We start from the raw sequence: 288,358 nt of genomic DNA, 5'->3' as shown, positions 1-288,358 counted from the left end.
CACTGTATGGCCCCCAACGTGCAACCCTGTAGCCCCTGAGCACCACTGTGTGTGGCCCTGGTGACATCTAGTCCTACTTTGTGTGGACTCTATTAAAAATAAGTGTAACCTGCTCTTAAGTGTATACATCTATTTCCATTAAGTATCTCTGCCACTGATCCGGCTGTTTAGGGTGAGGTTTTTTTCCAATTTGTAATATTTTCCTCAATTAAAAATTTTTATTTAATTATAGTACTGTGTGTGCCCTTTAAATATTTTATATATTTTTATATTTATACAAGTCTCACAATGGAGATGTTACTAGTGCCCGCTCAAGCAAACCGATGAACAATGGGAGGACAGTGCTACACTGCAGTTTATACTTTTTAAACTCTATAATATATATAAGAGATAGTAGAATCAAAGGCCAAATCTATTTACTATATTAATTATTTATGCCAGTGGGTAAGGCGTTTGCCTTGCATGCAGCCAATCCGGGTTTGATTCCTCCACCCCTCTCGGAGAGCCCAGCAAGCTACTGAGAATATCTCGCCTGCACAGAAGAGCCTGGCAAGCTACCCGTGGCGTATTTGATATGCCAAAAACAGTAACAACAAGTCTCACAATGGAGACATTACTGGTGCCCTTTCAAGCAAATTGATAAGCAACGGGATGACAGTGACAGTGACAGTGACAGTTTTCAAACAGCATTCTGCAGAAATTTCTTCTGGGTCACAAAAAAATGTTATTGCAACTTACCAACCACGTCTTAATTCTTTTTGGGGGCCAGAGCGCTAGCACAGTGGAGAAGGCATTTGCCTTGCATTCAGTCAACCTGGGTTCAATTCCCAGCATCCCATATGGTCTCTGAGCACCATCAGGAGTCATTCCTGAGTGCAGAATCAGGAGTAACCCCTGAGCATCGATGGCTGTGACCCAAAAAGCCCCCCCGCCCCAAAAAGAGTCTTTTCTGAAGACAGGCCTCATTCTACATATAAGCAGTTAAAAACTACTGGTTAAGGCTGGGAATATTACTCAAATCCTGGGTTCAAAACCCAGCATCACACAAAACAAACAAATACTGATTTAGAATTCACTATTAAAAAACCAGGCACAACCCAGGTGTGTGGGACCCAGGGCTGAGATGTCCAAGCCTGCTCTAATCGAGACTGGGCCTCCTCCACCCAGATCCCCCATTTTCCACTAGCTTGGCAGCTACACCCACAAACTGCCCTCCGGCCCTTGTAATCCTTTAAAAGCCTACAAAAGCACGCACACTCAGAAGGGGGTGATGATGTGTGTTGTTCATGGGCTCTCAGGGCGGCACTCTCTCTCTCTCTTCTCATGTTTGGTGCTCTCGAGCAGCTGTATATGGACCAGATCAGGATGGCTCCTCCTCGTGCTCTGCTTCTGTGTGTGCCGCTCTGCTCTCTTCTGTCTGTCTCTCTATATCTGACTCTGTCTTTGTCATCTCTCCTCTGGTCTCTTCCAACCTCTCTCTGTCTCTGTCGTCTCTCCTCTAGTCTCTTCCGATCTCTCTTCTGATCTCTCTCTCCAGAGCCCTTCTGCTTCAGTCTCTGGAGCCCCACTCACTCTCACTTCTGACTCTGACTCTGACTCTGATTCTCACTCGTTTTGTGCTCTTTCTCCCCCCCCCCCGCTTCTGGTTCTGATGATTCTCTTTCGCTCTGTGCTCTGCTTCTGTGTCTTCTTCCTTGCTTCTGTGTCTTCTTTCCTTGACTTCTCTTATAGTCTTAGTTTAAGTTCCCTGCAGCAAGGCTAAACCCAATGTTATTCTACATAAGCCCATCACAGCCAAGATCTAGAGACTATAAAACAAAGCTCCAAGAAAGGTGAGGCCACATTCAAAGCCGAGTAACCTCTTATAGCCTAGTTCTCCCTCTCGGAGAACCTGGCAAGGTACTGAGAGCATCCTACCTGCAACGCAGAGCCTGGCAATCTCTCCATGGTGTATTCGATATGCCAAATACAGTAACAATGATGGGTCTCATTCTCCTAACCCCGAAAGAGCCTCCAATGTGGCACTGCTGGGAAGAACAGGTAAGGAGAGGCTGCTAAAATCTCAGGGCTAGGATGAATGGAGACATTACTGGCACCCGCTCGAGCAAATTGATGATCAATGGGATGACAGTGATACAGTGATTAAAAAACCTACATAAAAGTCACTAAAAAGCCTACATTAAAATAACACTATTACGTCTTTCAATGCAATGACATTTAACTTCAACAAATAAATCAGATCGCCCTAAATGTGACTAACTTCAGACATGAAATGTGGATCAAGAAACTTGATGTAATTACTCAAACGAATCAGCAGGAACAGAACCTGGAAAAAAAAACTGGAAAATCATAATGTGTAGTTTTTTAAAACACCAGCATAGAATCCCTACCAATTAATTTTGAAAAAGAATACATTTATATGTTTGTACTCTGGAATAAAAGTACAATATGTCACAGAAAGTATATTCTACACCTAAATTCCATCTATAAACTATTTCCAGCAATTAATGTAGGTAATACAGGAAGTTACAGCAAATAATAAGACAAGATCCATGCTTTTATGGAGCTTACAGTGGAAGAAATAGGTTTAAAAAAATCCATAAAACGGAAAGCACATTATGTTTTTTAGAAAGTTTTTTTAGAATAATACACATTTTAAAACTCTGAAGCTCAGAGAAAGAGAGAATAAGAGACAGAGAGAAAGAGAAAACAGTGGGAGAAGGATTTTTCTTGCATGCAGCTGACCCGAGTTCATTCCCCAGCAACACTTATGGTCCCCACCAGGAGTGCTCCCTGAGCACAGAACCAGGAATACACCATAAGCATAACTGGATTTGGCCCAAACTCCACCAGAAAAAAAAATGGAAAGAAAACTTAAATAAGCTCAGAAAATAAGATTAAAGTAAAAAAAGATCACACAATAGTGAATATTATCTTTTTAATTTTTATTTTTAAACTATGTCTACATTAGTTCCACTAGTTCAATTACATTAGTTCAACTAGTTTTAATGAAAATATAGATAATTCACACAAGTTATTGGTTTTTAATATATATATATATATATATATATATGCTGTCATTTTAAAACTGAGGTCAAGACTCAATGAAGCCAATTCATAAAACCACAAGTTCCACCTCTGGTACTGCCCGCATGCTAAACGCAATCCCGGCGGCACTGCCATTTGGGTCTCTCAGCAACATGTGCAATCACTGGCAACCCAATCAACTTGTGCAAGTGCTGCAACTAAAGTGCACAACTCCAGCAAGCAACTGCAACTCAGAGGGCAAGAGCCGCTTATCAATGGGGGAGCCCTGACGCATCTGCAAAAGTGCACAACCTAGTGAGCACTGATACAAAAGTGTGCATGATGACCAGAGCCATCATGCTGTGTTTTTGTCTTGCATGGGTGTAGGATAACATAGCCTCAGGTAGTTTAGGTTTATTGGGTTACTCCCATCACAGTGCTCCAATGCCTCTTTGTTTATTTGTAGCTTCTTTCTTAGTGTTCTGTTGACTTGTAAATACTGTTTTTCTCTTCTCCTTGAGTCCTCTGCATAGTTTATTCAGAGCAAGTCCTTTTTGTATGGACACAGGAAGACTTAGCAAATGCTATGCTTTTGTAACCTGGGAGTCATTTGACTCTACATGATATTTTCCTCCTGGGCATCTGTTCTCTCAACCTAAGCCTCAGCTGCCCTTACTTCCTAGCGCCCCCAAAAGCAGGGTCCCGATGAGGGACAAGACGGACCCAGGGCAAGAGGTGAGTTGTGTGCTACCCTGGCATAGAGATGGGCCTGGCCAAAGTGCCTAATGCTTAACTATAAGTTAAGAGCTTGATCGTGGACAAATGCTGTCATGATCTAAAGAGTGATAACTAGATTCGGACCCTGCTAGGGTGAGGAATGATTAATCTGGCCTGAGTGCTGTGGTCTGAGTCTGTGGCAAAATGTTGCTAGGAGAGCTGCTTTGCAAGCCTCAATGTATCTCTTGCTATGTCCATACAAAAATAACTAGTATTAAGATGTTAATAAGTGTTTGGACTAAGGAAAAGAAAAAACCTTAAGAGTCAGGAAGGGCTTTGGAATGCCCTGCCCTCAGGAAGGCTTTCTTATGTTGATTTTGCTACCTGGCTGGGTGTAGCCTAGGGGGCAAGGTGGGAGAGAGAAGTAGGAGGAGAGACAGAAGAGAGAGAGGCTGGAGCAGATCGAGAGAGAGGCCAGAGCTGGGAGTGCGGGAGATGGGAAAGATGGAAGATTGAATAAACCATAACTAATCAGCAACCAGCTTGGTCCTCATTCTTCCTTCGCCTGTCCTTTGCCAACGGCCGTCCCAATCCAGTCCACGCACTGCGGTTCCAGAGCATCGAACTCGGATGGTGAGACAGAGCTGCCCAGAGAGCCCACAAGTGCACGCGTCACTCAGCGAGCCTTAGTTTTTTACACATGGGGATGATCTGGGTTCAATCCCAGGAACCTCATATGGTGTCCTTAGCCAAGAGTAATTTCTTAGTGCAGAGCCAAGAGTTAAGTCCTGAGCACCGCCAGGTATATTCCAATTTTTTTTAAAAAAGCAAAAAGTAAAATAAGGTGTGCACAAGCACCACAACTGAAATGTGTAAGCACTTGCAACCAAGTGTATTTAATCCCCTTATCAATGCAACAATAACAAAGGGAAAGGTGAAAAGAGAAAATTAAGAGGCCATTTCTGAAGTTCTAATAAATCAAAATCTGAAGCAATGTTTGACAATACTAATATCTTTCATCACTTATCTCTAAAGGCAAGTCAAAGGAAATGGCAAGGGAAAGAGGTACATTTTCTAATATACAATAGTTAAATGTAAAAAATCCTCAGACTAGCATTTGAAATAGAAAAAAGAAATATTATATGTTAGGTTTCCATATTTATGGATTTTGGCCCAAGGGAAGTCAGTGTTGCATAAAATAAAACTTATTTTTAAAAAAATCTGTTCTCGGGGTTGGAGCAATAGCATAGCTGGTAGGGTGTTTCCCCGGCAAGTGGCCAACCCGGGTTCAATTCCCAACATCCCATATGGTCCCCTGAGAACCTCCAGGGGTAATTCCTGAGTGCATGAGCCAGGAGTAAACCCTGTGCATCGCCGGGTGTGACCCAAAAAGAAAAGAAAAGAAATAAATAATCTGTTCTCTTTCTGATCTGAAGGAACAGTGCACACAGATTGGGACAAGTATGATCAATCTTAAATGACAGGCAAACAACAGAAATGATACTTAGAAGCAAACAACTGAAAGCTTTTACTCTAAGATCTGAAGCCAGATAGAGACATCAATTGTCACCAATTCTATTCAACACACGAAAAGAACTCACTGGCCACAATAAATAGGGGAGAAAAAAATCAAGAGTTACCTAAATCAAAAAGTAGCAAGAAAAAGTATCTATTTGCATATGACATAATGTATTATGTAGAAAATCCTGAAGATTTACAACAATACCACAAAATTAATTCAGCAAGGTTGAAGGATAAAATCAATGTCAAAATTTCTATAGGGGCAATAAATAATCTAAAGTGAAATAAAAACAACTTCATTCAGGATAATAACAAAAGTAAAATCCTTATAAATACACTGAATAGAGAAACACTATAAATCATAGATTAAAGAAATTAAACAGACAACAAAAAAAGAAGAGATCTCATATTCATTAATTGAAGAAACTTTTAAAATAATCATGCTCTATGATACTATAAGTTCAGATAAATCAACTGAAAAGGAAAAAATACTGTTTCATCATCAAAAAATATAAGATAACTATATAACCTAAGGTTATTTGAGTCAAGATATCTGTAAAAAGATAAATACTTTAGAGAAACTAGAAGAAAAACACCTAAAATGCACATGGAAATAAAACTTTTACTAGTCAACACAATCATGAAAAGTACAACAAAAATGAATATGCCACATCTCTGTAAAAAACACAAAGGGCTTTAAGTTATACAATGTGTGGAACTAGAGCAGATCTTTCTATTCACAGATTAAACCACAGAACTGAATATTGAGGGAATTTGTTTGCTGAAAAGGATGAACATTATTTTCAACACAGATGCTTATTTAAACCACTTGAACAGTGCCTAGCTTTCGGAGTTTTGATGAATGCAACTCTGCCACCTTGTCCCCTACTGAGAATAAAATTTTTTCTTAACATGAATCTCTATTCTCTTTGCTTCCTCCTTTCTTTTACCTTATTCCAACATCCTCTTTCTTATTACTTCTTCTCTTCTCCATTTCTTTTTCCTCCTTGTCCTTTTCTCCTGCATCACTTCTTTTCTTTTCTCCTTTCTTTCTGTCCAGAGACCTTTTTAACAACCCCTTTGAAACGGATGTCTACGGCTGTTGTCTTGTCCAGCAGGCCCTTCTCTGGTAAAAGAATGTGATTTTCTTTCAACAATTCAACATTCCCTCCCTGTGCGTCCATGTGCTGTGGAGGAGGCTAACCCTATTATCTGGAAATAGAAAAAATGGGAGAGGGATTTAAGATGTGAATCCCCCTGGTCACCATGACTCCTTTCAGCACGTGTGAGTCGACCCGGCTAAACTGAATCCAAGAATACTCTCAGTATGAGAACAGAAGCATTCGCTCCCCCAAGGTTGCTAAACCAGTAAACTATGAATCCAGAACCTGTATTTGCCAATAAATAGGAAAAGCTCAATGGAGCCACAACGTAAATTGGGGAATTGTGTTTGATGATGATACTTTCACTGATGTCTTTTGTTACTATCAAATGAGCCCGGCAAGCTACCGAGAGTATCTTGCCCGCATGGCAGAGCCTGACAAGCTACAAGCAGCATATTTGATATGCCAAAAACAGTAACAACAAATCTCACAATGGAGACTTTACTGGTGCCTGCTCAAATCAATGTGCCACGGGATGACAGTGACAGTGATATAGTGTAGGATAACATCACCAGGGGTAGCTTAGGTTTATCCCATCACAGTGCTCCCATTCCTCTGTGTTTATTTGTAACTTCTCTCTTTGTGCTCTGTTGACTTGTAAATATTGTTTTCCTCTTCTCCTTAAGTCCTTTGCATAGTTTATTCAGAACCACGTCTTTTTGTCCTTTTATATGGGCACAGGAAGACAGTAGTAAATGCTATGCTTTTGTAACCTGGGAATCATTTGACTTTACATGATATTTTCCTCCTGAGCATCTGTTCTCTCGACCTAAGCCTCAGCTGCCCTTACTTCCTAGCACCCCCAAAGGCAGGGTCCCAACGAGGGATGGGATGGACCCAGGGCAAGCGGTGAATTATGTGCTACCCTGGCATGGAGATGGGCCTGGCCAAAGTGCCTAACGCTTAACTATAAGTTAAAAGTTTAGTCTGGACAAATGCTGTCATGATCCAAACAGTAATAACTAGATTTAGACCCTGCTAGGGTTAGGAAAGATTAACCTGGCCTGAGCGCTGTAGTCTGAGTCTGTGGCAAGATGTTCCCAGGAGAGGTGCTCTAGAAGCCTCAATGTATCTCTTATTGTGTCCATACAAAAATAACTAGTATTTACATGGTGATGGAGTTTTTGGACTGAGGAAAGGAGAAAAACACCTTAAGAGGTATTTTGCCTGAGGGCAGTCAGAAAGGGCTTTGCAATACCTCTAGGTTGTGTTTCCTTTGAACCTGGTGGGCCTTCAGGAAGGGCTTTCTTATGTTGATTTTGCTGGGTATAGCTGGGGCGCAGAGAGACAAGTGAGGGTGGAGAGACTAGTACAAAGGAGAGAATCCAGAGAGCTTGGATGGAGGATTGAGGGGCTAGGAAGGAAGAGTGCTGGGGGAGAGAGATGAGAGAAGCAGTCAGAATCCAGAGGTCAGAGTCAGAGTCAGAATCCAGAGAGGAAGAGAGAGCCCAGGCTGAGAGATGGAGCGCAGAGAGATGAGCGGGAGAGACAGGAGGAGACGGGAATGAGGGGCAGTGTGAGACTAGAATGGGGAGCTCAGAGAGACTGGAACAGATGCATGGAGAGAATGGAATAAATGGCAATTGATCAATCAACCGGCTTGGCCCTTGTTTCCTTTTCTGTTTGCCCCATGGCCTGGGCCGCTCTGGCTGGGCAAGTGGCCCAGGACCAACCATCCCCAACCCCTGAAGGCCAATGGGGAGAGCCACCAGGGCTCTCCCCCGGCCACCCCTGGCAGATGGTTTTTACAATACAGTGATATGAATCAATAAATTACTGATTTACATGTGTTGTATTGGTTTGGGTGAGCAGATCCAGCATGGTTCAGGTCTTACTCTAGGTTCTGTGCTCAAGGATGACTTTTGATGGTGGTACGTGAAGGACCATATGCAGTGCCGAGGATCAAATGGAGTCAGCTTCATGCAAGGCACTAAAGCCCTCTATTAGCTCCCTAGCCTGATAAGTTATTGAAACTACTAATATTCAGTTCAGATGAGCCTCACGCATGAAGGAACGGGCAAAGGAACCCAGGTGTGGGGGACCCAGGGCTGAGATCTCCAAGAATCTGGGCTTCTTCCACCCAGATTCCCCATTTTCCAGTAGCTAGGCAGTCACACCCAGAAACTGCTCCCAGCGCCATGTAATCCCATCAACAGCCAACATCCAGAGACTATAAAACCTCGATGCAGCCGTGAGACATCTGATAGCCTAGTTCTCCCTCTTGGAGAACCTGGCAAGCTACTGAGAGTTTACTGCCCGCAAGGAGAAGAGCCTGGCAAGCTCCCCATGGCATATTCATATGCCAAATACAGTAACAATGATGGGTCTCACTCCCCTGACCCTGAAGAGCCTCTAATGCGGCACCATTGGGAAGGATGAGTAAAGAGAGGCTGCTAAAATCTCAGGGCTAGGATGAATGGAGATGTTACTGGGCCCACTCAAGCAAATCGGTGATCAATGGGATGACAGTGATACAGTGATACAGTGAATATTCAGCTGGACTTTTATTATTTAAAATGCAATAGCCCTAATTACAGTATACCTTTGAACCCTTTCCTCTAAGAACTTATATATATATATTTTTTAATTTATTTTATTGAATCACCATGTGGAAAGTTACAAAGTTCTCAGGCTTATGTCTCAGTTATACAATGCTCAAACACCCATCCTTTCACCAGTGCCCACATTCCACCACCAAAACAAACAAACAAACAAAAAAACAAAAAACCCAGTATACCTCCCACCCCCCAACCCCCCTCGCATAACTGATAAATTTCACTTCCTTTTCTCTTTACCTTGATTACATTCCATATTTCAACACAAAACTCACTCTTGTTGTTGGAGTTTCAACACAGAACTCACTATTCTTGTTGGAGTTTATCCCCCAAGAATACGGCCCTATTGACAAGGAAACATTTGATAATTAGTTTTCCACTAGTGAGAATGAAGAGATATAAAGTCGCATGGCCCCAGCCTGAAACTTCCCAAGCGTCCCGCTGTTTCAAGTTCAAAACACACTTCCCCCCGCCCCCCACGCCACCAAGTTCATACCTCTTTAAAAGTTCCATAAAATGGCGGACGCCATACCGCTTCTTCCCGGAGGGAAGAAAAACCAAGGGAGAAGGATATTTCCCCCCTTAGCCGGCATGGGGCAAAAGCTTAGTTCACAGTCTGGAGACATGGCTCAAGAACTTATATTTTTAGGCTTGCTTTTCAAGTTCATGATCTCCTTTAACATGTGTCTTCCTTGCTTGTCTCGGTGTTTCTCTGCTTGCCAATTTCCATTCTGGAGAAGCCCGTGTTCTTTCTCCACCAGGCACTTCTCTCTTTCTCTCCCCTCACATCTTTCTAAATAAGTTTCAATTAAAAACTATCTTGTTTCACCCAAGGGAAAAAAAAAACTTGTATTTTTAGGGAAAAAATTATAAATAGATTGCATATACATAAAGATATATTACCTTACCTAAGTGATCCCAAGTTATCCCTTTTTATTTAATAAACCAAATATACTAATTTTCATTCAGTATATCTGCAAGCAAAATTTCTGAGGAGTATTTTACATTTTTACACATTGTGATTTTTGTTTATACACAAGACCATTTTCTTTTTTTTAATTTATCCATAATCTGTCTCCAGTAATCTCCTATGCTAGTAGTTTAAGTTTTCAACATTACATTTTTGTTAAGGATATATACTGCATTCAAAAGCATTCACAGCACACAAAAGAATCTCGGAACTGATCAGCTCGCTGCAGAGATGCCTCCAGACTTTGTACCAGGCAGATTTCACCACGGTGCCTCAGACGAGAGCAGGTATTGTCCATCCACCTGCCCCCCAGGAATCCTGGCAGCTGCCAATTTCCAGAACCCAATGAGAAGGCCTGGCATGCAGGATCAGAGATGGCAAACTCCAGGCCTCAAGGGATAGGGGATGGGTCCGTCGGATCCCCTCCATTCTATGGGACCCTGGAGGTCACACCACAAACTGCCTCTGGCTGCTATTTAAATAGTTCCTCAATGGCCATGATCCAGAGACACATAAAAGAAAATCAGAACTGAGCAGCTCGCTGCAGAGATTTCTCCAGACCCTAATTATCTAAAATTTTAGAATTCCAGGAGTGAGTGGCTGTGCTACATCTGATGCTATTCATAATAAGCAATACAAAATAAATTATCTAGCATCTGCCTTTTCATCAGGATTGAGTGGTAGCAGGAAAATTCAAAATAATGGTGGTGAGTAGGTGTAATGGTTGTGTCAAAATATTGAATATAATCCATTATTGTGAATAACTTTATGAAAAACTTTTTAAAAGCATTCACTGTGCTTGCTATATTTATTTAGGTTTAAAAATACAATAGAGGAACTATAATCAGTCATTGTGACTCGTCACTTGTCATCCCGCTGATCTTTGATTTGCTCGAGCGGGCGCTAATAACGTCTCCATTTGTCCCTGTCACGTGCTAGAGCAGCCCAATGATATCTGCTTGCTCCAGGCACAAGAAGAGCCTCAAATTGTTCATTCAGGGATTTGACAAAGAAATCTGACCATCTAGTTGGTGGGTGGCCACGAGGTCTTCTGACGTCCCATGGAATCCAGTAGGTAACAGCTCTAGTCCAGCAGTTGTCTCTAAATCGCATTACATGACCGGCCCATTTGATTTTTGATGCCTTGGCAAACGAAACAGCGTCCCTGATTCTTAACCGTTGACAGAGGTCAGAACTCCGGATTCCTTCTCTCAAATGCTGGCCGACTTTGACCACGAGTGTGCAAAGGTCGGATTGCAGCTGAATCTCAACAAGACGATGTTCATGAAAAATGAACTGGTCTCTGAAGCTCCATTTGCTCTCAATGGAACGAACATCTCCGAATGCAGCAGCTATGTGTACCTGTGTCAAGAAATCAACATGAGGAACGAGTTAGTGCCAGAACTGCGCAGGAGGAAGAGAGCAGCGTGGAATGCATTCAAGAGCGTCAAAGAAGTGGTTGAGAGAACGAAGAACCTCCAACTTCGGGCACACCTTTTCGATTCCACCGTTCTTCCTGTACTAACATATGCCTCAGAGACCCGGGCCCTACGCAAACAGGATGAGAACGCTATTAGGGTATCCCAAAGAGGAATCGAAAGAGCTATGCTAGGAGTATCACGTCTCACTCAATCAGTCATTAAAAAAATAAATATTAAATTCTACTACTCATGGTATTTACTAACTGTCACTTCACATGGGCCCTCCTGCATCCTTCTTCTTCTGTTTAGTTCTTAACTTGCTCTCAGAATGACATTGCTTACTCATTTGACAAGAAATAAAGATTTCTCTGGAGTCACCTCCACCCGCTGCATCAAAATCATGGATACCTAACTTAAAGTCTTCCTCAGCATGGTCTCTTCCAAAATGGAGGCTGAGTTTAACCCCCAAAGAGAGTGCAATTTCTACTCTTAGATCAACAAGAAAGGAATTTAGGGCGTTTAAAAAAAAAATACTTTCTTCATCAGCGATGATTTAAAAATATTTCTAAATCACAATCTACAATCACTTTAAGCAACATGTTCTCTTCATGAAAATGCATCAAGTTGCACACTTTCAATAAGTAATCAAAGAATTCAACCCAAGGTTTGCCTTAAAGTTGCAACAAATTAGAAACTGTACTATTCAGTTTTAAAAAGAGAACGGAGTCCAGCAATCAGAATGGAGTCCAGCAATCATAAAAAAGTACATTTGTAAAATAAAAAAATGCACTTTTTTTACATTGTCTACTTAAATGTCTTCCAAACCCAGTACCAAATAATAAATGAAATTTCCACTAACCTTAGAGCACACAGTTGCTCTTAAGCATCTCCCACTTCTAATTCCAAATACACAGTCTTCCTACTGTTTTCTCCCTAGTTGGTCCCTCCATGCCACATCTCCTTGATCCATATAACCACCTTCGAGCAATACAAGAATTGATTCTCTGACATCAAAACATTCAGAGAAAAACTGGTTTTAAAAAATAGTGAGAGTGGGGTTTGGAGATCTAGTGCAGTGAGGAGGGCACTTGCCTTCCACACAGCTAACCTGGCACCCAAGGTGGTCTCCAAGCTTCCCAGGAGTGATCCAATAGTGCAGAGCCACGAACAAGCCCTGAGCAGAGCTGGATACAACCTACTCCCCCACCCAAAAGGAAGAAAAAAATCAGTGAGAGTATAAAAGTGTGTTTTAACCTAAAAAGGAAATACAACTTTTATGCTAGAAAATGCTATATTATTGATAATGCTTTTATTAGAGATGTTGCATTAATAAGTAAAAGATTATATTAAAAATCTCCACAGATGCAAAAATCACCTTGAATAGGCATAGGACACTCAATAAAAATGAAACATTAATTCAATTTTGAAAAATTATAAAATCCCTTAGCAAGCTAGAAACTTACAAAGCATTCTTAATCTTGTAGAGGGCAAGCATAAGTGTTATGTATATATTCCATACTCAATGACAGGTTGCTGAGAATTTATATTTTATAGGCCTATTTAGATTTTCCCTTAAATTTCTTCTATGTTTTTGAATGGTTTGGGTTTTTGCCACATCCAGTGCTGCTCAGGTCAGTTGCATGCAAGGCAAATTACTCCTGGCTCTGCACATAGGGGTCACTTGTACGTTGGCGGGACAAGGAGGATCATATGGGATGCTGGAGATCAAATTGAGGTCAGCCTCACTCAAGACAAGCACTCTTCTGACTGTTCTATCTTTCTGGCCCCTTAAAACTATCTTAATTCTCCTCACTCCTACTAAATTGTTTACTTGTAGAATTTATCCTTTAATGTTAATTTTAAAATGTACTAGCAGATGGGGCCGGAGCGATAGCACAGCGGGTAGGGCGTTTGCCTTGCACGCGGCCGACCCGGGTTCGATCCCCGGCATCCCATATGGTCCCCCAAGCACTGCCAGGAGTAATTCCTGAGTGCAAAGCCAGGAGTAACCCCTGAGCATCACTGGGTGTGACCCAAAAAGCAAAAAGCAAAAAAAATTAAAAATAAATAAAATGTACTAGCAGAAAATTATTTGAACTATTTTAAATTTCTATACCTACAAAATAAGAGAACGATATTAGTTTAGAGAGGAAATATTTTTCAACTTATCATTGATTTACAATTTTGTAGACTTTCACAAGTTTAATCAACTATATGGGTGTAAGTGTCGCAACGGCCACAATAAATTTTTTTAAAAAACTCTCATCCATGGAATATACACAGTAAGGAAACAACAAATGGTCAAAGTCATGAAAATCAGAAAACTCAAAAAAGATTGTCCACAGAACTGTGCTTACGTGGGGGCGTGGCTGAGAGGGGCTCTTGGTGGAGGGAGCTGGTACTCTGGACGTTAAGTGTGGTGTTAGAATGATACATGTGGGAAAGTATAATTAACAGTATTGTAAATCCTGGTACTTCAATAAAAAGGCAAAAAATATTAATAAAGCTGAAAGACAGAACTAGGAAGAAGACATAGAATAAGGCATGGGGAAAGTGCTATTAAAATTTTCAAGTCCAAATTTTTATCTTACAACATTATTTGTCAAGTTATATGTCACCTTATATATCTGAAAGATTTATCCTACAACATTATTTGTTAAGTTATATTGCTATCACATGTCACAAATGTCACCTCGTCTCTACTATATAGTCTACTCCAGGAAGAAATTTTTAGTGTGCCTCTGTTATACTTATCATAGAGCATTATATTTGTTCAATACAGCATAGTTAAAGGAGCTTCCTGTCCTCACGGGAGAGCCTGGAAAGCTCCCCATGGCGTATTCATATGCCAAATACAGTAACAATGATGGGTCTCAATCCCCTGACCCTAAAAGAGCCTTAATGCTGCACTGTTGGGAAGGATCAGTAAAGAGAGGCTGCTAAAATCTCAGGGCTAGGACGAATGGAGATGCTACTTGGCCTGCTTGATTAAATTGATGATCAAGGGATGATAGTGATGGTGATAGTGATAGCATAGTTAAAAGCAAACGAAAGACTTCTGAAAACTGTAATTTTTCATTATTGTTGTAAGTTAGGTAATATTGTAACAGTAGTTTTAATATTTATGATTTTGGCAGACAGCTACTGCAACTCCACCAAGAAAGTACCCCAGAGCCTCCATCAAAGTCCTTAGGTCATTTCTAGCATTTTTAGTATTTAAGTCAGTTAGGTCATTTAATCTAGTAATTAGGTCATTTCTAGTAATTTTTCTTTGGTGAGAGGAAGATGGTTGGGGCCACACCCAGCCGTATGGAGGACTTACTCCTGAGTAAGTTTTTGCATTCAGAGATTACTACTGGTGGTGCTAGGGACATATGGGGGGAAAATTTTAAAGAAAGGGACATATGGGGCACTGGGGACTGAACCAGGTCGGCCACATGCAAGGCAAGTGCCCTATCCAACATAGTATCACTCTGGCTCCTCTGCTTGGTAATTATCAATTTTGATTTTGTAACCAAAGGCCAAGGGCTTATTATCATTTGATATTCTATTCCCTTGTTCTACTCCCTCTATACCACAGGTAACAAAACTGTAATTTTTGCTTTACTTAACTATAAACTTTATTAGAATAACATTTGTCCGGACATCAAATGGGAACTTCTGTCACTAACTTGAGGGTTTTATTAGTACTGAATAAAAAAAAAAACTAAAAAATGCCTAATTCTGTATTGACTAATACCATTCAATGAATCACATGTATACCCCTCACCTTTTCCCATATTTAAGACAATGGTTTCTCTGAAGATAAAACATGCGTGCTATTTATTTTAGGGTCCTTCTAGGTATCAGAAGGAAAGAGGCTTTTGTTGTAAAGTGTGTCAAGGAAATGAATGAATATTATTTTCGATTTTATGCTGAAGCTAATAAATCTACCTTTTAAGTAAATAAACTTACATTGCCTAATAAACCTTGTCATTACAGAGTCTGCATTTTTCCTAATACTATTCCCTCCACCTAAAAATTGTCCTCCTCTATAACCTACATTAAATTCAACGTATCCCTTGAGAAAGATTCTTCTTATTTAAGTCTTTTATTATCATCCTAACAAGATTCCACTTATTCATCCAGCAAGTCAAATTTCTATAGCAATCTATTTGAGATTCGTGGTATTAACTTTTAGAAGACTTGTTCTCTGGTTATATGCACGACATGTCTCATGTTTTATTTAAAGAGTATTTAAAGATTATTCGGATTATTCATTATTTGTAAATATCATGCAAATTTAAATAAAAATAAAAAACTGTATGGGCCAGGAGCAATAATACAGCAGGTGGGGTGTTTTCCTTGCATGCGGCAGACCTATGTTCAATCCCTGGCATCCCATGTGGTCCCCCGGGGACTGCCAGGAATGATCCCTGAGTGCAGCACCAGGAGTAACCCCTGAGTATCGCTGGGTGTGACTCAAAAAGCAAATGAATAAATAAATAAATAATTAAAGCTGTAAACAAATAGTTTTAAACTAGGTAAGTACGACACAAAAAGTATTTTGGGGAGAAAAGATAAAAATGCCTGCAATTTACTTTATTTTCTTTTGAGTCACACCCAGCTATGCACAGGAGTTACTCTGGCTCTGTACTCAGGAATTACTCATTATGGTGCTCAGGAGATTATATGGGATGCTGGGAATCAAACCCGGGTCGCCTGCGTGCAAGGCAAATGCCCTACCCACTGTGCTGTCACTCCAGCTCCTACAATTCACTTTTGAACGCATAAAAATAACGTGGGTGGGGCCGGAGAGATAGCACAGCGGGTAGGGCGTTTGCCTTGCATGCGGCCAACCTGGGTTCTATCCCCGGCATCCCATATGGTCCCCCAAGCACTGCCAGGAGTAATTCCTGAGTGCAAAGCCAGGAGTAACACCTGAGCATCGCTGGGTGTGACCCAAAAAGAAAAAAATAAAAAAAATTTAAAAAATAAAAATAACGTGGGTATAATAGAGGACTATACATATAAGCAAACACATCTATGTGAGATAAATAATTGTAGTAAAACTAGTTTGGGGCCACAGCCATAAAATAGATGGTAGAGCATTTTTCTTGCATACAGCCTACCCAGATTCAATCCCAGCCACCCCACATGGTCCCTTAGACTGCCAGAGTTGATCCCTGAGCACAGAGGCAGAAGTAACTCCTGAGCACCACCAGGTGTGGACCAGAACCCAAAAATAAATACATAGAATGTCTTAAAAATAAAGTGTTAGTCGTAGAAGTATTATGTTAATGAACCAAATGTAAAATTGTTTCAATTTTGTCTACGTTTAAAATATTTTACAATATTGTGAAAATATTCAAAACTCATCAAGAACGTAGCTCTTGAAAATTATTCTATCTGATATTTAAATTATTTATATTTATCTAATATTTAAAATTAATCAAGGATAGAAATTTGATGCAATAAATCAGCCCTATAAGCTCTCTTAAACTTTTAGAAAAAAAAAAGTTTCACTGCTTTAAACAGGGAAAACTTTTTAATAGGTTATTTACCTCTGTTAGAAGAGAGAAAATAAAAATAAATTTTAATGGTCCCTGTGAAACTTAATTTCTACCCTGATCTCTTGTCAGGGCTTCAGCTGCTATTCCTGGGGGATAGGAGCAAGGAGAGGATTAAGAAAGTAGATAAAAGAAATATTCCTGAAGATTCTATAGCACTAAGTGTGAGGTAATGAGGGGGAAAAAAAACAAAGTGTGTTTGCCATGGTCTTTTCGTGTCTTTTTGTTTGTTTTGTTTTGTTTTTTTAACTACTTTTTAGGGTCTGACTAATTCTAAACTAACGTAAAAAGTGTGTGAATCTCAACAGAGAAATTTGGTTCTTCCTTATAGCATATACTCTGGAATTTCACATCTTAAATCTTATTGATCATTAATTTTATGTTCTGTCACTGTCACTGTCATTCCGTTGTTTGTTGATTTACTCGAGTGGGCACCAGTAACGTCTCTATTCCTCCCAGCCCTGAGATTTTAGCAGCCTCTCTTTACTCGTCTTTCCCAATGATTGGTTATTTCTACATATTTATATGACAATCACGGATATAACTTGGAACATTACTATCTAAAAAAATAAAGTTAAATAACTACTCACATTTTCTAAGGTCATTTTTATATGTGGGGCTTTAGTAAATAATAAGAAGTTGAAGTTTATTCATGTAACCTATAAATTGACCAAACTATCTTCATTCTATGCTATTCATAATCACACATGAAGTGGAATACAAATAATATTTTTGAAGGCACTATACATTGAGGATGACATATGAGTTTTGTATTGTAATTATAATTCAGATATTTAAAGAATATAAGAATCACGTTATTATGGGAAATCTGCTTTAAAATGAAGAATGAGAAACTCACGATAATAAAGACTTTTATTAGGTTTTTTATGTTTTTATTATTTATTTATGTTTTATTTATTATTTATATTTTATCATGTTTTTTATTATGTTACTGGTGAAAAGAGTATTGAAGATAATTTTATGCTTCTGGTCAAAAGGTTGACATTTCAAAGAATTTTGAAAATTAGCCTGTGTATAACTCAGTCCCTCTGCTCTATGTTCCTTTGCTTTGGGATAAGATAGAAAATTTTACTAAATTTTAAAATTTGCTATTTTATAATGATAAAATCTCTAGGAGTTTTAAGACTGAGTGTTGAAATATCTAGTGTTCAACTCTTCATTGTTCCAATATATAGATGACATTAGTATTTGCCTTAAAACAATTCTCTAAGATGTTAACTTATGAAACAAAAATTGTAAATATATTTTTAAACTAAAAAATTATCATTACTTGAGTAAAATTATTTGCACTGATATTCACAAATAGTGTCCTCTTTATTCTTTGTATGTATAATCAATTTACAACTTACAGTATGATTTCTCCGGCACACTGAAATTCAGGGCTGGAGAGAGTGTACAGTGAGTAAGGCACTTGCCTTGCACACATGCTGACCCTCATTCGATCCCAGGCATGCCACAAGGTCTCCAAGCAGCACCACCAGGAGTGATTCATGAGGCATCACCGGGTATGCCCCCAAAATACAAAAACACAAAAAGGAACACTGAAATTTAAACTCTAAAACTTATAAAAAGTGACTAAAAGTGATTTTTAAATTTAACATCTTAAAAGCACACGATGCATAAAATAAAGGAAGCTATGTTTTTAATTATATAAGTAAACAAGTTTTTAGTTAGACAACATAATGAAATATAGTACAAAGTAAGATAATGGTAAAATAAATGCCTAAAAGGAATGTATAAATTGGTCTAAAAACACCAAGAGTTTTAAAAAGTGAAGCCTAGATTTTTTTCCCCTCTGGAGAAGCTCTTGTGTTCTCTCTCTCTATCTCTTTCTATCTCTCTCTCTCTCTCTGTCTCTCTCTCTCCCTCTCTCTTTCTCTCTGTCTCTGTTTCTGTCTCTCTCTCTCTCTCCTTCTCTCCTCTCCCCTCCCCCCTCTTTTTTTCTTCTCTCCTCTCCTACTCTCTTTCAATGAATCTATATTTCTTCAATTAAACATACTACAAAAAACGCAAAGCGCGGGAATCAGAGCATGTAAGATACTTGCCCTGCCCTATATGCAGCTAACCCAGGTTCCATCCCCAATACCATCACAGTCATTTAGTCTCATCAAGAGTGATTACTGAGCACAGAACCAGGAGTAAACCCTGAGTACAGTTAGGTATAACCCAAGAAAATAATACAAAACTTAAAATATGAAATGCAACTGTTTTTAATAATGACTGCTTTATTAATCATATAATGATTAATTATATAGTATTTAATTTTCTCAAATTCTTCAAAATTAAGAATCTCAGTGATAAGAGTCCCAAAGTCTAACTGTTCTTAGAAAATAAATGCAATCATAGAATTATGTACCAAGCCAAACTTGTAATAGAGAAAGCAAAATAAAGAAATCTTTAGATAAAATCTAAGAACAATTTTTCCATACAAAAATCCCTAGTAATGTCCTATAATGAATGAAATGGAATATAAGTAAATAGTAAACAATGAATCTAGAAATAAGTGAATTAATCAAAGCTATCACTAGAAAGAGAAAGAAAGAGAACAACCTTGCAAGTGGAGTATTTAAACATTAGTTAAATAAAATCTTATGTACAGATAATATCCAAGATATTATCCAAGAAAGGGTTGAAAATAAGGGGTGATGTCTTAAAGTACTTGGAATGGGGGGTTAAAGATAACTAGAGGCAAAACAAAGTTAAAAATATATGGCAATTGCGTGCATGTGCAACTTTCCACATAAAGAATAGAGAATACTTAAATCCAATAAAATGTTTATAAAATGATGATGTACAAGGAAAGGAAGCAGGTGGTAAGAAATACCAATGAATATGATCCAATTAAATTGCCATAGTTTAATATTAGATACCAATATTGAAAAACAATAATCAAAATCATTTTCTACAAGTTGAAATTTTAAAACTTTTAAACAGTCGTTAAAATTTCATGATGAAAATTTCAAAATAAAATTGATAACATATTGTACATTAAAATTAGTGATATGGACAAAAAAAGAATCTCAAAACCGAGCAGCTCACTGCAGAGATCTCTCCAGACCGTAATTATCTGAAATTTTTGAATTCTAGGAGCACCCAGCTGCACAACATCTTATGCTATTCATAACAAGCAATGCAAAATAAATTATCTAGCATCGTTTTCAGCAGGTTTGCGTGGTGGAGGGAAAATTCCAAATAATGATGGTGGGACTGCTGTCAAAATATTTAATGTTATCAAAGTAGAGAGAGAGTATTGTGGAAATTGTCTGCGCCCAGGTATGGGAAGGGTTGAAATGGGGGGGATACTGGGGATTTTGGTGATGAAAAATGTGCACTGTTGAAGGGATGGGTGTTTGGGTGTTTGATCATTGTATGACCAAAACTCAAACATGAAAACTTTATAACTATCTCACAGTGATTCAAAATAAATAAATAACCAAAATAAAATTAGTGACATAAGAAAAGTTTAGGCTTAAATATATGTTAGAAAATAAAAGTCAAACAATAAGCTAATAATCAGATTCATCATCATCATCATCCCTTGATTGTTGATTTTCTCGAGCAGTCTCAGTAACATCTTCATTTGTCCTAGCCCTGAGATTTTAGCAACCTCTCTTTACTTGTCCTTCCCAATGGTGCCACATTGCAGGCTCTTTCAGGGTCAGGGGAATGAGACCCATCATTGCTACTGGTTTTGGCATATGAATAACACCACGGGGAGCTTGCCAGGCTCTTCTATACGGGAAGGAAACTCTCGGTAGCTTGCCAGTTTCTCGGAGAGGGAGAACTAGGCTGTAAGATGACTTCTGGGAGCTTGGTTTTATAATCTCTGGATTTGGGCCATTGATAGGATTACACCGGGGGCAGTTTGTGGGTGTGACCGCCTAGCTACTGAAAAATGAGGGATCTGGGCGGAAGAGGCCCAGTCCCTATCCAAGATGGCTTGGAAATCTCAGCCCCAGGTCCTGCACACTTGGGTTCCTCTACCAGTTCCTTCATGTGTAAGGCTTGTTCAAATGTATGGAGAGGGGCCTTGAGTATGGCTGTGGCTGGGTTCTGGAGGTTTTTAGCTACCAGGGCTCTGTTTGGGGTGGGCAGGGAAACTTAACCCACACCCTCGGAAGGGCCCTGGTGAAGACAGCCAGCCTCGGGGGAAAGAGACATTTTTAAAATGTCAAAATAATCAAATTAGCTACAAAATTTTTTAAATCCCAAAATAAGTAAATGCAAAATCCATAGTTTAGCATTTTACAAGTATAAACTAGTTCTTGCATTAATGTTTTCTAAGAATATATATAACCCTTAAACATATAAGTATTTCATTAAATGCAAAGAGAGTTTGAGAAGTTTCTTTAACTGTTTTTATAAGACTGACATAGTACTGAACCAAAACTTGAACAGGGACCATATGAGAAAAAAATAAAGCATTATAAGCCACTTATAAACTCAGAAAAATTTAATGTAAAATGCTAGCCATAGAATTTAAGGAGGTACAAAATAATAATGCTTAACATCCAGGTTAACACCTTTTCCAATTCTTTCCATCACAGAATGATGCAAAAAATTCTTAACATTAGAAAATATATTAATATAATTACCATAAGAACAACCAATGGAGAAAAGAAAATGATCATACTAAATGCAGAAAAAAATCTGATGGAACTAAAAGACAATTCTGAATTAAAATAATTCAGAAATTATTAATTTAGCAAACAAGAAACAAAAGAATACTTCTTTAACTTATCAACTTACTAAAGGGTTTTTTGGGGTTTGGTTTTTTTTTTCTTTTTTTTTTGCTTTTTGGGTCACACCTGGCGATGCACAGGAGTTACTCCTGACTCTGCACTTAGGTATCAGTCCTGGCGGTGCTCAGGGGAACATATGGGATGCTGGGAATCAAACCCGGGTCAGCCGTGCATGCAAGGCAAACGCCCTACCCGCTGTGCTATCGCTCCAGCCCCGTAAAGGGTATTTTTAATAAACAAATTTATTTTAAAATTTTGAAAAAAATTTAATACTGCACAGAAATCCTGCCCAGCAAGTAGAGAAAGTGGGAGTATAATAAATGAAAGGGAAGGAAAAGAGGAAGATAAAGGAAAGAAGAAAAGGCAGAAATAGGCAGAAAGAGGAGAAACAGAGAGGTAGAAGAGATATCAAAAACTGGAAAACAAGAAACGAAGTAGTCACTATTGCCTGAAAATAAGACTTTATATGCTATGGGTTCACCTCTTGCAATACTCAAGGAACCAGTAAATGGGATGGTGGGACACACAAGTACATACAGGCAAGCAGCCTACCCGATGTACTATTTCTTCATTCCTGAAAATAAGATTTTAATGTGTAAGAAGAGTTTAAAATAACATAACTTAAGGAAACCTTTCATTTTAAGATGAAAGAATCTAGCAAGGCTGCTAAATATGAGGTCGATAGACAAAATTCAATAGAATCTTTACAGCAGTTACAAATAGTACTTACAAAACACCTCACAAGCATAAAGTTTGGCTCTTCCTGGAAACATCTCACTATATATCCCAGACTATAGTCCTCATGCCAGGTTAGTCTTTCCTAACCCCAATAGGGTTCTTATTCAGTTACTTCTTTTTGGGTCATGACACAGTTTGCTCTTTACTTATTATACTTCTTATGTCAATTAGCTTGTCCCTCTTTGATGCCATGGTAGCTTACAGCTTGCCCTGGATCCATCCAGTCCCTTCATCAGGCCCCTGTTTTTGGAGTGCTAGGAACGAAGGGCAACTGAGGCTTACGTCAAGTAAATATGATGGATTCCTAGGAGTAAATATTATTTTGGAGTCAGTTAACTCCCATGCTACAAAAGCATAGCATCAACTGTCTTCCTGTGTCTATACAAAAAGCACATTGCTAAACCATGCAAGTGACACAAAGAAAAGCAATATAGGATTATTAGTGCCTGATGGAATTGGGTGTGCCTCAGGTGCACTGTTGTGGGAGTAACACAATAAACCTAGGCTCCCTGTGTGAGGAACAAGGACAACCCAATGCTATCCAACACACAATAACAATAAAAGTGTAAAGTACCCATGAATAAATCTATAAAAGCTGCATAAGAAATTTGTAAAGAAAATGATAAATCTTCATTAAATCATGCAGAAGATAACCTGCCACAAATTGAAGAGCTGTATTTATTCATGCTAGGAAACTCAAGAATAGAAATGTTATTTCACTGCAAATATGTCTATAACTTTAGCATAATTTCAATCAAAAGTGGGATTGTTTCAATACCTAAAGTTTATCTCATAAATCAAATTGAATAGTAAAGATCAAGAACAGATAAGACAATGTTAGAATAAGAACAATTTATTTATTGCACCGAATGTCAAGTCACAGATAAAACTACAATAATTCAGATAGCATAATACCAGTGCAGCTAAACATGAATCTATTAATGAAACAGAATTCAAAAATGACCCGGTTGCATATTAAAACATATCACAGCTAAATGAAACATAATATTTGTATTGCAAATCAGTAAGGGATGGATAAAATATGTAAGAAATTGTATTTTAGTATGGACCACTAATGTATAAAAGATAAGCCAAACCACAACCTTATACTGTAACCAAAATAAGTTTGGTGCAGCTTAAATGCCTAAATGCCAAAAGCTAAACTGTGAAACATCATCATTCATAAGGACAGAAGAAGCATATCTCAAATGTGCATACACAAAAAAGCAAACACCATAAAAATTAATAATTCAAATTTAGAAACATCTCTATCAAAACGCTAAAAATATTGAACAGTTTCATAAACAGAATACTATATAAAGAACAAACACTGCACCCACAAAAGGATTTGTATCTAGAATTTTGGGGAGGGTCCTCCCAAGCAGTGTTCAGGGGATCTAAAGTCCACTCCCAGCAATATTCAGCAAACCAGGCAGATAGTTTAATGTTCTAGACCGAGCCATGTGGTGCTGTTCAGGCTCAGAGGTGCTGGGATCTCCAGAGCTACACCCAGGGATGTTAGGAAGGTGGGGGAGAAGGAGGAAGGGAAGGCAGGTAGGAGGGACATGTGGTACCAGAGATCAAAGTCAGATGCCTGGGCATGCAATGCATGCACACCCTCACCACTAACCTGTGATATCCCCAGCCCCGAGAATATTTTTAAATTTATCAAATTAATAAGGATAAAAAGACAAGTGAGAGACTGGGGAGACAGTATAGGAGTTAAAGGCACTAGGCTCAGGGGCAGGAGTGGGCATTTGCCTTGCACTCAGCCAACCTAGGTTCAATATCTGGCATCCCATATGATCCCCTGGAGCCCTCCCAGAGTGATTCCTGAGCACAGAGCCAGGAGTAAGCCCAGAGCATTGCTGGGTATGGCCCCAAATGAAACAAAACAAAAGGCACTAGCCTTGCATGCAGCTGGCCTTGGTATAATCCCTGGCATTGCATATGGTCCCCCAAACACTGCCAAGACTGATCCCTGAGCAGCATTCCAGGAGTATACCCTGAGCATCTGTGATGTGAACCCTCCAAAAAACATACCCAAAAGGGAAAAAAATGCCAAATCATATAACAGAAAATGGGCAAAGGAATCTCAAACAAAAGAAAAACAGCATGATCTCTAAAATTATTTAAAGATAAATCACATAAAATCAGAAGATATTAATTAAATGAATGCCATTTCTCAGCTAAACTATCTGTAAATACTAAACTCTTATAAGAATCATAAGAATGCCATGGAAGAGGACACAGTGATAGTACAGTGGGTGGGGCATTTGCCTTGCAGGAGGCCAACGGAGTTCAATTCCTGGCATCCATATGGTCCCCCTACTACTGCCAGGAGTAATTCCTGAATGCAGAGCCAGGAGTAACCCTTGAGCATCACTGGTATGAGCCAAACAAATGTAATGATCAAAAAAAAACAAACAAAAAAAGAATACCATGGAAACCCTGGGGACTGGAGATAAAACAGTGCTCATGTTCTGCATGAACCCCACCTGGGTTCAATTTCTGGCACCAAATGGTCTTCAGCATCCCTAGATACAGACTGGAGGCACTGCCAGAGTGGTCTGGGGTATCCCCAGCACTGGAACCCCAGGGCCTGACCTGCACTGTGTCTCAGACCCCTGTGTTATGCCTCTGGCCCCTGTAATGAATGGCCAACCCAGTTGCCAGCAATAATTGGTGGGATCCCAGGCTTCCTGAGATCACTTGAGAGGTTGCCCAAAAAGGAGGAACTTCCAGTCATTGCGATTGGAAGTCTAAGTCAACTATATAAAAAGTATGGAGTCGATTCATTAACTCCACATGCAGGTATATGCCCAAGGAGATATGTAGAAAGTTATTCATTGATACCTTATTTATAAACACAGGGGAACATTTGAATATCAATATAGCAGGCCAGAGAGACACTATCAAGGGTAAGGATCTTGCCCCATATACATGTAACTTAGGGTTTGGACCCCAGTTTCCATATGGTCACCTGAGTCCAGCCCAAAGTGATTCCTGAGCTCAGTGCCATGAGTAAGTCCTGAATCCAAGCACCAGAAAAAACAACAACAACAAAAATCAGGTCTCTCCTGGTATTATAGTGCAGCTGTATCTCAGCCCACCTGCCTAGCCTGATCATGGCTTCAGTCCTGGAAGAGCCAGGGAAAGATCTAGAGGAAGCAAAGGTACTGATGGAAAGATGCCAAGAAAAGAGTGTGAAACTCTAAGACTGAAAACAGAAACCAGGAACAAGATGATCAGGAACTACAGAAGAAAACCGGTGATAGTGAAAAGCCTGTTGCCGTGGGTGCTCCTATGACAACAGATGACCCGTGAAAATAAATATTATGGATGTGATAGTTCCAATAAATTTATGAGGATCAACATCATCTTCACTGGAGTACACTAGGTCACTCCTAAAGCATGGAGGTGTATACTACAGGGATGTCATTTGCTCTTCTGGTAAAGAACCTAAGTGGTAAGAATCACTCGATGCTTGTGAACATACTCTTGAAATCCATCCCATCTCTGCACAAGGCAGTTCCAAAAGAGTCAAGTCAGACATAGTTCTCATCTTATGTAGAAAGAAAGCAGAAAACACACCAGTGGTAGCAGACTCGACTTGAGAAAAGACAGGAAAAAAAAAGCCCTCCTATGCCACACTAGACAGAGTCTAGTGAAGGACTGAAGAATGTTCTGAAGAAAACTGATGAAGAGATATGAAACAAACCATTAATAAGGTGTGAGTGGAATTGGGAGAGAAGCAAACCAAAGGACACACAGAATTTTGAGGCTAAGAAGTCCAAATTTGGGGAACTATAATGTGGAAATATTGATGTTTCCAATAAGGAAATGTTGCTGAGTATCACCATCACTATATCACTGTCATTATGTAGATCATCAATTTGCTCGAGCGGGCGCCAGTCATGTCTCCGTTTGTCCTAGCCCTGAGATTTTAGCAGCCTCTCTTTACTCATTCTTCCCAGCGGTGCTGCATTGGAAGCTCTTTCAGGGTAAGGGGAATGAGACCTATCATTTTTACTGTATTTGGCATATTGAATACGCCACGGAGAGCTTGCCAGGCTCTGTCGTGTGGGCAGAATACTCTCGGTACCTTGCCAGGTTCTCCGAGAGGGAGAAGTAGGCTATAAGAGGTTGAGCAGCTTATGACAAAAATGTACATAGTCTACTAAGTAAAATCAGTAAATTTTTCCTTTCCTTTAGAGCTTATTTAACATGTTTGTTAAAAACTTCATCCAAAGGTGGTTTCCAAAGTACATAATTTTGTTCAAAGAATGATAATATTGCATTCTCATGGAAAATTCAAATGAATAAGTCTTGCCCAATAAAAAATATGAAAAATTATAATTTATCTATATGGCAGTTAAACATCAGGATTGACTTAAATTATAGCACCATATCTAAACTACTCATTTTGTTATCTTTTGGCAATCTACATTTTTGCTGTTTTTGTTTTAATCTGTAAAATGGAAATAATCAACTTCACAATAACATGAAAGTAGAAAACTTCAAGTAAAAGATATACCTGAGAGTTTCTGTATCAAGCACATTTGATGTTCTTTTGGCTGGAAGGAGGCATCAGTGACATTTTCTAAAATAAGGACTGGAAGATGACGTAGGACTTGAAGTAAATATTTATTAAAATCTCTTTTAAAATGAGAAAGGCAACTGACTAATAATGAGGAAAGAACTAACCAGTCAAACAAGGGAGACAATCCTAACTTGCTTTAAAGAGGCCATTTAGAAGACATCGGGCAACATGGATCCCCCAATATGTCTCATTCCAAAGAATGGGTAGGCTCCAAAGCAGGGAGCTAGCCAGAGGGCTTTGCATACTAGAGCCCCAGGTTTTGTTTTTTGTTTTGGTTTTTTGGGGTCACACCTGGCAATGCTCAGGGGTCACTCCTGGCTTTGCACTCAGGAATTACTCCTGGTAGTGCTCAGGGGACCATATGGGATGCTGGGAATTGAACCAGGTCAGCCAAGTGCAAGGCAAACACCCTACCTGCTGAGTTGTCGCTCCAGCCCTCTGGAGCCCCAGATTTAATCTCTGGGACTAAATGGTCACCTGAGCAATAATGGAAGAGAGTCCCAATAACCAAACTAGGATTAGCCCCTGGGTGCCCTCAAGTGTGCTTCCCCTCACCACCAGCCCCCCAAAAAGGCTCTATACCAACTGAAATTAAATTTTAAATACTCTACAAAAGGTCATTCTATGGAGTCTGTCTCTGGAGTTATTACTTTTTCATTACTTTTAACTTCTATTTTCAGTTATTTTTTCTGCCAAGAAGTAGCTTCAGATGACTTTAAGTAGGAAATCTTAAAGTCTTTTTTTAATATTCTGGATCTTTACACATAAAATCATTTCCAATATGGTCTCTACTTAGAGGAACATTATTAAGTTACTTGAGAAGTCAATTTAGAACAGTTTTCAGAAATTTAACCTGAGTAAGTGCTGACTTCTTAAAAGCTCTCAGTCAACTTTTCAAGGATAAGGATATTTGAACACAGATATAAAGCATGTTTGAAAAAAAAATCCAGTAGGGTCTGTAAAAGGACAAAAGAGATAATAGAGTCTCTTATTAAACACAATGCTGAAAATGGGTAATAAATTATGAAGATGCTACAAAAGCAATTGATGATACACAAGTAAAACTAAAATATAAGAAAGTCAATCAATTACTAAATTAAGGGCTATTTCATATAGCTGTGCAGGTGAAGAAAAATATACTGGACAACACTGAGAGACAAATAGGTTTTCATTTGAATGAAGAACTTCATGGAAAAACTCGCCATCTAAGTATGAGTCCTATGGCTGAAAGAAGCTTCCAAGGGAAAGAAATCGTCCATATTTAGTACTGAAAACCTGAAATATCAGAAGTCCAGAAATACTTTTGCCTAAACATCCGTCCAAAATTCTAGTTGCGAATAAGGATTGGGCAAAGAAAATAGACTTTGAAAGCCTACATTAACATTGAATGTAAAGGGCTAATGCTGGCAGGCTTTTTGCTACAAGCACAGCCTCTGGTCCTCCTGTGCCTAGTGAATGTTGATGTTCTGACTAACTAACTATCCTCGAAGTGTCTGTCAATTTAAACAACAGCTCACGTATTGTGGGTGGGGAGTGATATTTCACTGAATTAATGGCCAGTCCATGAGCGCATTGATGGTTGTCCAGGCAATCATAAAAAATAACAATGATAACAACTGAATTTATTAAAGAGAGATTTGAAGATACCATGGGAACTATTTTTTTTTAATGCAAAACATAGAGAAAGACAATTTTCATAGAACATTTAAAAGAAATATACTGGAAAAATATCAAGCTGTTGCTTAATTTTATAATAAAATGATTTAATTAATATCATGATCTATGAATCTGTAACAGATTTAATACTTAGTCACCTGCCTTTCCCCCTGCTCATTTATTCTGAGACTTAAATAGGCTGATCAAGAAATGTTGAAAAGCTCAAGAAGCATCAACTTTTTCCTTGCTCACAGAACTTACTTCAGTGCTCAACATATAACTGGTCCTTAACTCACATTTACAGATATCATTAAAATACAGAAATTAGTTTGAGGAACAACAGACGAAAGATTATTTTATTGCCATTTCTATTAGTAAAACAACAAATAAAAGACATAATATTTCACACTTACTGTCTTTTATAATATATAATCTATAATAACACCCCCGCCCCCAAAATTTTAAGCTAGCCCCATTCTGAATACCTCAGGAATTTAGAACTCAAAAATAACAAAAATAGACAAGGCCTGCTGAAAGGAATGAAAACTAGTCTATAGCACCACCTAGTGGCTCACAAACACTACGGAGGAGGAAAGCACTTAAGGACGCTTTGCCTATGAACTGGCATCCAGACTGAAAGCTGCCTCCAGCAGGCTGAGCCCCACTGGCTACAAACCATCTCCCATCTGCCCAAGGGCATGAGCCAAACCTTTGAAACAATCCCTGAGCACAGCCAGGTGTGGCCCAATAAACACAAACAAAAAATAATAATAATAGAGAAGAAATGGCACAGCAGATAGGACCTTGCTGACCCGGGTTCGATTCCTACGTTCCTCTAGGAGAGCCCGGCAAGCTACCAAGAGTATCCTGCCTACACAGCAGAGCCTGGCGAGCTACCCCTGGTATATTCAATATGCCAAAAATAGTAATAAGCCTGACAATGGAGACATTACTGGTGCCCGCTGGAGCAAATTGATGAGCAATGAGATGACAATGATACAGTGACAGACAAGAAATTGCAACACAGTGTGCTCTCCGCACCCAGAGTAAACTAAGCAGAAAAAGGGGGGGGGGGGCAACAGAGGATCAAGAATTGGCATAAATTTGAGGAACAAGATGTCCCAGAGATAGTGTAAGGATAAATCATTTTTCACAAACTAAAGACCTTCCATGTTGAGACAATCTTCTGAGACAAAATGGATGAAAAAGACCTATTCCAAAGAATGTCATTGTGAAATTTCAGAAAATCAGACCCAGAAAAAACACAAGCATTTCCAGAGAAAGAAAGAGATCACATACCAGGATTCTGAATGGCATGAACTGCTCGCCACAAACTGCAATGTTGGGCCCGAGAGGAAGTTCAATGGGTGGAGGACCAGGCACAATCTCTGGTGACTTCTGGAGGAGATCCCCAAACACACTTATAACAGGACTGGGCACCATACTGTGGTTTATATCAGACCCCTATACCCTCCCCTCGGAAAAAAACACAAACACAGACATTAGAAGACACAATTTGGAATGTTGAAGGAGGTTGGTAATTATGGGGACTAGAAATCAGGAAGATAGATGATTACAGCACTGATTTTTTTTTTTTTTTAAGCTTAAGGTATTGTCTATCTTTAATTAGGGGTGTTTTCTTTTTTGCTTGTTTGGGGTTTTCTTTGCTTTTCTTTTTTCTTCTTCTTTTTTGTTTTCACCTTTGGCATTTTCACATCTCACTTGATGTCCCCATTACTCTGAGCGCCAGGCAAGCATGAGTCCCCCTTAGAAGAGTGAAGGCTCCCGGTTTTAGTCATATTTATTGTCCATCACATGGGGCGTGGGAAGGACCCCAGGCAACAGGGTCCTATAAATGCCCGTTATTCCACAGACACATGCAGGCGACTCAATGGAATGCCACGTTCGTTTTCTGCATGTTTTCAACTCCAGCACTGCAACTGCGTGCAGGACCCGCTAAGCGGAACGCGCTCAGAAGTTGGAACGGGGCCATCTCAGCCTTCAAATAGTTGGAATAGCAGCTCTGAGGCCTGCTGAGAACCTGTGAGACATCAAAAGGGAGCAACGGCTGGGATGGGGGTCGGGAAGCCCACAGCACAGCGCACTGCGCGGGGCAGGGGGCCAAGCCTAAGCGGGTCCGGGCACCAGGGACGAAGCTGCCCTCTGGCCCCGCCCCAAGCCTGTGCCCTCTCGATGGGGGAAAGGAGCGGCTCGGGTACCCGCAGCTGCCCATCTTTCTCACGCCTGTCCTCTGAAAGCGCCGCCAGGAGGCTCGGGTCTCCAGTGCTTACTGCAGTGACGCGCGCGACGCGGTGCGCAGGCGCGGGCTCAGACTTGTCACTCAGCGTCCGGGTTAAAGTCCTGGCGCAAGTTTTCACCCCCGCGCAGGTGGCACGGGGCAAAAAGCAAACTTTTTGCTCCGGGAAGATTCCCTTGCCAGTGACTCTTTGCAGCCCCTGGCAGATTGCCTTGGACTTTTCTGAGAGCTGGATGCCAAGTGGACAGGAACCAAACAAATACATTTTTGTTTCTCTGTATTTTACTTCAGAGCTAACATATATTAAATCGTAATCATATAAAAAAAAAGGTATTCAAAATAGCATTTATTTTTCTGTATTTTATCGACTATTAAAATACTTGAAATAATCGAATTGGTTATTAAGAGGCTGGATAAAATGTTTCAAATGGATAGGAGAAATTCACAAAGCCATTCAAGATTAATGTTATTGACAAAGAAAACATACATTGTTAATTTTTTAATGTTATTGATACAGCATACTGAGTTTATACCTCATCTTATTTTTGTTTGGGGCCACAGTTGAAGGTGATCACTCCTGGCAGGGTTGATGGAGGGGAGGTGGCATAGAGGGTGTTAGGGACAGAGCCTGGGTGGGTCCCGTGGAAGGCAAGTGTCTGGCCCGCTGTATTATTACACTGGCCCCTCTTTCTGCAGTTTCTGTTCTTGGGCGCCTGAGGGTACAGAGTGTAACGCTGCTTCGAGACATCATCTTGGGATCCTGGAGTAGTCGCAGCTGGTAAGCTACTTCGTGATTCTTACAACAAATAATATTCAGTCAACAGCTTTACCTGCCTTCTTAAGACATGCTCTTTTTTTCAGTTCTGGAAAACATTAACTTTATCAGTTCTCAGCAGACTATGCTCTGGTGCTTTACATCATTGTCATCTTTAAAATATTCCCATGGACATAGAAGGCATTTCATTAAGTGCTACAGATATGCTTACTAAGAATTCTTAGGTTCTCCCAGGAGCTTCACATTAAAAAAAAATTTTTTTGTTAGTGAATCACCGTGAGGCACAAACTTATGAACATTCATGTTTGCATTTTGTTTACATCCCTCTACCAGTGCCCATTCTCCTCCACCCATGTTCCCAGTATCCCTCCCACCATCCCCACCCAAACCCACCACCCCACCCTGTCTCTGCGGCAGGACATTCCCTTTTGTTCTCTCTCCTGTTGGATGTTGTAGTTTGCAATAGAGGTATTGAGTGGCCATCATGTTCAGTCTATAGTCCACTTTTGGTACGCGGCTTTCAACCTGAGTGGGTCCTCCCAACATTCTCCACTAGGTGTTCCCTTCTCTGTCTCTGCTGCCTTTTCCCCCAGCATATGAGGCCAGTTACCAAGCTGTGGGGCAGACGTCCTGGTTCTGCTTCACATTTTTATGTGAAAGAGGTGGGGAATTCATTTACTCTGTTTCTTGAATTCTCAAAAGCCAGTTCTGCCCATCATTGCCCAACATCAGAATACAGGAGATAGTGTTGTTCACTTCCTCCAGGGCATTTCCATATCAGACATCGACTAAAAATAGTTCGCATTACTACATGATCTTTCTAATTGCTTTCAGAACATCTCATTCTCTCTTTTGATAGCCCTTTATTTTTATAATATCTTCTTCTATTCAACTAATTTATATTCCCATGTCTATAACATTTTTCAATTATTTATATATGCTATCAACCATTTCCTGTGTCTGTTTTCTGAGGTTTTGAACCTTTTTGCCAAATAAAGTTAATTTTGTAATAACAAATGAGATCTGCAGAGTTTTCACTATGTTTTTGCTATGGAAAGGTAGCCTGCCATCTAGCATTTGTATTTATTATGTTTGTTATAGTAATTCTTAATTGTTTACTTTTAAAATACTTGTATTGGATCCTGGCATTCAAAAAATCATTGAAATCTCACTGGCTTGTATGCTGAAATGTCTTCATTTACTAATTTTACTATTTTAAGTCTTAACTTGATTTTGAATCACTAACAAAGATACTAGGAACATCTACTTGGATTGTGGTGGGTTTTTTTCCCCTCTTTCTGGTTTTTGGGCCACACCAAGTGATGCTCAGTGCTTATTCCTATCTCTGTGCTCAGGGACCCTGACTAGTGGTGCTCAAGGAATCATGTGCGAAGTCTATGCTTAGAGCAAGTGTCAGCCACGTGCAACACAGGCACCGTAATTCCTGTCCTATCTCTTTCCCACCCAGAACATTTGTTTTAGTGAGAAATGTATGGTTAATAAATGTTTGCTTCAATAAAATCTTACACATACAAAATAAATGTACTTACTGTGTTTTAAATTTTTGTCCTCTAGACTCATTACTGTATTGCCAAAAGGTAGAGATAGTAACAATGCACTCTTTACAGTAAACATTACTGTATTTTTTCAAGTAAGCAGCATGCTAAAAACCGCACAAGGATAATTTCCTCACTACAGTCATTGTGATATGCTAGGATTTTTTATAGTCACTTTTAGTCATGTGCCTCATTCTTCTTAAACCCGATTTGGTACTCTCAGTTCTCACTGTAGTTACATTTACACCTATATCTATTTTTGCAGCTATATTTTAATATATATATTGGAATACAACACAGTAAATTATGAATTAGCTGTCTCCTGGAAAACTGTTAAATTATAATCAGAATTGCAATCAGCTCATTTAACAGGTCTTCAGATATTCAAAGAACAGGTAAGAATGGGGAAAAACACCCTAACCCTTGGGACAGAAACCTCCCAGACAAGCTTGGGGCAATGGCTTTTAGTTTTGACAAACTCTTCCACCTTGCGTTTCTCCGAAAAGCTATCACTTGGAAAATTCAGTGATAGTGGTATTAATTGCAAGCAGAATGGTGTGAGATTAGCTCTATATTTAACACTGTGTGAAGAAAATGAACAACTGCTTCTGATTTTCCCTTTTCATTCCTCTTTAGATGAGATTTTAGCAGAGGCAGATGCTCTTTCATTCAATCTGTAGCCCTGATGGAGATTTATAAAGCAGGAGAAGAACAGACATATCTCAGATTAAACCAGGTCCCAGTCAAAACTGAAGAACAAGGGAGAACAGGCTTCACGCCATGGATGAACTGCAGGAGTTTTGCTTTGCTCATCAGCTTTCAGGTTAGGGACACAACAAAGGTGATCAAAACTAAGAACACTGCAAACAGGAAACAGATGGATGCAGGGATATCTACTGATATGCTCTTCTCAAAAAAAGAGTCAGTAAGGATCAAGAAACGATCAAAGCAACTGATAATCCAGTAGAAAACAAACATCAATATCTGGTATATAGCCTGGGAAGGGGGGATGTCTATTTACAAATTGATTTTATTCAAAGTTGAAAAATTAGCGTTTCCACGCAAAAAAAGAAACCCTGAAAAATCAGGATTGGATTCATAGAGGTTAAGGTGCTTGCCTTGCATACAAATGCCCTGGATTCAATCCCTGGCACCACATACGGTCACCCAGGAGTGATCCCTAAGTACAGACCCAGATGTAAGCCCTGAACACAGCCAGCTATGGCCTCAAAACAAAATAAAACAAAACCCTGAAAGTTCAAATGTAAAACTGATTTCACTGAGTTTGGAAAAAAAAATAGTTCAATACCAAAATTAAATTGTCAGAGAGCTCAAAGAGTGGCCTAATGATGGCTACTTTGGTGCACTGTTCTGCACCTTTAGGGCTAACACATTATAATTTTTTATTCTTTTTTAAGGGTGCTAGAATTTGGTGAGGGTTCTGGTGAGGCTTATGCACATGTGCAAATGTGAAGTTGTACTTTTTTGAGTTCAAGTTAAATTAATTTTACAAAGCTGTTCATCATTGGACTTCTGACATACAGTAGCTCATACCCATCCCTCCACCAGTGTACATTTTCCAGTCTCAGTGTCCCCAGGTTCCCTCCCATCATCCCCCACCCACACCCCCTGCCTGTCTCTATGGAAGGCACTTTTGTTCTCTCTCTCTCTCTCTCTCTCTCTCTCTCTCTCTCTCTCTCTCTCTCTCTCTCTCTCTCTCTCTGTCTTTTGTTGGGCACTATGGTTTGCAATATTGATACTAAAAGGTTATACAGAATATCCCTTACCTACTTTTAACCCTCAGCTCTTGTCCAGCGAGATCATTCCCAGTTATTGTCATAGGATTTTTTAAAAATCTATCTTACCTACCCTCAGCCCAAATAACACGTTATAATTTACATACAGGAAGGATTGAAGTGGCTTAATACATGTGGAAATGTTAATCTTGAAATTACTCAAGCAAGTTAAGTTATGTTGGCTGATGCATCATCTAAAAAATTCCAAGCAGATGATTATATCCGGAGCTGTCATAAAAGCCCACTACACAAGGTCTTACACAAAATCCCTGTGACTGATATCAGTAACCTGTGTGAGATGAGCATAAATAACTGTTATATTCCATATAAAAGATCAACCTTTTCCAAGTATATACTAAGTACCTTGGTCTTGACTGGCCAAGATCACTATTGCCAATTATCGTTTTGTATTAAAAACAATTAAAGAATAAACTAAGCGATCGGATATATCACTAGCTACTTTAATGTTCCATCAAGTCTGTACCCGTTAGTCACATTCCTTAGTCACCTCTTAGGAAAGATAGGCTAATTCAAGCGTTTCATGAATACTTCAAGTGTTTTTTGCTTGCTTTATTAGCATCTTTGGCTTTAAATCACAAGAAGAAACTGGGAATTACTATCACCCAAGGAAAACCTATCATCCTTAAAAGAATAGCCTAATATTAAAACAGACTGTGTCAACAAATGGATAAAGAAACTATGGCACATCTACACAATGGAATACTATGAAGCTGTCAGGAAAAATTAAGTCATGAAATTTTCCTACAAATGGATGGACATGGAGAGTATCATGCTGAGTGAAATGAGTCCGAAGGAAAGGGACAGATATAGAATGACTGGGCTGGAGCGATAGCACAGCGGGTAGGGTGTTTGCCTTGCACACGACAGACCTGGGTTTGATTCCTCCACCCCGCTCAGAGAGCCCAGCAAGCTACCAAGAGTATCTCTCCCGCACGACAGAGCCTGGCAAGCTCCCCGTGACGTATCTGATATGCCAAAAACAGTGACAACAAGTTTCATAATGGAGACGTTACTGGTGCCCACTCAAGTAAATCGATGAACAATGGGATGACAGTGATGACAGTGATACAGATACAGATATAAATATACACACAAACACACACACATATATATGTATATATAGTAGAAGACTAATATCCATAGCCAGGGTAAATAGGGATTAGGAGGACTTGTCAATGGTTGGAATTAACCACAAGTGTGTGTGAGACTGAGGGTACATAAGATAGAGAAGACACCACTATGACAATAATAACAATAATAGCTGGGGATGATCATGCTCGACAAGATCTGAGGGTTAAAAGTAGGTAAGGGATATTCTTCATAACCTTTAAGTATCAATATTGCCCAAAAGGAGAAAGAGAGAGAGAGAGAAAGAGAGAGAGAGAGAGAGGAAACATGCCTACCAAAGAGGCAGGAAAGGGGTGGGGGTTTGGGGATGATGGGAGGGAACCTGGGGATACTAGTTCTGGGAAATGTATGTACACTGGTGGAGGGATGGGTGTTGGAATACTGTATGACTAAAATTCAATTATGAACAGCTTTGTAATGCTCTAAAACAAATTTTTAAAAAAACATTGTGTCATACACAGTCATCCAGCACCATACCCCAGAGAACTGTCTACATTCTTCATTTAGATGAATTTCCTCTTCAAAAGAGTTTCCAAATTAGACTTGGAGAAATGTACAACGTGTCTTCTAATGAACGGATTCTGACAATCTCTTAATTCAAGAACTCTGCCTATAGGCCTAATAGAAATTAATGAGGGAGTGGAAGAGACCTGAATCTAATTATATACAAAATAAGACATGGAGAAAAGAACACGGGAGAGTAACTATTATCCCCCATCCCACAAGGCTTATACTGAATGATATCAATTCAGTCTACCAGTAAAATCATTCATCCACGTGTTCACTTAACGAATATTCCCCAAGGAACTCTTATGTGCCAGACACTGTTCTGTATGTTTGAGGGTCTAGGGTTTACATTTTTTTTTAAAAAAAGACCAAGTTTCTGCCTTATTGAAGTTTCATTCTTGTAGAGAAATTTGATAATAACAGTATCTTAGCCAGAAATAAATAATTGAATAAAGAAACAGTAAGCAAGGAGAAGGATACTACTCTTTTCTGAGATGATACTTCTTCCAAGATATAAATGATTAAAAAGATTTGGGAAAATATTGGGGAAGGAATAATAACATGAGCAAATTCAGTAGAAAGTGTAAACACAAAATCCTTCAGAAGAAATGTGCTTTCAGTGTTTAAGGAACAACAGGAAGTAGTGTGGCTGGAATATGATGAATGAAGGGGATGAAAGGATAGAGAGGCAGAAGCCAGATGACAGACTTGAGAAAAGATCTGGATTCAATGTTCATGCACTGGAAATGGTGACAAGCAGCAAGATTCAACGAACATTTAAAATGAGTATGAGACAAATAAATCTCAGAAGAGAGCAAAACCCACAGAGATGCCTCTAGACTCCATGCCAGGCTGAGTCTCATCCAGGGAATCCACCACCAGCAGAGCCCCAGCAGCCAAAAGCCCCCGGAACCCAATTGCCTCCACGCTCACAGCCAATCTCCACAGGTTCAGGACAAATCTCATGCATGAGAATGAATCTGCTAAAAAACTCAGGTGTGAGGGTTTTGTGACCAAAATCTCCAGGTTCTCATAGAGCAGGGAATGGGTGACCTCCCCCATCTCCATGTTCTTCTGGGAGCCTGGTAGTCACACCCACAAATTGCATCTGGTGCCATATAAGCTCATTAACAGCCATGATCCAGTAACTCACAAATACATTTTGGAAGAGAGCAACAAGCCACAGAGATGCCTCTGGATCCCAAAGTCACCATTGAGTTAAAAATTTATTCCAGCTCTATCACCCTATTTAAAATTTTAGAATTCCTGGAGTGCACAGCTATGCAATATCTTACACTCTACACCTCTGATGTATCAAGAGTAGCACACTACATTTGATTTGGTGTAACGTAGAAGGTAACCAATCTTGATTTAAAAAAAATATTAGCACAAAAGGCTCAATCTGTAACAACATGTTAGTAATCTCTTATATAAGGGCTTAATGGCTCCAGGGTAAGATACAATAATCTTCACATGCTTTCTTCTAAGGAAACTTTTTTGGATCATTTTTAGTGGATTATTCACAACGAGCAATACCAAATAAATTATTTAGTATCTGCTTTGGGGCAGGCTTTGGTAGCACTGTAGCACTGTCCTCCCATTGTTCATTGATTTTGCTCGAGCGGGCACCAGTTACGCCTCCATTGTGAGACTTTTTACTGTTTGGGGCATATCAAATACGCCATGGGTAACTTGCCAGGCTCTGCCATGCGGATGAGGTACTCTCAGTAGCTTGCCAGGCTCTCCAAGAGGGAGGGAGGAATCGAACTCAGGTCGGCTGCATGCAAGGCAAACACCCTACCCACTATGCTGTCACTCCAGTCCAAGCTTTGGTAATGGTGGGAAAATTCAAAATAATGATGGTGGGTAGGTCCAGTCCGGTGTTAGAATATTGAATGTAATAAATTATTGTGAACAACTTTATTCACTGTAGCATAAAGTTGTACATTGATTTGCTCGAGCGGGCACCAGTAAACTTAATTTAAAAATAATCATAATAAAATGAGTAAGAACAGGAGAGGGGATGGTGAAAGTGAAGTGCATGGAGTGCAAGGTCTTTGGCAGTGCCCCAAGGTGAGGTGACTGCGAGATCATCACCAAGTCATGCCACAAAAATTAATGAGGTTGAGCAGAAGACGGTTATAACAGAAATCCTAAATGTGACAAATGTTGGTTTTAACCAGCATTTAAGGAGGGGTAATACTATTCTTTGCAATTAATGTTTGTGTAGGGTCTTAAGTCACAGAGGGTAATATCCATTCCACTGTGAGATTCTTGAGTACACCTTCCCTTGTTCCCTTGCAAACTAAACACCCTAGATCTGTTCTTTCTCTCTTAGGGCACAAGAGGCAAACACATACCTGAAAAATGTGTGCCATTCACTGTACAGTTCCAGGGTTGAAGTTCCACGCTGAACTAATTGCCAAATGGTGGCAAGATCACAGCTGAATATGAGGGTAATACGGATAAACACAGCTTGCAGGACAATCGTAACCAGAACATTTCTATAAATTAAGAAAAAGAGAGGGGCTGGAGCCAATAGCACAGTGGGTAGGACGTTTGCCTTGCATGCGGCCGACCCGGGTTCGATTCCCACTATCCCTTATGGTCCCCTGAGCACCACCAGGTGTGATTTCTGAGTGCAGAGCTAGGAGTAACCCCTGTGCATCCCTGGGTGTGACCCAAAAAGAAAAAAAAGAAGAAAAGGGAAAGAAGCATTAGAAGACACAGCTCATAGAGCATCAATGAAAGAATTCTGGGGGCAAATAATTTGGGAAAGTAGATCAGAGTTGCTATTTTGCTTTTTTAGAAGCAAAACGATTTAACTTCCAACAGTATGTTTAAATTTATTTTTTTATATTATTTGGCGGGAAGGGCACTTCAAGCTGTGCTCAGGTGACCCGGTTGAAACTCTGGGTGCACCAGGGTCACCCAATGATGCCGGGACCCCATGTAGTACCCGGATTCTAAATGAGCCAAAGTAGGTCAGCGGCCCATAAAACTTTCACATACTCTGTTGTAACTGTCAGTTCCTAACTTTTCCCTATCCCACGGGCCCCACTTCTACAAGCTCCTATGAAGAGTAATCCAAATCATTAGTAGGAATATCATAAAATCGAAATGTGGATAGCAAAAAAGCAAATGGTGAAAAGGGAAGAGCGCTCTGGTCTTTAGCGCTCCAAAAATGACCCCAACTAAAAACCCTGGCATGCAAAAGTTTTGAAGCACATCCGTCCACGGGCACTTCCACCCTCGCCTCTCCACGGACACGCACCAGGGCATTGTCTACACGTCTTTAGAACACTCAGTGCAGCTGGACTAGGGGGGATGGGCTCCGAGGTGGGCCAGGAAGGAAGTAGGCAAATCCTCCTGAAGCCGCTTCCGGGGTTTGGGGGCAGAGCTAGGGGCAAGCGCGGGCACGGACGGTTCAGTCCCGCTCTCCGACAACGCGCCTGGCGCCAGGGCCCGCCTGACCCCGCGGCCTCCCGGGGCGGAGCCGCTGCCGCGCCCCGAGCCCGAGTCCACAGGTTCACGCGCGGCCCGTCCGTGGCACCGAGGATCCCAACAGCGACTCCCCGACGGCCGCGCCATGCTCGCCCTGCGACGCAGCCTGGCGAGGGCTCTGGCCGCCCGGACGCCCCCGACCCCGCAGGTAGGGAGCGCGGGTGGGCACGGGGCTCGGGGCTCGGGGCTCGGGCTCCGGGCAGGGGCGGGGCGCGGCGTGCCACGCGGTTGCAGGCGCCTCCGCCTCCCCGCCCGCCCCGCAGCGCTGACCGCCTCTAAGAACGCTGCAGGGGCGAGGCGTGCAGTTCCGGGGGGCGCAGATGCTGCTCAGAGACCTCCCTAACCGGCAGATGTGGCCGAAGAACAGGAGGTTCTCGCTGGCGGAACCGCGCTCCCTGCACAGGTTTCATTGTTACAAGCCTGGCCACTCCCAGTACACAGTGCTGTGCTCGGTGGCGCGGCCGCTCTGTCTATCAATCATCTGCAGCCACCAGGGCGCTCCGCAGCGCTTGCTGGGCAGAGAAAGAGGCGCGGAAAGGCCCCTTCTGGGCCTTCCGCATGCCAGCCTCCACCTAGCCAGCACCCTGCCCCCGCTGCTGGACTGCTTGTCCAGCGCGGTGGCGCTTCCCCGAAGGGGCCTGTGCCAGAGCTCCTCTTGCCCTCTCCAGCCCGAGTTGGAAGGTCAGCAGACCTATGCCAGCTCAGGGATCACTCCTGGTCGGCCTCTGGCAGGGGAACTCGTGGGATGCCCAGGATCGAACCTGGATCCACGCGTGTTAAGGTTTGAGCCGTGCCCGCTGTAACTGCCTCACCGGACCATGAAATGAGGCACTTTTGAGCATTTTGCAGTCTCCATTCACAGACTCAGAGTGAGGATGTGGAGGATCCGCCACAGGCTTTGCCCACGCCAGAGCCAGGCAGGGTGTGGATCTTCCTAAACCGAGATGATAGATAACAGACAGACGTTCACTGGGAAAGCTACACAACTGATTCAGCCCAACCTAGGCAATTGGCCTCTGCTGTGCATTTAAACCTAGAAGTTATTTTTCCTCCTGCGTTCAGGCGTTTCATTTATTTTCGACAGACATGGAAGGTAACTTTTTCTAGAGAGGAGGAACTCACTGGTAAGGAGAACTCAGGGAGAGCCATGAATGTCCCTTTTGCCCCTGAGGTTAACAATGTAGTTTTTGTTCTTCTGATCTACAGGGGCAGGGTCAAGAACTGTTCCTTACATCTTTATTCCGTACTTCGACTGTATTACACGTCGACCAATATGTGCATTGGAACTGCTGTCTTCCACGAGCCCAGGTGGAGGATAAGAGAGCTTGGCGCACTCATGATTCTGTTCTCTAGGTCTAGTTTCTGACTATAACAGAAATCACTTGCCCCCCAAACATACACAGTTCTGTCACTGCTGTTTCTCCTGGGAAAGACAATTAAGATACGGTCATGACCATATATTTTTTCTGCATACAAATTCCCTCTTAACTTAAAATGTAATTATCACAATTATCCCATTAGCCATCTTCTGATTTCTGCTTTATATAAAATATCCTTAAACTATAGAAGCTGGGCAGTTTTATGACATAATATTCCTTTTTAGAATTTGGTAAATCACACAAGAGAGAATGTCTCCCAAACATAGGGACTGTGGTACCCAATTTTGATGGCAAGCTCAGTCAATTGGGGAGTAAAAATATAATTCAATAGTTATCATAGAATAAGCTCAAGATACAAAACTTATAAATGATCCCTATGAACAATGAAATGTATGTGAATGCTCAGGGAAGATATTTCAAGGGGTTTAGGCACATGCCTTGCACATGGTCAACTCCAGTTCAATCCAGGGCTCAGCACAGAGTACCCCTGAGCACTTTCAGGGAGAGTTTTTGAGCACAGAGCCAGGGTAAGCCCTGAAAACACCTGGATGTGACCCAGAGTCCAAAACCCCTTAACCAAAAATAAAATACATGTCAAAGACAGATGCCTATTTCTTTTCTTTAACTTACCAGAGTATTTTTAGTCGCTATTAATCAAAATTCATCCGTAGCCTAGTAAGTACTAAAACTGTTTTAATCGATCATTCCTGTGTAATCAACTTTAGGAAACATGCACCGGCTAATGAAGTTAGAATTAACTTAATGAGCATATGACTATTACAAAAGGAACTAATAGTTATTCAGGGATATTTCCATCAACCTGGTATAATTGGGCGCCTTAAATACCCTTCAGATTGCATTTGTGATTAAAAACTAATGATTCAGACCATCCTATTGATTTTCCTTTTTTCTAGCATTCTCACAGTAGATTGCCACGTTGCTACACAATGGATCAGTCATAGTTTTCTATTACCTATTTCATTAGTTGCCTCGTCAGTCCTGTTTTAGCCGTTGTCAGCTTCACTGGATTTAGGACATGCCCCACGATTCCTATTGTTTCATGAATCAAAGAATAAGAATTTCCTGATGGTAGACCCTTTTCAAACATGCCAGCCACATACCAGTATATTTTGTCAAGTTCTTTTATTTTCTTTTTTCACTTTTTAGGACCCCACTTGGTTGACGCTTGGGGAGGAACAACCCCCACCTCAGTGCTCAGGGGTCACTCCTGTGATGCCATGGGTCAAACCTGGGCCTCCTACATGCAAAGCATGTGCTCTACCTATTGAGTTATTTCTGTGCCCCCTAAAATTCTTTTAGATGCTTAACACATAAACTATTGACTGAAGTGGCAATATTGACAACATTTTTTAAAAGACACTAAAATCCTAATTCTAGCTCTTGGTTTAAAACAGTACCCACCAGGCCTTATGAAGTGAATGTGGTGATCCTCTGATAAGCTACTTAATATATGTTAAATACATACAAGTACTTACGTTTATTGCCATATGTCAAATATCTATGGAAAGAGACAACAAATGTAAGAACTTAGATTGTGAGTATACTGTGTCCTTTATTTCAGGTCTTAAGAGTTGGTTGTTGTAGCAAGCTATTAGAAATCCTAACTTCCCCTAATATTTAAACTTACTTCCCTTTCTTTAGGTATGCTCATCTTTTGCTACAGGCCCCAGACAGTGTGATGGAACATGCTATGAATTTCGTACCTATTATATTAAGCCCCCAAAGATGAATGAGTTCTTGGAAAATTTTAAGAATAATGTTCATCTTCGGACTGCTCATTCTGAATTGATTGGATATTGGAGTGTCGAATTTGGAGGCAGGCTGAATAAAGTATTTCATATTTGGAAATATGGTATGAGTCATCATATTAAGTATTCATTATAAATGTTCATTGCATCTGATGATATATAACAGGTTTTTGGATCTATGCTTACTGTAATTATACGCAAATTTAGTAAAAATGTTAAAAGCAATTCAAAAATAATTCAGTGATTAATTCTTTGTAGTAGCCATTAACAATTTATGATTGGAGCCTTTAATTATCATACAGAAATATGATATTGGGAAAATATACCTCAAACTTCACATCAGAAAAATATGAATGAGATTATATTCTCAGAAGTATTTTGGTGTTGCTTATCGTGTAAGTGGCTTATTAAACATTTAAAGTCGTGACTACACAAACCTAAGTCGGTTAAGATGGTAAAGGAAAGCAGAACTTTTTTCTATATCCTGGGAGGTATCCCGGGGACCACTCCTTGCAATACTTCACCCAGCAGTGTGGACCTAACAGTGCAGTGCTGTGATCCAGCAGTGTGGTCTTGCTGGGGCCGAGTCAAGTTGTAGATGACTGTGACTACACATGGCAGTGCTTAGGTGGCTGGCGAAAAGTATGAGACTCGATATTATTTCTCTGAAATAAGATATTTATTCAAAGAGGAATCTACGAAAGTACCACCTTATTTCATGATGTAAAATTTAATTTAAGGTGTGACTTGACCACCCATCACCAGCACTAGAAAAAGATTCTTTTTCTAAACTGGTACTATAACTTAAATGGCACATTTGAATTAATAAGGACATGCACTGAGTTAACTTTTTGTTTCTTTTATGTACAAAGTCATTTAATTCAAAATAATACCAGAGGCGGATGCTGTAGGTGCTAATTCATCTCCATTTTACAGAGTAAGATCCAGGCCCAGAAAAATTCAATGGCTCGGTAAATCACACAAATGCCTGCTCAGTGGCAGGCCTCTAAAGCTCATTCTGTGACACTATTACTAGTTTATGTTTTAGTTCCTCTTTGTACCATGAGCAACTTGGAAGCAGATGTACAGATGTACATGAAGATGTACACACATGTACGTGTTGCTATCTCCAGTGGTATACATCAGTATCTTTATGTGGACTTAATGCATATATGAATGGAACAAAACCCAGAAAAAGTGCAAGAGTTTTAAACTGAATCTCTCCCTCCCTCCCTCCCTCCCTCCCTCCCTCCCTCCCTCCCTCCCTCCCTTCCTTCTCTCTTTCTTTCTTCCTCTTTCCTTCTCCTTTTCTTTCCCCTAGATAATTTTGCTCATCGAACTGAGGTTCGGAAGGCATTGGCCAAAGATAAGAAATGGCAGGAGCAGTTTCTCATTCCAAATTTGGCTCTAATGGATAAACAGGAGAGTGAGATCATGTACCTGGTGCCATGGTGTAAATTAGAAAAGCCTCCCAAAGAAGGTAAGACATCTCTCCCTGTCACAGTGAATCTTGATGGAAAATGTTGGAGATTTTAAGCTAAAAAAAAAAAACCCTGAAGTTCTCAATGTAAAAAAGAGGAAATTTAATCCTTTTTTAAATATATGAACATGGGTTGATTGGTGAGGTAGCAGAAAATCAAATCCCTTAGATTGTCCTTTAAAAATAATCATTAAATCATGCAGTATAATTTCAAACCTTTAGAAAATCATGAAAATGTTCATTTATTCAATAAACATTGAGAAGTTGGAGCTTAGGAGCAGAGCAGAGAAAAGATATGCAGACAGGTAAGGGATGGTGTGTGATATCTGCCATAATTAAAAATAATACATGGGGCTGGAGCAATAGCACAGCAGGTAGGGCATTTGCCTTGCATGCGGCCGACCCGGGTTCAATTCCCAGCATCACATATGGTCCCCTGAGCACCACCAGGGGTAATTCCTGAGTACAGAGCCAGGAGTAACCCCTGTGCATTGCTAGGTGTGACCCAAAAAGCAACATATATATGTGTGTGTGTGTGTGTGTGTGTGTGTGTGTGTGTGTGTGTGTGTGTGTATGTATGTAAAAGTTCATATATATGTGAACTTTTAAAGGTGAAATTATTTGCTTTAAATCTCAGCTAATTTTAGACCATGAAGTATATCTTTGCTTATAAAATTGACTGCTCGGCAAGTGTGTAAACTGAAGTTGCCAAGATGTATTACTGGAGTCTAACTTGTGTCTTCCTCTTTTCTGTTTCTCAGTTTGAAAATAATTCCTAAAGATTTGACTTTTTTCTAATTTTACCTCTTGCTGATTTAAACAAATTATTGCCTTAATCCAGTAAGTAAACAAAGGTCAGTTAGGAAAAAGTATATGCTAATTTTAATTTAATCTTATGTGTGCATAATTCTCAACACTGTATACTACATTTTGAAAGACAACAGATTCTAAAAGTCTTATTTGACCCTAATCCACTGGATTCCTTCTGTCGGGACAATGTCTAAATGAATAGTTGGCATCTTAGACTGTGTTAAATCCTTGTTCTGTTTCTTCATGTTGCTCATAATTTTTTGATAAATTTGTATTTTGTACTCTGAAAACTGAGGATAATGTTATAGGGATATTTTTTAGATTAAGTTAGCACATGAAACGTGATTAAGACTATTGACTATTATCAATATATGCTTTTGTGTAATTGAGGTCTTTACTTGCAGTGCCAGTTTCGAAAAAAGACTACTTCACTTTGGAGATGGTGGTGGTGGGTGATGGCCAAGTTTAGATTACATTTTATATAAGGGAAATCGAGATGATTTTTACTATCTTCTCCTTGAATCAATAGTTTCCTTCTACTTCTCAAATCTTCTCCATCACTAGTTCTCTCTACCATCCTATATTTCTGCAAGAAATCACTATCACTGTCATCCTGTTGCTCATCTATTTGCTTAAGCGGGAACCAGTAATATCTCCACTGTAAGACTTGTTGCTACTGTTCTTGGCATATCGAATACGCCACAGGTAGCTTGTCAGGCTCTATCCTGCAGGCGAGATACTCTCGGTAGCTTGCTGGTTTCTCCAAGAGGGATGGAGGAATTGAACCCAGGTCGGCAACGTGCAAGGCAAATGCCCTACCCACTGTGCTGTCGCTCCAGCCTCTGTCAAGAAGTAAAGTATTTATTTATGAAAGTATTTATTCAGGTGTTTTGGGAACAATAGAGCTCTCTCCTTTCTTCTTTCATTTTTTGTTTTTGCTTCTCCGATAAACTCCACTCTCCCATCAAGTTAATGATTTGTTTCCTGTTCCTGCAAGAAATGGAAACTTATGGGGGGGAAACAATACAAATAAGCATTATCTCTCTACTTTTGAAAGAAAGGAACGGGAAAATATGGGGACATACTCTTCTTACACCTTTGTTTTTGCAGGGGGCTACTCCCAACAGTGCCCTGGGGACAATGCACAATATCCGGGATCAGACTTGAGACTCTCAAATGCAAGGATTGCATTCCAGTCCTCTGACCCCTTTCCCTGGTGCCTCTTATTCATTTACTACCTAAAATTTTAGATGCAAGTATCTCAAAAGTCCTACTCCTGTTACAGATTCTCAGTGCTTGTTTTACGGATACATTTTATAGATTAAAAATATTTCAGGGCCTAAAAAGTTAGTACTGAAAGTAAGATGTTTGCCTCACATGTGCCAGCAGATTTGATGAGCCCCAGTACCCCATTATGATCTCCTAATCCCTGATGAGTGATCCTTGAGCACAGAAACAGGAGTAAGCTCTGAGCTAGCTCCACAGGTGTGGCATGAAAAAAAAAATTTCCAGAACAGTTTACCAAGGTTCCAGTCCTATATCTTTGTTTCTATAAAAGTAAGCCGAACAGATGACCATTAAAATAAGACAAGGACTTTCTAACTGTACAAGCAAAAATATCAACGAATGTAAAATTTGATAAATAAAACTACATACAATTTTGTATGATTCCTGAAATTTATTTCTGTGGATTATGCTTCAGGAGAACCAGATTAACTTGATTAAAAAGTTCCCTCATTAATGTCTTTTGCAAATTTTTGTTCTTATTCTAGGAGTTTATGAATTGGTCACTTTTCAGATGAAACCAGGTGGACCAGCACTCTGGGGTGAACCATTTCAACGGGCAGTCAATGCCCATGTCAATCTAGGCTACTCAAAACTAATTGGTGTTTTCCACACAGAATATGGATCCCTTAACCGAGGTACCATTGTCTGTTCCTTTTCTGAAATTATCAAAAATATTGCTATATTGGTGATCTGCTAAGTTCTTTGAGTTTGTTCTTTGAGTTCTTTGAGTTTGTTTTATATTCACTGAGATGACTAGGTGTCTACTTTTATGTGGCATGTTTTAATTTTCTTGTCAAATGTTTAATTTTTCTGTTGATTTAAGGACCAGAAAAACTTGTTTCACATCTTATTTATTTATAGGGTAAGCACTTTATGAAGTCTTTTTCAAGTACTGCTTTGGTAACACATCAAATTTTAGAAATTTAAAAAAAAGTTCAAATAACCTCAAGAATCTGCCTGTTATTTTCTTCTTTGTTGCCTCTAAAATATATTTGTGTGGCTTATTTACATATATAACTAGGGTTTGAATGATTATGAATTTAACAACTCTTATAAATACTAAAAGCCCAAAGGAAAGAAAAAAATTTCTCACTAACCTATAGGCAATATTGTTAACTTTTATTTTCTTGTAAATTGTGATATATTTTAAAGTCCGGTGTATTTTCACTGTTTTTAAAAGTTACTAGTTCTGTTTAACATTAATACACACAATGGAAAAGTGGTTAATTGAGAAAACTTGGTATCTATTTTTTCTATTGCTAAGATGTTTTTATTTTATTTTATTTTATTCTATTGAGGTGATATGACTTCAACAATGTACTTGCAATGCTACTTATGCCCACCACCAGTGTCAGTAATTCTCTACTGTTATCCTAAGTTCCCATGTTCCCTTTATTTTTACATTTTGATTATCTAATTTCTATGTTTAATAGGCATATGTAACAGAAATTATACATGAATATATGGCATAGAAATAAGGAGCTTGAAATGTGATTCAATTTATGCAAGGAGTAATGTATATGCACAGCTAATGAATTCCTAACATATCAGATAAACATAAATATTTTATTTATATAATGAACTCTTAATTGGGGGTAAAGAGGTACCAAAGATCAAACCCATTCATATTTGCAAAGTATACCCTTTACCATTGAGATAAATCCCAGCTCCAAATGCATTTTACTTATAAAGCCCAAAGCCTCTTAAGTCAGAAAAGTTCAGAGAGATTTTTGTGGCAAACCCTTAAAAAATATGTGGAAAGAACATCTGGAAAAATAAATGACTAAGAATAACTAATGCAATACTTGAAAGATTTATATACATTTGCCTCCAACATAAACAAATCGAGCTTCTGATCTTTTCCCAGAAACTTAATTTCTAATGATGTATCCCAAGAAGATTATTAGAAAATAGAGAAAAATGTATCTTCAAGTTGCACTATATATATGAAGATGAAATTATGAAAATTATTTTATGACTAAATCATACCATAGGCAAAAATGACAGTCAAATTACAATGTAGAGAGGAAGCATCCATAAAATTGCTAAATGACATAGCAATAAATTGATTATATATGGATGAGAACTTAGAGATTTATTGATTTGGCTATGTGGATGAAAATTTTATTTCTAAGCCAAATAGCAAATGAAGAGTTGGTGAAGAAAAAAGATGTCAACTAAGAGTTTTATTTAAAGTCCAAAACATGTGCCTTAACCCCTGCAACATTTCTAGCCCCACCTTCTGAAAATTTCACACTGTATTTCTGTCATCACTATCATCCCATTGCTCATCGATTTGCTCAAGCGGGCACCAGTAATGTCTCCAATGTGAGACTGGTTGTTCCTATTTTTGGCATATCGAATTCAACACGGGTAGCATGCCAGGGTCTGCCATGCAGGTGAGATACTCTCGGTAGCTTGCCGGGCTCTCCGAGAGGGATAAAGAAATTAAACCCGGGTTGGCTGCATGCAAGGCAAACACCCTACCTGCTATACTATCTCTCCAACCTGAAAATTTATCACTGATGTATTAGTTTTATCTTTTTGATGCTAACTATTTTGAATAAAATATAAGACGTCTTCTGATTCACTTTCCTTTATTTCTTTTGTATGGTACAGTAAAAATCCCCTTTATTTACCAGCTACATTCTAAGACCCCAGTTGATGCCTAGGTCTTCAAACAGTACCAAACCCTAAATATACAGATTTATCCAAACCTGCCCATAATAAAGTGTCAATTACAAATTAGGCATAGTAAGAGATGAACAACAATCTAATAATTAAACGAATAGAATTTATTCTGTAATAAAAGGTATGTACATGTGGTCTCGGTCCAAACACCTGGTCATATTGTCAGACTACCGTTGACCATCAGGTTACTGAAACCATAGGTACTGGGCTGTAGTGGTCTCTAAAATCGATTGTTTGCGTTCTTTCTGCAGTTCATGTTCTTTGGTGGAATGAGAGTGCAGATAGTCGTGCCATGGGGAGACATCGGTCTCATGAGGATCCCAGAGTGGTGGCAGCTGGTAAGCAGCTTCACGGGGCATGAATTATTCTTAGAATAAATTTGATTTAGTCAATAACTTTGTATACCTTCTTGTAATTTTTTTTTAGTTCGGGAAAGTGTCAATTACCTAGTGTCTCAGCAGAATATGCTTCTGATCCCCACATCATTTTCACCGTTGAAATAGTTTGCCACTGAAACACAAAGCCTTTCATTTACTGCCAATAAAATGTGTCTGCTAATAGTGCTTAAATTTTCCAAGCGATTCTTTTATTTGGAGGAAGTGGTAAGTTAATTCACTGTCTCTGCATTTTGAAAGCCACCTCTTTTCAATGTTATTACCACCTGAGGAAATAGTTATATTCATTTTCATTCTGATAACATAGCATTTCTCATATTGAAATGATTTTGTGCTTGCAGTATTTTAAAATTGCTCCTATGTATCAACTCATCCTGTCTGCTTTTACTGAAATTTAAAATGTTGCCCTTTAAAGTTTATTTTGTGATGCCGCTGGAATTTATTAAATATCAAATCAAATATATTTGAGACAGGCTAATATCTGTGTTACTTGTATTAATTCTGGCTTTCAAATTATTAGTCAGTCTGATTTGGAAAATAATATAATTATACCTAAGTTTAAAACAACTTTAGGAAACTTCCCTTCTATGCTGGAATGTATGGGCTATAGTTACATTTGTTTATTTTATTTTGTATCACTAACGAAGACTCGACTCATGTTTTTAAGATTTTTATGGACTTGGAAATGATTACCCTAATAAAAACGCATTCCTATTTAGGTTTTTTATTTAATTTTTGTTTTATTTTCACATTATCTTCTCTGGAGTTTTCACTGCTCTGTGGGTAGTGACACAGTTATAATTTATGAACTTTATCATAGATACTGTTATATCAAGAAAATGGCACAGCAGTAATTCCAGGCAGGGCATGCCAAATTGGGCTACAGGCCTGGAAGGGGGAAAAGGGGTTACTTTGTATTTTTAAAACAAAGTGAATAGAGTTGGTAGTAGCCAGAGGGTGTGTGTGTGTGTGTGTGTGTGTGTGTGTGTGTGTGTGTGTTGGGGGGGGAAAGTGTGTGTGTGTGTGTTGGGGGGGAAAGTGTGTGTGTGTGTGTGTATGTGTGTTGGGGGGGAAAGGGGTTACTTTGTATTTTTAAAACAAAGTGAATAGAGTTGGTAGTAAGGGGGGGGGTGTGTATGTGTGTGTGTGTGTGTGTGTGTGTGTGTGTGTTGGGGGGGAAAGGGGTTACTTTGTATTTTTAAAACAAAGTGAATAGAGTTGGTAGTAGCCAGGGTGTGTGTGTGTGTGTGTATGTGTGTGTGTGTGTGTGTGTGTGTGTTGGGGGGGAAAGGGGTTACTTTGTATTTTTAAAACAAAATGAAGAGTTGGTAGTAGCCAGGGTGTGTGTGTGTGTGTGTGTGTGTTGGGGGGGAAAGGGGTTACTTTGTATTTTTAAAACAAAATGAAGAGTTGGTAGTAGCCAGGGTGTGTGTGTGTGTGTGTGTGTGTGTGTGTGTGTGTGTGTGTGTGTGTGTGTGTGTGTTGGGGGGGGGAAAGGGGTTGCTTTGTATTTTTAAAACAAAGTGAATAGAGTTGGTAGTAGCCAGAGGGTGTGTGTGTGTTAGGGGGAAAAAGGGGTTACTTTGTGTTTTTAATACAAAGTGAATTTCCCAGGTACATTGAGTGATTAGATTTTGTCAAAACAGGGCAGTTGGTGAAATTATTTTGGTAATCACACAGATATGCTAGTTTTCCTTGAAGAATTTTTCATTTCTTTTTTAATTGAGTGCCTCTAAAAGTCTGCCTTCTAAAAGTCAGTTTGGTATTCCAAGCTCTTTTCTTAGTCAATTTTTACGGCTATGTTATTTTTGTATTTCTAAAACACTTTGTAGGTGTAGACTTCTATATTATAAATTTACCAAGTGGAATTTGGAAAACAGAAAGTGCAGTGTATAAGTGTCCTAATCGAAGATAGATCTAAGGGATGAAAAAAATCAAAACATCAGAAAAGAGTGATGAGGTTGTGCTGAATGTAGCCTCTACTATTAACACACCAGAAAAAGAACCCACAACTTTTGTAAACCAACTGTGACTTCAAAGCAGAACCTTTTCTAGAGTTTGTGCACCACTTCCTTTCCTTATTCTGATTCTTTCCTGGACTCAATCTGTTTAAACCTACATCAGTCTGCTGAAATGACCCTTCTAAAGGCCTCTGTCTAGTCACTTCAAATGATTGTTTGCTCTTTAGTTTGCTCATCTCGCTGATGCTGGGCACAGTTGACCACATCTGCCTTCCCGAAATCATTCTGACCTTCACCGTGTTTTTGATACTCACTAGAGATCTCATTCATTTAGTTGTGAGGGTCCTGCACATTCTGGTTATAGTACTTGCTAGCGGTCATGCTACTGCACTCAAAATTTGGACATCTTTTTAGTTTAAGTGTCTGTTGCAGTCCCAGACTGTTGTGGTGCTTGTGCTTGGGGTCCCAAACAATAGAGTCACCAGGACCACCCAGCACTTGTGGGTGGCAGCGGGGACCCAACTTGAGGCTTCATACTTACTCAGCAACCTCTCTTTCCCACTGATCTGACCCATGGCCGCCCAGCTGTGTGACTTCGGGCAAGTTCCTAACCCATATAGTCATGTGAAATGGTACCGCGTATGACATGGAGGAGACATTAGTTGAAGATTAAATGAAGTGCCTGATTACACAGCAAACACTTGAGAAATGTAGCTTTTTTTTTTTTTTAACTTTTGCATATTGATCCAGAGGCCAGGAATTTGGGAAGTATAAATGTTTATATGGACATCTCCCTAGAACTGAAGAATCACTGTATCACTGTCATCCCGTTGCTCATCGATTTGTGCTTGAGCGGGCACCAGTAAGGTCTCCATCGTGAGACTTGTTCCTGTTTTTGGCATAGCAAATACACCACAGCTAGCTTGCCAGGCTCTGCCATGCAGACTGAAGAATACTTTGATCAATGGTTAATTTATATTTTAAATTAACTGCCTCTTCACTTTTCACAAAGAAACAATTTTCTAGCATTACATTGCAGTCACTGTAATGTGAACTTTATTGCCACAGACAAATAATGACGCTAATGTGCGAGATCAGTCAAGCTCTTGCTCAAGTCAAGATCCTTCTGCAAACCACAGGTCAAAGTCTTAACTCCACAGGAGACAGCTCAGTGCACAATGGCCATAACCTTCCAGAAGACGTCATGAGTAAAGCCAGGCTTCCGTTTTATGGGAGTTTTTCAGGTACCAATGTAAGCCATTATCATTTCTGAAACTTTGTTCACTGGTTATGAAAACTATAGCCATGTGTCTCATCATAGTACCACCCATCTTTTTTTTTTGGGGGGGGGTGAGGGATTGGGGAGAGTCATACCCCACAATGCTCAGGGGTTACTCTTGGCTTTGCGCTCAGGGATCGTTCCTGGCAGTGCTCAAGGGATCATATGGGATGCTTGGGAACAAACCCAGATTGAATGCATGCAATATAAGTACCTTACCTGCTGTACTATCTCTCCAGCCCCTGGTACCACCCATTTTGAGCATAGCCCTTACCATACTATTTTTCAGAAGAGAAGATGCCTCCAATGTTAAGTCTCATCTCTCTGTCCACAGCTATTTTTTTCTGTCCACTCTCCCTTGGCTACCAACTCCAGCACCTTGCAACAGTGTCCTTGTATTTGGGGTTGAATAAACTAGAGCCCAGAAGCTTGCCTTTTTTAGTTCCACCAAAACATAGTGCAATAGCCTTTGTATGAAGCTGGGAGACAGTCTTTTCAGAGACTTCTGCAGCTTCTAAGTCATTCAGCAAACTAAGTTTATCTAAATACTTCTAATATAAGGACAGTGGCGATGGGTCTGGGGCACCTCGCTGATGGAGAAGGTGTAGTAACATTGTACATCAAAACCATAATTGTCAACACTATCAGAACCATATTACTTAAATCTTAAAATAATGAAAGCAAACCGAAAAAAAAACCCTCAAACTTACAGTTTCAGATACTATCTTAATTAAATCTTGAGAGTGAAAAATAAGTCTTATTTCCAAGTAGTTCTCTCAATTATTTTGTGATTAGCAGGACATTTAACTCTTTCTAAATGTCTACATTTAATCCAAATATCTCCCTTTCCCAGTCATTTCTTACTCTTGTGATGGCTTTATAACACTTTAACAGTAGGTGGTGCTACGAATGCACGAAAATAAATTGGGAGAGACCAAGGACTGTCACAGCTTTATTTCGTGACTCATTACAACATAGAAATATGCCTTTTAATACTTCATATAAAGTTATTAACAATACAAATTTTTTCTTGTTTTTTTTGTTTTTTAATGAAAATGATTTAACTTAGAAATCTACTGTGAAACTTTTGTCTAGTTTTGCAATTCTCAGATATTCCAGTGCAAAAATAGATCCCATTACAGCCAGCATAAAGTGCTTGGAATGAAGGGCCAAAGAAAAAGCACAAAACATAGCTTCAACCTAGGGTATAAGAAGAGAGAATAGAATATTTAACCCTGTGGAAATATAAACATTCTATAAAAAGGGATGCAACAATTTTGAAAAGAATTAGAGCTAAAGTACTATATTACTACTAGCAAATAGTTACAACAATATGAATTAATATCTCCATATCAAAGTGGTTCAACATTATATAACACATGGCTCTTTGGAAAAATTTTTACCTGATATGTACAACCATAAGAAGAAAACATAGATAAATCCCTTTAGTTAACAATTACTCTACAGTGAATGATGTGCGACATTTAACAGTCACAATGCATACAATTCCACTACAGATATTGAAATACAGTAGTCTGAGGTTTGATTGTTTTTTTTTTTAATAATGAACTGTGCTGGGTGTTTATGTATAGAGGACTATTCTGTGGTTTTATTTTATACTTTTCATATTCACAGTTGTTAATGTTTTCCAAGGTATCCAAAAAGAAGCAAAAGCAGAAATCTTTCAACACTGACAGATTTTGAAACTCACATAGCTGCATTTCCACAGGGAATACACAGAAATTTTGCTAGACTGAAAACAGATGGCGAAATCTTCTACTGTCATTAGGTTCACACAAGACATGTAAAAGATTATTTGGATAATCTAATAGGTAACACCATGAAGTCAATGTGTGACTGTAGATTGTTTCTAGCATCATAAGAGACCCTTTTATATATATGAAGTTGTATCTTTTCCAAAAAGAAGTCATAGTGCCTTTAGGTTTTTTTAAAATATGGCCTTGAAGTAAAGAGTAATTTAAGCAGGGAGCCATTTATTTTTAATGTAATGGAAATTAGAATTTCTTGTAGTGAAACAAAAACTGAGAGGTTGGGTTTTGAAATATAGTAAAGAGAGAAAGACCAAATATTTTGATAACTTTTAAGTCATTAAATATAATTATCTCATGCCAACAATTATTGGAAATTTGCCCCCTTATAATTTCAGAAAATGTAACTCCATCCATCTCTAAATGTTGTTTTTCAAAGCAATAAGTTACTTGAAACATTCTCTACATTTTAGAAGAAAAGATACATATTAATCTAAAATAAGTTAATATTTAAGTTTTAGAAAAAGAAGAAATTAGAAATAAAGCCTAAAGATCACTTATACTTCATAAATGGCGGTGATCTCATATTTTTCAAGACACATGACAATGAACAATAATTTTTTTTAAGTGTTTACTGGCTAAAAAACTAAGGTTGGGTTAGGAAAAAAAGATATGTTGGGGGCAGAGTGATTAGATAGTGGGTAAGGCATTTGCCTTACATGCCGCTAAGGCGGGTTCAATCCCCAGCATCCCATATGGTCCCCTGAGCCCGCCAAGAGTGACTCCTGAGCTCAGGGCTAGGACTAAAACCCTCAGTACTGCCAGGTGTGGTGACCCACACACCACCAAAATAAGAGACGTATTTCATGTGGAGGCATTTGTTACTTTTTTTCCAAAATGCTTTAGTGATTAAAGACATTAAGATTTTAAAGTTGTCAGGATGATGTGTCTAAGACCTTCAAAGCCAATTATTTAAAGGTACTAAGTGCTATAAATACAAGTTATATTGTTCAACAAATTTTGAAGCTAGCTGTGTGAAAGAATTCATTGTTTACTGCTGTGACAATTAAATACTCTTGGGGTTTGCATTGTTGCTATTTTTCAAAGTGTGGCCTGCCCACCATTCTTTCCATGGGCTTCCACGACCACAGCCACAAAATAACCTGTTTTTGTAAACCAGTTAGCTCAATAGCATGGCACAGGAAATCTACAGAGACTTCATTCCCACTCCACACACATACATAACACATTCAGCTATAACATACACTCAAAAATACTTAATGAACCAAAATGAGTATCTCAGATTCTTTTAAACTCAAATATAATGCTGTCATTCTCTAGGCCATCACATTGTTTTCTAGTGCCTAGTTGGATGATCCTTATGCACACGGAGATAAGAAAATAAAGCCAGTGAGACAGGTCACTCAGACTCCTCCATGCCACCGGATGCTAGAGAAGCCATTCAAAGGTATCAGAAATCACTGACACACCTTAAAATGCCACATAGCGATGAAAGCACAAAGATTTTTGTCAAAATCCAACTCCAACTTTTCAGATTCTAGATTAACTCGACAAAAGGAAACCCAGAAAGTAATACTATGTTTGTGTCAAACAAGATCTTGAGATGCAGTGTACCGTGTTAGTAGACAGGAAAAATGGACACAGGCTTCCCTTGGTTTGAACACGGAATCTCCTTCATCCGCCCTCCTGGTCTCAGCAGCATGAAGTCCCCACAATGGTAGCTGCTGGCTCCTTGCGTCGCCCCCAGCATCTAAGTACATTTCAAGAGTGACTTTGTACGAATATGAAAGAAAACTCTGAGGACCCACAGCTCCCAGAAAGAGACTGTGATGTCAAGTCACATTTGTCCAGAGCCCCCTACATTTTGCACGTTGCCACCACCAACGCAGCTCAACACAGAGGGAATGAAGGCAGGATTTTCCCCTACATGGCACCATTTTTTTTTTCACTTAACATTTGCTGACGTCGATAAACTGGGCAGAGCAGCTTCATGAAAGTGTTCGGGACACACCAGGGTCCTTAGGTTTTTCTGAGCAACTTGGCACCAGTGGTTGCGGTGCCCTCTCTGCCAGCCACGGTTGTCATCACAGGGAAGTTAAGTCTCTCGGCCTGGCATGGGTCATACATGACGCTGCACACACCTTCTGAGTCTGATCATCACTGACCACGATTCCTTCACGACTTGATGCAACCCCCGTGAGAACACAGAAACAATCAAACATGATTTCAAACCCAAAGGTCCGCCATGTTCCATACTAGAGTTTCACATAGGTACAAGGTAATACACTAAATTCAAGTCTTTTTCACCGAGAGCCATACCACACATAGGCTACAAAGGCACTGCCCGTGTAATGGAATTTTGTTTTCATTGCATTGAATTGCATTGCATTGAAGAGCATCAGTACAGTTTCCAGTTTACTTCTTCACACGTAATAAAAACTTCCAGCTCTTTCCTTTGGAACAGTTCACATGGCACAAAGGTAGCTCAGAGTTCCTTCTTTCTTTCAGCCAACTGTATGAACGAGATTCCTCATACATAACTTTCTTTTACTTTCTCATCCTGTAGAAAAGATGTGAGAACTGCAACATCCACAACTGTCTGGTTTTTGTGTAATGACAGGTCCTTTAAGTGGTCATCATCACTTTGGTCCTTGGCAAAGTTTACAAATACCTGTCAAAAGGAAAAATGGAATTTGGTAAATAACTCTTGACTTGCTCTTTCTTCGGGAGCACTTTTCTCTATGTGGAAACTAAGTCAGGGAAGAAAAGACAATGTGACATAAACAGATTGACGAGAAAACTCAGTGAGGGGAAGAGGGTAATTCTTGGCGAGGGGGCGGGGGAGGGGGTATTAACTATGTAAAAATTTATAAACAGCAGACCAGAGATGTGACTCAGCTCAAAGAGCATGTGCCGAGCATGCCTAAGTCCCTGGCGCCACCAAAATTAATATAAAATAAAAACCTATAAAAAACCTGTATTACCCCAAATGGTCAAATGCTCAATCCTGTATTTACTTTGGCCTCAAAGGTTTGATTAAAGGAACAAAGAATGAAAACTAACTTTTCCTAAATACCTACTAAGTGCCAGAATCTAGTTTCTATATAAGACTTTGTAATTTAAATGGAGTAAGTTATGTGGTCAAATGTCTAGTCCATGATAAATACTGAATAAATGGCAGCTATTATCAATTTTTTTATTATATATTCTATAAAACTCTCACAAAGTAGGGTTTCAATCTCAGTTTTCAGATTGTGAGAGGCTCAGTAAAAAAAAAAAAAATCACAGTTAATAGAAGAATAAGGAACTCAAAATCAAATACTCTACACTGTTGTGGGGCCCCAAATGGGGTGGTGAGAAAGCAGGGATCCTCCTCCTAAAAAAAAAACAAATCTAACTTTGATATGGAAAGCTTACTTGGTCAAGTGTTGTCTGAGAAACAGAGTAATCTTCTATGTGGAGTCGCTTTTTACTCTGGGAAAGGATGCTGAAAATCCTTGCCAAGGAAGATAATGAGGATGGAAGCTGGTATTGGAGCATGTTCCGGTGCTTCTCTTTTAAGACACTTCCTGGAAAAGCAAGTCCAAAGAACTCCTGGACAGGCTTCAGATCAGGGTTGGATCCTGCTATTCGTACAACTATCGTATAGCCGTCTCCAAACCTGAAAGCGGAAATACAAAGAGGGGATCTCAAATACAAATACAAAGAGTATAGACAAAGAGGGGACCTGCAGGAAACGCTCCAAAACATCATAAAGCCTGAGAACCCAAATTGTGCCACGAAAACCAGAAGTTTTTGATAGAACCAAACACTCATTTTTGGAATTAGTTGTAATTTACTGAATGTGCATTCTCTGTGAGGTGCCAAGGTGCTCACTTACATTATAGGCATATGATTACACCTGAACCCTTGAATAGGACAATGTTAGAAAGGGAAGCCCGTGGTGCAGACCTCATGGTAAGGCCAGGTATTTGTAGTTAACTTCACAGGATGCTCTGACCACATTAGCATTAGCATGCGTACCTGGGTAACATCTGTGTAACAGGTGTTTTTTTTTTTACCTGTGTAACAAAGCCAGAGGGTAGATATTCGGAGGAAACTGATTCTTAGAGAGTTTCAGTCACTCGCTCAAAGGTACACAATCAGTAAAGAGAGAAACTGAATGCAGCTCTGTTTGACATCATTCTTTCCGTTGTACCATTCTGTTCAGTTTGTCACTGTCATCCCGTTGCTCATCGATTTGTTCGAGCGGGCACAGGTAACGTGTCTCATTGAGAGACTTATTGTTACTGTTTTGGCATATCCAATATGCACGGGTAGCTTGCCAGGCTCTGCCGCATGGGCTCGATACTCTCGGTAGCTTGCCAGGCTCTCCGAGAGGGGAGGACGAATCGAACTCGGCACAGTGGTTGGGCATTCGCCTTTCACGCAGCCAACCCAAGTTTGATTCCTCCTGTTCAGTTTATTTCCCTTTATTTTGGAGCCATCATTTTATACCCTCACAAAAGAATGTTTGTGGTTTCTCTGAGGTGGGGGCTGTTCTGTTGTTATTGTTGTTTAATTTGGGAGTCACACCCAGCAATGCTCAGGGGTTACTCCTGGCTCTGTATTCAGGAAATGTATGGGATGGTCCCCCAAGCACCGAGTATCAGACCAGGAATTGAAACTGGGTTGTCTACATGCAAGGCGAGTTCCCTACCCACTGTACTTTCACTCCAGGCCCCACACAAATTCTTCTGAGGCAACATTCTGATAAAATGATTGTTGTTACCTATTTTTCAGATGTTGAACACTACCAAGACATCTGAACCTCCCATTGACCATAATTGCCATCCGAGTGCAAAGAGCTTCACATTCTTCCATACTGTGGGAAAACAGAAGGAGATTTACTTTAGAGAGCTGCTCTCTACATATCCTTATGACATCTAGCATTTCAAACAGATTCTCAGCTTTCTAGGGCATAACTAAATTCTGTTATAAATACAGGGAGAATGACTTTATTACTGCAAAACAATGGTAAAAACCAAAACTGGAAAGAATCCAAATTTTTTTAAAAAATGGAGAGGATGTTAAATAAATTAGGATATAATACTACTGGAATACCATCTGGTGTGAGAAATCATGACTCACTTGGAATAATCCTGACAATGTATTAATAGATGTTAAAGATACAGCAAGAAAAGATAGTCAAAATGATATCAGTAGTTGTCTCCCAATAATGCAGGCTCATGAATGTTTGCTTGCCTTTTTAGCATTTTCTAAGTTTTATACAATAATCATAAAAACGCTTGGAAAGCTAAACAATGGAGAAGATAGGCAAGGCACGTACTACAGACCTATGGGATGTAAGCACCACTGATCTCCCCTCCTTGACCACACTGAGGGCACAATTCCACAGGAACCGCCGAGCTTTGGGATCCATGCCTGTAGTGGGTTCATCCTGTAATGAGAACAAAATAAGAATTCCTCTGTATGGAAAACACGTGATACACAGGCTAATAGTTAAGCACAAGAGCATCTTTGATAAGGTCTAAATATAAATTTCTTTTGGTTGTTTCTTGGCCCGAAGAACCAAACTTTACATGCAAGAGTCAATTTTATACTTATTTGTAAGTAGCATTTCACTTTGTTGTTTCAGGCCCATGCCTGGCTGGACGTGCTTCGGGCCATTCCTCATTCTGTACCGAGGGGTCATTTCTGTGGAATTCGGGTCAACATGCAGTTCTGGTGATCAAACTCAGGCCTCCTACTTGGAAAGCTTGTGCTCCTGACTGCTGACCTATCTCCCCAACTCAATTAGTAAATCACTTTTTAAAAATGTCTCACTGGACTCTCCAAACAATAACAGTGAGTTTTGTTGAAATATTGTATGCAATCAAAGTGAAAGTAAAGTGAAATTTATTAGTTACACAGGCGGGGGGGGGGGGCTTAGGGTGGGGGGGCTAGGGGCGTGGGGGTGTTTGGGGTGTGAGGGGGCGGGGTGGAGCTATACTGGGATTCTTGGTGGTGGAATATGAGCACTGGTGAAGGGATGGGTATTCGAGCATTGTATAACTGAGATTTAAACCTGAAAACTTTGTAACTTTGTAACTTTCCACAATAAAAAATTAAAAAAAAAAAATAAAATAAAATAAAATACATTATACTCAAAAATGACAAAATTCAAAGAGAGAGAGACAGAATATTGAATGCAAAAGATAAAAAAAAAAAAAACTTATATGCAAAGAAAAGCCCATAAGATATACCGGGGATCTATCAACTGAAACTCTACAAGCCAGAAGAATATGGAAGGATATAGTACAAAAACTCAACAACATTAACACCTCACCAAGAATGCTCTATCCAGTCAAATTATCATTTAGATTTGAAGGAACTATACAGAGCTTCATGTGCAGGCAACTGCTTAGGGAATTTATTGCCTTGAAACTCCTTTTCCAAGAAGAGTTAAAAGAGCCCCTTTGGGGATAGGAGAAACTTCCCAACATGTGGCACTGAGTATGGCATTCACTAATGGTGCTTATGGTTGTCCTCTACTAGATTAAAAACGTTAAAAACATATAGCAATTAATCATAACAAATTGACTTTTACTTTATTTTCTGATAATTCTATTTGCCATTTGTGTAAGTTTTGTCAGACCAAGTAATACAAAATAGATTTGTTATATTCCTGCCAAGGGAGGAAGAGAATTGGGGATATTGGTGGAGGGAGAGGGACATTGGTGGTGGAAAAAAAAAGAAAAATGTCTCACTGGGGCCAACTTAGCTTTTCATAAAATAAAATTTCTCCAAATAAACAGAAAGGGAAGCAGAAAAAGTCATTTACTTTCAATCATCTTTTTATGACTGACAAGCACATATTAAAATTTTTATACGACAGCTTTTCTGAAGTCAGTATAAAGTTTGGGTAAAATTAATTTTTCTTTTTATTGAAGCTCATTCTAACTTAGCTTGTTATCTTATCCTTGCTAGACTTAGAGAAATAATTTCCAGCTCTACATGATCTGAACTACATAAAAGACTCAATCCAAGGCTCCTTTGTGTAATAATTCCAGTGCTCTTTTACTCTAGAAAAATGGTCAGGGGTCCCTGTTCAATCTACTTTTCCATCTTCTATCTGGATCAATAAACAACTGCCCAGATGCTACCTTTGGAACCCTGCAACTCTCACTATTTCAGACAGTAAACAGAAAGATAATCTCTTAGAATGTTTCAGAAAAACAACAAGTCACCTATTTAGCCTCAGCCATTCTTATTGGGATTTTCCATGCCAGAGAAACAGGGAGCCTAGGGTGAATTCCTCTGACACTGAGAGAATGGCACAGCCATCCCAATATGTGTCAAGGAGAGGAACAAGAATTTTCCCTCCAGGGATCAGAACGATAGTACAGTGGGTAGGGTGCTTGCCTTGCATGCAGCAGACCCAGATTCTATTCCCGGCCTCCCATATGGTCCCCCAAGCACCACCAAGAGTAATTCCTGAGTGCAGATCCAGGAGTCAGCCCTGAGCATCGCCGGGTGTGACACCCCCCTTCTCCCCGCCCCACATCCAGCAAAATCAAAGAACATTCTCTCTGGTTCTGAGGTTGCTCTGATGTTCCTGAAGAGGGAGGCGGGGTTTGCCATTATCAAACTAGTTGTGCAACATCCCTGAACATCTAGAACTTTAGAAAAAGGATGTTTTGCATTTAAGCTGGAACAATCATTTTTCCACTCACAGCCCACTCACCAGAAACACCACAGGCGGTCCACCTATCAAAGCCATGGCTGTGGAGAGCTTGCGCTTGTTCCCTCCACTGTAGTTACCAGCATATTTTTCTCCGTATTTCACAAGGCCCAGTTTCCGAATTGCCCACTCACCAACCTAGAGTGATAAGAAGTTGTGGTCAAATTTTTACACTCACATGTAAAAATTCTCTCACTGAATAAGACCAGATTCTATCATTCTAACCCAGTAAGTGACAAGGAGACAAAAGCAATTGGCAAGGGATCCTGTGAGTGAGAGCAACGATCCGTCCCTCTCTGTACCACCACCACCACCACCACCACCATCCCTGAAACCACTGCCACCACCCCCATGGATGCCACCGTGGAAGCAGATGTCAGGACCCGGCAGTTCAAATTGCTCCCTCATGAAAAGAAACACCTCAAAGCCAGGGGTCATGCATCAAAAGCAAAGCGTATCAGGATGTCAGAGCAGGCAGGCAAGACTTCTAGGGCCCATGGTACCTTGCCAACTTCTTTCTCCGGGACTCCTCTCAAGAGGGCAAAGAACTCCACGTGTTCTCTCCCAGTTAGCAGCTCTGTGATAGCATCAAATTGAGGGCAATAACCCATGTTCTGATGTACTTCGTGGATGTTTGATAAGATACTTCAAAAAAGAACAAAATTGGTCAGACTTTAAACATCCAGAGCAATTCCTACCAGATAACCTTTCTTGGCATTGCTATAAAATTTGTTTGTTCATAATAGAAATATCAGTGAACCCTTGCTAGGGCTAGAATTAGCATTTCCCTCTGGATACCAGCCCCGCATGACAGGGTGTTTCTAAATTCTAGAGCTCATATACCAACTCTCCATCCCAAACTTGAGTCTGTGGTCGTAGTTACATGCAACTAATGCCTTTTTGCTCCAATGTCTTCTTTATGGTTATTGAGACCTACAAGAGGCCCAGTGGCTTTCATTCCTGCATATATAAAAAGAACTCCCAGGTCCACTGTTACTCACAACAACTATGATTAATGTGTTCAAGGAAACTGTATCTGGCCTTCACAGTTATACTACCAAAGTCAACTCTTCAAACAGTCACTGATGGTGACAACCTTAGCTTGGGCAAGATGCACTGTCTTCATTACTTTAGGTCCCAAGAGCCTGTTGCTAGAAATAAGCCTGAAGAAGCAAGCACCTGTAATTCTAAGATTTCTGGTGTCTAATCAAGGCAAATACCTTACTGCCTATATAACCTGTCTAGGCCCTCAACCAGTATTTTTAATGATATGGTAGAAAAAAAAAAATCATCAGAGTCTAAAACAAATAATAAAAGTGAGTTTTGTTTTCAAAAATGTCAAGTCATATGAATGTTTATGTCTTTGTTTTTATTGGGTTGATATATGTGTGTATGTGTGTGTATATACACACATACATATACACACATACATACATATATGTATATAATGTATGTGTAGCTCATATAAGACAAACCAAAGTCACTGACTGGCTTGTAGCATTTTCTTATTAAAAATTAAAAACAGCTCCACATAGGGGGCTCAAGGGTAATACTGTCTGACAGCTCTCTAAAGTGTAGGTATACTCCAAAAGATCAGACAGCACACAGTCCTGTGTGTTCTAAGAGTGGGACAGTGACCTCATCAACTGGGAGAGAAAATTTACAAAAACACAATCTCTCATCATATAGGAATTTTTCAAGATGATATAAAAAAGGTATAGAAGGACATATTTACATTGTGAAAAAACTTATCAACAAATGTTTGATAATAAGGGATTAGTAAAATCATAGGTACATGTATATAAAGGAATTATAGATAGCAAAACTCTACCTCTTAGCCCACTGGGAAATTTTATCATACATTCCAGTAACAAATTTCTTCTTTCATTTTTTTTTTCCGGTCCCATCTGGCAGTGCTTAGGGAACCATGTGGTACAGGTGCTGGGGACAAGATCTGGGACTTACGCATAACCCTTTGATTTATCTCCCCAGCCCAAAAGATAATATTTAACCTAGATGCCATATTATTTTATAATGTATGTACATGTATGCATACATGTACACAAAATATTTGGGCAATAAAAATGTTCTAAAATTGAATTGTGGTGATAGTCACACAACTCTGTAAGACCCAACTGAATTCTCAAAATAATGTATGGCATATTAAACTGTAATAAAGCTGTAAAGGGGCTGGAGTGATAGCACAGCGGGTAAAGTGTTTGCCTTGTACGCGGCTGACCCGGGTTCGATTCCTCTGCCCCTCTCAGAGAGCCCGGCAAGCTATCGAGAGTATCTCGCCCACATGACAGAGCCTGGCAAGCTACCCATGGCGTATTCGATAGGCCAAAAACAGTAACGACACATCTCATAATGGAGACATTACTGGTGCCCGCTCGAGCAAATCGATGAGCAATGGGATGACAGTGACAGTGAAAGCTGTTAAAATATGTAATGAGAATGAAACTAAGCATAAATAGTGGTTCTCTTTAGATAGTAGGATAATGAATATTTGAGTTTCTTTATTTTGTATTTCAACATTTTAATGAACTCTATAGTACTGCTATAATGAGAAAAATAATATCTTTATTTAAATACAGTTCTTAAAAAGTCTTTGTGGCAAAATATAAGCCACTCTCCTCACCTGTTTTTGTTAAGGAAAGCATCTCCTCTTGTAACAGAAGTATCTCCAGTTAACATCTTAAAAGTTGATGATTTACCTGCCCCATTCACGCCCAGAAGCCCAAAACACTGAAAGTATAAGACAGTACAAGTCATATAAGCATTACTAAAGATCTGAATGAAACTGACCATTACATAATAAGTCACCTTAGCTTAGTTTTATATATTAATGATTTATAAAGCATGATTTTCATAAATTAGGTAAAAAACAAATATTTTCTTGGTATTAAGAAATTACAGATACTTAAGCAGATGCTCTATAATGGGATCAGTTGAATGTGGGTATACTGATAAACAGAGTTGTCAAGTTGAGGACAAAGTTAATATGTATAAAAAACAGAAATGAAAGCCAACAAGTGAAATTTCATCATCCAATCTGACTAAAGGGCATGAAAGAACACAAACATGGATTAAAAAGAGAGAGAGAGAGAGAAACATCTATTTTTTTTAAGCTAATTGAATTTCATCATCATTCTGAGAAGATCACAGCAACTGTATTTTGGATATGCATGCTTTTCTTAAACTGCTTGGCATTTTCCAAAATCATTCTATTTTGACAGATGAGGTCCCTATCTTCTCAATGACTGATTGTTCCACATCAGCATAAATAGAGAAGCCTTTAAATGACACTTCTATCCCCAACAGACATTGCTGTCTGATTAGGTAGACAGAGTCTGAATAAATAGGGACAAATGCAATATAAAGTGCCTTTACCTCTCCAGGAGGAATGCCAACACAAATTCTGTCAACAGCAGGCTTCCTCTTCCTTCTATATATCTGCAATAAACAAAAGGTAAAAATTTACAACCCTCGGTGGCTCACAGCATCCCAAGCAACTGTAGAAAAGGGAATGAGAATCCAAACACACCATGAACTAACACTTATGGCTAAGTCCAAATCACCTCATTGATTTGCTAAGTGCCTTGAACTGTTTCTGTGACAGTTCTGTGACAATGAATGAATGACTGGGTCTCAACGTAAAAGTCAATGAGTTTTTAAGTTTAATATAATCAATCTTCAAATTCACATTGGTCAATATTAACATTTACATATTTTCCACTTATCTAATATATAAAGTTTTTTTGATAAACAAATGAAAGAAATTCTACAGGGTTGCAATGATTTGTAGTCCAAGTATTGCACACAGGGGCAAGGGAGATGACTTAAGAATCAGCGCACATGCTTGGCACACGGGAGCCTTAGGGTGACTCTTTATGCCAGGTGGTCTCCCCAACGCTCAGGCAGCAGTGGCTGCATAGCCGCCCCCCCCCACAAGCCCCAGAAAAACAAGACAGCTTAAAAAATTGCAAACCTACTATTAAAAGAGAAAATTATTGTGATTCTGGAACCTAGAGAAAGCTGGATATACCTCTGCTACTGAACCCTGAGCAGTCATCAGCTTTGTAGACTTAATGAAAGGAGAAATGAACCCTATATTCTCCCTACTTTAGTTTTATCGAAATATGCAGTACTATAACTTTAATAATGAATCTATGGATTTAAGGGTGAGAAGCAAATATACTTGAGAATTCAAGTGTAAGAGTTCACATTATAAAAATATCCTCCGTAGATGTCTTTAACTAAGAAGTCCCCAGGGTATATGTGAAATAGAACTGGGGATAGATGACAGATAAATACACATTTTTTTTTTCTTTTTGGGTCACACCTGGTGATTCACAGGGGTTATTCCTGGCTCTGCACTCAGGAATTACTCCTGGCAGTGCTCAGGGGACCATATGGGATGCTGGGAATCGAACCCGGGGTTGGTTGGGTCGGCTGCGTGCAAGGCAAACGCCCTACCCACTGTGCTATCACTCCAGCCCCCAGATAGATACACATTTAGTACTTCTTTAAAAAAAAAAAAAAGGCCCAGTAAATATAAGATCCAACATAGGAAGCTGAAAAAAAACAACTCTAGATCTTCTATCTTGTTTCTGTTGTCTCACCTTAGTCAGCTCCTTGATTTCTAAGATGTCATTCTGTCCTCCTCCATCGAGAATTCTCTGTCTTTCCCGCCTGACATCTTCATCTTCATCATTCAGAGGTAGAAGCTTTGTATTTACAGATCTTAAGGATAAAAATAGTTACAAAAAAAAAATCAAGCTTTCAAGCTATTTTTCAAATGATCAAGTTTCAAAAGTAGTCCTTTCAAATCGAGCCCCCCAGTTTGCCGAAGGAGCAGTGGTGGGGAGGGGGATGCCCTTATTAGCAAAAGCAGTGTCGTTACAGGCTTTGGGTTTAAGCCGATCCGACCACCACTTAACCAGAAGGGATTCCTTGTGTTCTTCTTGGAGACCCACCAAACAGGTAAATTCTGAGAAAACTCTCACCTGGGTCTGATGAAGAATCTGTACTGGATGAGAACAGTGATGAGGAAGAACACCACCCCTTCCACAGCCATGGCAAAAAGGTTTCGACCCACCAAGTCCCAAGACAGTGGTGAGACAAAGCGATTCTCTCCTGGACGACACAATGTAGAGATCCAGTTAGAATGGAATTACCATCCTCAAATTCAGACTCAAATTTATCTCCCTTCCTGGGGCCAGACCGATAGTACAGCAGATAGGGTGTTTGCCCTTGCATGCAGGTGACGTGGGTTTGATCCCTGGCATCCCATTTGGCCCCTGGAGCAATGCCAGGAGTATTTCTGAGTGAAGAGCCAGGAGTAAGGCCTGAGCATCACTAGGTGTGACTCAAAAAGCTGGGGGGTGGGGTGGGGAAGAAGCAGTTACAACCAGTTTAAGAAAAGTATTATTTCCCTTCCTGAAAACACCAATGGCTATCAACCATAGCAAAGACCATTTTTAAGTGTGTGTCTTTCCTGCCTGACATCTTCATCCTTCATCCTCATCATTTAGAGGTAGAAGCTTTGTATTTACAGATCTTAAGGATAAAAATAGTTACCAAAAAAATCAAGCTTTCAAGCTATTTTGTGTGTGTGTGTGTGTGTGTGTGTGTGTGTGTGTGTAGGCTGGGGTTGGGGTGGGAGGTGCAAAGTGGCAATTATTTTAGAGAAGGAATTTAGGAGAACATACAGCAATATAGTACCATGAAAATTTCAGAGTCAACAGGTATTAGATTTCTATCACTTTATCTAAGCTGTTAATGTTTCCATTTTAATGAGACATGCCAACAATCTTCTTTAAAAAAAAAATCTATGGGAGTTCTTAGGGTGAAATATTTTCACAACTTATTTCACTAGGGAAAATGCAAGAGTCTCTTTTGGTAGCAACCCAACTTAATCCATGACTCAGTTAAATTACCCACTTTCATGTTAATATTCCTTAAATTCTTTATACATCTCTTGAACCTCCAAGCTGAAAACAAGGAAAACCACATGATCTTCTATGTCCATTAAATTACATGGCCTATCTAATTATATGAGCTGGTGGATAAAGAATAGTTATATGGTCATAGTAGAAATATTTTCAAAGACTCTAAAGGAAAAATCTGTAGTAAATTACCTTTTCATAGACTCTAAAAGTAATATATATGGCCTTTGCAGGCTCATGGTTTTCCTAAAAGTACCGAAGTTTACCTCTCCTTAAATCTCCTGGCGTGTATATCATTCTAAAAGCCGTAGCTTGAGTTTTCTAGTGACTCTGACAAACCCAACCAGTGGCATTAGGCCCTGGGTCCAAATAAAAGCCAACATTCTTACCTGCAAAATGATACCCTCATTTTTCTCAAATCTATCAGAGTTGTATTACAAAACCCATACCAGCTACGTATAAGAGTCTAGTGCCCAATGATCAGCCAAAATGAAGGCCAGAGTACCAATTCCCATGCAAATTGCATCTCCTGAAAGCATCTTGAAGGCACTGCTATTGACTTACCAAACCTTTCCAAGGCATCAGCCATTGCCTGGTTCTTCACCATGTCAATGAGTCCCCGTCCCAAACAAAAGTGTGGGAAGATCAGGAACACAGACTTCAGGATATCATTGATGTTATTCAGCTTCTACAAAAATCAGACAGAGAGAATGAGCCAGAAACAGAGAGATATTGAATGTCATTTGCTATTTAGACTAAAAAATGTATCAAAGTCTGACATGATGGCAGCGAAGGAAAAATTTGATTCCCTAGAGTCAAACTGAAACTTTGAATTCAGATAACAATAAATAGCAGCAGTCACAGCTGATGATATATAGCATAATACAATTTTCCCTAGAAAATTTCTAATAATGCTATGAGTGTGGAGACATATGAGTAAAGTTTAGAAGCACAGCTATGTTTAGTCATAAGAAAACCCACAATAAAATATTTGCTTTGCATTTCAAAAGCAAATTGTTCGTGTCTGGGTCAATATTTCAGCTTCAGGATTTTGCTGGAATTTTTAAAATTCATCTCAAACACATGAAGTCAGAGCTAACTGAATGTCCAGCACTTGTGTAAATGGCAATGCACTAAATGCACTGTGATAGGTAGGGCACAGGAGAGGCAACAGTCAATAGTCTCTACCCTGAGGAAAAGACACAAAATTGGGAATTGGTACATGTGTCATGAACTGAGGGCTTGCAGAGGATAGGGAAAATAGCACCTCCAAAGAACAGGTTAGGAAAACTTCATAATTCTTGAAGAACAAGTAAAATGCTACTGGACTCTGATGGAGAAAGGATACCGGAAAGCTACAGGAGTGAAATGGAAAGTCTTAGCTTACATTTTTAATACCTTGGGAAGAAGTCTGAGCTAAGCTGGCCAGGACAGGCTATATACCTATAAATCAAAAGAAATTCTATGGGGGTTTTTTCTCTTTTTTTTCTTTTTTTTATTGAATCACCATGAAATACAGTTACAATTCTATGTTTTGAATCTTGCCCAGCTTGGGTGACTGGATAGACAGTAATGTCAACCACTGTGACAGAAATGCCAAGAGAACTAATAGGTTCTCAGGGGGAAAGGTTATAAGGCCAAATCTGGGGTATCCATAAATTATCTAAACAAAACTAACCGTGATGAAGAGAAGAATGTGAAACTAGAGTTCAAGGTACAATAAGGGTTATGGACAAAAGGCCAGAGGATCGAAGAGAGAACTGCCTTAAAAGACACTGAGGCAGAGGTGGTAGTGGCAGCAGCATCCAGTACAAATCACCCAGCGAAAGCAACTCGAGAGGAAAGCAAATATGGAAGAAAACCAACTGCTAGAGGAAACTAACACTTAGTGAGAAGTATAAAAAATGCTCAAGACAACTGAAAGTCTGAATCAGGGAAATACAAGGAAAGGGAGCTAAAAGAGTTGCATCGTAACACCAAGCAAAAGAAAATCCCCAAAATGGACAGAGCCATTAGTGGCATCAATACCACAGACAAGTGAATGGAGATGACGATTGAACACTGCCCTCTGGCTTCCAGAGACATTTGGCCCAGGAGGGCGGCGCTCTCTCGGCAGAACTCACATTGTTGGTGAAGAGCTCCAACACAAAAGTAGCCACGCTGCCATTGATGCCAATGAAGAGGTTCACACTGGTGAGGACCACATAGGCTGTACTGGGGATCTTGAACACGAAGGAGGCGGGATACATGAGAGGTGTGATCGACCACCTGCGGAGGCACAAAGACAAATGTCTACTGGATGCCCGCTGACTTCCGTTCTCTCTGATACTGGGTACCATATGCCTCACTCTCTGCCACCCGGCCACCCTAAGGTTCCTTACCCATACAGCAGAAGGAGAAGGGCTAACACAGGCAGGTTAGTGGAGGAGACGTAGGACTTCTGCTGGAAGCAGATGAAGATGATAATGACCAGCGTGGCAGGGACCACATAGTTGCACTAAAAGGGAAACAGAAAAATTAAGTTCACTCCTACATCAAAGACACAATGACATATCTGAAGTCTTCAACATCCTCGGACAAGAAAGGGCAGATAAACATATTGGAGAATAACTCTGAATTAATGAAGGCACATAAACTATTAATCAAAATACCGGACAATACATTTTGACAAGCATTTTACCCTTGGCTGATTTTATAAACTGCATGCCCTTTCTGTCTTTCCAACAGCTAAGCCAAGGTGTCACGCTCAGTAAACTTACTGAACGATGGATTCCCAGTCAGAGTAATTTCAATTTCACAGGCAGAAAATAAGCTTCCATTATTCTTCCCGAAAATGATTGTGTCTGTCTCATCATTAATGCTATATTATAGTCTGCCCAAGTTCAATCTCACATGTAATCTATTTATGAGGTAAGCGCTTATAACATGAATGTCAGAACTGTTTCATCATACCGAGAATAATTTTAAAGTCTACACTGATGGTGTATCGAGCATTAAAATGCAGAAATAAAGACCTGACCATAGGACAATTATGAAAATTCATAGCGGGAGAGGAAAGCCTAGGTAGGAAGATAATAGAGGGCTTGTCAGCTCTTAGAAGAAGTTACAGCTTCCGAAGGCTCTGCCTGAGTCCCATCCTATTCGATATATTTATCAACATCTTCAATGAAGACATGCTTATAGTCTATTTCAGAGACTGTACAGCAGAGGGGAACAGCTAATATACAGGAAGATAAGTTATGCTGCTCAGTTCCAGGATTTGATCTTTCATCTCTGATTCCCCCATGCTTCACAGAATCAGGCAATAATGAGCACTCAGTATGTTTTTACTGAATGAGGTAATTACTGAATCAAGCTAAAAGCAAAGCAAGTGGATACTAAACAAGAGGCAGTTTAACGGAGATGGATGTAAAGATCAGATTCTGAAAAGCCAGTGGCATCAGTATCAAATGAGAAAGACTCCATAAACAAGCCTTTCTGTGGATGGAGATTTGGCTCACGACCAAGTCTCCAGCAAGTGAGCACTCCTTCCAACACGTAATACCCTTGAGCTGAGTAACAGAAGTATGGGAAAAAGAGCAAGTCCCTCTAGATTCATAGTCTTCCGACCACAGCCTGAACACAAGGGTAATTCTGGGCTTTGATTTCCAAATGGGGCATTAACAATATGGAGTGTGGCCCTATCAAAACAATCAGGCCAACACAATGACATGTCAGGGAGGCTTTGGTGTAATCAACCCCCTCCTCGTGATCACTCAGACTTGCACAGTCCTTCAGACACTATGAAGTATGTTTTTGTGTTATCATCTGGGGCTGACTAAGTTAAATAAAAGGTTAAATAAAAATTGTTTTCAAATATACAAGGGGACGTGCACTGGGAGAAAAATTAAATCTGCTCTGTGCGACTTAAGGGAAGTCATGCGGAGGTATATTACCATCCACTTTATGAAAATTCTTCATAATTCTTTGAAGTCCTTCACATTGGTCTAAATAGAGGCAGCTCATGTGAGTTGGCATAAAACCATATTGAAAACTGGTAGATTATACACACACACACACACACACACATAAGCTTTCAAATGAGAAATGGATTTTCTAATAAGGCAAGGAGACCACCCTCGAATCTCAAGGTTAAAATCCACTAGACAAGGGACATTCGTGTTTCACTAAGAGTGTTTCACCTCAGTCTTCAGAAAGGTTTCACATAGGAAATGGGTTGTGGTGGTGGTGATGACAGTGCTATTAACTATTATATACCAGGGACTAATTTTTCTCTCTGGCGTGAGGTTAGCTCTGTGTATAGTATTATATTTGGTATCATGAAAGTAAATAGCTGCCTCTGCCTTTGCTTCTTTCATTCATCTTTAGTCTGGCTAGAATAGTTCCCAGTGAGAGCCAGCGGCTCTTTCTTCCAATGCAGACTGATGGAGATTTATAAAGCAGCAGTCCAGGATTCTTACCATGTCCCAGACAAAATTAGAGAGCCAATAGATGACGGGCTTCACTCCACTGATGAACTGCAAGTGCTTAGCTTTGCTGACCCGCTCCTGGATCAGGAATACAACAAAGCTGGCCGGGACAAAGGACATCGCAAAGATGACACAGATGGACACAAGGACATCCACTGATGTGGTCATCCTGAGAGAGAGAAGGAGAAGATGAAGTGGGATCACTGATGCACCTGATGATCCATTTGAGGACACACACACACACACACACACACACACACACACACACACACACACACGTATCTTCTGTATAGGGAGAAAACTCCATTTGACGAGTATGTTTTATGTCAATTTAGAGATAATCATTTTTAAGTTTAGGGGGAAAAAACCCTGATAATTTAAATTCAAAAGTAGCTTCAGGGAAGCCTAGGAGTCTCTTGCTTGCGTCTGGGAAATGGCTCAGTGGCTGAGAGTGCCTATTTGTGAAGAATAAGGCTCAGTCCCAGTGCCACAATCCTGATGGCTCTGCTATTTGTGCCTGGCATCTCTGTTGTCTGAGATCCCTGGGGCTGCAGGTGATTTATGGGCACACCACATCCAGGTATGTGCAAGCACCTTAATTAAAGGGCGAGACTCCCGGCAAACACCGCAACTAAAATAAAATGAGAAAGTGCTGTGGTCAGTAATGAGACTCCAGCAAACACTTTAACTAGTTATGCCTGAGAACAGCTTAAAGAGTATGAACTGCAACAAGCACCACAACTAAATGTACAAGGCACAACCCAGCACAAGTGCCACTTCCAGTTATCCCAACATCATCAACAGAGAGAAGGGACATGGGGGAAGTCCACTGCCATCACCAAACTTTCAAAGGACATCTAAGATTGGCTTCATGACATTCACTATTGCTCACTGTTTCTGATATACTATCAGCAACAGGCTGTAACTTTCACATGAGTAGCTTTAAAGTGAAATAAAATAGAAATATCAATGTGAAACAATTCAAATAGGCTTACTTGGGGCCATAAATAAATCTGAAAAAAAATAGTGTGTGACATGTCAATCTAACACGTACAAAATTGGATCCGATTTTTAACGTGATTGTTTAATAAGCTTAATAAATAGGATTCACACTATAATGTATATACAGATCTATACATACACACATATACGGGATTGTATAAAATAGCCTAGTGATATATGCTGCATTTTATGTAAGTGAAGTAGAAATAATAATTGTGCTGTGCCCCATTCACAAAAAGGGATCTGCTGTTGATAGCTTTCAACAATGTGCTAAGAGCTGGACTTAGCAATTTTCTGAAGTTTCCTCGGTTAACAGGACACATCTAAGAATTCAGAGTATGACTGAATCACCGATTTCTACCTCTGCTAAAGGCTTGAAAATCAGACCATGCTAGCTTTAAACACACACAACACACACACACACACACACACACGCACACACGCACATACACACACAATTTCAAATCAGAAATTAAAAATACAAGATGCTAAAACACCAAGCCTAAAGCCAGTTGTTCTAAAACCAAACTGATTTTTATTAAATATTGGGTTAACAGCACGTGTAATTATTTTAGGGTTTTATTAATATATTTTCACCTTAGAGAATTCACTAAATACAATGTTCTTTACATAACAGAGTTATTTATCTTCCGCAATTTTAATCTGTCAGCCAATTTATAAACTGATCATTTTCTGCCTAGAGCCTTATCAATCCAGACATACCATAATATAACTGTCTCCCCAGCTGTTACTCTACAACCAGATTCCCCAGCTCTAAGATTTTCCCAGGCCCCTCTCTTCTCCTTCTCTCCCCATCCCCCCACTCAGCCCAGTCACACTTACAGAGCCACTTCCGAGAGCTGCTGTTTGGTGAGGTTCAGCGGGTGGTTGAAAGCAGTGATGCCATACTGGCCAGGCTTCTCCCCCTTCTGCAGGTTGGCCCGGAGAATTGCATTGTTGATGACGTTCAAGAAAGAGCTGATGGCATGCCAGCCCTTGTTATTGAACCACACCTGAAATAAAATATACCAGGGACAAAGGTCATGTTCCCAAGCCCTGCTCTTGGAAGTAGACACACATAGACACACACATATACATGTATGCGCGCACACAGACACACACACACACACACATACACACACACTCACATAAATTTCATACAAATTTCAGAAATACTGCTCATGTGCCATGATAAAACACTAGAGTCAGAAAACAAAGCAAATGAGTAATAACAGCCAGGGAATGCTGAGAAGTGACCACTTGGCCAAGCACCATGCTAACTTCTTTCAACACAGTTCAAATACTGACATGGCTACTCCACTACATTCATTAGGAAACTGAGGCTTAGGTAAGCTAAAAATCTTGGTCAAGGTCACAAAGATTCACTTGTATATGGTAGCAAAGCAAATGTTCCCGAGCATTACAGCATGTGCCCTAACTCAAACTATTACTAATTTGCTAGGACATGAATACCCCTCCCAAAGTTGCCATGAGCTGAAACTATTTGAGTATTGGTATATGTAGGGAGTATAAAACATAATATAAAGAGTCTGGTTCACTAGTATGTTTTTACCTTGACGTTATTTTTTGTGTCCAATCCTGTCATGAACCTTCCCAAGCTGCTGAGAAATCGATCTGCCGAACTGTCCTGTGAACAACAAAAACTTGACTCAGTGTGGGTGGGATATTTCAAAGTGCTCTTCTGGGGCTAAACTGTAGAAGTTAAGGCACTGGCACGCGCATGACCCCGGTTCACTCCCTGGCAAACACCAACGGGAGTGATCCCTGAGCACAGAATCAAAAATAGTCTCTGAACCCCCATGGTATAGCTCAAAACAAAACACAAGCAAAAAAAAAAAAAATTCTCTACTACACTCAGAGAGCAAATGGATCAGACCCATGGGACATAATATTTCCAGAGACACAGACCCTAGGATTAAGTTGTTATGATTCTGGAGTCTGTGACACCTTATGGTTTTGATTCTCATTTTAAAAAAAAAGAGATCATGCTTTAGCTAAAAATAAATAAATAAATAAAAATAAAATTTAAAAAAAGAGATCTGATACACATGGAAATGGAGTGACTGCTTGAAGCATGCCACCACCTTAAAAAAAATGATTAACTTCTTGTCTAACCAATAATGTTCTTAAAAAGCGTATTTGAAGCTCAGTTTCTTTACCCACTGGCTAAATATATTAACTGGAGTTATTTTGAGAACTTTGAAATCTCTGAGCTTGTTTCTGTTCTACACCTCAAATAATAAATATATACTCAGTAGTTCAACCTTGGCTGGTGCACAATCACTAAATACAAATAATAGCTTTGTAACTAAAAATCTAAATTCAGAAAAGGGTAACTAAGGACTTACATTGACCGACCAACTACTCCCAATACCAGCAACTCTCAGTGCCTTTGGCTGATGTGTGCTAATGAGATGGATACTATACCTTGGCCACCTTTAAGTGTTTCTTCACTTGCTTGATGGCATCATTAACTTCTTGACTTGGAGGAAGTGACTGGGAATTACTGGCACCCAGAGAAAATCCGCCATACCTAAAGGAATGGTCCACTATTAAAATAGTGCATAATACACTATACCTGTCTACAGCAGACTTAACTTGACTGTGTCCATGTTTCAGAGAAATAACTTGCTTATTAAAAAGAGAACCAAATTAGACTCAGAAAAGTTATATCTTGAGCTACCCATAGGGGATTCTACATCTCTTTTTTGTTTTTTTGTATGGGGGCCACACCCAGCAATGCTCAGAGCTTACTCCTAGCTCTGTGTCTAGGGACCACTGCTTAACGCTAATGGTTTCTGCCCTAGTGAAAGGGACCTGAGTCTGATTATGCACAGAGTAAAGTGTTTAAAACATGAGGGAAAACAGCTCATCACCTCCTAGATGCTCTCTACCCTAGGAGACTGAGGTTCTAAACTAGAAGCTTCTTGGGGCTGGAGCAATAGCACAGCGGGTACGGCATTTGCCTTTCATGCAGTCGACCGCGGTTCAATTCCCAGCATCCCATGTGGTCCCCTGAGCAACACCAAGGGTAATTCCTGAGTGCAGAGCCAGGAGTAACCCCTGTGCATCGCCGGCTGTGATCCAAAAAGCCAAAAATACATATAAATAAACTAGAAGCTTCTCAAGGCAAACAGATGGACTTAACTACAGGACTCAAGGGAAATCAAAATAAATTCCACTTTTAGGTCCACTTACCTAAATTCATTCACCCAAAACTTGTTCTTTAAGCTGCAAAAGACAAAAACAAAGAAACCAAAGATCATTACAAGAAATTAAAAATCAGTTCAAAGGGATCTTTGTTCCTATTTTCGATGACCAAAAAAAAGTCAAAATCTATTTGAAGATACAACACGGGGAGAGAAATAATCCTGTGATCAGGGTGGAAACATAAGAGGGATTTATCACTGGAGAGAAACCCTAATCAGTATACCCTATCTTCCCTCTTAAAACTGTATTTTTTTATATGAAAATCAAATTTCAGCTATTAAGTCACTCTCAAAATCACTTTACACACAAGACTAGACTGAATTAGGAACTCATGGAAAATGCCTCTCTCCTCTGAAACTCAAAGTATTTATTCTTGTCACAGGCATATTCTTGTCATTTAAAGGGGCCAAGAATCCCTACCTGAGAGGCACAGTTAACCAAAAGAAACCAGAACAGGGGCCAGAGCAATAGTACAGCGGGTAGGGTGTTTGCCTTGCATGTGGCCGACCCGGGTTCGATCCCCGGCATCCCATATGGTCCCCCAAGGACCGCCAGGAGTAATTCCTGAGTGCAAAGCCAGGAGTAACCCCTGAGCATCGCTGGGTGTGACCCAAAAAGACCAAAAAAAAAAAGAAAAAAACAGAACAAACATGCCCCCAGCATCCACTAAGTCTTCAATGCTGGGCAGAGTTGCCACAGGAAGTTCCAAGGCTCTGCAGTTCGGCAGGTGGTTCAGGGTTGGCTCAGAGCTGGTCTAGTGCCACATAAAATCATGTATTCTATCATGAGAGGCACTTCAGAGATATCATGTTATTTCACTCTCACAACAAACTAATTAAGGGCACCACTGTTATCATATTTGATACCAGCTAGGTCTCCAAGGATGACCAGCTGCCCCCAATGCAGCAACTTAAAAAGTGGAAAAATTTAAATATAATTCAAATTAAAATTTGAACTCAGATTTCTTATTGTGATATACCTGACAAATAGCACTGTTTAAGGTATAAAAGATGTGAATTTGATATATTTATAAATTACAATATGATTACCATGGTAGTGTTAATGAATACCTCCTTCATATCCCATAATTATCACTTCTTTTGTGTGTGGTGAGACTATTTAAAATCTAATTGCTTAGTGACTTTGAATTATAAAACTGCCACGTTATTTATAGTCACAATGATGTGCACTGGATCTCACCACACCATGACAATATGCCAGGCTACCTCAACCTTGAACTTAACAACTAAATGTCCATAATTCTTATCTTTTCAAATCTGGCAAACTCCTCAACTTCCAAGAAGACATGACAAAAAAATGGTGCCCCCTCTCCAACCTCCCCCACCATTCTGGCTACTAGTTTTAGACCTTCAATTCCACTAATAAATATGGATAAAGCAAGAGCCAAGATGAGCAAATAATGACCTTTTGGCTATGATCTGCACATAAGTCTTCACCAGATAATCTGAAATGTTTCTCCCAGACAGGTTCTGAAGAATATCCGCTGTGTTCTGTCTTCTCTGTTAGCACAGAAAAAGCAAGCATAAGTCTTCAGTGTCATAAGTACCAGACCAGATGCAGCAAATAAAACAAGGACTATCATGACACATGTCTCTCAAACAAGCCCTACACTGTAACTGGACACCGCCCAGAGGCAAGGCATTGCCACCCACCAACCCCTGAGCTCTGGATGCTTCTGCCCTCAGCAGTCATCATTCATTTACATCAATCTAAGGAGTTTTCCAGAAAATTATAACTCTTTGGCCAATTAGACATTAGTCAGTAACTTAGATATGTATGAATGATTATACATGTCATATACATATGATTATACATATATTGCATTACATTAATCATATTAGACATATGTAATACATATCATAAACAAAATCACATACATATGATTAGACATGTATAAATCTGGGTGTTCCTGGCCTGACGTTATCTCTGTGTGCCCTGGAGCCTTTCGTGCTGATGCTAGGATTAGACGCAGTGGGAACATGCAGAAATCAGGTGCTTTATCAACTGAGCAATCTCCCAAGCCCTAAAACACAATTCTCTGTAGTCAATAAAAAAGGCTTTTTAGGGAGCAACATCATTGCCTACACTTTGTGAAATATTTGATCCACGGGAGTTACATTGCCAATCTGTCTTGGTATTCTAAGGCAAGGTGATCGGGACTTCTTTATCCTCACTGCAGTGAAACTGCTTATCCTCGCACTGCAAACTAGATGTTGGTAAAGCAACAGAGACATCCCCAGCAAATCTTTTCCTGACACTGTTCTCAGAAAGAAGGATAAGCAAACACAAAGACTCAGCACTGCTCCCACTGTTGGCGGTTCAGAAAAGGTGAGTTTGAAACTCTCAGAGGTCTTATGGGCAAGCGAAAAAAGAGACACTGTCTAAAGGAGTTAGCAAGTGGCCGGTGGCAGAGTCGGGGATGCGGCTGGGTCTGCCTGTCCGTGCTGCCAGCATCTCTGTGAGAGGCCACAGAACATCTCCTACAGCCCGAGGACTGGGCAGAGAGAACTGGGCTCCGATTCGACCTCAAACAAGTCCGTGAGCAAGGCTGATTTTTTTCCTTTTTGAGTCAGACCCTATGATGCTCAGGGGTTATTCCTGGCTTTGAACTCAGGAATTACTCCTGGCGGTGCTCGGGGGAACCATATGGGATGCTGGGAATCGAACCCGGGTCGGCCGCATGCAAGGCAAATGCTGTACCCGCTGTGCTATTGCTCCAGCCCAAGCAAAGCTGATTTTGGGAAGACAGAATCTGACACACTCTACTTTCTCCCTCAAAACCCACTACACCTCTCCCTGTGACAAGAATAAAGCTACGGACCAGAAGTGATGCTCCTAACATGGCATGTTGTCTAGTCCTTCTTCCCAAGCAGAAACTCCAGGCCTATCCTGCACCCCTGACTGTCTGTCCATTTGCTCTGCCGCCCCACTGCCCTGTCAGAGTGACTCACCTGCGGAGGAGGCAGCCCCCCGGCCCCCAGAGGACACACGGGCAGCATCTTCTTGGTTCTGTCATTGCTACACTGGCAGGCGGGGGAGGGGTTGTCCATGGTCCAGTTCCCGTTCTGGAAGAGGTCCATAATGGTCTGGGGAACTGAGGCAGTGGTCCACTCCTCCTCCCCTACCAAGCAGGGTGTGTCTCTGGGAAGGGAGAACATCAAGGGTTAGATTCCTCCCTCCGCCAGGGTCTGATCTTTCCTCTTGCCTCCAGCACAGGATCAATCACTGACAAGCACAAATATGGACCCATCCCGTCACCATTTTGGAAAGCACAAAACGTGATCTCATAACTGCCTGATGCCTCCTGGCCTCGCCACAGCCTCCTGAACTGCAAACCTGTTTACAGGGAAGATGACGGGATCTGGAAGCTCTAACTGCTCGTATGCTGAGGGCAAGAAAGGAAGACAGCAGCTCGAGGAAACTAATGTGGAGAAAAGGTCTGAATGTTATGCTAAGGGGCTGAAAAGAGTCGAGAGGCAAGATGCCATTTATGTTTCAAACAAGTAGAAAATCTTAAGGTGCTTGAGGGGGCAGAGTGACAGTAAAGTGGGAAGGGCATTTGCCTTGCTCTAAGCTGACCCAGGCTCAATCCCCGGCACTCCATACGGTCCCTGAGCGCACCAGGAGTGATTCTGAGTGTATCCCAGGAATAAGTTCTAAGTACTGCTAGATGTGGCCAGGAATAAGTTCTAAGTACTGCTAGATGTGGCCCAAAGGAAAAAAAAAAAAAGGTGGTGCTTGGGGTGGTGAGAATGTATGATATGGTATTTAAATAACTTAGCCAGGTTGTTCCGTATCCGGTAAGAAATGTGGTCTTCATGCTTGACTTAAGTTCTGAATTACTTCAACACACTCAACAAGGCACTTGCCTTCATGGAGCTTATTTTCTCCACTTAGCTAAATAAATCCGTATCTGCCATCACTGAATATGCCTGGGTCTCACCTCTTTTCCCTGTCTTTGCCCACAAAGATCTCCAAACACAAGCATGTACCCTAACGCTCTCAGACTCATCTGTGCATGGCATTGAATTTGTTTACATACTGTCTGAGTTCTTTTTTTGCTTTTTGGGTCACACCAGGTGATGCTCAAGGGTCTCTCCCGGCTTTGCACTCAGGAATCAATCCTGGTGGTGCTCAGGGGACCATATGGGACGCTGGGAATCAAACCCGGGTCGGCCTCTTGCAAGGCAAACACCTACCCGCTGGTGCTATCACTCCAGCCCCTGTCTGAGCTCTTTAAAAGAAGTATTTTGAAAAAGAAATTTTGAAGCAAATGTTATTATAAAACACACAACTCTACAAGGACAGAAGCTTCTATGTACTGTGATAGGAAATTGAGACATCATCTTTTCAGGTGATGATAAGCCAGACTGCAAATGGAATGTAATAAAGGCCTATCTCTATCTGTAGGAACAGCAGATGGGAGGAAGAGAAGAGAAAAGCATTTGATCAGTATGAAGTACTACTTAAATATTAATTCCACAGGAGTAAACAAACATCTGCAGTGATTCGCTTTGCAGAGTGCTAGGGAATCTCCCTCATCCGCTGTGCTTTTCCTTGATGATCTGATAAGATTACTCTGTTGGCTTTTTAAAGTTAAAGCAGGTTCATAGGGCAAATAATGGCATGCAGTGTGTCAAGTATTACTGCTGATAATGAAAAGTATTAAGAGTACTTTACAAAAGCAAAAACTAATGACAATACAAGAAGACAGTATGGTGGGTCTGATGACTCAAGGGGCACTCACGGGATTGGGTGTCCTTCCATACAGCGAGTCCCAAAGCCAGGTTCTTTGGTGAGAGCATTCAAGAGTTCCTGAGTGGCGGTGTCTTCAGGAGCATCATTACTGTGGAATAGGAGGAGAAGCCAGTTCAGCAATTCACTGAAACCAGGAATCAGGAGGGCAAAATATTTTTCCAATGGAAACCCTCTACTAGTGTTTAAATTAGACTCTACTAGTGTTTAAATTAGTAGATGCCACACTATTAAAAATGCAGATAAACTGTACACAAAACTGAACATAAATCAGCTCAAAATCTGACCACATATATGACATCAAGGTATAGCACTCCAGTGTGAAACTTAGGTGTATAAGTTACTCACATGAAGTATGTGTGAGTATATACACATGAGTGTATGCAAGAATCTATACAGACACACACACACAGTTAAAAGTGTATCTCAATATTAAGTAATCTTTAAGGATTAGTGTTTCAAAAGTATTTTCATGATTATCTATTAGACACAATAAACCACGATTTTCTAAGAAAGGGTCATCAGATTTTGTTGGTTACATGTATGCACAGACAACAAGAAAACATAACAGGCACCAGTTACAAGCACAAAACAAACTTATTGTCTACAGTCTAGTGTTAGTAAATGGTAAAGAAAAGATAAAGTGAGACAGAATAGGATGGAAGCTGTGGTTAAAGAAAAGAGACTAAGTCACATATTTATCATTTTTTGTTTGCTTTTTTGTTTTATGCCACTTCCTCCGACTACAAATTCAAGCACTGAAGAAAACTTATGTATCAAGATTAAGTCTTCTTCGTTTCTGTTTGAAGCACCGGACGCAACAGCTGCTATTTTCATCTGAAGAATACGAGTTCGTGTCGATAACTAATGGACAGGTTAGTGTCTATAACTAATGAACATGTGGATTTCATTTTGTAAAAGAAAGAACCTGGTAATGCAATACTTTCATAGTATATAGAAACTACAAAGTTTAAATGACAGCTAACATTCAAAAATATTATGGCTTCATGCAAGGTCATATTGTTCATGCAAAACACATGACTGACAAGAGCAGTACAGTGAGGACAGTTCAGAGGCAGTAACAGGGGAGTTGGCCAATGACTTTTAAACACTAGTCCACGAACTCTATCAGTCAATTGGTTGAACACCACCACTCAACTACTCTGTGCTAATCACTGTTGGTTCATGGATCAGTGCTCAGAAAGATGTCAGTCCTCAAGCATTAAAAAAAAATGTTGAAAACTACTGGACTGGACTATGTGATTATTCCAGATTTTGCTCCCCACTGTTGTTTGTTTGTTTTGCAATAAATATGAGTTTATTTTTAATAAATATAGAACTATAAATTATGGAATTATATATTAGAAAATTATAGAACTAGTTGTTAGGAGTAATAACAACCAATACATAGGTCAGCTGTTCTCCATGGATGATAATATGATAATATCCAAGGACCATTTGGATATTTATCACATCACTTGCAGGCCATATAGCACAAATAGAGGAGATGCAAACAGCTGACAACAAGCATTGGAATCTGTCCGATCATGAGCCAGGGCCAGACCACGTGATTCTGAGAGCCCTGTAGAGCCCACAGGCCAGACCTCCCCTACCCTTATAGGAGTTTGAGTCACAGAGTTTGATAAAATCCATTCCACTGTGAGATTGTTGAGTCCTCCTCCCTCTGGTCCTCCACATACTGAACACCCTTGATCTACCCAGGCTTTCCTTTTCTTTTGGCATAGAAGGCAAATAGATACCTGAAAAATGTATACTGTTCATTGTACATCCAGGGCTGAAGTTCCAGGCTGGGGTACTTGCCAAAGGGTGGCACGATCAAGCTGAATACCAAGGCAATGCAGACAAACACAGCTGGCAGGACAATCTATAACCAGAAGTTATGGGGGAGTCAGAGGGGGGACTGCAGGGAGAAGAGCAAGTTTCATAAATAAAACCAAGGGGGAAGGCCCCTCTGAGTTGAGTCAACCTCCCTACCCAGTGAGCACACAAATGAGTACAGAGCGCAAGGCCAAGTTCCACCAAGACTCTCTGTGGGTTGGAAGTAGTTAAACTTAAACCTTTCCCCAAAGCCATTTGTGGAAACTGGCAGCACAAGGGGAAGGGTCATGGCAGTAAGGCAGTGGCACCAGATGAGAAGTTCACAGAGGAAACAGTGGCACATACCAGGAGGACTCAGGGGATCTTTAAAATCCCCGCTGAAGCCTGATTCTGCCTTGACTACAAGTATATTCTTAAGAATTCATTCCATCATGGTCTCTCTTCTCACTTGTAGTGGGTGAACTAACACTAAATGAGCTGCTCAGGTCCACACTCAAAAACAAGCCACAGCAGTGGTGCCGATGTAAGGTGACAGCCATCACTGTCTCCCTCAATGGCCACAAGAAGCATAATGGTCTAAGTCCTTCTTGAGCCACCTCCCTCTTAGTACCCATACTTTCTCTGAGTGCAGAAACGCTAAACTCATTTATTGCCGGAAAATTTATCCTTAAAATAACAAAGATTCAAATCAAATCCCTGGTTCTAATGCTCTGAGGTTACAGAGAAAACATACCGAAAGGAAACTGAAATATGGCAAAGTACTATAATGAAAATTATCTCATTTCTTATTATTAAGCTCACTCTCTCTCTTCCTTCTCTCTCTCTCTCTCTCTGGCTCTCTCTTCTCTCTCTCTCTCTCTCTCTCTCTCTCTCTCTCTCTCTCTCTCTCTCTCTCTCTCTCTCTTTCCCTTTGGTCATTATGGTTTTTCTTGCCATTTTTTTAACCTGGTTTTCTTGCTATACTTTTTCTCTGTTTACAGACAAACTTCAAATTCCACTAAATTATTTTGTCAGATCCCCCTGCACATACCATTTCTCACGTTCTGAAAGTATAATTTACCCAATTTTTCTAAACTTTGCTCTTTTATGTTCTCCTCTACAATAAAACTAATACCCCCTCCTCCCCCCCCCCCCGCCAAAAAAAAACCCTCAGAGTAATTACTACTATGAGGCCCTTTCTAAGAAGACCCACTTCAATTCTCATAATAACCCTGTCACGGGTATTATTCCCCACAATTTACAGATGAGAAGACTGAGCTACCGAGAGGTAGAGATGTGCCGTGCCAGAGCTGGGAATGAAATGCTGGCAATCCTATAACCATGCCATCCTGCCCCGTAGGCCAGGGAGCCGGCACCCACAAGGCCTGAGCTCGCAGTCTGGACAGCGTGCTCACCTGAGCGAAGAATCCCTTCCGGCTCCGTCGGGCGATAAGCAGCCTCTTCCACAACAGGGCCACAAACTGCTGCTGCGTGAGTTTCCAGCCCTTCACCTGGTAGGAGCCTTTGCCGTCCATCCCACTGAGCAGGTCTGTCTCCCTGGATTCTGCAAGAAGTCAACATGGAAGCTCACCTATCTCAAACGCTTTTGACCTGCTCGCGCTGGAATCTTCAGCAACCATCCTGGAAGCTTGCTTTTGCGATGGAAGGACATTAGAAGTAACGGGGTTGACAACAAAGCTAAGTCTAAGGCAAAGTCGTGACTCAAAATGTCCCAAAGAGACAGTCCTGACTTTCAGTTCTTATCTGATGAATGCAGATGGTTTGAAACAACTAAGGGCTAAAGTTCACACCTAAGTGATTTCAGATCATCCAGATGAAATGAGCCATCCTCAATTTCTTATAAATCAATGAAACATGGTGTGTATATATATGCTGGTATATTTATATATAGAGAAAGGAATTTTGTCTGCCACCTATCCATTCTAATTTTGGCAAATGATGGACGCATTGTGATGATCCAAGTCCTGACAATGTCTGATGTCAGGGACACAAGCTGCTCACACTCATACAAGCAGGTTCCTGGAGACAGAAAGATCTAGACAGTTTACAAAAATCCTTGCCTCTTAAAGTCATAATTCCTAACTGTAAAAGACATGAGGTGCTTTTCTACCTCACCAATATTTGACCATATCTGGTCTCTCTTCTCCATCTCAGTCAAATACACTCTCTGTCTCTCTTTCTCTCTCTCTCTGTCTCTCTCTCTTGACAAAGAGGAAAACCTAGGGGAACTATTAATTCTAAAAGCAAATCCACCTTTCTAATTCTTTCAAAATCATCAAAAGAATGTTTAGTCATCAATTACAGTCCTAAGGCAAGTTAGAAATGGGACTGAGCAAAAACTTTTTAAAAAGTGAACAAATTTAGAGAATTTCTCAGGTAACTGAGGACTGACTCCAGTTTGACAAAATACAAAACACTGGAAAAGGGAAGGTGGTTTTTCACTCATTCCCATTGCCCCTGGGGTCTGAGAGGCATCGATCACCCTGGCTCCAGGCCATCAAGAGAAAACACTGGGGGGAAAATGTGAATGAGAGTCTATTTCAAAGAGAGATTTATTCCAGATATTTCCCAAACTGACCTGGGTCTATGTCGGAATCATTTGGATCTATCACATCATCTTCAGTGAATGGGCGCAGACAGCTCTGCTTGTCCCCAAAGGCCCGTCTATTTCGTCTTGCTGGCAAGGTTCCATCTGAAGGCAAAGGGAAGAAATTCACATTTCATCTGTTACAAAACAAACCCTTGGCATCTGGTACACTCTAAGACACAAAAAGAAGAATGTGATGAAACAATTCAAAAGCAAGGGGACAACACTGCTGAGCTAAGAGAGCCTGCAGGGAGGGGGGGGGGGGCCCCGGGGGGGCGAGAGGGGCAAAGGGTTACCTGAGGTCTCGGCATCCACTCCACTTTCTTCAGCCACTTTGAGAAATATCTGAAATATGAAAGTAAGAGTATCATCAGCCAGTGTTACCAGAGTGACAAAGCCTCCCAGGATTATTACATTAGCCCCTAAAGACAAAAAAAAATAGAAACCTCATTTATTAATAACACTTGGTCAGAGTCAGTTGCTAGTGAAGCATTTTTTAAACCAGAGGACATTTCCTCAGAGGTGAGAGAAATCAATCCAGATAATTATTTTCAAATAAAAGCTACGATGTGGCGGATACTGCAGTGGGGGTGGGGAGGGTGGGGAGACAACTTATCCAGGACCCAGAGGGAAAGAATTCAGTGGCTCCTTCTCTATCAATGGCCCTAAATCTCTGAGGAGGCTAGCACTATGGTCAATGATCCGGGACAGAATGAGTAGGAGCCAACGGGTTCCCCATCACTAGAAATTTTATTTTTAATTTTTCTGGGTCATACCCAGCGATGCACAGGAGGTACTCCTGGTTATGCACTCAGGAATTACTCCTGGCGGTGCTCAGGGGACCATATGGGATGCTGGGAATCGAACCTGGGTCGGCTGCATGCAAGGCAAATGCTGTACCCGCTGTGCTATTGCTCCAGCCCCCCCATCACTAGAAATATTAAGGATTCAAGTATCAAAAGAACATCTGAACTAGAACTAGGATTTCCAGGATGACCATTTCTCCTGCTTGGCCAGGCCAGGAGGATTCTTAATTCACACCCAGGAGGATTCTTAATTCCTGTCGCCTGCTCTCTCCCTCTATAACCTTAAAGGGTTCACTGGGGCCAACTTGACCCAAAAGTCAATGCCGGGAGGGCTCCATGACAATCCTCTTCCCAGTGGAAATGTTGGCTGGCTGGCTGGCCTTGGGATGGTAGGTCCCACATTATTCTGGGTCCACCACTGAGCTTACTTCTTCTAGGGTGGTCTCTGAGATGCCGTAACTTGAGATGCCCAGGTCCGACAGCCTGTCATCGATCTCATGGAAGAGCTCCACAAAGGCCCCCTCTTTGGCAGCTTCGTAGGGTAGCACGTAGGTCAGCTCGTGCCCAATGTCTTCCACCAGCCGGGCCTCAGTCACATGCTTCCTGATGAGGTTGGAGATAGCGGAGACATCTGTATGGACCGAAGCACAAAGACAAGATGGTTCAGCCAAATCAGATGTCCCGAGTTCAGGGCCGGCCACCTTCCACATGTTTCCTCGGCCTACTCTGCAGAAGACAATGCTGACAAGATGGCCCAGATGCTTAACACATCCTGCATGCTCCTCTCTCTAACGGGCAAGCTCCGAGGTCAAGGATTAGATTTTAGTCCCCTTTCTATCACCCATACTCGGCACGCTGCAAGTGCCCAGGGCACGGTGATAAGGCCAGATGAAGGGGTGGGTGGGTGGATGGCTGGGTAGCTAAGCACTAGGACAAGAAAGGGGAGATAAGGGAAAAGGAGTGACTCTGAAGGTGAAACCGTGATATCTGCTACGTAATTTCAGAGTTCCTCTATGGAAAATGTTAGTAAGGGAATGTTAAATTGCTCGTCATTCCCTAACCTTAAAGGGAAAACAAAATAAAACAAAACAAACAAACAAACAAACAAACAAAAACAGAAAAAACAAGCTCCTTCCATTGATATCACCAAGTGCTAATAATTCCAGAGAAAGAGAAATCTTGGGAACAGACAGCTGCTAGGACTGGGCAGATTATTCTCGAGTAAAGGTTCCAATTCTGTATTATAACTGGTAACACCGACCTCCAGACACACCTCTTGAGGAAATGCGGCAAACTGCTTCTGAAATCCCCAACGAGAGCCTCCTTGGATGCTGAGATCCAATCCCTAACCATTGGCACGGCCTCCCATGCCTCAGCCCTGGACTCCTGTCCCCTCCGCCGTCTCCCAATCCTCTCCACTCTGCCAGCTCCCACACCAAGCGCCCGCTCCCCAGCAAGCATCGGCCACCAAGCTGCCCCTCCGCCAGCCTCCCAGCCCCAGCCCCGTAGCAAACCTTGAGTCAGCGCCACCAGCCTCTGCACCTCTCCTCCTCTGCCTCCACTCTGCCCAGCTGGGAGAAGCTCAGGCACCACCTGAATAAGAAACCCCAGAATCCTTACCGATGGTCAGCGTGTCACTTTCATGGTCGCTGCCCAGGCCAGCATCAGAACTGCTCTGAGAAACACTGTCCTCCTAATGGCAAAGAAGGAGGTGAGAACGCGTCAGGCACCGAGCGAGGCACAGCCACCACCACCTGCCTCCGCCTGCGGAGGACGTGCAAGAGGCCTCTCGTGGGTGTCAACCGGAGCAAGAAGCTGTCCTGGAGGCAGACACCTGGTACCTGTCATGGCTTTGGATGCTGCTCCGGACACGCATGCCAGGTGGGCTGAGGCGGTGAACAGAACTGTGGCCTGCCAAGGAGAGCCACTCTGCGGACCACCAGCCATTGTGGGCACAGATTGACCGTGGCTGTCATTTTAGAGCTCCTCGGGTGTTAATGTGTGTGGAATCACCCAGGACCGTGGTGAAACAGCAGCTTCTGATGTGAAAATTCTATGCTGGGACATGGGTCAACCTTTCTCACCTGCCCTCCAATAAACCTGCTGCTACAGATCACACTAGGAGTAGCTGGGGGAAAGGTACATACATGCACATGGTATCTAGACTGGGATTTAAATATTTTAGATGTTCATCAAAACAAGTGCGTAGGCATGCCCTGTGTACAGAGGAAAAAAATGTACCCAGTTACTGTTATTTGCCCTCTTGCTATTCTTAGGTAAAAGACCAAATCAACATCACCTCCGGCGGTTCAGGGTTCCTAGCACTTTTTGAGATTTTAGCTGTACCGTAGGTCAGGGTTTGCAGCCCCGAGGCCATGACCAGGCTGGGGGCAACACAGCAAGGCCTCCCTGTGAGCTGGGGTCACCGTCCCTCCGGCTCCGTGTCCGGCTGCACCTTTGTTCCGTGCCCTGGGACCCTGCGGTGGGGCTGGTCCGGGCTGCAGGTCAGGGATGGAGGGGTCACCTGAGGGGCCGTGGGTGGACCGCAGCCCGCGTCCAAGCCTGCCCAAGGTCCCTTCGCTGCATCTCGGGTTTCTGAGCCACGACATTTGTCCAGGTGGACCCAGCCAGGTGCCTTAAGTCAAATCACGCTATTCCTGTTGCTTGCTCTTGGCCACATGACATCTTATAGCCTAGGTCTCACTCTCAGAGAGATGTGGCAAGCTACTGAGAGTTTCCTGCCATTATGGGAGAGCCTGGCAAGCTCCCCGTGGGGTATTCATATGCCAAATACAGTAATAATGGTGGGTCTCATTCTCCTGAACCTGAAAAAGCCTCTACTGCGACACCATTGGGAAGGATGAGTAAAGAGAGGCTTCTAAAATCTCAGGGCTAGGACGAATCTAAAATCTCAGGGCTACGACCCACTTGAGCAAATCAACGATCAAAGGGATGATAGTGATAGTGGAAGCTGTATTGATAGATTTTAAAATCTACAAAGAATTTGCTATTATTATTGTTGTTGTGCCCGGAGGCTGCTAGAATGAACATCTAGCAAGAAGCCAGAGCTCGGTCAGTATCTGCTCCTTTGTTGTGGAGGTCAACTAGATTTAAAGGTTATGAGCAGAAATAACAGGGCAGGGCCATGGAGATTCGTGAAAGGGCTGGGACATAGGTCTGGCACGTACGAGACCTAGAGTTCAAAATCCTGAACGGCGTGATTCCCCCAAATACCATCATAGCATGGGTGACTCCCAATACAGCTGGCTCCAAGCAGCACAGCGTCACCAGGCTCAAGATCTGAACTACAGCCAGCACAGATGCATCGAGGGTCGCTGAAGTGTGGCCCCCAGACTCCAAGAGCATTGCTGGGAAGGCCCCCCACCCCACCCCAAATCAGCAGTGCATTCTCAAGCAGCCAGGCTTCTTCACTCTTGGCAAATCTCTTTCCTTCTTCGTGAGTCTTGCAAGAATCTTCTCCACCAGGAGCCTCCACAGGAGATGACGCTCAACAGAGCAGCATAATGGAAACAGGTGTCTACTGAGCTTGAAACAATTGACGTCTGCTCTGACTGTGAAGCGACTGAAGACTGAGGAGATGCTGGCCTCCAGTAGCGAAGAGGGGGTGGGGAAAAGGGGGGCAGAGGTGGAGAAGCCACCGTGGCTAAGAGTCCTGACTCCCTGCACCCAGCATGACCCCAGCCCTGGGATGGCGACTCACCTTTTTCAGGTACGACACAGTACTGCTGCTATTTCTGCAGGAGCTGAGCGAGGAGTCCACGTCCTTCTTGACCAAGGTCAGGTAGTAGCCTGTTCCCAGCTGGTTCTTTAGAAACAGGGAGGAGCCCACACAGCACAGCTTCCCGTGGGAGATGATGGCGATCCGGTCCCCCAGGATGTCCGCTTCGTCCATGTGGTGGGTGGAGAGAATGATGGTGCGACCTGCCCGTCACAAACACAAGAGAGGGGGCCGGGCAGGCCCGTTAGTTCTCATTAACTTAGTCATCTAGGAGGCAGGTACCACTATGTGAGGCCAAGAAACGGGCAAGTTAAATGACTTCCCCCAGACCTTGTGCCCGGCAGAGTTCTCAAAGCATAAGGTCACTGTCACTGTCACTGATCCCGTTGCTTGTTGATTTGCTTGAGCGGGCACCAGTAACCAGTCTCCATTGTGAGACTTGTTACTGTTTTTGCCATATCGAATATGCCACGGGTAGCTTGTGGTAACCTCAATTCCTTCTGAAGCTCTAGGTATTTTTTTTGGGGGGGGGGTTGGGGGGAGGAGGAGCTGGGTGGAAGATGCATGCTCAGTGTGCTCAGGGATTACCCCTGGCTCTGTGTTCAGGGATCACTCCTGGTGGGGTTCAGGGACTCGTAAATGTGTCACTTCTGCATCTGTCAGCAGACAGTCGATCATGCACCTCAGTCTCCATTCATTCATTACTTTTTTCATCACTTTTCCCCATGACTTAAAAAGTGCAAGTGCACACTTCTGGTGACAGAGATGAACAATGAAGTGGTCTCTGTTCTCTGGAAGCTCCTTCTATAGGGAACACAAACATGTGTCCTTTATCGTTTCTCTTCTTGCAGGCTCCTAGGGGAAACATACGCTTTGTCTTGTAAATCAGGTCTTCTGTCTCCAGACCGTGGGTGAACAGAGTTTTGAGAAAAGAACTTCTGCATTTTCCCTAAGAACACCAGTTCTGGTGTTCTAACAAGAACAGCCACGGGATTTGCTCGCCTACTCAAGAGCCTCTCAGCTCCCGAGCCTATAGTCCAGAATCCGCATGCAGCAGTTACCTTGCCGATACTTGAGCAGCAGCTCCCATATTCCCCTACGGGAGTAGGGGTCCACGCCGGCTGTGGGCTCATCCAGAATGACAACTTTGGATCCCCCCACAAAGGCCAAAGCGACAGACAGCTTCCTCTGCATCCCACCTGCAAGGACGAGAAAGGTTGCCAAGGTTTGGGTATGGAACAGTTCCCTCCAGACAGTAGCTAAAGGCAAAGGTGGTGAGAAACATCTGGGGTGGGGGTGGGACTGAGGGGGCGAGGAGCATGCCATAGCTGCATTTCTGACCCCTCAATCCAAATGGAGGCATTGGGGCAACTTCCGGTGTGTGTGTGTGTGTGTGTGTGTGTGTGTGTGTGTGTGTGTGTGTGTGTGTGTGTGTGTGTGTGTGTGAGAGAGAGGCAGGGGGATGGGGCTGGAGAAAGAGGGAGTAGGAGCATCTCTGGGCCTCACCTGACAATTGGCTTGTCTTGCTTTTCAGTTTGCTGGGGGGCAAACCCACATCCAGGGCCATCTGCTCCATCTCTGCTTTCACGTGCTTCTCGGAGAGCCCTTTCAGGCGGGCATAGAACCAGATGTGTTCCTCGACAGTCAGCCTAGGGACAGGGGCACATCAGCTCTGAGCCAGGGCCTCTGGGCCCTGCAGAATGTCCCAAAGTACAACGCCTCTTAACCCAGATCAGGAGAGAGCAGGCACATTGCCCTTACCCTTGAAAAGATAACTTCATTAACTTAGGGGGAAAAAAACTAACACCCAGGGAGAATTCCACAGCAACACATGATTCACTCGAGAAGCCCAAGCCAAAATGTGATGAGGCATCTTCTACCAACTTCCGGCAGATTTCAGTACCAGGCATCAGCTGATCCAACTGTAAAACTGCAAGTCCTTCGAGGGCCCGTAATCTCACTTATCAGCCAAGAAGCTGGTGAGGTGGTAACCTGGTGTGGCCCTAGAGGACCACAGAGGATCCCTGTTGGATCCCGAGAGAAGGGAGACCCCTGTGAGACCAGGAGCCCAGGCTGCTCAGATCAAAGAAATGAGGGTCCAAAAGGAGCAAGTGTTTGCTCAAGATCTGAGAGCTCAGGTCTTCCTTGGGTTTACCACAAACTCTCACCAGAGCCCCACCGGTTCAAAGGACTTAAGCCCATGTAGCCTTGAGTGCACAGGCCCCTAGGCGCCTGCCTCGGGTACCTGGTTCGGGTATGTGAGAGAGTATGGCAGCAGAGACAGGATAAGCAAACATCTCCCTGCGGAATGACAATATTGGAGTGTCCCATTTCCCAAGTTCTTGTAGGCCTGCTGGACTGAGGTCATACCCTACTGCTGCATGATTCACCTTCCGTTTAGCCTTAAGTCAAAGTATATCAGGGGTTCGACATGGCCCGTGGCCGGACCTGCCAAGCCTAATAAAGGCAAACGCTCAAGTCCCACTAACAGGAGCCACAACCCGAAGAGGTCAGCTCCAGACTCACATGTCAAACAGCACGTTGTGCTGGGGACAGACACCCAGGTTCTGCCGGATGGTGCTCATCTCTGAACGAATGTCCTTCCCCAGGATGTAGGCGGTGCCTGAGGTGGGCGGGAATAACCCAGTCAGGATTGACCTGAGGAGGAGAGTTTAAGAGAGCCGGAGTTAGCATTCATGGCCCCTTCACCAAATAACACGGAGTGGCCAAGCTTGAGCTGAGTAAAGATTTCATAGTCGCAACAGAGAGGAAAATTCCAAGCACACGTTATATCTGCTCACATCCTGGCCACTGGGATGAAATGGACTAATCTGGACAATCCATTTCAAAAAATACATATACTTTCATGGGTTAGGCAGGAGGAATTTTGTGAGGTTTTTTGTTTTTGTTTTTGTTTTTTTTAATTACTAACACAATACAGTCCTCCACTCTATTAGCTAAACTATGGAAGACAAGCTATCCCGCCCACATGGCAGAGCCTCGCAAGCTACCTGTGGCATATTCGATATGCCAAAAGCAGTAACAACAAGTCTCCCAATGGAGACATTATTGGTGCCCGCTCTAGCAAATTGATGAGCAATAGAGTGACAGTGACACTAACGCAATGCTCATAAATAATGATTTTGCATTGATAACAAAAGGGATGGAGAGAGAAAAAATGTAGACAGTCACAACTCCAAATACACATCCTGTGCAGTAACTGAAAGGCACCCAGGCTAGCCGGGCTCCTATGACCCAGATTCTTTTCAGAAACCACCCACTTGAAGGGAATCTGTGGGTCTGGGACGGGATGATCAAAGAGCCAGTGTCCAGCCGCTTGGAACATCTGCTGAGGGACAGAGGTCCTGGAACTTGCTACCACCCACCCACAAATTCAACAACAAAAAAACATTCATAGTTCAAGCTTCTGCCCAAACCAGCTGGAAAGGAAAACCTGGCCCAGAGCTGTCCCGGTCAGAGACTCCAAAACCCTGGCAGAATTCTGGAATCTACACGGGAAAGGTCACTATAAGACCCCAGCCTGTTTTGAGTTAAAGAAATAAAACCTAATAAAAACTACCACTTGAAAAGCACTTGTGTTTAAAAATTGTGTTTCTTATTAAATACAAGGTTCAGACAGAAGCTAAGCAAGGAGGACGTGCAGAGGAACTCACAAACTTCTTGCCCGCACGCCTGGCTGTCTTCCCTGGGGCCCCTCGGAGGGGATGGGCTCCAGCTTCCCTCCCCACCCCAAGCAGAGCTCCTGGTGGCCAAAGACCACCGACCGGAACCTAGCTACAGTCATGCTCAAGGCCCCTCTCCACACGTTCGGACGGCCTCATGCATGAAGGTACTGGCAGAGGAACCCAGATGTGTGTAATCCCATCAACGGCCAACATCCAGAGAGACTTAAAGGCAAGCTCTCAGAAGAGAGTGATGCAGAGAGTCTCTTGCCCGCACGCCTGGCTGGCTGTCTTCCTGAGGGCCCCTCAGAGGGGATGGGCTCCAGCTTCCCTCCCCACCCTGAGCAAAGCTCCTGGAGGCCGAAGACCACCGGAACCTAGCTACAGCCATGCTGGAGGCTCCTCTCCACACATTCAGACAGGCCTCATGCATGAAGGTGCTGGCAGAGGAACCCAGGTGTGTGTAATCCCATCAACGGCCAACATCCAGAAACTTAAAAGCAAGCTCCCAGAAGATATCTTAGAACCTACTTCTCCCTCTGGGAGAAACTGGCAAGCTTCTGAGAGTTTCCTGCCCACATGGGACAGCCCTGCAAGCTTCCCATGATGTATTCATATGCTAAATCCAGTAACAAGCTGGATCTCATTCCCCTGACTCTGAAAGAGCCTCCAGTGTGACATCGTTGGGAGGGCCAAGTCGAGAGAGACTTCTAAGATCTCAGGGAAAGGATGAATGGAGAGGTTACTGAGCCCACTAGAGAAATCGATAATTAATGGGATTTTGTGATCGTGATTTCTTATTAATGTATTTTTTTAATGAGGGGTCACCAGGGCCATAGCCAGCAGTGCTCAGGGTGTGGTGCTGGGGATCAAAACCAGAATCTCACACATATGAGACATATACTCTCACTCGAGCTGTATGTACTCTCCCCATGCTCATCACCTAACTGTGCTACCAAAGCATCCCAGGGCTGAATTCCGACAGGGCCACACCCACTTCTTACATGGTAGTGGTCTTCCCGGCTCCATTGTGGCCCAGGAAGGAGGTGATCTGTCCCTCATAAAAGTTCAAGGCCAGGCCATCCACAGCCACCTTCATGCCGTCTCGGTAAACCTTCATCAGATTCTGAATGGACACACCCAGCTTGAGGTGTGTGGGTTCCTCCTCCATGCAGACTATGAAGAAAACAGACAGAAAACAGCAATGAAGCCACAGTAAAAACCAGGAAGTGCAGGGTCATAGACAGGAGCCTACGTCTGCACTCTGAATGTTGTCCCCTCTCTGTGGGCCCTTTGGATTTCTTGGAAAGAAAGGCGGGGTGTGAACATTTCTTTCATTAGGGTCTAGTTAGGCAGCAGAGTTACTGATGGGAATTCAACAACAACAACAACAACAACAACAAAACACTCATAGTAGATTAAGGGCTGGGTAGGGGAGACTTGGGAAGCAATTAAAATGTAGGATGCTGACAGATGTTTAAAAAACAGGTCGAGAAAGATGCCACGGAACTGTGGTATACTACCTATCTATGAAAAAGGCATGAGCTATTGCTACAAAAACACTTTGGGTGATCTCAAAGGAAATATGTTGAGTAGGCTTCACTTAAATCACATTCTGGAAAGAACATCAAAGCAGAGGACAGACTGATTTGTTGGCTGGTGTCAGAGATGGGAAGGAATGGAGGTGAGTTGAGTATCTGGGAGGAGCAGAGGAGATTTGTGGTGATGAAATAATTCTACACCTTGGCTGAGGTAGTGAGTCACATGGATCTACAGATGTGAGCAAAAGACTGACCACAAACATGCATGAGTGCGTGTAACAGGATGAAGGCTGAAGGATGTCTGTGAAATGTATCAAGGTCATGATTTTGGTTTTTCTGTTACAGCATAATTTTATGCAAGGTGTTAACAGCTGGGATAACTGAGTGAAAGATCATCTAGCCCGATACATTTTGCAACTTGCTGAGTGAAATCATTTTTAAATAAAAGGGGTTTGTTTTTTGTGGATGTCAAGGAATTTCAGAGAGAGAGATGCCAGGAATGCAAGGAGGTAAGGGATGTGGAACTAGATCTTGGAGAGCAGGCATGTAGATGGCAGGAGTGTTGGCGGACAGGTCATAGTACACACAAAGACAGAGAGGAATGAAAGAACACGTATGCTTCAGCAGCTGTGAGCAGCCCTAGGTGAGTGCCAGATAGACGAAGTGAGAAAAGGTGGCTGTGGAAGAAGAGGAGGAACAACAGGACAGGCAAGACAACAGCAGGCAAGGGCTGTTACAAGATGTCTAGTGTCCCGGCTAAGGAAGATCACACTGCTGATGGCGGGAGGCACCGAATAGCAGAAAAGGGTTGTAATCGTCACTCAGAAGGCTCCACTGCACTGTTTCTCTCTTAGGACCTAAGCAAACAGCCCGAAAGTCTTGTGAGCTGTGGGCATTGCGACCAGCAGCTGGGAGTCAAATGTAATGAATGGGGGAGTCCGCTATGAAGCACAGGGCTGAGCTCTGGCTGCCACTGGCAACACCTACACAGGTGCCAGCAGCCACCATCATAAGGCAGGCCATGAGGTGATGGTACCACGGGCAAGAAAGTCCTGCCTCTTCCTTCTGTTAGGAGAGGATAAAAAGTCTGCATGTGTGTGCACGCACACACAGGGGAACCGGAGAAGGAAAAAGTCGGTCAAATAAAAACCCACCTTCCTGAAAGCTAAGAAAGCAAAGAAAATGCCACTTGGTGAAAAGAAATTGTCCTTCTGTGACTCCCCAGTTAGTGCTTAGTGAGCAGCACTGGATACAACAGCACGTGAGCCTCTGCAAAGGGGCATCACTTGCTATTTCTCAGTCCCTCAACCCTATCCAAGGACAAGACCCACCCCTTGGCCCCAGTGGGGTTGACAGCACTTACTCTCCGTTGCTCCCTTCTGGCTGGAATCAGGGGGGCTCTTCTCAGCACATTCCTCCCCAAACCAGTAGGACTTGGTGCAGGGAAAATACCAGGGCCTGGGAATCCCATACTGGCCTGAAAGCAAAGCACATGTGTGAGCCAAGCTGACCAACATCCAAGTATTCCCCAGGTATCCAAGCCAGACCCACTCCCTCCTTTACATAGTCTCTGGAGATGGAACAGACTGGAATGGAGGAGGGGCAAAGAGGGTGCATGCTTGTTGAGACTGTCTAAGTAGAGCACATACTTTGCATCTCTTGGACTCCAACAATGACACCCAGAGGCAGGCATCATGCCCCTTTTAGAGAAGAGGGAAAAGCAAGTAGTCTACCTAAGTTCATGTGGGCAGTCACGACTCAGAATCTGAATCCAGATCTGCAATCTGGATCTTTAGAGATCCAAACTGCATCTCTAAAGCAGCGAGTTCAGGTAAAGATAACAAACTTTCCATGTATACTACACTGAAGGATACACAGGAGGCACACCAGAACGTGTTAAATCTTCATCCCTAGAATTTGATCTGAGTGGAAATGTACTCAAGGTAGGTATTGGCCGAAGAGATTTATTAAGGGAAGCATCAAAATGAGTCTCTAGGAATCCTGATTTGATTAAGTCACTGGCAAGGGCTTAGAGCCAACAAAACTGATTACGTGCAGCTACACTCTACACTCAGGAAACAGAACCTCTGCTTATGCTACTTAGGGGGATACAGAATTAGAAAATTGGATCAGCCCTGGGCTAACTGACCCGGTGTGACCCGGTAAATTCATCTCTGAACACCAACACTCCCAGGAAAGTTATTTCTTTGAGTTCTCTCACTGGCAAACAAATGATAACATAACTCATACCAAGTAATGTTTGGAGAACTGAAGGCACCAAAATATCAAAAACCCTAGGTGCAGTGCCTGGAGAATGGAACTCATGAATAAAGGATTCTAGCAATACAAAGATTCGTATTTGGACCGTCAGCTGCATCTCCTTGAATATTTTGTCTTCCACAGGCCTAAAGGCCGAGTCTTTCCTAGGAATACTCCCCTGGTCCTGCAGAAATTCCAGCACCCAACGAGGAGAGCTCTGCCCTTCCCAAACTGATGACTTAATGCACCTGGAAGCTCCGTGTACCTGGAAAGACGGCCTCGATGTACCAAGTCATCACCCCATACAGGAAGGTGTCGAACAGCATCATGGTGACTGAGGTGGTGAGGTTGAAGCCATCTCCCTCCACGGGGCTCTCAAAGAGGTTGTCCCACTGGACCCCGATGCCCTGCTCCTCAAAGAGGGCAAAGTACTCGCAGCCAAACCCGAAAGCCACAGGAGACAGCAGGCTCTGTGAGAAACAGGCAAAAGTCATTCATCCAACTCCTTGTCACTCCCATTTTTCTATCATTTTCAATGTAAATTCCACCTGGAGAAATTCTAATTTGCAAAATGGATCAATTATAAGATATGGAAGTGTTCGCCTACGGAATCCCTGGAGGAGCCTGGGCTCCTGGCAGCTCAGAAACTGGTTCTATTTATAACTGCTCATTTCAGAAACACATGTACATGGGTGGGGCTGGAGGGGGTACTTTTAGAGTGTTAGACTTCCAAAGATGCTCAAGGACTTACAATCCTGCACTCCACACACACAGGTCACATTCGTAACTTTCATCAACGTTCTCTCCGTGAGATTACTGATGGCTCCGGGTCAGAGGATGCTGATGCCAAAAGCATACAAACTGAAGCCTCTCAGAGGACAGTGTGCCCGGCACTTATCAAGCCTTGCACACCTTCGAAGGCCCCTTCTCTTCCATACCAGATAAGGGAGGGCTGAAATCAGGGACTGCAGGGGGGAGGGAGAACGACTCCTCCATCTTTAATCAGTTCAGAAACATATTACTCAGAGAAAACTTCACACTGGACAGGATTAAGACTAGAGTTAAGATGCTCTCCAAGGACAGTAAATACAAAGGCCAGGGGGACTGTCCCGTAGCTGGAAGTCTGCTTCATGAGCGGAGGGGAGAAGGCAGATGGAATAGAGAAGGGATCACGAAGAAAATGATGGCTGGAGGAATTAGTCGGGATGGGAGATGTGTGCCGAAAGTAGATAATGGACCAAACATGATGACCTCTCAGTGTCTGTGTTGCAAGCCATAATGCCCAAAAGTAGAGAGAGAGTATGGGGAATATTGTCTGCCATGGAGGCAGGGGGAGGGTGGGAAAGGGGGGCATATACCCGGGATACTGGTGGTGGGGAATGTGCACTGGTGGAGGGATGGGTGTTTGGTCATTGTGAGATTGTAACCCAAACATGAAAGCTTGTAACTATCTCATGGTGATTCAATAAAATTTTAAAAATTAGAAAAAAAAATGCTACCGGACCTCAGAAGGTTTCCCTTCTCTCTGTAATTTGTGCCTTTGTCACAGGCTGACTTTGGCCCAATGTGGCCTAACAGAGCTGGAAAATCTACTGTGAAGGTGCACCCCAAGGTGCCCACCAGGCTCGCTCCAGGGTGAAATCTGGCTCTTTGAATAATTCCCAATCCCTGGGACCAGCCTTCACAGACAAACAGTGGAATACACAATCCTGGTCTTCACTATCGAGTCCAGAGCCCAGCAGGGAGCTCCAGGGGACACCTGTGCACTTGGACCACAGAGAAGAGGGGAGGGGAGGTGCCAGGGCGGCTAGAACTGCAGCTCCTGCCCAGTGGCCAGAGCTACCCACCACAAAGATCTTGAGCATGAAGCCCACGTGGTCCTGCCAGGCCGAGCACAGGACGTAGGGCAGGTACAGTGTGAAGTAGATGATGCCCCCGCAGGCAGCCGCCAGGTTGGCTCTGGAGAAGAAGGTGCTGATGAAGAAGCACTGCAGGATGGTCACCACAGCAAACATGGACAGGAAGATGAACACCACGCTGGGGTCGCTGTACGGCAGCAGGTTCCCCAACTGCAAAGAGAGAGACCCATCACCCGTGGTGCCTCAACCAGCGAGCGCACTCCTGCACGCTCCGAGGAAGGGACCTTTCGTCCTCATCTCAGAGACAATACAGTGGGAGCACGCTGTTCATTCCTCTGAGGAAGAAACCCACATGGAGGTCAGGGGTATAACTGTCCTACTGCCAATACACTGGAGTGACAGGGAGTCAAGGAAAGAATTGTGTCCAGGCTAGATTTATCAATGTGTACAGTGGCCAGGGGGCTTGCCTTGCATGCAGCTGACTTGAGTTCAATGCCTGGCACTCCATGCGATCCCCTGAGTCCTTCCGGAAGTGATTCCCGAGCAGAGCACAGAGTTGGGAGAAAGCCCTGAGCACAGCCCCCACAAAAAAGGAAAGAATAGTGTCCAAATTTGGGGCTGGAGCGATAGCACAGCGGGTAGGGTGTTTGCCTTGCATGCGGCCGACCCGGGTTCGATTCCCAGCATCCCATATGGTCCCCCGAGCACTACCAGGAGTAATTCCTGAGTGCATGAGCCAGGAATAACCCCTGTGCATTGCTGGGTGTGACCCAAAAAAAGGAAAGAAAAAAAAAGAATAGTGTCCAAATTTGATATTCATGATGATTCCGTTTTGTTCTCATTTCTCCAAGTGAATAAACTTTACACCATTTCTTTTTTTAAAAAAGAACTATGGATCTTGGCACCAATAAGAGACTTCTACATGACTTCTCCGTCCTGAAGTCAACAAAAGTAGCCAGGAAATCTTAATGTTCCCTTGAAAACCTGCCACGGGTTCTGCATGGCCACAAGGATGTAGCCCCCTGAGGACCTTACAGGTAGCTCTATACTCAGTTTACTCTGTGTATCTGGGTCTATCGGATATGGCAGCATGCAGTTATCTCATCATGATTCTCACCAACCCAACACAGAAGCAACCCCTGACCACAGAACTCGGCTACTGTAGTCAGGAACCAAGCAGACTCTACTGTTAGACAATACTTCTACTCAGTGAAGCCTTTGAGTTTCACTATGTCTAATGGCCACTTAGCGAGGATATGATAGGATCATACACGTGATCTACTTAGAACAGTTCATGGGAATCAATTAGTGCTCATCTATAACCAACAATGACTAGTATTAAATTAAATAAAACTTGCGGCCCTTTGCATCGATCCCCACTCTTTGCTCATTAAAAACAGTTCTTCTTCACACGGCACATCCTTAAACAAAATGAGTGTGGAGAAGGAATTTGTCATGAACCTATGAATGTTTACCGTGACGTATTCGATATGCCAAAAACAGTAACAACAAGTCTCGAAATGGAGACGTTACTGGTGCATGCTCGAGCAAATCAGTGAGCAACGGGATGACAGTGATACAGTGATACCTTAAACTCAGACCCACACTGTCAAGAAGTTCCTTCAAGAAGGACCTGCTCTCCAGCTGTGGGCAGGGAGGTGTCAATTCCGCCGGATTTGTCACAGTTGCCTAGAGCCTTTTAGCTCAGAGACACACCCGTCACTGACTGAAGGATGTGGGCCATCAGGGAGGGAGGCCTGGGAGGATCTAAAGGGCTGGACACGTGGACTCACTGAGGAACAACTCGGACAAGCTATATCTACACTCCAGTACACCCATGGGCTTGGTCCTGGGTGGAAATTCTGTAGTGAACTTCCTGCAGCCCATACCTGCATCCTTCCCCTCAGTCCCACAGATGCTGACCCGAAAAAATACCCAGGGGTCAAATCCTTTCTCAGCCCACAATATTATCAGAAAAATATTATTTTTCTGATTATGCCTTTTAAAAATTCTGGCAGTCGGGCTGGAGTGATAACACAGCAGGTGGGGCATTTGCCTTGCACACAGCTGACCCGGCTCGATTCCTCCGTCCCTCTCAGAGAGCCCGGCAAGCTACCGAGAGTATCTCACCCGCACGACAGAGCCTGGCAAGCTACCTGTGGCTTATTGGATATGACCAAAAAAAAAAAAAAAAAAAAAAACACTAACAACAAGTCTCACAATGGAGACATTACTGGTGCCTGCTTGAGCTACTCGATGAGCAATGGGATAATAGTGACAGTGACAGGAGTAGCTCCACAGCACCATCACGTATGACCCACACCCTTACCTCCCACTCTTCCCACCCCACAAAAAAAGAACAAAATAAACAGAAACATTTGAAAAAAAAAGGGGGGGGGGCTGGAATGATAGCACAGCGGGTAGGGCATTTGCCTTCGGCCAACCTGGGTTCGATTCCCAGCATCCCGTATGGTCCCCTGAGCACCGCCAGGGGTAATTCCTGAGTGCAGAGCCAGGAATAACCTCTGTGCATCGCGAGGTGTGACCCAAAAAGCAAACAAAATTAAAAAAATAAAAAAATTTAAATTCTGGCAGAGAAACTGTAACCTTTCAGAGTTGAAGAGATAGGCACAGCACACAAGGCATTTGTCTTACACGTGTCTGAACCAGGTTTGACCCCTGCTACCTTATATGGTCCCCTGAGCTTCGAGAGGAGTGATCCCTATGCATAGAGCCTAGAATAAGACCTGCTGGGTGTGGTCCAATCCCTCCAAAATTTTTTGGGGCAGAATTCCCATTAATAAACCGAAATCACTCTCCGATGTTGTTGTGAGTCCCTACCAGACAGTGTGGTGTCACTGAGGAAGTGTGGACCTGAACCCAGCACCCAGGTTCCTGGTACTTAGTACGTAGCCAGCTGAGTTGACTGGCAAATCAGGGTTCCCCTCTGAATCTGCCATCACTGACTATAAAATTAGATTGCAGGAAACATGTATAATCGCTTCCTACTTCAAGCCTTTTTTCCTTTCTTCTCACATCGCCTGTGTTGAACTGTTTCCGAGTTCCCTGGCCAGGAGGAACAGAGAGGGAGCCTTACCTTCAGGATGACCACCAGCAGGCCGGCGCTCACGAGCAGGGGGATGAGGCTGCTGATGAACCAGCTAAACCACAGGATGCCGTTGTCCAGGCCCATGATGCGCATGGTCTCCTTCAGCCGCGCCTCCTTCTCGTACACGATGCCCTTGATGATCACAGCCACGGAGTAGATCCAGGCCAGGGTCATGAAGAGGGGCATTGAGCGGCTCACCACCCTCAGGAAGCTGGGAGACCCCAGGAAGGGGGGTGGGGAGAATTGAAGATGAGCATGAGCAAGGTCGAGTGCTCAGGTCTCCGGGCGAGATGCCAGACACCAACAGAAATGACCCGGCGGTGGGCAGGCCCTCCGGACTCTGAAACACTGGGGTGAGCAAATGCTTCACGGACAGTGCACCAGAGTGATAAATGTTTAACTACCCATAGGGCGTTTGCCTGACACACGGCCGACCCAGGTTCGATTCCTCCGTCCCTCTCAGAGAGCCTGGAAAGCTACTGAGAGTATCCCGCCCGCACGGCAGAGCCTGGCAAGCTACCCGTGGCGTATTCAATATGCCAAAAACAGTAACAACAAGTCTCACAATGGAGACGTTACTGGGGGCCCGCTCAAGCAAATCGATGAACAATGGGATGACGGTGCGACAGTGCTACAGTTATCCCATGTTATCAAGCCAAAATTCTTTGGACAACTCCATTAGTACCTAGGTATATTGATATGCCATTAAATTAAATGTGGCTTATTTTTATGTATGATATCAAAAGATCAACTCTCTCTTTTATGAGAATTCAACACCTCCAAGGTTATCTCTCTGCTGACTTAGCTCTCATCATAGATAAGGCGCAAGTGTGGTCCAGGAAGCTCCATGAGTAATCGTTCAGATTCCAAACTATCCCAGGAAATGCTGTGATGTTAAAGGGGCAAAAATTCTGGACGCTGAAATTCAAGGGTACTGTACTGCTTAGGCACTTCATGGCTATGTCATAATGGGGCAAAGGCTTTTAATACTTCTGATCTCCCCTCAGGTGTGTGTGGAGACACCCTGTCTAGAGTAAATGTTGGTTTAGGAGGGTCTTTGGGAAAGTCCTCCTTAAAGGGGAAAAATAATTTATTCCTGGGCGACCTGAAAAAAGCTAAAGTGAGCCAAGCAAAGAACTGGCTGCTGAGTGCAAAACAAGAGAGCAAATGCCAGGAAGGAAGCCCCGTGCCTTCTGCTCTCTAATCTTTACATACCACACACACTCACACACATGCACACACACATACACAAATATACACATACACACACAAACACACACACCATGACAACAGAGAATAAGAGTGTGTTCAAAGTTTGGAGGGCATTGCAGAATTCAAATGCCTGCAGTAACTATACCCTCGCCCTTATGTCTTACAAGACATATGAGCCAATGGTAGGGCCTTCACAATGAGAACTGGGCAGCCGTGTGACTCAGGGCTAATGGTAAAAAGATCCTGCTCAGTTTTATTTGTATTACTGCAAATGCAATGCCAGGTTTTGTATGTGTGTGTATAACATGTACTTGCTGCTAGCCAAGGACTACACAAGAGGAAGGATTGCCTTGTGCGTGCATGTGTGTCTTTCTGTCATGCAGCTAACACTGTCAACTGCCTACTTCTGAGTTATTTCCAAAAATCCTCACGGGATATCAAAAGCAGTACCTGACCAATATCATCACACAAAATAAACTCAAATAAAGATAGGTAAGGCCCAAGAATCGTCCAGGAACCTTTTGTGAGTAATCCTTCAGATTCCAAACTAACACAGGAAATGCTGTGATGTTAAAGGGGCACAGAGACTCTAATGCCCCTGAGTTTATGTGTGATTGTGTATGTTTGTGCACGATTTCTCAGGAAAAAAAGGCTGGTGGCTTGCTGGAAACTTACATGTCATCAACGTAGCAAGGGTACGGCATCTGCTGAACATAGACCCCAGTTTTCTTCTCAGTGCCAGTGAGCACCCTGATGATCGCCTGTTCCACTATGTCCTGCAAGTAGGCAAAGCCACCCCAGACGTACCGCATATCTTCAAAGGGGTCAGCTCGAGGACCAGGGTCCCAGTACCTAAATCCAAATCACAGGTGGTCAAGCATTCCAAAAATCCAAATCACCCAAAATCCCAGCAATACAGAACTCACGCCTTGATTTTGTATTTTACTTTCTAGCTGTAAACATATGTATTTTTATGTAGATACAATCAGAATATGTAATGGCATGTAATTTACTAGTTTAACTTTATCTTCTTCACGGCCTACCTAACATTGCACCAAACAGACATACGAAAATTTATTTGATCATTCCCTTTGTATAATGATGGGTTGCTGGTTCGTGTGAAAATAAATAGTGCTAAAATGTCGAGCTTAAATTCCGTTTTGTTTTTTTTTTTACTTTTGTTTTCTGGTTGACTTAATTCCTTAGAAAGAATGCCCTTAAGTAAAATGCTGAATCAAAAGAAAATGACAGTTTATGGACTTTGAGATAATACTTTTCTACACTGAGTGTTCCAGTTTCAAAATCAGGCCACCAATTTACTTTCTGCTGAAATTCCTACCAAGTTATTAGATAAAACAGTGTCTCTAGTCCTATTAGCTTAACTGCTCTTGACTCCCCACGTCTGACTTGAGTGATGGGATTCCACTTACGCATCTTTGATCTTATTTGTCCTCTCCACATTGTCAATGTCCATTCGGATCTTGTATTTGACATGATGAGGCAGCTCCGCACTGCCGGGAGCAATTCCCGTAAACACAATACCAGCCCAGAACTTCCTCTCATCCAGCAGCTCCATGGACTTATTGATGAGTCGAACCTCCGTTGCTGTTGCTTCAAGCTTGTTCAAGTTGACACACTGATGGGAAAACAGCCTTCATGAGAACCCTGACGGTCAGGGAAACAGGCGGTCGCCAAAGTAGACTCTATCCTCAGAGGAAAGGGCCCCCACATGGAGTCATCCTCAAGGCTACTATTCTTCTCTAATACTACTCTTCTCTAATGGTCTGAGAAGAGACCATTTTGTTCTGTGACTGCTTTAATGACAGGTAAATTGTACTGGTTTTTGTGAAGGGAAAGTGTTTGAAGCAATGACCTCATGCCTGATTTTCTTCTATTTTCTGAGCAATTTTGAGTCCTAAAAACAAACATGGAACCCCCCCCTCTCTCTCTATATATATATATGTTGTTATTTATATATGTACGTAACATATATAATGTATACACATGTGTATACATGTCTAACACATATGTGTTATGTAAAGCACTGTCGTCCCGTTGTTCATCAATTTGCTCGAGCAGGCATCAGTAACGTCTCCATTGTGAGACTTGTTACTGTTTTTGTCTGATTCTTTTTTTTTTTTTTTTTTTGCATCACACTTGGCGATGCACAGGGGTTACTCCTGGCTCTGCGCTCAGGAATTACTCCCGGCGGTGCTCGGGGGACCATATGGGATGCTGAGAATTGAACCCAGGTCGGCCCGGTGCAAGGCAAACGCCCTACCCGCTGTGCTATTGCTCCAGCCCCTGTTGTTATTGTTTTTGGCATATAGAATACACCATGGGTAGCTTGCCAGGCTCTGCTGTGTGGGCAGGATACTCTCAGTAGCTTGCCAGGCTCTCCAAGAGGGACGGAGGAATCAAACCCGGGTCAGCCACATGTAAGGCAAACGCCCTACCTGCTGTGCTATATATGTTATATATAACAGATGTATGTTATATGTGTTGTATATTACATATAGATATGTATGTCACACACATACATATGTGTGTTATATATGCATATCCATACACACATATATGTATGTGTATATATGTATGCATGTGTGTGTGTGTGTGTGTGTATTGCAGTGCCAAGAATTGATTCCAGGGTCTCACTTCCGCTATCACTGAGCCACATCTCTGGCCCTATTTGTTCCCTACTAAATCATACAATTTTCCATATGACGTTCTCTTCTGAGGGAAGGGGAATGTTAGGCCAAACCTGGCTGTGTGTAAGGGATACTCCTGATTCTGTGCTAAAGAGTCATACCTGGCAGTGCTCAGGGGACCATATGTGGCACCAGAGAGCAAACCAAAGTCAGCTTAATTTTTGCATTTTCTCTCCAGTCTGTACTAAATTCTTATTATGTAACTTGTCCTATTAGAATTTTTAAAGTTCGGGGCTGGAGACATAGTACAGTGAGTGGGTAGAGAGCACATGCCCTACATGCAACTGACCTGGATTCAACCCCTGACATGCCATATGGTCCCCCAAGCCCCACCAGGAGTGATCATTGAGAGCCTCAACAGGTGTGGCCTAAAATGCGAAACAATAATACTGATTTTTTAAGTTTCTCAAGAATGCCTTTTCCAGTGAATGCCTTGTTCCTATTAGGGACTGGAATATCTAAACGAATGTAAAATTGAAATGTAAAATCAAAAGGACAGTGGAGAGATACACTCTTGAGCTAGATCAAATAAAGTTAGTGTTAGGTCTTCTTATTTATTCATACGATCGTTCAACTGATACTTAGTACATACCCTTTGCACACCAATCCCCGTGTTAGTTTTGAGGGACACCACACTGTAAATACAACTGTACAATATTTCTAAGCTTTCCCTCGATCTGAACCTTATTGCATAACCTCAGGGAGAGCAACACAAGCCTTTTCTCAGGATGAAGAAACCACTCTCACCTCCATGAATCGGGATATGGTCTGGACTGCCCGGTTGGTCTCATTGAAGGCTTCTCTCCAGGTATACACAGAGCCATTAGTGGACTGGACATCTTCCGGGTGCTTGGCCAGAAATGTCACAATGTCTTTGGCTGTCCAGCCTAAGCCATCCAAACGCTGTTCCCAGAAGTGTTCGTTGCCTCTGCTGTCCAAGAGAGTCTGCCGGGACAACGGAAAAAAGGGACAAGGACTAAATACCAGTTACACCCTGGCGAGCACTCTGACACACAAGACCCTTTCACTTGTCGTCTCAAAAGGTCCAAAAGGTCGTCTCTTTTCATCTGCATGGAAGACTTTGAGGTTGTTGATAACAGTCCCATTGGAAGATTAAAATACAAAGGGGGGGAAAACGATTCTTTTAACCCAGATTGAGTCATAAAGCTAATAGGCATGGAGCTGAGTCAAAGAGTCAGATCATCTGAATCCTGAGTCCCTATGTTTTCTCCTATGTCAAGCAGCCTGGCCTAACATTATTAACCTCACATATAACATCCACCACCACCATCCCTACACAATACAACAGATGCTGGCAGGCTGATCTGCTGCAACTCACACAACCCCATAAAAACAGTTATCTTTAATAGGTATCCTTATTTTTTTCCTAGGGGAAAGAAGATTCAGAGAGTTAAAGTCCCCTGACACCAGGTAGGGCGTTTGCCTTGCATGCGGCCGACCCGGGTTCAAGTCCCAGCATCCCCTATAGTCCCCTGAGTACCGCCAGGAGTAATTCTTGAGTGCAGAGCCAGGAGTAACCCCTGTGCATCGCCAGGTGTGACCCCCCTCCCCCAGCAAAAAAAGGCAAGAAGATAATTTCCCATACAACTCTCTCTAAACTAAACACACTCACTTTTGTTACTTAACTAAAGAAAGTAATGCTATTATCAAAATAAGTGAAAATTTAAATTTTCCAAAGGCTGAACACGTGGGGCCTGAAGCAAAGGAAGCCTCTCCCCTATGGTGTGTTTCCTACTTGGCCAGTGTGGAAGATAAAAACAAATACTCTGGTCCTTAGGTCAGATGATGAGGGCTGAGCCCTGCAGAGAAATGTCTCCAGCAAGATGGTCAGCTTCAAACCCAACCCGCAGCAAAGGAGCAGCTGCCTTTTCCCCAGTACAGCGTTGAGGGGGGAAATGAAAAGCTGACTCTACTGAAACGGAATCCCCCACGGACCAAACACTGTTAGTTTTTATATTGTTCTTCTTTCTACTAAGAGTATAAGCTTTCTTCCCCCATGTGGCTTTCTATTTATTATGTTAATGATAACATAATGATTCGACAGAGCATAGAGATGCTAATTTTATTAACTATTCCCATACAGCTGGTTGGAGATTGCACAGCGGGTAGGGCGTTTGCCTTGCACGCGGCCAACCCAGGTTGGATTCCCAGCAACCCATATGGTCCCCGGAGCACTGCCAGGAGTAATTCCTGAGTATATGAGCCAGGAGTAACCCCTGTGCGTCGCCGGGTATGACCCAAAAAGCAAAAAAAAAAAAAAAAAGTCTCACAATGGAGACGTTACTGGTGCCCGCTCGAGCAAATCGATGAGCAATGGGATGACAGTGACAGTGATTCCCATACTGCTAAGCATCAAAGTCAGTTTCTACTCTCTCACTATGGCAACTGTTAGAGCAATAACATTTCTTCTCAGTAAGTTTTTAAAAATTATTTCTGTTGGGCACGGATTTAGAGTAGGGTATCTGCCTTGCATGCAGTGCATGTGGCTAACCTGGGTTCTATTCCCTGCATCTCATATGGTTCCCTGAGCCCCCACCAGGAGTAATCCCAGAGTACAGAACCAGGACTAAGCTCTGAGCACTACTGGGTGTTACCCAAAAATTAAAAACAAATAAAATTTATTTCTGTAGGATACATTCCTGTTGGGACATGGAATGAAGGTGCACAACACAGGACTTTTTAAAGACTCAGACCCTTTTCATTTCAAGTTGCTTTTCAATAAGGACTAACAATTGACATGGTTATCGGGAAGATGTATATATTTCTGTTAACATATACACTGATCCTCACCAAAGTTCACCAGGGCACTGTTTAGCAGTTCTGAAATGGCTTTATTTGGAGACTTGAACCAAACAACAGAAAAAAGAGCCAAGTGAAGACAAGAGGTATTTTGGGGTCAGGTCTCCCCTGCTGAGGTTTACTGGTGGGCGGTAAGGCCAAGGATGGCAGCAAGGACATGAGAAGTGCCCATGTGACCACTTACACCGGTGTACTTGAGGGACCCATGGGACTCAAGATCAGGCTTCGGAATAGGAACCAGAGGGAAAATGCCTTGAGAACATTAGATTAAACAGAGAAGTGTCTCAAGCTCTATGGGCTAGTGTAATGGATGTAGCCAGAGGCACAGACAGCAGAAACAGAAACTGCCGCAGAGCTGAATAGAGGCTTTGGGAGTAAAGGAGGGTCAAAGAGTGCAGAGTTTCAGTTATGCATGATGAGAAGATTCTAGAGACTTATTATGCAGCATGGTGACTTTAACAATACTGTAGCGTGTACTTGAAATTTGCTAAGAAGCAACTATATAAGGTAAGAGGTATACTAATGAGCTTAACCGTGATTATTTCTTAATTATATGTATAGCAAAATATCAAGTTGTACGCCTTAAATACATTTTATTTATATTTGTTAATTATGCCTCGATAAATGTGGTTAAAAAAAAACAAACATGAAGGCCAGGGAAAGAGCTCAGAGGGCTGGGGGGGCGGGGTTTGCATTCAGGAACCCATGCATTGAACCCATGCATTGAACCCATGCAATTCCATCCCTGGCATTGCGTGGTTCCTATCAAGCACCTCTAGGAGTGATCCCTAAGCATTGCTCATGTGTACATCCCAAGTAAATAATTAAATTTATGATACAAGCAACCCCCACAGAAACAGAACTTTTAGACATAGTCCCAAGCACCAGACACAAGGCTGCAGGGTGGGGGCGGAGGGGGCGTGTTACAGAGAAGCCCATGTTGTGGAACTCAGCCCCTCTAGAAATAAATAAAATGGAGGAGGGGTCTTCAAGATCTGCCTGCCAACTATGACTCAGTATCTGCAACCTACCGTCTCCTGCCCTCCTGGTTCTGGTACCCACTAGTCTAGGGGAGATCCCCACCACCTACCACCAGTCTTCCCCACCCACCAGATTTCTTGACCCTTCACTGAACAGGTTTCAGCCTGGTGTCTGCCTTCCACCTTTCTGCTCTTCAGAAGGGTGGACATATCAGAGTTTATATCTTTACAGTTTCCCTTTGCTAGAAACTTTGGCATGTCCCCCCGAGTTGAGAGCAGAAGTCCTTGACGTGACACACACGGCCCTCCACACCCTGCCGCATCTTCCCTCTCAGCCGCAGCACATCTGTGTTGCCTCAGCAGAATTCCTCATGACATGCCTTGCCTGTGTGCACAAGAGACTTTTCCTGTAAGAACTGGAAGCCTATGAGTTGCTAGGATGACCAAGTCAAACTTTCCACTTAACCACAGGTAGAAGCATCTCTCTTGCCACAAATCAAAACTCAGAAGGGGCACCTTCCCCAGGGACCATCATCATCCTATGAGGAGCAGAAGGCAAGGAGCCCAACAGGCAGAAATGTAGATTCCATGGAGAAGACCAGGAAGAAGAGGCCTCCTGCAATCACAACTAGACTTAGGGTGCAGTCTGTGCCCAGACCAGGTGAATACCTCAGAGAGGAAATTCTAGAGCCTAGAAAAATCTCATATATTAGGCCACAGGATGTGATGACTATTCGTCACCGTACTAATTATTATTCTTTTTTTTTTTTTCACAAAAGTTCCTTGGTTTTTAAAGGCTCAAATTTAAACATTCTGCAAATGTAATGAAACTAGTGCAACCAAGGCAACTTTAGCTGCCTCATCATATGCAGGACTCCTGGAGATTGTCCCTCATTTGGTGTCAGGGAACAGTTCTAAACCTGAGAGTAACTCCGAGGTAGGTACTCCCTTTAAACTCCTTCTGGATCAATAAAGACTGAGACGAGAAACCTGACCAAATTCATTCCTGCTTCTTAATGAGAACAAAAACAAAAAAGAAGGCGCCTCCCTCACCACTGTGGAGATAGGAAATCGGCTAATGATTCTGTGATTCAGCCCAAGGCAGGAATGACGTGATTCAAATGGCATGCAGGCTGCGGCAAGGGAGACAATCTGTTCCTGCTCTGACTCCTCCGCTTTTGAATCCAATTTTCTGTAGAGCACTTATCCCTTTCAAGCGCTTCTGAGACGCTAAGCGCAATTCCCCTCTACATAGTAATGGGGTCTCTGCAACTCAGAGCCTTGGGTACGAGTATTGCAGACCAATCTACAGATCAGACAAGGCCTTTATGCCCAGACATTTGCCCATAATCTACCAAGACATAGGAAAGGCTACGTAAGAGTTATGTTCGGTTCTAGACTCAGAAGTGAAAATAATTAGGACCCCAAATCACCAAACCCTTCCTCAAAACATCAGCCCTTACCAAGTTTCTTAGAAAACGGGTCTGCCTCTCAGGTACACTGACATACGGGAAACGGTTATCTTCTTTATCACCTACCAGGTGATAGCTCTGAGCTTCAGTCATGCGCAATATGTCTACCCTGCATTCACATAAAGATTCTCGTGGCATCGTTTCTGAGACAGTGACCAGAATTCCCCTCTTGAGAATCAAACAGGTGCTTGGCAATCAAAGGAGGACTCACCCGAACAAGGTCCATTTCGGAGCTGCTTTCCATGAAGGTCCAAATCTTGGGGCTAAGCTCTTCCCACATGCCTTCCAGATCATGAAACACGGCCAATTCCTGGAAAGTCTTATTCACCTAAGCAGTCAGGTAAGCGGAGACAGAAAAAAATTCATTCTCTTCCGTAAAAGCTGCTCCAGTGTCCACTCCTCCCCTTCTCCAAGGATGTCTGCTGACTGTTACGATTCAAGTACCCAAGGCCCATCACAATCAGCTGGCCTGGCGCAAACTTGAGGTTCTCCCTCTTAGGAAAGCCCCAAAGCACCTTGATAAGCCTCAATATACTCCATCCAGAGCCATTTTTACTTTCTTCACCCGTCAATGTAGGAGGATGCTATAGAGGAATTCTGGGGGCCAGGAAGCTTACCTCAGCCATCACCTGCCTTGTGGCTGGAGTGTCAGGTGTATACAGGATCTTCCCGACCAGCAGGGGCTTGAGAGCTTTCCAGATGATCCGAGAGAGAGGACTGGACTCCAGATTTTTCATCAGATCATTGCAGTGAGGAGCTAAAAAAGGTCAAAGTTAAATATTTAGACGCATGCTGAAAGGCTTGGAGGAATGGACAGGACTTTGCAGCCGGCCCGCCAGTACTGGGTTCAAATCACAGCTCTCCCTCTTAGGAGCTATGTAACCAATAATGATTATCTGTTTCTCAATTGGCTCTCTGTGAAAATGAAGCTAACTGCACCTGGGTGGCAGAGCCGTGAGAAAAATGAACTGAGATGTTATGTGTAGAACCCCTAAAATGATGGCTAATAAACACCAGAGTTACTTATAATGCTGATGGAAAACTCACAATTGAGGAAATCTAGAAAAAGGTTTTACTTTGTACAAAGCTGCGTAATTTGATTCAGACCCAATCTCACCACTCTGCTTTCAGAGACAACAGAAGGCTGAATTCAGGCTTCAATGTTCAAGCCAAAAAAAAAAAAAAAATCTCCTTAATTAATAGGCCTCATCACAGCATCTATATTCAATGCACTAAAAATCAAAATCTGGAAAATCCACAATCCGGAGCTATAGTACAGTGGGTACGGTGCTTGTCTTTCACATGACTGACCCAGGTTAGATTCATGGCACCCCATATGGTCCCACAAGCCTGCAAGGAGTGATCCCCGAGCACGGTGCCAGGAGTAAGCCCTAACCATCACAAGGTGTTCCCCTACCCCATTCCTCCTCAAAGAATGTCTAGACCATCTCTGGGGCCAGAGCAATAATGTAGCTAGTAGGGTGTTTGCCTTGCACATGGTGTTTGCCAAACCCAAATTCAGAGCATCCCATATGGTCACCCAAGCACCTCCAGAAGTAATTCCTGAGAACAGAGCCAGGAGTCATCCCTGAGCATCCTGGGTAAGACACCCCCCTCCCGCCCCCGCCCCTGCAAAAAAAAATAGCAAAAGACAATCCAAAAACTGAAAAATCCCAAGTGATAACAGATAATCTTGTTCACTTACACAGAAGGATTTCCTGCATTGTTTTTAAATTTCCTTTTGGGCTCTCAGTAGCCCCTGCATGCAACACAGACAACATTTTTAAAAGGAGGATTTGAGCACGTTTCTATTGGCTGTAGAAAGGTTTGGGGATTGATTTGCAAAGCAAGGGAGCAGAGAGAATGGCATTTCCTATTACCAGCTCTAATGCTATCCCCTCAGGCTAGCAAAGCAATCGGCCCTGTCTGGAGCTCTTTCCTCCAGAGGAGAATAAAAGGTTCTTGTGTTACAGGAACGCACAGGAAGCTGTCCTAAAGACATACCTGTGGTCAGAAATGGAGAAAACTCCCTTGCATTATGTTTTCAAGGGAAAAGACGGGCATTGTCTCCACTGTAACAGCGGCTGCTCGCTGCCACCAGGCATAGATCCCCACAAAACACTCCTCGTGTGGGAGCAGATATGAAGTTACACGGCTCTTTAGCACAGCCTTGAAGCGCTGAGCCATAGACAAACGGCAGATCAAAGGCACAGGTCTGCGGGCGCGCATGCCACCGTGAGCAGGCAGCTTCCGGGCGGGCAGTGTGGTTCACACCACAAAAAGCTGACAGCAGGCCTGGCTTCGACCCAGCTCCTGAGAGTAAGAGACTTGGTCACTGAGCCTCTCTGAACCAAGAAGCCTCTAGAACGTGAAGTTATGAAGCCTTAGCGACGAGGTTCAATATAACAGGGCTGGAGTGATAGCACAGCGGGGTATTGCACGCGGCCGACCCAAGTTCGATTCCCAGCATCCCATGTGGTCCCCTGAGCACCACCAGGAGTGATTCCTGAGTGCAGAGCCAGGAGTCACTCCTGAGCATCACTGGGTGTGACCAAAAAAGCAAAAATAAATAAATAAATAAATAAATAAATAGCTTCAGTAGGGCTGGGGATGTAGCTCAAGTGGCCGAAGTACTAGTGACAGCCTATCCAAGGGGTTGGGTCCCATCCCCAGCACCACATGGCCACCCGAGTCCACCGGAGCAGAGGCCCCAAGGTCATTGAGAGGTAATCACACCTGACAGTGCTCATGGAATATGGCTGGTTTATGAATGGCTCCCAGAGGTGCTTGCGGGGACCATGTGGAATACACAGTACATTAGGTTCCCTAAATGTTAGTTTTCATTACAATTGGTCTTAAGGGTTTTAAAAAAGAAACACAAAGCATACACGACAGCGTTCAGGAAAAGAGAAGAAGCTACTAGATGAATCTGGAAACCACTCTTCTACATCCCTGGCCTCATCTCCCCAAGGGAAACTGGCTTAGAATCCTTCGCTCATCTTCACTGCTGAGACATGCCAGAGTGGGGACCGACAGCTGACGAGAAATGTCAGTCTCTGTGTGAGCACACAGACATGCCAACCTCCAGAGCCGCTACCTCATCACAGCATCTATATTCAATGCATTAAAAATCAAAATCTGAAAAACCCACAATCTGGAGCTATAGTACAGTGGGTAGGGGGCTTGCCTTCCACATGACTGACCCAGGTTAGATTCTTGGCACCCCATATGGTCCCACAAGCCTGCCAGGAGTGAACCTGAGTGAACCACAAGAGTGAGCCTGAGAGAGAAGGGGTGCAGGGCACAGGCGAGACTCGGGGCTCCCGGCGCCCACTCACTGGTGGAGTTGTCATAGAAGGCGCCGGCCTCTTCCTCGGTGCTGTTGCCTCCGAACAGGGCCTTGTAATTGTTGTCCTCATACCAATTGAGCGACTTGATCTTCAGGCCTCCGCCCTCGGGGTGGCCGCAGACGATGCGCGACACGGCCTGGTATATCTGCGTGGAGGTCCTGGAGCTGTTCACGTTGGTCAGGAACAGCACTTCTTGGCGCATGTCACTCCAGCTCCTCATGCTGAACAGCTGGGGAACAGGAGGCCCAGGATAAGGTGACAGCAAAAGGGGGGGAGGGGCTCGGAGAGACAGAGAAGAGAAAGGAACATCCTAGTCTCTTGATTGGACTGGATGGAGCAGGTAGGGTGTTTGTCTTGCACACGGCCGACCCGGGTTTGATTCCTCCATCCCTCTCGGAGAGCCAGGCAAGCTACCGAGAGTATCCCGCCCACACGGCAGAGCCTGGCAAGCTACCCGTGGCGTATTCGATATGCAAAGACAGTAACAATAAGTCTCACAATGGAGACGTTACTGGTGCCCGCTCGAACAAATCGATGAGCAATGGGACGGCAGTGCTACAGTCTCTTGATCATTCCATTTCATAACACAGCTGAGCAGACATCATCGTGCCTCCCTTGCTATCCCGTAGAAGCCTGAAACACATATTCTGACCTGTCAATCTACAGTTTAATCAGAGGTCTCAAAAGATGCCCAGGAGAGCATTATGATGGACATAAAAAAAAAAAAATTTAAACACAGGACAGTTGTGCATACATCTACACAGACATCCAGAACTGCCCACGTGCTGCACTGCTGCCTCCTTTCCAAAACAACTTTTGAGTTGCTCCTCGCCAGGAAAAGTCCTGGATGAGGTGTTCATCCTGGTCTCGGGCAGAGTCAGCTAATAGAGAAAAATGTAAGGAGGGAGGTCCCAATCCAGGTCTCGGCTATGCCTCTTAGGAAGCTTACAGTCTTACAAAATTCCCCTTTTGGGGGGTGCACCTTCTCCTTGCACTGCTGAAGCTAAGGCGGAGTATGATGAGAAATAAATGCCCTCAGCACCGAGAGGGCAGTGCACAGAACCAAGCCACAAGCAAGAAGTCACTCCAGCTAGTGTGACAAATAGGCAAGCTTTTCCTGATGGGTGGCTCCTCCCAGAGCTATTTCAGGTGCAAACCGTTTGTTATTCATTCTTCATTCCTGCCCAGATGCCCTCGGTCAAGTCCCTGACACAGGAAGTCTGGTTCTGCACCCTCACGACACGACATGTGACCACAGTCTTTGGAGCCTGGCTACTTACTCCTTTCTCAAGTGGCTGAAATGTGTCTTCCCTTCGCCCCTGTAGAGTGTCTTCTCCACTGAACAGCCAGGGCGCACACACTTTCACACTCTCCACTGAGTAGTTGCGGGGAGGCCGGGGACGGGTCTGCCCCAAACACTCCCTACCCTCACCCTCAGCCCCCTAACTCAATGTTTCTCCAGCCTTTGCCAACCTTCTGTGGCCCCACTGTCTTACCAGTCTCCCCCTGGCCCAGTGCTCTGAGCTGCCGTTTAGGTGACTTTCACCTGTGGCCCCTCAGAATGTGCCAGGGGACATCTCCAGTTTCTGGCTGGCAAACACGGTCCTGGCTCGCTCAGTGTCCATCCAGCCTGACCTGACGGCACGACGCCCAGCAGCTACAGCGCCTGCTCCCCCGCCACTCGCCCTCGTGCTCACTCTGTCCTGGCCACACTTCGCCTCCCTCCTGGTCTTTAATGTCCTCTCTCCCTGACGCTGCACCCGCAGGCCCTCCCACTGCAAGTGTGAGCCTCGGGTCCAACTGTCACCCTATCGGAGGAGATTTCCCTGATCATCGCCCCCTTCAAATCCACACCTTGCCACCACCCTAGACTCCCTTACCCAGCTTCACTGCCGCTCACGGCACACACCCCTGCTGTCACCTCCTCCTGTTTGCTTCCGTGCCACCCCAATCCAGACCCGTGGCAACCGGGGAGCGAGCACGTTCACTGCCGACGCCATCTAGCACGGCAGGCTCCAGGAAGGTTCTGGGTGGCTACCAGCTGCTTCTCCCTGTCCTGGCTGCCTGGTCTCTCCTCAGGCACCATGAAGATCACGTCGGCTTTGCTCGTCCAGCTCCTTGAGCCCCACTTTCAGCCAATGGCCAGGCCCGCCTTGGTTCCCTTTGAAGGGTCTCCTTTCAAGTCTATTTCAGTTGCCGCCAACGTCTGACAGAGGGAAAGTAAGTGCTAGCGCCAAGAACATGGGCTTGGGCAGCAGCTGATCTGCAATCATCTCTTGAGTTTTTACCAGGTAACAAGTCTGGATGACTGCGGACAAGTTGTGAAAGTCTGCTGAGTCTCAGAGTCATCCCGAAACGGGCACGAGAAAACCTGCTTCCATTTGTCATGTGGCTTATTCGAGGAAATCTGGTAAAAACTGCATGAACCAGAGGAGCGATTCAGGAAATATTCACTCCCTCTCCCTCATAAGAGTTGTGTCTTGGTCAAGACAATCAACTGTCTTTCCAGACACTGAACGAATAAACAAATGCATCTACTTATTATCTTCCCCCATTGGTCCCAGAGAAATAGCCAGTTAGACAATCGGTAACTTGTGGTCAAAGAGACCTCAAGACCTTCTATCTGGAGGAGGGGGGTGGTCCTTGCTTGCCCTGGACTAGGGAGCAGGCAGGGCACCAAGACAAGGACACAGCTGCCGGGAAACTTGCATGAAGCTCAGCAGGGAGCATTTCTGCCACATCAGTGGTGGAAGCATCCCATGCTTTCAATTACTTTTTCACCCCAGAAAGGCAGGCAGGAGAGTGATGTAAGAACGAACAACTGTAACCAGACCCTGAGTTTAGAGACAGCCCACCTCCCACGTCGTGGCCTCTGCTTGGCTTTCTCCAAGTCTGGGAGGGGATCTTGCAAGAGTGCAGTCAGGCCAGTGTGAGTTCACGGGACCCTAGAGAATGAGCCCTGGACGTTCAGGGTAGTTTGTTTCTTCTGCCTCTAGGGGGCACCCTGGCTGACCTGGCTTCTCCATCTCCAGAAAGGTCACAGGCATGCCCATCCAGTCACAAAGGACAGGCAGGAAGAGGACTCCACCCTCAAGGCCCAGACTCTGCAGACACCAGCGAGCAGAATTTGAAAGGAAAGAGAAAAGCAAGACACAGCAAGACAGCATTCTGCCAAAGGGTCGACCGTGTTTAATCTCCACATTTTCTCTGCTTTCCACATGTTCTTCAGTTTCCACAACGAACATGCCAATTTTTTAATTCTCAGAAAACGCAATGTATCTGTATTTCAGAAAAACGATCCAAACACCAATAAATGAGTTCGAGAAGCCGCTCAAAACTCTGTACCCGATCCAACAAAACTCTCCCGCTCATCACTGTACTCCAACATCGTGACATGAAGTCAGTATCAGTTTTTTCCTCTACTCCCAGGCTCCTGGCAATTCCTCCTTTTGGAGTGTAGTATGGAACAAGGCTGGAGGTCCAAAAACTGACCCGCATTAACTGGGAGGCAGGGGAAATGTAAAACTGCCTTTGCAAGTGTCTATAAGCCGTCTGATCCTATAACAGAGGCCATCCTGATACATTTCTCAACCTAGAGACCCAAAAGGCAAACAACTATATTCATGGAGATGACACTGCTAAAGCTCAAGTTTCGAAGGTCAGATGTTTGCAAGGTAAAGAATTGAATGAGGGACACCATGCTTTTCTTTTAGTTGGAAAACAGCTAGATAAAATGCATATCTAGTCTTGCTAATGAAAAAGAAAAAAACTGAAGTTTCTGGTAAGACAAAAGCAGCATAGGAGGGCTGGAAGCATAGAGGTGTGTGTGGGTGGGGGGGATTATACACTTTACAAATGTATTAGAAACTTGCAAGGAAAAGTAAAATATGGGAGAAATTTCCCTTGGCTTAACTAACTGACTCTGAGACATCTATGCATCTTAGTTTCTCCATCAGTAAAATATGGTAATACTGATATCTTCCCCTCTTGGTCCCAGAGAAATATCAAGATATATATATATATATATATATATTCATCGAGATGACACTGCTCATATATATATATATATATATATATATATATCCCATTGCTCATCGATTTGTTCAAGCGGGCACCAGTAACGTTTCTCATTGAGAAACTTATTGTTACTGTTTTTGGCATATCCAATAGGCACGGGTAGCTTGCCAGGCTCTGCCGTGCGGGCTCGACATACACATATATAAGTATACATACACGCATATATATAGCAAGCTATATATGTATATATATATGTATAACTTGCTATATGTGTGTATAAGTATGTATATATATACACTTGCAATATATAAAGATACATAGATACCTTTATATTGGTTTGATATAAAGATATCAAACCAAAAATTTTTAAGATCTTTGACACCTCAAAACCTGTTTTCATATTTAATATAATATTCAAATCCAAATAACCTATCTTACCAAACTCAGCACTTAAAAACAAACAAAAACGGTAGTGGATCGTCTGCCTTTTGGTCGTGAGAAGACAACCTACCTCTTGGGCGAGAGTTCCAAGACTATCCAGCAAAGTTTTGGTGGCTTCAGCCAGCTCGTCGGTGGGGAAGAAAGACGTGGAGTTTAGTTTTACCTGAAATGAAAAATTAAAAATACTTTGTTTTTAAACCCCAAATGTAAACCTGGATTTTCTACTGAAAATAAACAAGTTAATGAACAGCATTCAAAATCTTGATTTAAAAATGCAAGGAAAATACTCCTAATCAAAACAAGACACTAAAATTACTCTAAGTGTGTGTTTCTATGTTGCTTATTTCAGATAAGAATTACTAGCTTCTGGGAGCCAGAGAGCTAGCTCAAAGGGTTGGGGACCATGCTTTGCATACATGAGATTCCAAGTTGGATGGAGCCCTAGAAATGCGTGGCCTCTTGGTCAGTGTAGGGTGCAGCCCTGCTGGACCAAGTACCAGATCCTCAGGCCTGTACCACCAGGCCAAGCATCACCAGAAGTGACCTCAAACACTATTGGAGAGGATTCACCTGAGAAAGAATTATTTGATGGCTACCTTCAAAATAGTGTAGTAATATAGGTTTTAAACTGGTTGATATTCAACAGATAAAAGATATCTCAAATAGAGAGTGCCTGGGTTTAATGCAATGCTGAGCACAGATTCCTAACTTTATTTCTCCAAAGTGGACAACATGGGCGTGGCCTTGAGAAAATAAAAAAAAAAAAGGAAAGAAATTGTAAAGCTGCTAAAAGCATGAAAGAAAGAACAGTCATTCATTCTGTTCGGGTCACCAATATTTCTAAGACTGGAAATAAAGACACAGAGTGATTACTGTTAGTATCCAGTTTTAGCAAAATGTTTGCATGCATTCATTGATATATTTAAATGTTACATGCTACCGAGCTACAGAGCAAAAAAGTTTGGTGAAGGAAAATATAAGTTTGGGTAGAAAGCTCGAGAAAAAAAGGAGAAAGTACAAGCACTGAGATCAGAATTGCTATTGCTGAGGAGCTTCCATTTGTTCTGAATTTTCAGATTCCCAACGAGAAAAAGGAGGGACCATTTTATCATTTTTATTGCTCACGGCAGTGGGGGGTGGTGAGTCTACAGAGAAAACCCATCTTTGCTTGGCACTGAAATGCGTATCATTTTATTCAGTATCATCTGACTCTAAAACCCAGCGAAGGCTAGGCTTGTGGGTATTTGTCTTATACTCGACTGCCATGAACTCATGCACAGACTGCACCAGAGACAGCTGAGAGTGTGTGGAGCTCATCACTGAAGCAGTAGCAGTGTGTGATGTTTCCATTTAAAGAGGGAAAAAAAAAATCAGGCAATTTCCAGCAACATGGATGGAACTAGAGGATGTCATGCTGAGTGGAAACAGTCAGAGGGAAAGGGACAGATACAGAAAGACCTCTCTCAGACAATGAAACTTAACGACACACGGCAAGGTAGCAGCAAAGGTCTAAAGGCAACATAAGGGGAGAACTGATGCTTCCAGTTGCGTTGGATGGGGGGGAGTTTGGGATGGAGGAGTGCTGGGATTCTTCGGAGAGAAAGGTGGGCACACTAGTAATGGGTGTGGTGCTGGTATTATGTACACGAACAAACATCATCGCTAGCCTTGTAAACCACAGAATCTCAATCAACAAAATCCTGTTTATTTTGGGTCACACCCAGGGGTACTCAGAGCTGACTCCTGGATCTGCACTCAGGATTCACTCCTGGCAGTGCTCAGGAAATCATATGGGTTTCAGGGATTGAATCCGGGTCAACCACAAGCAAGGAAAGTGCCCTGCCCGCTGTCCTATCTCTCCAGTCCCTATATTTTTTTTAAAAGAGAACTCTAAATATAGACTAAGTTCATCATCGTTGTCATCATCATCATCATCAACAATATTAAGCCAAACCCTGAAGATATGTCTTATAAGATTTGTTTAGGGTTCTGGGGCTGGAATGATAGCACAGCGGGTAGGGCATTTGCCTTGCATGCGGCCGACCTGGGTTCGATTCCCAGCATCCCATATGGTCCCCTGAGCACTGCCAGGGGTAATTCCTGAGTGCAGAGCCAGGAGTGACCCCTGTGCATTGCCGGGTGTGACCCAAAAAGCAAAAAAAAAAAAAAAAAAGATTTGTTTAGGGTTCTATGAAAGAGTTTGCCAAACTGTGCGTGTGTTCTGAAATGCCTCGCTCACCACACCAGCAGTGGGAGCTCCCTCTCTCCCAGGACTCTGATGGACTCATGGTTTCCATTTGACAATAACCTCGGAGAAGTCTTTCTGCTCCAACTCAGAGGATGTGCTGACAACCATGAGGTAATTCCTGAGCAAAATTAGGTAGGCTGGTTTTTGGTTTCTCCCTTTGCTTCGAACTCACATTACCTTCAAAGTTGAACCTCGAGAGCACTTGCAGTAAGGAAAACGTTTTTCCCACATGGAAGTCTTTGTTGGAAGACATGGAGATAATGGACTGTGTGTCTCCAAGAGGCCACAGGATGGGCGAGCAACATCAAAAAGGTCAGCTTAACTTCATGTACATTTTTAAGACTTAAAACTTGGTACTGTAGCCATTGCTCATTGGAGTAGAAGCTCACCATCCCTGTCACTCAACCCCATCTTTTCTGGCTACTTGGGTCTGAGGCAACTACAGAGCCCGGGGCCATTGGCTCAGTTCCCCCAACCCGTACTTCCTGAGATATCCCAGAGAGAACAGAATGTGCACGAGTCACCATGCTTTCATCAGCAATTCCACGGCACAGCAGCACGCACTGCAGAGTAGGATGCACAGAAGATCCCCACGACTGTAAAAGTTTCATCTCTGCCTGTCTCTTCCACAAAACATCCACGAGACTTCCATAACTGAAGGGACTAACACCCAAGGACAGTAGAAACGAGGACTAGGAGGATTGGTCCATGGTTGGAAGCCTGCCTCGAGGGCTGGGGGAGAGGGCAGTTGGGATAGAGACAAGACCATTAATGGCCATGATGGTTGGAAGGGATCCCTCTGGACGGGTGATGTGTGCTGAGAGTGGATGAAGAAACAAACATGATGGCCCCTCGGTATCTGTATTGCAAGCCAAATACGCAGAAGGAGAGAGAGAGAGAGAGAGAGAGAGAGAGAGAGAGAGAGAGAGAGAGAGAGAGAGAGAGAGAGAGAGAGAGAGAGAGAGAGAGAGAGAGAAAGAGAGAGAGAGAAAGTCTCTGCCATAGAGACAGGCTGAGGGTGGCAGGAAGGATACAAGGGATATTGGTGGTGGGAAATGAACACTGGTAGAGGGCTGGGTGTCATAACATTGTATGACCGATACCCAATCAAGAAAGCTTTGTAACTGTATCTCACAGTGATTCAATAAACGAAAATAAATTAAAAAAAAAAAAAACTAAAGGGGTTTCCATTGCAAACATTTCTCCAGTTCTTAAAATGACATACTCCTCTCCCCCTTATTTCCAGGCTAGCTCCTAATTCCCTTTCTCTCCTGCTGACATGCCCTTCCCCCACAGGCAGAGGGCTGGAATTGTCACCTCAGAGCATATCAGCCACACTCCAGGGTGCTGTTTCTAAAGCTGTAAATACCTCTCAGTGCAAGACTAAGACAGTCTCATTCCTCAAGTCTGAAGATAAATCCTTCCCTATAATACTGCAATACTTTCCCTTTCCTGGTGTTCCTTTGCAAAGAACAAAGATAATGCTAAGAAGATGAAATATATGCCTGTGTAAATAATGTTAAAGGATAAATAAAAATAAGTAAATAGGTCCTGGAGAGATAATACAGTGGATTATTGCCTTGCATACAGCCAATCTGGGTTCAATTCCCAGCACCCATATGGTGTCCTGAGCTCGATGAGGAGTGTCCCCTAAGTTTAGCCAGGAATAAGCCCTGCACACCTCTGGGTGTGGCCCAAAGGCCAAAAACATAAAATAAAATAAGTGAATAACTATAATTCATACACACTCAACATGCCCCAATGTTGACATTGAAACTTAAAAAAAAAAAGTTCATTATCTGAGAGTATGTATATGTGCACATATACATACAGAGAGACACATATGTACATCAACACACAAATATTTATATAGTCATGCACCTTCTACTTTACTTTCATAGTAGTAATAAAATGAGCCAATTAAAAAGAAGTATTCAACTGAAGGGCTGGAGCGATAGCACAGCATGTAGGCCATTTGCCTTGCACGCGGCCGACCGGGGTTCGATTCCTCCTTCCCTCTCGAAGAGCCCAGCAAGCTACCGAGGGTATCTCGCCCGCACGGCAAAACCTGGCAAGCTACCCGTGGCGTATTCGAGATGCCAAAAACCGTAATAACCAGTCTTACAATGGAGCCCGCTTAAGCAAATCAATGAACAACAGAATGACAGTAATATAGTGATACAATGATTCAACTGAAAAACCAAAATGGACATCACCAATGGCGTTCAGGAAGCAGCTGTGTCCAACACTCTCCCACCAACGCTCCAGCAGCTCTCTCACACAACCAAAATGATACCAGAAGCATGTGGACAGCGGGTTTCACAAGAGAGGTGCGGCCAGCGGCTCCTGCACCAGAACCATGGTGGTGCTAATTTACCATGCTGATTCTCAGCCACGACGAAGCCCAAACCAAGGCATGTGACCCTGGAATACTAGGGGAGGTCTTGGACACTGAAGCTTTGAAACAGGATACCTAGTCAATCTCCACGCCACTTTTCACAGTGTTCTTTGCATGAAGGTGGGTGTCCCTTCTCTCTCTGATCCACACAGCACAGCCTGCTTCAGATTGTGAAGCACTAGGAAACAGCAATGAGTTCTGAGTCGACTCCAAGACAGTGCAGGTCTATGTTACATAAATGGTGGACATAAGACACCAAATGCAAATCCAAAGCTTTCGAAAACCCTAGATCCCACTCTGGCCCTTTCGCCCCATTAGCAGCCCCATCTTTCCCCTGAAGGTTACAAATCAATGAACAGTTCACCTTTTTGGACTATATCCTCCCCATCAGAATGAATTTAAATTTCAGATAATGATATTTTTTTTCCTTCAGGACTTTCATCTCAATTTCTTAATATTGAGACAGGTTTATTGGTCTTGTTTGAAAAGCAACACAAGGGGCTGGAGCGATAGCACAGTGGGTAGGGCATTTGCCTTGCATGCAGCGACCCAGGTTCGATTCCCAGCATCCTATATGGTCCCTCGAGTACCGCCAGGAGTAATTCCTGAGTGCATGAGCCAGGAGTAACCCCTGTGCATCACCAGGTGTGACCCAAAAAGCAAAAAATAAATAAATAAATAAATAAAAGCAACATAAAAGTCAGCAAAGCGCCATGGACCTAATGCATGATTATTCAACCCACAAAAATAACTGGCCACAGACATAAGCATCAGGAACTCATTACATCTGCTGCATCTGACTTTTACATATTCGAGCACCATTCAGTCCAATATCTTAGCACAGGACTTTGACATCACAGTCTGAGCTTTGATTTTGCTTGGTTAACTGACTGACAGAGGCTTTGGACTCTAAGAGAAATACAGGTTAAATGTTTCAAATGTATCTATATCATCCATAAATAACAGGCCAATGCCATCACTGGAATCCTTTTAAAACTAATTACTTATCTGAAATTAAACACTCCATATTTATCAACATATAATCAATACAAATTTCCATTTCAAAGAAGCTTTTAAAGTTTTACATGCAATGTGTGTTCACATCACACACAAACACACATACACACACACACACACATGCACACCAAGTTTGGCCTTGGATTTACAGACTGGATTATCCTGATATTTTGCTAACACTTCTTTTTACTTTTCTGTATTTGAATATTTATAAATTTCAAAGAAACTGACATAAATCTGTGAACTTAATAGCACAAAATACAGGAGGAAAAAAAAGGAGCAATTCAACTACTAATACTTGGACACATAATTATTCATATAAGAAAAATGAATGAATGATCCGTATCAAACCACTATATATAATGAGTTTCTTGGAATATTGAAGAACTATGAACTCAGATGTTCAAAACGAAGAAGAGAGAACATACTTATAGACTAGTAGTAGAGCATGGTGTCTTAAAATATAAAATATCAAAATGGCAAAAAAAAAACCCCTCTTAACTTTTAAAAGCAAAAATTTTCCACAGAAATACATCATAAACAACGTGGGGAAAAAAAACAGAACTACAATAATTAACAAATTAAAAAACATAGTGTAGCTAAAATATTACAGATGCAACATGTGTAACATTGGCATCAAAACTTAATGAGTGATGGGGGCTAGAGTGATAGCACAGTGGGTAGGGTGTTTGCCTTGCACGCGGCCGACCCGGGTTCGATTCTCAGCATCCCATATGGTCCCCTGAGCACCGCCAGGAGTAATTCCTGAGTGTAGAGCCAGGAATAACCCTTGTGTATCGCCGGGTGTAACCCAAAAAGAAAAAAAAAAAAACTTAATGAGTGAAAAAGATAAGTTAAAAATTTGTTTCTGTATTTATACAATGTGAGCAGCAAACTAATACACCATATTGTTATTCACTGTCACTGTCACTGTCATCCCATTGCTCATCGATTCGCTCGAGCGGGCACCAGTAAGGTCTTCACTGTGAGACAGAGTGGGTAGGGCGTTTGCCTTACATGCAGCCGACCCGGGTTTGATTCCTTCGCCCCTCTTGGAGAGAATGACAAGCTACTGAGAGTATCTCACCCGCACATCAGAGCCTGGCAAGCTACCTGTGGTGTATTCGATATGCTAAAAACAGTAACAACAAGTCTCACAATGGAGACAATATTGTTATTAACAGAATCAAATATAACTGGTATAAGGCATGAAAACATGCAATCCCCCAGTAGTGGGTATATTTGAAGAAGGCAAAAGAAACACAGAGGTGATACCAAGTGTAGTTATAATGTTTTATTCTTTTTTTTCCCCCCATTATTTGGAGGCTACTCCCAGTGCTTAGGGATTACTCCTGGCCCTGTGCTCAGAGGTCACTCTGGGCAGTGCACAAGAGACCAGGTACTGCAAGGAATCAAACAGCAATCGGCAATATTCAAGGCAGGAGCTTTATCCTCGGTATGATCTCTTTGGCCTAATGTTTTATTTTCTGCAAGAATATGAAGCAAGCATGGCAAAATGATAGGTAATGACACATGAGTGCTCTTCATGTTATGTTATTTTCTGTCCCTTTTTGTGTGTTTTGACAATTTCCTAATTTTCTTCTTGCTTCAGTGAATGAAAGGTAAGCAGGGCAGAAAGGAGGAAAAGATGGTAGAAACGATGTAAGGATAAGGCATCAGAGATGGCAGCAGAACATATCACATCTGAAAGATGTCTGAATTCCTTGAATAAAACCCAGGAAAATGCCTTGAAACTAGGCCCCCAAATTAAGTCTGAAAATCACATGCCTGCACTTACTATTCACTGTACTGTCCTGTTCATACATCCTTGACAAAGGCAGGCAAAGCTTGCCAAATTCTATTTCCAAAGCTCTCAGTAAACAGTTCAGTCTGGAATTCCTACTATCATTTTTCCTAACTAAAAACATGCCCATAGCAATGCACTCACACAGGTCCCTGCAGACCACAGGAGACAAATACTTTTCTTGTGTAAAATAAGAAAAATGTGGGATGGGAGTGAATAAAACCTTTAGTGAGAGACTCTGTGATCTGTGTTAAACTAACAAAATCCATGTATTATTCAATACTCTTAGATCATAACTACTAAATACTATAGTATCATTAAAGGAAGACTATAAAAGTGCTTATTGTATTACTAAAACTTTCCCACCCACTACAAAGTGTATTCATCACAACATAGCAACACCTCCCAAAAGCATGACATTACAAGGCACTGGCTCCCATGTGACAAAGGTCTTTTTGCCCCATCTTTTCTAGGTCTAATGATAGATGATTTCATTGTAGTCTCACTGGATCGATACTGAAATTATTTATTTTTAATGAAAAATTCAAAGGCGGGGCTGGCATGATAGCACAGCGGGTAGGGCGTTTGCCTTGCATGTGGCCGACCGGGATTCCGTTCCCAGCATCCCATATGGTCCCCTGAGCATGGCCAGGGGTAATTCCTGAGTGCAGAGCCAGGAGTGACCCCTGAGCATCGCTGGGTGTGACCCAAAAAGCAAAAAAAAAAACAAACAAAAAAACAAACAAAACAAAACAAAAAAAATTCAAAGGCATTAACCAATCAAAACCAACTGCAATTCCAAAGTTTTCTTTGCTTTCTTTCGGCTCCAGATGTAGCACTATTGCTGACACATTAAAAATAAAACACCCAGAAAATGTGCATGGAAGGAAAATCCAAGGGAAAGCAGAAGTATATGTGGAGGATGAGAAATGCCCTGTTATGACTCCTGCCCAGAGGTCAAACTCAGATATGTTTTGTGTTCACCTCATCAAGTCACGCCCTCTCCGGAGCCTTTAGGTGACTCTGCCTGCTCTAAGTCTAATGATAGATGACTTATTATTAAATTAAGTAAGTCTAAGTCATGTTTTTAGACATAGTATGTCTTACTGCTCTACCCATCAGCTCCCCATGGAGACCTCTGTCAAGCGCAAAATATTCAGTCATACACAGTTCCCCTAAATGTCACCTCATCTCTCTACTTTTTCATCTTCCCCACCTGCAGCTGCCCTAGGCACATGCCATATAGTCTACCAATGATACTCCTTTATATATTTATGTAGCTACCTTCTACTGGACTGGATCGATAGCACAGCGGGTAGGGTGTTTGCCTTGCATGCTGCCGAGCCCGGTTCGATTCCTCTGTCCCTCTCGAAGAGCCTGGCAAGCTACCAAGAGTATCCCACCCTCACGGAAGATCTTGGCAAGCTATCCGTGGCGTATGTGATATGCCAAAAACAGTAACAACAAATTTCACAATGGACACATTACTGGTGCCCACTTGAGCAAATCGATGAACAAGGGGACGACGGTCCTACAGTGCTACTTTCTATTATTTAGGTCCTAACATAAAGGGTACTTTTCCCCCAGTGACTGGCTTAGGAAGCCCCATCTGTTGGCTGTGCAGCACCCAACAGAGTCTATCATTCTCATACCAGTGGCTCCTTTTCTAGTCTATTCCACCCACTCCCCCACCAGCAAGAAAATTTGGAGAAATCTATGCCTTGATCACCACTGCCTACCCTATTCAAGATTTGCACTGATTGGGGCTCAATATATATGTGCTGAATTAATTTACATGTTTGTTTATAGATGATCACTCTCAGAAGTGAAGATGAGGAAATAATATAAATAATGCAGTCAAAGGCACAGACAAATGAAAGTAGAATACAGAACACCTACGAAGTTAAAATGCAACTGAAAACCTTCAATTTAGAAAACAATTGTCTAAGTTTTTCAGAGACTCTGCTCCTAAATATAATCAATGTTGGTATACAGATATTTAAATTGTTTGCATGCAATACACAATGTTTTTTTCTTCCTGCAAATACATGTCACAATATACTCGTGTGGGGCATTTCAAAGCTCTCTTAAATGCTTCCATAAGTTTAAGTCTCTACTTTACTTTGCCCATAAGCAAGAAATACTACTCAGGGCTAGGATTTATGTTTCAGTTTAAATTAAAAAATAAGAAAGCCACATACAACATTCAAGTACTATCACAACCCAGTAGCAATCACTGTCTCTTTCCAATGACTTATGTGGAATCAGGTTTTCCCTTGGGGAACAATCTATTTTTTTAACTGAAATAGGGAATAGATGAACTCATGTTCAAGGATGGTACTAATCTTCTGAGAATAACTTAATTATCTAAATTTAAACTTAAAAGGGTTTTGTACACTCAAATATTTTTTTTCGGTTACCAAACAGTTGAATACACCACTACCACACAATTTGGGACAAAAATAAAACTGATTTCAAAATGGCAGCACTTTTCAAGGATGACACAGTATAACTACATAGTCAATGCATGTACAAATGGAGTTGAGTAGTCATATTAATTAGACTTTAGCACAGTGCTAAATTTACCAATTTAATCCCTCAGTTTTATGCTTCGATTTTCCTATAGGAATCCAGTTAACACAGAATCCGAAGAGTAAATCTGTGAGGTATGTCATTCTCCCAAATACCAAAAGATGAGGACTGCAATTGCTTGCCAAGTGAAAACATATGTTGTAAACAGGTGGGCATTAAAATCAAACAAAGCCAAACAAAGTATGAGACTTCCCACAAATGTGTGATTTCAGGCAGGAGAGGAAAAGCGAGTATTTTCTTCTATCACACACACACACACACACACACACACACACACACACACACACAAACAAACACACACTGAAAGACTACAAGTCCCAATAAGCAATGACAAGCCTCATCTATATTCTGTGTCCTTATTAAAGGGTCAAAAACGATTGCAAAGATCCTTCAAGACAAGGATGATTTTGTTCACTCTTCTCCATCTGTTCCTTCCATTTTACACAGCCCACTGAGCTCACGGATCTTCTGGAAACTTCAGGGCATCCTCACTTCACCTCCTTTGTCCCTTGAATTGAGTTCTGCCTTTGCAAGAATGTGCTGCAAGCATCAAAACACATGTGAACAGAACTCTTTGTTCCGGAGAAACAGAACTTTCCCTTTTAGGATGAAGGTATCAACAGAGGTCAAGACAATCTACCACATGGCTGTACAGTATCCAAATTCTACTAATTCAAGAATCAGGCCATATTTTGCTTACCTCAAAGATCAAACATGATCTTCCTATCCCTAGGACAATGGTGGACCAGTACTAGAGCCCCAAGATTAGTGACCCCCCCCCCCCCGCCACATTCTTTCCACTACTGCTCAAAGGGCCCCTTATCGGCCAACGTTGTTGTCACGAATCTGTGTTCTCAGTGAAACTGGGATGGATGGGAGGTTAGCTGTAGATTGACAGACCCAGAACCTGTAAGAGTCCCCTTCATTTCAATCTCAAGATAAAATTGGTTCTCTATACACACGTGACACAGAACTTTGTCGTTCTTCATTAATGAATGTCTCATGTCTCATGCCTTGTTCCAAGATGATGTGCTTTCCTAGGGGAAACGTTTATTGGGCTTTAGAGTTCATCTAAAAGAGTCCCACAGGGTCCAAGAGGGAGTAATAAAAGTGAGGGGTACTGAAAAACACTTCAAAGACATGATGAGACAAACTTTCCATTCAGAAGACAGTGGTGGCTTAAGCTGTAGGTACGTGGCAATAGAAAACTAAAATCATCATCTAAAACTTTGACAATAGAAGCAAATACATCTCCCCAGCCAATCTTTGCTGATCTACAATGATGACTTCTTCATTCACATTCTAAAACAGATGTGAGGTTATTGTAGAATGGTCAAGAGACTTTCACAGACCCCTCTGAGAAAGGTGTGTGCTGTTTCAGACAGATCTGCCAGGAAGTTTAGGAAAGGTTTATATGCCCGGCCAGCCATTAGAGCCAAACCCACCCTGCAGAGCACTGAAACAAAAGCAGTTACTGACAGATGGCCCTGACCTCCTCCTAGAGGTTATTAGCTCAATAGTACAAATACGATGAGCACTGAGTAACATGTGTTCTCCATCATAATTCAGTGCATTGGTCCTAAGAGGTAATATTTTACGTGTCATCCCATCACTGTACTCATGAGGAAGCCATGTTTGTGAGAAGAAAGTTAAGCAACTAAAACATATCCTGACACATAATAAATTGATTTTATTCAATGACAATATATTTTAGATTAAAAAAGAAAACAGAGTGTCTAGCTGGAAACACCTTTAATCACTAAGAATTTAAAGCAATAGTTTTCAGCTATTGATCCACAGACCATTGCTGGTCCATCAATTATATATATATACATATATATATATATATATGTATATATATATATAAAGTTACTATCCTTGCCAAAAATAGATAATGGACCAAACATGATGACCTCTCAGTGTCTGTGTTGCAAGCCATAATGCCCAAAAGGAGAGAGAGAGTATGAGGAATATTAGTCTGCCATGGAGGCAGGGGGAGGGTGGGAAAGGGGGGGTATACCTGGGATATCGGTGGTGGGGAATGTGCACTGGTGGAGGGATGGGTGTTTGATCATTGTGTGATTGTAATCCAAACATGAAAGCTTGTAACTATCTCACAGTGATTCAATAAAATTTTTTAAAAAATCAGTATCTTAAAGGATGCAATGGTATTCTGGCATCCAGTGCTCATTTCCAAAATATGACTGAGTACAGTGTAAACACCATAAAGAATTCACCGAGTAAAAAATACCTATGTACACTCTAGGCTTCCAAAATACAATGTTTTGGAGGGAAAGGAGGAGCAGGGTGTGCGAGCCCATCTGTGCTCAAGGTTTACTCTTTACTCTGTGCTCAAGTATCACGCCTGATGGTACTTGGGGGGCCATATGCAATGCAGAGGATCAAACGGAGCTCAGTCATGGTCAAGTGCAGCACCTTTACCACTGTACCATTTCTCTTGGCCCCTAACTCATTTTTTTTTTCTTTTTGAATCACGGGGGTTGCTCCTGGTTCTGCACTCAGAAAATACTCCTGGCAGTGCTCGCGGGACCCTACAGGATGCTGGGAATCAAACCTGGGTCGGCCGTATGCAAGGCAAATGCCCTACCTGCTGTGCTACTGCTCCAGCCCCTCAACTCTGATTTTTAACTGAGTTTTCAAAATTTATTTGTGGGGAACTGGAGAAATAGCATAGAGGGTAGGATGCTTGCCTGTACACAGCCAACCCAGGTTCTATCCCTATTTGCACTTATGAACCCCAACCACTACCTGGAGTGATCCCTGAGCCAGGAGCAAGCCCCGAGCATAGGTAGGTGTGCCCCTCCCCCAAACCCCACCAAAAAAAAAAAAAAATAGAACTTCTTTGCTTGGTGTGATTCTGATTTCTAACACTGATCTTCAGAGGAAAATTTCTATCTCACCAGCAATTATTTTCCATATACAATTTTTATTACTTGCCTTAATTAGGCTATTAACATTTATTTATTAAGCACCTGTGTACCGAATCCCATGCCAAGTTTTCCTCACGTGTGGCCAACATAATCGCAACAAAGGGTCCACTATACTATCTCTATATAGAAAACAAAATTTGGGCTTACTGGAGCTAATTAAATTTCAAGATCAGGCAACTGGTAAGATGATGAAATGCTAACTGAATCCAAGGGCCTCAAGCTCATGCCCTTTCCACTCTGCCACGTTTCACCCCATGTTGTGAAAACACTTGTTTTCAGAGTCATCAGAAGACTCTAAAGAAGGTACAGGAGAAAAGATCTTGACACCAATTTTGAGGTAAAGAGGGGGCATGGGGGTAGAATGTGAGAGAAGATGTTTCCAAGCATGTTTATATTGCTAATATATGTGTTTCTTTTACTCTAGAAACACATGTGGAAGGAACAGTTTCTTGTCCCCCACATAGCTGCGCCTCAATCTGATCACTGCTCCTGTTAGCATTCTTTGGCACGCAATTAATTGCCCAAGTACAATAACCTTGCCCATCACCCCCATAAGCTATCACAAATGCTGAAATTCCAAATAAATGGCAGGAGTAAAAGGCTACAGATGTAAATAGAATGATAACGGCCAGTGCTTCAATTAGGCTCTGCTAAGTTCAAAAAATAAGAACTGCATTTCAAAATGTAAGGCAGTCACTTTCTTCAAAAGATAGCCTCCAAAACTCATCTTTATATAGCTGACCACTTGCTATTTTTATTTCAGGAACTCCATTCCCTGACTGTATGCAGAGACATTTCACAGCAGCAGCAGAGAGAGGTAAGTAGAGCATTACCTGGTTGTCAACGAACTGATTCACAAGAGACAACGACCACACAAAAGAATGACCTATGATGCAGCTAAAGGTGTTAACAGACCAATTTCATGTATCCTATAATGCTAGGAAGAGCCTCTGAAGTTGAAATCTAAACTACTGCCCTATTATAAAAGCTAACCCATCTTTCAGACCTTACCTAAGCGGGGGATTTTACTGGGTGTGCACACACAACAGGTGTCTGATAGTAAACAGAAATAAAACAATAAATGAAACATCAGAATACATTACTATGTCTCCTAAAGGCACCAACTCTTCCCTAATATCAATCATCTTGACTTGAAAGAGTGAACAATTCTCTCCTGTAATGAAGGAAAGCTAAACAGTCTAGAGGTTCAAAGGAAACCAGATACTACATGTAAATACTTTCCATTCTCTATTCCTCCCGATGCAAAAGAAGCTCTTAAAAAATCTTTGCAGAAATGAATCTTCCTAGCTATTTAGAACAATTATCCAGGGCTATACTCATCTCCACGCAGACACTTATCTTACATTATACTATAAAAACATAAACCAGTAGATCACAGTCCACTAAATAGAGACACCCTGTATTTTTTAAAATAGAGAAACAAAACATTATTTCTAGTATAAAATCACTTGTTCTATAATTATACACAATACTCCAGTGACCAAAATATTCAGGCTCATCTGCATTCTTCAATGAAGAATGGATGTGTTTTCAGGAAGCATTTTTATGAACTACTGATTCGCAAAACCGACTCAGACTTTGGCATTTTTTTTCTTTGTCTATGTAATTTTGTCACCAATTTAGCTAATTATTGAATGTGCTACCAACCAGTTCCAGGGATTTTCCCACTGTGACAATCAATCCATAGTATCTTCTTTCTGATAGGTTTTTAAAAATAATCATATATCTATCTTCCCATTCAGGTCTTGAGACTTTTTTTTAATGTGAAGTCTTCTGTTATGAACTCATAATCTCAAATGAGAATTTTTTTTTAAAAAAACCACACATTTAAAAAACTAGACGCTCCCAGACTGAAATAGGCACCAGGAGCCTCACGCTTGGAACCAGACCCACACCCATTTACCCTTTGGAAAGTAGTCTGAAAGTTTAAAAGAGAAATTCAAATGCCATTGAGCTAAATTAAAGCCCTAACTCCCAGCCAGCCCTATATCTGTACAAAAACAAAGTCACCTTGCTCAGTGAAAAATTTCACATTCCAAAAGCATGGATATACAGTATCTCCATGTAGCAAGTCCACTCACCACAACTGGCTTCAGGATGTCCATGTTGGCACGAAGGACCCGCTCTGTTGCATCCAGTTTCTCCTGAGGCAGGGCACAAAGTCTGGAAATCTCCTGTTCGCCAAGCTTAATCACCTCTTCTAATTTGGATCCATTGCAAAGGTTGGTCAAATGTAACTGGTAGCCATGCAAAAACACCTAAATGTATTTTATGTAAAAAAGAGACACACAAATGGGTTACCAAAGGGGGACGGAATAGAGACTGAAAAGACAGTACAGCAGGTAGGGCATTTGCTTTACACACACCCGATTCAGATTTGATCCCCAGCACCATGTATGGCCCCGAAAGCCCTGCCAAGAGTGATCCCTGAGCACAGAGCCAGGAGAACGCCCTGAGCACTGCTGGGTATGTCCCATAAGCATAAAACAAAAATAATGAAGTGACCTTATAAATATTGAGGCCTTCACAGGAACTGCACATCAATTTAGCTTTGAAGAATGGGCACCACTGAACTAGGGCAATGCACTGCATCTCTTTACTGAATCTGGGGACATGGCCAGGTACAATCTGACAGCCTACTTAAAACCTGAGTGCTGTGTGTAACTTCATTCTCTCATCCTTCCTGCAAAGGGAAGTCTTGAATCCACTTTTTCTTTTTTTTTTCCACAAAGTGGGATGTGCGATCTAGCAGAGAAATCCAGAGTTGAAACTCTTGAAGAAACTTTTATTAGCAAAAAAATTAAAAATCCTCACGGGATTGTGGGGAGCATTTATACAGTTTATTTTTAGGAACAAATATGTAATTGCGGCTGAGAACTGTGCCCAAGCAATCTTGAAATTTGGGACTCATTGTTCTCGCCGCAGAGCCAGAAAGTCAAGCCACTTATTTTTTCATTGATAGGACTGATGCAGAAGTGGCCTATCTATTTATTATAGCATACCTCCTAGAGAACCTCTCTTTGGCCAAACGTTTTTTAATTCATTATTTGGGAGACCATCTTCCTCTCATATGGCTTCTCATAAGCTCAGTAAGAGAAGAAAGAGGCCTTGCTTTTCTTGCTCTCTCTGAACTCAGAGTACTAGAACATACTAAATAGATGATATTACGTAGACATGAAAATGTAAATATCAGTGGAATCATATAAAAAATCAGTAAAGGTGATAGTAAATATCAGTGAAATAAATGGATGATGTAGTTTTTTATTACATCATTTCAAGCTCTCCTGTTTGCCTAACAGGAGCATCCTGACCTGCTTGTAGTATAACCTAATGGAAGACATGCAAGCACAATTCAGCTATATGTGTCATTCCGACTGGTTAGTTCTTGATGCTGAGCTGTCTACCTCTCTAGTTTTGTTAAGAAACTGACACCAGGCTGTAGAGAGAGTACAGTGGGTAAGGCATTTGCCTTTTTTGCCAGCCAACCTGGTTTTAATCCTTTGGAATGTATGACTACATATGGGTCCCTGAGCACCACCAAGAGTGATCCATAAGCACAGCTGGGTGTCTCCCCATCCACCAAAAAAAGGGGGGAAAGGGAGGGAAGGAGGGAGAGAAACTTAGTATATATAGACTAATTACTCTGCACTATGCAAGGACTAAACAAAGGATACCCATTATTTTAAACTGATCAGATGTCACAGATATGAAATTGGCTGAGGGCAATGGAAATCATGCTAAATGCAATATTTTCGTAAGCCTGCTGCCTTTGGCTGATAGCCCAACCACACAATTGGTAAACACGAAGCATATTTTTCTAGTTTCGTAAGGACAAGCAGTGAGCACATTTTTCTAATTTTAAAAACTCTTGATCCTGTAAAGCAAAGACCTTACATTTAAGCAAAAACACTTCTACTATTTATGTTAATTGTAAAGACAAGCTAACAGACTGATACAAGGCAAGCATAAAGTAAGGAGCTCCCTTTTCTGCCAGAGAAGAAACTTGGAAAGCTTCTCAGACGCACTATAACCACACAATCTGACCTGCTGTCCCAGGACAGGAGAGGATAGTATCTAATGAATGATGCCAGACAGTTTTTCTAAGAACTGCTGGCCAAAATGCTATAAAAAATACTGAAGTTACCTCCTGCTTCTTTTAAACTATTTTTTCTTCCTTATGCATTTTTCTCATTTCTCTTTACAGAAATTTTTAGTATTTTTAAATTAGACTTTATAAACAGAGCTGTTCCAGATCAATAATATTCAACCAAGCCAAGCTATTGCCTCAGAAGTAAATTTTTTTTTTTTAACTGTTAAGTGTCTAATTCATCCTAATTCATACCCTTTAGAGAGAGATTATCTACAAATGCCAGTTGATGGGCAGGATTTGAAATCCACGTGATTTCAACCAGCTGGCCCGTGATGCCGGGGGTTGCATATTCCTGCATATTCCACTCTGGATGGTTTGGCAATGCCAGCCTGCGCAGGGAAATAAACACAGGGGAGGCTGGGTTTGAACTAATAACCTCCTTTGGTGCCATTACAAAGACATTACTTCCTTGCAGGCACTCTGGAACACCAGTTACCGTCAGCCCCACAGAAGAAGCCCAGAGGAAAGGCTTACCTTCCGGAGCCGAACATCAGCGCCCAGCAGTCTGTCTACCGTAGGCCTTGGCAGAGACAGGTTGTGACTCAGGAACACCGAGAAGGTTTCATTGTCCCGAAGGAAATCCTGAAGCTTCAGGTCTGTTGAGAAAAAGTGTTATATTTTCAAGTAGCTTAAAAAAAAAAATGGGGGTACAAAAGGACAGGTAGAGAAAAATCACTAGTTATTGACTATCTCGTTCTCAACCAATTGGTAACCACGGGTGTCTGACTGCAGGACACACAGGACAGAGGTTCAGGGAGCCCCACTTTCTCAGGAATAGCACGAAGTGATTGTTTGCTGAAAGCATGTAGGATCACACGCAGTGTGGTCAGCTGAACTCAAACAGTGTGAGACATACACTCTCTCTCTCTCTCTCTCTCTCTCTCTCTCTCTCTCTCTCAAACACACACACACACACACACACACACACACACACACACACACACACACACTTGATTCTTAATAGGGAAAAAAAAAAAGAGTAACCTTTCCAATGCTCTTCCCATCCTCTCAGAAAGGTGACAAACAGAACATCACAATAAGACCTGTTGGAGCCTGATTCACTTTTCTAGCGATCAGAGTCTCTGGCTATACCTCATTTAGCTGATGTTTATTAATCCTCCAGCCACCTTCAAGAAACTCTTTCTAAGGCAGGGCCGTGGCTTACATGGGAGCACACATCTCTTCCCTATGAGAGGCCGTGGACTCGATCCCCATCAAGGCATGATTCCCAAGAGATGCCAGGGGAAGGCCCGGACCTCCAAGCACCAATGGATGTGGCCCCTGAGCACAGGAACAACTATAGTAAGAAGCTGTTCCGGGGGCTGGAGTGATAGTACAGTGAGTAGGGTGTTTGCCTTGCATGCATTCGACCCGGGTTTGATTCCTAGCATCCCATAGGATCCCCTGAGCACCGTCAGGAGTAATTCCTAAGTGCACAACCACAACCAGGAGTAATTCCTGAGTGCATTGCCACGTGTGACCGAAAAAGCAAAAAAAAAAAAAAAAAAGAAAGAAAGAAAGAAAGAATAAGAAGCAGCAGTTCCCTATACTGTCACCCTGGGGTCCACTTCTATAACTCTTGGGGCTCAGAGAACCTAAGCTTTACTTTCAGGATCACGCTAAAACACAGTCTCGGGGGGCCCAGTCCTGGAGTTCTAAAGAGTGGACCTAGAGCAGGACCTCGAGTTGATGTTTCAGACCTTGTGCTTCTAAAGCAGAGAGTCTGGAAGTCATACTTCCAGGATACTGTTTTATGTGCATATTCTCTCTAGTCTACTGTGTCTCTCGGACACCGCATGTGTTTTATCGCCGTATCCCAGAGTCGCGTCAGGACTTTGCCAAGATTTTCTGATCGGTGAATGACAACTGGATAATAAATAACAGAAGATGAGAACATTCCAGAAGTATCTGCTCACCCTCTCTAGGGATTTCCTTTCAGCTAAGCAGGTCCAAAAGAGGCCCAGGGACGGTGGGCTGAGTTCTAGTCCGTATCTCAAGAGTAAACAGGACCCCTAGTGGCTGAACTTCATATCCCAGGGACGAACAGAAGCGATACCTAAGGTGTTCCAGTATCTCGGAGGTAGCAGAGTTAAACAGGAAGGAAGTAGGAAAATCAGTGACTTCCTCTGAAGCCAGACACAGATCCTAATGTAAACGGGGGAAAACAGGACACCACGAGTCAGAGAAGCCTGGGCTGTGAATCCCTTCATTGACCAAGTCACTCGTGGCCTCTCTTTACTGCCTCACCTGTAAAGTGAGGAGTAAACAAAGAAGACCTCTCAGAGTCCTGAAGGTAACACAACCGACCCAGGCACTGAGCCTCCCTGACCTGGCGGGTCACAGTTCCTCCCATGAATGGAAGCGGGAGCGGCCAGCACAGGCCCCAGGCTTTGTGCTGCGGAGCTTGAGCACAGCCTCCTCCCCCTTGGCAGGGCCACTGAGTGCAGGAGGCCAACCCAGGCTGTGCTTGCCATGGGTCTAGGTCATAAGCAACACTCTTGAGACTAGCGGGTGTGCTCAGCGTGTTTGCAAGGCTCTTCGGCTACATCAACAGGCGCGGAGGATGAAAACAGCTGGATGCTATCAAACTCCCACCGCCTATCGGCGGATCCCCCTGGATGAGACACGAGAACCGAGGAGCTGATTAATCAGTCCACAGCAACGCAGGGCAGTGCACTGGGATGGTGAGGTTGCTGGCTGGGAAGCAGCAGGGAGGACGAAAGAATCTGGCTACAGAGATGCTCAAAGATCTTGCATGCTGGTCACGTGGGCCACACACATACCGACTTAGAGCCATATGCCACCCGCAACGGCGGCGGTGAGCGTGGGCCCATGACAGCATGACGGAGCAGGTTCCTGGTTCTCTACCGCAGACTCCCATCAGACACCCACGGCGAGCTTTCCAAAGTCCCCATGCCTAGACCACAACTGCCATCAACTCATCAGAGACTCTGGGAACTAAGACCCAAGCAGCAGAATTTTACACCCAGATCTGAGAAACAGAGACTGCATTGAAAAATCAGGGGCAAGACAGTCTAAATCTGATGGTGGCCTTGAGTGTTTATTAATTTTGTGCTTTGGAAATTTCATTTGGCCTTCCTAAGTTATCGATTTCTTCCCTGAGAGGAAAGGCTAGTGGGCTCCCCCATTCCAAGGCAGGAGGGTTGAAAACATTCACCTGTGGACCAGGAAGGATGCGCACTGGCCTCTTGCCACGTGCTCAATAAACAGTTACCATTTTGCGATTTTGTAAAGGGTTTTCCTCCCCACACACAGTCTCTTAGCTTTATTTACCAGTGTGCAGTGATGATGGACAGGATAAAAAGGCAAGGATACAGTTTCTCTCCTCAGTAAAGGGGGTAGATGCCTGAGAGATCCAGAGGAAGACAGTTCATAGAAGGGTGTGATCAGGAAGAGGCTTATCTGCAAGTGGCTCATGGGTGAGAGAGCAGGGAAGGAGAGAAAGAGCCCCACAAAGCCTAATTCTGGGGAAATAAAAAACAAAAACAGAGGGTCAAAAATTCTCTAGAAGCTGTAGTTGGTAAGGAAAGTATAAGTCTCTTGTGTTGGTTGAGACGGTGACACCTAGAGTCATAGGGCTATGCGTTCAGTGGGTCTCAATAATGGCATTCGGAGGGGATGTTGTTGTTGTTGTTCTTTGGGGTCATACCCACAGGTGCTCAGAGCTTACCCCTGGTTCTGTGCTCCTGGCAAGGCTCAGGAAACCAAATGCAGAGCTGGGGATCAAAGCTGGGGTGTTCATGTCCAAGACAAGTGCCCTACCCGCTGTACTATCTCTCTGGCTCTCAATATTTCAATGAAAATACAAATCAAGAAACACAATAAGCAGAAAGACAAAATATTCTTTTGTTTTGCATTTTGGGTCACACCCGGCGATACACAGGGGTTACTCCTGGCTCATGCACTCAGGAATTACTCCTGGCGGTGCTCGGGGGACTATATGGGATGCTGGGAATCGAACCTGGGTCAAACGCGTGCAAGGCAAACGCCCTACCCGCTGTGCTAATAACAAAATATTCTTGATGAAGAAAACAAACCAATCTTCAGGAAGGAAGACAGAAGGAAGAGGAAGGAGTATGGTGTATAATCAGAGGGGGATGGCCTTGAACCCCCCTTCTGTTTTCTCTATCCTGCTGCTGGCATGACAGTGAGTAGGGAAGCCAATTATATAGGGAAGATGACCTCTCAGAAGCAGCCCTTCTCTTAGCTGAGCTAACCACAATCTTTTTTCTTTCTGACTTGGCCCTTGAGTCCTCTTCGGGCAGCCTGCCCTGAATAATGAGTGAGGTGCTCCTCTTTTGTGCCCTGGTGGCAACTGATGTGACCCTCAAGTACCGCACAGTTCTCTGCATATGTCCTTTGCAGAAGATCCACTGTGTCTTGAGAGTTGGGACTTTCTAACTCCTAAGCTCAACAGTGACTACTTATGAGGGCATGTGTGGGATGTGGATACTGTGAGAGAACCTGGCCTTCCATCGGGAACCCACTAAGTAAACCATTCGCCCATGCTCTCTGCAGAGAAAACTGAGAGTCACAAGCATGCAAAAGGTCAGGAGAGCTTTGTGGCCGCACTATATTCCACAGGGATCAAAATACTTCACTGGCTGAGCTTGCTTTGCCTGGGCATTGCCTGGAGGAGCAAAGTGTGCCTGATACAGTTCCTGCAAATTCTGCATTGAATGTAGTGAGGGAAGGAAAAGAGGAGAGAAGGGGGAAAAAAAAAAAGAAAAAGAAAAACCAATTCAGAAGCTTAGAGTCAAAGAAGAAAACAAGTGCAACGTGTGCTTGTGGGCTGGGGAGGAACAACGCAGCACAGAGTCCTCCGTTTCTTGCCAGTCCTCCTTGCCAGCCTTTCTGAGCAAGCAAAGAATCACTTCCACACTGGGTGGAGGGTGTGGTGGGAGAGGCCGGCTCCCAGGGGATGCTTTCACACCATTGCAGTTCCTCTGGCTTCTCTGCAGCCTGAGAGCATGGTGAGCTCCGCGGAGGAGGACAGAAAGCGAAGGGGGGTGGGAGGAATAGAAGGGGGAGCCGCAGGAAGGAGGAGGAGGGAAGCCCTTAGCCTCCCAGAAACTGAGAACCCGCTGGGGTTACTCCTGGTCAGTGCCCTCCAGTCCCCAGCTCGGGTTTCAAAATCGCTGTAGCCTCCTTTGTTCAATGTGAAAAGGAATCACAGCAACTGGCTTCTTGAGAAGTGGGTGGAGGAGACAAACGGACAAAAAGCAATGGAAAGAGTTCAGGGCAGCCTCCAAGACCCAGAAACTCTGCTCCAACCAAGTCAGGGAGGGTCTCGCCCCTCTTGGAGGAGTGCCAGAGACAAGTTCTTTATTTTTTTTGTCTCTACTTGGCCTAATAAGCTTGTCCATCCATATAAACAAGCCCTTAAAACATTTTTCTCCTACAGAAGGACATGTATCATGCCCGTTCCTTGATATGCGTGATACCCTTTCAGTTAACAGCGTTGCAAACCACAGTGCTTAAAAGGAAAAAGAGAAAGGAGAGGGGGGAAAAAAGTGTCATAGAGACAGGCTGTTGGGGTCTGGGGTGGGAAACTGGGGACACTGGTGTCTGGAAATATGCACTGGTGAGGGAGGGATACTGGAAAACTGTATGACTGAAACTCAATCATAAACAACTTTGTGACAGTATATCACAGTGATTCAACCGAAAAACATTTTTTAAGTCTTTTTTTGTTTGTTTTTGTTTTTAAGAAAAGGACAGTTAACAAACAAGCTCGAGTATCTTTGCGGGTATATTTTGTTGTTCCAGCTTGTTTTCTTTTTTTTTAATTTAATTTAATTTTATTTATTTATTTATTTTTAATTGTATCGAATCACCATGAGATAGTTACAAACTTTCATGTTTGGGTTCAGCTTGTTTTCTTTTGTAAGGAGCGCTTCTGCCTGGCCTCGGGAGGCCTGAACCCTCTCTGGAAGCGCTAAGTCTTCTCTGGGAAGCTCACAGCTCTGGGGAAGGTGGGTAAGGCTGGGTGATCACTGCTCCAAGAGGTGTTTCTGCGGGCAAGTGAGAGAACTCCCAGAACCGAGGGGCCTCAGACCCTCAAGAGCTCCCTGTTGTTTTGGTGTCCTGGGTTTCCCAATCGGTAAGAATCCTTATTGATGTATAACAAAAAACAAACAAGCAAAAAAAAAAAAAAAAGAACCCTCTAACAGATAACAAGATACAAACCAGAAAAGCTCAGATTCTAGAATCTGGCTAATCTGGTTCCTCTCACTTCCAGAATGTTCCAGCTTGCTGACCTTGGTGAAGTCACCTAGCTTCTCTGAATGTCTACTTTTCCATGTGTAGAGATCTACCTTCAAGGGCGTCTTTATGGAAGCATAAACAATACCAAGCATGTAAATATCTGGATACTCTTACTTGCTACAAGAAAAAAACACAAGCTCAAGAATAAACCCATTCAAACTAGATATTAATAGCATCATCGATGGCAATTATGGAGAGCGTTCTCAAGAGAAATCAGAATATTTAGGGTCATGCTCCCTGAACCCTTTGAGGCAAGTACCAAGAAGTCTGAATTCTTTTACACTCACTGGAAATACTGTAACTTTAGGAAACACGTGTTCCTTAAAGGTAAAATGATCTTGCATTCATTCCGCAACTTCTGAATGGTGACTGAACCCAAACACTAGTGCTATGGTTCAAAGCAGCAATAGTTTGGGAGGCCCATTGAAGGCAGAAATATGTTATAGAACAGATGCGGTATAAAATCCATCCCTGGGGCCACAGAAATAGCACAAGGATTAAGATGCTGCCTTGCATGGCAACCCTCAAGTCTTGGCACTGCATATGATCCTTAAGCACCATATGAGCCCTGAGCACAGAGCCAAGAGTACTCCCTGAATATTGACAGGTATAGCCTCAAAATTTAATTTAAAAATTTTTTTTAATTAAAATCAAAACTATTCTAGCACTTGCCTTCCAAAAGGAAAGGATGAAGAGACTTGTGAGCCTCTAGCCTGCTCTACTACCTACCTCAGAACCTGTCATCATTGGAACCAGGAGAGAAAGAGGGTCACTACACCTGTGTACCCAGATCTACCTACTAAGTCAAAGCATCCCAGGAGTCTTACTGATAGGCCCTAGAAAAGGACTGATTCAGCTGACAGGAAGCTGATCAGTAGCCAGGCCCTGACATTACCAGTAAAAACCGTGGCCCCGGAGGAAACTGTGACCTGTTTGTACTGGACGGAAGCTCTCCTGAGGCAGGGAGGAGGCCCATAGTTTGGCTGACTTTGCAAGTCCAGAAACAAACAAAAGGTAACACAGCAGAGGCACCACTGGCCCATGTGAATTCTACACACAGAGAGAAGATGAGACAAGGAGCCAATAAGCAAGAAAAGCTTTGACAGAAATCCCAGCGGATACCCCGCTGTGAAGGACAGAGAGGAGGGCAGGTGGGATAGACAAAGAAAAGAGTAACCTCAACAGGGGTTACCCATAAATATGAGCTCTCTGACAAAGATTCCAAGATGAAATGCTAAGGATTTTCAGACATCCAGAAAATTAAAGGAAGAAATGAAAGAAACAGTGGAACGGATAGCTGAGAAAATAGAGGAAGAAGTGAGAGCAGAAATAAGAAAGCTACAAAAAGAAATACCACAAATAAAGGAATCGGCAGATGAAATTTAAAACGTGGTCGGTGCCCTCAACAGTAGAATGTCTACAGCTGAAGACAGAATCAGTGAACTTGAAGATGAGCAGCAGAAATTGTACAGGCAACAATAAACAATGAGAAAAGACCTCAAAATAGCTCTAAGGCGAATCAGAGACGCAGGGAATGACTCCAAGAGGAACAACATTAGGTTCATCAGATTACCAGAAGGACAGGGAGACTACTTTGAGAGTCTGTATGCCACAAAACAAGAGAACCTAGAAGAAATGGGTAAATTCCTGGATTTCTATCATCTCCCAAGACTGAACCAAGAAGACCCATTAATATGAAGGAAATTGAAACTGTAACTGACAGTCTTCCCCAAAACAAAAGCCCAGGCCCAGATGGATTCACTAGCGAATTCTTCCAAACAGTGAGAGGACCTGTTGCCAGTTCTCCTCAAGCTTTTCCAGGAAACTGAAGAAACAGCAACTCTCCCAAAGAGTTTCTATGAGGCAAATATCTCTCTAATAACAAAATCAAACAAAGACACCACTAACAAGGAAAACTACAGGTCAATATCCCTGATGAACATGGATGCGAAGATCCTCAACAAAATATTAGCAAATAGAATCCAAAAACTCATCAAAAAGATCATATACCATGACTAAGTGGGACTCATCTCGGGGGTGCAAGGATGGTTTAACATTCGGAAACCAATCAACATAATCCATCATATCAACAAAATTAAAGATAAAACCATATGATCATATTAATAGATTCATAAAAAGCATTTGACAAGATCCAATACCCATTTATGATGAAAACCCTTACCAAAATGGGTTTAGAAGGAACTTTCCTCAGAATAACCAAAGTCATCTACCACAAACCTATGGCAAGCATTATCTTCAATGGGAAAAAACTAAGGGCCTTCTCTCAAGATCAGGGACAAGACAAGGATTCCCACTTTCATCACTTCTGTTCAATATAGTACTGGAAGTACTTGCAATAGCGATTAGACAAGAAAAAGACATTAAGGGCATCCAGATAGGAAAGGAAGAACTCAAGCTCTCCCTATGTGCAGATGATATGATACTATATCTAGTGAATCCTAAAACCTCTACCAAGAAACTCCTAGAAACAACAGACTTGTACAATAAAGTCGCAGGCTATAAAATCAATACCCAAAAATCCATGGCCTTTCTGTATGCAAATAACAAGACAGAGGAAGGTGACATGAAAAAAACAATCCCAGTGAAATCATGACCCAGAAAATCAAGTACCTCGGAATCAGCCTAGTTAAGGAGGTAAAGGACCTTTACAAAGAAAACTACAAAACGCTATTCCATGAAATGAAAGAGGACACGAGAAAATGGAAATATATCCCCTCCTCATGGATAGGAAGAATTAACATTGTCAAAATGGCAATACTTCCCAAAGCACTATACAGATTCAATGTGATCCCTATAAGGATACTCATGACATTCTTCAAAGAAATGGATCAAGCACTCCTAAAATTCATTTGGAACAACAAATGGCCACTAATAGCCAAAGCAATTCTTGGGAAAAAGATGATGGGAGGCATCATCCTCCCCAACCTCAAACTCTACTACAAAGCAGTAACAATTAAAACAGCATGGTACTGGAACAAAGGCAGAGCCGCAGACCACTGGAACAGGGTGGAATATCCCTACACACAACCCCAAATGTATGAACAACTAATCTTTGATAAGGGAGCAAGAAATGTGAAGTGAGGCAAAGAAAGGTTCTTTAATAAATGGTGCTGGCATAACTGGACAACCATATGCAAAAAAAATAGATGTAGACCTCGACCTAACAACATGCACAAAAATCAGATCAAAATGGATTAAAGACCTCCACATCACACCAGAATCCATAAGGTGCATTCAAGATAAGATCGGCAAAACCCTCCACGATATTGAGGCTAACAGTATCTTCAAAGATGACATGCCACTGACCAACCAAGTGGAAACAGATAAACAAATGAGACTATCTTAAATTAAGAACCTTCTGCACCGCAAAAGATACAGTGATCAAAATACAAAGACAATCTACAGAATGGGAAAGAATATCCACCCAATACCCATCTGATAAGGAGTTGATATCAAGAGTATACAAGGCATTGGTTGGAATCTGCAAGAAGAAAACATCCAACCCCATCAAAAAATGGGGCAATGAAATGAACAGAAACTTTCTCAAGGAAGAAACACGAATGGCCAAAAGGCACATGAAAAAATGCTTTTCATCAGAGAGATGCAGATCAAAACAACTATGAGATACCACCTCACACCACAGAGACTAGCACATATCCAAAAGAACAAAAGCAACCGCTGTTGGTGTGGATGTGGGAAGAAAGGGACTCTCCTACACTGCTGGTGGGAATGACAACTGGTTCAGCCCTTTTGGAAAACAGTATGGACGCTTCTCAAAAAAATTAGGAATTGAGCTCCCATTTGACCCAGAAATACCACTCCTGGGAATATATCCCGGAGAGGCAAAAAAGTATACTCGAAATGACATCTGCACTCAAATGTTCATTGCAGCACCATTTACAATAGCCACTATCTGAAAAAAACCCGAGTGCCCGAGAACAGATGACTGGTTAAAGAGATTTTGCATATCTTCACAACGGAATACTATGCAGCTGTTGGAAAAGATGAAGTCATGACCTTTGCATATAAGTGGATCAACATGGAAAGTATCATGCTAAGTGAAATGAGTCAAAAAAAGACAGACATAGAAAGATTGCACTCATCTGTGTAATATAAAGTAACAGAATGGGAGACTAGCACCCAAGAATAGTAGAGATAAGTACCAGGAGGTTGGCTCCATGGCTTGGAAGCTGGCCTCAAATGCTGGAGGAAAAGGCAGCTCAGATAGGGAAGGAAACACCAGGTAAAGTGTGGTTCGAGACCCCACCGGGGATGGGAGATGCGTGCTGAAAGTAGACTATAGATCAAACACAATGACAACTCAATATCTCTATTGCAAACCACAATACCCAAAAGGAGAGAGAGAACAAAAGCGAATGCCTTGCTACAGAGAAGGGATGTGGTACGGGTGATGGGATGGGGGGGGGTGGGAGGGATACTGGGATCATCGATGGTGGAGAATGGGCACTGGTGGAGGGATGGGTACTCGAGCATTATATGACTGAAACACAAGCATGAAAAGTTGTAAGTCTGTAACTGTACCTCATGGTGATTCACTAATAAAAAATTTAAAGACAAAACAAAACAAAACAAAAACAAATGTAGGGCTGGGAGTTAGCTCAAAGGGCTAAAGGACATGCCTTGCATTCATGAAGCCCCTGAGCACTGCTGGGTGTGGCCTGCTGGCCCACAGCACTGAGGGCTCCAGTAGCACCTCATCATCAGCCCTATGCATTGACCATCCAAACCCCGTCAGCTAAGCATTGCTGAGAGTCATTCAACCTCCACTGAGCACTGCTTGGGAGCCCCCCCTACCCACAATATTAATAAAATATACTAGGGAACATGGTACTGCTTCATAGACAGAGAAAAATGATTAATATTAATCAAGTGTTATGCAGCATACTGTGATTTTCTTAAATCCCTCAGACAAGATTATAAGAAAGCCATTATTCTTTCCAGTTTTTTTTTTCATTTTTTTATTTTTTATTTTTTTAAAAGAGGAAACAACCCCAGGAGGTAAATTTCCTCCTTCAGGCCACAAAACAAGCAAGTGGCAAATTTGATCCTAATCAGTTAAAGATAAAAAAAAAAAAAATGTAGTCTCTTTCCACTTTGTGTGAATTGAATGAATTGCCTAGAAAATATTTCATCATGATTTGGGCATCAGAAGCTGGTTGTGCCGCATGCTTCCTGGCTGTGGAGTGAGGCTCTACATGGCAGTGTGGTTCAATGCGCAGACACTGGGCCTGGAGGTCACACAGACCTGAATGCAATGCACAGTTTTACTGTGTGACCTCTGAGAACAGACATCATTCTTTTGAGCCTGAATTTACTCATCAATAAAATGGGTAAGGGGCCGGAGCGATAGCACAGCGGGTAAGGCGTTTGCCTTGCACTCAGCCGACCCGGGTTCACCGACCCGGGTTCGATCCCCGGCATCCCATATGGTCCCCCAAGCACCGCCAGGAGTAATTCCTGAGTGCAAAGCCAGGAGTAACCCCTGAGCATCGCTGGGTGTGACCCAAAAAAAAAAAGCAAAAAAAAACAAATAAAATGGGTAGGATGATTCCAAACTGCTGGTGCTGTTGCAAGATAAGCCTCCAATTGAATACTGTTGAAATGAAGTGGCATCATTAATTGGGGCAACCAAGTCTTCCGGCAGCGTATGAGAAGACGCTGTTTTATAGTTTTATAGTTTTGTTTTGTTTTCTTTTGTTTTATAGTTTCAGTTCAGCATCCCCAGGGTTCTCAGGGTTTACTGCTAGCGTTGCACTCAGGGATCACTCTTGGTGGGGCCAGAGGACCATCTGGGATGCTGGGGATCAAACCCAGGTCAGCCGCGTGCAAGACAAGCACCATATCTGCTGTACCCTCTCTTTGGCCCCCAACACTGCTCTGCTGTGCCGTACTGCAACAGCTAGTGAGAAGAGGGGCAGAAACAGGGAGCTTGTGAATAAATGCAAACTGGACTGCCAAACTGCTCTTTGCCATTCAGGAGGTAAAGAAATCTTACACTAGAATGGCAAGTGTCTTCAGGAAACATGATGCTGATGATCCAAACGTTTTTATTTTTTTTTTAGGTGGGGGTAACACCCGGTGGTATTCAGGGTTACTCCTGGCTCTGCACTCAAGGATCATTCCTGGTAGGCTCAGGAATGGATGCCTGAGATTGAACATGGGTCGGCCACATGCAAGGCAAGTTCCCTACCCAGGGTACTATATGGCTCCAGCCCTGAAATTCTTTAAAGTTTGATATTCTGAGGTCTGATATTCTGGGGTACACACTGTCCTGTGAGTGAGTACAATTCTGTTTTCTATTCTTGTCTGAGCAAAGTTGACCTTTGATTCGATTTAGTTCCAGCAGTATTTCAACACAGCAGTACAGCGTTGCGTCCCCCCTGATAGAGCCCAGTTGGGGCCAGGCCCCTACTGGGATGAAAACCAAAGGCTTAACTTTGAAAGGTCTGGGAAAACTTTCAAAATGCTGTATGAAACGCTAAGGCCCCAAATTAGAACTTTTGACAAATACGCATGGAGCGTGAGTTGCAATCACTCAAAAAGATTTCAAGGAATTTGCAGTTTGATGACAGAATGTTGACACGTGCAGTTTCCCAGTAAAGAGGGTGCTGTATGGTAACGGGAGGAGGCAGTAAAGACAGAAAATGAAATTCAGGGTTGTACCCTCTACTTCACCAGCCTTGCCCAAGTATTAGGAGGGGCTCAGAGAAGAAGCAGCTATGAGTCACAGGAAATTCTTTCTGGACAGGCGTTGGTTAAGGCGCCAATACTCATACTTGTGGAACTAGGGTGTAGAGGAAGTATGATATTTCCCTAAGAGGCCCTCTTGTCGCTAATGATCCACCTCTACCCACTGCTCTACCCTCAACTGCTCTCTCTAGGATACAATGACAGCACAGCACAAAAGACAGAAGTTCTGGTGCTATTCCTGCCCTGCCGGCTATGCTTTCTTAGGGAAATGACTTAGCCTCTCTGAACTTCAGTTACTTGATGCGCATAAAAAGGAACAAAGTTCCCGGCCTCACATGATGTTTAAGCAGGGAACTCAAATACATCTCATTGTGTGCCAGTGACTGTACAAAAGGCTTTAACTCTTATTAGCTTATTTACATCACCCTCTTACACAAATACACACACACACACACACACACACACACACACACACACACACACACAGCGCCCTAAGAAAGAATGACTGTCTCCAATTTGAGGAAACAGCGACACAGAGATGTTATGAAATCATCCAAGGTCACGTAACTGGTTAGCAGCAGAGCTGGAATTCGAACCAATGCAAGCTGCCTGCCAAGTGTGTTCTCCAGACGCTCAACTGTACTGCCCGCTGGATGTTTACCAGGTGATAATTTTACAGCCCCTTCTCTCAGCTCCCTGTCACCATCAACTACCTTGCCATGTCGCCAAAACCTACCCTACCCTCTGGGAACCATGGATTTTTCGGTTTGGTTTGATTTGGTTTGATTTTTCAGGCCACAACCAATGGTACTCAAGGCTCTGAGCTCGGGGATCACTCCTGGAGGGTTTAGGGGAGCATATGGGATGCTGGATATCGAAACTAGGTCAGTCAGGTATAAAGAAAACACCTTACTCACTGTACTATTGCTCCGGGCCCCCTGGGGACTGTCTTTTTTACTCTCAAAGATCAAAGCAAAATCAAAGGTCCATAGAGTGAACTCAGAGTTTCAGCAGCAAGTCCAACAAACAAAAGGCTATGGACCTTTTCCTAAAGTAAAGTCCAGCATAAATCACACTCCCTGCCCAGGGCTTATTTCACACAGTCTGGTCAGAACCACATCAAAAAAGCCAAACAGATATATTTGTAACACAACAGTTATTATGCATTGAAACAGAGAAAGCTAACTGAAGGGCTAGCAATGCTCCAGACCCAGGTCAGGATGTCTTGTCTGGACATCGGGATGTACGTGGAGCTGCCCTGACATTTCCTCCAGTTCTGTCCCCCACCCCCCCGACGTCTCATCCATGGGTCTCAACTGGTAGACCCCTTCCACTGGTCATCACCCAATGAGGTCATCCATTGGACATCTTCCAAGTCAAAGACGAAATGCCGAAAGTCCTCCCTGGCTCTTTCCTGACAAAGTTCTGATCCACTTCAGAGAGAGTTCTATATCCTGCAAAGGAGGTATTTCAAGTGTCTCTGAACTGAGGCTGCAAAATGTTCCTCTTAATCAAGTCTTCCCGGGAAGAGCTGAGATGAGCTGCTCAGAGCACAGAAAGTAGCCGTGATGCTGGGAACCACCCAGCTCCAGGGAGCTCAACCCCATGAAGAACCCTTCACGTGAATTATACTGTTTGTGGCCTCACCACAACTGTGTGATTTGGTCCAGCCTGAAAGCCAGCCTTCAACTGTCCCAATCACCTTAGCTTGGCCCAATTCAGCAGGTTCAGTCATTGACCCTTTAAAGCTCCACAAAGCAGCCCTGGGCTTCTGTTCAAAGGCACTGGTGTAGCTGTAATTCAGGATGCAGCCAAACTCCTTCAGAGCTAAGATCTTAGTTGAGAATGGAGTGCCATGTCTCACGAGAGAGGATAGAAATTTGGATTCAGCCACATCACATACCCCGAGGCCTGATCCATTGGGCCAACTACAGCATATGAACAGTGAGAACCACCACAGGCACCACCATAAGTCAAGATGAGCTCCCTGGGACAGAATGCGCAATGGCGATTTGAGAGGGTCTATTCCTGGACTACCACAATGGAGAGACCCCAGCCAACTGTGGAAAGCCAGGTGTCGGGAAGTTGAGAAAAGTCTCACCAGGAATGTGAAGATGGCTTGCCCCAAGGAAAAGCTTTACCACAAAGTGTGCCGTTCTCAACTTCTACCTTACTGGAAGCCAGGACTGATGCTAGAAGCAGCACAAATTCAGGAGACGCCTGAGCACAGAGTGATCCCAAATAATGAAGAAGATTATAATCAAAAGTTCCATATTCGGGAGAGGAATGAGGTGTGGGGGCAAAGATGATGTTGGCATAGATATGCGGAGAAGGAAGCAGGCTAGCCAGAAAAGGCCAGTCGGCCAAAAGCAGAAGGGGAAGGAAACCCCACAGATTTATTGTGTCAACCATGTACTGTGACCTTGCTCTCAGTATAGCAATGCTCCACCCCCTGATGGTCATCATTTCCATCTCTCAGGTAAACTGAGGGTCAAAATGAAAAAAGGACCCATGGGTCACACAGAATGATGAGGAGAGCCACAATTTCTTCCAGAAATGAATCTTGACTTAAAACCTTACACTTTTCCTTCTGTCATGTGTAAACTCTTCTCACAGATTTTACCATTTCCACATTAAAAGTATTCTATGAATATTTCCCTGGGTCAAAGACAAAACTGTGACTTAAAAAGAACGAACGTGGGGCTAGGAAGATGGCTCAGCAGTCAGGGTGGCAAATTTTGCAAGTACCTAAGGTTAAATCCCAGCACTACATGGTCCCCTATGTACCACTATGCACAATTTTGTGTGTTTCTGGAGACCCCCTGAGCACTGCTGGGAAACCCTAATGGATCCTGGCATCACATAGTTGGAGAAGCTCCACATCCTCACTCCTAAGCACTGCCTGACCCAGCTGGCTAAGTATCTCTGAGAGTAGTCACCTGAGATCTATCTGGGGGCCTCCCCTCAAAAAAAAAAAAAAAAAAGAGCAAATGCTTCTCCATGAACTCTCAGGCATTACATTAGTTACCACTCAAGCTGTGTGGGTATAGATTTAGGAAGAAAAAACATATCCAAAAATTTCTAGTGATGCGAAACTGGGTTACATCCCTTCTCAGGGCTTTCTACATGGCTGGGTTTCTCACAGGATAGTTTCAAGGATAATTACACTTGTCCATGACTTAATTTTTAAAACTGGAGGCCGTCCCAGTTGAATTATTGTTAAGAAGGCATGAGACAGGCCCACAGATAGAGAACTGCATAAAACACAGATGTTTCAGTTCTGTTTCATTCCCTTTGGGGTGATACACCCTTGGGAAAGTCACTTCACCCTTCCAGATCAGTCTCTTGTCCAGAGTAGAAATTCTATATGCATAAGGACCATATTTCTTTTTTCTTTTTTTTTTTCCTGCTTTTTGGGTCAAACCTGGCAATGCACAAGGGTTACTCCTGGCTTTGTACTCAGAAATTACACCTGGCAGTACTCAGGGGACCATATGGGATGCTGGGAATTTAACCTGGGTCAGCCGCGTGCAAGGCAAATGCCCTACCCACTGTACTATTGCTCCAGCCCCAGGGCCATATTTCTTTGATAACCTTCTGTGTCACAACACTTAGGTCAGGAGTAGACACATACGAGGTGTCCAATAAACACTGGTTTAAGGATTTGAATCGATGAACTCATTTACCTATAAGTGAAATAAATAGACTTTAAGATTTCAGTACATACGTGGAAGTCATACAACACCCAAGTCCAAGGAATGATGAAGAGAGTGTTTGAATAAAAACCTCCATATTTGCAAATTACCAACAGATATTCCAGTTACTTGTTGAAGAAAGGAACATGGTGAATCTTCCCACTAGCTCACAGGCGCAAAAGTCCAACGGGTCCAGCACTAGTAACAAGCTAAGTTGCTGGCTATCTAAGGAGCGGGAGTCCAAAAGGGTTGTTTGTTTTCAACAAATTAATCCAAGCCTTCAGCCTTGATCCTACAGTCATCAATGGCTTGAATGATAATAGAGTTATTTATCAAATTTCTACACAACAGGAAACGGCCAGCAACAGTGTGACCCTATCAGAATCTACAACGGTTTTGGTCGGATGCCAAAAAGGTAAAATAGAGCGAGCGGTCATGGCACTACAGGGCTGAAGCAGCACCACATCCTCCGATCTCACACTGAACTGCTGACCCTGCTTTACCGAAAGTCCCCGGGAGTGGTTCTCTGGCCCCAGCACTGCTTGGAAAGTACCCCCCAAAAAAATGTAAGATAGAAAATAGATATTTTATCTTTCAGCTCAAAAAAAAAAAAAACATAACAGTACATTTAATAAATGGAGAACAAGTACATTACTATACTGTGTATTCAGAAAAGAGTCATCTGGTTGACCCCACCTGGAATAGGAGTCAACAGAGTGGCATGGATGCCAAAAAGCCTAATGCAATCCCAGCTCCCAGCGACAGGAAGTCAGCGCTCAGATCAGGGAGGCAAAAGTCCCCTCCGACTCAGTGCTAAAACTCGGTTGTAGTTTCTGGTAAAGTTCAAGAAAGATACAGACGCACTGAAATCCAACAGGGAAAGCAGAACTGGGGAAGAAACATTCCAGAGGAAGTCTAGAGGACAACTGCCCCTGGAAAACACAAAGACTTTAAGGAAGGGAGGTGGAAACTCAAGTGCTGTCTTTCAATATCGCACAGGAAATAGTATTAACCTCCTTGCTACGAAGAGTGGCAGGGCTGTGAATGTTTTCTGGTCATGATGGCTGTCCATCCCCCAAATGAGCTGCTGTGAGCAGGAGGGCCCCATCTCAGGAAAAAGGATATGACAGAGGAAATTGCCATGGGCAGGGTTCCAGACTTCACCAGATCAAATATCCTCCCAACTCCAGTGTTCTATACCCACAGACCAAGCCCGTCATGATGTCAGGGGAAGGCTATGGACACAGATAATGGGATGCTAAGTCAGATTTCTCCATGGAGAGACCCCAGCCTCTAAAATCTGCGGAACCATTCAAATTCAGTAAAAGCCACTGGCTGCACATCGGAAGCAGCAGCAGTTTTGTGCATTTCCTCTAGACAAAGCCAGGCTCTGTGCTTCGAAGCAAAGAAAGGGGAAAGTGACTGGATTGGTGGCTGCAGAGCAGTCCAGGGGTGCAAGGAGAATGGGAACTAAGCACGGAGAGACTCCAACCAAACCAGACACAAGTTCTCTTCGGAGATTTGCTGACAACATTTCTGAATGCAGGTCTGGCCGATCTCCTCCCCACAAACTCTTATTTCCAGTGGCTCAAAGGCAAAAAATAATGCTGTATGTTTGGGGCAGCTGCCACTAATTTCTGAAATTACTGAACACCTCGGTCACATCAGATTGCCTCTTTCTCAAGCCAAGAAAGTGGAGAGACAGAAGAGCATGGACCGAAGCTCAGAATGCACCATGGACCCCTTAAGAATAAATCTGGCCCCCATCGAGTGAACATCTTACTGGGTGTGAGGCATTGTGTTCTACATTTGATACTGCAAGTGACCTACTGTTTTACAGCTGAGGAAATTAAGGTTCTGGGAAGTTAAATAGTTGGAAGAGTTAAACAGTTGGTCACCACTCCAAAGAACCCATAGCTCTTATTCAGTTTAGTGCTTCTGAGGTGTCAGATACTGTAAGCATAGAATCGGGTTTTGCTTTCAGAGTCATACCCCTTGGTGCTCAGGGGCTACTCCTGGTTTTGTGCTCGGGGTCACTTCTGACAGCGTTCAGAGGATGATGTAGTGTCAGGGAGTAAATGCAGGTATCCTTAGGGGGTAGCGGGGGAACACAGAATAATAATACAGCAAGTAGAACACTTGCCTTGCACACAGGAGACCTGAGTTCAATCTCCATATGGCACCTCATAGGTCCCCCCAAGTCCACCAGGAGTAGTGATCCCTATGCAAAAAGACAGGAATAAGCCCTGAGCACAGCCAGATGTGGCCCCCAAACCAAAACTAAAATAACGTTTAAAAAAAAAAAAAAGGTATCCGTATGCAAAACATGCACTGCAGCCCACTGAGCTGTCTCTCCAGCCCTAAAATGGTTTTGGGTTTTGTTTGTTAATGTCATTTATCCCTCAGAACAAAGCTCTGAGACAGGCTCCTGTATTATCCTCATTTTAAGTACGAGAAGTGTGCACCAAAGCAGCTTCATGACTTATTCACTCAGTCATAAGGTCAGAAGGTTCTAAGGAATATCTCCTGGTCCTGTCTCCTCTGGGTCACTTGCCAGCCCTCTGGAGCACAAAAACCAGCCCAAACTCTGCCTCTGGGCTACCGGGCTGGGTGTTTCAGTAGATCAGAAAGAACAGCCTTTTCACCCTTGCTTCCTCTTCCTGTCCTGCAGTGCAACAGCCACTGGGACCACCAGGGGCCTACAGTACAAGGAGGCAACAGCCAATTGGCTGGACCATGCAGCCAGGAATGGCCTAGCAGGGAGCACCAAGCACGGCCACACCCGTCCCTTCAGGGGACAGTGACACCTTGCCTAAGTCATCCCACACAGCTTTCAGTTCCTAAGCCATCAGCTCCTCCTCCCCTGCCACCTCTTTTCCTGCCCAAAGCACAGGTCAAGAGAAAGCGACAAGTCAGCTTCCAGCTCAAGCACCGGATACCACTTCCTTAGTCAAGAAGGTCACAGACTTGGAGGCCCTTCAGCCAAAGCCAGCCCACCTGCAACACCCTGCCTAGTCAAAGTACTTCCTCGGGAACAGTGGCGGCAGCTGGCCTGCGAAGGCGAGTCATTTATCACTGACATTGTTTAGAACCACTGGGGCATGGTGATAATAAAAAGCAAGATCGACTTTGAGTCAGCTTCATTACCGCTTTTCAAATTCTCCACAGCCCTTGCACCCCATCCTAGCCTCCACCCAGCAGACTGCTCCACCGCCCCTGGCCCCCCCGGGAGGCCACTGGCGGGGAGGCTGATCTCTGAGTTCTGCAGCGGGTGCCTGATGCCACGGCTGGCGCCCTGCCCGCCCCTCGCACACTCCCTCAATAGCACGCGATAAAACACCCGGGCACTCACCAGGTCAAAGGTAGAGCTTTCTCTTTTTAAAGATCACAGTTCAAACGTCCATGAGACAGAACCAAGTGATTAGGAGAAAGATGGATTGCCCTTTCCTTTTAGAAAGGGTTGTTTGCCTTTTACTTACCCACTCCGTTACAACTGTGATTGCTTGAATCGGAGCTGACGTAGCCTCTATCAATGAACTTACCCACTCACTGCTAAACAACGGTCAACTCCAAAGAAATCTGAAGTTGGCAGCACTCCGCAGCCCTCACTCACCCTAACTTCCAGCTACTGCTCTTTAGAAATAGGGCTCATCTCCCCAGAAACAACCATTTGTTCCTGGTGGCATCCAGGTGGCTCAGGGATGCTCAGAACCATTAAGGATGGTCTCAAGGGTCCATGCTGTGCCAGGGACTACACTCTGGCCCTGTCTGACAGAGACCATCGCTTCGCTTCCTTTGTTTCTTCTCAATGCCTCACTAAGGACCAAAGCCCGGTGGTGAGGGGGAAAGGCATGGCACAGCCTCCCTGGGGCAGGCCAACTTCCGGTTACACCCCACATACAGAAAGGCGCTCGCTTACTTGAGCTGGAATTCTCAATCCGCTGTAGTGTTCGCAGAACTTTATGGATGTCCTTCATGCTGGTGTCTCTCTGGCTATACAGAAGAAGCCGCTGAGCATCGGAGAAGAGGCGGGACACACTACAGAGGGTGAGAGAGAAACAGAAAAGCCCTTGTTAGGCTGACTGCCTCTCCCACTTGAAGGAATTCCTGCCTGGTCCAGGGGCTCCACCCCCACCACTCCCCACATCCGGCTTCGGTGGTACCCTCGGGTCCCCTGACCCCTTCCTGCACCCAGTGTTCTTCCCCATGTTTCTATAAAACCAAGTCCTACCAACCTCCTTCAAGGCCCTACCCAGGCACCACCTCTCCAGAAGGTCCTCTCCATACACACAGACACTAATCCCAGAGACACCATAGACACAGTGCTCAGGGCCCAGGATACTCTTAGGGGTCCATAAAATTGCTTGGATTTCTTAGGGGAAAAGATATGAGCACATGCTTTGCACATAGGAGACTTGGGTTCAGTGACCCAACATGACCCAACCACATGACCCAACATCATGTGGTCCCCCAGACAACACCAGGAGCAACCCTCAAGCATGGAGCTGGAAGTAACTCATAAGCTGACAACTTCTACCTATTAGGAGACAATGTGTTTTTTTGTATTTTTTTAATTTCCTCTAAAATCAAAACCTCTAAGAGGAGAAGGTAAATATAATCTGGCTACATTCCTTTTTAGACTAACATGATTAAGAATAAAACATTTTCATGTCTTTGCATTAAAGAAGCTACAAAGTCTAGGGTTTCGGAGCACAACTCACTGGCCCCCTACATAGTCCAGCTGCGGTTTCCTAAAAGTGTCTGGATACATCTTTAATCATTCATCCATCATAACTCACAGTACGGTGCTGTGAATTCAGTATATCGACTCAGTACTCAGTACAGTACAATTCTACCATCTTGGATTGAAGTCAGAAGCCAGAGATACAAACGCAAAGAAAGCAGCACTCTTGCCCTCAAGAAGCACATGCAGTGCCCACAGGTAGCCTGATGCAGTATGGTAAGGCAATCACGGGGATAAGAGGTGATGGGCAGCAAAGAGGCCGCAACTTGCCATTTGGGCCAGGGCCCCTCCAGGGAAGTCTCATCCTGTGCACAGCTCTGCCTCCCCTACCTCCAGCTCTTCCAGTCTCCTACGCATAGCCAAACTGGACTCACTGAATGAAAAGATCACCAGTTGGGGCTGTATGCTAGCTCTCCATACCCACTTTGGGGGGAATGCCCCCAAATATGTGGTTTGGGAATATATGTCTTATTACTCCAAAAATGCACCCAAACAAGAACCCACAGTCTGAAGACCTAGAGGGAATCCTCTCCCTTATTCTGCAGGCTGTGCGACATGCAAAACCTTCACTCAAGTCCATCCATTAGAAATTCTCTGGGGACTAAAAAGGGAAAGAAAAATGACCAAGTATGAGAATGAAAGTCTGCTCCAGTCATCCGGTACTTACATGGATTTGTTAAAGTTTCCAACAACCCCAGGAGCCTCACCGGGAGTTGGGTAACGGAAGCAGGGGTTGTTGGCATTACAGATAATCCCCTGAATCCAAGGCAGCGTTCCTGCAGAGGGCATGGCTTTGTTTGGAAAGTGGCCTGTTGAAATTGAGAAGAAAAACACAGGGAGAATCATTAATTCTTTGAAGTGATTCTAGGACTTCATAGGAACCGTTATCTGTTAGGTGCACCCGTACCTCTTGGATCTATCCCAAATCCAGGTGCTCTATCCCCCACCTTCCGGAGAACTGCCACCTCCAGAATGAGAAACCTGACATCAGAGTCTCGTCCCTAACCGGTGTGATATCATCCATAGAAGGAAAACCATGATACAATCTTGGAAATGTCAAGAGGACAGATTAGATCATGCGCAGACAGTGCCCTATCTGCAGTAAGAACTCAGTCATCATGTTCATCTTTAATTCATCTAGAGCTTTCCTGGAGATGACCTAATCGATTCCTTCCCACTCGAAAGGACAGCTCGATGGGCCTCGGGGAGCCCGTGGACAGGAGTAGGAGAAGGACCCCCATCTCTAGGATCCCAACTCCAGCACCTTTCCTGAGACCTGCAGCCCCCTGGAGTTCCCAGCTCTTCTGAGACCCCTCTGGCTCTGTCCGCTGTTGAGCAATCATGTGTTTGCTTCACCTCCTCTGTGAACTCACAACTTTCTCCAGGACGTCTAATCAATACACTGCTATGGGGTGAGCAGTCATCTGCAAAGCGACACTGGCGGAGGTGTCTTGCCTCCCTTTTCTCTCCTTCCTCCCTGAAGAAGGAGGTTCTAACACAGGCTGATGGGTAGATTGGGGTCTGGTCCCCAGTGTCACAGGCAGTCTGGCTATGTGGCGGCCAGATGTTGGGGCTGCTCATAAGGAGGAAGATAAATGTGTCTAGGAGGCAGAGACTCAACCTGGGACCATTTAGGTTATGAATTCCTCTGGAGAGAAAGGCCAAGGCTTCTGTCTAGCCCCAGTGAGCCAGTAACCACTAAGAACCAAGGCTCCAGGAAGCAAAGAGCCAAACAGCTTCTAGGACATATCCAATTCCTGCAACTCATGAGAGCTGCACCTTTGGCCAAGTCACTGACTCCTGAACCCTCAGTTTCCTCGCCTAAAAAAGTGGATACAAAAAGGCGATCTACTTCACAGGGTTGTAGAGTGCATCTTAGGGATTCTTGCGGGTTTTACTATTTTAGATTTTTTTTAATTTTTTTACTTTTTGGTTTGGGGGCCATACCCAGTAGAGATCGAGTTTGATTCCTCTGTCCCTCTCGGAGAGCCCCGCAAGCTACCAAGAGTATCCCACCTGCATGGCAGAGCCTGGCAAGCTACCCATGATGTATTCGATATGCCAAAAACAGTAACAAGTCTCACAATGAAGACGTTACTGGTGCCCACTCAAGCAAATCTATGAACAACTGGAAGACGGTGCTACGACAGTGCTACAGTGCTACCCAGCAGTGATCAAGGCTTATATCTGAGTCTGTGCTCAGAGATAGATCACTCCTGGTGGGCTCAAGGGACCATATAGGATGCTAGGAATCAAATCCAGGTCAGCCACATGCAAGACAAGTGCCCTACATACTATACCTTCTCTCCAACCCTACATCTTAGGAATTCTTATGACTAAGTCAGGTAGCACAGTGCCTCACCTGAGGTAATGTTCAATGAATGGGTCTACAGGAATGACATGCCACAAGAGTGGTGAGCCTCCAAGAGTAATAACTCTATTCTTACCTAGTCAGTAACATGCCTTCCGACTTAGAATTAGCACTTTCCTCCAAAGCAGAAACTTTCACTCATCAGTTTATTTCCATGCAAACTGCTAACAGATTCTCCTCAGAAGTTAACTATAAGCAGAACTTGCAATGCTTATATTTCAGTATGGAGGTCCTTTTATCTCCATCTTTCTGTTCTATCCATTTTTCAACAAGAGAGGCAACTTGTTACATCCTTGCTTTACAGTAGAGCAAGGATGTAACAAGATCTGATACCCTCGGCAGGGACTCTGGCCTTTTGAACATTTGCTTAGTTTAACCTCCTTATCTCCCGGTTAAGAGTTCAAGGAAAACCAAACAAGGTCCCTTGCCTAAACAGCTGCTCTTCTTTCAGGGGAGATTTATGCAACCCAACCAAATACTTGAAGGACAAAGGGATTCTCTCTTTATACCTCCTGAGGAGAGGCACCAAGAACTGAATGGTACTTGTCCAGGAAACAAGGGACAGTGGTGGGCTCAGCGAAGACCTTTCCAGATGGGTTTTGTCCCCGCTTACTAACCAACAAAAGCATGGTGAGAACTTGGCATTTGGGTGCAGAGGAAGATAATCAAATAGCATATTGGTGACCCAGGATCCAGGGATGTTATCAGGACCTTGATGGCTCTGGCAAATATTGAGAAAGATTGGTGGCTAATTTTTAGCCACCAATCTTTGTTTCCAAAGACAAGACACTCAGCGAGCTTCACTTGAGCACTGTGTCCTTTCGGCTAGATGGCTGGAAGGTGGTAAGAACAGAGAATAATTCTAAAAGAAGTGCATAAATGGAGAATTAAACTTTTATCTGCCTTTTATAGCTACAGGAATTTTACACCTCTGAGAATCTATGATCTGTGTCAAAGGAATCCAGATTCAACAGTTTGACCAATTTGACCTAGATCACAATCTTGGCAACTGACAGAGCAAACCCCAATTTGTCTGATGCCAACATCTAAGCTGTTTTTCATACCCATCTTGCAAGTCTGTGAGCGCTCTACAAAGAGAACAGCTAGCAGACGGAAAAATTGATCTTTCTCTCAAACGTGTTCTTTGGTGGTGCTTAGAGTAATACCTAAATAAAATGTAATACATATTTACTCATCGATCAGCTAAATCTCTTTGGGTTCCAAAAGAGAAGACACAATTACCTTCTAAGCCCACAAACTGAGTGCAGGTTTCATTTCATGTTCTTCTTACTTTTCGGTGAAACTAGAAGATAATGTCTAGGAAAGTGCTCGTAGGGAGTTCTTTTTTAAACTTAGTATGAGCAAATAATAGGCAAATAACTGTTACTGTGTGCTATGAGAGAAACAGGGCCAGACACAGGGGGTTAAAAGGTGACCCTACCGCCAAAGACATGAGTCAAAGGGGTTCAGCATATGTCTAGCACGTGTGAGGCCCTAAATTCTATCTTAGGAGCCCCCCTCCTAAGCCCATTGGGTACAGGTCAGGTGGCCCTAAGCAACACCCAGTGATTCTAAGCACCATAGTGCCAAGTTGAGCTCTGAACTGTCAGCAGAAAGATGGCTAGGAATGGTTCTGGGTGCCCCCCTCCAGCAGCCAAACACTCCCTCGGCGGACTCAAAAAAGGGGAGAGGTGATTCTCCTCCCCATCTCTTTCCTGAAGATCTACAGCCTGCGTGCCGCAGGGGCTAAGGGTGTGGGCTGTGTTGATCCATGGCAAGAAATGTCACAGGGACAAAGCAACAGCTAACCCGCCTACACGATGTTCCTTTGGACTGAGGCGGTTCTGCAGAGTCCAGCAGAAAGTCATCCAATGATGGTGAGATGACACTCACGACATCCATAAAAGGTAGCTACTGTCACTCCCCACTTAAAGAGATGATGAAACGCAGGCACGGAGAAGCTAGGTCAAGGTGGCAGTGGAGCAGTTCTCCCAAAGTGATAAAATTAGTAATTGATGAAGCCAGGATTTAAGCCAAGGCAACCTGACCTGTAAAGCGTGAGCCTGTGGCCACACCTCGCTGTAGGCTCCACCCTGTGCTCACTTTAAAGGCTACAGCAAAACAAAGAATTTGGATTCCAATAACTTAAGCTTTTTTTTTTTTCTTTTTGGGTCATACCAGGCGTTGCACAGGTGTTACTCCTGGCTCATGCACTCAGGAATTACTCCTGGTGGTGCTCAGGGGACCATATGGGATGCTGGGAATCGAACCCGGGTCGGCCTCGTGTGCAAGGCAAACAAACGCCCTATCCACTGTGCTAATGCTCCAGCCCCTTAAGCTTTTTTTTTTTTAATCTGTCACTTACTGCATATGTGACTGTAGACAAACGCATGCTTTATTCTAGAGTCCCAATTTACTTCTTATGAAATCAAAGCAAGTGATCAAGTTTATTATAAAGTCCCTAAGAAAATAGACTGAACACATTTATTATAAATATCTAATGAAGTATCGGGTAACCTGATTACTATGCATATGTTGCTTTAAATGATATGGTCCATGATGTGCAACTATGCAGAAAGGTACAGTGCATATGAAAAAGAAACTGGCAGGGACCACAAGACAGCAGCATTAAGGCTCTGACTTGCAGCGGTTTGAATCACCACCTTCTGTACTATCAGTAAGATTATTTTACCTGCAAGGCTTTAAACATAAAACAGTGACGACAGTTATCACTATCATTATCATCATTCTCTAAGACTAAACACTGTTTCCTGAGTTCTTGCCTTGTCAATAAAGTCGAAAAACCTAGATTTTTCTGTGCTAAGCCATTTTCATTTATGGTGTTTCCTAAAGATATAATCTGGGGGCCGGGAATGGGGGAGCAGGAGAGGCACGGCGAGGATGTAGCTCAATGGCACAGCCTTTGCCTTTTTTGTGGAGGGACTCAAGTTTGATCCCTGGTACTACATAAGAACGGAATAAAATATTTTTGGATGAAAAATGTCAAATATAGCCCATGCCCTTTTCTCTCTTCTATTTTTTGCATATAGAAAAGCCATGCAGGGGCTGGAGCGATAGCACAGTGGGTAGGGTGTTCGCCTTGCACACAGCCGACCCGGGTTCGATTAACCAGCATCCCATATGGTGCCCCGAGCACCACCAGGAGTAATTCCTGAGTGCATGAACCAGGAGTATCCCCTGTGCATCACCAGGTATGACCCAAAAAAGAAAAAAATTAATAAAAAAGATAAGCCATGCATTTCAGTGAGCTGATTTTGTTCAATTCTTTTGTTTCTAGGAGCATCTTTTCTTTAGCATTTTCTAAGAGTAGTGTGTCACTTGCAGAGTGAGATTTTGATTTCTTTGGTGATCTAGATGCCCTTCTTGAATAATTTGCTGTGACAAGACTTCCAATACTATATCAAATAGTTGTAGTAAGAGAATAGAAGTGGTAAGAGTTGTGAGTCTTAAACCCTAGTGAGTTTACTTTTGAAAAGGGATAAAAGTAAAAAAAAAATTAAAAGTAAAGACAAGCACATAGTACCCTCCCCCGCAAAAAATATTAGTTCATGTCTATTGCTGACATTTTGCTTGACAATGGTGAGTCTCACGCAGTGTACCCCAGATACTCACATTCATGTTGCTCATAGGGTGGGTAGCTCAAGCGGACAGAGATCAAGATGAAGAAGATAAACAAAGGCCAGGCCACTTCCAGCAGTAGTTGACACTGAGGGAAAAAACAAGACAGAGCACTGTGAATAGAGAGATAAGATGGCTGCCTAAGGCCTCGAGGCAGCCGACATGCTATGGAAAAATTAAACTCGTAACTTCTCCATTCTCTGCTGACACTGATTTTAGAACACAGTTTGCAGTTCTCTCACATTAATACACTCCCCTCCATGTCTCTAGGTTCTCCTTAACAACGGGAAGATACTTCCTACCCTGTCTCATCTGGCTCATTTCTATGCCCTTCGTCAAGACTTAAACCAGGCATGATCTCCTTCATTAAAATCTCAGCATGAGATAGAAGTCCTCCTCGTGTACATATAACTGTTAGGTATTCCTGCCAAAAGCATTATCTTCTTCAGGACCTGAGGTCACACATTTTATCGCCACTGAATTATTAGCACCTTGAAGCCAGGTCTTGGGTCACAGTCAGCTTTGCCCTCCAGCCTTAGCACATATAGAATTGTTGATCTTTGTTGAACGCAAAGGACTTGGACAACCTGAAAAACCTAAATACACATCAACTCTGCTCCTTTGTTATTAAGTTTTAATTAGGTAAGATTAGTTTTGGACATTCAATAGGCCTCAGGTGTATAAACTTATCGTTGTACATCAACAAACATGACCTTGTTGTCATGACTAAAAGTCTAGCATCTACCCTCCACCATACCCATTCTTTTCTCAATCCCCCACACTTCTTTCTCCCTTTCTTTTCCATTTTCCTAAAGGTACCTAAAAATGTGCCTTCCCCATGGGGACAAGAAGAGGGTACAGAAAATAATGGAAATTTACCCAGAGATCCACACTGACTTGTATGTACCCAAAACTGGAAAGACCGGGAGTGATAGCCAGTGTCCTAATCAGGCCTGGCCACCATCTTCTCAGTGGGATAGAAAGAATTTGAACTTAAGCATCTACTGGCTTAGGAAATAAGGTTTCTCCGAGGAAAAAAATCTCACCTCAATGAGTTACATGAGGACAAATGAGCAGAGAGACGTAATAAATCATTAGACATCACTTAAGTCAACTGTTGGTGTTCAAATCGCACGTTACAATGCCCAAAGCCCCTTTCCTCTTCCATCCCACTCACTGACAGACCCTGATCTTCTAGTTAACTTTGACCAACAAAGAATCTGGGTAGAGTACCTGGATTCTAGTTGTGTGGGATATCTGTGTGGCCTCAGAGAGATAAATCCAAAACACCACTGATTATGAAATCCTCCTTTTCCTTTAAACCAAATTTTTTTTTTTGAGCCTTAAATTCACAGATTTTTATATAGAAACTTTTAAATGAAAGAAGATACAGAAAAGAAATAAAAGGTAAGTAAAAGTCACCTTTAATCCTACTTCCCAGACATAATTCCTAGTAAATTGAGTTCACGGTGTTTCTGTTAATACTTTTGTCTTTTTTATGAATAATATTATTGCCTTTCAAACATGAGATTATTCAGAATATGAATTTGCATTTTTCTTTTTCTTTTAACGTCACACAAGGAGCATTTAAAAAAATTCTCTTAATAAAAAATTAAATGGTCGCTTGGTTTTCCAATCATAATTGAATCTTTCTGCTCTTGCTGATATTTCAGATTATTGTTTGCTTTTACTTTCTTCCTCATTTTTGCTTCCCCCCCATTTTTTAGGTAATCCATTTTTAATGTTTAAGGTCTTTTGACTAAGTTCCACAATAAACTCTTCTTTCGTCTTTTTATCTTTTCTGATTTTTTTTGGAGGGGGGGCGTACAACTGGCAGTGCTCGGGCATCATTCCTGGCTCTGTACTCAGCAGTCTTATCTGGCTGGGCTCAGAGGGATATATGGGGTAGAGGAATCAAACTTGAGTCTCACGTGTGAAAGGCAAACGCTCTACCCACTCTACCACCTCTCTGGCCCTGTATTCATTCTTTTTAAAAGGAAACATAAGGATGATAATGGAGGATGTCCTGGTTGATAAGAACATGGACTATTTTTTTAAATATTTTCCTATGTTTTCAACGTTTTTTCCATAATGAGCATGTATTACTTAGCTAATGCAACCACAATAACAACAAAGAGGGGGAAATCTCTGTTACCATCTAATTACAACAATTGTTTGTCTTAGATACAAAGCACAGCAGGGTCTCTCAGGAAGGAAACGTGTTGATAATGGAGTCTCCACAACCAAAGACAGGACTCCTTTTGCTACTTACTTCTGTAAATAATCCCAAAGAGTCAACACATACTGAAATTTTCCAAACCTCACCTAGCAGCTAAGTTGGAAGTCCCTCTGAGGAGCATCCAAGAAATACTATGCCTTTATCAGCTCTTCTCGCCCCAGAACTTCTCCTCTGAGGGCAATTTGCCCCAAGTAAGTCTGTCACGTGACAAGAATTTAAAAAACTGTTCACCAAGTAAGAGAATGAACTGAAGTTGCCAGATAAAGAAGATGGACACAACTCAGTTGAGTCCTTTAGTAAAGCAATCTGACCATATGTATTCAAAAAGTCGTGGGGGCTGGAGCGATAGCACAGCGGATAAGGTGTTTTGCCTTGCACTTGGCCACCCAGGTTTGATTCCCAGCATCCCATATGGTTCCCAAGCATCACCGGGGTAATTCCTGAGTGCAGAGCCAGGAATAACCCCTGTGCATCACCGGGAGTGACCCAAAAAGAAAAAAAAAAAGTCAGGTATATACCCACTGACCAAGTAATAATCACTACAGTTCTTTCTATGGGATTAAATGTAAAATATTTTAAAACGACATACATGAATTTATTCATTTCAAAATATTGAAAACAACTGCATAACAACAGGAAAGTTAAACAACATCTTGTATAGTCATAAAAGCAATGTTTATACAATATAAGCATAATTAACCATACAATAGTAAGCAAAAAAATATACGTATTCTAGGTATATAGCACTGTAACTCTGTCATCCTGTTGTTCATCAATTTGCTCAAGCAGGCACCAGTAACGTCCCCATTGTGAGAATTGTTGTTACTGTTTTTGGCATATCGAATACACCACGGGTAGCTTGCCAGGCATAGAATTATTTACAAATGTATTTTTAGTTTGCTTAATAGAGTTGGGGCCACAACCCAAACTAGTGTCAATTATTACAGTTTTTATATACATAGTTACCTCACTCTACAGCATTGAGATGTCTAAGACTTTTGACTAATGTTCTTATGGTATTGTCAATTTGCCTCTTCCTTGTTCCCTGCCATTTTGTAGAGATATTAACTGAGAGGAATAAAACTTTTAAAGTATGGTTGGATCATGAATAAATTTGGTAAACAATAATGAACCCAGAAAAAAAATAAAAGCATAATTTAAAAATATGAATAAGGCAGTCATCAACTTTGAAATGCTGAAGCTATCATTTGAACTTTTTGTTTGTATTGTGGGGTCCACATCCAGCAGTGCTCAAATTGGCTCTGCTCAGGGATGACACTTACTGCTGTTAAAGGGATCATATGTAGTGCTGGGGATAAAAATTAGGTTGGTCATGTGCAAGGCAAGCATCCTACCTGCTATACTATCTCTCTATCCTTCCCTTGCACTTTTAAGATAATCAATAGCTACCATTTTATTTTGAGTCCGGATATAGCAAGCATATTATATATGAATAATTTCACTTCATTCTCATAACCACTCTGTCATGAATAATTATTGCACCCACTATATATGGCAAGACTAGAACTTATAGAAAGAGTAAATCACAGGACTAGTCAGTGGCAGGGATGAAATTAGCAGATAGTTCTGCTCAAACCTTGGAGGCCAGGTGACAAGAAATTCAACTTGACACAACACATGACTCTGGTAAAAAATATCCCTAATGAGATGACATGGTCCCAAATCATTAACCAGTCCTAAAGGGTAAAATAAACTCACAGCTTATAGATTTAGGCTGTTATAATCAATTACAAGCACCTACTACATGCCACAGTTTTATATATCTCATCTCTAATATTTAATTCTCACGATAACACTGTAAGGTGTGCTGACTCAGTACTTAAGAAGTGAACTACAGGAGCCGAAAAAATAGTACAGTGGGTAGAGCATTTGCCTTGCATGTGGCCAACCCAGGTTTGATCCAGCACCCCATAAGGTCCATGAGCCCGACCAGTTGTGGTCCCTGAGCGCAGAGCCTAAAATGAGCCCTCAGCACCAGCAGGTGTAGCTCCAAAACAATCTCCCCTCCCCCCCCCCCCCCCCCCGCCCGCGCCCAATCCCCAGGGGAAAAAAAAATAAACTAAGAATCTGTTTGGTAATTGGGAAAAGTAAGTAACAGGACTAGTGAGTGCAAGATTGAGATTAGCAACTAGTTCTGCCCTAAAGGCATCTCATCTGTGGCACTGATAGCAAAGGAGAAAAAAAATGCATCTTATCATTTGGGAATGTAGTGGGTATAAGCAGATAAGAAAAAGATAAGAAAAAAGACAGTAATCATGATTAACACTTTCTGTCTTAGGATGCATTCATGTTCTGTTTCATACATACACTTAATCTTCAAATGACCCCATTAGTACTAATATATCCATGACAAATAAGAACCTAAAAGAAGATCCATTGTATAGCTATGGAAACTGAGATTCAGAGTTAAGACAAGGTTGACAAACGGCAGAGCCAGAATTCAGAATCAGTTCACCTCAACCAGTCCCTGCTGCTGGGTGCATTAGACACCATTCACCCAATCACCTCCCTCCCTGTGTGCTGTTACCACTAGATCTAAATCCCTAAGCCTTGCAGAGCCCTGGCTGAACTAACACCCAAAAGGAGAGAGAGAACAAATTGGAATGCCGTGCCACAGAGGCGGGGTGGGGTTGGGGGGATGGGACTGGGGGGTGGGGGGGATACTGGGTTCATTGGTGGAGAATGGACACTGGTGGAGGGATGGGCTCCTGAACACTGCATGAGGGAAAAATAAGCATATGAATCTGTAACTGTACCCTCACTGTGACTCACTAAATAAAAATAACAGTAATAAAAAAAATAAAAATTAAAAAAATAAAAATTAATTAAAAAAAAAAAGACACTCGCATGTGTGAGGGCATGAAAGCACTGCCTGCAAAATTCATCCCATGTCAACAGAAAACTTGTGAGGAAACAAAAGTTAGCCCCAGCTCTTGTACTCAGTACCTCTAAAGTTATTTCTGGTTTTGAACATAGAATTCACCTTCCAAATTCAAGGGGGATGTCCCGGGTATTTCTCTTCCATAATTCCTCCCTCCCCCAGGCCCTCCCTGAAACCTAATTGTCTTCTCTTTGCTGGCTTCACGGCATCAGCAAATCAGATTCTTGCCCCATCTCTAAATTTAGACTTTTCCTTCACAAAGCTCTCTTAAATAGCTCGGAAATTAGACTGATGTGTTCCTGCTATAATCTCCTATAGAAAAGTCTCCAAGTCTTACTTTGGTACATAGTCACCCACCTCCACAGCTGGCCCCCTCAACCCATCCCCACCCCGAGCGGTGAGGCAGATGGAGAGGAACATATTTTAAAAGATGTTTCTCACCCAAGTAAAAATATCAGAGGCTTTCTCTTTTAGTATAGGATATTAAATTAATAATTCTACTTTTCATGTAAATGGCTACACTGAATTTGTCTGGGACGCCCCAAAGCATCATTTTTTCATTTTCCTTTAGATAAGCAAGCACTTCCCAAGCAGGATTTCTTAAAAACAGCACCATTGACATTTTGGACCAGATCATTCCGAGGGAGCGTCCTGTGAACTCTAAGATGTTTGTCCACCCCCTGTCCTCTGGACCCTACATCCTCACCCAGCCAAAACATGTATCCACATATGATCAACCCTCCTTGGGGCATTAAAACACTGATGTACCCATAAAAACCTACTTCTATATAAAAATACCCAGACATCTAAAGACACTGTGATACATACACTACATGAAAGTCTTTACTTTGCCATTAAAAAAAATTAAATCACCTCAATTGAAAATTAACATATTTAATTAAAATGATAAAGTCATATTTTTTACAAAAATACGTTTGAATTCTGAGATAATTATGCTAGGTAAAATAAGTTAGGAAGTTAAGGACAGTTACAGGATGGCCTCATTCATAAGGAGAATACGATTAACTAAAGCAAACTGCCCAGCAAGAAACAATAAAACTCAACTCTAGATTCAAACTGGTTACCAGAGGGAAAATAGAATGGAGTGGGAGGAATGAGTAGAGGCATATTTTAGGCAGAGAAATTACATTGAAACTTTAGTGGAGGGAATAATGATAATTACATATAGATGTGGAAGTAAATGCTGGAAAAATTCCATCATACTGTAAAACAATGAGAAAACAATAAAAAATCAAAATACTATATTTCACCAACTCATCATAGATTCTTTTTATTTTTATTTTTTTTTGCTTTTTTTTGGGCCACACCCAGCGATGTACAGGGGTCACTCCTGGCTCATGCACTCAGGAATTGCCCCTGGCGATGCTCAGGGGACCATATGGGATGCTGGGATTATTCAAACCCGGGCCGGCCGGCCAGGTGCAAAGCAAATGCCCTACCCGCTGTGCTATCACTCCAGCCCCAATCATCATAGATTTTATGCCCAAAATAAAATAATTTTATTTTTTGGTTTGGAGGCCACCCCCGATGGAGCTCAGGGAACTACTTTTTTTCTGGTGCTCAAGTGATGCTTCCAGCAATGTTAGGAGGACCATGTGGTGCCTCCCAACCATCCCAAATGTTTTTTTCTTTGTTTGTTTGTTTGTTTTTCAAAAAAGTGAGACGTGAACATTAAAAAAAAAAATTGTGCTAGTATTACTGAAAACACAGGGTGTATCAAGTATGCAGTGCTGAAGACTGATACAGTGAGTTGTGGTAGTGAGATGGTATTTTTGGTAATTTAAAAGGTACCTAGATTTAATATGGAGAAAACACATGAAAAATATCAAAGGCTACTCTGAGAGATGAAAGAGAAGAGACAAAGAGCTTCGCCAGATCTCAGAATGCTCATCAAAGTAACAGCAGTCTGGGCTGTAGCAACATTACAATAAAAAATGCTTATCAAATGACAAACAGAGCCCTCTACACAAATAAGATTTGCTAAGTTTTCCAAGAATTGCTGGAAAGGAATCACTCTTTAATAAAAAGCTGTTTGGATAAGAATTGAATGTAAAGAAAAAAATAATTCTGGACCCATCACTAATAACCATACATCCCACTTAAGTTTGGGCAAATTAGGGGTCAGAGCAACAGCACAGAGGGCTGGCCATTTGTCTTGCATGTGGCCAGGCTGGATTAGATCCCTGACATCCCATATGGTCCCCTGAGTAACGCCAGGAGTAATTTTTGAGTGCAGAGCCAGGAGTAACTTCTAAGCACACCCGGTGTAACCCAAAAAAAAAGTTAAAAAAAAAGTTTGGGCAAATTAAAGTGAAATCTTAAGGTATAAGTCAGATAAATACTAGAGGACAAAACAATTTTTAGAATCCTGGCCTGCCCTTACACAATGGAAAATGCTAGCATGCACTGCTGGTGGCTTTTGTAATTGGCTTGATCCTTTGCAAGGACATGTAATCAGACACTTCAAGAGTCATTTGCCTTTGACCTAGTAATCCTAACCATGAAGTTTGGGCCTGTGGAAATATTATAAAAGCAAGAAAAAGGTGTATATATAAAAACCATGATAACAGTTCATTTATAACAGCAAGCAGTAGAAATAATTTAAAGGTTGGTAGTAGGGTATGAGTCTATAAAATATAAACTGCATTCATGTCAAGGTATCAGGAATGCCAATGGCATCCATGGTAGATCTGTGGACAAAAGACCCAGTCCCTTCCCTTACTAACTCCCTAACTTAGCATACACTCTTTTAACAGTGAAACATAAGTCTTAATGCTGCCAGAACTGCAAAAGACAATGTACACTAAAGTATTCCTAAAATTTTAAATTTGGACCTACACATCAAGAATCATTATTGTAAATAGGATTAATATTTGAAAGTATGAAAACATACATATCAAGAAATGTTAATGAAAGAAAAAAATATAAAAGGGCACCCAAGTGTGTAATGATGACAGCTGTCTCCTTTGGCTGTCATCTTCCCAACCCTGGTGATCCAGGCGGGAACTCTTTACACCGGAAATACTTTACTCTTCCCTATCTGTCAGGCCCTGCATCGTCTGGTTCTCCAATTCCCAGCTCACCCCTAGCCTGTCTTCATTGTCTCCGCCAGAGTCTTTGGCTTTTCTGAGCCGTGACTCGGGAACATGTGTAGGCCTTGGGGTCTTCACACCCTCTTGCTTCCACCTAGAATACAGCCAGCTCTGAGCTCCAGCTACTCCCCTGGCAAACTGCAGGACTCTTTGCTTAAATGTTATAACTTTCCATGCTAAATTAAATTACTCTCATCAGTCTGGTAATACAGTAATAATAGTTTGGGGGTTTTCTTCTTCATAGGACTTATCAGTTTGGAATCACATTCGTGCTTATGTCTTAACAAGTTTTATATTTGCTACCCTCATCAAACTCTCAGCTTAGGATGTGGACATCAGATTTACCACTGTATACCCACACACCATCCCACATAGAATATACATATGCAATAGATACTCAGTCTAAGTGAAAACCCTAAATGTCTATGTGTTTTAGCAGTCTTTTCCATAGAATGGGACATTAAACCTCAGGAGAAATTACCTTTCCCTATCCATTGAGGCATATAGTGGCCAAGGTGGAAAAAGAAGTTAATTAGAAAATATTTAGAATTATTATCTGTATTTGAACCACTGCTGCCAGGCCAGGGCTAAAGCCAGGGAAGAAAAAATTAGGATAAAACCATAAGTATAAAGGGTTTGCAAAATTTCTTCCACAATACTTTTTTTTCCTTTGCCTTTTTTTTGGGGGGGAGGGGAGGCAGAGATCGCACGAAGCAATGCACAGGAATTACTCCGGGGACCATATGGGATGCTGGGAATTGAATCCAGGTTCTAAAAGTCTCCTAGTGGCCTGAAAATGAGGAGTTTTCATTGACATTAACTTGACAGGTTTTCCCTTGTCATGAAAACATGCCCAAACTCTGATAGTCAATTGATACCAATATTAGAATATTTTCCAAGTCACATGACTAGGCAGATGTAACAGAAAATTCATAGTGAAGGCAAAATTATAAGGAAGAGGTCATATGACCACCTGGCACCCTGCATGCCATGGGACGCTGGCCTCTGGCTCAACCACAAATCAGAGGAGGATCTGGAAAACTCTGAAGCCCCTCGCCCTTCCTATTCCAGGGCCTGTTTGTGCTCAATGACTACCACAGGCTACCTGTTACTTTGGACCCAAACTGAGCTTTGGCCCCAGCTTTCGCAACATGGCTTCCCTGAGGTCTTTACCAAACAAGAACAGTGTGAGTCGAGTCCTGCTCCAAAGCCAAGCAGATGGGCTGATGAGTGTGTGCAATGCGGGCACCAACAAGGTCCCCAAGATGCATCAGCAAACAAGAACTCGGAGGGGAAAGGGCAAACGCCCACTCCCTTTCCGTGGGGTTGCTGTGGGCAGTACTCTCCTTATCCTGGCTCCCCCAAAGTCTTTCTTTTCCTCCCAGCAGCAGTACACAAGGCACCGAGAGTGGAAACCACCTGGAAACCTGCACAGTTACATCTGACTAATACACCCAATCTATAGATACTCATTCCAGAAACGCTCGGTAAGCATATCTGAGGTCTCCGTCTCTGCAACTAAGTGTGTAAAGACTATGATTATTTGCTTCAGCTGTCATCCTGCAAGTCATCATTCAAGTTCTCTCGCTGCCCAGGACCACAAAACCCAGTGTGATATTATGGCCTCTCTACCTCAGGGACTCTTCTTACCTATATAATACCATTTTCCCCCCCTCTCTCACCTACAAGATCTGGTCTTACAATTCTGAATCTGGTCTTACGAGTCTCCAGTTGGTCTTCATTCATTCCAATAGCACCGGTGGCTTCTCTGTCCCTTCATTCAAGAACCCGTGTTAGGTTCACAGCATTCACAACTCTTAACTCAGTCTAGAATACAGTATTCCTGATCTCTGAGCTCCTGATAGTCTTCAGGAGCTCGGAAGTTAAACCATGACTTTCCTTACTTTTTGCGCGGGAAGTATGAAGCTGCTGCTAATTTCATCCCCTGACCTATGCGCAGAGCTGGTTCTGAGGATACAAACCAACAACGTGACACCAGAACCAATCTTGCAGTTTTCTTTCTCTCTAAATTATGCACTCTAGAAATCCAAGTCAGGTAGACTGGAAAGTAACTACCAGTCCACATGGAAGACACATAAAAATTAAACGTTTAGTGTAGATAACAATAAGCCCATTTTTAAAAGATCTTTGTCGGAAGCATCACTAGGATGCATCCATAACTGAGGTGCTCTCAACCCATCCCCAACCCCAGTTCCATACAGGCACAAACCAGATCTTTACTTCTCTAACAACCCAGGCCTCTGCAATCTATTCAGCAAGATGCTGATTTCTTTTATAAATCAAAAAGGGGGAATAAAAGATGAGAAATCGGGTAGTGTTGATTCATCTAAAAACACCCTTTTTTGTCAAGATGTTATGTCCCTACCTACTCCTTCAACAAGAACTCTGCCACTAGATGACCTAATGGCCTTTGACTAAGGCTTTCACTCTTTTGGTGGTGTGGGGAAGAGGGGGTAGAGTCACACCCACAAGGCTTATTCCTGGCTCTGCACTCAGATCATTCTTGGCATCCTCTGAGACTATATGGCGTGCTGGGGATAGAACCCAGGTTGGCCACGTGTGAGGCAAACACCTTACTCTTTGTACTATCACTCCAGTTTTCTCTCTTATCTTTAACTCCTAAGCAAAATCAAGCAAACTTAAAATCAGTAGAGACTGGTCCAACTGGTCCAACCGACCCCATCTCCTCCTGTTTCAGGAGATTTATCCCTTCACTGATCTTGGTAAATTCCTTCCCTGCTTTGTGCCTCAGTGTTCCCATCAGTACAGTGAGTTTTGGACTAGACTACCATTGAGAATTCCTCTCATTGCAATAAGGATATAATCTTATATGTACTACTCACTAGCTAATGGACATACCATGGCAGAGTTACCCATCACACAGGCTGCCTCCATCAGCATCAGAAGAGGCAGGGCCCCTGCATCACGCAGTGGCTAAGAGCAAAAAAAGGGAATAAATAAGCCTTGAGAACATCAGTCAAGGGTGTTGGGCAGGAAAGGGGAGAAAGAGATCAAAAACTTCAAGGGGAAAGAGAATAAAATAATGGTACTCCTGAAAAGCAACCTAACAGTGATTTAGTAAAGTATCAATTCTGGAATCCAAGATTATCTGGATTTCATCTCTATATCACTTCTGATGCAGAGTCTCTTGCCCCCGCACCTGGCTGTCTTTACTGGGGCCCCTAAGAAGGGGTGGATTGAGTTTTCCTCCCTGCCCCGAGCAGAGCCCCGGCAGCTGAAGACCTCCGGAACTCAGCCACAGCCATGCTCAAGGCCCCTCTCCATACGGTTGGACGAGCCTCACGCATGAAGGAACCGGCAGAGGAACCCAAGTGTGCGGGACTCAGGGCTGAGATCTCCAAGCCTGCTTGTCTCAGGACTAGGCCTCTTCCACCCAGATCCCCCATTTTCCAGTAGCTAGGCGGTCACACCCAGAAACTACCCCCTCCCCCACAGCACCGTGTAATCCCATCAACAGGCAACATCCAGAGACTATAAAACCAAACTCCCAGAAGCTCCCAACATCTTATAGCCTAATTCTCCCTCTCAGAGAATTTGGCAAGCTACCAAGAGTTTCCTGCCCGCATGGAGAGCCTGGCAAGCACCCCATGGCATATTCATATGCCAAAACCAGTAACAATGATGGGTCTCATTCCCTTGACCCTGAAAGAGCCTCCAATGTGGCACCATTGGGAAGGACGAGTAAAGAGAGGCTTCTAAAATCTCAGGGCTAGGACAAATGGAGACGTTACTGAGGCCGCTCGAGAAAATCGAGGATCAACGGGATGATGATGATGATGATGATGATGATGATGATGATGATCATTTCTGACTTCAAGTTTTGACCTCAGACAACTTACTTCACCTCTCTCAGGACTTCAAATTCCAGAATTGTACTATCAGGAAATAGTATCATTTTATGAGGTCTTACAAAGATTAATCCAGATAAGGTACTTCAATGTCTCGCATATGGAAGCTAATTCTAAGTGTTTGCTTTTTATTATAATATTATATTTTCTTGTTATTCTAACATACACAGGATTTGTAATTTCTAGTTCCTACTCCCACTGGCAACCTTGAACTTCAAGTCCCCATTTATAACTTGAGGAGCTAAGATTCAGAGACCAACTACGAAAGTAAGCTGAGAAATCCAGAAGACCAGATAGGAATTCCAAGAGTACTGAGAACGGAGAGCAAGGACTGACATCTGAACTTCAACATGTGTACCAGGCCTCTTAGATTTTACTTCCACTGTAGTAAAACACCATTTATCTGTGTATGGGAGCAGCGTTTTCCATCTGGGAACCTTCTGGGAATCTCTGGGGTATTCCAAAATGGTAACAGGTGAAAAAATGTATAAGTGGGGATCAGTACATGAAGCTAGAGGGCCAACCAATTGGATAGGGTGGCACAGAAAGGAAACAAAGCCGGAAGGAAGCCAAGGATGGATAAATGTTGTGAACCCCTGCTTAGAGATTATTGAGGAATTATTGACCTATCTAAAAGTAGATTTCTTCAAATACCCTGCAGAAATAAAATAAGTTGCAGTATTTAATACCTCCCCAATTTTCAGTCTGGCTGAAGGAAAGTATCCACCATGACACTAAGAGTTCCAGGCACTGGTCACCAAAGAGCTGGGCCATTAACTCAACTTCCTTTCTACCTCCCAGATATACAGGGTCTTATCTGGTGACCTTTGGAGAATAGATGGTCCCCAGGGCTGCAGCAAAAACCAAAGACTAGGACAGTCAAGAGTATTCGTGCCAGATTCCAGAAGTCAGAACTCAGTATCTGAGGAAAAACCACAGCTCAATTTCCCATCTGAATCCCAATCTACACTGTATTAATAAGGGACGGGATCCTCTCAGGGCTAACAGTCCAGACCAGAGACTTTCGATCGCTTTGGCAAAGCCAGGGAGACTCCCCCTCCTGCCTCCTCCACTCCGAATCAAAACCCAGCAGAAAAAGCATGGAGGAACCCTCTGAGAGACCCACACTTACTGTCTGTCTTCTTCGAAAAGTGAGATTCTTCCACAGCAGCAACCTCAGCTGAGGCCAACAAGCCATGTTGCCTCAGCTGGCACCCACGACAACTGGCGTGCTCGGGAGCCCGGGGAGCAGTGGCCGGAACTCACAGCAGGGAAGCTGTGGCTGGTCATTAACTGAAAGATAAAGAAGGGGAGAGCGCTGTGAGTTGGAGCTGCAGAGTCCAACGCCAGGGAGGGCTGTGCTTCCAGGAACCTGGCCTGCAAACCCTACCCCCAGCTCTGCGTCACGACTGCCCCTCCCAGCTCCTCGATGCAGACCTCCAGTCCATCAACATTCTTGAGGGTTTTTTTTTTTTTTGGAAGTAGCCTGGGAGCTAGTCATTAGAGTCATCATCATTTCAGCTCTGCTGGTGCAACCATTTGGGAAGAGGGAAAAAAAAAATGCACTTGAGTAAATAGACTTAAGTAAGCAATCTTGAGGCCAAAACATTGAGGCTGCAAACAGATGATGGGACTCCCAGTGACACGCCTCCTTTCTTTGGGCAAAATGCCTGCCTACTCAGGAATTGTCAAGCGCATTAATAAATTCTGCCTCAGCCCTGGAAGTGACTTATGAGCTTCCCTGAAAGCCGCTGTGACTTACATTCCCACCTGGCCACAAAGTGGAGTCATTCACAGAATAAATGGCAACGGCAACCGTCTCCCAATGCGGGAAGCCACAGCGTGTTTGGGATGACTGTGAATAAACACCAAGGAAATGCCACCAATACCTGGCTTCCAGGTGCCAGGGCCAACCACAGGGCTGCGTGTGCGTCTGCGGAAAGAAAACAATCCTGTGGAGGAACAGGTCTGCGAAGGCAGGTGGAGAGCATCGCCCGTGGAACTGACAAGCTCCCGCTGCCTGGACATATGCATTCTCTGGCCTGGCTCCAGGCTGCTGCTTATCAGGTGGCCCAGCTGCCTTCTTGCCACATCTGCCATGCTGCGGGAAGGGGAGATTCTCACAAACTCTCACAAACGTGGGAGAGGGGAGAAGGGGGGGGGGGGTGGGCAGATAACAGTCTCCAGGTCCCAGCGAGCTGCGCAATAACTATTGCATGCTGAACTAATCCCAAGTAATCATACAGAATTTAAGAGTGGCAAGGGGCAGGGACTGAAAACGGAGAAGAAAGTGATACACAGGGTTAAAGTGAGGCGCTGCTGGCACTTTGGAGACAGAGAAAGCCAGCAGGGCCAGAAGCCAGCTTTCCTTCCCAAACGGCTCTGTTCAGGGCCAGGGAGATGCTCAACATGCTTTGCAGGCAGGAGACCGAGTGTGATACCCATCACCACAGAGCACTGCCCCAGATGCGGCTCAGAACCCCCAAATAAATAAATAAACAGATAAACTGATAAATAAGTAAAAGGGTTCAGTTCCTATATGGCATACAGAGAGACCAAACAAGTGAATAATGAAAAACATAAAACAGACTTGAGGTGGGAGTGATAGCACAGTGGGTAGGGTGTTTGCCTTGCATATGGCCAACCCAGGTTCGATCCCTGGCATCCCATACGGTCCACCCGTGCACCGCCAGGATTAATTTCTGAGTGCACAGCCAGGAGTAGCCCCTGAGCATCTCTGGATGTGACCTGAAAAGTCAAAATAATAATAATCACTGTCACTGTCATCCCGTTGCTCATCGATTTGCTCGAGCAGGCACCAGTAATGTCTCCATCTCGAGACTTGTTGTTACTGTTTTTGATATATCGAATAATAATAATAATAACAAAACATGCTTTTAGACTATAAGAATAAAGGAAGAGGTGGACAAATCAAGTAAGAGGGAAGGGTACAGTAAACAGATAATTGGATTCTCAGTGGTGAATTTAATGCAGTCTAGACAGATGTAGACAATTTATAATGACTCATGCCTGCAACTTATGTTATAATATGATGCTATTCAATAATAATATTTTGAAAAAATCAGATAGAATCGCTCTATTAATCATTCTGCCCTCAAGCAGAATAGAGGATGAATATTAGGAATTAGTAAATAGCAAGTAGCAAAAGAAGAGTTGCAAAGTTGTGGATACACAACCAATTGCTGAACTAAAAATCCTAAATGAAAAAGAAGACTGCAATGCAAAGGTCAACTTTGGGTAGGATTTTTACCCTTTTGTCCTCCACCCCAGAAGGACTTGCTTCAAAACTTCCAGAAAAGAGAGTGGAAGAAGTCTGCAGTGTCGGAGAAGGAATGACCCTAGTATTCTGTGTCTGAATTCATTCATTGATAATCCAACAAAGCAGGAATTCTTCTGAAATATTCAAGTCTTAAGACCTACTTTTCATTATCACCCGCTCAGCAAACATCTATAAGGGCAGAGATCTCCAGTTTCTCACTCCAAAAAAGAGGGAGAATTAGTACAGCTCTGTACCCACTTCTCATGTGTTGTCTAAAGATACCACCTGGGCTCCCATGGGGAAAGCCAGAAATGCAGTGGGAGGGTCCTGGGTGCAATCACAAGTTGTTTTCTAAGTGCATCTTAGAAACCGTGAAATAATCTGCTAGACTTTTTTTTCATGCAAAGGCAGTTCTCCAGGAATCATTTAATTTATGTGGAAAATGCCTGAATCTTTTCAAGTCTCCAAGGTTACAATGGGAGGTTGGGACACAAGTTTGTCATTAAAACAGGGAAGGAGGAGTTAAACGAGTGGAAAGAACCAGGTATGAATTAACCTGTTTCACAACCACGTGTCCTAAGCCAAGCCCTTTTTGCTTTGGGGGCATCCATTTCCTTCTTATAAAATGGGAATGGCAATGTCTACACTACTCTACACTGATGCTTTAAGAATTCAATGAGGGGCTGGAGCAATAGTACAGCAGGTAGGGCATTTGCCTTGCACTTCGCCAACCCAGGTTCAATTCCCAGCATCCCATATGGTCCCCCGAGTACCGCCAGGAGTGATTCCTGAGTGCAGAACCAGACAGAAGTCAGCCCTGAGGATCACCACGTGTGACCCAAAAAGCCAAAATAAAAAAAAAAATTCAGTAAGATGATCGAAGTAATTTACTCACACAGATATGGCAAGTAAACTGCTTCAACTGTTCCTCTCTTTGTTTTTTCTGGACTGTGGGCACTTTCTAGTAGAGAAACAGTTATACCATGACCAAACATCCTTTCTTTATTATTTCTAGCAAAGCCACTGTGGGTTTCTAGGAAGGAAGGAAGCGCACAGTAGGAGCGAGGAATCTGAATAGCCTCACGCTGGAGACCTCAGGGAGCAACCAGAGCTCGGAATTCCCTAAGCCTGAGTGGAATATCTCAGCAGAAAAGAAAACACATCTCTATAGTATGTGTGCAAGGAGGGGAAAAAAGGCCAAGTGAGAAGGTTTGGGGCGAGTTTCCAGATATGGGTTTTGATCCCAGGAACCCCCCATCCTAAGACACAGGGAGGGTTAGCAAGAAGTAGCCCTGAGTTCTGCAGGTAGAGGTGGGAACCAATTCTCCACCCACCTCGGTGCCAGATTCCTGTGAATTCCCTCCTCCCACTGCAGAAAACAGTGATTACTGCTGCGAGAGATTCCGTCCAAAGAGGAGAGTTTGGCAATGTGCAAACCCCTCTGTTCAGGTATCTGAAGCCAAAGGAACATTTCTACATCAGTTTTTTAAGGAAGTGCACAAACAAGCCAAAACCAAAAAAGGAGGTACTACGTACTGGATTTCCCAATGCTTCAAAGCTAGTAGCATGTTCACTTCTGCCCTTCTGCACATTTCCAGTTACTGGCTGGAAAGGATCCCACTTCCCAATCATGGCCAGTCAATAGGTCACGCTCATCCCACTCTTGGCTGACCACAAGAGCCACTTCCCAACTTCAGCCTTGCCCCCAGTCCATCCATTTATCACAGAGAGCAACTAAACATACTCAATTAAACCAAACATCCAAGGAACCACTCCCTGACTTAAAACACTTTGCCAGCTCCCCACAACCCTCAAGATAAAGGTCAGTCCTCACAGCGTTTTATCTGGCCTCCCTGCTGCGTCCAGCCTCTCATCATTCCCCACCCACTGACTGATGCCCTGAAGAGCTGCTTACAGGCTCTGACAGAGATGCCTTGGGACCCCCTGCTGTCTTTAAACACTTCCAAGCTGCTTGATTAACTCTTCCTCTGCCTTAGAGCTCCACGCAGGATCCTGCCCTGCCCTGCCACGGGTTTGGGAGCCTCTCTGGAGACTCCCACAGAAGCCACTATGCTCCCTTGCAGGGTCTGTTCTAATTCTGGAGCCGGCCTAGAGCCCTTGCTATCTCTGGCTCCCCTAATATGCAAAATGGTGCCTGGTGTGTGCTCAGGGACTGTGGGCTTAAATTGATCAACTAAGAGACGGACATGAGAAGCAGGGGTTCAGAATGGAAGGGGGTGGCATTCGTGGCCCTGTGGTAACCAATTTCTCAAGCTTGATTAACTGATTCAAGCAAAGTGTCCCCAGAGAGAGCTCTTAGCCTCCCACACACACTCTGACGGCCATAGAGGACTTCTGAGCTTCCCAGGTGACTCCCAGGGCATCTGGGAAATGTAATTGAATCTAAGTTAGTTTTCCATAAATACCAGGTTTGGCCTTGGAGGCCAACAGTCATGAAGTCTGCTTCCTGCCAATTTTCAAGCTCAAGGGCCGGATGTTCAAGTCTACACCAGGCCTCAGCATAAGCTATCCAGATGGGCTGCCCCTGGCCAAAATTTAAGTTTCTAGGCCAGAGAGACAGAACAAGAGATAAGGCCTCACATGTGGCTTTGGCCGTGACCCTGGTTCAAATCCCTGGAACCACATGTGGTCCTCTGAGCACTACCACAGGTTACACCTGAGTATAGAGTTAGGAATAGCCTCTGAGCACTGCCAGGTAGGGCACAAAATAATGGTTATTATTAAATGTTTTGCAATGTGACTGTCTCCATACCTAAACCTCTGCTCTCCAATGACTCTGTGGAAATGACTCAAAATGATCTTTTTTTTTCTTATTTTTGTTTTTGGTCACAGCTGGTGATGCACAGGGGTTACTCCTGGCTCCTGCACTCAGGAATTACTCCTGGCAGTGCTCAAGAGACCATATGGGATGCTGGGAATCGAACCCGGGTCAGCCGCGTGCAAGGAAAATGCCCTATCTGTGCTATCACTCTCCAGCCCCTCAAAGAGATATTTTAAAAACAAATATATATATTTGTTTTTACGAAAACAAGTATATATGTATGTATATATACATATATATATATTCACTTTCAATACCAATACCAAGGGGTATTTTATTTGCTCCTAGCTCTGTTCAGGGATCACTCCTGATGGGCTAAAGGGACCACAGGGGACACAAGGGATAGAACCCAGATTGGCTGCATGCAAGGCAAGCACCCTATTTGCTATACTATGAACTCCGGCCTCTGTCACTGGGTATTTTAAAGTTCTTAATATCTAAGAGAGTCAACAGAATGCTTAAATGTAACTTTATCAAACATGATAAAATCTATCTCAAACAAGATAAAAATCCAACATCACCAGTTGTGGAATCTCAGAAGCAGCAGAAATGCAGACTAATTGGTGTTCCCTACTCTATCTCAGCTGCCTTTTCCCCCAGCATGGAGGGATGGGTAAACGATCACTGCATGACTGAAATGCAAACATGAAAGTTTGTAACTGTACCTCACAGTGATTCACTAACAAAAAAAAATTTTTTTTTTTAATGCAAACTAAACCCACCAACAATGTTAAGGTATTAGCAATTGTATGGAGAAGCTCTAACAGTCACTGGCTACAAAATGGAACAGACCCTTTTCGTAAAATAAAACAGTAGTAAGGAGCTGGAGTCATAGTGCAGCAGGTAAGGCACTTGCCTTACATTCGGCCAATCCAGGTTCAATCAATGGCATCCCATATGGTCCCCCTAGCCCTGCCGGGAGTGATTTCTGAGGGCAGAGCCAGGAGCACCACTAGGTATGCCCCCTCCCCCTCCAAAAAAAGAAAACGGTTCCATGGTTTCTTATAAGGTCTGGTCAGCCTGTTCGCAGCTCTCTGTGAAAATGAGAACCTAGGTTCACACAAAGCTCTGTGCATGGGTGTTACAGAAGCTCGATGAGAGTAGCCCCAAACTGAAGACAACCATATGTCATAAAAAGGTATCACTGTATCACTGTCATCCCGTTGTTCATCGATTTGTTCGAGCGGGCGCCAGTAATGTCTCCATTGTAAGACTTGTTGTTACTGTTTTTGGCATCTTGAATATGCCACAGGTAGCCTGCCAGGCTCTGCCATGTGGGCAAGATACTGTCTGTAGCTTTCAGGGCTCTCCAAGAGGGGCAGAGGAATCAAACCCGGGTCGGCCACGTGCAAGGCGAATGCCCTACCCGCTGTGCTATCACTCCAGCCCATCAAAAGGTGAGAAAGTTAAAACAGGTTAACCACTCAGCAATAAAGAGGAATAAATTCTAGGTAGATGCAGAGATGAATCTAAAAAGTCTTAAAGAAAATCAGTCAGACACAAATGACTACATTCCATATGAGTCCAAGAATATGACATTTTAGGAAGGAGAAACAATACGACAAAGTCAGATGAGTGGCTACTTGTAGCTATGAGTGGGAGAGAAGACAAAGGAGCAAAACAAGGGAGCCTGGAGTGACCAAATTAGGATATGCCATGACTGCAGTCATGTTTATACAACTTTATACAACACGCTACATTCAAACCATCCACTTAGAAGAGAAATATTTTTCATGCAGATAATATATCATAAAACTAACCCCTTCCCCTAAAACTGTCATTATTAGCATATGTAAGGCCAACCATGCACTGGAAGATCTAGGATGTACCATAAAGCTTGAGTATGACCCTTGCACTGTAGCACTGTATTCCGTTGTTCCTCGATTTGCTCGAGCGGGCACCAGTAACGTCTCCATTGTGAAACTTGTTGTTACTGTCTTTTGGCATATTGAATACGCCACGGGTAGCTTGCCAGGCTCTGCCATGAGGGCAGGATACTCTCGGTAGCTTGCTGGGCTCTCCGAGAGGGACGGAGGAATCGAACTGGGTCGGCCGTGTGCCAGGCAAACGCCCTACCCGCTGTGCTACTGCTCCAGCCCTTACAGAAGTTAAACAGTGGAAGTTCACCACTTATTTGATCAACCTCCACTGCAGCCTTCACTCTACCATGTTCCTCTGAGCCACATCAAATATAACCTGAGGGGCCCATTGTGTACCAGGTACTGTTCCAGACACTAGACAAAATAAGTGTGAATAAAAGAGGCAAGGTTCATACGCTCAACGAACTTTTGTTCCTGCAACCAGGTAGCAAACAGATAAATGGCCGAGGGTTGTGGAGGCATGGGACGGTGATCATGCTGAAGAGAAATGACACCGAGTAAAGAAGCAGCAAGCAACAGTGGAGTAACCACTTGGGGATAAAGAAGTGAGAAAGTGGACACACGCTCCTCATCAAAAGTCTAGCGATGGCTGCAGTTGTGCGTTCTATGCACTGTTCCCTAAATGCCAGATAAAATCATTGATACTCGCAAGAAGGGAGGAAAGGATGAGTCTGCGTCAAGCCTGGGGCAAGGGGCAATGATGATCCCATCAGCAACTACCACCCAGCTCTCCAAGCCCTCTTCCTTCCCAAAACGGCCCCACTGAACTTCACCTGAAAGTGAAGTTCACGACTTCACAGCTCAAAGAGAGATGTGAACTATAAAGGCGAAATACAGAGACAAACACAACAAGGTAGGAGAGTTTGGGCGGGTTTTTTTTTTTTTTTCTTCCTCACACTTGGCAAAGCAAGAAGGAAAACAGGAAGTAGTTCTCGTGACTGCTGTCTACCCTTCCAAAGCATTAAATCTGCCAACGGAAATGTGATGAGGGAAAAACTGCTCATGCTTGCATTACTACCAGAAACTCCTAACTTGGGCAGTAACAAAGGGAATTGACGGTTTCTTCCATCCTGCAAGAACATTGCAGGCACTTGAGGCCCTGCCCTCCAGCTTCTTGAGGACGTGAGTCACCCCTAATGCAACACATGTCTCAGAAGACACCAGTATCTGGGTAGCACCATTGCACACTGGGGAGGGAACCAGCACCTCCACATAGAAACAGCGGTTTATCCTCCACAGGACCATGTCCCAGCTGATGTTGGATTAGTAGATAGGAGAATAATATACAGGATTTTCAAGACACACCCCCCTCCCACCCACCCTATCTAGTGAAGCTGAGGCCCCAATCAAGTCAATGCCTTGCCCACAGTCATGCCCTAGAGATAGATTCAAGGCCCAACTTTTCCAAAAACTATCATGTACCCTGCCTGACAATTCTCCTAAAATTCCGTTTATTCTTTCAAACACATTTGCTCTTGCGAGTTCTAGCTGAAGAGTTCACAAGCCCAGATGTGCAGTCAGCAACTTGTGTTTCTGCTTCAAAGACGGTGGCTTATGACTTCCATTTCTCCAAGTGTATAAATAAATGTGTATGCAGAAGGTCTGCTTTGCTGGGCAAATTCCTGTGGTTTCACATAGGTGAGAGAGTGGGTGAAATTTGTGACCAGACTCTCTCCTGCTGATATTGCGGCTATATGTTTTAGAGCAATAAACAGCCAGTCAGTAATCTACAAAGAGAGAGATTTAAGACAGCATTTAACTACGAATTGAATGCACTGGCACTAAAGTTTAACTGATTGCCTATTCATGAGATGTGGATGCAAAAAGCAAGAATCAAAGAAATTTATGCATTTCAGATCCAGCAAAAAGGCGAAGGGTCTTGTAAAGTGAGGATGTGACTCTTGTAAGCCTGACACAGCATGCTTGCTTTGGCATAGACCTGTTCTTGAACTGCCTCTTGCAGAGCCATCTTTAAGGAAAAGGCTAATGAGGTGACTGACAGGCTAAAACACGTTCCCTATAGGACTAAAGGTGGGACATGCTGCTATGGAGGAGGGAAGGCAGTTGTTATCTCCCGTGATTTTTTTCTCCAGGTCCTTCCATCAACACTACTAAGCTCTGAAGCTAATTTGACTCTCTGTGTAAAGGTCATCCTTGCTAGCCCCAGAATTCCACCCCTCACTCTCTTACTATCCTGTTACCCACAATTTCAGCGAAATCACTCTTACTGCCACAAATTCCTTATAGCATACAAAAAAGTCATGCCTAAGTCTCCTGAAACCATAACATGTTCATATTGAAACTTAAGGAGACAAAAAGCATAGGACATCCTTCAAAGTCAAGCATTCTGTCATTCTAGAAGCTATACTCACATACTACCTATTTTAAAAATATAGATCAAAATACAGAGAGACAGAGATATTCACTGCTTTCATTCACTCTAAGGCAGGAAGACTTTTTTTTAATACCAAATCAAGTATTACATTTAGTTGATCTCTACTGATAATAACTTTATCGACAAACACAAATTCTTCTTTCCCCTGAAATACATATTCAATTCCTTATACACAATTATTGGCTAACAGCAGAATTTCTAAATGAGGGCTATGAAGTGCAAATAAAAGTCAGAAGAGATCCATGAATAATATACAAATCTACAACTAGCTTTTGATAAGTATAATTCTTCATGCTGTCAGCAATTCTATTTTCAGAGAGATTCAAAATATTTAAGTCAATTTCTATCATGTCACTGATTGTTGGATAATGAAACATACTATTTTTCATTATCAATATTCTTGATTCTACCATTTGCAAGTCTCAGGACTTCGAAAATCACTGAGAGCCAGGATTACTGAAAGCAAATCTTTCCTCTACCCAAATTTTGTTTCATCTTTATAGAATTAAGAGAAATTCTAACAAAATGCTAAGAGATTGCCCTTGTACCCCTGCTGATTTCCACTGAACAAACACAGTAACCTTCAAAGGAAGACTTCAGCAAACCATACGGCTATTTGCTTTTTCCCTAGTTGGGGGCTATGTAATACATGGCAGGGGAAAACCTTTCCCCTCGAAAAGAAAACAGCCTATCAACATTATATGGCATAGAAAAATAATCAAATGTTTTCAACTGTAATCATCATGCCAAAATAAGAGGGGCTGGATGGAAGAAACTATTTTGATCATAAATAACCTAAGCTGTAGAAACACAAACAAGCAAGGCTGCAGGAACAATCAGATATTTGCAGCAAAATGTGACTGGGTAGATAATGTTCCCTATTGTAGGAGAAGTTTTCTAAGAGCATATATTTTGTTTGGTTTGGGGGCTACGCCCAGCTGCATTCAGGGCTTACTCCTGGCTCGTGCTCAGGGATCACTCCTGGTGGGGCTCATGAAATCATATGGGGTGCTGGGGATCAAATTGGGGTCATTTGCTGCAAGGCAAGCACCTTACCCGCTGTCCTATCGCTCCAACCCCTAAGTCAATATATTTTTTATTCCCCCTTCCCCCTATCACGGCCACTGAAGTTGTGGCTGCAAGCAATGACCAGGGTTTCTCACATCTGCATGACTAGTGCTTATGGCAGTCACGGATCAGGGTGCATTGCCTGAACACCCAGTCAAGGGGCTGGCTGGGGGTCAAAGGTCACACACCTTTCATTGTGGTGCTCACTCACATGCTCTCAGGTGGGCGTTGTACGGGAGCTGTGATACTCCTGTTCATTCTGTCGGGCTCTCTGCAGGACAGCTGGAATGCTCACACCTCCTGGCCGTATCACTCACCCATTGTGCAGCTGCAGTGCTCACCAGCAATCACACCGCCTTGTGTGTGAACAACTGCAGTGTAGTCTATGGGGCCAGCATTCCCAGGCAAGCACAGGACCTGTGGTGGACTGGGGACTGAACTTGCGAACTTATGACCTGACTCTAGCACGGCAAGCACTCTAAGCCCCGGAGCTGACCCAATGGTTTCTTCCCCAGAGAATGTTCGAGGAAATGGTTTTAAAAACTGCATTGCCTTCTATCTCAGAAAGGGCATCATCAGGGTTCGACCTTTCCCCCAGCCTAAGGGGTTGATTTTTCTGAGTGTTCAAAGCCCTTGGAAAACAATGCAACTCAAATTCCTTCACTGCCTTCCCCTTACCTTTGGCCCTCCTCTACTAGGCTATAAACGCCTTCCAGTAGTCACGACTCCCTTTTTTTTTTTTCCTGGAAATTACTTGAATCACTAGAAAAGGGAGGTTTTGGAGTCAGAGGAACCCGTGTTTGAGTCCTGAGCTACTCCCTGGCTCTGCTATCCCAGAGATCCTACAGTAGCCCTATGTCCTTTCCATAATATAGAGCGGCTGATGGATGTGAAACATCTAGCCAGTTCCTGGAACAAAGTAAGTGTCCAGTAAATAGTAGCCATTATAGTGACTAATGCTGCTGACTTCATAGAGCAAAAAAGCATTCATCAAGCAGGGGACACACAGGGGCCGTTTATGAAAAGAATCTCTCTTCTTTGTCCAAAGGCGGCATGGCACCCCTGCCACCCCCGAAGACCTTTCCAAACTAAACGCAAGTTCTCTCTGATGCCTGACTCAGCACGAGAGGCAAAGCGTTAACCTACGATCTTAGTGTCCCTTCTGCCATTGTGGCACCACCATAAGACCCCATTCAGGGCCTGGAAGATAGTTCAAAAGGTTGAAGCCCCTGTGTGGCACGGGGAGGCGAAGAGTCGAGACCCTGGCACCACAGGATCCCAGAGGAACACCACTGGGTACGATGCTGGTGGCTCCCGGCACTGCTAAGTCTGTGAACCCAACAATCAGGCCTGCAGAGCCAGACCAAGTGGCCCTTGAGCCCCCGAGCAATGCTTGGGAGACCCCACCCATTTTTTTTTAAAACCCTTTGGAGAAAACACCTCCCCGACCCAACGCCTCCATCACTTCACTAATTCTCTTTGCCCTCTCCACAGTTAGCTCCTGTTTTTCAGATAGACGCACTGTGCCTTCCTCCTGGCCAGCACCTGGTTGACTCTACCCTTCCACCCAACTCCCCCTCTTCCTGAAGCTCTATGACAATCAACTACATGCTATCAAGGCCTGATACTCCATTTTTCCGGCACCTTTATAATCTTTCCCTGGCCACCAACTTAGCAGACGGTCCCAGCTAAACTTTGCAGGGAGCTGCTGTGTCCCCACCTCAAATTCTCCCCTACACTGAGAGTCCAGGGTGCAGGATGACTTGTACATCAACATGTGTGGAATAAAGGGAGACTTCCAGAATGACCGGAGATTCTCTGAGCAGGTGCACGACCATAGCAAATCGGATATTTCATTGACAGTAAAGGGTGGACCAAAACCAGGAGAGATTTCCTGCTGTGTTCAAAGAAACACAAGTTCAAGAGGGAGGGCCTTCAATTTGGTTTCCCTCTAATCCGGTCAGCTGGGAAGAAGGTTCATTTTCCTTGACCTCATATAAACAAAGAAGTAGCGTTAGGCTGTAGGATGAGGCTGGGGAACCCCTGTGAGCATATCAGCTAATAAGGAGACTCCCCCGATGGGCCTGAATAAATGATGTCACCTTTGACCAAGAGCCTAAGGTCTCTAAAGTCACAGGCTTAAGTCTTAACTCTTCAGTCGAGAAATTGCTCAAGGATGCAAAAGTCACCCCCAGATAGAGGTGATGGCCACCTCAACACTTTATTCCCTTTACTTCTGTCAAATGGAGGCATCTGATGTGCAGGTGCCAATCCAAGTCTAACCCAGAGAGTCTGTAAACAAGTCCACAGACTTTTCGAGAATGACCTCTCATATGAGTCAGTCCCCAACAGGGCCAGCATATGCCATGAGCCGCAGACACTTCCGTTTCTGCCTTGTGAGGACCAGCCAACTGCTAGGTGAGAATTCAGGGGAGAAGATGTAGACTTCCCAGGCCGTGTCAAGAGACCAGGCTGGGCAATATTCAGTCCAGCCTGGTAGTCCTTAGGCCCATCAATGCTAAAGGTCACCGTAGCCACCCAGAAGTGCTCAGTGGACTCTTGAGTTGCCAGGAATCGAGCCCAGGGCCTCCACATGCCAGGCGTGCACGCTAGCGCTTTGAATTAACTTTCCAGTCCATGGCCCCCTCTTTTGAGATTTGAGAGGAACATGATAATAATATAGATTATTCCAAAACTTTTTTCCCAGAGGAAAAATATCTATATCATTCCAAGGCTATCATGATTCTGAGCATTTCTTCTAGAATGCATTACTGTCATCAAGTTTTTCACAGACTAGGGGTCAGAGAGAGGCTCAATGGGCTGATGCACAGGCTTTTACATACAGTCAGCCTGGTTTGATTTCGATAGCACAGTGGGTAGGGCATTTGCCTTGCAATAGCACAGCCGATAGAGCGTTTGCTTGGCATGTGGCCGACCTGGGTTCAATTCATCCGTCCCTCTCGGCAAGCTACCGAGAGTATCTTGCCCTCACGGCAGAGCCTGGCAAGCTCCCTGTGGTGTATTCGATATGCCAAAAACAGTAACAACAAGTCTCACAATGGAGACATTACTGGTGCCCGCTCCAGCAAATCGATGAACAACAGGATGATAGTGCAACAGTGAAAAGTATTTTACATCCCAGAGAAAAAATGTACTCAGGGAAAGACCAAGGCAATAAACTAGAGGGTAAAACATCAACTAGTCTGGTTTCCACAACTGGTTTTAAATGGCATTTTAAAATTCACACGGTCCAATCTGCCCAAGTGCTATGTGCTAAGTATTACATCAGGGAAGCAGTGGAGTCCCCAAATAAAGCTCCCCCAAAAGACAGAGTGCCTAGCTGGTCTCTGCAGCCCCAGGGGTACAGCCATTCCCCTTAATGGAGAACAGCAATTTGGACCCACTGCCTGACAACCCTTCATTTACCCTCCGCAGAGGAGAAAGCCACACTGTGATCATATGTGAAAGGTGACTGGAAGCCGAAACTGGCAAATGGCATTAATTCCACTAAATTTGCAAGTCCCGGGACAGGATTGACAACAGAATAAACACCACTTGACCAAAGGCTTTCTCTAGCTCACACTCAAGGTCCTTACTACAATTAACACAATGATTAAAGTGAAAAAAAAAATCAAAATAATAAATCAAAGACATCCTGCCAGGAACCTCAATTAATTTTAACTAGCCAAAATCATCACAGGGTTTGTGTATTTTTGTATAGAGGATACAATTCCTAAGGAAGCCTCCATACTCAGAATTTCTGTGAGATTTTCCTCCTAGCTGAACAAAGAACAATTGGTGAGAGTAAAATCCAGGTTGGAAAACCTCTTTAACTTGTATACACAGGATCAACAGAATAAACAAATAAGGCCAGTTCAATATTCAAGGATTCGTTGTTCATTTTACACTGGAAAGGACTTGACTTTTATAGAAATAATTCTGCTTCTTCTCTCCTAGAGGACCCTGTAAATATTACCCTAAATTCTGATACAGCAGCAAGAAGCCTGGATTAAAGTGGCAAGATGTCAAGATATTAATTCTCAGTGAATGATAGTTGAGGAGTAAATTCTAGCACTTTAAGCCACAGAACAGATATTAAGACTTTATGATGAAGAGGCTCATTGTAGATGATCTTCTGAGTCTAAGAAAATGGCCTTAGACATCGCAGCAGGTGACCTGAATCCCAGCTCTGCAGGAACAAATTTATATGGAATTGGACAAGTGAAATCTCCTAGGAATACCCTCCAAAAAAGAGGAACAATTATAACCTTTCCCCAAATGTGGGAAAGTTTTAAAGAGAAAACTGGGGAGGTGCTCAGAAGATTTTCGCAGATGAACAGATATGAGTACTAAATATTAAAACACTGAATCACATAATGAGACAATTTTGCTCTTTTTAGCCTTTATAAAAATTTGATGACATTAAGGAGAGAAGTCTCAGGTCTTTAGAGCATGCTAATTTCCTTTTCTAACAAAATGAGAGCAAGCCTTAGAACCAGCTAGTACCTTTAGAAAACAAGATTACAGAGCAGACTGCGGAAAAAAAAAAAATTATCCGTATCTTAAAAAAATCTTTATTTGTGACAACTGATGCCAATTTTCAATTTAGAGGATTAGTAGACAATTGATTTTTTTTTTTTAATATTGATGCTTACAAAAAAATAAGACTTTTTTTTTTTTTCTTTTTGGGTCACACCCGGCGATGCACAGGAGTTGCTTCTAGCTCTGCACTTAGGAATTGCTCCTGGCAGTGTTGGGGGACCCCGTGGGATGCTGGGAATCTAACCGAGGTCAGCTGCGTGCAAGGCAAACGCCCTACGCCCTACCCATTGTACTATCGCTCCAGCCCCTAAGCAAGACAATTTAAATATGGACAGCAGCAGAGAACTGCCTAAGGCAAAGGGTACAGGAAAGACTAAAGAGGATAAAATGGGGAAAATGCTGGCTCCCACCAGACACTCATCTACCCGTAGTCAAGGGGCAGAATTTCAGTTACTGAGGAATTCGAGTACGGTACAGAGCAAACAAAAGCAAACACAGCACAGATGTGAGATTCCACAGCAGTGAGGAACCAAAACAGAGCAAGAGATTCTAAAAAACAGAAGTCAGAGGAAAGAGGAAAGTCTGTAGCAGGAGAACACTGAACTAATGGCTGAACTAATCACTGAGCTAATCTGTCTTGTGCTGAGCACTGGTGAGAAAGCAGGTGTCATTCCTGGAATAGTTCCCCTTAATCTGGGAAAAAGCTATAAAAATAAAACCGGTATGATGTCAACAGTCTTGAACTCCAAGCTCAGGAGCACTGATGGCAGCAGATCCTTTAAGTATTTTGACATTAGTTTAGCAGGCAGAACTCCTGTCAAGTGTTTGATAATTAGCTGCTAGGCGAATCAATTGAAGTGTAGTGGCAGTTTTGTGTATTGACATATTTAACTCATATATAAATATATTTTTAAGATATACTTCCGCCTCCCCTTCCGATTAAAGTCAGAGATCACGCCTCACCTATGCAAAGGTAAACACATACCTTCATCCCAAACTCCTGCGTCTGGAGAAAGGACAACAGGTCACTCTGAACTCATTGCTCAGGGCTTCACTTTCTCTCAGCCTTTCCCAGAGAAGTGTTTCCAGCGCTATAGACTTCCCATCAAATGAGAACACAGAAAGGCAAGATCCTATTGGTTTCAAGCTCCCTCGGACACTTCAAAAAAACAAGTTTGGCTTTACTCTTGGCAAACATGAATCACTCCGATCTGGCATCCAATAGAAATTTTACAAAATGAGTCTAAAGAGGGAGCTGAAACACTTCTTCAAAACTATTTCTCCTCTTCCTGGGCTCTTCCCCTCATCTGCAAATAACTGGATCCTTTTTCTCCCACTCCCTTCCAATTCCCTGTCTATTATGCTTCAGAAAGCTTTGTGTCTTGTCTACCTACCCTCAATGACAGTCTTCCTCTTAGAAGGTGAGTACCATTCTCATCTGCAAATGGACAGTGGCCCTCTTCTTGGAGGATGAATCTCAAGAGTCAGCGAACTTTCTCTCTTACCAACTTTGGTTTAATAGGACTGTAACTTAAGTAAAAGCAAAAATCTATATCCAAAAAGGAAATGTCGAGGATAGGCATCCCAACAAGTACTTTGATTCAGAGAGATTTTTTTCAGATGATAAGAAGAAAATGAGCAGTGTATTTCACTGTGGAGAACTAAATCATATTTTTCCCACTAAAATGTGCTGGGATGAACCAACTTCTTAACATTTCAGGTAAGAATCTGCTTTTGACTCTGTGATTTGCCTCTTTGTCGCTATTTCACCTGTTTTCTCTCCCCTACCAGTTTTTCCTCCCACCATCTTTCTTTCCTTGATCACCATTCTTACAAGGGACAAGATTATGAACTTTCGGAGGGTTTCCCCTCCACCTTTCAAAATCCACATGCCCTGTTACACTAAGCACATTCCTTTAGACTTATTGTTGGGCAGTTTCAATGAACCATCATTCTCAATCCGAACTAGAGAGCTCCAGTTAGAGGACTTACAAACTCAAAACCCTCTTTAAAAGTTATGTAACTTCAGGCTCTCTGCACCTTGGAGATCTGCCCACAAATCAATTCAAGATGTATATTCTAGGCTTTCACTGTTGGAGAAATCCATGCTCTTTCTTGAACATACACACACACACACACACACACACACACACACACAGATATAGAGATAGAAATAGAGATAGAGATAGAAAGATAAAGCTTTTTTACTTCAAAAAAACAAAGGTCATGTAACTCCAATCTCTTATACTTTGAAAAATAAGAACCTAAATTTTAGAAAAGCAAAATGACTTTCCCAAAATCACCAGGTTTTCTTGGTAGCTTTCTGGAATTAATTATACATAAAATTCTATGTAAAACAATCGTAGCAAAATATAGTTATATAGACAATCATATGCAAAATCTAAAGAATCCGTAGTTTTTAGCATATTCTTAAGGTAATGATAGTCCTTTCTCCACATACACAAAACATGCTTTAAATATACATATTAAATTTCCCCTAAAAAAACTCAACAAATGTCTGTTATCCTAAAATATTTTGACTTCAAAACTAGCCATATAAAATGCTCTGACTTTCAAATGCTTTTTAGTAGTTGGATTTGGCACAGAAAATATTGCAGATTTTGAAATACACATAAAGAATGAATAAAAGTATAAGACTTTGGAATAAAAGGTTATTTGTTTAAAAGTAAACCTCTAAATTGCTTAGTTAATTATCCCATTCTCACTAATAAAAATAAGTTAATGTGCAAATCAAAGTACTTGACTGTGAAATGTCACAGACCATAGCATTTTCTCCAACCACAGCTGCCTCAAAAACGGAAATGAAACTAAATGGAATCAAAATTGTTTATTCTACAAAAAAACTGGCCTAAATAATTTAAGTAGGCACTAAAATTTCACAATTTATCATAAGCCTAACCTTAAGTACAGTTATTTCTCACACAGTTTCTATTTCGTATGCGTCTCCGTGATTATCCCATTATTTTAGTCTTTTAGGCTATCTGAAACAAATAGGAGGTTCTCCATTCGTCTCTTTGTCTGAGTTGTTCAAGTCAGCATTTATTGACCCCCTTCCATATAAAATGAGCATGCAAAGAATTTAAGGACAGAAAAGAACAAATCCTAGATGTCCTGGGGAAGCACACACTAGGGAGGCTGACAGATGTCAACTATACCAAAAGACACAATTAGAGACATGATGTGACAAAAGTCTTGTATGCAGTATACCCCAATCAGACTCCTGGCACTATGAGCACCACTGGGTATAGCCCTAGAGGCCCTGAGGACTCCTGGGAATGACCAACATCATCCCTGGCCACATCCTTGGGGACCCTTGCACTGAACAGACAACAAGGTGGTCTTAGGAGGCGTTCCTGTGTGTCCTGGGCACCCACCCACCCCAAAGTCCACCTCGCCAAACTCAGCTCCTAGAGTAGGTTTTCAAAAACTAGAAGGGTTTTATACCAAAATTCTTTTTTCAAAATGGAAAAAAAAAATGAGACATCAAGCTTCATTTTGTTTCAGGAACCCAGTCTGAGGCACCTCCACTTTTAGTGACTGTTCTCTGCATTAATAGTTTATGATCTCAACAGAAAGCAAACAACTCAAGGCTCTATCTGAAAGCAATTTTTACATTGACACAGATTTTCATTCTTAGGCTTTGCCTATTTCTAAAATGTTTCTTCTAAACAGTATCTAAACTGGCTACCTATCTGTAGGATAACATGGGGTTTGTCCTTTTAGCCTTGCCTTAGGGAACATAGTTTACCTTAAAGCAATGTCCTTTCTGTATGGACACAAGAAGATAATATTGTGTTTGTAACTTGGGAGTTGATTGACTCCAATAATATTTATTCCTGCAAATCTGCTTTCTTAACTCAGTTGTCCTCAGTTTCTAGCACCCCAAAGGCAGAGTCCCGACGAGGGACAGGAAGGATCCAGGGCAAGCGGTGAGTTATGTGCTACCCTGGCATCGAGATGGGCCAGGCTAAAGCGCCACAATACTCAACTGTAAGTTGAGGGTATGATCATGGACAATGCTGTCATGATCCAAAGGTAACAACGAGACTAGGACCCTGCTGGGGTCAGGAAGACTAACCTGGCCTGAGGACTGTATAGTGAGATGTCCTCAGGAAGAACCAAACTTTATATCTCTTACTGTGCTCATACAGAATGACATTGCTAGAAATATTAGAAATATTAGAAGTAGATTTACTGTAACTATTTAAGCAGATTACTAGCTCACACCCTGACACACCCTTGTTTGGAATCACTCCCTTGAGTGGATCTCCTTAGATGAGATTTCCTTAGATGGGATTTTGTTAAGAAATGGTCTTAGCGTTCTTTGTTTATTTGTTGATGTTAAACCCACCTTTGTGCCACTGCCCTATGTAATTTGCTATATAAACTAAGTCTGTGGGGCAAAGGGGGCCAGACTCAGAAGAAGCAGAGAGAGAGTACGAAATAAACTGATCGAGCAACCAGTTTGGCCTTCTTCCTTCCATTGCCTGCCCTCGACGGACAGCACACACTGCGGTTCCGGAGCACCGGACGCGGGCGGTGAGACAGAGCTGCCCGGAGAGCCCAAGAGTACACGCGCCCCTCTGGCGCTCTTTAGTTTTTTACACCTATCCAAGGAATTCTTTTCAGTGGAAAATATTCCAATGAAATGGGAGAACCATTCGATTTTTCGCTAGCATTTCATTTGTCAAAACTTTGGTAATGCGACCTAGTCCTTACCCTGGAATTGGAAAATCCATGGAAATCAAATTGCCCTGCCTACATCCTCATATGGCTGTTAATACGTGATTGGGTTACTTAACCTTTCTATACCTTAGTTTCCCCTTCTTTAAAACAAAAATAGTTATTATCCATTTCATGCAAATTACGACAGGTAAAATGCTCAAAATAAAAAGAAACACATAAACAACAAACAAAAAGAAATGCTTTAGGGCTTGAGTTATAGTACAGCACACAGGGCGCTGCGTTTGTTTTGCACATGGCTGACTCAGGTTCAATCCCCAGCACTCCCTAAGGTCCCCCCAAGCCTTACCAGGGGTGATCCCTGAGCACAGAGACACCAGAAGTAAGTAAGCCCTGAGCACTGGGGGGGAGGGGTGGCCAATAAATAAATAAATAAAATGTTTTCCAAAATTTTGTTCCTAATCTGCTACACCAATTTAATAGCTTGTCGTGCTATTTTACTTTTTTAAAGCAGATTTGGAAACTTGCTTTCAGAGAAGGATACCTTTTAAAAAGGCTAAATTAGATTCCTAGACCATAAAGTCTTTACAGAGAAACTTAATTTTAAAAGTCCCACAACATAATTATGAAGGGACTAGAGATCTTATTACATCCAAAAATGAAGAAACAAAATCACCAAAGTTTGGACTGACAACTAAACTCATACTTTAGGAATGAAACTAAAATATTGGGTTTAATTCCCTTTCTCTTTTGTTCCTTATACTTTTACAGTCAAATACTCTGTCATCCTATTTTCTATGTGACACACAGGAAATCAACAACCTACTTACAAATACTGAGCTGAAGCAACAAGAAAGTTTCCACCTTCAATCCAGTTGAGTTCAGTAAATCTGTCTCTTCTCTCCATGGTGTTGCAATCCCACAGCTATCAAGGTCGAGCTGAGCTAAAGAGAATTTGGCAGTCCAAAGCAACTGGGAACCATGACACAGGCTACAGGTTCTGATAAGGATTATTGCCCGTAAATGTACCAGGACACAATGAGCATCCTTGGAAAATCCTCTGCTCTCAGCAGCTAAAACTGTACCACCTCCTGCTTCGTAGCAGTGTTCAAGTTAACTCTGTAGCCCACTGGCTGGATTCAAATCTTAGCTGGGTTACTTGCAAAGTACCTGGTCATGATAACTGATGTAGCCTCTCAGTTTCCTAATCTGTAAAATGGGAATAATAAAAGAGTTTGTCACAAAGATGAATAGCACATGGCACATGGTGCAATTCAGATGCTATCTGTTCAATATTGCCAAAATGTAGGTCTTTAGGATTATTTCCATATGCCAATATAAAGAGGGTCACAGATTTGTAGCAGAGACCCTCCTTCAGAATGGGTAAATGAAACATTTTTTCAAAAAGAACTTTTAAAATTAAATGCTGGCATACCTGCTCATAGAAGCATTATACTTGTCTATGCTTTTAAAACCCAAATAAAAAATATATATATTTGGATTTCAGAGTTGTTTAGAAATGCAAAAACTGTCTACTGGAATACACAAAGGGCCCATAATTAAGTATTCTAAGCCATGCCCACTGAATTATTTTAGGAGCTGAAAGTTAAAATAGTGAATATACTAACAGTTGGGTCTCTGTAAAGAGGCATAAGCAGAGAGTTACACAAAAGGGAAGATCCTTAAAACGACAGTAACGGAAAAATAGTTCAACTGCTTTCCATATAAAGTAAGAACTACAGAGAATAAAGAAGGCTGTATCACGAAGTTCCACTCAGTTTCATTCATTTTTAATAGTATTTGCACCGAGACTTCCTTGAACAGAGATTCAAAACAACCAAGCCCTAATCACCCTTTTAAGTTCCTAATCATGGTCTCATGAGGCCTATAAATACCTGCTAAGTCAAAATGTGCAGTTGTCTGTAGCAGGCCTCTATTTAGATGTAAATTGAAGTACTTGGAAGAGTTGTAATTTCTAATGCTCTTGTGTACGGGGGTCCCCAGCAAACTCAGATGTTTGTCATTCTGAAACATCGGGCAGGCCTTCGAGGGTGAAGAGTGAATAATTCACAGACTCGTGAATTGTGGTGACTATAGTAGGAATTCTTATCCCCAAAGTGAAATGAGCGTTTTTTTTTTTTTTTGGCTTTTTGGGCCACACCCAGCGATGCACAGGGGTCATTCCTGGCTCTGCACTCAGGAATTATTCCTGGCAGTGCTCAGGGGACCATATGGGATAATGGGAATCAAACCCGGGTCGGCCGCGTGCAAGGCAAATGGCCTAACCTCTGTGCTATTGCTCCAGCCCCATTAACTGAGTATTCTAACCTTGATCATTAATTATGATTCTACAGCTCTTGCTCAAATAGTGTCCTGTTCAGTTGTAAGCAACATTTTCCGAAAACTCCCAGTGGTGAATTATTTCCATGCTTTTTAGGGGCACATAGGGGAAGGATAAGATGGCAATGGAGACTATGCACTTGAAAATTACAACTACATGAAGACGGTCATTCCCCACGCTTCCATGCTTTCTCAACTTTGGAAAAAAAGTCTCAGAAAATGATATGAGCATCATAAAATCTGGGATTTTTTTTTTTTTTGCGGCAGGCAAAAAAAAATAGGAAGAAATAAAAGAGGAGCTGAAAAAAAGTTTTTTGGGAGCTGACACTTAGATCCTGTTTTAAACTAAGATCAAAAGTTAAATTTGGATCTCGAACTATTGTACAAGAAATCATTAAAATTTCTCTTTTGAACTTGGAAAGTTCTGCGCAGTTGTTCTTTGTGCCTGGGTACTGTAGAGTGGGGGAAATCCAGCCTTTTAAAAAAAATGATTTGCTAATCTTCATTATCGAGGAATTTTTTCTTTAAAAAAAAAATCAAATATGTCCCCTACTACATGAATGTATATATACCGCCCACTCTGGGAGGCGCCAAAGGATTTTAAGAGCTGATGCTTATCAGTGCTGCAAAACACCAAAGCTAATTACTTCCAATGCCAGACGCTTCCCCCCCCCTTCCTTTTCTATTTCTTTATGTTCTCCTTTCTGATCAATGCTGAGAAAGAGGCTCTGACCCAGAACCCTGGCCACCCACCCACGCCCAAGAACCCCGGGGATTAGCAAAACTCTAGGATTGGAGAAACAGACTAACAGAAAACAACCGGTTGGGCTTTCTCCGGATCCCCCGCGTTTCCCTCCCAGTTCTCCAAGGACCAGTCTGCCCCGGATCTCGGTCGGAACCGGCGAGCTCAGGGCTTGCAACGCCTTGAGAGGCTCGGGCCACACTCCGGACACGGGGCGATTCCCTGGCCACTCGGCCAGGAGGCGCTGCGGGCCAGTCCCTCGGGGCCACCGGCGGCTGTCGCCCAGCCCTCCCCGCCCCCGCGGCGGAGCCCGGCTCAGCGCAGGAGCGGCGAGCTCTGCACCGCCCGCCGGGGTTACTCGCGGTCATTCCGCCGAGCCCGTCCGCACCCGGCCTGGGGCTGCCCAAAATGACCGGCCGCTAAAAGGGCAGGAAGATGCGGTGGAGGAGGGGGCAAGAGTGTGCGGGAAACGGCATCTCGGGTCTGCAGGCGCTCCCGAGTCTCCGTTTTGGAAAAAGAACACAACTCGTCGTCCCCCTCCAGTTCTCGCTCTCTCATCTCTCCGACACACTCCGCTACGCCCGGGACCAGCGCTTTGGTCAGCTCAGGGCGAAGCATAGGGGAGACACCGCCCCCCCCCGCCCCTGCCTCCCCCAGGGTCCAACAAAGCCCCAGGGGTCTCAAAGCTGCAACTGCGCCACGGAGCCGACTGAGATACCCCACACTAAAGAGTTTTGGGGCCATAAACACGGACCGATTCCCAGGTTAGAACACAGCCCGGCTTCTCAACCCACGGAGCTGGGACGCGGTGCCGGCACAGTCCGGGGGTGGGGGGGAGGGTGGGGGGTTTGCAGTCCCTGCTTGATAGGGGTCTGCACCCGCTCAGTGCTTCAGAACAAAGGGAAGAACCGGGTGCCCGGACCTACCGTTCTCTGCACCCCTGCGGCGGCGCCCCCAGCAAGCGCAGCCTCAGCCCCGCTGCGCCCGAGGTCCTGCGTCCCGGTCCCCACGCCCAGAGATGCTCCCGGGACTCCGCCGACGGGCCAGCCTGGGGCGCCGCGGCGCTTAGGCTTCTGGCGGGGGCGGGGGGGGGGGACCAGACCTCTCCTTTGGACAGCCCCTCCCCACACACACCCGTTTGTTTACGAACCCCCCCGCGAACCCCGCTTCCCGTCTTCCTCTCTCGGCGTTGCCAGAGGTGAGAATGGTTCGGGATCGGACCGAAGTCTCCCGAAACCCAGAGCTTCCCAAACACTCCTCGGCCCCGAAACGAAACAATAAGTCATAGCCTCTTACCTGCTTTCCACTTTTGTATTTGCGTCTTTTTTTTTTCTGCCTCCCCCCCACAACCCTTAAAAAAAAAAAAAAAAAAAACCTTCCGGAGAAGGGGGTGGGGGGGAAGAAAAGATGGGACAGTTTGGGGGCGGGGGGTAAGGGGCAATGCACCCCGAGAAAGTGGCTTTGGCAGCGCGGGACCCGCGGCGCCCCCTGTTCTGCCCACCTGCACCCGAGCAGAGGCGTCGGTTCGGCTCGGCCGCTCGCGGCCCCACTCACGCTCCCTCTGAATTACCGGGGTTTTGCGGCGACTAGTTCCTTTTATAGATTCGGCTGCGCCGAGCGCCGGGGTTACTATCGGTCAAAGCCTGTTCTCTCCCTCCTTCCCCGCCCCCGTCCCCAGCCTCTGTTTATGTAGTTCAGTCACTCAGCAGAAAGCACGTGGAGCCCAGGACCGCCCCTTAAACGGGCGACGGCCCGCAGTTCCTAGCCGCGCCGGGTCGCAGCAGCCCACGGGTCCCGGCCCTCCCCCCACCCCCCTGGAGCGCGCCCTCTGCCCTCCCCCCACTCGGTTTGCCTATTCTGAGCTGGGATCTAGGATGTGGGGTTGTGCCTGGAGACCCTCTGGCTGCTCCACCCTCTCTCTGGGCAACCCGCAGCGCTCAAGGAAACGGCTTCCTCCCAAACTCCCAATGGGCAGCGTTTTTTTTTTTTTCTCCCCCCTCCCCTTTAGTTGGTTTACTTGGAGGCTCGAGGGGAAGGAGTAGTCGGGCAGAAACCCCCTCCTCACGTCAGGCCTTTGACCTGACCTATCCAAGGCCCAGGGTGCGGCAGAAGGAGAAGTGTCCCGGGAGACGGGGCTGTAAGTATTTTCCACCGTAAATGCTGACTTAGGGATTCGGTGGGTGACCCGCTGCCTTGGGGACTTGCTGCCGCCACTGGCGGCTGCGCCTTGCAGAGCCAGAACAAAGCGTTTTCCTCCTTCTCTCTGTAACCTGGGGGGAGATGGGGTGGCAGAGAGGTCACAGAAACCAAATAATAGACCTAAAACCAGAAAAATGCGGGCCGGCCCTCTCCTTATTTTCATTATATCACTGGTGATAAACACACAGGGTTTCTATAGATGTGCAAAGTGAATGAACAAATAGAAACTAATCCAGTGCTCCAAGCGCCTCCTCTAACAGACTTGGAGAATCAGGGGGAAATGGTTTCTGAGTTTTGAGACCAGATACCAAAAAGCCTAAAGAATTAAGTCTATGTAAATAAACCCCCCAAATGGCTCTAGCCTTGACAAAATATCTTTGGAGCAAGGCTGAAGGGCAGGCGCACATGCAGACTTCTTCGTGTGAGCTCGAGGTCTTAGCAAGAAAGGGAGGGGGAGAGGTGTCCCCAGATGGCATGTGGAACCCCTGCTATACAGACCCCCTCCGCAGTGCAGTCATTAGGCATCTCTGGGCCACACTGAGCCCAGGGGCACATGTCAATAGTTCTGTCGACACTCAGAACAGAAGAGACCCATGTAGGCCCTGGAATGCACTTAGGGGCACCAAGCAAGGACTTCTGGGGTCCCGAGATACGCACAGTTCTAGGATATATGACCCTTTGGCCCCGAAAACTGTTTATTCTTATGATGACTGAAGGCTGGGGGAGGGCTAAGGGTAAATCTTCTGAAGTCCAGAAGAGAGGTTCTATAAGAGAGGTTCCGGGCCAAGGAACTGGGTGTTGGTGCTAATCTCTGAGTCACATGATCCACAACTTTCTGCCTCCCTCTCTTCTTCTGTAAAGTGGAAACGAGGGGCCCAAATGAGTACCACTGTGTGGTTCGGAGCGCCTGCCTTACCATGCCTGATCACGGACTCAGTTCACTGGTGGTCCCACACATGCTGATCGTTATCCTGCTGAGCCCTTCTGCTGTGATTCCTGGAGTCACAAGTGGTGTGCGTCAGCACCCCCTCTAAAAAGGCGTGGAAACCCTGTCCCCTCCCCACCCCCTTTGCACAGCAAGTAAAGAGATGTACAAACACCACCACCAGGAAGTGTAACTTCTGCTGAGTATGTTTGTGAGCACGACACAGCTCTGTTGTCCACCTTAACCTCTGTGCTGGATGAAAAGTGCAGTTCCTGGTGAGCACGTGTGTGCAAGCAGCACAACGGAAGGAGCACGCACCCTCTGAGTTCTGTGCCCTGCAACCTCATGTGTGACCCCAGCAAACACCACAGCTCAGAGTGTAGACTCCAGGCATATGTGTAGCATTTCGGCCATCCCAACATCCATTACAACAACCATGAAGAAATGGGGAAGGAAAGGAAGAATGAAAAATTATTTTCCAAATGGGAGAGACTACGTACGGTCGCCCTGGCTCCTAGGGGTTTTCTGAACATTTGAGTTCCTTGGGAAAATAGTCCTGTAAACAAAGAGGGTATTATTAGCTGATGATTAATGTTATTTTCAGAATCCAGCTATGGCCTATAAAAATTTCCACATACCACACTTTCAAGACTCCAGGTCTAGCCAAGTGATCTTGACCAGAAAGATAACTCAGTGCACGCTTTGCACGGAGGAGACTCAGATTCCATCTCCAGCGTCCCAAGTACCTCTTTAAACACTGCATCAGGAGTAGCCTTTTAGCACTGCTGGGTTTGATGCCAAGAGCAAACAAAAAAGTGATCTCTCTACCAGTAAGAAATCCCCCAAAGAGGTTAAGTGTTTCGACCATTGACACATAGACAGCATTCTGCTCACTCCAAACTCATACTTCACATGTGTGACAGGTTCCTAGTTTAAAAATACTGAATTCTTGGGGCTGGAGTGATAGCACAGCGGTTAGGGCATTTGCCTTGCACGCGGCCGACCCGGGTTCGATTCCCAGCATCCCATATGGTCCCCTGAGCACCGCCAGGGGTAATTCCTGAGTGCAGAGCCAGGAGTGACCCTTGTGCATCGCCAGGTGTGACCCAAAAAGCAAAATAATAATAATAATAATAATAATAATAATACTGAATTCTTAAAAAACATATGAGAATATTCCTGAAAAAAGTTGACAAGAATTTGTTCCCTTCCAGACCTTGAAGGTCAGAGGTTGATTTGCACCTGAATATGTGTCTGTGAGCTTTTCCCCACGTCTTTAAAAAATATATATTAAAGAACAGTGATCTACAAAGTTATTGATAACTGAGTTTTAGACACACAATGTTCTAGCACCAATCTCAGCGCCAAAGTCAACTTCCCTCTACAAGTGTTCGTCTATTCCCCTCCCACCCCTAATCCCTCAAGTCTTTTTGATTCCTGTTTATAGGAACACCGAACCCCCAAGTGTGACCCTTTCCAAGTAAGCAGAAAGAGTCTTCTTTGTCACAACTGCTCCTGAGAAGCAGTTTCTGTAAATGTAGCCCGGGTGGCTGGAGATTCTATTCTGAGATGACCCTGGCATCATCTAATTACAAAATCACCCTTCAGGCAGCTGTGGCCTTGGGGACCCTGCTAGAGGTCATGGAGCTACAGAAAAGCTTCGTTTTTAGCCTTTCATGGAGACTTTTAAATTGGGGATTACCGAAAGGGCTTTGCTTGGAGGTTCCTTTGATGATATAGAAAATCTGCTAGCTACTCTACATAAATGTTCAGCATGCTTTGTTGAAAATATAAATTATCTCCACACACACTTGTTTGTGGTGGATGTGTGTTTCCTTTGGTTTTGGACAACTGAAAAAACTGAGGATTACCAAGAGTCAAAAAAGAAATTAATGTTCAAAAAAAAGAAAAGGAAAGAAAACTGTTTCCAGTTGGATTGGTTCTAACTAAGAAAATCCAATAGCTGGATTTTTTTGAGGATTCCTGAAAAATAATAGGTACCTTGAATTTTTTAAATATGTTTAAATCAATCTATAAAAAAGAATAAGAAGATCTACAGGAACAACGTTTCGTGTCAGTTTAATTTCAATACATTGTTAGACAAGCAGATCAAGCAGCAATGCTCATATTAAAAAAATACAAGCCATCACCTTTGTGTAATAGAACATGTGTAGAATAATCTCTCAATACCTACAAATTCAATATAATTGGATCAGTGTATTCTCCTTTAGAATAACTGTGACTTCTACTGACATATGAACAAGATCTCAGACCACTACTGCCTCTGGAATTGAGAAAGACATTTGTTCTACTTGTCACTGGGATTAACAAATTAGGTGGGTTATGGACAGATACAATACCCTGAAATAGTGATTGATCATTGAGTCATAATTCTTTTTTAAAAGCCATTTTTCTAATGTGTCTCTCTCTCTGAGTTCTCCTTTCCCTTAAAAGACAAACTGCTAGAAAGATTTAATCTCTACTACTGTTTTTTTCTTTTCCCTTTCAGTTCAGACCTTTACCCCACTTCTATGTCTCTTCTGTCAAATTCATTAACGGCTTGCCTTGTGAGGAGAGAGAGAAAGTAGCATATGTGGTTTTCTTTTTGTTATCATATATTTTTTTAATGTAGAACACCAGTAAGAAAAATATCTCAAGTACAGAAAGACTGCTTGATTGGCAATGCTGGTGACCTCCTTTAAGTCCTTAGGCTACCTTATCTCTGGTATTTGACACTATTGGCCATTCCTCCCCTCCTAAAACCAGTTCTTCTCTTGTATTTCATGACTCTCACTCTCTTTTGATTCTCCTATCTCTTTAACCTCTCTCCCTCTCCTCTCTATCCCATGTATATGTGTGTGTGTTTGTGTGAGCATACAAGCTTGTACAAGAATGTATATACATATGTATATATGTACATCACTTTATCATTGTATCACTGTCATCCCGTTGCTCGTTGCTCGAGCAGGCACCAGTAATGTCTCTATTGTGAGACTTGTTGTTACTATTTTTGGCATATCAAATACGCCACGGGGAGCTTGCCAGGCTCTGCCATGCTGGCGAGGCGAGATACTCTCGAAGAATCGAACCGGGTCGGCTGCATGCAAGACAAACGCCCTACCTACTGTGCTATCGCTCCAGCCCCCATATATGTACATGTATATATAGTATGTATATATAGATGTGTATATATACATATATGTGTGAGTCTATATAGATATAGATATAGATATAGATATAGATATAGATATAGATATATGTGGAAGTCGATGTGGAGGTCTCATTCTGTTCAGCAGGGAGAACCCTTCGTGGGGCTGAGAAGGGGACGCAGCTGAATGAACAGACGCAGAGCCCGGAGGAGGGAGAAAAGGCGTTTATTCTATGGCAGTTACAGTATTTTATACCTCCCTGCTGGGAGGAGGTGGTATAGCATGCATGCTGCCCGGGACCCCCAATAGAAATGCAGGGTGTGGCATGGGCTTTAGCTAGTAAGAAACAAATGCTGATAGGATAAAATCAGTAGGATTAGGAGTGGCAACCTTTGCTAGGTGTGGCATGGGGTTAGCTAGTGATAAATAGTGACAGGATAAGATCAGTAAGGTAAAATGGCTCCCTGCAGATATAGATATAGATATAGATATAGATTAGATATAGATATACATGTGCCCTGGCTTCACTTAAACCCTGTTTCTTCAGCATTCATCTCTCTTGACCCCCCAGATGGGCTTTCCAAGGCACCCTACATAGACTCCAGCAGGACTAGTGGCATGCTAGAGTCTGTTCACATCGGCTCAGAAAAGCAGATTTCTATATATTTCTTCCCAACGCCCACAATAAGTGATTTCCATAGTCCTTGGTAAAATTCTTGGTGGTGGAAAGAGTTACGCCATTTAAAGTTGGACCAAAGAATAGGGCTTTCTTGTCTTTCCTTTTTTTGGAAAGTCAGCTGTTAACATTTACTAGTACAACGCTGAACAGGACATTCTGCAAGTAAACCTCAAACCAATGTTCTTATCTCCTCTTTAAATCTCCCTCCTCCATCTGCACTTTATTTTTCTTATTTTATTTAATGACATCATCCACACACTGACTCGGGGAAATCACAGTCTCGCTTGCTTAGCTATTCATTTCTCTGTTCCCATCTTTCTCTGGTTATAAAAATCACCAAAGCTGGGTGAAAGGAGCCTCCTAATTATCTCTCTGTCCCTTCCCTTCCTTTCCCACGTTAAATCCAAGCCAAAGTTCTGAGTTTCTTTATTCACTACACTACGGACCTTTGAGATTCTCCCCCACCCCCAATTTTTTTGTTCTCTCTACCAGTAAAAATGGAGTCATTTTTACAGGGGGGATGGGAGAGGGAAGGAATTAAGCAACCAACAAAAAAAAACAAAAGTTATTTAATCATATCAAAGAAGACATACCCTCAAGTTCTTTAAGAATATATAAAGAGCTTTGTAAGCATAACATTTGAAGGCCTTTGAAGACTAATTACATGGCCTGCATCTCTTCCAGGCTTTCCATCCCTGCATCACCCCTACTGGCCCCACCTCCAGCCCCATTCTACAAACTTCTCAAGGCTCTGCCAACATAATTTTCCATTACTTGGAAATCCTACCCCTCATCTTCCCCCTCCACCCCATGTTCCCTTGCATTAAAGAGCCTTGGCTAATGTAGGAGAATGAACCACATCTTTAGAAACTTCTTTAGTCTATGTTTTAAAAGAGTTAGATGGGATTAAATAACTAACTCTGCTGTGTGCTATTATTTGAGAAATAGAGGACAAGGACAGAAAAGTGAAAAGATACAGGAAATCCTTCATTTCATGCAAAGTGTGAGGGGCGAGGGACATCTTTTAAATATCCCAAATAAATAGTATCCTTAGTTCAGCTTCATTAGTAAGTGCCAATAGAGACTCACTGACAGTACCTTTAAGATTAAAAAAAAAAAACAATTGGATTCTGGGGATTAAGAGAAATCAAGCATTTATTATAACAAAAATGATGTGTCTGCATTCTTCTCTCCTTATTCAATGTGGGTTTTTTTTTTTTGACACTTGTTAAAAATCTACATTCCTGGCTATGATTTCTGGGATAAAGGAATGCTTTGTCTGCTGGCCAGAATTTTCTTTCCCTCTGACATATTAATAAGAGAATAGATCATTAAAAAACAAGGTAATCGAGACAATGTTCCACATTCCCCTGGTAGGTCTCCTACATAAACTAGCCTCCCTTCTTCCTGTTGGTATTTCAAGAATGAGTCCTTCAGAAGCCCATGGTCTTCCCTTTGTTGTTGCCTGCATCAGTGGGAGCGTGCTGGTTGGTCCAGTCTCACAACAGTCCCCTCCATGGCTTCTGCAATTGTCTAGACAGAACAAACTGCCTCTGCCTCCTCGATAGATAAGTAGCCAGATGTTGTGCTGGGAGGAAGCTTTTGTTTCCTATCTTTGTTGCCACACTTCTGGTGACTGATGCTGTCAAGTGAAATCAAAAAAAGTTCTTAGTTGGTACTGGTCCCAGAAACTTACACAGACACATCCACCCGTGGGAATGTAAATTAGTGGGGATGCCTCCCTCATCACAGACCACCTCCGTGGCTGAGCCTAAAGCTGAACTCCGCAAGAGGGTGTGTAACCCTGGCCTCACTTCTAGAATGAGGAAAGAATGCTAAGAGTCTAGCGCTTAGACATCCCAGGAAATAAACATTGAAGGTTAAGAGAAGACGAAAAGTGGGTGGAGAGGTAGTACAGTGGGTAAGGTGTTTTAGCCTTGCACACAGACAACCTGGGTTCAATTTCCCCAGTATCCACGTGGTCCCCTGAACCTACAAAGAGTGATTCCTGAGCACTCCCATGGAGTAACCGCTGAGCACTGCCATATGTGGTCCAAAACAATAAGGAGAGAAAAGAAAATTCTGTGAAAATGAAGATCATAAAAAACCTACGGGGTGTTATGCCATGCAATTTAGCTTTTATTACCTGTGAGGGTGAAAATATTTCATCATCCCAGAGCCAGGGAGATAGTACAGGTATAAGGTACCTCCTATGTATCTGACTCATCTAGTTTGATTCTCAGGATCACATATAGTCCCTGGAGCACTGCTATGAGTGAACCCTGAACCATTAGTAGGCCTGAGCACCAACTCAGGGTGCAGCCAAACCGCCCTCACCCCAATTTAATCATATAATGACAAGAAAAATCTAAAATAAACTTTGGTAAACTCAGAGACTTACATATTGTCGTTAAAAAAATTTAAAGATTTCAAAGGTTTGGGGGAAACTGCGTGATAAATGTTTATTGATAGAGTTATAATTATATGCATATATCATTGATCTGTAGTAAAAGTAGTCATTAGTATAGTTTAAATCGTTTTTATTTCATATGTACCCATAGGCAAGAACACAAGAATCCTACCTAAAAGAATGTTGTTTTCTATGGAGGGTGAGATTAGAAGTAATTTTTTTCATATCGCCAGAGTTTATAAAATTTCTAGGATAAACATCATTTTTAGCTCAAAAATATCTTTATACAGAGGCTGTATATGAGAAGTGGGAAGAGATAGTTTATAACTGCAGAATAGCAAACCATAAATTACAGTACAAAAACAGTAAACTTAGTATATTTAAGGAGATTGTTACAAACAGTAACAAAGAGTAAACAAGAAGAGTTGAAAATGGTTAAGAGAGAAGTCTGGGGTAAGTAAGCTTATAAAATGTAAGAATTAATGAGACTTAAAAGAACAAAAACAACCAATGTTGGTATGTTGGATGTGAGGGGAAGAGATGAATAGAAATTTCCTCAAAGTAAACATAGAGATGATCAAAAAGTATATGAATAAACACTCTATATCACTTATAATCAGAGAAATGTATATCAAAACAACAATGAGGTAACATCTCACACCAGTGAGACTATCACATATCACAAAGAATGAAAACAACCAGTCTTGGCATGGATGTTGGGGGAAAGGAACCTTATCCACTTGTGGGAATGTCAACTGGCCTGGCATTTTTGGAAAATAGTGTGGACACTCCACAAAAATCCAGGAATTGAGCTTCCATATGACCCAGCAATTTTCACTTCTTGGCATCTACCCCAAAAGCCCAAAAACTTTATTCAGAAAAGTCATTTGTACTTCACTGTCCATTGCAGCATTATTCACAATAATCCAAATCTGGAAACACCCCACGCATCCAATAACAGATGGTTGGACAAAAGAAACCATGGTACATATACACAATGGAATACTACTTAACTACAAGAAAGGATGAAATCACACAATTTGCTGCTATGCACATCTATCTGGAGAGTATCATGCTGAGTGAAATTAGTCAGACAAGAAGGACAAACACAGAATGATCTCTCTGATATGTGGGATATAAAGAATCATAGTAAGGGAACAACAAATGGCAAATGCAGTAGAACCTGAGGACCAACCTGCAGAACTGAACTCATGCTGGAAGGATGGGAGTGGGGGTGAGAATTGAGGGAGAAAGTGACACTGGTGGAAGTTGTGGTGTGGAAACATGGTATGCATGAAAAGCTTTCACTAACACTATTGTTCATCATGGGGCCTAAATTTTTTTAAAGTTAATGATCCATGTCACTGTCATTGTTATCCATGGTTTGCTCATGAGGGCCCACATTTTAGCAGCCTCTCTTTACTCGTCTTTCCCAACAGTGCCACATTAGAGGTTCTTCATGGTCAGGGGAATGAGACCCATCATTGTTACTGCATTTGGCATATGCTTACGCCATGGGGAGCTTGCCAGGCTTTCCCGTGTGAGCAGGAAATTCTCGGTAGCTTGCCAGGTTTTCCAAGAGGGAGAACTAGGCTATCAGATCTCACAGGCCGCATTTGCAGCTGTGTACTTCCAGGAGCTTGGTTTTATAGTCTCTGGATGTTGGCCATTGGTGGGATTACATGGCGCCGGGGACAGTTTTTGAGTGCGACCACCTAGCTACTGGAGAATGAGGAATCTGGGTGGAAGAGGCCCAGTTCCAATCCTAGCAGCCTTGGAGATCTCGGCCCCAGGTCCTGCACACCTGGATTCCTCTGCTGGTTCCTTCATGCATGAGACTCATTCAAACGTGTGGAGAGGGGCCTTAAGCATGGCTGTGGCTGGGTTCTAGAGGTCTTCAGCTGCTGGGGCTCTGCTCGGGGCGGGAAGGGAAACTCAACCCGCCCTCTCTGAGGGGCCCGGGTGAAGACAGCCAGGCACAAGGGCAAGAGATTCTGTTAATGATATTTTAAACTAATCCTAGGGATCCACTTCTAATAAAAATTTCTTGCTTGTAAGTTCTTAGTCATTTTACTCTACTTTTCTGTTCCTCAAGTGGAGATAATGGTAGAATCTCTCTTACAGGAAAGCTATGGGTATTCGATGAATTGGTACATGTAGACCTCTGCATCCCAATATTCCCAGAGGAAGTTAGTTCTCCCCGCTGACATCTCTGGGGCCTTTTTGGAATTAAGGCAGAATTTCCTCCCTTCTGGCTAGGTCCTGGCAACCTCCAGGCCTGACCTTCTCTATATCCACAGGCCCAGCTCCACATCTTTTGAGTTGCGTCTACTCATAAAATCCCACATTGCTCAAAGTTATACTTTTGTCACTAGGTGAAGATAAGCATGGAAGGAAAAGAGCAATTCCCAGTTTAATCTTTCAGAGGCTTTGAAGAGGCGGTGGGGAGGGGGCCCTCACTACAAAGACTGCCCTCAACACAGCAGGAGCGAAAAGAGTAACATGAAAGGTTCATCCAGCACCAACCAGCTCTGTAAATTCTCAGAGAATGACTAGTAACGTTGAGGAAGTCTGATGAGCTTAAAGTAACAATGCCACAAACAGCAAATCACAGGAAAGTGTGAGAGCTGAAATTAGAAAACTGCAATCAGAAATGACAGAAATGAAGAGGATGGTAGGTATAGTAGGTGATATAAAATACTTCAGGAAGTTCTGAGCTATAGGTCTACATCAGCTGAGAAAAAGATCAAGGAGCTCCAAGATGAGATACTGGAAACCACTAGACAACAAGAAGATGGGAAAAAATCTGAAAACAAACTTGTGTCCTTATACATACAAGGCTTGTGATCCTGACACAAGTTATGTCCCCAGTCCCTCTAATATCTTTTTTGAGAAAGTGAAAGCACACCATAGTGCTTACTCATTATATTTTATATCACTGTATCACTGTATCACTGTCATCCCATTGCTCATCGATTTGCTTGAGCGGGCACCAGTAACATCTCCAATGTGAGACCTGTTGTTACTGTTTTTAGCATATCGAATACACCACAGGTAGCTTGCCAGGCTCTGCCGTGCAGGTGAGATACTCTTGGTAGCTTGCCAGGTTCTCCGAGAGGGACGGAGGAATTGAACCCGGGTTGGCCACGTGCAAGGCGAATGCCCTACCTGCTGCGCTATCGCTCTAGTATTTTACATACTTCTTTCTAATAAATTACTTATATATTCTGAACTAGACCATGTGGAGGGTCTGCATTGTGTCTGGCAGATAGTAAATGCTCAATAAATAAAAGTCGTTACTATTATCACTTACTATTGTTACTATGATTATTAGCCCAAGCAATAATATACTTGTTAATCAATAGCCAGTAACTCAATAAATGTGACTCTTTTCCAAAAACCCAATTTGTGAAGTGCAAACTTTTATTTGTTTTATGGGGAGAGAGTGTTGATGTTGAACCACATACTCAGTGGTGCTCAGGTACCATTCCTGGCTTTGTGCTAAGATCAAGGTCTTTTGCATGCATGACAAGTGCCTTAACCTCCTGCCTATCTCTCTGACTCAGATTTTTTATGTTATATTTTCAAACATATTAACTGGCTAAAATATATCTAAACCACTTCACTAGGCCATATATTTTATATTAAAAAAATTACTCAGTCCCCACTTGCCTATTAGCCAGAATAGCTCTTTCTTGATATTTGCCTCCCTCTAGCTCTCATCACAATTGCCTGGAACCTTCAAAGATCTAGAAAGGCCAAAGAGACTCTAATTTGTAGCAGCCAATTACTATGTCACTAGCACAGAGCACCATCATTGCACTGTTGCCTTTAAAGTCCAATGTGCCTTTGTTGCCTGCTGGAATTATGTCCAGTCTACTTTTGACCTATACTCCCTGCCCCATTCCTTTATATTTCTGAGACTTTGTCCCAACTCCCCTTACCCCTTAGCCTAGAAGTTTGTAGGGGAGAGTGGAAAAAGACACTGGTACGTTACACACCCATATAAAGTGCTGGTGAAATGACTAAGCCTATGAATAGAGTACACTGAGGCAGAAAATAACCTAAATTTTGATGGAATTCAACCTAGCTGGGAGTCCTTTTATGATTTAGCAGAACTCTCATTGTTACATCAGTGTGAATCCCATCTTCTCTTAAAGATTATAACTCTAAGTTACTACTTTTACTATTTTGAATTGGATATTTCTAAGACACGCTTTTATAATTGTAACTGAACACAGTGTGAGTCACAAAGCAATAAAAGGCATTACCACCTCTAACAAAAGTAACACCATGTTCTCCGAAGCTCACCCTTGACTAGTATCAAAGGCCCAGTAAATCAGCAGGGGAGAGTCAAAGAGGTCAGAAGCAACACTCTCTTTGGGTAACTAAAAATGAGACCAAAGACTTATCCAAAGCCATAAAGTACAAAGTTTGTTCCAAGCCTCTTTGTTTAGTGAATTAAACTCTGGCTGTAATAAGGGAAGGAAGATGAAAAACAGCCAGCACTTCTCTGGAGGTGGACAATAAGACAAAGCCAGAGAAGAAAAACATGTGGGCAGCTGGAAGAAAAAGGATTACCAATGACTGTTCCATGTGTGGGAGAGAGTTTTGAATGACCTAAGATTGGCTGTGATAAGAACAATTATTTCTTTTGCAGACACAGTATTTGCCACCTTATATTTCTATGGAACGACCTATGTGCCATAAAAAAAAAAGTGATACAATGAAGACTGATTAGGCAGTTTCACACTTTTCATTTTTTTAAAACCATGCAAAGGCAAGTAGAAATATGGACATGAGACTTTAAGAAATCTTTAGAGTCATAGTAATTTGATTCTGAAAGCAGATCCCTGACAAGAAGTTATATTAAGTCAACCATGAATCAGGACTCAACTTCTGAATTGAGTAATAGATAACTTTTTCATTTTATCCTTCCAATCATTATGTGCATAGAACAATACTTTATATTAAACTAGGTGCATTATTTGACTTTTAACATTGAGTTTATGTTCGTTCTCTAAGAATTACATTTTAAGCATCAAAGATAACTCCTTAAAATCAAATTAGCAAGTTTGTAACCCACACATATTGGAGGAGGGAATTAAACAGAGGAAATAATATTGCTGGCCTGAGTAGCCCTATAAATATGTAGCTGAACAACTTTTTTGTTATATACTTGGGCAGGATACTTTTGTGAGGTGCATGATTCTCAAATTGACCTAGGTAGTAATATTCAAATTCTCAAAATCTAAGAAGTTTGTGTGAAAATAAAAATAAGTTTTAAAGTGAGATCAGAAAATTATGATCATACTCAAATGTTAGATTATGCAAAGGTATATAAAGAAGTCTATAAAAAAAGGTACAAAGAAGAAAATAGGAACCATTTTAAGCCCACTTTCAAAGAAATCTTTGGCCAAAGTATCTGTTGAACATTCTTTCAGAATAATTTTCTATGACTTACTACACATTTAGAAATATATTTTCCATTAAAAAAAAAACCAAGTTCATGATAATGACTTCAGAAGCTTCTTCAATGATTCAATACTTGGTGAAGAAAGAAGGAGCAAAATATCCAAATGGGACTACATTAAATTAAAAAGTTTCTGCCCTGTGAAAGAAATTATGACTAAAATTAAAAAGGCACCCTATTGAGCAGAAGAATATATTCACTCTGATAAAGAACTAATGTCTAAGATTTAGAAAGCACCCACAAAACATAAGAATAGAAAAAAAAGTGAACTTCAAAAACTGAGAAGACATGAAAGAACAGAACAGAAGAGCTAAACATAATATTTCTTCAAAAATGACAATAGGTATTTGAGAAATGTTCTCCAGCACTGATCAGGGAAATGTAAATCAACAATAAGATCTTACCTCAGTAAGATATTACCTCATACCAATGCGAATGGCACACATCAAAAAGGTTGAAAACAACCACTGCTAACAGGGATGTAGCGAAAAGGAACCTCATTCACTGTTGATGGAAATGTTATCTGGTTCAGCCTCTCTGTCAATCAGTATGGAGACTTCAAAATATAAAAAGTTGAGTTTCCATATGATCCAGTGAGTCAACTTTTGGCATATTCCCAAGACCATAAAGACATTAATTTCAAAAGACATTTACATACCTATGTATATTGCAACATTATTAATAATAAACAAGATCTAGAAACAATACAAGTGCCAACAATAGATAAGTGGATAAAGACACTATGATATATAGATACACATATATAAACACATAAATCACTGTATCACTGTACCACTGTCATCCCATTGTTCATCGATTTACTCGAGTGGGTGCCAGTAATGTCTCCGTTCCTCCCAGCCCTGAGATTTTAGCAGCCTCTTCTTACCCATTTTTCCCAAGAATTGGAGGCTCTTTTCAGGGTCAGAGGAATGAGACTGTTGTTGTTACTGTATTGGGCATTTTGAATATGACACGGGGAGCTTGCCAGGCTCTTCCAAAACACATAAATATGTATATATATATATGTATGTATACACCGATATGTGTGTATAAATATATATACATATTATCTACAGTTGAATACTACTCTGCTATAAGAAAAAAGTCAAAAAATCCTACAATATACTGCAACATGATGAAACTGGATGGTATCATCATGAGCAAAGTGAGCTAGAGGGAGGACAAACACCAAATAAGCTCTGTCATGTATGAAATATAAAAAAAAACCATAGTAATAAAGTAAAAACTATCCAATGATAACAGACTCAGAGTTGGTCAATTGAAATGAGTTTTTTAAGCCGAAAGTGGGAATGAGAAGCAGCCTAGAGACAGTGATAGAAGGACACTGATACTCTGGTGGTGAGTCTGCCTAGCAACTTTATATTCCTGAAACATTATTGTAAATTATTTACGTTATTGTAAATCATGGTAGCCAAATGTCTAAAAATAACAATCTTTAAATTAAAAGAACAAGTTTAAACCACAGAAGCAGTCTTTAAGCTACTATTTTTGCTATATATTATGGGATATAGTCTCCTGCAAACAAATATACATTTATCATTTTCAAGAAATGTGTGATAATCGACAAATGATATATATATATATTATAATTATAAATCATCTCCCACAGATAGTTTGTTTCTTTTAATTTTTTTCTTTCTTCCTTTGTGGTGCTGTGAATCAAACTCAGATCTCATGTATGCAAGACACATTGCTGTATTACTGTATCACTGTCATCCTGTTGCTAATCGATTTGCTTGAGTGGGCACTAGTAACGTCTCCATCGTGAGACTTGTTACTGTCTTTGGCATACCGAATATGCCACAGGTAGCTTGCCAGGCTCTGCGGTGCGGGCAAGATACTTTCGGTAGCTTGCCGGGCTCTCCCAGAAGGGGAAACATGCTCTTCCATGCACACAAGCTCTTCCAAATAGCTACATCTCTGGACCTATACCTTTTTTATTTTGCTTTCACTCCAGCCCCGAGCCCTATACCTTTTTTAAAACCATTAAGTAAAGTAGCCAGGAACATCTTTGTACTGCCTTTTCTCACATGCCCAAGGATTCCTTAGAACATTTTTTTTTTTTTGGTTTTTGGGTCACACCTGGCGATGCTCAGGGGTTACTCCTGACTCTGTGCTCAGGAATTACTCCTGGCAGTGCTTGGGGGACCATATGGGATCCCAGGGATCGAACCTGGGTCGGCCTCGTGCAAGGCAAATGCCCTACCCACTATGCTATCGCTCCGGCCCCTTTTTAGAACATTTTTGCAAAAGTAGGATTATTATACTCTTTTAACTAATATGATAGACTTAACACTTTAATACATATAGCTAAATCATCCTCAACAAAGTTACTACCACTGCATACTCTCATAAGAAGAGTATCAGAATGCCAAAATTTGTTGTTGCTTTAATCATTATAAAGTAAATTCATTTTTTCTTTGTACATTGTACTGTTAACCTTAACACACACACACACACTCACACACACACACAAACAGAGTTTACTGTTACCATAATCAGAACCAGAATATTTTTTCTTCCGAAGTTCTCCCTGGATCTAGCCCTATATAAACAAAAACTTCCCACCCCCCACGTATAAATCCTTGGCAACCACTGACCCTTCCGCTGCACTTACAGTTTTTAATCTTTTCAAGAAGGTCCTATGAACAGAATAATACAGTATGAAATTTTAAAAGGTTGACTTCCCTCACCATAGTGTTTTTGAGACTCTTTCAGGCTCATGTGTGTATCAATAATTCCTGTGTCTTTTTTCATTTATAAGTAGTATTTATTTTATGTATGCCAGCACAGTTTGTTTACCCATTCACTCACTGAAGGAGTGAGTTTTCTCCGAGTTTTTGGCTATATGAATAACTATAAATATTCTCACACAATCTTCTTGTGTTCTTGTGAATAGAAGTTTCATTTCTTCAGCACAAATACTCAGGAGCAAGATTTCCTGATCATGTGGTTGTGGTGCCTTCAACTCTACAAGAAAGTTTTCCAGGCTGAATGTATAATATCCAACCACTCCAAATCCTTGTTAGGGATGTGTTGTCAGTGTTTTTCACTTTAGACATTTTACAGATGTTTACTGGTGTGCATATGCATTAGTATTCACCCTTTTATCAAAATTCTTATCAATATGTAAATTATGTTTATTCTTAAACATAATCTGAGTTTTGTTTTCTCGGATTTCCAATATTAGCAGACATTTTCATAATTTAATTTCATTTTTATTGAACTGTTGGTCTTTTTTTATTTATTTGTTAAGAAAACTTCAACCTGGAGTCAGAGAAGTTAACCTGAAGTAGAGGAGTTAAGTCACCAGCCTTACATGCAGCAGACCGTGGTTTCATCTCCAGCACTGTGTATAGACCCTTAAGAATACCATGAATAAACTTTGACCATGGAAGGAACGGTCTTCCATGCCCCTCCGCATTATAAGCCAAAAAGTCAATCATATGTTTCAAAAACTTGCATAAAATATTAAAATTTTATTTTTAATTTAATTTTATGATTAGCTAATAAGTTTATTCAACTTGATGGAACAAAGTTTGGAATAGTCATCATTGTTTAAAAATTAGAACGATTTCCCAAAAATGTTTCTCCCAGGGACAAGTTTTATGCAACTATGTCAAAATATTATGTTAAGTGTTCACTGAGTTTTAAAGTTAAATAGTAAGATATTTCATAGATGGGACATTTTTCTATTTTTTTTTGTGGGAAGAAGAAAGGTGAAGTAAAAGAAAGATGATCCCCGATGTAACTTTGCCAAGAATCCCATTTTTTTTCAAACCCCAAAGAGCAAAAAAATCCCAATTTTCTAAAAATAGTCAATTACCAGAACTGTAACCAGACCTGTGGACTGGAGCGATAGCACAGTGATAGGGTGTTTGCCTTGCATGCAACCAACCTGGGTTTGATTCCTTCGTCCCTCTCGGAGAGCCTGGCAAGCTACCAAGAGTACCCCACCCGTACGGTAGAGCTTGGCAAGCTACCCGTGGCATATTCTATATGCCCAAAACAGTAACAAGTCTCACAATGCAGACGTTACTGGTCCCCACTCGAGCAAATCGATGAACAACGGGATGACAGTGCTACCAGAACTGTAAATTTAAACCCAAAGGACAATTTTAGTGAAAATTTTACTAAAATTTTACCAATTTTAGTAAAAAGGATTATTACTGAACAAAAAAATAAGTAATCCTACCGATTATATGAAGGATTAAGGTAGATGCAGAGGGTTCTAGGACAAGGATATAAGTGTCGAGAAGACCCAGGGAAATAGGGCAGAAGGGAAAAAAAGAACTAATCTGCATAAGCAAAACTGCATCAGGGAAGAAAACAGAATAAAGAGACACGTGATAGAGAAAGGTGTCTACACGGATCTGGAGCAAAGAGATAGGATATTGGTGCATTTACAGTTAGAGGTGGCAAGGTCCAAGACAATACAAGACAAAAAAGTAAAGAAATTACCAACAGTGACCCACGTTTTGTGGACAAGGGGTTGAGAGAAAGAGTAGAGATATAGCTGCAGTGAAGGCAAAATTTATAATCCACTGTCACTATAATACTTTGGTAAAATGATTTCTCTTTCATAAATCATTTTCAAAACAATCCCACTTGCTAAGATCATTGAAGACCCTCATGCTTATTAGTTGTGCTGAAAATTCCAACCACTTGTCACGTCTAAGATAGAAACAATTTCTCCTCCTGCACTGCACACCTGTCTACTTGGCAGCACGAAAAATGAGTTTATGTGATTGAGCCAGAAAATAAAGGTGTTTCTTGTATATATTTTTATTGCCAACATATTGTCATCATCACTAGAGTGGTTGCTTAATTTATATTTTAGTATCATATCAAATAGTTAAATGTTTATAAGTTTTCAACAATTTGTGCAAACAAGCCAAAATAAGTGAAAGGCTTGAACAAAGTGATTAAGATCACTAGAATCCAAAATATAATTCTTGATATAAGATCGAATGCCCCCCCCCAATGCCTCTAAATATCAAATGATGGCAACACCTGCTTAAAGAATTTTTACCAGTAAACATTTGTGGAGCAGCAGCTATGTGCCAGATGCTACAATGCTTTGCAGGAGCTCACAGTTGAGTGATAAGGGACCAGGAAAATAATTTCAATAGTACCTGAAATTAAGTCACACTGAAAGGGAAAGCCAGGTGTTGAGGAAGCTCGAACAAGCAACAACCCAGCCTGAGAGGTCAGAGAGGAGCTGACATTTGAGCTGAGTCTAAAAAGGAGAGGATTTTTCCAAGCTTAAATAAAGAAGGGTTTTCTCGGAAGGCTGTTGGAAAGACATTAAAAAAAAAAAAACCCTGGGAGTTGGGAGCTAGGACTATAGTAGAGTCTAGGTAGGCACTTGCCTTGCACATGGTGAATTCAAGTTCAATCCCCCCATGTGGTTACCAGAGCCCCATCAGGAGTGATCCCTGAGCATGACTGGGACTAAATAATATAAAAGTTTGAATTTAAAAACAGGAACGGAAGTTGAGTAGATCAAGGCGGGTACCATATTGCCTGTATGTCTAGAACATAAAGCACTCTGGGATGAGGTGGACAAGGAAGAAACGTGCCATGGGCAGCTCAGAAAGGGCTGAATGCTGTGAAGAAGGACCTGGACCTTCATGCTGGGCATGTTTTATCTTAAAATAAACTATAAGTAACACCGCTCCTTTCTTCGTGTACCATGTGGCCTTTTAAAGTGACTGTGAACTAAGCCCAGTGGTCTCATTTTAGATTCCACACCTGACTAGCTCAGTGACTTTGGTCAGGTTACTTACCACCTGTGTGACTCAGTTTTCTCTTCTATAATGTGAAGGTAATAAAAGTACTTGCCTTGGAGCCAGAGAAATAATACCGAGGTTAAGACAGAGTCTGCCTTGCATGCAGTCAGCCGACTTCAGTTCAATGCCAGGCACCAGCGTTCCTGAGCCCGCCAGATTCAGGAGCACATCCTGAGCAAACCGAAGGTGGCCCCCAAACAAACCGAAAAACATTAAGTACTTTCCTTGGAATCAGGAAATAGCTCAGGGTCAATGGTTGATGTCTTGTAACACAAGGACCCCAGTCTGATTCCCTGTGTTCACGTGTCCCCTCATAAGCACTGTTAAGGATAGCCAAGTGGCATCTAATCACTGCCAGGTAAGGCTCTGGTGTTCCCCAGCACCACAGGGCCTGGGCAGTGCCAGAGTTTCAGGTCCTAGCACTGAACTGTCTACCCTCATCACAGATTATGACCAGGAGTGACCCTCATACCCCTAAGTTCTGCTTTGAAGGCTCAAACAAAAAGTAACAAAAGTACCTGTCTTACAGATATGTAACAACTGAGTTAATATATAGAGAAGTGCTTAGAACATAGCCCACAGTATCTAATCAATTAATTCTAGAATATATTGTCGGATTGCACTAACATATTCATAAATTAATGATGTACTTTTTAAAAGTTTTTTTTCATCAAATTTTTTCCCACAGACCCTCTGATTAGATCCCACATGGCTTTTGTTTTCTTTAAACAGACCAGCTGGGCAACACAGACCTCCCCCCTTCCCAACCATAACCCCCTCACTCCCCCCACCCACCCACCCAGAATAACATCCTCCCTTAGAAATTATGTCTGCAGTGGAGGAGCCGCAGGTGGCTGTTGTCAGGCTGCTCTTAGGAGATCCCTATCTGGCCCGGAACTAATCAGAAATGAATGGGCAGTTCACAGCCAGTTCAGCTGTGCCACTCTTGAGAACAGCCCTGGCGGGGCTGCAAACCTGAGAAGCCACAAGTGGAGACTCCAGTGTCAGGGATGGTGGGGAGGGACTTTCCCCCTCTAGAAAGCAGGGACACCGTGAATCACCCCAACCCAGGAGGCCCTCCACTTAGCCTCTCTGGCCCAGCAATCTGCCAACGCTGGGAAGAAGCACAAATAATAAAAAGGTGTCAGTTCTAAAAGCACAGGAGGTGAAATCTGAGGCTAGCCAAGGGAGACTTGTGGCCGCAGGCATTTTTAGATTTGTTCCAAACTAACCACAAATGGGTGCAGTCGGTCGCCAGTTTTACAAACTGTTTCACGAACGGGTGCAGTGGGTGGTCAGTGGACTAACTGTGCCTCAAGTCCCAGGGCAACACCTGCCACAGAGTCCACAAAGGCATAAAGACTCGAGGACCCTGAATCAATAGTGAAAGAGTCTCCCAAGCATTTAAGATAGCCCCGAGGTGGGCACGCCTGCCGAAATTAGGCGTGACCCCCTAATCAGAGGGTCAGCAAGACCGTCACTTTCTTTCAGTTCCAGAATCTGGCCATGGTTTGGAATGTTCCCCCCAAAAAACATCAGAAGAGAAAGAGGTTCTCAAGCCCAGAGGCCACTTCTCAACTACAAAATGGAAAACACATGACAGATGGCACAGTAAGAATTCTGGTTACTTTTATTTTAAATAAACGTTATATTTCATTACCAACACAGGAAAGAAATGGAGGTACCGAGAAGCCAAGTGGTTTGTCCATGATTCTCACCAGTGACTGCTCCGGAGCTCTTGATCCACGGTGACCAAGAGTTGTGCTACTAGTTGATTAAATCACGTGGACACCAACCCAGCTTCCAGTGCCTTCAGGTACAAAGTAGGTCACTTGACAAGATCTCTCCAGCACTGGCAGCTCTGTGTCTCTCCTGTTCCTTCAGGAATGTGACTCTCTCCAAAAGACTTCCTCTACCCGGGGGCTTTTGGTTCTCTGCCTTGCTCAGAATCAGCCTACAGCCCACCAGCTCCTCTGGGGGCCCAAGATGGAATGGAAGGCTCAGAGGATATGTCCTTTATGTGCACAGCCTTTGGCCACCTTGATACTGAAACAATTCTTTGTTCCCCCTATGTCCTCCCACTCTTTCACAAACGTAGACTCTCTTTCACTTGCCCTGGCATCATTTTCACAGGGGCTCACATGAGGGAACGAGCCAAGGGAGGGAAAAGTTCCAGGTGGTTACCTAGACACTTCTGGCTCCTTATCCTTCCTGGTCTTTATTGTTCTTTACACCTCCTCGCCTGACTCTTTACCAACAACAACAACAACAACACACACAAACCCAGCAGGTGCAAAAACAACTAATACCTCCTTCCTCAACCACACCAAAAAAAAAAAAACAACAACAGCAGAAAGGTGTCCATGTGTATGTGTTTGTACTCATACAAAGAGGTCTTTGGATGGAAGTGATTGCCTAACCACAAACACTAGAACCATCCAAGTCTTATCTCTGTTTTAGAGAATAGCTGACACCTGTCAGAATCCTATCAGAAACCAACCATATGCTTAAATTCCTCGGTGGACACAGAGAAAACGTTTCTAAGCAAGATCTGCTTTCATTTGGGTTGCCTTGGAAGTAAAAGCTGAGAAGGAAGTGGGTGAAGGGGCTGTGGTACTGTAAGACAATCCCAGAATGTATGCCAATGAGAAGGCCAAAATGCAAGAGAAGGAGAGAAGCGTCACTGAAGGAATGTGAATGGGCAGATGACTGTGAATGGCTGGGCCTCCCTTTTGCTGCAGAGACTTTGCAGCATTTCTCTGAATCATACAGGACTAGAGAGAAGTGAGTGAGACGAAAAACACAAAGATATATTCAATCGCAATGTCTGCCAAGATCAAATGGTTCATGTGTTTGTTTTGTTTAATTGTTTTGAGCGGGGCAGGGAGATCAAACCCAGGGTACGATGTGTCTCGCATGCAAGGTAAGTGTGAGACTAAGCTAATGCTTGGCCCAAGATTAAGCCACTTAAAAGCAGAGTGACACCACTTCTCCCATTCTTTACCTATCTAAAAAGTCTTAGCTCCCATTTTCTTTCCAAGACTCATTCCCTGAATAAGTCCATAGTTCTGTGTATACGTGTGTATGTGTGTGTGTGTGTGTGTGTGTGTGTGTGTGTGCGTGCGCGCGCGCGAGAGCACTTACAGGTGGCAACTTCTTTATACGTTAACGCTTTTGGTGAGACCGGAAAAGCACTCTCTTCAAACACTATTTGGGAATTTGTTTGTTGGTTGGTTTGGGTTTGTTTTTCAGTTTTTTTGTTTTTGTTTTTGGTTTTTTTTTTGCTTTTTGGGTCACACCCAGTGATGCTCAGGGGTTACTCCTGGCTTTACACTCAAGAATTACTCCTGGTGGTGCTTGGGGGACCATATGGGATGCTAGGGATCGAACCCGGGTCGGCCGCGTGCAAGGCAAACGCCCTACCCGATGTGCTATCACTCCGGCCCCTTGTTTTTCAGTTTTGGCTCCATGCTTGACACGGCGTAGAGCTTACTCCTAGCTCTGTGCTCAGGGATCACTGCTAGAAGGGTTTGGGGGACCATATGGGGTGCTGGGGATTGAATCTAGGTCAGCCACATGCAAAGCAAGCACCCTACCTAGTGTACTGTATCTCTAAGCCCTGATTTGGTTTTGGACCACACCTGGGAGTGATTAGGGGCTACTCTTGGTAGTGCTTACACGTCCACATATGGGGGTGAACAAAGCTCAGCTGTTTGCAAGGCTAATGCTTAGCCCCATCTACCTCTCTCTGGCCCTCTAGGTGTGTTTTTATCTCACCCCTAAAGGTGACTTCTCTGAGAAGAACCATAATGTCCAGGTTTCAGTCTGGCCAAGTCCAAGGTCGCAGTTAAGGATCTGTTGATTACTTCATGACCCCAAGGCCTGCCCTCATTAAGAGACTGCCACAGAAATCCTGAAGATTCTAGAAATATTTTGTCTGAAAATCTAATCAGAAAGAATAAGAAATGTTGCTAACTGAAATTCACATGGGTAGCTCTTTAGTAAGTCAGCACATCACATAAACAGAAGCAATACAGCCCTCCTCAGAGAAACACATTTGGCAGAATTCTATCATTATCCACAGCTTAGATTCCCCGCTTCACCAAGAAGGGTCAGGAGACTGGGTGTTCACAGATGGAAAAAAGAACTCTGCTTCAGAGCCAAATGTTCAGCAATTCTCTGACACCAATCAATACGTAATTGAATTGCCACTTTATTAGCACTCATGCATGATAATGAACATATTAAAAATATGTGTGTGGATGGATATATTCAGCTTAATAGTTAATGAGAATTTAATATTTTTTAAATCCCCTCCCCCTTCTCTTCCTTGCTATAGTAGCAGTATTCGCTGTTGCTGTTGTAATGATCAGACGTTGCACATATGCCTGGTACACCTGGTTTTTTGGTTTTCCTGTGGCACTCACCAGAACATTGCATATCCAGCAGGGGTACCTGCACACTTGGCCAAGGTGATCACCGAAGCTGAACAGCCTTAGTTATGGTGCTGGAACGGGAGGTCACAGTCTTATGAGTCAAGGCACGTAAGTTACTTTTGTGGTACTTGCCAGAGGTCTCTGAGGTGTTCTCATATGTTTGACAGGGATTATACTTCCTAGCTGCAGTGCTCAGACAGCTTCCTGGTTGGTTGTGATATTTGTCGGCGTTATGACCCTTTTGCACTGCTTATACATATCTGGCCGAATTGCAGCTAGAAATCATTTGCAGCATTTGGGGTCACAGACAGCAGCACTGCTAGGATCATGCTCTGTATATATGGCTCACCCAGGATTTGGACTCATAACCATATGCCTGCAAAGCAGATTTTCTAAGCTATTGTGCTACTCTTCCAGGCCTTATTTAGTTGCTCATAAGAGCTGTTCTGGGACTAGTCGATAAAATATTTTGATTCCTTTTGCACATATTCAGCAAACATAAGAGCCCCCTTATGTATGGTACTTGAGAAATAAGAACGAGTAGCTCAAAGTTTATACTTTTGGGAAATGTAAGTAATAGGACAGAGCTAAACTGTTGAGTAAACATCTTAGGGTGATTGTTAGAAGCACATAGAATCTATGCTCATTCGGTATTTCAATAAATTACTGAATAGATTATATATTCTTTATAAACACCTATGGATGAATATACAAGAAAGTTTTTTAATTAACCAAGCAATTTTTTTTTTTTTTTGCTTTTTGGTTCTCACCAACTTTGCACAGGGGTTACTACTGGCTCATGCACTCAGGAATTACTCCATCTGGGGACCATCTGTGATACTGGGAATTGAACCGGGGTCTGCAGCATGCAAAGCAAACGCCCTACCCGCTGTGCTATTGCTCCAGCCCAACCAAGCAATTTAATTTTTTGGCCACTATTTTCATCTTCATGGACTTGGAGCATGTAAGTGGTCATACTTGCAGCAGGAGACATACTGTTGCTTCTAGTTGCATACAATAAACAAATAAAACAAATAGGAGTACCCACTCCCGGTGTGAGTAGGAAAGACCCCCGACATAACTGTGAATCTATCTCCCTCTCACACACTGGAAGGAAAGCTTTGAGGGGAAGAGGGAAAATCCTAAGAATTCCCTGAGTCATTTTGAAAATCATGACTGAGTCAGTGTTCCAAGTCCCCTCCAGCTCCAAAAGTCTGTGTGGATGAGATTTAGTTGCTTCCCTGATAGTTGAGTGACTCTAGACCATGACTTCACCTTTCAGGCTCCCTGGAGACTGACTTGCAGGCACAATACCCACTTGTTTCTTCTGTGCTGTGAGTTCCTTTGTATAGAAACTGGGTGTACTCAACTGCACATCTCCAATTCCTACTACCAGGTCTGGCACAAAGGAAATGACAGGACTGAACATGGCATGAAGGCATGATGCACCCAAAGACAAATATCATTTCCCTGGCGGATGCACTTGGGCAGTAGAGGGGGCAGAAGTGTACAGTTATAGGAATGGACATTTGTGCTCTCACCCACCAAAAAAATGCTTGTGTTGAAAGCCTAAACCCTAAGGTGATGATATTAGGAGGTGGGGCTCTGAATGAGAACTGGGTCATGAGAGTATAACCCTTGTGGATGAGACTCAGTCCTTTATAAAGGGAACCTCAATGAGTTTTCTCATCCTCTTTTTGTCAAGTCACATATAATAAGAAAACCACAGTTTCCAACCCCGAAAAAGGCTGTCAGCAGAGCCTGGCAATATGATCATGTCACACTAATCTCAAACTTTCAGTTGCAGAATTGTGAAAAATGCATTCCTGTTGTTTATAATCCATCCATTCTGTGGCATTTTGTTGGAGTAGTCCAAACTGACTAAACTATTGGCTTCATAACCTCTCAGCTACCTCCTTGTCTGGACATATACATACTGACACATGCACACATATGCAAGCATCCACATGCATGCACACAAGCATGCACACATGTCTTACACTATTCCTGGGAACAAGAACAGCTCTGGAAGACCCTGCTGGGGTCCTTTTCTATCCTCGGTAACTTCTGCTCTGACTATAATATTGACTTATTGTTGAAGTCCCCAGGAAGCTGACCTATTCATAATCCCTCCCTTTTACTTCCAGCCTTTTCTCCTTTCTCATGCTCTAAGCAGGCCCCGGTATATGTTGTCATTTCCCTCTGTTCAGTCAAGCTTTGATGGATCTGCTCCAGTGTGCCAATGTCATTCCTGAAATCAGACACATGGGTCTAGATGCAGTACTACTGATGAATGTGACCAACAGAAAGTCCAGTGAGAGGGAAATTTCATATAATAAAGAGGCTACTCATCTACTATTTGAACAACTCTTTTATATAGTTGACTCATATTACATTAAGCTATGAGTCGCTTGACTAACATGCCTGGGACTTCTTTCCATGGACTTAAAAGGAGTCACTTCTCTACTATCATTTTTTTTACTCCTAATTTTAAAAATTACAAACAGAACTTTATATTTGTCCTCATTTTTCCTCATTAATAATTTTCCTCATTATTTCTTAGTTTGAGGTGTTGTTCCAGCTTGTTTTATTTTTCTTTAAGAGTAAAGAAAGAAAGGGCTGTCTGGGGAGATGGCTCCAGGACCGGAACACATGACTTGGCTATTTGTGATGTGGGAGTCCCAGGTTCAAACCCATAGTACCACCTGGTCCTCCAGCATTTCCAGGAAAAAAAAAATCCCAGGGTGACATGCTGGGAGTCGTCCCCAAGTTCCACCAGGTACAGCACAAAACAAGTCTGCTTCTTGTCCTTTCGTACACTGCTGGATGCTTCCCTTTGCCCATTTGCCTCTTAAGTAGTAACAAATCTGTCACGTTACCATTCTGCTGTGTTTGGGGTATCTTGTCTTTGAATCTTACTTGAATTACTTCAATCTTGCTAAAATCAAGATACACAGGTTTTAAGGAATTTTTTCTATTACTATCAGAGCCCCCGAAAGCTACTGAGAGTATCCCGCCCGCTCGAGCAAATCAATGAACAATGGGACGACAGTGCTACAGTGCAGTGCTACTATCAGCCCTATTACAAAAGGGAACGAGGTTAGTGCAGCATGGCTTGCTTTTAGAAATCTCACGCTGTTTTCTTTGCTCTGTGCTTATACACCATCTGTTTCGCCATCTGATACTTGGGATCGAACATCAAGCCCCACCGCTTCATGAATTTACTTTTCCTTATATTAAAGGTTAAATTTATTAGGTGCAAAACTGAATTCTGTTTTGTTTTCATTAAAAAAGCAGAACCCATCTGGGTAAGACTTTGAATATAATGAATTTATAAATAAAAGCATATGAGAATATCTTGCCAAAAGAGCTGATTTTTATCACAACATGAGAGTTGAGGAACATGGCATTGAAAGCATGCACTGCCCTCCTGGGTCAATAGGCCACTCTCCCCATCACAACGTTTCTAGAATGTTTCTCTTGGTGTCTTTCACTATGTCTCAGCCCAGACAAGGTCCAAACCAGCAAGCATCCACATTATGTAGCATAAATGGATTAGGAAAGTGCGATAATAGGGAAAAAAAGTCATTTCACTAAGACGCTACCAGTCAAATAATAATAATCGAGGCACCAGAGATATGGCTCAACAGGCTCAGTATCTGCTTTACATGCAGGAGGCTTATGCTCGATCCCTGACACAGTCTACTCTAAACCCACTGGTGAAACCCCTGAGCATAGAATTGGAATTAGGGCTTGAGCACCACAAGGTGTAACCCCCCCCCCCAAAAAAAAACCCAGCAATTATCTAGTCCAGTATGATGGCATAATGGGCACCACTAATGAAAATAAAGAAAATAGAGAAGATGATGCTTTACTCCACCTTGACCCCCAATATGTAGTGCTGACCATCCTATACTTTATCAGATGGAACACAATAACTGTATCCTCCAAACACTTAAAAATGCTGTCTATATATGTGTGTGTATATATATAAATACATATATATGTATTATACAGTAAAATGAATGCTATAATAAGTTAACATCTATCATTATGAAAAGAACAAAATTTCAAGGTTGCAAAGATAACAACCAGAACAGCAGTTTCCAAGGGTTTTCAGTGAGAGCCAATATGACAAAGGTACAGCGGCACAGGTGTGCCTTTTTACAGTGATGGAAATATCACTGTATCACTGTCATCTGTTATTCATCGATTTACTCGAGCGGGTGCCAGTGATGTCTCCATTGATCCCAGCCCTGAGATTTTAGCAGCCTCTCCTTAATCGTTTTTCCCAAAAATTGGAGACTCTTTTCAGGGTCAGGGGAATGAGACCTGTTATTGTTACTGTATTTGGCATTTCAAAAACGCCATGGGGAGCTTGCCAGGCTCTTCCGTGAAGGAGGAATTTTTAATTTTAAAATAAAAATTTTATTTTTATTCAAAAAATAAAATTGCAAAGGACCACACAGCAGCTCTCCTTGTATTCTGTAGTCTAGGGGGCTGCTTCCCCCACCCTAGGAAGGCCGATGGCAAAGTGCAGGCGAAGAAAGGAACAAAGGCCAGGCTGGTTGGTATCAATTGCAGTTTATTCCAATCTCCTCTCCATTCTCCTCTGATTCTCCTTCTGCTTCTCTCTCTCTCTGGATTTCCATATATATGGAAATACATTCTATTTAATTTTTGGAAATGGTTGTGTAAGGGCATTTTCCAAAACCATATAACTACAAAGTATACATTTCTTCTGTATATAAATTTTCAAATGAATAAGGTGACATAGAAGGAAAACTGATAGACTGAGATTTAGGTGAATTATGTTCCATTCCTGCTAAAGCCAATCCCCTTTGGAGCACTAAAGACAAAAGATATTCTTGCTTTGCCTCTTATCACTTGAAATCTTTTAAAAATAACTCTATTTGAACCAGCTTCACAAAGTAGAAGGTACAGGATAGAAATGTCAACTTTCTCTAACATGTTTCTGTCTTTGGGACTATCTTTGTATCATTTGGGGGCCCAGCATGGCCCCACAGCCTTCCCCAGATGAATACACTCTCATCCCTGTCCTCTGCTGGTGCCCTCCACCTCCACACGCCACCACAGGTTAATAAATGTTACCAAAGTACTAATGCACATATTTATTCATACATTCCATTATAAGCAAAATTAACGATTATGTTCTTCCATTTAATTAAGGAGTGCAAATCATCAGGCTCAGAGTGACATATGCTCGCTTGTGATTAGATTCAGCAACATACACATCTATGCTGAGTTATGCTCCTGTGCACATGCTACATTCCTGTGTCCCCTGTTAAAAACTCTCATGGCAAAGTAGGAGCAAGGAGAACTCTCCTATCTGATTGTTTCTCACGCAGAGTTTGACTCCTGTGTTGAATGCTCTCTGTAATAGCAAGTACTTTTTGTTATAATTTCTGGATTTGTAAATGATTTTTCCTTGGCATTTGTATCTGATTATTCCCATTTTCCAGTAGCTTGGCAGCCACACCCACGAAGTGCCCCAGGGCACTGTGTAATCCCATCGGCCAAGATCCAGAGACTATAAAACAATGCTTCCAGAAGAAAGCAATGCAGAGTCTCTCGCCCCCACGCGCCTGGCTGTCTTCACCAGGGCCCCTTGAGCAGCGCAGGTTGGGTTTTCCTCCCTTCCCCCAGCAGAGCCCCAGCAGCTGAAGAACCCAGGCACAGCTATGCTCAAGGCCACTCTCCACATGTTCGGATGAGCCTCACGCATGAAGGAACCGGTAGAGGAACCCAGGTGTGTGGGACCCGGGGCTGAGATCTCCAAGCCTGCTCGAATCAGGACTGGGCCTCCTCCACCCAGATCCCCCATTTTCCAGTAGCTTAGCAGCCACACCCCAAAACTGTCCTAATGCCATGTAATCCCATCAATGCCAAACATCCAGAGACTATAAAACAATATTCCACATTTGTGGCCATGTGACCTCTTATAGCCTAGTTCTCCCTCTCAGAGAACCTGGCAAGTTATCGAGAGCATCCTGCCCACATGACAAGCTCTCCGTGGTATATTTGATATGCCAAATACAGTAACAATGGTGGGTCTCATTCCCCTTACCCTGAAAGAGCCTCCAGTGCAGCACTGCTGGAAAGAACAAGTAAAGAGAGGCTGCTAAAATCTCAGGTCTAAGATGAATGGAGACATTACTGGTGCCCACTCAAGCAAATCGATGATCAATGGCATGACAGTGAAAGTGATTCACTGGACAGTTTTGTGTCCCATTTATAGTATCTTTTCTCTTGCTACTTAATTAAAGTACTTTTAGTTATGTACATTGTACACAAATGATAGATGGTATCATAGTGATTGACTGTAGTTTTCAAGTGAAAACATTATTCTCCAGAACCTTAGGTGTCTAAGCATGATAAACATAGAGATAGGATTCCAATACTTGTGGTTTCTTTTTTAGGTGGTACCCAAGCTCCAGAATTTCTAGCAAAAAAACTACAGCCATCCACAAAATGATGATGGGAAGCTAGAGAAGGAAGTTATCCTTGGTCTTACCGTCATCTTTTACCTCTTATTGGATTTTTGTCTTTTTAACTCCCTCCTTTTTCTGCCCTGCTCTTTATTCTCACTGTTCTTGTCCCTGGATATGCCTCCACTCTTTCTATTCTGAGACCCTAGCCATTGATCTTAGACAGAGCTTCTGAAACTTTTTCCACTCACAATTCCTTTTTTCCCCAAGAAACACAACAGGGCCAAACACTGCTCAGATTCATTACTTGTTCATATCAATTTAATTTTTGAGCATTGCATGTCCAGAAATCCTTTACTGTTGGCCAGGTTTTTCACAAACCCCACATTTAGTTATCCCATATGGGGTCATGATCCATAGTTTAAGAAGCTAGAATCAAAGAAACTTGGTCAGTGTGGTAGCAGTTATACAATGCACTAAAGTAAAACTTGATAGAAAGTACTTGATAATTATTGGAGGATGGATGTATGGAGGATAGATGGATGGATGGATGGATGGATGGATAAGAGGAATAAGTATGAGAATGAAAGAGGGCAGCAGAAAGATAGGGGGAAAGAAGGTACTTTTTTGTCTTTTAGATAAATACTTGCAAATCAGAAATGACCAGGCTGTGGGGTACACTAAATTTTCTTCAGCTGGGAGAATAAACCCTTCACCCCTGTAATAAATTCTTCCCTGCCCCATTCCAAAGGGTTTCAGTGTGTATATGAATGGTTAGAATTTGAGGATTACTAAAAGTCTATCAACAGAAGTTAGAGAAACAAAACACTCTCTCACAGAAGCATGAGGGAAGGAGATGCAGCAGCTGGTAGCTCTGTCTGGCAGTCTTCCTGTACGCCCTGTACATGGGGCTCCATATGCCACCTGCACACCAGCCTGCATTGCTGCAGGACTCACTGTGACCCCAGTGAATGGCCTAGTGCCCCTGATTCCAGGCCAGAAATTCCCACCATATGCCTTTTCTTGGATGTGGTTTCTTTTCCTCACTGTCTGGAGATCTGAAACCCTGGCCCTAGACAGTCTTGCTAGCCAAGAGAGAGGCAGATTCAGTTATAAAATGATAAACTCAAGAAACAAAATGGAAAGCAGAAACACACTCTTAAGGACATATCTCTCTCTCTCTCTCTCTCTCTCTCTCTCTCTCTCTCTCTCTCTCTCTCTCTCTCTCTCTCTCTCTCTCTCTCTCTCTCTCTGGATAGAAATGAACTCCTAGCATTCAACAGGATCAATCCCATCTCTATTGATGAAAAAATGGCTTCTTCTGAACTGGTATTTCTTTTGGTTATATGATAGAATTTTATCATGTTTATACAGGTGAGTAGTTTTTAACTTTACAGCGTATGGGAAAAAAATCCATAAAATGAATTCCAGTGTGTAAGTGGGTGGATATTATTGGCTGTGGGTACTGTGTTGGTGACTGTGGCATGGTGGGGCTTTATGCAATGGATCTAAGCAAGAATGACCCTAACTGCTCTTGTGTGAGTCTATGAAACAAGCTATGTTCATTTATCCCCATTAAAACAAAACAACAACACATGTTTAATATTAGCTGAACATGCTTTGCATGCAGAAGGCCCAAGTTCAATGCCCGGCATTGCATTGAATACCAGAACCCCAAACAAACAGTGGTGCCACAAAATATAAATAAAAATGCATTCATAGTAATATTTCCAACTTAAATGTAGCATTCTTGCCTCTTTAAAATGTGTATCTCTTACATAAGTTGCTTGATCCACACTATAATAGCAAGAGTAAACAAACAAAAGAATTTCTTTTACTGACTGAGTTACTATGATTTACAATATTGTTAATGATGGTTTCCCATGTGTATAATTCCAACACCACACCCATCACCAGTGTACCCACCTCCCTTCCCAAGAACCCCAACACCCCTCCCTTTAGAGCCCATCCCTAAAGTCAGTTGTGTGGATCTGTTCTCTTGTGTTGCTTTGGTCCTTTGTTGCTACTTTCCAGTATACCTTTATCTTCTACATATGAGAGATCATTCTGTATCTACCCCTTTCCCTTTGACTGACTTCAGTTAGCAGGATATCCTCTAGTTCCATTCATGTTGCAGAAAATTGCATGATTTCATTTTTTTCTTAGAGTGGTATAGTATTCTACTGTGTATATATACCACAACTTCTTTATCCATTCATCCATAGTTGAGCATTTGGGTTGTTTCCATATATTGGCTATTAAACTAAGATATGTGATGAACATTATCGTGTATATATCATTTCGAATTAATGTTTTGTGTTGGAGAGCAGTAAATGTCAAAAAAGTGTTATTGCTAGATCATATGGGAGTTCTATTCCTCTTTTTTTTTTTGGAGAGAGGTGGTTTTGGGGTCACAATCAAGACTTACTCTTGATTATCTCAGGGATCACTCCTGGAGAGATTCAGGGGACCATAAAGGGGGCCAAGGATCCAACCCCAGTTGACTGTATTCAAGGCAAGAGCCCTACAAACTGTACTTTCTTCAGCCCAAGCCCTAGAGATCTCCAAGTTGCTTTCCACAGAGACTGAATCAGACAACGTTCCACCAACAGTAATGAGTCCTTTGTATCCACAATTCTGCCAACATCGATTCAAATAACAAAAAAAAAGTTTTCAAAGATCAGCTGAGAAGGAAAAATAGTACCAAAGAGAGCTTTCCCACTTTCAGACAGACCATGTACTAAGGGTCTGCTACATTGGTGGTCTACAGTCCTGAATTTAAACAGGCTCAACAATCTAGTGGTTACAAAAGCAAAACCAATAAAACTGGACCAAAGAGAAAGACTGACCAACCTGAACAACTGGTATTATTTTATAAGCTCTATTAGACAAAGACAACATCTTTATAAAACTCATTTATTAGACATGCAATAGAGCACTGTGAAAATATTAGTGCCTAATTAATACACTTTGCTGACAAATGAATAGGCACACACATCACTTGAGAATCTTGGAGGAGCTGTGTGATTCAAGGTATGAAGGCAAAAGAATTGAAGAGCCAACAAGTTATATAAAGGGTTAACTCCAAGTGCTCTTGTCAATTGTGATTGTAACGTGCTGGCTACAAAACTTATAAGGAAAGGGGACTAAAACTTTTCAACCAAACCGAATTTTCACAATGAAGTATACCTAATAAAGCAAGATATAATATGTCTGCTGCAGCTAAATTTCTTGCTATTTTAATTTTTTAATCATCCATACCTTCTCATTTTTTTGAGATATAATACTATAAATAGAACAGGTGTATAACACAATAATGATTCTATATATGTATGTCTCTGAATCGCGATTCAAAGATGACCATTGGACTACAGCTGTTACAGACTGGATTCCACGGGACGTCAGAAGACCTCGTGGCCGCCCACCAACTAGATGGTCAGATTTCTTCCTCAAATCTCTGAGTGAACAATTTGAGGCTCTTTCTGTTCTTGGAGCGGCAGGTATCATTGGGCTACACTAGCTCGAAACAGGGACAAATGGAGATGTTACTGGTGCCCGCTCGAGCAAATCAAAGATCAACGGGACTACAAGTGATACAAGTGATATATGTATGTATTGCTAAATGATCACCACAATAAGTCTAGTTAATAATACCTATCACCCTGTATCACCTGTATCATTGTCATCTCGTTGCTCATCAATTAACTCGAGTGGGCACCAGTAACATTTCTATTACACTCAGCCTCGAGATTTTAGCAGCCTCTCCTTACTCGTGTTTTCCAACGATTGGAGGCTCTTTCAGGGTCAAGGGAATGAGACCTATTGTTACTGTTTTTGGCATATCGAATACATCACAGGTAGCTTACCAGGCTCTGCAGTGCAGGTGGGATACTTTTAGTAGCTTGCCAGGCTTGCCAAGAGGTATCTTTTACTATATTTGGGATCTGAATATGCCATGAGGAGCTTGCAAGGCTCTCCCATGCGGGCAATAGACTCTTGGTAGCTTCTCGGGTTCTCCAAGAAGGAGAACAAGGCTATTAGATGTCGCGTGGCCACTTTGCTGTCTCACGCTTCTGGGAGCTTGGTCTTATAGTCTCTGGATATTGGTAGTTGGTAGGATTACACAGCTCCAGGGGAAGTATGTGAGTGTGGCTTCCAGGCTATTGGAAAATCTGGGGTCTGGATGGAGAAGGCTCAGTCCCAATCCAAGCAGGCTTGGAGATCTCAGCCCCAGATCCCGCACACCTGGGTTCCTCTGATGGTCCCTTCATGCGTGAGGCTCGTCCGGACATGTGGAGAGTGGCCTATCACCTATTACCCTACAGTTACATAAATATTTTTTGAAGAGAACTTTTAAATAAATGATCTTAGAAGCTTTTAAATATACAATATAGTAATTATTAAATATAGTTACCCAGAACTTTTTTTCTTTGTGGGGGTGGGACATAGGTGGTGGTAACTGGGGCAGTCATATACAAGGCAAACACTTTTTAAAAAAAATTTATTGAATCACTGTGAGATATTTACAAGCTTTCATGTTGGTTTACAATCACACAATGATCAAACACCCAACCCTCCACCAGTGCACATTCCCCACCACCGATATCCCTGGTATACCTCCCCTTTCCCACCCTCCCCCTGCCTCCATGGCAGACAATATTCCCCATACTCTCTCTCTACTATTGGGCATTATGGCTTGCAACACAGACACTGAGAGGTCATCATGTTTGGTCAGTTATCTACTTATGGCACACATCTGCACTCATCTCCCATCCTGACTAATTTCTCCAGCCATCATTTTCTTAGTGATCCCTTCTCTATTCTATCTGCCTTCTCCCCTCCACTCATGAAGCAGTCTTCCAGCTATGGGGCAATCCTCCTGGCCCTTGTATCTACTGTTCTTGGGTGTCAGCCTCATATGATGTTATTCTATGCTCCACAAATGAGTTACAAGGCAAACACTTTAACCAACCCCTGTAGGATCTCTCTGAGCCAGGACTCTTAAAAAATAACTAAAAGTTGATACTTTTTGACCCCCTTCGCATACTTTCCTTCCCCGCAGAAGCACCTTTCTCAAAGTTGAAGTTATGGTAGAGGAGGAATAGAGACATTTGTTCAAGAATTTAGTTTCACAACCACTGCACTAGTATCTAGGATTAAAATTGAGTAACTTGCCCATTTTGATTGGAAGGCACCTACAGAAAGATGTGATGCGCTAGTGCTTAAAACTGCAGCTGCTCTCTGCATCTGCCAGAGACCTGTGTTAGGGAGCCTTGCCCTGTCTTATTCCTATTCTTAGCCTTGACCTGTCTTATTCCTATTGAAAAGATTCTCACCCGACTTACTTAGGCTTCTCAGTGCCAGATAACTGTGATCTCACCACCAGTCCCACTGCGCTGCAGGTGATAGATGATCAGTAGATGATCAGATGATCTCCTCTACCTGCCTTAGTCTTTGGTGCTAAGGAATCCTATCAAAGCTATGCTCTCGGAATTGAATTATAATAAATTCATGAAGTTACTTTAAAAAGTGTAATTTAAGTTCACCAAGCAAATTGTTTTTATTTTGCTTTTGACAATTCCAAGAAATTATACTTACAGAAGGAATTAGTTGAAGCTCCCTTCACTTTTATTTCCTTCCTTTCCCTCCCAAATTTGGAGTTTTTCTTTTGGGTGAGGCAGGAGACCATCCAGTTGTGTTTGGGGCTAACTCCTAGCTCTGTGTTCAGGAATCCTTCGTGGTTGGTGCTTAGGAGATTGTATATAGTGCCAGGGATCAAAGCCAGGTTAGCCACATGCAAGGCTAAATATACTATTTGTTAATTTTATGTATGACTTTTATCCTTGCCTCATCTGAAATTGTCTATAAATGATGGCAAACTTTGTATGTTCCAAACTTTGTATAAAGTGTTATCATATTAGCATTATAGATAACCACTCTGATTTTTTCTGTACAAATTGTGTTTGAAATTAGCACATAACTGTTCACAATCCAGTTATAAGTCATTTATCTTCATTCATTTATAGTACTCCACTGAATGAGTTGATATATATAAGTCCATTCTTCTCCTGTCGAATGTTTTCATTATTTATCTTGTTGTATACTTTGGCTCAGATCACCATTGTTTCTATATATTTTCCATCTTGTTACTTCATAATTATGAGTTTCTCTAGAATACACACCCAAAGAGGATTTAATAACTTTTTTTGTGATACTGCAAACTGAACCAACTTATTGTAGTTAAGGAATTTCTATTATTCAGTGTCATTGATGACTTTGAATATTACTTATTGATCTTACTAATTTTTCTAATCAAATAAATGAGAAACTAGGTCTCTAATTTTTTCATTATTATTTCCCTGATTACCAGGAAGACTGTTTCTTCTTATTATCTATTTCTTTCTGAGAGCTACCAAGTTCAATCTTTGTTTATTATATATTATAACATTACATTGTATTTTTTGTCTTTGTGTTGCTGATTTGTCACCCACAAATGTTTTGGATAATGATCTTCAGTTTCCTTTTAAGTTGTAAACTTCTTCCCAATGTTTGTTTGTTTGTTTGTTTGGTCTGTGCACTTGTTCTGTTAAGTACAGATATTTTGTTTGCTTGCTTGCTTAGTTGTTTTTAATATGATTTGATTTTCCTATCTTTGCCTCCATGATTTGAAATGTATAAGGTTTGTGTGAGAAATTCTTTCATAGGCTTAAGTTCATAGATAGAAATAGGAGAACATTTTAGAATTTTGCTTATCACATTTATCTCTAATTTACCTAGAACGTATCCTCTCCTTTACATTGAAAGTTTGACATCTACCTTTGTATAATTAGCAAATAATTTTAGACACTACTTATTGAACTATTTTATCCCAGGGATCTCCCATATAGAGTCTCCTGCCAGCACGCCTGGCTGTCTTCTCGCGGGGCCTCCTCGGAGGGGATGGGTTCCAGCTTCCCTCCCCACCCCAAGCAGAGCACCCGGTGGCTGAAGACCTCCAGAGCCTAGCCACAGCCATGCTCAAGGCCCCTCTTCACATGTTCAGATGAGCCTCACGCATGAAGGAACCGGCAGAGGAACCCAGGTGTGTGGGACCCAGGACTGAGACCTTCAAGGCTGCTCGGATCGGGACTGGGCCTCCTCCGCCCAGATTTCTCATTTCCCAGTAGCTAGGCGGTCACACCCAGGGACTGCCCCCGTGCCATGTAATCCTATCAACAGCCAGCATCCCGAGACTTAAAAGTCAGCTCCCGGAAGCGCGTGGCCACTTTGCTGCCATTTGATATCTTATAGCCTATTTCTCCCTCTGGGAGAACCTGGCAAACTACTGGGAGTTTCCTGCCCACATGGGAGAGCCTGGCAAGGTCCTCATGGTGTATTAACATGCCAAATCCAGTAACAAGTTGGGTCTCATTCCTCTGACCCTGAAAGAGCTTCCAGTATGGCATCCTTGGAAGGACGAGTAGGGAGAGGCTTCTAAAATCTCAGGGCTTGGACAAATGGAGATGTTACTGAGACCGCTCGAGAAATTTGACGATCAATGGGATGATGATGATGATGATGATGATGATGATGATGATGATGATGATGATAAGCACAGACCCAGTCTGTTCTCTATTTACATAGTTTAATAACAATATCACATTGTCTAGTATTTGCTGCCCAATGTTTAAATTTAAATTTCTAGTAGAGAGATGTTCACATCTAGTACAGCTCATATATACGCACAACTCACATCAGGGCTGGAGAGTTAGTACAGTGGGCAGGACACTTGCTTTGCATATGGCCAACCTGGGTTTGATCCCTGCCATTCCACATGGTACCCTGAGCACTACCAGAAGTGCTTTTCCTGGGTGAAGAACCAGGAGTTACTTTTGAGCATCATCAGGTGTGCATCTTCCCTCCTAAAACCCCAAAGAATGCCCTTCATGTGGTCCAGAAATGGGGTCCAGGAATGGGGCTCAGTAGAAGAACAGTGACCTGGCAGACACCAGGCCAAGACTTAGATACCTGGCCCACATCACCAAGAGCTACCCTGGAGGCACTATTGCTGTGATCTCTGGTGCTAAGACAAGTGTGTCATCCCTGGTATTCTGCAGCCAGCTGTGAACATATCACAACTAAAGTGGATAGTCCCAGATATCACATCAACAGCAAATGGGGGGCAAGGGGTGGATGGAAAAAAGGAAAAATTTGAAAATATATTATTTATGAACCATTATTCTTCCACATAAATTTTGTAATAAGCTTGCCAACTCACACACATAGTCTCTAAATACATTGAATAAATATACATAAACTAAAGTTACTATTGAGAATTTGATTTGGGTTGTGTTAAAAGATTTAAGGAAAATTGATAACTTTAGTCTTTCATTCATTCATCCATAAACATGAACCATTATGTATATTTTAGTGACAGGGGGTGTAGGTCAGTAATAGAGTGCAGGCCTCACCTTTTTGAGGCTCTAAGATTGACTTTCAGTACCCTTTCTCCATAGGAGATTAAATTTAAAGTATTAGGATACTGAGCAAGGAGATTTAATGTTTTCTTTCGTTTTTGCTAAACTTTTCTGTTTTTCTTCATAAAAACCTTGCACATCTTTTTCTTAGATTTACTCTAAACTCCAGATTTCTTTGTTGTTGCTACCATAAGTTGTGTCCTTTGTCATGCTGATGTTTGTCCTTTGTTGCTGGTGACAGGAATAATATTGAGCGTGGCATATTGCTAGCTGCACTCTCTTTGAAATGTTAATGATTTGTAAGTTCTCTTGAAATGCCTTCTGCACCACGCTTTTGTCTTAACATCATATGCTTCCTTGTCTTATTCTGCTGACTAATACTTGATAAAGGGATTGTTTAACAGAAGAGTTGAAGGCCAGAAAACTTGCTTTGTTCATGACTATAAAGGGAACGCTTGAGAATTTAGGGGAAGTTTGAATATTACCAAATATTGTGAGGGATTGCTTTCTTCACTATTTAATGCTGCAGACTGTATGGAGGATTTGTTCAGAACACAAGAGCTACTCTAGCTGTTTCAAAAATCACTATACATCAACGATTATTCCCATTATTCAGCATGCCTGTTGCTGAGCTCCCACACACAAAGAACAAGTGAAAAATTATGTCTTGTAAATTTTTCAAAACGGCCAACTTCATAGTATCCACAAATGCCACATTAAATCAACTGAATGCTTACATAGTCATAAAACAGTAGCTGACGTCCTGACATCCAAAATTCAAAGAATAAAATCAACTCTAAAACTATTGTGTATTCAAATTTTAAATTGATCCCCTTTGAGGCCTTTAAAATGTATTTGTCTGCAAAAGCTAAAAAATAAAACGAGTTTCTTGTTAGCATAAGGAGGTTTATTACTGGCTATAAGAAAACGGTGTTAGGACTTGAGGTAAGAAGAGTAGGAAAAGTCTTAAATTTACACGTATTAATTTGCTGCCATGTGGATACATGTGGATAGTATCATGTTGAATGAAGTTAGGTAAAGGAAAGGGACAGACACCGAATGATCTTTCTCATTAGTGGTATATAAAGAAACAAAGCAGGAGTATAACAAACACCCAAAGTCAAAAGAAATTGAGAACTGGTCTTTAGCAAGAAGTTCATCTCTAGAGAGGGACTCAACTGAATGCTTTCATAGTCAGAAAACCCATAAAGAAGGAAGGAGGGAACTTGGAGTGGGTAGATACTGCGACATTGATGGAAGGTTCCACAGGAGAATGTGTATGCAGGAAGCCCTACCATAAACAGTAATGTGAACCACTGTCGAAACTGTAGCACTGTCAGTCATCGATTTGCTCGAACAGGCACCAGTAATATCTCCACTGTGAGACTTATTGTCATTGTTTTTGGCATATTGAATACACCATGGGGAGCTTGCCAAGCTCTGCCATGCAGGCGGGACACTCAGTAGCTTGCTGGACTCTTGAAGAGGGGTGGAGGAATCCAACCTGGGTCAGCCGCATGCAAGGCAAACGCCCTACCTGCTGTGCTATCGCTCCAGTCCATTGTGAACCACAGTGCCTAAAATTTAAAAATCAAATTTAAACATTTTTTTCATGCATCAAATCAATAAAATCTTATTGGTTCTTATATCACAGTCACTAGCCTCTTCAAGATTTCCCCTATGTGTGAGGCTTTAGGACCCCACTAGAACTTTGATAACAGCCATATATCTCTCATCTCAATAACATCAACTTTTGGTTTATTTCCCCTGTCAAGAGGCAGAAACAAGCATTTCTAAACCTCTTCCTTTCACTTCCTAGTTGAAACTGAGTTTCAACTGAAGACGGCTTTTAGGGGTAGGAGTGATAGTACATGGTGAAGGCACTTGGTTTGCAGACCAAGACTCTGGTTATAAACCCCGGCCAGTGTTAACCCCAGAATACAGAGCTTTCCCTTGCTGCGTGGCCCACCCTCCTCCTCCCTCAAGCAGATCTTTTAAACCCGTGCTTCAAAACGACATTTGATTGTCATTTTATGTCAATAGCTAAGGCTCAGTAATGTGGAAAACTGATCATCCACAAACATTTAATTTTTTTTCAGATAACTTACTGGCCATTTCAGTAGACTCCTCTCTTATTTCTTGCATTCACTAGAGAAAGTACGTAAATCAAAGCAACAGTCACTGCCACCTGCAAACTAGAGAAGAAAGTTGTTATAGCATGATAGGGAAAATCATTTTACAGATATGTCTTACAGATACAGCCTAAAACAGTTAAGCTGCTTGCAGTTTCTCAGTGAATTCTCAATTAAGAATTTGTGAGGCGGAAGCCACGAGCAGCTGAGTTTGAGAGAAACCTCCAAATGTGCTTAACTGTGGTTTGTTTTGTGCTTTGCCCTGGTTCGGGGTCTACAACACAGTAGACACTGCACCCGTCCCAGCTCACCCGGGTTTGGCTTATCCCGGGCCTTGAGCTAGGGCCGCTTTAAGACACGGTGGGCCTGAGGGCCCGCCCATAGGCAGGCGGGGCTGGCGCGGTGTCTGCTGGGAGTTGTAGTTCCTGCCGCCAAGGCCTCTGTAGTCCTCCTTCCTACCCACCCCTGGCCTCCTATGGCCTTTGAAGCTGCTATGCATTGAGCACCAGGCACAAGTGGAGATGAAAGGGGAGGATCGCGGGCCCAGAATGAGCTTGTCACAGCACACGTGGCGCGCATGCGTGGGTGGTCCTAGCCCCCCCCCCCCTCACCCAGCATCTCTGTGGGCTGGCGGGTGGCAGTGCCATAGGTTGGGCTGTTTGTGATACAACAGCTTGTGGCCTCTGTTGTTGGCACGCAGATGCAGGGACAGGGGAGGGGAGGTGTCCAGTGATCAGGAACTAGTCCTCAATCTGCTTTTGAGTCTCTCCCGTTCTCCAGCTTTTTCTCAGTTTGTGGAATTGTAGCTCTCCCCCCACAACCCCCCAGTCCCCTTTTCCCTTCTGTCCGCGGCTCTACCCCGCTGCCTTCCCCCCAGTCGCTCCGTGGGAAGCCTTACTCTGGGCTGCATTGTGAAATCCGCTCCAGCTTTTGGCCAAGGTCTTTTAGCCCGCCTGGAATTCAAGCTGGCCCCTTCCTGCCAAAGCCGGGTCATGTGAGGCAGCTGAAGGTTTGAAGCTCTGGCCTTACACAGCAAGGCCCCTGTCAGCGACGCTCAGGGCTCCCTGCCAGCACTCCCCTTGCACAGCTGGGACCCCGGGCAGATGGACAGAGGGATGGAATGAATCATTGAGCCCTGGAGTCTACAAGGGAGTTTTCAGGGCGTCCTTGCTCTGAAAGATGCCACCAGTACATAAAAGAGCAAGTGAGTGAGCCAAGAATAAAGGATTCGACTCAGGGCAGAGCACTGGCCTACAGGGCACTGGTCTGTCCTCTGCTCTTTCCACCTGGCCACACATGTCGCTGCTACAGGAGGCAGTGGGCTGGGGCCCTTGAGAGTGGGCTAAAAGCAACATTGGAAGATCCTCTGATGGATGATCAGGATCTTGTGTTCCTCCCTCCCCTCCCCCCCACACCTGTCTTAAATTATTCTCAGTGAGGAGTCCTCCACCAACAGCATTTGGCCTCCGAAGGTGTGGTGTCAGAGTGAGTGCGCACTTGGTGCTGAGTTCTGGGAAGAAACCTATCACTTCTGAGCTACAGACAGAGGTGAACAGCATCCTGCCTGCGGCTGTGTGAGACCAGGAAGTCATGTGCGTGACAGGACACTCAGCTTTGCCTGTGTGGCATGGCCCCGTGAATGATGATAGAAATATCCAAATGGCCCCTGGTTTAAAAGATACCTGTCCCCAAAGAAGAAAAGCGTACTGCCACCACCCTGCATCTCCCAGAGGAGGACACTGGGGATACTCTGTGGGCTCTTGTCTGACTGTCTCAGTGTCCGCAGCACTGTTTTGCTTACCGGTGTGTCTGAAGTGCTAACACAGTGTGCCTCTTCACCAATGTCAGATGAGGAGATGTGGGAACCCAGTATCCGCCCTACGGGTCTGAGCAGCAGAGAGGAATCAGAGATTTTCATCTTTCTACATGGCATTGGATAACCTCACTGCGATTTATTATTATTAGCTAACACGGAGATAATTTAAACTTCCTTTGTTTTTCCCTCTGCGTCTCTTTCTTTCCAGAATCCCTCCTGACCTTTAGTTCTTCTGTCTCTTGGGCTCCTGCAGGCTATGACCGAGCTTCAGATAACACCTACATTTTGAAGATGGCAGATCAGGAGCTTTGTAGAATGCTCTCCTTCTGGAATCTGATATTTGTCTCATGATAAGATGAGAATTCAGAATTATTGAGAGGAAGACCCTGGAGGGAAAAGGCCATCTTCATTCCATCAGTTTATGAGCACATGCTTGCAATGTGCTTCTCGCTGCTGTGGAACCTGGGAAACTGGCCAAGGCGTGTTGTCAGAGAAACAAGGTATACTGGCCTCTGTCTCTGGGAAGGAAGGAAGAAACACAGCTACCTTAACGCCATCTCTGAAGATACTAAACTATAATGGTTTTTTTTTCAATTTTTATTCAGGCACCTTCATTTACAATACTGCTACCAATAGAGCTTCAGGCAGTGATCCACCGCCACACCTACCACCCCAGTCAGAACTCCTCCATACATGAATCATCCCTCCGGTATTAGCAGATAAGAAGTTAACACAGCACCCAGGTCCAGACAGACCGCTCAAAGGCTAGAGTTGGGTGGGGGTATGCCTTGCATGCTGAAGACCCAGTGGTTGCCTTGGAGCATCACTGGAGTCATCCCAAAGCACCCTTGGAGCAGGCCTCAAGCACTGAGTTTTAGATATCCTGAGCACTAACAGATATAGCCCCCAGATCAAGGAATAAAACCCCTGAGGTCCAAGAAGTTAATACACCAAAGACTCCTGTGAACATTACCCCAGAAAGGTACTGATAAAAGACTCCAGGTCTGGTGCCTACCCTCCTTTAGGTGGCCATCTGGGGAAATCTGCACTTTCTAGGGACCTTGATTTTCTTCAATCATCTCTGGAATGCACTCTGTGGAAATCTTTCGCTTATGGCACATTCCTTTGGACCTCCGGGGCACTGGAACATCTCGTTCCTTCAAGGATTTGGCATTTAGGAAGAGCCAGAAGTAATTTTGGATGAAGGTCTAGAAGATGAGACTATCCTGTGACACAATAGCCACTGTGGAAATTTGGGAGAAGGTGTGGCTTATGTGGGGCAGGGTGTCCCGCTCGATTGTGTGGAAGTGGATTGTTCTGAATGTGGGTGCATTTTCCTGAGGGGTTCTATCTTTAGCTTTTATTATCTTCCCCAAGGACTCTGTGATTCTGAAAAGATTAGCAGCAACCTCAACTGCAGAGGGATGAGATCATATCTCTGTGGCTTGCAAACTGGCTCTGACGAAAAGCCATGTGCTAGGGGAGCCGAAGGGCGTTTCCATCTTCTCATGCAACATACTGTGTGGTCTTCGGATTCCAAACCTCAGGGCCCCCATAACCTCAAGGTTCTCACAAAGTGAAATGACGTGCATGGGATGGGAGAGTGTCTGCTGACGTCTCTTGCTCTGTAACTCCATGAAATCCCAGCAGTGGAATTCCAGACATGTTCTCGGGCAAGGGCGATCTCATGACTAGGAATGTAATGCCATGTTCCCAGGTGAAAGCTTCAACAGGCCTGGCTCAGGTGTTTGTTGGCACAAGTGTGTTTATTACAAGAAATCAGCCTCTGGAGCTCAGAACTGGAAATCTGGTAAGAGAGAAAATGAAGACTCCAAAATTCAACCAGATTTTCTGAGAATAGTGCAAATGATTTTGGGGAAAAAACTGCTCAAGCAGGAAGAGTTAAGGCAGAAGAAAGAGGGAGGGTGGGAATACTATGCTGCCAGGAAGAAGAATCAGCCTAGAGATATGATACTGGAAGCCACAAGGTTCTGGCAATGCAGCTCAGTGTTCAGAATGGCCAAATGGAGCAGACAGAATTGAAGCAGTTATTTATTTCGCTGGGACTAAATCCAGGACAGCAGGAACCCCATTCTTGACCCAAAGTGACCTTAGACTATGCCAGGAGCCTGGTCTTCAGGACCAGTCCCATGGTCTGCCCTCCACACATGAAGTCAAAGACCTTGGGTCAACTGGACCCAGGGAGAAGATGCAGAGATGGTCACTGGGTATCACCACCAGTTCACAGCATCCAGAATGTATGCCAGGACCCCACTGGCTTCGGTCCCACACTCATTGGTCCCTGACTTTATCTCCCTGCCCTGTGTGGGTACATTCTTACATCACATCCAGTTCCTCTTTGCTTTCTGTCTGTCTTTCTGCCTAGTCTGAAGGAGATGGAGAGATTAGGATAAGTTCCCACCTTAAGAAACTTGCACATTTGAGTATTGTCCCCCTTAGAAGTAAATGACTAAGTAAATGACTAAGTGCTTAATAAGCTGGCAGAAAAATAAAACATTCTACAAGACAAAGAAAATTTGATTCGTGCATGTGGCAGGATGAGGGTTAATAGTGCTTCCCTGCTTTTTACCTTCTGCAGAAAGGGGAACCTTCACACCACTCCCCACCAAGAGAAATGTGTGCAAGAACTTCAGGCTTCTCCCTGGGCCTGGGGAAGAGAACTCGTCTGAGAGTGAAGTTGCCCCGTCCTTTTCTGTCTGTCCTTTTGAAGTTGGCCTGTCCACTGGACACGGGCATTTTCATCTGCCCTGTGGTTGCCAGCAGGCTTTGCCCTGCAGAAGGGAGCCTGCAGTTCTGCTCAGTAAGCGAAGGCAGAGCGAGGGGGCATTTCAGGAAACCCATTTGGCTGCAGGTCAAGCCACACCATTCAAGTCAGCTTTATCAATAAATAAAGCTGACATTCTGTTCTCCAGTGGTCTGTTTTCTGGTTTTATTTCTGAATTCCAAACTAAGAAAGATAAAACAGGATTGTTCCTTTTGGCCTTTCAGCCCCCGCTCCCATTACAGGTCAGAAGATGTGTGTGTGAGTGTGTGCGTGTGTGAGTGTGTGTGTGTGTGTGTGTGTGTGTGTGTGTGTGTGTGTGTGTGTGTAGGGGATGGGCCTGGGGGTTATGTGGTATATGTGTGTGCTGGCTTAGGATGAGGAGCAGGGACCACTGGTTGTTCTGCACTGAAGCTTCAGCAGTAAGCCCTGGAGTAGCTAATAACAGGTCTTGATCTTCTAACTTCGAATATCTCTGAATACTCAAGACTCACACTCACACTTGGAACAAAAGAAAGAAGTGGATGGTGGGAGCTAGTCTCCACCTCAGTTTTTGAGTGGCCCAAGGCAGGAAAGAGAAGATAACAGAGGAGAGGGGTGAGAAGGGGGGGAAAGCTTTCAGTCTTTCACTTAAGCTGCTTTTTCTTTCAGGAATTTCTTCCCTCCATTATTTGTACCTTACAAAAAACCGAAATAGGGTATGCTGTCCTCAGAATTGCTGGGCTTTCTTTCTTTCTTTCTTTCTTTCTTTCTTTCTTTCTTTCTTTCTTTCTTTCTTTCTTTCTTTCTTTCTTTCTTTCTTTCTTTCTTTCTTTCTTTCTTTCTTTCTTTCTTTCTTTCTTTCTTTCTTTCTTTCTTTCTTTCTTTCTTTCTTGCTTTCTTGCTTGCTTTCTTGCTTTCTCTCTTTCTTGCTTGCTTTCTCTCTTTCTCTCTCCCTCCCTTCCTTCCTTCCTTCCTTCCTTCCTTCCTTCCTTCCTTCCTTCCTTCCTTCCTTCCTTCCTTCCTTCCTTCCTTCCTTCCTTCCTTCCTTCCTTCCTTCCTTCCTTCCTTCCTTCCTTCCTTTCCTTTTTTGGGTCACACCCAGTGATTCACAGGGGTTACTACTGGCTCTGCATTCAGGAATTACTTCTGGCAGTGCTCAGGGGACCATATGGGATGCTGGGAATTGAACCCAGGTCGGCTGTGTACAAGGCAAATGCCCTACCCGGTGTGCTATTGCTCCAGCCCCTGGGTTTTGTTTCTAATTCCACGTTGTATCTTTCTAGTCTCCTATAGTTCTTCATATCACACATTACTTAAGACTTGCATACCTGGGATCAGAGCAAGAGTATAGCAGGTAACACATTTGCCTTGCATGTGGCCTACCTGGCTCGATCCTCAGAACTACATATGAGCACAGCCAGGAGTTACTTTCAGGTGGGACCCAAAAATCAATAAACTGAACAAAAGTACTTGCATACCTGTTTCAATGAACCCCCCACCCTGCCTTTCCTGCCCCACCCATGGGCTCAGTTGCCCACCTGGTCCTCTGAGCTCACTGCACATCCCTCTCTCTCAGCTGCAGGCCTTCGGGTCCTGCCCAGCCTGGTCTCTCGTTCCAGCACACCCTCCTGCTCTAGTTCCAGCCCTGTCTTACAACTTGCCTCAGATCCTTTCACCTTCTCCATAACTGCCTAGGGAAAACCCTCCTCTTGGGATAGCTCCTCCCACTTGTCTCCTCAGAAGCCTTCCTTAATCCCACCCAGAAATCACCATCACCTCATCCCCCACCTGCAACTTCACAAACTTTTACCACACTTTTCATGGTACCTAACACTCTATTGATTTTTGTTGTTGCTGTTAATACATCTGTTTCCTGAAATCCACTTGGCTTTCTTGACAAAGTGACAATGTTTATGTCATTCTTGAACTTAGACTTAATACCTAAATAGCACTGTAGCACTGTCATCCCCTTGTTCATTGGTTTGCTCGAGCGGGCACCAGTAACGTCTCCATTGTGAGACTTGTTGTTACTGTTTTTGGCATATCGAATATGACACGCCACTGGTAGCTTGCCAGGCTCTGACGTGGGGGCAGGATACTCTCGGTAGTTTTCCGGGCTCTCCGAGAGGGACAGAGTAATCGAACCCGGGTCAGCTGCATGCAAGGCAAATGCCCTGCGCACTGTGCTATCGCTCCAGTCCTAATACCTAAATACTGCCTAAAACAGATGAAGGGACGAATGGTACAGGGTGTTTGCATGTGCTCTTCCCCTGTTAAGTATTTAGGAGTTTGGGCTCATTTACCCCTTGCTCTTTTTTCCTTTAGGGGGAGGACACCTAAGCTGTGCTCAGGGGACATGGGTGCCACTCTTGGAGATATATGGCCAAGAAAGCCAGCCAGTTCAAAGCTAGGTCCTAAGATGCAGGACAGCTCAGGCCCTGTGGTGTCAGGGCCCAATAGGGGCACACTATTAGGGTGCCAGGGCTACACCAGATAGTGCTGGGAGGGGTGGGCAGGCTTGCCGTGCTGAGACCAAACTGTGGTTCTGAGCGCGCAAAGCATACTCTCCTGAGCTCTAGGCTAGCTCCCTGGCCCCTGATCCCTTGTTCTTAATAGCTAGCCTCATGCCTGGCATATAGCAAGCATCCAGAATGTTTTGGAATGAATGAATGAATTAATTAATGAATGAGTGAGTGAATGAAATCTTTTTTTAAGTTCCCCATCACAGTATGTTCTTTCACCTCGGCATCTTCAGGAAGTTTCTAATGCTTCTCCAATAGCATTGTTTTTAACTTACACTTATCTCAGTTTCTCACTGACATTGCCCTGGGACTTTCCCCCCACCCCAACTCCCGCCTCGTCCTACCACCATCACCAATGGCAGCTCCTTGATGCAAGCATCGGTCTTCTTTGGTGTCCCCTGCATTGTATGCCAGAGTGCGAGGCATATGGCAGACATTCAAAGTTGGGAATCTCTGAGAAGTATCAAAGTCCATGTCATTCAGAATTCTTGGTCCAGCAAAGAGATGCCCAAAGATGTGAATTCCACATATTGAATAAAGAATCTTCTTATCACTCCTCGCCCCCACCCCCACCCCCGCCATTTTGCTTTCACTTGTATCACTTGTCATCCCGTTTTGTCATCTTCGATTTGCTCGAGTGGGCACCAGTAACGTCTCCATTCGTCCCTGTCTTGTGCTAGTGTAGCCCAATGATATCAGCTCGCTCCAAGAACAGGAAGAGCCTCAAACCATTCATTCAGGGTTTGCCTGACATGGTTTTGCGTTATGCAAGCGTAATGTAGCCTACTTCTGGGTGATAGGAAGGTTAAGTTAAAAAAGACCATGATCTTCTTAAGTGAAAAAAGTCAGAGGGAGGAAGAAGGACAAATCCCAGATGATCTCATTCACAGAAACAAAACTAGGGAGCTAGGCAAAGGTTTGTCATCTTTTGATCTATTATATCAGAAGATAGACTGGAGCAATAGCACAGTAGGTAGGGCGTTTGCCTTGCACACAGCCAACCCGGGTTCGATTCCTCTGTCCCTCTCGGAGAGCCCTGCAAGCTACCGAGAGTATCCCGCCCACACGGCAGTCTGGCAAGCAACCTGTGGCGTATTCAATATGCCAAAAAGAGTAACAACAAGTCTCACAATGGAGACGTTACTGGTGCCCGCTTGAGCAATCGATGAGTAAGGGGATGACAGTGCTACAGTGTTACAGTATCAGAAGAGGACAAGCCCTTGTACTTGGATTACAAAACTGAGGTAATGAAATAGTAGAGAGGGAGTGAGGGAAGGAAGAGGAGGACTAGAATTCATATAGAGACTTTGACAGAGGGTCTTGGGCGCTTAGATGGAGATGAAGGTGCAGAAACTAACTTCATACATCAAAAAGATATATGTTAGCACTGTAATAACCATGTCACTTAAATTATAATAGCAATTGGAAACTCTTAAACAGTAATAAAAGAGGAAATTGCACTTATGGTTGAAGGGAATCCTCTGTGAAGAAAAAAAAAGGAATGGATTGCATTTTTCTCAGCTCTAGTTCTCAGTGCTAGAAGGTGCCCAGTAAATATAATGTCCAGATCAATAAAGGATATGAAACCTATCAAGAATGAATGAGCTCAAAGACACAAAAGAGTGGTTGAGAGATGAAAATCACATCAGTCAATAAGGAGAAATGGGAAAGTGTGTTCTTCCTCCGGGAAATGACTACAGAAGAATTGAAAATCATGGTTTTCTCCATAAAAAACCAAGTGCAGTATATGCATTTCAACTTCAAATGTGGACACAGCTACAAAGAGAAGAGATTAGAAATGAGACACTATTAACATTTGCTAGATTTTTTTCATTTGTTGCCTTTTTATGCAGGCATTCATTCTTCATCTTGTTTTTCTTGTAAACTTCCTGTTTGTTCTTTCCATTTTTCTTTATGAAGCAATTACTATGGGCTAGGTACACCTTACTGTAAGTAGTTTCTTTGTACTCATAGTTTCTCATACCCCTCATGACAACTCTATGAGGTAGGTATTCATATCTACACTTAAAATGTGACAAAACAGGGGCTCACCTTTAAAAATTGAATGCATTCAAGGAACGGCAAGTATTTCTTTGGATAAACCTCATTGTCATTCTATTTTTCAAAGCCTCTTTCTCTCTCTGTCTCTCTGTCTCTGTCTCTCTGTGTCTCTCTTTCTCTCCCTGTCTCTCTCTCTCTCTTTCATTGTCACAGTGCACTTTTGATTTTTTTAAATGAATCATCGTGAGATATAGTTTCAGACTTACAAATTTTCATGATTAGATTTCAATCAAACAATGTTTGAGTAACCATCCCTCCTCCAGTGCCCATTTTCCACCACCAATGTTCCCCGTATCCCTCCCGCCACCCCCTGCCTCTGTGGCAGACACATTCCCTCTTACTCTCTATCTCCTTTTTTTTTTTTTGCTTTTGTTGAAAAGTGCTGAAGTGTAAGGGTGAGTGCTCACTAGGATGCATTAGGATTTTCATATCAATTTTAAATGCTCTTGAGGAACTTACCAATATGTTTTGATATCTAAGTGGCAAAATAATGTGTTCAATACCATATACACTGCTGCCCCAGTTAAATCAGACAGCTGTGAAAGGACCCTAGGATCGTTTAGAAAGTAAAAAATACAAAATGTGAAGGCTCATTCTGCCTTATAAAAAAGAAATTCCACTGTTTTTATATTAGCCTTGAAACCAGAAGTCAATTCCAAAAGTGATTTCACTAGTCAGGTCAACCACGGAAGTGATATTGACATGGAAGGTTATACATCCATCCATTAGTCTTACCTAATTCTGTCAATGTTAGAAAATTTCCATGATAGTTTAAAAATATTTTAATAGACATAATTTTCTAGAGGAATTTTAGGCTCATAGCAAAACAGATCTTAAAGTACAGAGTTCACATGCATTCCTTACCTTCCCCATCCCCCACAGAACTTCTTCGATTGTCAACATCCTTGACAAAATTTGTTAATCTAATATTTAAATTAGATTTAGAGTATATATAATTTGTTGATCAGATATTCATTTCACCATTCGCAAGGGCATTTTGCAAAGACTATATGTGAGAAGAATATATGCCTATTTGTTTATAATCAAGTGGGAGAGAGATCCATTAAAGAAATAATTAAATTTAAAAAATACTAGTTACACCTGATGAGGAGGGGCCAGAGAGATAGTACTGAGGATAGCTGCTTGCATGCACAGGGCCACCTGAGTCTGGTCTCAAGCACCCCATAAGGACCTCGAACCCACCAAGAGTGACCCTGAGCTCAGAGTCAGGGGTAAAGCCCTGAGCATAACCCCATGAGATCCAAAAAGAAAAAAAAAGAATCAAAACAATTCTGATGAGGAAAAGCAGAGCAAGCTCAAGTGTGTATCCTAGGACAACTCCCCAAGGCGGAAGTATTATTTTGTTAAGAACTGTTTTCTACTCCCTTCCCAATTATTATTTTCTCCTGTGACTCACTGAGCCGGCAACTCCCACACATTTTGTTTTCTTTACTCAGTGTTTTGTCTCCTCCATGTTAACTTGCTTAACAGGTTTATCTAGGTCTCCTTCCCTTACCTAAGGTCTTCATGATGAGGTCCAGTGGTCACAGGACACACATGTTCTCCAACCTTACATGGTAGAAGTTCACATTCAATTCATGATCCCAAATCCGAGCCCACTGAGCATCCCAAATGTATTCCCTGCCCCTCTTTTCCTAAGGAACTTCAGTGATTTGACTACTGTTAAAAGGACGACCCCCAGGCCCCCGAATTCTCTTATTTCAAGACTATCCCCTCTGTTTCTCCGAGGCCCTTCTAATATTGCTTTTTTAAAAAGACAATCAACAATGGACAGGGCGTTTTTTATATATATAAATTGTGTCATTTAATCCCCACAATCTCTTCCTTTCCTCACAACTGGGCTACTAATCATCTAAACATTTGTTGAACTAACAAATTAATCAAGTTACTGGAAAGTATAAGACTCTCCTACTTGGACAGAGAGCAGACCTTAATTTCTGTCTTTTAAATGTTTAAAATGCTTAACTTTTTTTTTCTTTTTGTGTCACACCTGGTGATGCAGAGGGGTTGCTCCTGGCTCTGCACTCAGGAATTACCCTTGGCGGTGCTCAGGGGACCATATGGGATGCTGGGAATCGAACCTGGGTCGGCTGCATACAAGGCAAATGCCCTACCCGCTGTGCTATTGCTCCAGCCCCAATGCTTAACATTTTTAAAGATGTTTAAGTTTTTAAAATAGCTTGAAAATTTTTAAATGTTTAAAAAATTTTAATAACAATTCACTTCTAACCTATCAGTAATTTCAAGTTGTTAATTCATTTATAATTATATCTTGTATGAATTACTGTATATAAGTATGAACCTGTTGCTCTCAAGTGAATTTTTGTCTTAATCAGTAAAATTATAGTCAAACATTACTATGAAGTAACAACTAAAAATGAAAATTGTAAATAATCTACTGCCTCATGGGGCTCTAAAAACAAATCCAGATTTTTATCTCTGCCTCTCTGTTGCACGTATCTAGATCATTGTTTTATAACTCTTCGATGCCTCTTCTCAGATTACACAGAATGGCTTCTTTCCACCTCTATAAATGGTACCATATTCCTGTTTTGTGTATTTGGTAGCACTTTATATTTGTAAAATGCATGGTAATCATATTCATTAGTATTTCTGCAAAGTCCTTCTCTGTGTGGTAGCTCAGCATTATCGAAGCTAAGCATAAAAATAAGTATGCACTTATTGAAAAGATGCTGATAGGATCCAAATGAAATGTCAATGAACACTAACGCACGATATTCAAAATGTTATCTTTTCTTCAGATACATTTCATTCCAGCTCTCAGAATTCCTTTGCATATCTTTTATATTTCCAGCCCTAGAAATGAACCTCATTTTTGCAGGAAATAAGTAATTTTGACATTAGAGCTTAACTTTAAATGTTAGTTAGGATTTAGGTTGCTATTTCAAACTTAAGTACACACAAGTTTATGCCGGGGTTTCAGTTCAGTATTTCACTTATGAAAGCTTACTTGCATTTTTGGTCAGAGCAAGTCAGATTAAGATAAAATCATGATGAATCAGATGCGGTGTATTTCTCTTGAGGCTGCACAATGCCATCAAGAACTTAAATTTCCATTGTCTTTTGGCTTCACCAAGACACTACTTGTGGCCTCATCTCACAGTTCATAGTAGGGCTCTACCTCTAATCTCTCACCCTAGTTCAGACCAAAATATAAAATGAGAAAGAGGAGGTGCAAATGAGGGAAGAGGGAGAAGAGGAGGAAGGGGTGGGGAAAGGCAGATAACACCAAGAGGAGAAAAATAAAGACTTTCCAGTTGCCACCCAGAAGATCTAGGGTAGACTATCACTTCACCAATGAGAGTCCGCTGGTTCCATGCACTGCATGAAAGAGAGAGAATAACGTGTTTGTTTCTTCAAAAACAAAAACAAGACACTAGGCAATTGCCATCCCCAGTAAAGCTGGCATTGTAGAAATAATGAAGAAAAAGGAGAAGTGTTTTTTAGGTAAGAACTAGCAATATCTAGCATACCTGCTGCTTTTTATGTGAACTATTCAGACAGGTGAATGTGAGGTGCAGAGAAGGAGCAGGCCAGTGACTGTAGAGCTGGAGAACAGCTGGTTTTTGCCTACAGTTCCTGGAGTTTGCCACCCTTCATGCTATGGGGAGATCTTAATAAAATCTTAGACCCAGATATGAAGTTGTAGATAATGGAAGGAAGGTGGTAATACTTAATGGAGAGTAGATTTGAAATTCCCACAAGTAAGCAGAAGGAACACCGTTTCAAAATGTTCACCCCAGAATTATCTGTAGTAGAAAAAATTGGAAGGAATCGGAATGTTCATCAACAGAAGGATAAAGTTTGTTTGAGTCATCTGAACTAATTTACAATGGTCTAAAAAAAAGTGAAATTTGGAGTCAGGGGTTTGGAGCCCTTGCCTTGTGTGCGTGAGACCTGGATTTGGTCCATAGTACCACCAAAATATAAAAATAAAAAAGGAAAATTTGACAAAACTATATACTAGGAAGTAAGGTATTTTACTCATTTTTTTAAATTTTTAATTAAAAAAAATTTTAATACATCACAGTGAGGTACAGTTACAGACTTACAAACTTTCGTGATTACGTTTCAGTCATACAATGATGGAGTACCCATCCCTCCACCAGTGCCCATTCTCCACCACCAATATTCCCAATATTCCTCCTGCCACCTCCCACTTCCCTCCCAACTCCCCCCACCCACCCCCCGACTCTGTGGTAGGCACATTCTTTTTTCCTCTCTCTTTTTGGGTGTTATGGCTTGCCAGAAAACAGACCCAGGGAACTGCAAGAACACCCCCACCCATAGCACCCAGGCCAGGGGGCTTCCCTGGCAAACGTTAGGACTGCATCAGAAGTGGGATTTAATTCTGCTCGGGCACTGACACCCTTCCTGACAGCATATTTTACTCATTTTTATTTTTCTGTGTGATTAAAATATTTCATAATTATTTTTTTGGTGGGGGGAGTTGGGCCACACCTCGTGATGCTCAGGACTTTCTCCTGACTCTGTGCTCTGGGATCACTTCGAGCAGACTTGGGGGACCGTATGGGATGCAGGGGGTGGAGCCCAGGTCAGCCCAGGTCAGTGCATGCAAGACAAGCATTCTACCCACTGTACTATCACTCTGGCCCGTATTTCACGATTTTTATTTCACCCTTTTATAATTATTTGGTCCATAATCCACCGGCAACCAAGATCACTGCAGCGAAGTGTTAAAATGCAGATTCCTTTTGTGGACTCCCACGAGCGGTGTGGGAGGCCCACGCCTGAGCTCAGCACTCAGTGTTGCATGCGAGGACGTCAGTTGATTCCGAGGAGCAGCAGCAGAGTTTGGGAGAAGAAAGAGCTGTGTGGGAAACAGAAGCTGATATGACCCCTGAGCTGGAGCAGAGAGTCACGTGGAGCCCCGAGGAGAGCTGCCGCTAACGTGGTTCTCAGAAGCTGGCCTGCCCCGAACACGCAAGCTGCCCCCACTCAGCACAGACAAAAAGAGAAGTCGAGTGATAAGCAAGGCCTATTGGTCTTGAAGTGTGAGAAGTGGAGATTTCAAACAGCGGAGGCTTAAACAAGCCGACTTGCATTTCTTGCTCTTGTGAACGAGTGCAGGTAGCCAGGGCAGCAGATGCTGAGATCTGCACGGTCAGGAAGTCAGGTTGGTTCTATTCCTCTCATTCCACTATATATGGGGTAGGGGGCATCTCTGCCTCATGCATGGTCTAAGATGACTGTTGAGTTCTTATTGTTTTATTTTATTTACTTATTTGCTTTTGGGGAGCAAATAAATAGCTTTGCACTCAAGAAATACTCCTGGTGGTGCTCAGGGGGGCATATGGGATGCTGGGAATCGAACCTGAGTCGGCTGTGTGCAAGGCAAACATCCTAACTGCTGTATTATCGCTCCAGCCCTGACTGTTGAGTTTTTGCCACTCTGACACCATTGTAACTAACAGGAAGATAGAAAGGGAGAGAGGGCAGAAACCACTGCTCAGGTTCAGAATGGAATCTTGCGCTCATAAAGAATCAAAAGGGAGTTCATGAGGTGTCTTTTTTTTATAGAATCACCATGAGATACAGTTACAAAGATTTTATGATTGAAAGTTTCAGTCATACAATGATCGAACACCCATCCCTCCACCAGTGTAATTGCCCACCACCAATATCCCCAGTATTTCCTCACCCAATATATCCTACCCGCTCTTACCCCACCCCCTCCCTCTATAAAAGGCACTTTACTTTTTTACTCTCTCTCTCTACTTTCTACTTTAGGCCATTATGGTTTATTATGGTTTGCAATGGCCTGGAGCTATAGCACAGCGGGTGGGGTATTTGCCTTGCATGCAGCCAACCTGGGTTCGATTCCTCTGCTCCTCTCAGAGAGCCTGGCAAGCTACCGAGTGTCCTGCCTGTATGGCAGAGCTGGCAAGCTACCTAAGGCATATTCATACGCCAAAACAATAACAACAAGTCTCACAATGGAGGCGTTACTGGTGCCCGCTTGAGCAAATCAATGAACAACAGCACGACAGTGCTACGACAGTGCAGTGCAGTGCTATGCTTTGCAATATAGATACTGAGAGGCCATAATGTTTGGTCCTTTGTCTACTTTCAGCACACATCTCCCATCCGAGCAATCCTTCCACCCATCATTGACTTAGTGGTCCTCCTAGCTCTTGTTTATACTGTCCTTGGATGCTACCTTGGATGCTAGTCTCATACTGTTATTTTACACTCCACAAATGAGTGCAGTCATTCTATGTCTGTCCCTCTGCTTCTGACTCATTTCACTTAGCACCCAACTTGAAGAAAGGAGCACAACTCTCCCACCATGGAGAAAGGTATAATGAGTCAAGAACTCATAGTGAAAAGTATATGAAAGCCCAGACCCCCAAACTCCATACCCTGTCATAGAGATAGCAATATAAGAGTCACATACTGGTTTCCAGTGTAGCTAGCAAACAGACAAGAGTCTTGCTTTCTGGGCAGCAGAAGAGGGCCTGGGAGCTATTAGATGTGCAAAGGGCCCCACTCTCCCTGCCGGATGCCAGTCTGTATTTAAACAGGATTCCCAGCACCAGCAGAGAGAGAGAGAGAGAGATGGTGGGTCTCCTGGGAATGGGTCCCCTATGTAAGTAGGCCAGAGGGCAAGAGAACTGGACATAAGGGACATAAGTGGTAAACATTGTCAGCAATGAAGCACAAGGAAGAGGAGGAGAGATAGAGGAGCAGGAAATTTGCAAAGATTCCTTCCAAGGGCAAACCCCACTCTTAAAAAGAATCAGGGAAATGCGAGCCAGCGTCTCTGCATCATGGACGGGAATGCTTCAGATACTTGCCACACCCACGCAGCCAGTTCTGATTCCCACCTTGGGTGATGAAACAGAGGTTCCAAGATGTTGACTTGCCAACATCATGCAGCTCAGGATTAATTCAGTTTACAAGAATACCTTGTAAACATTTGGCCAGGTTCCAAAGCACTGTGATATGCATTTTCTAATTTAATTCTCATAATTGCTCTGAAGCAAACTGAAAGTGACTGTCACTTTAATTGTGCATCTGAGGAATTCAGTACTTTTGATTCGGTCCAATTTTCGCCCCCTTCCATTTAGGCTTCCTGCTTTCATGACCCATGATGATCATGAAGGAAATAAGGGGAAACGGAATTCTGGCAAAGGAAACAGTGACAATCTTGGCCTGTGGCAGGAATAAAGGAGATGCCTTCTAGTGTAATTTATGTTGTTATTACTTTGATTGGGTTGGAGTGATAGCACAGCAGGTAAGGCATTTGCCTTGCATGCGGCCGACCCGGGTTCGATTCCTCTCTTGAAGAAGAGCCCCTCAAGCTACCGAGAATATCCCGCGCGCACAGCAGAGCCTAACAAGCTACCTGTGGCGTATTCGATATGCCAAAAACAGTAACAACAAGTCTCACAATGGAAACATTCCTGGTGCCCGCTCGAGCAAATGGATGAACAACAGACGACAGTGCTACAGTGCAGTGCTCTTACTTTGTTTACAACAGTTGGTTTTGTTCACGAGGAAAGTCATATTATGAAAGTAAGTTAGTGGAGTGAGGAGTACAGAAGCAAGATAAGGAATGGAAATTGAAGATCTTGTGTCGGCAACAAGGGAAGGCATTCGAAATAATGCTGCAGAGCACGCTCTTAGGAGCCATACAAGCTGGGTCCACATGCCAGCCCCATAATTGAAATGATGAGGTGGGGCAAATGACTTAACCTCCCTTTGTTTCTACTTCCTCATTTTCTAGATTGAGATAAATACTTTATTGGGTGATATTATGAAGATTAAATGAGGAAAAGTCTCTAAGGTGATAAGCTCAATGCTCAGAAGAAAATCAATGTCCAATAATAGTAGCTTTTGTTAAGCCCAGTTATGGAGCAGAAGAGGGGACTGAGGTCGGAGTTAAAGAACTGGTAGGCACAAGTGCTTGGGAGAGAAATACATAACCTACATTAACTGCACTGCAGTTTATGCACTTTATATTAACTTTAAATTTCAAAAATGACACTTTCTTTTCCTCAGTCCCACAGTCTTCACACAGTCATTACAAAGAAATTTCTCCCTGATACTGCTGCTTTTAGGACCAGCATTTTCAAATTGTACATTGCTAAGTTTCTGCCTTTTCCACATTTATTTGGTGACTCTGGATCTAGCAAAGGAATACAAGAAGATTATGGAAATCAAGGAGAAACGCCATGGAACTTGTCTTACCTCATTTATGAGAAGCTTTGGCACAGCTCTTGAAGGTGACAGATGTTCTGCTTCCTAGAACCTTTTGTTCCCCCCTGAAAATCTATATTTTCCTTTAGTGCATTGATTTCTTGTTATTGAGTGGGAATAGCTATCAAATATCTTTATTTGGGAGCCGAGGGGTGCCGGAAAGTAAGAAGGAAAAAATACATCAGTACTTAGCAAAGAGTTGGATGGCAAAGGTGAAAGGAAATTTGAGAGAAGGTAGTCTTGTCTCTTTTTGTGGGAAATTATTTGCTATTTCAGCAAAGGCTAGAGAGACCTGCTAGGGAAAGAAAGAAGGAAGCAAATGGAAAAATTACATCTCATCATAAGTCAACCCCTTGATGGATGGAGAAGCTACTTTAATAGCAGAGAAAGCACTTCTCCAGTAGCCAGCTGGCGCTCACCATCCTTCTTGCTGGAAAAATTCAGTGTAACAAATAACAGGATATGTGATAACAAACCAGTGGATGCAAACTAAGAACAAATTGAAGTGTTTTTCTTATCCATTTTGGTGAGGGACCACTGATTCCTCTCTTGAAGCAAGGCTGGATCCTCACGACCAAACTATAGCCGGAAATCGAGCGGACGGATACCAACAATGTACCAAATAACACTTTCCTCAGCCATAAAAATGACATCTCTATAGTATATTTATAGTTTCAAAGTAAGCTCATCTCCTTGCCTTATTTTGTCTTATAAATAACCCTGTGAGCTAAGTGTCATTATTCTCATTCCCTACTTGAAGAAACTGAGGTTTAAAGAAGTTGAGAGCAGTATCCACACCTGCCTTACCATGTGACCTTCCTTTGGCTCCTCCAATGATGGTCAATCTAAGGTCACTAAGGGTCTTTGGAGGGGGGCGGGGGTGGAATCCCACGGCTGCCAAGTACCCCATAGGTTTCAATAATATTTTCTTCCTCCTGGCTAGTTCCATGTGCCCTTGATATCTGTAAGACTCTGGGGCTGTTTGGGGGACCTAAAATAAGAACGGGAATTAGGTGGGGGACAGAGAAGACCGGTCCTACCAGGAGCTAAGCTACAGCTTCCCTGATTTAGGGGGGCCCCGTGTCTTCAGTGCTCAAGGTCACTGTGTAGCACAGCCTTCCTCCAGTACCCTCTCTGTGCTCCGGTAGAGTCCCTGGGGTGACCCCAGTGTATCTCAGGGCTCAAAAAGTCTCTCTTCCGGCTCCCTGAAACATCTCAGTCAGTGTGGCTGGAACAGCAACCACTAATTGCAAACTACCATTCTGCTAGAGAAGCTCCTGCACAGGAACAAACATCCTGGAGAGACTAGCAGTCATCTTCCGTCACACCAGCTCTGTTCTCCCAACCTCAGCACAAAGCCTCCATCCATCCTTGAAGCTACTTTTCTATTTGTTCCTTCTCTTATCACAGCCTGGTCTGGAGGGAATGTCTTCTATTGTCGGTGGTCAATGAGTTTACAACTGGGTCTGTGACTAGAGGAGGGGAAGAGGCCTGGTTTCCACATTTTTGGCATCACAGAGTAAAGTAATGCCAATGACAGATACATGGACCACTCATACCAGTTAGCATAGATTTGGCCTTAACTTATTCCAGGCTGCAGCACACTCTAGCTATGCTGCCTTGGGCAGACAACTTACCTTCTTTGTGACTCAGTGTGTGCATCTTTTAATAGGGTGATGATAATACATATAAAGTACCAACGAGGATCAAAAGTGCTATGTATCTAAGGATCTATTGCTCCTAGTGTACAGAAAAGCGATATAAGTAAAAATTAGATCTAGTAAATTTTTTGGTGGGTGATGGGGGGACACAGGGGTGGGGGTGGCAGACTTGGAAATACTCAGAGCTTACTCCTGGCTCTGCCCTCAGGGATCACTGCTGTGTTTCTCAGGAGGGCCATATGGGATGCCAGAGGCCTAATCTGGGTCAGCTGCATGCAAGGCAAGTACTATGCCCTCGGTACTATCTGGTCCCTAGGTATCACTGTATCACTGTGTCACTGTACCACTGTCATCCCGTTGATCATCGATTTGCTAGAGCAGGCTCCAGTAATGTCTCCATTCATCCTAGCCCTGAGATTTTAGTAGCCTCTCTTTACTCAACCTTTCCGATGGTGCCACATTGGAGGCTCTTTCAGGGTCAGGGGAATGAGACTCATCATTATTACCGGTTTTGGCATATCAAATACACCACAGGGAGCTGCTTGCTTGGCTGTGTGGGCAGGATACTCTCGGTAGCTTGCTGGGCTCTCCGACAGGGAGAATTAGATAATAAGAGGTCGATTCCAGGAGCTTTGTTCTAGTCTCTGGATCTTGGCCATTGATGGGATTACAGGACACTGGGGGCAGTTTGTGGGTGTGGCTGCCAAGCTACTGGAAAATGCCAAGCTACTCAAGAATTACTCCTGGTGGTGCTCAGGGACCTTAAGGATGCTGGGGATTGAACCCGGGTCAGCCACATGCAAGGCAAATGCCCTATCCGCTGTATTACAGTTCCAGCCCAATTTCTTTTTTTCTTTCTTCCTTTCTTTCTTCCTTCCTTCCTTTCTTCCTTCCTTCCTTTTTTCTTCCTTTCTTCCTTCCTTCCTTCCTTCCTTCCTTCCTTCCTTCCTTCCTTCCTTCCTTCCTTTCTTTCTTTCTTTCTTTCTTTCTTTCTTTCTTTCTTTCTTTCTTTCTTTCTTTCTTTCTTTCTTTCTCTCTCTTTCCTCCTTTTCTTTCTTTTCTTTCCTTCTTTCTTTCTCTCTTTCTCTTTCTTTCTTTCTTTCTTTCTTCCTTTCCTATTATTTTTTTTGAGAAGAGGATTTTTTTTTTTTGAGAAGAGGATTTGGGGGCCATACCAAGCAGTGCTCAGGGCTACTCCTGGCTCAATGATTAGGGATTACTGCTGGTGGTACTCGACTATATTATGCCTGGGACAGATCCAGGGTCGGCTACAGGCAAGGCAGACAATTATATTTCTTGATTAGCTCAGGTTCTAATTATCTGCTTCTTTGGAATTATTCTGTTTTTAGCTTATTTTGTTGTTCTGTACAATTGTAACCCACAAATATTTATCATATCTATATCCATGTAAGGGTCCTAGAGATAGTACAGGAGTACAGAGGTTAAGGTAGTAGCCTTGCATGTGGCCAACGTTGATTCTAGCCCTGGAACGGCATGTGCTCCAGCCTTCATCAGTGCCAGGAATGAGCCCTAAAAACAAGTGTGCAGAGCCAGGAGCATTGCCAAGTGTGCCCCCACCGAACAAAACAAAACAAAATAAACCAACCAAAAAACCTGGCTAAACCCTTAAAGGTCAACACAGTCACAAAAAGACCTTGCTTAAAATTTAAGATTATCCTTTCTAAGGACTTCATTAAGTTACTGGCTGAAGATAAAACTCGCCCTTTCTCTCTGTTTCTAGGACAGTGGGAAATAGGGAGAAGACAGTTATTAAAATGCATTATCTTAATTACTTCTCACAGTAATGCTTTGAGGTAGGTTTTATTCTTCCCATCTTATCACTAGGGAAATTGAGGCTCAGAAAAGTTAAGGCAGATACCCAAGGTTCTTGAGCTGGAAAAAGATGAGAGGCAAGAACATATCAGCCTGACTTGGAATCTCTCATTATTTCCCCTTTGTTTCCCCTGGACCTCAGGACAGAAAGTATCCCAAATGCAATCCTTCCTCTGCCTGGACCAGTTTCCATTATGCTCCTGATTGTTTTCCTATACTAAGTGACCCTGCCCTCATCTACGGTGTCGGACCTGAGCCCAGCTTACCAGGTCAGATCTGACCCACGCACGAAGGAGCAGAACCCTCCACTTTTCACTCTTAACTCTGGATTTCTAGTCATGCCCCCCCAGCGCCCCTTTGGCAACATAAACCCACACTGAACAGCTGAATCATCTCGAATTTTCTGTCACTGGAAACCCCTTAAATACAAAGGTCCTGCTTGAGCTTGGGAAGCAGACCCAGGGTGAATCACACTGTTTCACCACTTCCTGCAAGAATGAGACAATTCACCTCTCCTGATAAATTCTCCATTTCCTTGTTCTAAAGAAGCAGTTCTGAAATAACATGATTTACCTAGTATGAGAAGAATGAAGAAAATGAGGGCAAGTAAGGTCCTAACCCAGTACATGAAATGGCACAAAGCTCACTAAATATTAGCTGTAGCATTAACGCTAAGGGCTTGTCCTCTCCCCTATGTCCAGACAAATCTGATCTTTCCACTTTATTTCCCCTGCCTCCATGCATGCCGAGTACACAGACAGACAGACAGACAGACAGACAGACAGACAGACAGACCCCCCCACCTCCCCCCCCACACACACCATGGAAGGACTCTCTTAAATCCAGCAGCCTGGCCTTAGAAATCCTGGATTCAATTTTATCACATGCTCGCTGTATGATCTTGGGCCAGAAAATTAACCCCTCTTATTTCCAGTTTTTCTTTGTAAAGTGGAAACTAAAATTTTGAGCTCTCTTAACTCACAGCACCATGATAAGGGTTGCATAAGTACAAATGTAGGAAGCTCTGTGTTTACCTTATTTCCGTTGTCTGTATAAAGTAAGTTAGTGGGTTTTCTTATAACTTCATCCAGGACTTTCTATTACCCCGATGCACTAAAAAGTATGGAGTAACTCAGATTAACATTCTAAATGTTTCCTCTATGTTCAGCTTTCACATTTCTCACCCTTATGTGATATTTCTCTGCACTTGAGTTTTAAATGAAGCATAGGAACTCCATGCTTCTGTTAGACACATTTTTTTTTCCCATTAATGATGTATTTACACCAATTGGCTACACTATATACTGTGCTGAGAGTAAAGGCATAATCAAATAAATGGAATTTGTGATGTGTACATTTGCATGTCTTGGGGAAATGACCTAAATACTTAATCTTTAGGTTACTGTCTTGAGACAGTTACACAACCCTTCAGTGAAACCCAGGAAACCTCAAAAGTTCCTGTCACTGTCGTGAACTTTAACTTTGATGCTAATTCTCTTTAACAGAGGCCCTGTTTTAAAGTTAAAAAAATTAAAAATTAAATAAAAAAAAACATGACCTGGAGCTGAAAAATTTAGAATTCAACAACTAACCTTAGTGCTAAAGGCTCTGGAGACAGGGCAGGGCGTGGTTAAAGTACCTCTCCCTGTATTTTCCAGAGGAAGTTATTGATCCTGGAGAAGTAAAGCTCTGGGGGAGGGGGCGTCGCCCCGCCTCCACTCCCTGAGTTGCTGGAGACTTGCAGGGACCAGCTGATAGAGTGAGGAGAGAACGCAGAGCGACTTTGCACACATCTGGTTCTCATTCTTCCTCCTGGAACATGCTCTCTCCGAGACAGTGGGCTATCCGGGGAGGGAGTCCCCCTCACCCCAAAAGCATTAGGAGATAACAAAAACCCCAGAAATCCATCCCTGAGGCTTGGTGGTTGCACAGCGAAGACCCCGTCAGATGATTAAAAACGTTTCTGCCAATGTGGTTTCCAAGGGCCAAGACTCCCTCCTCCGTTTCTGCCAATGTGGTTTCCAAGGGCCAAGACGCCCTCCTCGCACACCGTCCCCACCCGCGCTCTTTCCCACCCCATGCCCGGCAGTAACCCCGAGGCAGGCTGCAGCCTCCCGCTGCCTTCACCGTAGCTATTTGGGGCAAGTTAAACACACACACACACACACACACACACACACACACACACACACACACACAATGTGCTCTGCAAAGCTGGTCGTTAGGTCGTTAGGACACACACACACAGAGGAAATGTGCTCTGCAAAGCTGGTCCTTAGGTCACACACACACACACACACACACACACACACACACACCACCCCTCCCCCACTCCCCGTCGTTAGGTCACGGCCCCTCCCGGGTAGCTCACAGCTCTGCAAAGCTGGTCCTTAGGTCACACACACACACACACACACACAGCTGGTCCTTAGGTCACACACACACACACACACACGCACACACGCACACACACACACACAATGTGCTCTGCAAAGCTGGTCGTTAGGTCGTTAGGACACACACACACAGAGGAAATGTGCTCTGCAAAGCTGGTCCTTAGGTCACACACACACACACACACACACACACACACACACACACACACACAGCTGGTCTTTAGGTCTCGGCCCCTCCCGGGCAGCTCACAGCTCTGCAAAGCTGGTCCTTAGGACACACACACACACACACACACACACACACACACACACACCACCCCTCCCCCCCTCCCCGTCGTTAGGTCACGGCCCCTCCCGGGTAGCTCACAGCTCTGCAAAGCTGGTCCTTAGGTCACACACACACACACACACACACACACACACACACACACACAGAGCTGGTCCTTAGGTCACACACACACACACACACACACAGAGCTGGTCGTTAGGTCACGGCCCCTCCCGGGCAGCTCTGGGCACAGTAACTCTGCGCCCACGTGGCTCTTCCGTGGGCGCGGGTTCTCGGAAGCCCGGGGCTCCTGCCTCCCCGCCTCTGGGGAGCCGAGAAGCGGGGAGAAGGCAGCGCTAATCGGGGCCAGCTGTGGGAGAAGAGGGGGCGGGGGGCGAGGCCGAGGGAGGCTGGAAGGGGACCCGAGAGGTACGGGCCACACACGGGTGCCGGGGGCACCGCGAACGCGTAGGCACAGCCCCGCCAGACCCCGAAAGGAGGACACATCCGCCAAGTCCACACCCTAGGTTGCAGAGCGCGGACCGAACCCGCCCAGAATAAACGTTCCCGGCGCGCGGCCCGGGGGCGGGGAGGCGGCGGCGCGCAGGCGCGCGGGGCCCCGCGTCTGCCCTCTAGTTACCCCGCGCGGCGGCCCCGGCGCACTAGGTGAAAGGTAACTCGCAGCCACTGCTCCCGCCGCCCGCAGCGCGCGTGCGCAGACTCCCCGGGACGCACCCGCTGGGGACCGCGCCCCCCGCCCCCCAGTCCCGCGGCACAGGCCGTCTAGGAAAACCGCGACCCTTTGAGCTGTCTGGGCGTCCCGCACGGGCCCGGGCGGTTCGTTTCTGCCACCCACACACCCTTTTCAAAGGAGGCACTGTGGTGTCTCAGAGGAAACTGAGGCTCCGCGAGGTCAGGGAACTTTGCCCAATGGTGTTTAATTCATAAAGGACAGTTCCCCTACATGGTTTCAGCCATCTCTTTAGGGATTCTTTTATGCCCCCCCCCACCCCGCGTTGGGGATTTATTGGGGTTTTTTTTGTTTTGTTATTGTTATTTATTTTCTTGGTTATTTATTGGTTTTATTGGTTATTTATGGGGGGTCTGTTTTGTTCTGGTGCTAATAATGGACATATGGTTATATGTAACACATTTTACAAGGTATCCTCAAAGGCATTTCATTTGATTTTAGATTGTTTTGGAGGCTGGGGGCACGCCCAGTACTGCTCAGGGCTTACTCCTGGCTCTGTGTTCAGGGATCACTCCTGGCAGGAACAATATGTGGTTCCAGGGATCAGGATACAACCCAGTTCACCCAAGTGCAAGCAAGTGTTTTACCACTCTCCTGTCATTTGCCTTACCCCCTCCTCGCTAGAAACCTATATGGTAAGTACTATTTCACAGAGAGAGAGAGAGAGAGAGAGAGAGAGAGAGAGAGAGAGACAGAGAGACAGAGAGAGACAGAGAAACAGAGACAGAGAGATAGAGACAGAGAGAAACACAGAGAGAAAGAGACAGAGAGACAGAGAGATAGAGACAGAGAAACACACAGAGAGAGACAGAGACAGACAGACAGAGATAGACAGAGAGAGAGAGAGAGAGAGAGAGAGAGAGAGAGAGAGAGAGAGAGAGAGAGAGAGAGAGAGAGAGAGAGAGAGAGAGAGAGAGAGAATTGTTTTAGGATTAGAGATTAGCCTGGATTTTAGCCTGGATAAAATGTGTGCCCCGTTTTAGAGGAATAAAAAGTCAAAACTTAAGGGTAGGTTCCTCCACCCCCATTCCTCAGACTACGGGGAAAATAAGCGCTTCAGAAGACCTCAGGCGCAGGCCATGAGAAAGACAAAGACGTTCCTTTGATTGTAGGTTTCCAACACAGAATTACCAAGCTAAGTGACGGCCCCTCCTAAGCACTCGTTGGGTTGTGAGCTCATTGAGGGAAGGGACAGGGCACACTGTGCATTGTCCAACTCGGTATTTGCTGGCTAAGGCTCTGACTCAAGTGATCACATTTTCAAGCCCAGCCCGCCCTAGTGGGACGCTCCATCTGTATCTGGCTGGGAGTGAGTGGCTGCTCAGCCCTGGGAGGGTTCTGGAATCCATTTCCCTGCATGTTCTTTTTGCCGGGGCAGGGTAGGGGGTGGAGGGGTGGGAGCAAGAAAGCATATCCGACTGTGCCAAGAGCTTTCCTCGTCTCCGCACTCAGGGATCACTTTGCTGTGTGCAAGGCAAGCACCCTACGCCCAGTCCTATAGCCCCTCCAAGCACATTCTTAGCACCTGGAGCTTCCGAGAATGCCTTGCTTTCCTGAAAATTCCACCATGTCCTAGGCATCTAAGAGCTTATTCACCACCAGGCTCTCAGAAGCAACCGGATTTCCTGTGAGGTAAGAAGTGCATGGCCCCAGGCAGGGCAGGGGACAGATTCTCACTCCTTCCACCAGGTCTTCTGGGCCCCAGCTGTCCCTGCGAGTCACACAAACAAAAAGCAGCTCTGCGTTTCTCCTCACGAGGCCTTGGAAACAGGCAAATAACTACCAAAGGGGAAGTGCAAGCGAAGCAGAAAAAGCTGCAGAGCAGTCAGCCTGCCCTGTGATCTTTCCAAAATCCCCTTCCCTTCAGTGTCCAGTCAGAGAATTGGAATGTCAGCGTCTCAGGCCCCCAAACTGCGCTGCTGCTCCAACTGATAAGACAAAGGCCAAGACGAGGCTGTCTTTTGCCCTAACGTAACCCTGCCTGGCTGAGGTTGGCGAGGGAGATCATGTGCAGCCTGATGATGTCAAGATGCCACTGTGAACTTCTCCCCTGACCCGTACTGCTGGCAGGAGGAAAGCAGCTTGGCGTCTGACATCATCATCCTGTGGAGAGTCTCATGAACGGAGAACTTGGCCCAAATAGGGCTGCTGGTGCCGCACTTTCACCGAACCCCCCCAAGTGTTCTCTACAGTCTGGTGAGTGCCGTGATTCCCCCACTTGAGAGGTTAGGCTTGAGGCTCATGAGGTGGTAGGTGCTTTTCCTACATTGCAGAACCAGTGCCACTCAGCTCCTTCCCTTGCTCTGTGTATGTGGACCCAATACCCCCCCTTCCCTGAGTCCTCTGTGAATAGATGTGTAGGACTGGCTCAGAAAACTGTTCTTCGCTTCTCTCTCTCTTCCCCTAGTTTGGTTAAAAGAAAAAAATTAAGTAAAACAGATGAAATCCCCTGCCCTCCACACAGCTTTAATGAGTGCATAAATGGAAGTCAAGAATGAGATGAGATGAATTATCTAGAACTGTGCCTGGTACATAGTAGATATTCAGTAGATATTCAAATATTTTCCAAATGAATTATTAAAGGAGAAAAATAAAAACATAAGGAATGGAAGAATTTGAATGTTTTATTTTAGGAGCAAATTTTTTAAGAAAACAAGTACTTTAGGAAAACAAATTTCCAGCCTTAAGTTCACAGAGAGTCTCTTGCCTGCACGCCTGGCTGTCTTCCCTGGGGCCCCTTGGAGGGGATGGGCTCCAGCTTCCCTCCCCACCCTGAGCAGAGCTCCCGGCAGCCAAAGACCACCAGAACCTAGCTACAGCCATGCTCTAGGCACTTCTCCACACGTTTGGACAGGCATCATGCATGAGTGTACCTGCAGAGGAACCCAGGTGTGTGTAATCCCATCAATGGCCAACATCCAGAGAGAGATTTAAAAGCAAGCTCTCAGAAGCTTGTAGCCTACTTCTCCTTGTGGGAGAAACTGGCAATCTTCTGAGAGTTTCCTGCCCACATGGGACAGCCTTGCAAGCTTCCCATGGTGTATTCATATGCAAAATCCAGTAACAAGCTGGATCTCATTCCCCTGACCCTGGAAGAGCCCCCAGTGCGACATCATTGGGAGGGCCAAGTCGAGATAGCCTTCTAAGATCTCAGGGAAAGGACGAATTGAGAGGTTACTGAGCTTGCCTGAGAAATCGATGATTAACGGGATTTTCGTGATTCGTGATTTGTGATTCGTGAAGCTCACAGGTATATTTCAGAGTCCTGTTAAAATTTTGCTTTTGTTTTGTCTTGTTTGGGGGTTCCAGCTGGCTGTACTCAGGGCCTATAACTGGCTCTGCGCTCAGTGATCACTCCTGGTGGGCTTGAAAAAACCAAATGGGTGGGCCGGCCATTCAGCCCAGGGCAGCTATATACAAGGAAAGCGCCTCTCCTGCTGTACTATTTTTCCAACCCCTTCCTGGTGAAATTTTTGATTCTTCATTTTAAATTCGTGACAGAAGGTGTACTGAAGGTCACCAGTAGGTGAAACACAGGAAGTGGACACAAATGCAGCCAAGTCCTGCCCCACAACCCATTTCCTGTTAAATCACCTCTTTGTGCTTTCTTGGGTGAAACTGGTGGTGTTAGCTATTCTCAGCAGAAAAGGCCTTTGATGCCCTCTTCCTCCAGCACACAATATATCACATACTGCCTCACTCCTTGGTGGGGAAGCATGAAATTTCGAGTCAAAGATCCCAGGTTTGAATGTCTGCCTTTGCCAGCACGTTACTTTAGCACATTATTTAACCTCAGTAAATCTTGTAAAATGAGTGTGAAGTTACAGGCCCAGATAATTTTAATAATAATACACATGCAATGATTTAGTGTTGAAACAATACGGAAACCATTCAAAGGGGGCGGGTAGCTAAGTAGCAATGGGCATAAATTTTATTGCTAGAGAATATAGGGAGTTTCATCTCAGACAGGCTTCGGCCAGAACTCTCCAGGGCAGGGCAATGGAGAGTGGTGTACTTGAGGCTTAAGAGGGATTCCAGCCTGCAGGGAGCAAGGGGAAGAGGAGGAGGAAGAGGAGGAGGAGGAGGAGGAGAAGCAGGAATAGCAGGAGGAAGAAGAAGGTCATTGCCCAGCCAGGAACAGGGCAGGAGCTAGACACATGCATCAGACTGTCTCCCTCTTCCCTACTCAGATATCAGATATTGGTGTGTCGCATGAATCTGGTGGCTGCCCAAGAAAGAAACTCCCCCAGAACAGCTGGACGAGGCGAGAACACCGCGTGCTCACTGTACTTCAGGGCTCCTGTCCCGTCTGCTTAGCCTGTGCTCACAGCAGCCAGCATTTCCTGGGCCCTTGCTGCATGCCAGACTTGAAAACTTCAGAGCGGCCCTGATAAAAATAGAGGATTTGTAAACACAGAATGAGCTGAGGTTTAAGAGGTGTGAAATCTCTCCCAGGGTAGGGAATGTCTCCAACCCAAGGAGGGAACCTTGGGCTGGAGTGTGACACCTAGAGCCAGTTTTGCCCAGGAGAGGAAAATTCAAAATGGATTTGCATCTGTTAACAAAACATAAGTAGAATCCCACTGTGGCCAAACCAAATGTTGTCTTTGATTTACCCAGAGAATTCAGAGGGCTGGACAGAAAGGGAGAGTAGGAAATAACTGCCTCTTGTCTTGGAAGGAAAGGTTTTCCCAGGGAGCTCCGCTGGACTTGTCTGCCAGCTCCGTTGCTATTCAGTTTTCTTCTAGGCCAGTTTTTTAATCAATAAAGTAAGGATTCACCCCTTAACTCATAGCGCCAGTGTGGCAGTTGGATAAGATGATGAAAGTAAAGCATCCACCAGGATACCAGAAACATGATCAATTCTGGGGCAATGGCAACTCCTTTGTCCTTCCTCACCAGTGAGGGTCGCTGGACCGAGCTCTGTCATTTGCCTTCAGTCATGCAGCCTCCTTTAAAATTATAGACCCAAGAAAGACCTCAGAGCACCCTCCTAGATCCAGAAATGTTTGCTTTCTTCCATCTTATCCACAGAAACCATGTGCAAGTGTTTGCTCTGGGGAACAAAGCAACCCTGTTAATTAAATGTAACTCTGTCTGAGACTATAATTATTCTCCCATGTAGATGTCCTGCCCTGAGACTTCCCCAGCTCCCAAGGGTGACCTGTCAAAGTGTGGCTTCCTTAGGGTGGAGATACAGAAGGTCTGCGATCTTAAAATCCATCCATAGAAGACAAATTTTGGTCCCCCAGGGAAGTTCCTGTAAATAATTAGTGAGAGTCTCCGTTTGTTTCTTTTGCCACTTGGCAATTCCAAGGACAACAATAGAGAGGAAAGCCAAGTCTCAGAGGCATTTCCTGAATAATCCAAAGTGCTCACATGACACAGAATTTCCCCGCTCTAAGTATCTAAGTCTAATGCAATCTTCTCCTTGCCTTACTTCACACTTGAATGTACTGTGGGAGTACACAAAAAATCTTTTTCGTCCACCTAACACTGAGGAAAACTGTTAAGGCTATTTTGTTTGTTTGTTTGTTTCGGGGCCACACCTGGTGAACCTCAGGGGAAACTCCTTGCTCTGTACTCAGGAATCACACCTGGCAGGGCTTAGGGGACCATATGGGATGCCAGGGATGTAACCCTGGTTGACTTTGTGTAAGGTAAGAGCGCTACCTGCTGTACTATCTCTCTGGCACCCAAAGTTTTCATCTTTTTCTTTTTGGGCCACACCCAGAATTGCCCAGGGTTTACTCTTGATGGACTTGGAGGACCATATGTGGTGCTGGGGATCAAACTCCAGTTGGCTGCGTGCAAGGCAAATACCTTAACCATTATACTATTGCTTCATCCCCTTGTTAAGGCTATTTTTTCTTTTCTTTTTTTTTTCTTAAATTTTTTACTAGTGAATCACTGTGAGGTACAGTTACAAACTTATGAACTTTCATGTTTGCATTTGGCTTACATCCCTCCACCAGAGCCCATTCTCCTCCATCTTTGTTCCCAGTATCCCTCCCACCACCCCCACCCCAACCCCCACCACCCCGCCCTGCCTCTACAGCAGGACATTCCCTTTTGTTCTCTCTCTTGTTGGATGTTGTAGTTTGCAAAAGAGGTATTGAGTGGCCATCATGTTCGGTCTCTAGTCTACTTTTGGTACGCAGCTTTCAACCCGAGTGAGTCCTCCCAACATTCTCTACTTGGTGTTCCCTTCTCTATCTCTGCTGCCTTTTTTTTCTTTAGCTTTTTTTCTCTTATTTTAAAAGGAAAGCAAAAAGTTTAATGTTTCTTTAGGAGATCCAACATTGATTTCTTTTTCTGAGAGTTGGGGGGATGGCTCTCAGGCAATGTTCAGAGAGTCTGAATTCGGGGTCATTTTAGTGATATTTGGGGATCTGAGAGGACCTTTCACTATCTGTGCTTGGGAATATTGTTCTCCTGGAGATGCTAAGCAGAATGGAGGGTGTGGTGCTTGGACTGACTCCTCATCCCAGAGAGTAATTAGGAGAGATAGATGTTTAGAGTCCTAACACAGTCCCTACCTCTAACATGACTTAGATAAACCATTTCTCTTCTGTGAACTTCACTTTACAGACCTTTGAACTTTGACTTTTGCAATGCGGATCCCTGACTTCCTCTCTCTCACCTCTGATGAGTGATGAGAGTGAAGCCATCTGCCCAAAAATACAGGGGGATTTTTGAAAATAGAAACCAAGATTGCTGAGAAACCTCAGAAGAAAGAAGTCTGTCATCAAAATCCAAGGAGAAGCACCACTTACCAAACAGTAACAAAAGTCCAATTCAGGAAAATATGAACTTGAGAATATTGGAAGTACTGCTTATATTTACCAATAAACTAAACTCCTCCTTTTAAACAGTCACTTTTGTTTGTATTTATTTTGTTATGCATTTAGTATATGTTTTATAGGAAACCATCATGTTTTATTAAAAGATAGACCAGGACCAACTTTTACTAATTAGAAAGAATAGGGGCTGGAGCGATAGCACAGCGGGTAGGGCGTTTGCCTTGCACGTGGCCGACCCGGGTTCTAATCCCAGCATCCCATATGGTCCCCTGAGCACCGCCAGGGGTAATTCCTGAGTGAAGAGCCAGGAGTAACCCCTGTGCATCGCTGGGTGTGACCCAAAAAAACCAAAAAAAAAAGAAAGAATAGAGAATTTGTCTGCTTACCTTTCTGCATTTATATATGCATTAGCTAAAATAAATAAAGAAGAGGAAACTTTGAGTAAATAGGAAAGAGGAACAATGAATAGATTTGTGAATTAACATTTTTATGCTAATAAAACAAGGAAACGGTTGGTTAGTGTGATGGACGCTGTTGGTGTCTTCTTGGTATCCATTTCCCCAGCTGTTGACTGTTCACTCCTGAAGGGTCACAATAGCATCATCGCTAGAAATGTTCCTCTTTGGCCTCAGCCTGCAGCCCCAAACTATGATTTTTCAAATATTTAGTGTCTCATTTACTCGATGACCATCTGTGCAGTGTGATCTATTCTCCAAAGTTTCCTTCAGTCAAGGCCCCAGTTAGTTCCTCTCAGTCAGAGCAAGGCTTGACTTGCCCTAAAGAGACACCATTACTCAGTGCTGGGCCTTCATTCTTATCCGAGTCTTACTGGTAAATATGTCTTCAAAACAGCTAAGTTGTTTGGGAGAAACACATAGTATAGATATTCCAGAGAATAAACTCATAGTTTATAAAATGCCTGGTTTATATTGCATATAACCATTACTGGACATTGTGTACCTACGTGAATATCTGCCTCAGGCTCTGCTTCTTGGACAACTGATTTGGTACAAGAATATACTGTCCTCGCCAGAGAGCTAGTGCAGAGGTTAAGGCACATGTCTTACAAGTGTCTGGTGCTGATCCCCACACCAGCACCACCACCACATTGGGGCCTTGCATTTGACTTCCAGTTAGGCTCCTTGAGCACTGCTTGTGAGTCTCCGCCAGCCCTGAGCAAAAGAACGTACTGTTATTATAGATGGTCAATAATTAAAACAGCCTGCGTGTCTTTCATTATTTCATTTACTTCATTAAGAGTTAATGAATAATGTTTTATATATCAGTTACTATTTCAGATAATAGAAATACTTACAATGGGAAATTTATTACTTTGAAATAAATAATAAACCCCTTTTATTTTACAGTGGTATATCATGATCAAGTCATTACATCATGTTGAATGAAGTACATCAGAAGAAGAAAGACAAATACTGAATGATCTCACTTATCTATGGTATAAGAAGCCAAGAGAATGCAAGGTGTCAAGGGCAAGGGATACCTAGATTTCCTGGTCCCTGAACTATAGAACTAAGGATAGGGGAGGAAAGGAACTGAACTGAAGGAGGAGAGGGGGTGAAGGAAGTCAGAAGAAGCAGATGAAAGGTAATAGGGAAAAGGGACCAGGGATTTGGGCACCTTGATGGAGTAGAGGTGTTTATTGTACAACTACACATCTGAACCATAGAACCAACAGCATTGAAAGCAGGAGACCCCCCCGCCCCCGCCCCAAATAACCAAACTTGACATGTTAAGGATGCAGGCTTGGAGTCAGGAGGGAGACTGGGAACACAAGTGGAGGAAGGTTGACACTGGGTGATGGGATAGATGTTGGGAAAATCATATACCTGAAACTCAACTATGATAACTTTTTAAAAATCATGTTCCCTCAATACATTTTTAAAATAATATATTTAGGATTGTTATATCAAAGAATTTTAAAAGGATTGTTTCTAGACCATGAAGTGATAATTATTAAACTTCTAGGGGTTGGAGCAATAGCACAGTGGGTAGGGCGTTTGCCTTGTACGTGGCCAATCCTGGTTCAATTCCCAGCATCCTATATGGTCCTCTGAGCACTGCCAGGAGTAATTCCTGAGTACAAAGCCAGGAGTAACCCCTGTGCATCACCAGGTGTGACCCAAAAAGCAAAAAACAAACAAACAAAAAAACCTTTTAAAAATATTTTCAAATGTGCATTTTTAAATTTTATGTCTTTGATTTACTGATTCTGTTTTGTTTTTTGTTTGTTTGTTTGTTTTTTGGACCACACTCGGTGGTGCTCAGGGGTTACTTCTGGCTCTGTACTCAGAAATTACTCCTGGCAGTGTTTGAGGGACCATATGGGATGCTGGGGATTGAAGCCAAGTTAGCCGCATACAAGTCAAACGCCCTACCCACTGTACCATCATTCTGGCCCCTCACTGATTCTGTATAAAAGAATTCAAGGTACAGATACACAAGTATATGTGATTAAAGTCATGTATATAGGGCTAATTTTGGTATCATTGCTTATAATAGCAATATATAGGTAATAACTCAAATCCTCATCAGTAGAGGACTAATTGATCATGTTTCATTCATAGTAGAGAATATTATACAGCCATTAAAATTTGGAGTAACTACATATTTTTCAATGTAAAATAATATCCTAGAACTATTCCTAAGTGGAAAAAGTATAAAACATCATAGCATAGCATATAAAACATCTTCCATACGTGACTGAATGAATACACATACACATATACTCTACACATACTCCTACACCATAGGATCTCTGTAAGAATATACAAGAAATTGTTAATAATGTTGTTTCTGTAAAGAAAAATTAGGTGTTTTGATTACTTTTCATTTCTTATGAAATTTTGTAAATATATCTATGCATTATCCAACAAACTAGTTAATTATAAAAATACTACATGTCGTGCAGAACCACATAACATATAAAAATAAAATCATTTGTAATCCCACCTGTCAGATATATTATGTTTATATTTTGTTTCATGGCAGAGCCTGGCAAGCTAACCGTGGCATATTTATTATGCCAAAAACAGTAACAACAAGTCTCACATAGAGACGTTACTGGTGTCCGCTCGAACAAATCGATGAGCAACAGGATGATAGTGATACAGTGATATTTTGGTCTGTCTCTTTTCAGTTTTCTCTCTATTAAAACTTATCATTATTTTCTTATAAACTGGATTATAGTATGCAGTAAGAAATACTCTGAATTTTTACTTAACATTATATATTAAGTAATTTCCTATACCAATCAATCTTATCCCAAAATAAGGACCAGAGAGATAGTACAGGGATTAATGTAGGTGTGGTCAAACTGGTTCAATATCCAGCACTACGTATGATCCCTCTGGCATTGCCAGGAGTGATCCCTGAGTACTAAGCCAGAACTAAGCCCTCAGCACCACTGAGTATGGCCCAACACCCTTCCCCAGTAATGTAAAATGGGTGTTTAGAATTAAACTGTCTAAATAGAAATATCTAAATTAAGATTCCAATAGTTAGCCATTGAGATTGCTCCCATATATTGCTATTACACAATAATTATAGACTATTATGAATATCTGACTCTATAATTTCCTTAAAGTAGGTTTCTATATACCTATTACTAGTCAAAGTAAGTGGATATTTTAAAACTTAATGATAACTTAATGATACACTAAATTGTCGTTCCCACACTTTGTATCCACCCCAAAAGCATATATGATTATTAATGAGCCCTCCACCAGTAAATACAATGGATCCCTGGCCTTCTTGGCTTTATTATTCTCAAATTTTTACTTCTCAGAAACGTCTCAGAAGATGTAGGACATTTAATAATTGCAATTTGTTGAAATAATTCTGGGAAAGTGTCAGAATTGGCTGAGAATATTACTCAGCACCAGGAAGTGTAGCTGAGTCTGCCGTCTACAGTGAGAACATTTATTAGCAGCTGGCCTGCTGACTTCATCCTGCAGTGTGACCACTTCTTGTCACTACCTCCATTCCTCAGTACATTACTGGGCAGCTGTGGCTACTGGTTGCCCACTGTGATCACTGAGTTTGTGTGCATTCAAGTAATCTCATGGTTTTATAGTGATGCCATTTCATACCATCAAGTTTAGATCTACAGCAGAATTCATGCTTAAAAAAAACATGTATCGATTACACTCATCTAATATTTATAGAATTATTTAGAGTCTTGTGGTATTTGTCAATTTATCAGTTAATACTTAAGAAATTTCCTGGAAGAAATTATGTGCCAGGGTAAAATATGACAAGGCGCAATCTTCAGACTCTTAAGATGTCTAGGGGGTTCTGTTATTCCAAATGAAATGGAATCTCAATATCTGCTTTTGGTGTACACAGAACCTATCACATAAAGTGCTTCTAGTGTCTTCATCTGTGTCTTTCAGACCATGTGGTGTGGGCATGTATTTGTGACCTTTACGAATAAGCTCTTCATTATTCTAGTAAATGCAAAATCCAATCTGGAAGGCCCAGGTTCTAGTTCTGGTTCTGACCCTGACAAGCTAGATGACTATAGGCAACTCACTTCTCTGAGTTTTTTAGAAGTTTATTCTCATGTGATAGTTCCCAGTCTGGGATTCCAGAACCTTGCTGAAGTCTTGAAAAGTAGTACTGAATAATCACAAATGAATGCATTTATAATATTCTATTAGAATCTAATATTATATATATATAAAAAAAACATTGGCTAAAACCAAGGGGGCACTTTTCTTCATTTGGAATGTAATAATTTAGGAAAGCTCACTACTATATGAGATAAGTATTACTGCTATCCATGATTTACATATAAGAAAACTAAGGTACAGAGCTTTTGGAAATTTGCTCAAGGTTATATACAGTTAGTGGTGGAGGGAAGAATCAAACCCAAGTAATTTGATTCTAGGACTAACAGACACAATGCCCTCAGCTAGTTCTAACTAGCTCATACTAATTGGAATTCTGGAGTTGGAAATACTGTAATTATGTCTTCAATGAAAATGAAAACTCTGAACATTAATAAATAAAAATAAAGTACAGTTTGGTCTGCAAAAGTTATTCAGATCAAGTCCTTAGAAAGGAAGCACTTTGAGGGGTGATGGGGGAAGGCTTAGTAGTTAGAGGCATATCTCTGGCATATGCCAGGACTGAGTTTGAATCTCAGCATCACTCGGCCCCACCAGGTATATTCCAAGTACTGCCAGGTATGACCCCCAGCACGCTGGCCTAAGCAGCACAGGATCACCAGTCCAAGCATGGAACTAGGGAATAACCCCAGGACGTCCTGAGCACTAGTTTGGGAATACCCTCACCAAGAAAATACTGGAGCAGTCTGGAATTAGATGGTACTCAAATTCCCTTCTCTTTCTAATGTTCCGTGAGATTTAGGAGGAAATATGGATATTAAAGAAAAGTAACTACATGAAACATTACTGAGAGTGGTACATTTATATTCTAAAAATAATCAAAATACTATTTCTTTGTTAAATGGTGCAAACACGTTTAATTTTAAAAACCGATAATCAAATGGGAGTCAGTGAACTTGACTATTGAGAAGTTTTAAAGTCAAAAGCAGAAGTGCCTTAGAAATGCAATTTCATGGTTGATTTTTTAACACATTAATACTGAGTGGGGAATAATCACAAAAAGTTCCTACGTAGTGCCTGTCAAAACATCTGAACTGCTTTATAAACATCCTTTCCATCTCCTGTAGCAATACTGCAAGTTTGGTCACCAGGACAAATACTGTCAACTTGACTTATTTAATAGCAATAAAAAATAAAAATTAGAGCAAGGGAAAAAATTGTGATGATCTCTCTGTCATTTTTTGTTTGTTTCTTTGTTTTTGCTTTTTGGGTCACAGCTGGCAATGCACAGGGGTTACTCCTGGTTCTGCACTCAGGAATCACCTCTGGCGGTGCTCAGAGGATCATATAGGATACTGGGAATCGAATCCAGGTCGGCCGCGTGCAAGGCAAACGCCCTACTATTGCTCCAGCCCCCTCTCTGTCATTTTTTAGAGTAGAGTTGATACAAGATAGAAGGCCTGAAATATTTGTTCAATAGATGCAAAATTTTTTAAGGTTCTACTGGACTCTGGCAAAATCTCAGATTTTGTATCCTGTATCCATAATGTAAGTTTACTATAATGCCAACCAACATGATTAATCTTAAGTAACCATACATATTAGCAATATATTTGTTACTGGTATAAGTGCAATTGCTGTGACAGTCAGACAACTTTCCGAACTCTGACGCCATAGGATCTATCATCCTATTATTGCATTCAATTAAAATTTCAATTTATCTTCTCATCAGTTTTACTAATATTTGTCCTGCTAATATTTTTTATTTTACACAGACATCCTAAACAAAAAAAAAAAAAGGAAGAGGCCCACATTTGAAGTTGAGTTACAAGTTTTTCTTACTCAGAGGCAGGTGAATGACCTCTAGTAACCCTGACTAATTTTAGCATTGGGAGCAGCCTTACCCTGGTTCATTGTGCAATGGGGAAGTGGTTGGAGGGACAGGCCTGTGCAAAAAGAGAAAAAACTGTATTGTACATTAAATTCTGAGTCATTTCCCTTGCTTTTTGTTCAAGAACAAATATGGAACGTACAGGCCACATACTGCTGGAGTATGAGATGTGAATAAAAAGCAGTTTCAGCAATCATATGACTGGGGTATGTCATGAAGGAATGAGATGGCAAACTGGGGGGAGTGGGAGAAAGGTCACAGATAATTATGTTCAGGCAAAAAAGTGATTCAAAAAATCTGATTACCTACTAGAGGGAACACAATTTCTAGTTAGAGGATGTTGGAAATATTTCATGAGATAAGTGTCTTCAGATCTTGGATACCCACTTTCTGTAGATATTTATTGAGTCCTGATGTCACCAAGGACTGGAGCGATAGCACAGTGGGTAAGGCGTTTGCCTTGTACGTGGCCCACCCAGGTTCGATTACTCCGTCCCTTTCGAAGAGCCGGCAAGCTATCAGGAGTATCTCGCCCGCACAGCAGAGCCTGGCAAGCTACCCGTGGCATATTCAATATGCCAAAAATAGTAACAACAAGTCTCACAGTGGAGACGTTACTGGTGCCTGCTCGAGCAAATCGATGAACAACGGGACCACAGTGCTACAGATGTCACTAAATTCAGTGCCAAACACTAGGGATTTAGGGATAAGAGTTGGATCTTTGTGTCCTGGAAAAGCTAGTAAAGGAAGAGAAAGTTATAGAAAGAAAAAATCGCAACTCACCCTTAAAGAGTAAATACTTTTTGAGGCAAAAGAAGAAAAAAGTCACTGGGGCATAGAGAAATAAGCAATTTGTTCTGCCTGGAAATCCTGTGAGGCATCATGCACACACACACACACACACACACACACACACACACACACACACACACTGAAGTAAAGAAACAGCTACAGCTCACAGTTTTGAAAACTTGAAAGTTGCCAAAGGCTATGAGTTTTTGCAAGTATGCAGAGAAGCAATTGGACATAAGACCTCTCCAGTTGCCCAAAAAGGAAATTTGTTCACACAGTCTGATTACACATCAGAAAATAGGACAGCTAAGTTGTCTGAGATAAACACATAGTGTTTATTTTCCAGAGAATAATCTAATAGTTTATAAATGCCTCTATCATAATATACATAACCATTACTGTACATTGTGTACTTGTTCCAAATTTTTCACCATTAAAGGAGGTTACTATCAAACAAAAAAAGGGGGATTGAAAGTGACAAGAAAGAAGAGGTTGGGGGCTGGAGCAATAGCACAGTGGGTAGGATGTTTGTCTTGCACACAGCCAACCCGGGTTTGATTCCCAGCACCCCCTATGGTTCCCTGAGCACTGCCAGGAGTAATTCCTGAGTGCATGAGCCAGGAATAACCCCTGTGCATCGCCAGGTGTGACCTAAAAATTCACCAAAAAGTGATCCCCCACCAAAAAAAAAAAAAAAAGGAAGAAGAGGTTGACTATTAAAGTGTAGTGATAAATAAGACCTCACGTTGAACAAATGGATATGCATTTAAAGTCATTGGATTTTCCATGACCTTGGATTGCAAAATTAGATTCTCAAGCAAAGGGGAAGATATTGGGAAGAATAATGAGGAAGATTAGTAGTAAAATAGGGACAATAGTAGAAGGCTTAAGGCACTTTTGTGGTGGAAGGTGCAGTATCTCAATACCATAAACTTTAATACTATTGTAATCATGTTACCTAAACTATAATAGTAAAAGAATAAATAAATAGGATCATAGAGGTTTTTTTTGTGTGTATTGGTTGTTTTTTTGATCAAATTTGTCTGTGCTCAAGACTTACTCCTGGCTATGTGCCACGGTATCAATCCTGGTGGGGCTCAGAAGAATACCTGGGGTTCTAAGGATCAAAACCTGGGTCAGCTATGTGCAAGGCAAGCACCTAACCCACAGTACTATCTCTTCACCCCTAAAAACATTGAGTTTTCAAAGTTTGTAGAAAATGAGACTATTTTAAAAATAGTCCCACAATTTTTAGATGAAAAAAATATACTCAAATTTTATGATATAATTCCTAAAAATTAAAATGGAGCATAGCCAGCAATAATATTTTATTGTATTTTTTATCTAAATGCTTACTATGTATACCAATAAGGAAAACAAATAAAGCAGTTACAGCCATGCTCAAGGCCACTCTCCATATGCTCAGATGAGCCTTGCGCATGAAGGAACTGGCAGAGAATCCAGGTGTGTGGGACCCGGGGCTGAGATCTCCAAGACTGCTCAGATCAGGACCGGGCCTCCTCCACCCAGATGCCCTTTTTTACAGTAGCTAGGCAGTCACACCCACAAACTGCGCACCCCACCCCTCCGCCTCGTGCCTTGTAATTCCATCAATGGCCAAAATCCAGAGACCATAAAACAAAGCTCCCGGAAGCACGTGGCCACATTTGCGGCGCACTACTTCTTATTGTCTAGTTCTCCCTCTCGGAGAACCCAGCAAGCTACTGAGAGTATCCTCCCTGCACGGTAGAGCCTGGCAAGCTCCTCGTGGCATATTCTATATGCCAAAAATAGTAACAATGATGGGTCTCATTTCCTGACCCTGAAAGAGCCTCCAATGCTGCACTGTTGGGAAGGATGAGTAAAGAGAGGCTCCTAAAATCTCAGGGCTAGGACAAATGGAGACTTCATTGGTGCCTGCTCGAGCAAATCGATGAACAATGGGATGACAGTGATACAGTGATACTTTTATTTTGGTTCTGGGTCTATATACAGTGGTGATCAAACACTACTCCTGGCTCTATGCTCAGGATTTACTCCTACTAGTGTGTGGGGGACCATGTGGTGAAGGGAATGGAACCCAGGCTTCCCACATGCAAAGCATGAACTCAGTTCATTGAACTATTTACCCGGCCCTAATATAATTTTAATGTTTTACATTTTTATGATCATAATGTACTGGGATTATATTCCTTTTGGGGGATAATTTTTATTTTAATACATAACTACAATTGTTTCTTAGAGAGAAGTTGCAGGAATAGCACAAAAGAACCTCATATAAGAGGTTCCAGATTTGCCAATATATTTTCCCCATTTACCAATCTATTTGTGTTTACTTCTATGTATGCATATTACATAATGTGAACCACTGGGGAGTAAGTCAGAGAGAGCAATTGTGTATTTCCTAGAATAGGAGAATGTATTCTCTTAAAGACATCACTAGCAACATAATAGTAGTAGGAGATTTAAACACCTTACTCCACCAATTACACAGAAAACTCAACAAAAGAGTTACATCCCACTTCCAGCAGGAGTTGAAAGAGCTAACCTTAATAGGCTTTTATAGGGGCTCTCTATCTCCAAAAAGCTAAATACACATTCTCTCTAGTGCACATGGAGCATCTTCAAGGACAAACCACATGCTGGAGCATAAAAGAAATGTCAATAAAAAGGTGAAGATTGAAATAATAGCTCACATCAAGTATATTTTCAGATCAAAATCAAATAACATGAAAAATCAACCATAAAAAGAAAGCTAAAAAAAAAAAGAAACATAAACATTTGAAGACTAAGCAACATGCTAGTGAATCCTTATTGGGTCAATAAGGAAATCGCAAAGAGGTATGTGTTAAATTCCTGGAATAAATTGAGAATTAAGTCACAAGGTATCAGAGCCTACAAGACACAGCAGTAGCAATAGAAAAAGCTTAAATAAATTATTTAACATGCCTTAAGGAAATAGAAAAAGAAGGAAAAAATTAAAATATAAATTCAGTAGAGAGGAAAATGTAGCAAAAATGAGACCAGAAGTAAAAGAGAAACCAAAAATGACAATACAGAAACATCAATAAAATCAAGAGCTGGCTTGCTGCAAGAATAAACAAGATGGACAAACATTTAGCAAGATTCACCACGGGGGGAGAAAAATCAATTCTAACATATAGGATCAAAAGAAAAGGGTGAAGTGACAACAGACACCATAAAAAACAAATGATTATAAAAATTTACCGTGATCATGTTATGCCACTAAGGTAGAGAATCTAGAAAACATAGTTGAACTTTTAGAATCATATAACTAGACTAAATCAGGAGGAAAGGCTTGGCCTGGCCAATTAAAAGGAAGAAAATTAAAACAGTGGTTTTTAAAATCCCTCCAAACAAAAGCACACATCAAAAAAAAACTTTCAAAGATGACCTTTACCAACACTTTCTCAACTATTCAAAAAAAAATTAAATGAGCAGGAATTCTTCTTCTCGCTTTTATGAGGTCAACAAGACCCTGATAGCATGAGAAGAAAGAGCCATTACAAAAAAAGAAAAAAAAAAGAAAGAGAAGAAGAAAGAAAACTACAGACCCAAATCTCTAATGGACATAAATGCTAAGATCCTCAACAAAATCTAAGTTAACTGAATTCAATGATACATTAAAAGAGTCATAGATCATGATCAAGAGGTATTTATTTCAGGGTTATAGGAAGGTTCAACATATACAAACAGATGAATGTACTATACCACATCAACAAAAGGAAATATTTTTTTAAAAAATCACATGACCATATCCTTGATTCTGGAAAAGCTTTTGACAAGATTCAACATTGATTTATAATTTTTAAACTGTCTCAACAAGGGGCCAAAGGTATAGCTCAGTAATTCAGCACTTGTATTGCATATGTAAGGCACTGGGTTTAACCCCCTCAACACTGCAACAAAAACCAAAATACTTCAACACAATGCAAAGAGAAGGAACATATCTTAACAGAATAAAGGCTGTGTATGACAAAGTTATAGCTAGCATCATATTTTATGGCAAAAAAAAGAAAGCTTTTCCTCTGAAATCAGACATAGACGAGGATGTCTGCTTTCACCACTATTATTCATCACAGTATTAGAAGTTTTAACCACATCAACTAGGAATAAAGGAAGTCTAAATGGGAAAAGAGGTAATGCAATTGTCATTTGTAAATGACATAATAATGCACATATAAAGTCCTATAGACTCAACTGAAGATGGATTAGAAAATAAACATATATGATAAAACGGCAGACTAAAAACAATCAGTGCACAAAGATTGACCGTATTTCTAAACAATGAACGAGAGAAAGGAGTTAAGAAGGCAATATCCTTTAAAACTCTTAGAAAAGAATCAAGTACCGAGGAATCAACTTAACAAAGGAGTGTAAGAAAAATCATTCCATACTCATATCTTAGGAGAATTAAGATATGAGTCATTTCAAAAATGACCATAGAGAGATAAGATAGCAGGGAAGGTTTTGCCTTGCACACACTGACCTGTTCTATCTCCAGCCTCCCATATGGTCCCTGGAGCAATGTGCGTGATTCCTGAGCAAGAGTCAGGAGTAACAGCTGGGCACCACTGGGTATGGCCCCAAAGCAAACAAACAAGCAAATGGCCATTCCAGTCAAAGAGATAGTGCCAAAGTAGGGCACTTACCTTGCATATAATCTGCCTGGGTTTAATCCCTCGCATCCTATATGGTCCCCAAGCACTGTCAGAAATGCAGACCTAAGAGTTAAGTCCTAAGCACTGGCAGGTGTATACCCCAAACAAACAAAACCAGATTATCCTGATCATGTGTGGTATATAAAACAGGAAAGTAGGAAACAGAGACATGGTTCAATGAAATCCAGCCCTTAAACTTGGCCAAGACTACGACTTTGACTATAGAACTGAGGTCGCCAACTGTGCAGACAGAGGACTGAGGTGGAAGTGTGGGCGAGACAAACAAGAGGAGAAACAAGTGACATGAGGCCTGTGATGGAGGGTCTTTGACACTTGGGCAGAGGGGAAGATGCAGTAACTTTTAATACGAAGAGCCTAACTGTTAAGACTACCATAACTATATTATCTCAACTGCACTGTAGTGTGTCGTCCTGTTATTCATTGATTTGCTCAAGCGGGCACCAGTAACGTCTCCATTGTGAGACTTGTTTTTACTGTTTTGGGCATATTGAATATGCCACGGGTAGCTTGCCAGGCTCTGCTGTGAGGGCAGGATAATTTTGGTAGTTTGCCAGGCTCTCCGAGAGGGATGGAGGAATCGAACATGGGTCGGCCGCATGCAAGGCTGTGTTATGTATTATCTCAACTACAATAAAATAAAACCTTACTTTTAAAAATCCTTGGATTCAACACAGAGTTCAGGTGGGGAATGGACTGAAAGGGTTCAACAGACTGTGATTGAGGGGGACATTGTCTCTTGGGTAGTCTGTGTGATTGAATAAAGCAAAAAACACTTACACTCTTGAAAGTAAATATTACCTCAATAAAAGCAAATTAAAAGAAAGAGTATTCAGCATATGATGGGACTTCTTTTTTTGGGTTACACCTGGCGATGCACAGGGGTTACTCCTGGCTCTGCACTCAGGAATTTCTCCTGGCAGTGCTCAGGGGACCATATGGGATTCTGAGATTTGAACCCAGGTTGGCCACATGCAAGGCAAACGCCCTACCCTTTGTGCTATTACTCTAGCCCCCTGATGAGACTTCTTAATTAGGCTCACTTTCCTAGAATAATATTCTAGATGCGGGGACTTATCTCTTCTCACTTTTTTTTTCAGAAAACTTAATTTTCCATTGTCATATTTCCTTTGAAATTGGCTCTTTATTAGATAATGATAAATTGACAATTGATTTCTGGAAGGGTCTAGCATTCATGAAAGGTACAAGTGATATTTTTCTAAAGAGATTACATTTCAACAATATTTTTCTAAGAGCATGACAACTTATGTTAAGTAACTTACTTTTAGTTATAGGGATATAAATTCCTCTGGCATATGGTTAGAATATTTGTAGCTTTCTCTGCCAAAAATATGAATACACTTCTTAATAATCAGGTAGATAATAATTTTGACCAGCACAGCTGTTACTGGTATAATATTGTAGGAGCTTAAAATTAAACATGTATATATTAATTAAGTTTTATTTTTATAGAACCAAAACATCCTGAAAAATTAGATAACCTCTTTCATATTCCCCAGAAATCATTAACTTCAGTTATTTTTCTTTATTATCTATATGCATGGGTACATGTTTTTGTGTGCACAACTATATATGCAAGTGTATAATTTTATAAAAAAACAAATAGTTCTAATTTTGAAAAATAAATAAAAGAGTATTGGTTTTCTTATATAACCATAACTATCAAAATCAAGATATTTAACATTGATACTATTCACAGTTCATAATCTAAATTCAAATGCCATATATTATCCATAAACTTCTTCTTTTAAGAGTAGATAACTTACTTTTAATGATAAGGATATAAATTCCTCTGGCATATGGTTAGAGTATTTGTAGCTTTCTCTGCCGAAAATATGAGCACATCTCCAGAGGTGCTAAGGGGGGCAGGGGGCC

At 42.7% G+C, this 288,358-nt stretch overlaps 2 protein-coding genes and 1 pseudogene across 5 annotated transcripts; 2 read left to right on the top strand and 1 right to left on the bottom strand.

Annotated features, from left to right (window-relative positions):
• Positions 1-25,552: 25,552 nt before the first annotated feature.
• On the top strand, positions 25,553-26,206 carry LOC101543069 (calcyclin-binding protein-like; annotated as a pseudogene).
• A 13,916-nt stretch (positions 26,207-40,122) lies between these two features.
• On the top strand, positions 40,123-50,749 carry NIPSNAP3A (nipsnap homolog 3A). The gene is made up of 6 exons (XM_004600276.2): positions 40,123-40,375; positions 43,269-43,479; positions 44,697-44,855; positions 47,438-47,587; positions 49,895-49,981; positions 50,070-50,749. Exons 1-6 carry the CDS (start codon positions 40,313-40,315, stop codon positions 50,144-50,146), a joined length of 747 nt encoding a protein of 248 aa, XP_004600333.2. The 5' UTR covers positions 40,123-40,312; the 3' UTR covers positions 50,147-50,749.
• A 3,468-nt stretch (positions 50,750-54,217) lies between these two features.
• ABCA1 (ATP binding cassette subfamily A member 1) lies at positions 54,218-202,840 on the bottom strand. Of its 4 annotated transcripts, none has more exons than XM_055124798.1 (50): positions 202,526-202,840; positions 178,569-178,729; positions 165,287-165,380; positions 159,950-160,091; positions 158,458-158,576; positions 138,298-138,419; positions 135,755-135,931; positions 120,713-120,805; positions 116,173-116,413; positions 113,452-113,591; positions 113,046-113,162; positions 108,310-108,507; positions 106,285-106,490; positions 105,530-105,706; positions 103,631-103,853; positions 100,522-100,743; positions 98,940-99,144; positions 97,779-97,892; positions 95,879-96,050; positions 93,718-93,849; positions 92,698-92,840; positions 92,253-92,390; positions 91,174-91,394; positions 88,967-89,045; positions 87,881-88,083; positions 86,943-86,991; positions 86,638-86,751; positions 85,454-85,602; positions 83,981-84,105; positions 82,213-82,311; positions 80,417-80,606; positions 78,870-78,964; positions 77,433-77,465; positions 76,662-76,767; positions 75,787-75,861; positions 75,057-75,226; positions 73,203-73,380; positions 71,124-71,239; positions 70,866-71,010; positions 69,307-69,430; positions 67,801-67,930; positions 67,417-67,537; positions 66,185-66,247; positions 65,433-65,539; positions 63,295-63,436; positions 62,795-62,929; positions 60,405-60,508; positions 59,840-59,932; positions 58,486-58,729; positions 54,218-57,739 (listed from the first exon to the last, which is right to left on the bottom strand). In XM_055124798.1, the coding sequence occupies exons 2-50, from the start codon at positions 178,632-178,634 to the stop codon at positions 57,599-57,601; spliced, it is 6,792 nt and encodes a 2,263-aa protein (XP_054980773.1). In that variant the 5' UTR covers positions 178,635-178,729; positions 202,526-202,840; the 3' UTR covers positions 54,218-57,598. The 4 variants fall into 4 exon arrangements, with proteins under 4 accessions (XP_054980773.1, XP_054980786.1, XP_054980777.1 ...); XM_055124811.1 differs by lacking the exon at positions 88,967-89,045 and adding an exon at positions 89,073-89,145 and having other exon boundaries at positions 202,526-202,839; XM_055124802.1 differs by having other exon boundaries at positions 202,731-202,830.
• Between the last annotated feature and the right edge of the window lie 85,518 nt (positions 202,841-288,358).

This window comes from Sorex araneus, chromosome 1, assembly GCF_027595985.1.
Source record: "Sorex araneus isolate mSorAra2 chromosome 1, mSorAra2.pri, whole genome shotgun sequence".
Lineage (NCBI taxonomy): Eukaryota > Metazoa > Chordata > Mammalia > Eulipotyphla > Soricidae > Sorex > Sorex araneus.
The sequence above is the reverse complement of the archived record's forward strand: the minus strand, read 5'-3'. Positions and strand labels throughout refer to the sequence as shown.

Coding starts and splice junctions, on each gene's coding strand:
- NIPSNAP3A (XM_004600276.2), top strand. CDS start 40,313: ATGCTCGCCCTGCGACGCAGCCTGGCGAGGGCTCTGGCCGCCCGGACG. Junction 44,856..47,437: donor AGAAAAGCCTCCCAAAGAAG/GTAAGACATCTC, acceptor TTCTTATTCTAG/GAGTTTATGAATTGGTCACT. Junction 47,588..49,894: donor ATATGGATCCCTTAACCGAG/GTACCATTGTCT, acceptor TTCTTTCTGCAG/TTCATGTTCTTTGGTGGAAT.
- ABCA1 (XM_055124798.1), bottom strand. CDS start 178,634: ATGGCTTGTTGGCCTCAGCTGAGGTTGCTGCTGTGGAAGAATCTCACT. Junction 92,391..92,697: donor CAAGACAAGCCAATTGTCAG/GTGAGGCCCAGA, acceptor TCGTCCTTGCAG/GTGGGATGCAGAGGAAGCTG. Junction 76,768..77,432: donor TTTTGGGTGAATGAATTTAG/GTAAGTGGACCT, acceptor CCATTCCTTTAG/GTATGGCGGATTTTCTCTGG.